The sequence below is a fragment of the Platalea leucorodia genome (genome assembly GCF_965183815.1).
Source record: "Platalea leucorodia genome assembly, chromosome: 14".
In the NCBI taxonomy this organism is placed as follows: Eukaryota; Metazoa; Chordata; class Aves; order Pelecaniformes; family Threskiornithidae; genus Platalea; species Platalea leucorodia.
This window is the reverse complement of record NC_138836.1, coordinates 4,144,209-4,432,566: the sequence shown is the minus strand read 5'-3', so window position 1 is coordinate 4,432,566 and position 288,358 is coordinate 4,144,209. Positions and strand designations below refer to the sequence as shown.

The 288,358-nt window shown below is 43.0% G+C and overlaps 6 protein-coding genes across 6 annotated transcripts; 3 read left to right on the top strand and 3 right to left on the bottom strand.

Moving 5' to 3' along the window:
- Positions 1-22,365: 22,365 nt before the first annotated feature.
- SMIM36 (small integral membrane protein 36) lies at positions 22,366-22,695 on the top strand (the record flags this gene model as incomplete). Its single annotated transcript, XM_082326458.1, has 1 exon — positions 22,366-22,695. The coding sequence occupies one exon, from the start codon at positions 22,366-22,368 to the stop codon at positions 22,693-22,695; it is 330 nt and encodes a 109-aa protein (XP_082182584.1).
- Positions 22,696-48,945: 26,250 nt separating this feature from the next.
- On the top strand, positions 48,946-67,868 carry MMD (monocyte to macrophage differentiation associated). Its single transcript, XM_082326433.1, has 7 exons — positions 48,946-49,142; positions 55,529-55,610; positions 62,098-62,258; positions 62,801-62,875; positions 63,271-63,372; positions 64,206-64,275; positions 65,596-67,868. The coding sequence occupies exons 1-7, from the start codon at positions 49,114-49,116 to the stop codon at positions 65,794-65,796; spliced, it is 720 nt and encodes a 239-aa protein (XP_082182559.1). The 5' UTR covers positions 48,946-49,113; the 3' UTR covers positions 65,797-67,868.
- A 12,558-nt stretch (positions 67,869-80,426) lies between these two features.
- HLF (HLF transcription factor, PAR bZIP family member) lies at positions 80,427-118,385 on the bottom strand (the record flags this gene model as incomplete). Its single annotated transcript, XM_082327039.1, is given in 6 exon segments — positions 80,427-84,729; positions 87,736-87,956; positions 116,236-116,571; positions 118,033-118,197; positions 118,200-118,298; positions 118,301-118,385. Coding segments are annotated over 6 exon segments (1,122 nt in total). The 3' UTR covers positions 80,427-84,513.
- A 24,456-nt stretch (positions 118,386-142,841) lies between these two features.
- Positions 142,842-221,172, bottom strand: STXBP4 (syntaxin binding protein 4; the record flags this gene model as incomplete). Its single annotated transcript, XM_082326515.1, has 22 exons — positions 221,061-221,172; positions 213,624-213,697; positions 213,339-213,434; positions 212,257-212,326; positions 211,337-211,411; positions 209,016-209,101; positions 208,216-208,345; positions 207,509-207,641; positions 205,271-205,377; positions 204,671-204,854; positions 203,536-203,614; positions 200,624-200,706; positions 200,028-200,124; positions 198,578-198,690; positions 197,826-197,912; positions 196,478-196,543; positions 190,605-190,781; positions 188,395-188,511; positions 187,815-187,864; positions 186,518-186,642; positions 158,873-158,930; positions 142,842-142,953 (listed from the first exon to the last, which is right to left on the bottom strand). Exons 1-22 carry the CDS (start codon positions 221,096-221,098, stop codon positions 142,842-142,844), a joined length of 2,157 nt encoding a protein of 718 aa, XP_082182641.1. The 5' UTR covers positions 221,099-221,172.
- Positions 221,173-223,505: 2,333 nt separating this feature from the next.
- On the top strand, positions 223,506-227,191 carry COX11 (cytochrome c oxidase copper chaperone COX11; the record flags this gene model as incomplete). The annotated part of the gene is made up of 4 exons (XM_082326568.1): positions 223,506-223,865; positions 223,981-224,136; positions 224,885-225,010; positions 225,529-227,191. The coding sequence occupies 4 exons, from the start codon at positions 223,506-223,508 to the stop codon at positions 225,709-225,711; spliced, it is 825 nt and encodes a 274-aa protein (XP_082182694.1). The 3' UTR covers positions 225,712-227,191.
- A 2,010-nt stretch (positions 227,192-229,201) lies between these two features.
- TOM1L1 (target of myb1 like 1 membrane trafficking protein) lies at positions 229,202-252,609 on the bottom strand (the record flags this gene model as incomplete). The annotated part of the gene is made up of 15 exons (XM_082327064.1): positions 229,202-229,265; positions 230,230-230,302; positions 230,593-230,680; positions 231,561-231,621; positions 232,143-232,239; positions 233,120-233,237; positions 234,684-234,744; positions 237,205-237,338; positions 240,847-240,963; positions 241,647-241,754; positions 243,135-243,254; positions 243,687-243,836; positions 249,885-249,963; positions 252,263-252,347; positions 252,552-252,609. 15 exons carry the CDS (start codon positions 252,607-252,609, stop codon positions 229,202-229,204), a joined length of 1,413 nt encoding a protein of 470 aa, XP_082183190.1.
- Positions 252,610-288,358: the final 35,749 nt, after the last annotated feature.

Below are 288,358 nucleotides of genomic sequence, written 5' to 3'. Positions count from 1 at the left end.
GCAGAGCGATCTGTCTCAGCTCAGCGTGCAAATGTACGGACACCTGAGCTCTTGAAACCTGCAGCATCTGAAGGGGTGGGCAGAGGTGCAGGACCAGAGCCCCGCTCCGCTCCCTTTAACGTTGGTGGGAGTCGCTCACAAACAGCAGGAAATAAATAATGCTGTAGATCTGATATTGCAGTGCTGACTGCTATGGAGATAGCAGATATCCAGGGTTTGTGGGGAGGAGAGATTGGGCACGTTGTATATCTTTTGAAATGCCTATGGTTTGAAAGGCCGGGCTCTATTGTTTGTGTGTTGTGCAGAGGCTGTTCCCTGGAGGATATCCTGTCTGAGACGACCCTGTGCCAGTCTGCTCCGTGGCTGTGGAGGGGCTGGATGGTCAGTGTGAAAAGAATTAAATAATGCCTTGTAAAAGCAGTGATTTATCTGCAGGGGTGAAGCGGGTGAGGAAAGCCTTTGCCACTCTTGCTGGGTTTTTAGCGGTGTGCCCGCAGTCCCGCTCCTTGGGGCATCCCTGCAGGCTGCTGGGCACTCACGGTGCCCGTGTAGGTGTGCAAGGATGTTTCAATATCAGTATTTATTTGCACCGTCTCCTGTGGGGAACACGGCCACAAAGGGAAGCACCCAACCGCAGCAGCGTGAGTGAGCCCCAGCCGGGGGTCTCCGTCTGTGGCGGTGCCATTTGGCAAATGCTCTGGGAAAAGCCGTTCATTCCAATGCCCTGCTCGAGGACTTGTGTAATATCCCAGCTCTGACTTATTGATTCTGCCCTGCCGAATATGAAAAAGAAAATATATCATTTAAACTAAATAACACACTGAGTTATTTTGTACATGGAGTTGACCAAAGACAGGACAGTTTTGCTCCTCCTGACTTCTTCCAGGAGTGGTGTAAAGGATGTACTCTGCCATGAGCCAGCGTGGTCCTCGGAGGGACAGATCCAGGAAGAGCTGCCTTCAGAGAGAGCGGCTGGTGAGGCTCCGGGCAGTTTGGGCTCCTTGCCCATCCTGTAACTCGTCCCTTCGATGTCGGTGCTGCCAGTTGCACCAGCAGAGCTGTGCACACAGAGATGCGGGGTGTTCCCAGTTTGGAGGCCATGGTCGGGAGGTTGGGATGGGACGGGAACAGGCCTGGGGTGGGTGGCAGCAGCCAGTCTGTTCCCATCGGCTCTCTGTAAACACAGGCAAAAGGTTCTCATGCATCTTTTTCAAGTGAAAAGTACGGATTTGGTGACATCAGGATGTTTTCTGAGCCGATGTTGTGTTTGCTGAAGCTTTTGTTTACATTTTTAGGTTCTTCCTCTAAAAATAACTTCAATGTCCTCTTCTACCATTCTCAGAACTAAGGTGGTGCCCCATTTCAGGACAGGGTGGTGGACATAGCTTCACCATTTCCTCCAATTGAGTAATTAAAAAAAAAAAAAAAAGAAAAAATTTAAACCCCAAAAATTTGAAATAAAAAGCTTGGATTTGTTGAGCTATTTTTTCAGTCAATCCAAAATAAAATTTCAGTCTTGCTGCCTCCTCACAAGTGCAGATGCTGAAGCCAGGACAGAGCTGACCACTGCCGTTGGTCTCCAGCAATGCCTCCAGGAGGGCGGAGGTGAGGGATGAGCCCTTGCATTTAAGCCCCACTTTGCGAGCGAGGCCACTGGGACACGGCAGCATCCATTGCTCCATCCCGGCCAGCGGCCGCGGAGCTGCAGTCCGCAGCGATTTAGCTTGGCCCCAAGGGCGGCAATTTATCCGGCCTTTCCCTCGCTTTCCCAGTCAAGTCAGTCGTCGTTAAACTCGCCTGACCTTAGCTTGCTCTGTTAGCTGGATGCTGGTTCCTGAGCAATGCCAGGGCAATTGGAGAGGATTTGTTGTATTAACAGTTATAAATCACAGCCCCAAGCTGAGCCACCTCACCAGCACTTTCCTCGTGGCTCTTTTGCTCTCCCATCCAGAAAAACAGATGCTTGCCGGCCTCCCCTGCATCTGCAGAAATGCATCACGAATTACACGGGGTGTGTGTTCGCGCGCGTGTGTCTGTGTGTGCGTGTAAAATTCAGGCTTGCTCAGCTTTCAAATTTTACAAGAATCGGCAAGAATTCAGATTACACTTTCTGCGGAAGGGGAAAAAAATCCGTTACTTGCTGCCGTTTGGCAAACGCGAGAGGGGAAGGGGCACATGGGCCAGCGCTGTGATCCTCCCCTTGGGCTGCACCAGTGAGAATATTGCTTCCACAGAAGTTTTAAAAGAAATAACTTGTTTCAGCACTTCATTTGGCTACAAGTTCCTTTGGAATTGGCTCGAGTCTGGCTTTTAATGAGCTGAGAAGACTTGAGGTCTTCTGCACCCAGGCTTGATATTCACGAGAAATTCAGCTCTTTTTTGCTATATACTTCCGTGAGCAAACTAGAGACGTGAGCAAGGCAAGATTTTAAATTCCCCATTGGGGAGTTTGTCCCTGATGGTGCAGAGCTGCAGGTCCCACAGGATACCGTCCTGGGGATGGGGATGGGCCGCTGCTGCGTGCTGTGGTCTGAAGAGCGACGGGACGTCTGGGGCTCATCTCCTTCCACCCGGCATGGACACGATCTCAGAGGTCCTTAATTTTGGCGGGTGGATTATGATGAGGTTGCTGCAAATGCTGACTCATCTGGCAGCTGGACGCAGCCCGTGAGTCACCGCGAATCACATCCGTTTCATCTCGGGGTGCATCACTGCTCTTGAAGTCTTTGATGTGAGCCCTATGTCTGATTCCTTGGAAACAGCTTCCCTTAATTAAATCAAAGGAAAAGCATCACTGGAGTTCAGAGCCTCAATTAGCAGGAAAGGCAATCTCCAAACATAAGCATTTAAACCCGTTTCTGGCAGGACACGCTGAGCTCTGCTTCATGCAGCCAGAAGTTTCCAAATGGCACTGAGTGTTGCAAACGACACAACATAGCTGATCACAAAAAATTGCCTCAATATAGCTTAGAGACGACCAGAGGGAAGCAGCCAAGCACAGCTTTTCCTCATGCAGCAGCTCCGCAGGGCAGGGCTGCCAGAGGCTATGGAGGTGTGATGGGGAGGGTACCTTGGTACCTGTGGTCTGCTTCAGAGGCCATCAAAAGCATTCATCAAAATCCCAGTGCTTTCAATTGACTTTTGCAAAGATTGCAGGCAAGTTAATACACTAATTGACTAATTCAGCAAAGCACTTAAGCACATACTTGAAGCTAGACAGCTTTTTAAGTGCCTTTAGGAGTGGGAGCCAAGACAACCAGGGAACACAGCAGATCCTTCTTCCATGGCCTAAAATCAACAGTGACTTCGGCACATCCAATACAATGGCCATCTTCAAATCCCGTTTCTTCCTTCCCCTCCTGTGTGAGCCAGGGAGCTCAGTTCCGAGCTGCCAACCTCACTGCAGTTGTCACCTCCACACTGGAGCCGGTGGCACCTTCCTGCCAGCCTGGCCCCAAAGTGCCACTGTCACTACTCATCGTCCCGAAATCCATGCTTTAACCCTAATAGCAACCCTATTTTTACCATGCTATTGACCCACTCTTTCTTTTTTTCCCAAGTCTTTCTGATTGATGAGGCTGCAGGTTTTTGGCAGGTGTTTCGGATGAGCCACGGGCAGCATTGCCGCTTGGGCTGGACCAGGGTCTGCACATCTTGCGTGGAAGCCCAGTTAGACTTTGGTGCTGCATGGTGCATCCGATACTGCAACCCAGCAAGAAGGGCCACATTATTCTTTGTGGCTCCCACTCTTCTTTGAGTTTTGATAACCCTGTTCACTGTTTTCTTCCACATTTTTCTTAGTTTATTGCTCTGGTTCAGCCCCAGCTGGAGTGGGAGAGCTGGGTAAAGCCTTTAGCAAAAGCCTGTGCCCCAGACAAGCACCGGGGCCGCCAAGTGTCTCCTCTGAGTGTGCACGTATTCATGAATACAAGAAAGAGGGAGCTACACATCTCAACTCAACAAGAAGATAAACACGTTTTCCTCTTGGATATTTTATTATCAATGATTAATTTTATTAATAAGTGCCTGCACTTTTTCCTCTCAGGCGGAACGTTCTTGACTTGGTGATTTTTGTTGTGGGTGGTGGTTTATTTTGCACAACAGCTGCTAGGAGGCAGCAAAGGCTGTAAACCCAGCCATAAATCCAGGCTGTCAGTCCTCTGTGCCCAGTTGTGAAAACAGAAAAAAAAAAAAATGATTATGCTGTCTGCTTCGTTGGCTCCGCTTTCCTTCACTTGAGGCGGTTTCCTTTTGCAGTTGAGGTAAGCCATCCAGGGAGACGGTTGCTGCAAGAGGAGCTGTGCATTAACTGGAATCAGCGCATCTCTGATCTTGACACTTTTGGTATTACAGGTTATTGCTGTTAGTGCTTTTTTCATTGGGGAAAAAAGTACATAAACTAGGAAAAGCTAACTGGGCTCCAAACAACGCACACCAGGTGATACAGGAATTATCTTCTCCAATCCACTGTGTCAGACCATGCCACAGCTGACATTTTAAAGAAGAGCATCTCAGGGACAGAGTCTTTCCCTCGATGAGTGATTTTCCTCAGAAAGGGAAGCCGGAATTCCCTTTTCGCTTCTTGCCCTTGGGGTACAAATCCGTACACAGCGAGCACCCACGAGATGCATCAGTCCTTTAATCCTCACTGGGGCGAAGGGCTGGTGGAAAAGCCGTGTGTAGGAAGTCAGGAGGTGGGAAAGCCTGGCCAGCCCGGGGTCCGGACCTCTTCCCCCGCGGCCCTGTCCCTCGGGGGTGGGCTGGGATCAGGAGCTGAAAGTGGAATTTTAAGAAGTGACTCTAAAGAAGCTGCGCACCCCGTGTTAGCTTTGGTGCGTGATCTGGCGAACGCAGACAGGGTCTTTCATCACTCCTGTGACAACAAATGAGCAAATAAAAAAACCGACAATATAAAGAAAAGTGTTTGGTGAGCAAGAGAAATGGAACAATTTATTGCCAGTAAGTAAAGGAAAATAAAACCAAATGGGCTTAAGGGATACCAGAAAAACAACCCTCTGCATTCTTCTTAGCAGAGAGGCAGACACATTGTAGGGGACTGTGGCATGTGATTCCTCCCAGAGCTGGTGTGGGTTGTGTGGCTGTCTCCTGGCTGGCTGCAGAAATCACTTCCAATATGTATGTCTGTGGGGATGTGTAAATTATGGCAGGGAAGACAGCCCAGTCGAGTTTGCAGCCCTGATCCAAATGAAGATGTTATTATTTCCTACTCTGCTTGAATCCCTCTCGTTGCCACTGGTAAAATACTCTTAACTGTTGATGCTCAGGTTGTATTTACTGTGAATTTGGGAACTCAGAGGAGCCCCTCTGCCCACCTCGGGGCCAAGAGGGGCCCTACCTGCTGTTTTTATCGGATTGCAATTACATTAACATCTTGATGGTTGGATTTAGGATTTCCTGCTAATAAAAGTGTGGTGGTGTTAATGGGCCAGTGATCAGGAGACGGGATTAAGGGGGCATTGCCACAGCGGCTGTGCAGGTCTGGGGCACTGTGCACACCCCACAGCAAGCCCTGAGCGCCTCGGCTGCAAACCTGCAGGCAGAACATCTGCTTTCTGCAGTGTGGTTTGAGTTATTGTATAATTCCCATTTCTTTTTGAAACTTTTGGGAAGAAAACCCCAGGCTGGTGGTGCCGTGGGGCAGTCGCTGCTGATGTGGGCAGTGCTGCAGTGGCATCGCTGTGGTGGTGCGCAGCCCTTGCCCAACCCCTCACCCACGGCTCCCGGGGTGCTGCTGCATCTCCCCTGGGATGCAGAAACCGGCCCATGGCCAGAGCTCGTGTTTCCGCGTCGATGCACACCGCCTGCACCCAGCCGAGTGGTCCCGTCCCTGCATTTTGCCCTGTGGCACACGGGCAGGGGAGGGCTCATCCTTCGTGAGCATCTCTTCATCCTCTGGCCACAGCAGGCAGGAGGGAGATTTCCTTTGCAATTAGATGGGGCTGAGAGGCAGCTGTGACTTTCAAGACACAATCAACACTTTAGACTTATCTAAACATGGATATTGTTTTGGGTTACAGCAAGGTGTGCGCTTGAGGCAGGGAGCTGTGCTGGTCTGGCTCCAGACGTGGCTGCTTTTACCCCGGGCTCAGGAGAACCTCGGCCCCGCTTTGATTCAATCCACTGAACTCTGTTTGCAGGATCGATGTCGAAATGAAACATGAGCAGGTCTGAGGTTGCCGTGCCAACAGCCACTGTCATCTGCTTGGGGACAAATGCAAACCGTTTGTCCACAGAATACATAGTTTTTATATGTGTGCATGGAATTGCTAAAACCAAAACCATCAATTTTTATTTTTTAACATTTCCAAACGTTTTTACTGTCTAATCTGTTGCAAAGTGCTGGTGCTGCAAGTTCGGTCTTTCCTGGGTTAAAAGGAATGAGTGCCTTGCACGGGCTTTCATACGCTCCTTCTCTCAGTTTGTGGTTGTTGAGTTCAGCATTTTTGGTGTGTGTGTTTTAAGGAGTGATTCACTTATTTTTGCTCAGGGCTAGCTCAGTTTCAGCCAGGAGCAGGCCAAGGAGGATATGGGTTTGGTTTGCAAAACCTCATCAGTGACTTTCAATTTGCTAATCCAAACCCAGAACTAAAGGGCGGCTTGGGTCCAGCTTCCAATTTATCTAAAATGAAGTGATTGAAAACCAAAGCTGAGGTTTGGGAACATGGATCTCCTTTTAACTGTCTCTCGCTCCATCATTTTATCTTCTCTTTGCAGAGAGAACGAGCAGGAGACTTTCTAAATAAGCATCAAATAGCAGAAAACTTTTGATGGCATCTTTTCTGATGACATGCTTTTTTCCTGATTGTGACTTATTTCCAGCTGGTTTCACTTTTTGCAAAGCTCAGCGACACAGCGCTTTGGAGGTGCTGGGGGGGAGTCTCAGCCTGCAGCAGATTTGCATCTGGAGCAACATGGGGGTGGTGGTACTGCGGTGCCGGTGGTACTGCGGTGCCAGTATTAGTTTGCTCACACCCAAGGAAGAGGCTGGACTCTCCCAGGGGACACAAATGAGCCCTCGCAGTCCCAGCCGCGCAGCCTCTCCCCAGGCCAGCCCTGACCCTGATAAACCTGGGACGTAACGGAGCAAAGGGACATTGTCCCATTTTATGGCTGGGAAACAAGGCTGAAAGGCAGGAACAGTTTGCCCAAAGAGACACAGCAGAGCCAAACGCTGAATTTAGGGTTTCTAGCTCTTTTTCTGCTCCCTCTGACACAGGCTCACCTTTCCTTGCTGGTCTCAGGGCCACTGCTTGGTGGGGGTACCGAGGAGAGCTGTGATTTCAGCCCTGTTCAGTGGCAGGGTGATCCTTTATGCTCCCGCATAGGCGGGCAGTGCACAATATATCCCTTTTGGCCCCGGTTTTCCCCATCTCTCCTGGTTACGCTCCTGCGTAAATGGAGCAGAGCCCTCCGTGCAGCCCGTCGCCCGTGGCGGGGAGCAGCTCAAACAAGAGAGTTCATGTCAGAGGATTTTATTTCCACTTCAGCATTTCAGATTTCTGAGAGCCTCCAAAACACAGTGCTGCAGTGTCTGCGAGCGAGCATGAATTGAACATCTGGTAAAGGTTAGGGTCAAACATATAAATGGGGGAAGCACAGCACATTTCATTAAAATACTCAATCTGTGACGTCAATTGAACTGATCAAGCCCTTCTGCGTTGCAGTTAGGGAACCATTAACTTTATCCAGTGGAGAGTGTTTATATGGAAAATATGAGGCCAGGAAGTTTCTCCTGATTGTGATATTAAGGCTATCAAAGGAGCTCGCTCTCCTCTTTTTTTTTTTTAATCTCTACATGTTGCTTTTCCACCCTGTTACCGTAACACCAGCCTCTTCCCTGGCCCCTGCGGGGTGCCACTTGCCATCTCCTTGCCAGCCAAGCCAGTGTTGCTGCCTTCTGGTTCTCATGGACTTGGATGCCACGGGAGCCTGTGAAGCCGCGCTCAGTTGTCCCATTTTGCAGGCAGTTGTGCGAGGCGGCTTCCTACCACACGTGCACGGATTGGCCGTAGTCCAAAGTACACTTGGAAGAATTAAGATTAGGTTTAGGAGTGTAATAAAAAAATAGCTTCCATGGGAACAAAATTTCTGCTCTTGCAGTTGTTTAAAAATCAAGACAGTACGTCTACACGGACATAAAATATCAGGGAATCATTGTATGACACCCTGGTGTGCTCACAGAGCACTTAGAGTTGTTGGTCTTCTGCGTAAAACATTAAAGGCTTTAGGTTTTTCTCCAGTAATTCTGATTCATTCAAAGCCTGTTTCGTTCCTGCCAGGCAAGTAGGGGTCTTGATTTCTGTGCTCCAGGAAAAAAAAAAAAAAGCTGCCATTGAATGACTTGATTGCAGTGTCTGGTTCTTGGAAATCTGACCAGCGGTAAAGCTGGAAGCATTTGCTATGTGCCCAGGGAAACCTCCCCCCTCACCAGCTCCTCCTCGTTGCACTGCAGCCCAGCCGTGCTATGGAGATGGCCGTCCCACCGGGACATGCGGCTGTATTTCACTTGTGGCTGCTCATGGTTGGGCTTCTTAAGTTACTGTGATAGCACCAGGGTAGGTGGTACCTCCTGAAGGGACTTCATGCTGCACCTCCCTAGACCCAGGCATCTGCCTTTGGGGATGGTGTGCTATGGATCTGCCTCTCTTGGACCATAACCTGCAGGTCCTCTCCCAGGACCAGTGGCCTGAGCATGCTCAGGACAACAGGGCTGGGAAATGCTGGGGCAGACGTCTGCCTTCTGGCTGCCTTCAAGCAGGGCAGAAGGGGTTACATCGCTGGCTGGGTGTATTTTGTTGGCTGGCTGCAATTTGCTCACAGCTACAGGTTGTGCACCTTGATCCTGAAGAGTAAAATCAGAGCAATTACTTGTGGTGTTTCCCAAACTATCTCTGAGAGTCTGCAGCTGTCTGGGGTGGGACCACCCTCTTAGGACAGTGCAAGATGGGCCTGTGTCTGTTTTCCCACAGAGCAGGGGCCTGACCCATATTCCAAGAAAAACGAAATTATGAGAGAAACATCTTCGCTTTTGCTCCCCAGGGTATTGGGTGAAAAAAGAGGAGGCTAGGGGAGGGGAACTGGGGCTGGGACTGGGAGCAGGTGGACTTCTCCCTTCTCCCTCCTCCCTCCTCCCTTCTCCCTCTGTTATTCGGGTGACTTAACAGCTCCTGGTACCTTGCAGCCAGGCTTGGATTTCATCCTTGCAGCAACTAAGTGTCGCAATCACACGTGAAGTTTGTGGCTGTGGTGGGAACTGAGCTTCTGGATCCATCCATTTGAGTATTGATCTCCTTTTAGCCAGTCCCTTATGTCCTTAGTTTTCCTGATGTCTGTCTATCAGGAAGGGGGTTTGATCCCTTGTTTTAAATCCTGGGTATATGTTTCTGTTGCTGAAGTCTTTTCCTCTAATTCTCTTATCTTAAAGAGATAGTCAAATCTCACTCCGACACACACCTTGGCAATGTTAGTCATGGGCCAGTTCAGCCTTGGATTTCTTGGAGAAAGGCCTCCAAAGCAACCTCCTCCTCCTTGGAGAAGGGGGCTCCCTGCAGGTGGGCTTTTTTCTTTTTTCTTCTTTTTAAACTTGAAAGAGCTTTTGTTTAACTTCTGAGTAAGCCCTTTGCTTTCAGTGACCTGATCTCAGACACACAAACCAGCTGGGAAAACAAGAGAGCTGTAAAAGCAGCAGTCCAGCAAAGACATGGCTGAAACCATGAGAAAAATGGGTTTCTTGCCATGCAACTGGGTGGTCCACATGGAGCCTGAGTGTTGCACTGAGTCTTGTGAAACTTAACACACGTCTGAGCACAAATATCTCCTCTGCAGGATCAGGCATCTCATTTACCTCCTGTTACATCCCAAGACTTTTCCTAAAACCATGGGCTGCTGCTTTAAAACTCTGCCCTTTGTGAAGCTCAAGGACAGGTAGTGGGGGATGGCTGCTGGTTGCCACCTGAGCCATGAGGATTTGTGGCTTCTTAGGAGGTTTCAGCCTTGGATCTGAAAAACACCCTTTGGTGCTAATCCAGCCAGTCAACCTCCAATGGCAGCAACCGCAGATACTGCCGCAGAAGACCTGGGGATGTAACACACTGAGGTGCCACTGCGCACAGTCCCTTCTGGTGGCCTGAGCTTGTAATGGCCTTCAGCACAGCTGATCTGGCTCTCTGCCCTCGCGGCCCAGGTCAGGTCACCCAGACAAACCCGCCACCCATGGAGCAGTGCACCCCTTCCTTGCTATCCTGCGATCTCCAAGCGCTGCCGGTGCAGATCAGTCCCAGCACGTGGCTGCTCAGCCCTTCTCCTTCCCTGCTTCTCCAACAGCAGGGGCAAGGCAGGCTTGTCAGGGGGAGACTGACCCCTGCCCTTGGAAACAACCATCTCAAACACATACTCAACAGAAAGGAGAGAGGATCTCTAGAAAGTGGTGGGATGTATGGGAAGCCCTAAAGCAAAACTGCTCTATCTATCTGTGAACAGATACATCCTCGACGCTTTTTCCACATGAATCTGACCTTTAAATCCTTACACTTACAGACACACACTCATACAAATGAGCCGTTCTCGTCACTGAAGAACTGTCCACATTTATGGGGTTTCTTGTACATTGCTTTGTGGTTCAGGGCCATGCAGTTGGGGTTGGGATCACGCGCCAGCGCAGGTCATTCTAGACCTCTGCGTGTCTCCCTTGAAACAGTGTCAAGGGGCGGATGGGCAACTCCTCTCCCCTTACCGCAGCTGTGAAGCTTGAGCATCCGTTTGATGAGGCAAAGCACAAACCTTATTTTCAAAAACATGTATGTGAAGCTCTTGAGGTCATGATCCAGGATGGGTCAGCCAATGTGCTGTTTAAAAAGCATTACGGTATTCAAAATGAAATAATTTTTCCCCTTTGAACCACGGCAATCAACTGAAGTGCTTCCAGACCACAGCCAACTGTTTGAAATTGGATATTTAATTTGTTTTGTGTAGTTTAGCACTGAGTCTCCATGTTGTCAAAGCAAAAAAAAAATCTTTCAAAGTCAAAAGGATTTGCCAAGCACGAGAATATTATTTTGCACTCTAATTAGCTGATCTGTCAGAATAAGAATGAAAACAACACTTGGCTGTGCTTAGTTTATTGAGGTACTGCCCAAGCCAGGACAATACTGATGATGGAGTTCAGACTTTTCACTATCAGGAGGTTCAGCCATCGCTGCCCAGATGTGGCCCCCATGTAACTGAAGTGTGATCAGTGAAGTGACACCAGGAAAGAGCTTGGCATGTACCAGTCTCACATCGCACAAAGTTCTCCTTTGGTTTGGTCATGTCTTTGCACTGATTGGGTTTGTGTCAGCTGCGGCTGCCGGGCCGCTGGAATGCCTCATTGACTCACAGTCAAAGATGGCACATAGCTAACAATTTGACTAGAGCTTAAGCTCTCAAAATTTCGTCTTTGGCCAAAATTTCCTCTTTGCTACATGAAGATTAAGTGTGCTGCTCATCAAAAGAAGTTGCTGAGCAATTGACTAAAATTGTTGAAACGGTTCTCAGAATGTCATGTATTTGTGTCAATTTTGCTTCTGATTTGTCTCCACTGAATGACCCAATACACAGTTAAGTGCTACCAGGTAGTTAATTATGTACTTGAAAGCATGAAGAGAAGTGATTTTATTCACATCTGCATCAAGTTGGCCATCTGCTTGAAGATCTGGCAAACCAGGACCTCAGCGCTCACTTGGAGACAGGAAACGCAATAGTTGTTTCCATACAAGATTTTCTACAGCCGTAAAGTAGAAGTAAATGCCAGCGAAAACAGGCATGAGCCTCTGGCTGCAACCAGAGCAGCCGAGGGACCTTAGAGCCAAGGATGTACGCACCTGCATGGCTCTATCCGTACGTCCTCCCCGCTTTGGAACTAGTTTATTGACTTGCGGGCTGATGTAGATATCTGGCGATGTTTTTGCGGGGTCATAATTTATTTTGATCTCTACATTTCAACTGCAGTTCCAGACTGGAGTGGATCTCATTCGTATCCTGCCAATATATGCAAGTGTTAATAGAGCCATTTCTAGGGAAAAGCAACCTGAATTATCAGCGTAGAGCTCAACCAGAACTATGGCTATTGAACTGATTTTTCAACAAACCATGTAAAACTCTAAGCAGTGCCGGATTTCAAAACAGAACCGTATTTTGGCAGGAGTTCACACAAATGGGTCTGTAGAGCACCACAGGGGTTTCGTCCAGCTGGGCTCAGCTCCACAGCTCTGGGGAAAGCTCAGGGCAAGCAAGTCCTCATTTCATGTTGTGCTTGTGAACATTTCCATGGTCACCTTCCCGCCACCTTGACTTCCACTTCAGCTCAGGGCTTTTTGGTCAGTCGAAGGATACATTTGACTTGAGTTCAGCTGAGTTTTCACTCAGAGAGGTTGAAACACATTGACAGGAACCGAGTGAAACCAGAATGTTATGAATTAGCAGTAACAAGATGTCCGATGAATGACATCAAAACTTGACTGAAGCTAAGCCTACAGTGATACACAAAGAGCCAGAAGACAGATAGGAACCGCAGAGGAAGCCAAAAAGAAACAATGCAGCAATGATAAGATAGCTGCCGGGAGAGAACAATGCAAAAAAGATTGGGGCTAAATTTGCAGCAGAAAACAGTGCCTGGTGCCAAGAAAGAAACCCAAGGAACATGGCAGGACTGACTGCGGTATAACTGATGGGTCTGGACAAGAGGGAGAGCCCAAGTGTCAGGAGCAAGGCTGGAAGGAGGAGGTCAGAGGTCCAAACCTCCCGATAGCATGGGGACATGGTTCCCTCCTCATCAGAGATTAAAAACTCCCAGGAAAAGACCCTTGCTAAAGACTGGAGTCCCGCTTTTGTCCGAGGGAATACAAAATAAAGAGGTGGGTGTGGAAGAAGCAGAGAGAGGAAAAAAAAAAGCCTGGTGGTAAACAGAGTGGAAGTGGGTGAGGCAGGGGAACAGGATCCAGTTCAGACTGACACATCAGTTATTTATTACTGTTTGTATCCCGATATCTTACATCTCAAAAGGAAGGCAAAGGCTTTGTCCTCAAGGGCCGGTTATCTGCGCCCGAGGGCGGCTGGCAGCAGCGTGGTTCCCGTGACGAGGGACCACGTCCCTGCGATGGAGGTGGCGCCAGGCTGACCTTGCGCGTCGGCTGCGAGGTGCGGCGATGGGAACGGGAGCTCGGGGCGCTGGGTTGGTGACAGGCTGCTCTCACATTTAACCTTTCCCTGTGGGCAACTGAACTAACTAAAAGAAATGCGGGTTGCTGTGAAGGAGGGAAAAGAGAGGTGACGATGCCGATTAGGTTTGAACAGAGTGGGAATGGCACAGTTCAGGGAATCCACCTCTGTTCAGCAAAACATGGAATCATAGAATGGTTTGGGTCGGAAGGGACCTTTACAGGTCATCTAGTCCAGCCCCCGCATAGGCGTGTGCCTAGCTGCAGGCATCGAACAAGTCCTGAAGCCTTGACTGAGGATTAGGTATAAGCCTTTTCTGTTTTTCTGAATTAAACTGATGCTTTAAAAACTTTGTGAACTTGAAATCAGGGACAGCAAAGCCAGTCTTGCTCTAGTTTTCACATTTGTTCCCAGAGGCTTGTTGGCAAAATTGTACTCTGTGTACTTTTACAAAAGAAATCTAGGACATAATTATTTGAATAGAGAGCTATATGTGATAAAAATCTGTTTATACCACAACATCTCCAGCCAAATGATTGACGTATACATTTCTGTCCTTCCATTGATGTAACTTTTCAATTTCCTGTTGATGTCTAAGCTTGATTTATTTTTCCATTTATTTGGGTTTTACAAAGAGCACTAAAGAGCTTGGCACTTGGGTCTCTTTTTTTTGTCAGTTCAACCCTCTTAGTCTCGATCGCTTCATTGTTTCTGCAAACAATGAAGAAGAGAGATGGAAAGAACAGCTGTGAACAGCTGGTTTGTTCACCAGGTGTCTGACTGGTATTCAAGTATCCTCTTCTGGGGGAGGCCTGTATTCCCTGAAAAACCCTAAAGAAGATAAATTCAGAGTTCACTTTATTTGCTGCCTTCACACATGATGTGACACAGATTTGCAGGGGTCCTAGTGAGGAGCCTGAAAAATCAAAACAAACAAGAAAAGCTGCTTTGGGAAGCGTCAGGGTTTTTTCTCTGTGGTTGCACCCCAGCTGAATCGAGCAGAGAACTCCGCAAGACCTTCTTAGGAAGATTTTGCCAAGTTATTTTTAGAGAACCCTTCCTCTTCTCATCATCCAACTCCTCTCTGTCTTCTTCACCCAACATCATATTCAACAAAGCAGCGGTCAGGAGTCAGAGCTGGAGACCACGGCGTTTGTAGGGCCACTTCAGCAGTGGCTGCTCACGACCACGGTGACTCTTGTTTTTTATTCTACCTGTGAACCTGCACACTTGGGCAAAAAGCCTCTACCTACTCCCAGCTCATGAAAGTCCTCTGATTCCTTGAAAAGTAGCTACGTGTTGCCAGTTGTCCCAAGGCAGCAGAGTCTTGAAAGCAAATCGAGAAAAAGCAGATTGAATTCGTATGCAAAACTGATTTATTGCCTGCAGATTTGTAACATGATCACACCAGCACTCAAACATGCCCCAAGAATAGTGATGTATTCCTTACAGCCCGCCCCACGGAGGTTTATTCAAGGCAAACAGAAAGAGAGGGAAACACACGTATGCCACCCGGAGGAAAGATGTGCAGATTTTGTGCCAAACAGAACTGGGGAACTGTTCAGCAGCTCTGTCTGCAATGGCAAATATTGGTGTGCGGCGCTGCCAAAAGTGGGAGCCTTCAGTGCCTGACCTCCCCTCTCCCAGCCTGGGCACTGGAGTTTCTCCTGTACGCCTGTAGCACCTGACTTTTCTGGGAGGTCACCTAAGGGTGCCAGCACCTATTTTCCTCTTCCAGGCTGCAGCTGTGCTGGTGAGGAGGTTACCATCCCCAGCACACCCCCAGCTCTCGATGCACCAAGTGCCTCTTGCTAACACGCTCCAGGCTGCTCCGGCCACGGCGAGCCAAATCGGCAAAATCCTGATTTACTGGGAATGAGGAAGGAACGACTATAGCCCTTAATCTTCATAAGCAATAAAACAAGAAGCTGTAGCTCTCTAAAACAAGAAGCTATAGCTCTCAGTTTGTGATTTCTCGTATTAAGTGCTTTACTACCTACGATAATAATTGCATTTCTGGCAGCCGCAATGTAGTTAATAGCCCAAGTTCAGCTAAATACACATGCCTGAGCTGAACGCTGTGTGTGCCTAAATGCATCCAATTCAGCAAAGCATACGAGCATGTGCTTCAGTGCCAGGGAAATAAGGGAAGTGTATCCTTAAAGACTTGGCTAAAGTTATTTGTGCAGCACAAACTCAGAACAGTGGAAAGCCTGGGATAGCTTACACGGCATAATTTTGAGGTTGATAGTAAATTCAGATGGGGTAAGGAAAAGGAGATTCACTGAATTGGATGCAACCATGTCTGTGTCATTCCGATTTTATATCTGCATTATCTTGATCAGCTCTTGCAGAAGATATGTTATGGGACAGAAGAGAAACCAAGCGAGCAGCCCAGCTCCAGCGGAATCAAAACCCAATTTGAGTCTGCTTTACCCATGCGTGACCCATTCCAGGAGACTTGCATTCAATATCAAACATTTTAATTTTCTTCCTCCTGTTTTTAAGTCATGTCACCATTAATAATGAGAAGGCATTTACATTTGCGTATGCTTCTCAAGCAGCCGAGGACCAGCGGACTGACTAAATATTTCACAGCACGTCAAACTAGATGTGCCAGTTCGAGGCAGTTGAGCTCTCATAGGAAAGTTACCTAGAGATGAAAAATAAGCGTGTTCCCTTTCTTCAGGTATTAATCCCCTATAGGCTCTCACCCTACAGAGTGGCACTGACTAAAATGTACCTACGCTCTGTGGATATCAGCCTAGTTATGCTGATAAAGTTATAGAGATTTATCTCACATGAAGGGTTGGACCACTTCTAAAATCAAGTCATAGGTTTTACCTTTCACATCAAATCTGTCTTCCTGGTTAACAAAAAAAGTCAATTAAATTTTAAACTATTCTATACGAACGTTCAGCATCATTTGAGTTACATCCTACTGGGCATCACGAAAGGGAGTGCTACCTGACTGCTACATCTCATGAATCCACTGGCGAGGGTGGAGCTCTCCAGCCCCTCAGTCCCCTTGTCATGTATCATCCTGGGCTTGTGCACACTCCTCTACAGGAAAATTAATATTTTGCTTGCAAAATCCATACCCAAAGCAAATGTCACAGCACAAAATCAGATCCTTTTGGGTTTTGCTTCTTGCAGCACCTAACAGAGCCAGCCCTAATGCCAGCAGGGAGCTCGGGTAGGAGTAAACGCCAGCACCCCATTGCTGTTTGATACATCTCAGCTGGGCCATGGGTTTGAGGGATGCATCTCACCTGGAGCCCTGAGACAAAGAAAAAGCAATCCGAAAAATAGCTGATCAGCATCTGCCACCTCATGGCAGCTGGTTTTATTTTACTGAGGACCAAATCCTCTCCAGCTGAGACTTTTCTAGTAAGTTGATTTGCAGATAAAGGAAATTGGATTTAAGTCAGTATGTTGCCCTGCTGGGTATAAAGGGCTGTAGGTGGGGAGTGCTTTCATGTGTGTGGTAGCAATGGTGTCTAAACTTTTGGGGAGAGGAGCTGAAGATGTGCAGGCAGTATTCATGAGCACTGCTTAATACGGTAAGCCTTGTCTTTGTTTTGAGCTTCTGATTTTTTTCAGCATGATTCAGGATATGCTCAGCCTCAAGTGCCAGCTGCCTCTTTCACCTCTGTAGGACTATTCATAGTCTCAAAGTCAGATGTTTCACCGACTAATATATTTGTAGGTTTAGGGTCCCAGGAGGGAACTGCAATGCAAATAATGAAGTAGACTAGCTCTGTATCATAATGGGGACTTTGTATTTTTCCTTTTCATCTTCCTTCTTGAATTTCTATTCCTTTCTCAAAAGCAGCATTTGGATAGCTGTTTTCTAATGCTGTAGAGATCAGACAGATAACCAACGCACCTCTAAAGCAGCAAATGGTTTAACCACCGCACGCAAATGCTTCCTGAGAGCGAGCGGAGCGCAAACCCCGAACGATAACAGTGGAAACTCCGTTCTCGCTTCAGATGCTGACAAAGGAGTGACACCACTGACCAAAAGAGCTGAAACAAGTCGAGGTCTCCTTCCCAGTGCGTGGTGCCGTGCCTTGCACCGAGGAATTCGCTGGAGCCCGGGCGATGCCCGTGGTCGCCCCCCGCCGGGCACGGCCGCCGCGGCGACCGGAGCCCCGGCTCCTCGCTGCTCCCCGGGCTTTGGATGCTTTCATAAGGAAAGCAATAGCACCTACCTGTGGTCAGCCTGAACGAGGCATGTGTAACGCTGCGGGGATAATCTTGCAAAACCTGAGCTGAAAGAGGCCTGTAGGAAAACAGGGGCGTTAAGTCGTTATATTACCCCGCACAGCTTGTCGCGCTTGGCTTTGGTTGCTGTGAGTTTAGGTGTACGGTGCTGCCAGGTCGTTCTCCCATGTGCTGCTGGGCTCCTGTCTATTCCTTCTCCCTTGCTATTTTTATTAGCACTGCTCAATTCCAGTCCCCATTCACCAAAGTTCTCAAATATATTAAATCTTGCCCTACCAAAATAAGCAGGCAGCAGGGGGGACCTGGGCGAGCGGCTCCTTGTAGCACAGGGAGGGGGTCCGAGCCCTCTTACACCCTGGCAGAGCTTGTGCTAGAGGAAGGCAAGACCCCAAAAGCCATAGGCTAAACACGAACTCGTGTGTGTCCCTTGCAAACACCAAACGCTGTTCAAGCAGGTGTTTGCAGCACCCCGGAGGTGTCCCCAAGGAGGAGCTCGGTGGCCGTGTTTCTGCCGTCGGTGTCTGCACGTGATGTGTATAACAAATCTGCTTTCATTGGATTTGCTCCGGGCACTTGAGGTTTAGACTGTAGGTACTGGCGTAGCTGTGGTTTGGTTCCTGATCACACCAGGTCTCTCCCCACTGACCTTAAATCTCTGCAGTTTCCCTCCCAAGTTATGGCTTCTTGTGTGAGGAAGGCGATGGACTGGGCCAGCTGCCGGCAGCCCATAAACATCCCCCTTCGCTGTCCCGGGCTGCAGGGACAAGGTGCTACCCAGGAGGTAGGTCTGTCCTTTCTGATACCCCATCTCAGTCCACTCGTTGTTCTGTTTGAAATATGCTGGGATTGCTGTCATCCGTATTCCCTTCTTCTTTCACGCTGCACCAGGATTGAAGAGATTTATTTCCTAGGGGCTATTTTTAGCAATGACAGGGCAGTTAAGCCAATCAAGCCTGGCAGTGATGGTTATCTCAGTGGGTCGCAGCTCCGAGGCGCAGCCGGCTGAGATCGGGACAGCCGCGCCGGGCACGTCGAGCAGTGCGTGGCTCTGCCGGCGCTCTGGCTGCTCAGGCTTCATCTGGGAAGCACCAAGGCTGGAAACTGCTTTCTGCTTCCATATGGCTGAGTCCAGCAGAGCCTTTTGGATATTCTGCTTGTACATCCATCTCGATGCGCTGTGCCACGTGTCACACTTCTGAGCTGCTGTGTCTTGGATCTGCTAGCCAAAATGCTTATGTGATCAGCCCTAACCTGCTAGAGTCAAAAAGAGCCAGCACAGGATGGACATATTAGTTAACCCCTGCTTTAGATGAGATGAAGCTGTAGTTTCCTGCAGACTGATTTATTTTCTTCAGCTGTTGCCTGCAATCCCTTTGCTACTTATGCTGTCGTTGCTCTCAAATCAGAGTGCTTGTAGCTCTCTCCCACTAGAGCCTCTTCCCAAGACTTTCTCTTTAAAATCTGTTTTTTCTCTGATCATAGAGTTCTTGGCTGTTTTTAATAGCCTCTGAACTTTTGTACTGTAAAATTCACTGTACAATGACTTCAAGCAGAAAATTACGAAAAATATGTAATTTCTTTGTTATGAATATTTTATTCCCTCATCTCTCATCCCATTTGAACTGGGTGCTTGCAGAAGAAGAGGTGCCTTCAGTCCAGAAGTGTCTATAAATCCAGGTGGACAAAATAAGAGGGAGGGGAAAAAAAAAAATTAGGGAAGAACTGAGTATGGAGTTGCATTGGTGGCAGCTGGTGGCCTTGGGTCTCCAGCTGGGAGCTCTGGCCCTCAGGGTAGGCTCTTTGTCAGACATTAAATAATGGAATAGTGGAATAAATAAATAGCAGACTCCAGCTAATCCACTTTTAGAGGATATAGCAGAGGTTTTGTGCAACCCACCATCTCTGTGCTCTGGCACAGCCGGTGGCAGAGCTGGTCTGGCCTTGGAAGCAATTATAGCAGAGAGAAGTTTTGGACATCTGAGGGAAGCGGGTCCCATGGACACTGTCTCACCTGCCGCTGCTAGAGCCAGCCTGCACAAACACAAGGCAGCGCTTCGCCCTGACCATCAGCCAGGTGCCCAGCGCTGCCTGGGGAAGCAGATGCACAACTTGCTTAGGGGTTTTCCCAATCCTCCAAAGCTCCCAAGACTCATTTGCTCAGGGGAAATGTGTACCTGCTCACTGCAGAGCTGGGGGAGCTGTCAGTGCTCCATTGGCGCAGGTGCAAACAGGGATCTGAAAGATTTTTCTTAAGAAAAATCACAAACAGCGTGAGGAGGGTGAGATGGCGAAGGCTGGCAAGGGATGGTCAGCCATGGAGCTGTGGCTGCGGGACAGGCAGGAGGGAGTGGTGTGGGGCAGGGGAGGACTCGGGACACTGACCCCGGGAGTACTGCCAGCTTGCTGGACTGAGGCTCCACTATAAAAAGCCCCAGCATCCATGCAGATGAGGGTCCCGAGGCAGTGTGATGCTCCTGGGACAGGGGTGCTGGCAGGTGGTATTAGACCCTAGCAATCTTTGGGTGCAGAAATATCAAACAGTGAATGTCTACAGTCTGTCCTGGACGTGGGCAGGGAGGAGGGAATAAGTAGCGGTATTGAGGCCAAATCTCCTGGTGGGCTTTAGACTCCAGACACAGGCTGCTGCGAGCAGCTCTGGCTCAAGGATGGGGCTTCTGGGAATACAACAGCGTAAATGTGAGATCTCCTTGCTGCAAACCAGGTGCTGGGTACAGCTTTCGGGAGGTGTTTTGAAAGTATGATATACTTTCACTCTAAGGCAGTGTTTTTAGAAGCTGCAGAGATGTAGAGACATGGAGGCTTTCTCTCTCCAAGAGAGCATGTTGGTGGCAACACGGAAGGTGGTGCAGTAACCTAGTCCCCGATTTTACCTTTGAAAAGTCCCCCTAAAAGCTGGCATGATGCTTATCTAAGTTAAACACTTAATGTCATGTATCTCCCAGCTGCAATATTAGACAGAAATCCGAAACCAAGCTAATAGCATGGAGGACTTCAGAGGAGGCAATTCAGGTTTGGCAAACTTGCTGGTACTAAATAAATGCAAGGGAGAAAAATCCCGTAAACTTTCTTCTCAAGCACAGAGCTGAGTTTTCAGAACCCAGGCTGCCATTTGAGGACTAGTTTAAAAGACTTAAACTAATGTAAAATCCCATATCTCTCTCAACACGTGAACTATATAGTATTTACTACTTTAGTACTAATTTTTTGTAGCAGAAAGTGATTGAAATTTAAGACCGTTAACCCTATTGCCTTTCAAAGGTGCTTGTGCTTCTAAGGCATTTTCAAAAGACTTTTAGCTTCCCAGCAAGCACTGAAACCAAATCCCAGCACCAGTCGTCATTGCTTTGGAGGGGAAGTGTGTAATCAAAAGCCTTTGCCTGTCTCGAAAAATCTCAGCCTGATCGAAACTACACTGAACAGCCAAATGCCGGCTCTGCTTCAGACACAGCACACGATGTGCAACACGCACACAACACGAGGGTCACGCAAATGTGCGTCTTCAGTACTGCGGGGTTCCCTCCTCCCCGCTAAGTGTGCCTCTTGCAATGCCAGGCTTGGGACTGCTTCTTGATATGAACTTCTCAGCTGAAGAGCCATGAGGGCAGACAGCGGGGAACATAGATGATGTTGGCCTTAAAGCAAGCGGCACGCATTGAGGTCTGCGGCAGCAGGATGGCCCCATGACATGTTTCTTACTCACAGCTTAGACGTGCCGGATCGGATTCCTGCTGACATGTAAAGCCCTTTTCCACAGCTCTGGCAGTGCTAAGAGCTGGAGCAGCCTAATCTCTTCCTAAACCCCTCCTGTGCTGTAATGCTGACCAAAACCTTGGAGTTTGTGTGGAAGCAACAAGCATGCTGACGTAGGGTCTGTGGCACTCACTGGCATCACCTCCTGCCCTTGCCGTCTGCCTTCCTGGTATCTTATACAGTGGTACCCACTGGGGGTACCCCACTGGGGTACCACTTTTTTTGGACAAGGGATGGTCTCTCTAGCACGCTTTTCCAGGGAAACAAGCAAGTGCTGCGTGGGCAGTGTGTGGCAACTGTATGTGTGTCTCTACTTGCTCATCAGCTTTGGAGATGTAAATCCGAAAGATGCAAAAAGTACTTGGAGGTTTTGTGGCTGGGCAGCCTGGCACTGCTCCCAGGCAGGGGACAGCTACGTCACAAACTTGACCTTTTTTTAGCAAGCAGAGGGTCCATATAGGAAAAGAAATTAGTGGTGCCCAGGCTACAGAAATGCCCCAGTTGTGTTGCACCTTCTTGCACGCAGGAGGCTCGAAGGGGATGGAGCAGCCTGCGGGAAGCGGGCTCCTACAGCGCAGTTTGTGCAAGGACTGGCTGGGCAGCGTGTGATACAGTGGTGTGACGTGTCCCAGTAATCCTGATAGGGAATTGGGTAATAAAAGTCTTTAATTCACTTTAAAAGCCCTTCTATAGCACTAGGGCAGGGCAAAAAGGTCTTAGTCAAAATCAGAATCGGGCTCACTGGATTTTGAGAAAAGTTGCCTTGCAAATGACTTTCTCCCTAATCCACCTCTGTGTTCATTTACTAATTACACAGCTCGGTTTTCTTCAGCCCACAAGCCCAAACGCACTTGTAGAAGGGAGGTTCTGCAAAATGCCCTCAGAGGAAACCCAGTTTGGTACCTGCCCATCAAGGAAAGAGAGAGTCCCTGCGCAAGGGCGATGTTTTCCTGTCAATATAGCATTCAAATTTAGCTTCTGCCGCTGTAGGCAACGTGGCATTAAAAGAAGGAGCTTAAGTTATTAAACTGAGCTGCTTTAATCATCCAGTTCAGGGAAATCCATTGCTACAGGAGACCTGAGGATTAATGTATTTTTACCGCAAAGCCAATACATCTATTCTGATTAGTTAGCGGTCACTCCCTCGTGCATATGAAACTTCATTCTCCGGGTTTGCACCCAATAGTATGGGACCAAATGGAGTTTTATTTGGAGATTGACCCTGTTACCTTGAATCTCATCATTCTGGTAGCTAGTTATGTTATTTTGCTTCTGGTTTTCCTGATCTCCTGCGTGCTCTATGACTGCAGGGGGAAGGATCCCAGCAAGGAATACGCTCCCGAGGTCCCTGCAGAGACCCAGCCTCCCATCCAGCTGGTGGTGATGCAGCAGGGCTCCCCCGGCACCCGCTGGGCAAAGGGGCTCATTTCTGCCTACGAAAACTCCTCTGATCTGCCAGGGAAAAGGACTACTGTTGTGTAAGGGGACCCTGCCTCGGAGCTCCAGTTTCTGCCGATCAGCTTGCCTCGTCTGCTATGTTTACTCTCCGTTTGCAAAAGGATAACGCATTCACAAGGTAAGTTGAGACGCTGATTTATTTGATACAGTGCCATTGCTAAGGGAGTCATTTTATGTTCAGCTGTGTTCTGCATTGATACAGGCTTGCAGTCCTGCCTGCATCCATAAAGAGACTCATTTCCATTTACGCTGCTGCTGCCTTGCAGCCCACTGGCAGTCGGAAGCAGTGACGCTGTTATCCACTCGGGCACTGAAGAAGGGCCTTGGTTTAATCTTGAGTCGTGCTTGGTACTGTTATTTTTGCAGGAACACGGTGTTGTTCAAAGCATCCTACCCCTGACGGGCTGAGCCGCGCTGCCCTGCAGCCTTGGCATATCTTCCTCAGCCGGCGGAGTGCAAATGACCTTGGTAGGCTGTTTATCTCTCCAGTGAGAAAAGAAACACTAAGGATTTTAAAAGGATAGAGAGAGTGCCTTTCTGATAGAAGCCAGCTGCTGCTCCCATCAGAATTTAATACTTTCCATGTTGTCTGTAAGGTCCCCAGAGGGACCAGGACAGGCTTGGCACTTATTTTCTGTGGGTGGATCATGAGCTCTGCTCTTACAGGGCAGAGTAGCCTTGCCCCGCACAAATCCCCTGACAGGATACAATATGCTTCCTGGAAAAGCTGGGTACAGTGCCTCCTGCCCGAGGGAAAGCGTGAACCGGGGTAAATTTACCAGTAATGTGATACGCGTGAGTCATTGCCGCCGTCTGCCCCGCTGAAACAGGAATTTCTGACCCTCTGCAGCAAGGGCGACCTACGTCCTGGCTTTCAATGTGCGTCTCCACGTGTCTGACCCTGCCTCCCGCCCCGAGCCTTCCTTCAGCTGCATCGTGTTCCAGCTGGGCCACATGAAGGCTGTTGTTATATCTCCAGTAAATCTAACGTTATCTGCATCAGCTCCCATTATTCTTCCATAATTTGGAAGCTATAAGATAAAGGCCTTTTTGGCTAACAAGTTTATTCCACGTCTTGCTGGTTTGAAGGGAAATGGGGTTTTTTGTCCTCCAGGTGAAGCACAAAGGGACAGAGACAAGAGGGATGTTGATCTTGTAGCTACTGAAGTGTAGATGTTCCTGAGCGGAGCCAGCTTGGGTCCTGCTCTGTCCCCATCAGCCTGGGCTGCAAAACCCACCTGAGAAACTGGGAAGACACTGGCCCAGTTGGTCCCTGATGCATCCCATGCTGGCAGAGACACTCTGTCACTGGTGGCCAAACCAGCTTTTTAAAATGAATTTGGCTGCAGGGAATTCATGGCTTAAGTTGGTTTGTTCTACCCAAACATGCTCATGATTGAGCAAAAAGCTGAAATTTGTTTTCTGGAATCCTAAGATGGGATGCTTAACACCAGGTTATTGTGTCCATTAGATAGTGCTTGAGTTACTGTGTATGGTACTCTAACTGGTGGATTTACTGGCTGTTAAGGGAAAAATAGCACTGGACCCACACTGTTACAGGTGTCTGCCCCATATGCTATTTTACACCATCTTAATGTGAAGTACCCATGGAGTCCTGTAGAATGCTTTAGTAAACACGGTGAGATTTATCACCTGTCTACGTCAGGTGTTGTGGATGACTCACTGGATCCAGGTCCTGATGCCTTCAGGACAGGTATTTTAAATACTTCCAGAAATAAACTGCAGTGAATTTGAACCACAATTGAACAAAGCTGTTGGCTGGATTGCGTGGTTTGTACTCCAGCTGGGTAGTAACCGGTCGCCTGTGCCACAGCCCCAGACATGCTGATTTGTGCATCAGCTGGCAGAGCACCCTGGCACTGGCAAAGAAATCTCAAGATATGGAGTACCTTTATATTTATCTGTATTTAAAAAAAAAAAAAGGCAGCCAGAATAGTTAGTGGTTTTTCTTTTGGTTTCTAAATTCTTGAGCACGAACCCAGGTTTTGTTTTCAAGCTGTCCTTTGCACCCCTGCGAATTACAGACACGCCTGGTTTTGGAAGGAAGCCAGAACTGGAAGGAAGGCTCCTGAGAGCTGGGTGCGTGAGTAAACCCCTTGATGTGATGAAACTGGTAATAAATCAGAAGTTGGTGACATGATCCTCTGCCACATATCATACTGAAATAATTATGTTGAATGTCTTGTTTTGGTTATTTAGCATGGGAAAAGTGCAATTAGTTAACTGCAAGTTGTAGCTGCTTTGGCAAAATTTGGCAGTGACGAAGCTGCTGGTACGTTATGGCCGCTGTCTCCCACGCAGGCCAGTGTTATCTTTCCTTGGGCTCTCCTATCTGCCTTATCGTCAGCTTGTAAGCTCTTTAAAGCTTTTTGTGTGTTCATTTATCATCTAACATGCTAGGAGCCTTCTCTGTGATAATGGATCCTTGGTGTTAGGGAACAGAAATAATAATCTTTGCTAAGAAGACCTTGGGGGGGGACTAAAAAGAGCTCAAAAAGATCACAAAGAGTGTGGCGCAGCTGGTTTCTTTGCTGATGGTGAGATGTCATATCAGATGCACCGATGCCAGCAGAAAAGCTCTGCGGTTCTTTGGTGAAGGTCATGCAAATAATGTAATGATACCATGACACGTCTGCTGTACCTTTGCCACCGTGTTTATGTAAGTAAGGCATGCAGAGATAGAGACTTGCAAGGCTGTGTTAATGTGTTTTAGATAGCTGAAATTCTCCAGATACAGTTTTCTGTAACAGCAAACCTTTTGTGTACACCAACCACAGACTCTTGGCTCCTTGAAACTCAATGGCAAAGCTGTTGATTTTGGCGTGGTCAAGTTTTCTTCCTTAAGCGTTAGGAAGCGGGGCTGTAGTGCCGCAGGCGGTGCCGGGGCAGGCTGCAGGCAGGGGAGCAGTTTCTAGGAGCACCGTGTTTGCTTGTAGGGAGATTTATCAGTTGTGATAGAGTTGGTGGACTCTGCCCTGAAACGTGGAGGTAAAAGCAGCAAATGATGCTTTCCTCCTGACAGTATTTCTAAACAGGGGGTAAAATCCCCTTCCACAAAATGAGAGGCTAAAGTTCATCAGGACTTTGCCTTCCCAATGGGAATAAAATGGCTTTCTTAGTTTTGTCTATACTAGAACAATATTGGTATATAAAGCGGTGAGAGAGCCCTGCGGTATGTACAGAGAATTGCAAGTAATCCAGTCACTGGAGTGAAATTACTGCTCTGTGGAGGTCCCTGCTACCATGCTGTACTTAATGACTGTGGCAGGATTAATGCATGCAGATGAGCTTTTATCAGGCCAAGCTTACAGGAAATCACCCTTGAAGCTGCGGTCCCTCGAGGGCTTGCAGTTCTCTGCCATGTCCTTTGCATCATTGCAAGAAAACAGGCACGAATATTCTCATGGCAGTGCAGGTATTCTCCCTAAATTGTATGGTGTAAAATGCACATCCCTTGCTGGAGTTCACAGGGTACAAAAAGCACCCTGAAAACAGGCTTTGCTGGTGGCCATACCAGACCGAGCCGTGCGGGAGAGTTCTGCAGGGCCAGATATTTCCCTTTGAGACGTCTGCAGCATCTTGCAAGCTCTGGTCCACAGCTGGCAGCACGGGGAAGGCGCTGGGATGTTACGCTGTCAACACCTACGGCCGCAGTGAAACAGCACTTGTGTAGCACTTTGCACGTACGCTGTATCTGGCTCTTCCATTGCTGTTCAGTTGATCGCGGCTTTGTGCCTTGCTTAATCTTGACTGCGCCTATGTAGGCGTGTGTTTTGCCCGGAGGGTTAGGTAGTATTTTAAGGCCTGGATATCTAGCATAGAAATACTGGTTTGAAGTAGGTGCCATTTGCAAATGAATAAGATGGTGGTAAAAATTGTGTTAACAGTTATTCAGAAGCAATATGAGTTGGAGAGCACTGGATGGATAGACGAGGATTTAGGAAATACGCTCTGTTCCCAGTTCTGCTCTTGGCTTATGGGGCACCCTTGGGCAGCTCACGCTCTCATTGCGCTTCTCACCATGTGTCTCTGCTCCATGTTAGTTTTCTCTGTTCTTCTGCCCTCTGCACTGAGATTTCCCTCTCTTCTTGGATGTTTGTGCAGTTCATGAGGGGGTTACAACACAACTGGCACGCGGGGGCTGCACTTGAATTTCACTCTATGAACTAACCCCAGTAGAATCAAAGAAAACAAAATAAAATATACTCCAACAAAAAATGGCCAGAGCAGGTGAAGTGGAGAAGTTGATGGACAAGCCACGGTAAATCTGGGGAAACCATGGACCTAGAGCCTTAAGACACTTGCTTTGAGTGAGCTACAGTCATCGTGGCTGGCTGATGATCTGTAGCTCTGTGGTTAGAAAGGAACTGAGTGGTGGTGGGAGGATTTATTGCTGTTCTGCAGGAAGCAGGAATTTGGTCTGCACTGGCTTGCTTTCAGTCGGCTTTAGTGCCCTTTTAAAGTTACATATTACAGCTTCTGTAGAGCCTTTATTAAAGGGTTTCACAGAAACAACAGAAAAAAAAAGATTTCTAGATTTCTCCAACATTAATTCAAGTCAAATGTGTCATTAAATTCACTGAAAATACATCTTTCATGTGAGCCTGTTCCACTGTAAATACACTGTCTAAGCCTTCAGATTTTTTTTTAAATCCCTAATAAGCCACTATGTATGAGTAGAGGATTAGCCCAGACAGACTAACCCATATTCACAAGAGAGAATTCCTTTCCATGCAGTGAATTCTTTTGAATTTGAAAAGGGATAAATCTTTTCTCATTTTTTTATTAGCACATTGTTCTTAGGGTGCAACTGCTCATCCTCTGATAGTGCTAAGTATAGAAGCACAGTAACATGTCCAAGTCAAAACTCTTTGGCTGTAAGAAGAGCTTAAGAATAGTTTTTATTGCTTAGAAGCACATCACCTTGCGTTATCGGCTATTCAGCTCGCAGAATGTTGGTGCTTTGGTGGGAATGCCAAGAGGTAAGAATTGATATTGGGTGTTTAATTGGGAACACCGTTCTTCCAGCCATGAGCCAATACTACTTTGTGCTTAGGGGAGCCTTACAGCCCAGTGTGCTGTCTTTGGTCGGATTAAAAACTGCAAGCCCAAGTCTCATAAGCTACCTTTGTACTTTTTATAAGGCAAAGCATTGACCTGTGTCTCCTGGTCCTGCTCCAGTCTGATGACTTTGTGACTCTCCCAAGTGCTTGACTCCCTGTGCCAAATCTGTCCCATCACGTAGGATCTGGGTGTTGAAAGCAAACGTGTGTGTCCTGCTGATGTCCCTAGGGGACTTCTGCAGCCTGTACCCAAAACAGTTGCATTTCGGTAGTGGATGAAATGACAGCCAGAGCCGTAGCGAGGATACACGTGAGGAAAGTGTGAAGGATGGGGGGACATATACTGGAGTCTGCTGGTGGTTGCTGCTGCCCAGGAGGAGAGCGGGTGGACTCCTGGGGCAGCTGGAAGGACTCTGAGGTGGAGATCTGGTCCTTCATGCTTGAGTGATAGAAAGCTAAATTAATTGTTTATAAATAAATTGCTGTGACATTCACAGCAGAAAGCTCTCTAACTTAAGAAGAGAAAATCATACTAGAAATATAAAAAATGGGAAAATTGGAACAGATATCATCTCTAGCTTGTCTTCCAACTCCTGGTATTGTCTCCTCACTCGCTCCCTCTCATGTGCGCTGGTTTCCTTGGAGACACTGCTGCTTAGTTTCCCTCTTTAATAATGACTCTGTTTGACGTTAACCTTTCAAAGAGGTATTTCCACCCTAACGTGACAATCCCAGTGCTGTTTTTGGAGGCAGATACTTGTCACGAGGCATCTGCATCCAGCACCTGATCACTCAACCCAGGCTGCGGATGGGTTAGTCTTTTCCCAGATCTGCAGCAGATGCTCTGTGTGGGCATGGAAACTGTGCCCTAGTTTCTCCATCTGTTAATGGCAGTAGTAATTGTTACACAACTGGGGTGTTGGGTTGATTTAATTAATATTTATGAAGGAACATGAGCTCCTTTCATGGGCGGTGCTATAGAGATATTGTTAATTATGAATGATTACATATTTGTGTCTCTTCCTGAGCCTATTGGAGACTTGGACATGTTGTTTAAGCACCCACATTTCACACTCCTTCAGTATTGAAGCTTATTGTGTCCACAGGATAGCTCTTTATTACCCTAAAAATACACTGAACTTAACTGCTATCAACTTCACCATGAGCAAAGAATATAGGCTTTAGCATCCACCTCTATTTGTATTAATGATATTGCTTAAATCATCAATGTTTTCATACAATTTTGTAGAATTGTTTAGGTTGGAAAAGACCTTTAGGATTATCAAGTCCAACTGTTAACCCAGCACTGCCAAGTCCACCGCTAAACCATGTCCCTAAGCATCACATCTCCCCATCTTTTAAATACCCCCAGGGATGGGGACTCAACCACTTCCCTGGGCAGCCTGTGCCAGGGCCTGACCACCCTTTTGGTGAAGAAATTTTTCCTAACGTCCAATCTAAACCTCCCCTGGTCCGACATGAGGCCATTTCTTCTTGTCCTATCACTTGTTACTTGGGAGAAGAGACCAACCCCCACCTTGCTACAGCCTCCTTTCACGCAGTTGTAGAGAGCGATGAGGTCTCCCCTGAGCCTGCTGTTCTCCAGGCTACACAACCCCAGCTCCCTCAGCCGCTCCTTATCAGACTTGTGCTCCAGACCCTTCCCCAGCTTCATTGCCCTTCTCTGGACACACTCCAGCACCTCAATGTCCTTCTAGCGAGCCTGGTTTTATCCCTTTCCCCCTTCAAATCTAGTTTAAAGCTCTTTCAGCGAGCCCTGCTAACTCCTGTGCAGAGACTCTTTCCCCCCTTTGAGACAGGCGTACCCCGTCTGTTGCCAGCGGGGATATTTCATTAGGTAATATTGTTGAAGAGAAGACAGCAGCAGCCTTGGCTTGCTAGAGGACACACTTTGCCTCTCCTGAGCCTGAAGGACAGGTCCCTCAGCAGAGAGAAAGGATCCGTCTGAATTTCAGTAGGTTCCGTGCTCGGGGCAGCGCAGGGATGTGGTTTGCTATCTACGTGGCTCGTGGCGATGTCTCCATTGAATCATTTCTCGTCAGCCACCAACAGCTCTGCGATTCCCAGCCCTCCAGGCGACGCACGCGGGTTACAATGGCAGATGAGGTGTGAACCCAGGGACACTGCAGGGAAAGAAAAGCTTTTACTGAGATAGGAATAGTATTTTATCACTTTTCAGGGTATTAGTTTTAGACCAGGTTTACGCTGGAACCAGGGTGGTTTAATAATGAGTGGGTGTTTTTATTACTAGCAAAAATTCCAATGCAGGCATGATTATACCAGGAAAAAGTAATTTGATAATAAGCCTTATTTTGCTTGCTGCAACTACGTGTACTAACTTGGCAAATAACCTCCTTAATTAATTGAAGCTCTATTTACGGTTGATGGAGAGAGACAGCTTGTAGGGACATGCCGTCAAGTCTTTTCTAGTGCAGACAAGGCCCCATAAAGCTGCATTTTTATTTATATACCTCTGCAGAATTGAACATTGGGGCAGCGCTTGTAAAGCCAAGTGTTTTGTCCCTGGGGTATTGAATAGAAGGCAAATCTTTGGCATTGGGAGGCTTTGTGTTTGGTTTGGGAAGGAGAGCTGGCAGGGATCCCAATGCTAACTCTGAACATCTGAGGAAAAGGCTGGCTGGAAAGAATTATGTCGTGACGCAGACAGGGGAAAGCCAGGAAATTTGAAGCCAGGACAGAGACTCCTACCTTAACTCGTTCTGGCACGGAAAAAATAATTGTGAAGTGTTAACACCACATCCTTGGGACACATATTTATGAAACGTGCTGGTGTTTAAGAGTTCCTTGGGAGGATGGAGGTTTTTACCAATTCATTGTGGTAGAGGTTAGAGAACCGCTTGGACAAGCGGGAGCTTTAAGCCATAACTGGAGGAGAAGACATGGCTCATCATTGTCAAGTCTGCGTGTGTTTGCAACTGTCTTGGCAGGGCTTTTTGGCCTGGGAGGACACATGCTGCTCTCCTGTTATTACCTCTATAGAGTTGAAGGGACAAAGGATCCTTTTTCTTTCTCTCCAACTTTGTCTCGCCAGCTTTACAATGTGGCAGATCCCAGGGGTTCCCTTCTCTTGTGATTTTGTGTTCTCAGTATTACAAAAGTCTATCTGCTTCTTGGGGAGACAGTTAAACTGCCATTAGGAGGATGTAAGATACTACCGCAGGCTGGTTAATGGGAAATGGTTTTGCAGATGGACTCGCCGCTCTTCCCATTTTGTAAACAGAAAATGCTTTGCCTACTTCACCTGCTTAAGGTGAATGTGTGGTTTTATTTCGCTGCCTATTTGCTCTGTTAGAGTGCGGTGGAAGAGAGGATCCCCCGGCCCGGGGCACAGCACCCGAGAGGAGCGGGCAGCAGTGTTTGCGGCGAGAAAGCAAAGAAAGGTTCCAGCACCGGAGGGGCTCAGCGGTGCCTGCTAAAGCTTCCTCCCAAAGGTTACTGAAGCCTGTCCCGCGGCGCAGAGCCTCCGAGCACCGTCACGCCGCAGGGCCGCGGTTTCCTGTTTTGTTGAACAGCTGCTTGGGAGGAGGTGGGTTGTGACCCTGGTTTGTCTGTGCCCTCTCTGCTGGGAAGCGCACAGGGTAACCCGGAGTAACAGGCGTTAGAGGAGCCAGATCGTTTCCATATCTTTAGAGCAGAAGTCAAGGCATGCTTACTGGGTGAAAAGGATGAAGGAAAATGGCTTAAGGCCAGGCTGTGCCCTCATCTCACAAGGGTAAAGTACCTCTCTTTGTTTCTACACTTAGCAAAGCCTTGCTCTTACCTGGACTGGACCAGGTCCAGCTTTTTGCTATTACTTGCTTTCCAGGCAGGTGTACAGCAGCACTCTCACCGGTCTGCCATGCAGAGGGCATCCTTTGATCTCCAGGTACTTCCCATCCTGTGCAGACGGGTGGAGCGAAAGCTGGGTCTCAGCAGCCACCTGCATGTGCTCGGAGGCCAAACCCTGCAGGATGAACACCCGGACCTCGCTAGGATTGCAGCAGTGCATGTCCCGAGCAGGGCCAGGTGGGTCGTGTGCTGCCAGCGGCACGGCTCTGAGTCGGAGCAGCGCGCAACGATGCTGCAAGCGTGGGACAGCTTCCTGTCACCGCATCCTGTTCAGCGCAGGGCTTGAAAGCATCTTCCTGAGTCGGAAGCATTTTACCGCTCTCGTTTGATTTCAGTGCTACCCCGCCAGATTAGCTGTGCTCCTACAGGGCACCAGCTTTTCTGTCTGAACGGATAAACCTCTGTCAGCCAGATCGTGTCCATCTCGAACTCGCAGAATAACTCGCTGGAAGGCAACGAGGGCTCAGATGAGCTCTGAGTTCAAAGGGGCCCTTCGGGCTTAAAACTCGCAGTGTGCCTGATCGGGACTTTAACCTGCGGTGGGGACAGCAAGTGCCCACGATGACTGGAGCAGGGCAAGGCTGCCACGCTTCAGAGAGAGAAATAAGTCTGTAGGTACAGCCCTGGCTGCTGGCACGGTGCAGGCTCCTGCAAGGGGCATGTGGCAAAGTCAGAAAATGCTTTAATGTTTTCCCATGGATTTAAAAAATTGAGACAATCATAATGCATATCTCCTAATAAGAGATAATCTAGAAAGAAGAGCAACTAGATCAGCTTCTTTGGTTGTTATACCCATGTTAATGTCTAATGCACGCATACACCTACAGACGCAGAGACATATATCTTTGTGCACATAATTACAGGTTGTTGTATAAAGATTGCAGGCGCTTCTATTTTAACCCTGTATTACAATATCTTGAATTCAATACAGAAGACACCCCAGCTTGATTCTCATTCTTCACCTCACCTTGGATCACCCTCTTTCTCTTCTCTAGAAGCTCATGAGACAGGGCAGATGATTTGACAGCCAACTGCATAAAGCAACTACTGTCCTAAGCGTCATCTTGCCAAAAAACACATTCTGGGATACAAGTACAGCCCACCGCGTGCACTTTGTGCCTCCCCGCAAATCATCAGTCTTTCCATGCTCAGGTTTTTGCATTTGCAGGGGCCAGGTTCTGCTGCCTGGGACTTGGGCATGAACCTGGACCAGCGCTCTGCTCTCCCCTTCCCTGCTGCAGGCGGGAGGTTACTCGAGGTAATTCAACAGGATTTCAGTGGCAATACCCAGGGGTGACATGAGTGCAAGTGCAATGCAGGAGAGAAGGAGAGAAGCCAAATTTGCATGGCTACAACCCCGATTAATATTTGGCTGCCATGCTTCAGAGCCTGTGTCAAGACGCGATTTGGCTGCTGGGCGTGCTGCCTGAGTGTTTCTGCCATCCATCTCTGGTTTCAGGTCCAGTGGCTCTCCAGCTGTCGGTTTTCACACTCCCTTTGTTGCTCTTTGTACAACAACATGACCACTAATTGCTCCAGCTAATTAACTGTTAAAAGACTCTGTCTTGGTCATCAGACCGACACATGGATTTGAGGATAGCTCTCCTGAGAAGCAAAGGCAGTTACAGTTATGAACACCCTAAAACCATGTCATTAGAGCATGCACCTGGGAGACCCAGCACTTCACTTTGTTTCCCTTTCGAGGGCCTTGAGCAATGTTTTTTCTTAGTCATCAGTCAGGATGCTTTCTAGTGGACAGACAGCGTTTTTCAAGTGGAGATGAGATGAATGAAATCAAATATTTGTTTCAATTTGAACTAAAACAATTTGTCTAATCAGACTATCTTCCTCTGCTGTCTGTCCATGAAATACAAACTACAAAGTGGCAAGCAACAGCTCCGGACTTAAAACTGCGTGTCCTGTTCAGCAGAGATTTCACCGGGTTCCCAGGGCTTTCTTGCATTATTTAAGGTTTGGTGCAATAACAAAAATAGCGTCTTTGCATCTTTTGCAGACTTTAGTATCAGGCTAAGCACCTCATTCTCTGAGTAGCTTTGTACCTTCTGAACTGGGGTCCTATGGATACAACCCCCCAGGCTCCCCGTGCCGGGGGGGTGTGTGACGCTGCTGACACAGCAGCTCTGGCTGCTCCTTGCCCAGCCAGGGCCAGCTGCTGGTAACAAGACCCTTGTTTTTGTCGACCTGGGATCTCATTTCTGGCAGACCTGTACAATGACCCGTGCATCACAGAAGGCAGGCTTGTACACAAGCTATAAATCATCAGGTCTTTTCTTTCCCTACCTTTTGCATATAAGGTAATAGCAGTCCTACTTTCTTTTGACAGTGCAGTAATTTATCATTTGACAGTGGCTTAATGAAAATCCTGCTGTTGTTCTCACTGGAATTTGAGAATTGACATTACAAAGTCGTCCTTCATTGACCTTTCTCTCTTGGCCACTCCTGGAAATTAGAGTATCTTCATTTTAATGAGCTCAGGGGATTGGGGAGTTGCAAGAAAAAAAAATCAGCTTCAAAAATACCTAGCCTCCTCTTGCGAATATGCCAGGACATGTTTTTTTAGATACAGAGCTCTCTTACCTGAACAGGCTTGTGCTCTCCTTATTCTGTGACTTCTCCAGCTGAGCTATTTCTTGGCTCCAGCCTATGGTTTATGATGCAAGGCCATGTTTACTTTGCATGAGGTATGTTGCAACATATAGACCAGATCTTCAGCTGGTATAAATCACCCCAGTCTTTGCTCCCCTCTCTATCACTTCTGCAGTCAAATCTGGCAAACCATGGGTCACCTGTCTCTGTGTGTGTATATACACATATACACACACGTTTGCAATATATATATATACACACACACCTTTGCAAGGCTTCCAGGAGCTGTGTCTAAACTGACAATGCAATCATACAAGCAAAATGGAACAAAACACACTAAATGGAAGTGACAGTAAGCACAGACCGAGGTCAGGAGGTGCTGATTTCAGGGCTTTCCTCCTCCCCAAGGGTAGACGGAGGGTTCCCTGGAGCTGCTCGGTTCCTTCCCCGCGGGTCCGTTCCTTGGCCACGCGGGCTCTGAACTGTGCCCCCACGCAGCGACGGACCGTGGGTGACGTGGAGACAGAGCCCAGCACCTGGAAGTGCCGCTGGTCTGCAGCCCCAGGCTCACGCTGTCTGGGACGCGACTTCGCTTCAGGGCCAGGCGACTGCCGCTTTTCTAGGAGGGACGGTTTGTGACTGAGTGCCTGCTGGCTGCAGGAGTTTGTAAAGGAAAACAAAATATTTGTCAGTGGTTGAAAAACTCAGCTGGATGGGTTTTTTTACCAAAAAGTTTCAAAACTGGCCAGGCATCTTGTTGCCTTTCAAGGTATTTAAAATTTTCCTTATTTTTCACCTTTTTTGTTGGGCGAGATGATTTCTTCCAGAACTAGCGTTATGGGGTCAATCATAGATTTCAAGGCCAAGCTCATGGCTATGGAAACCTCCTCTCTTTTACCAGCCTGAGTGCCTGATTAGAAACCCAGCCTGCTTTCACAGTCGGGGGAGAGGGATGGGCACCTCCAGAGGAAATTCAGATCTTGGTTGGATTTTGTCTCTGCCAAGAGAAAGCTGGAGGTGATGAGGCACTTCATTTGGGTGCTCAAGGTTCAGTGGGAAGACCACAGGTTTGATCCCTACTGTACGTTTTGGGTTTCTGGTCCTGGAGGTGGTGTGAGCACAGCTGTACAGAAGGTCCGCTGCAGCTCCGTGTCTTAGAAAATGTTTGCTGTGTGAACTATACATTAGAATTTGTGTAAGTTTGGATGTTGTGTAAATAACAGTCTTTTGTAGTAATACACACACACACACTATCTTGTATACATATTTATTTAGTAGCAAGACGGAAAGCTTGGAAGAGACCCATGTTTGCGAAGGGCTGTAATGGCAAACGTTTCCTTCTCACGTCGACGTTGTGCAGCACATAACGGACGCCAATATATAATTAAGAATCTGTAGGAAAGATAATTTATTCTATCAATGTCAAGTACACATGCAAAACAGTATGGCTCCATATTTATATTTGCAGTTTATTAGCACAAATTGATGGTGACCAAAAAATAAACCGTACTGAAATATGGAAGAAGTGTCAGTAAACCTTTCCTTGCTGCTGCTTTTATCCAAGTGCTGAGCACTCCCAAACCAGAACTGCCCAGTTCAGCTACAAGGAGAGCCAAGGATGAAAAGATAGTGATTCTTATTTATGAAATCCGGGTAAAATCTGGATGGAGCAGCTGTATGTAAACGTGGATGTTGCTATATGAAGGGATGTGTGTGCATATATATAAGGTTCCCTTAGGCCTTAAATCACGACAGGAGTCTGGCAGTCATGTTGCACCAGGATGGGATTTCTCTGCACAGAGCAGGACCTGCCATTAGCCAAGGGGTTCTTTGATTAAGGATGGCTTTAACCTACACTGGTTTTAGCCCATTTTTTATAGCACAAAAAGAAGAGCTACATTACCTCCCCTGCAGGGCAGCACAAGACAGGGCTCGCTCCTTCAATGCTGCCCGAAGTCCCAGCATAAGAAAAGTGATTGCAATTTCCTTGCTCGTGTCAAAAAAAAGTTTGCTGTAGCTGACAGTTTCTGACTGTGGCCTCTCTGGGGAGCTGGGTGTTATTTTTCCAAGTGGGATGGTTAATAGACACCAGCTTTGCCACTATAAAATGGGGAAAACAGCTGCAGATTTTACAGTCAGGTAGCTAAGCATGCTCATCCCTGAGTAGGAATACGCTGTTACGCTCACCTAGCTGTGGCGCAGTAAAAATTATACACGCCTCGTCTCCCCAGGGATTTTACAGCTATGGAGCCGAGGCACATTAATTATCCTGCCGTCAAAACAAACCGTTCTCCTGCGCTGAGGACAAAGCTGCTGCTCGGGGCTGGCCTCAGGAGCTGGAGTAACAGGGGCTACGGGAGGTCAGGGCTGGAGGTGAGCTGGCAGAGCTCCCGGGGCCGGCATGCAGAGTGGCTGCCCGCATTCCCTCGTGCTTAGCTCAAGTTCAGGCTACGTCCCCTGCTATCGTGCCCATTTTTGACAACAAAAAAGAACAGCTTTGCCACCTCCTCTCTGTGAACATTGGAGGAAGGATGGGCATCGTCCCATTCCCCTCTAAGCAGGGAACTCTCTCCAGTGTGCAAAACTTTCCAGTTGGCACAGATACACCACAGCCCAGGCTGCCAGCGGCCCTGTTTCGGCAGCTGGGTGCATGGTGTGCGTGTGGGGTCAGAGTGGGAATCCTTGCTGGGCGCCCATCCTCACAAAGCTTCAAAACCAGTAGCAGGTGACTGGGACGCAGTCTCCCACGGGCTGATCGGTCCTTCACGATGCTAAAACTGAAATGCTGATGAGCAGAGCTGGTGTCTTCATCATGCGGTTCAAACCCTAGTTGCAGTGGGTAAATTGTGACTGAAACAGAGATTCTGAACCAGTTGGTTTGTGTTTTCACATTTCGGTATAAAAAGCAGGATTTGGGATGTAAAGCTGTGCAGCCCATCAGCCAGAGTACGGGTCCAGAGAGCGGCCCTGGCTTACGCCGGCTGCGCGGGGGTCACAGCTCTCGAGACCGGCTGAGGATCTGCCCTTGAAGCGGAGCAGAACGGCTGGTTCATTCCTCTCGTGCCACGTTTGGTGCTGAGCGCAGGGCTGCTTTCGGAGGCAGGCATGTTTATCACCCGCAGCAAAGTTTAATGGAGAGCCAACCTTTTTGGCAGCTTTTTATAGCAGGGAGGGGAGAGAGTTTATGTGAACTGGATTTGCAAAGGCAATTGTACAAATATTTGCTCTGTGCTCCTTAGCAGCAAAGGGATAACTACAAACAACATCTCCATTTAAGGTCCCACTCACTTGTTACAAAAGACTCGATCCAATTTTGGTTTTGTTACGGACTTCCAGCTCATTTTGTAGGCTGTATAACGCGTAGCCCAGCCCCCGCTCCGTAGCACTGAATAGAAGCAAGAGCCTTGACGGAGCGGTGCTGCAACGATGGAAATCCCCCGGCACAGGGAAGAGCTTTGGTCTGGGCACTGGCTGTAAAAAGGGCACTTTGGGATCCTCAGTCACTAGTACAATTCCATCTATATCTGGTTATCACAAGCATCCATCTGCACCCCATGAACACCGCATCTGGCCACCGGCATCCAAGCAACGGCATACGCAGCGCAGGTGGATATTTACCCAGTGAGACTTGGCTGCTCCAGGCAGTTCTCTCTCCTGCAGCCACTGCATCGGAAGATACTGTTCTTGCCGTAGGGAAAAAAAAAAAATTCTAGAGAGAAAAAAATTCACAGGAAAAATTTTAGCATGCGGATTCAGTGCACAAGTTAGATTAGGACTGCTCTGCTAATGACCCGGGATCAGATCGGATTACCAAGACTGCAGTTTATAAGACCTCTCCCTCCCAGTTTGGATTAAACCTTAGGCCGCATACTGAAAAGTAAAGAGAAAATGAAACACTTTATAGCTGCTCCCAAAGTGAATGTAGCGTGCGTACATAGTATCCAGTGTGTGGTTCTTCCTAGAGGAAAAATCCTGTTTGATTATGGCATTAAATACTGTGCCGTATCACATATATATAGAAAGACTAAGCCAGAGTTGACTTTAATTCCAGTGCTCCCTAATGTTACGGCCTTTGATTTTGCAACGTTAGTACTATTCTTTTATGCTGTAGGTGGAGAGATTTTGTGCTTAAAAATGTTTATTTTTAAACCACCCCTTGTGTGGTGGAGCACAGGTCTCTGTACCTGTAGGAAAACTATAATAAAAAATAACAATTTGAACAAACTATCTTGGAAGAGTCCAAAAACATCAGCCTTGATTTCCTTTTGTGATTTCACATCGGACTTATATCATCACTGTAATTTGATATTAATATTTTTGAAGTTTAAGTACAGGAACATATCTGGCAGTTGTTTTTAGTAAGTTCCCCATTAATGCCTACTTAACTGGAGACAGAGAGTCAAGCACACATTTAATTATGGAGATGTCTGCATGACAGCATAGCATCTCAAACAAAAAAAGAAACACTTTTAATATGAATAATCTGGAGATTTAAGAGTATCAGTCATCTCTGAATAGCAATACATCGATGACTAAAGCAGTACTAACGTCTGTTGCACTACACAGCCTGTACCTTAACGGCCATTTATTTTAACCTCCTGCGTCGCAGGCGTGCGAGTGGAGCCGTGGTGCACCCTTCGGTTGGGGTGGGAGTGATGTGACCGGCCACAGGCTGGGCCTCTGCTCCCCGAAACTCTCTCTAGAACAAGAGGAGAGAGACGGGCTCCTCCAGAGTATCAGCTGGCCTCTGCTGAGGGGCATCCTTCCTCGAAGGAGGTTCCCTCCTTTCAGTCTTGAAAAACACTAAACATCTTTTAAATAGTTAACGTTAGTTCGAATGTACCCGAGACAGCTCTACTACCAAAATACGGGAATTTGGATTTCCACTGCAAAACTGAAACATGCCTCAGAAAGCTCTGATATAAACGTGTGTCATTGTCACTGAAACCTCAGCAGAGCATTTTCCCAGCACCGCGGGAGCCAAGAGCTTTGGAGTTCTTCTCTACAGTTGAAAAAAACTAGTATTTAAGTAAAATACGATTACAAGACTCCAGTAAAACTACAAAGAATTGGTAGCAATTCAGAAACCAACATTCCTATTTGTATTAGATGCGAGGCGGTTTGAAATGAGTCACGTACAGTCGATAACAGCAGTGCAGAGCACAGTTGCCAGCAAGGGGCCAGCCGAGGGCACGGGCAGATGCCACCGTGGTGGCTAGCTGTGTGACATGTACGCCGGCCGCACGACAGGCGAGCAGCACCATGCCTTCCCCATCCTCGCTCTCACTCCGGGGCTGTACCTTGCCCTGTAATTTATAAAGTTGATCCTGCTCAAAACAAACAGAAAGGAGGCGAGTGGTGTGACCTCAGCCAGGAGGAATGGTCCAAGCACAGCGCAGGAATTCCCGGGCTTTGATCTGCTGCCAGCACCGCGTCCCGGCCACTGGGGAAGCTACTGAGGAAACAGATTCTGAAAGCGTGGCCTTCCTCCAAGGCTCTGGGTTCCGTTCCCAAAAATGTGGCCTTGCAATTTTGGCAAGGCTGTAACGTCCAGTGCAGCAGAAGAAGGTAAGCCCCGGTGAGGATTCCCGCTCCTCTCTTTGGATACCCAGAAGCAGCTCAGAAGCGACAGCCCCGGGGAAGGAGCAGTTTCTGAAAAGGCATGCTCTGTGCACACAGACATCTCTATTTCAGCTCTTCATCAGGGACATTGTCTGTTTATTTCTTGATTTTGTTAAGCCAATTTATCTCCTTGTAAATATTGCTAGCTGAGCCTGAAGACCCAGGAATCTGGAGGACAGGAATTTGCTGTCTGAGGGTCCAATCTTGAAAAACAGCTTGAGGGACTCCTGTGCCCCTCTGGATTGTTGTTTGTCCACTCACTGTCCAACTGGCTCCTAAAAACCTCCCAGTTATTCGGGTTTTTTTCCCTTCAGGCCTTCCAGCAGTTATGCGATGGGTCAGAGTCTCATCGGTGTAAGTCCAAGCACTCAGTTACGTCACCGGAACGCCGTAGACTTTCATCCACCACAACAGAAAGAGAAGTCAGGTCAGAGACTATCTGCAACTTATCCCTTCCACCAAAGATAACACAATTTATAACTCTATCTCAAGGGCAGGGTGAAAATTAACTGGATGCTGGAGGCAAGGCCTCACAAATGCTGCTAATAGCAGCAACATTCGTTTTGCAATCGCTCTGTTTGCCTGCCGAGTAGACAAATTTGTGCTGGAATTGAACCTCTTGATGCCACCATCTCTTGCAAGTCCTCCAACCTCTCAGCAACTCGGCCTGTCCACCCGTAATTAAATGGTACATGCCAAGAGTTTCCTATCGCCCAGAAGGGACGTTGTGAAACTGAACTCCTTTTACTCTTTATAACATACCACAACCAAGAGAAAGAGTGTTTGGATTTTTGTCCTTGAATGCCACAAGTTATTTCTGCAGAAACACTGGGAAAAAAGTCTCTCAACATATCAGGGGAATTGCAAGTTAGACAATTGCTCGGCTCTTGTCCCTGCCAGCCCCTCCGCCCCCTCTTCCCAAGGCTAACAAGCGTTATTTAGATTGGGGGATACGGCAGGGACAGCGTGTCTGATGTTTGTTGGGCTCTCGTAAAGAAAATATTCATTTTGCTTCTGAGTTTCATTTGCAAGCAACGGAGAAAAGTTAATTCAAATTTTACTGTTTACAAAACCTAGACGATCTGAGGTAATGCTGAGTATAGATGTTTTCTCCCTTTCCAAATGTATATAAGGAGCATAAAAAAACCCAAACTAAGCAGCTGTCAGCAAGACGCTTTGTGAGAAAGCCCCAGGCGTGGCTGGCAGGAAGGGCAAAGCGGGTTCACGGGCTCCGAGCAGCCCCCGCCGGCGAGGCTGAGCCCCCGCGCAAGCCGGCGTTTCATGACCCGCGCAGGGCAGTCAGGCACCTCTTCAATTCAGCTGACTTCCGCTCATCTTGATCTTTATCTCCTGTATTTGTTTGTTTCTAAACTATTGAGAAAACTAGGTAACACTTTAGGCTAAAATACAATCATAAAAAAATAATATAATGCAAGCAAACTCATCTTAAAAATCTTAAAATGAGAAACTATCCAACCAGAGTAAAATTTCAACCATTTAACCACTGACAAGAAATCAATTTGTTTTCTTTTGCTAAATATGTTTTAAATCTCCAAGCGGTCCAAATGGGATGTGGCAATCATTTCCTCTGGGATGACAAACGACGGGCTAAATTCCACCCCCTCTGTTCACTTTAGGCTTGACCTAGAGCTGATAGGAAACAATGACAGTCTTTCCGTTAGCTTAAATGGATTTTATGTCAGACCCATTAAGTAACAGCTTATTTCACTTCATTGATTGCGATGTCAAAAATGAGGTATTAAGAGTGATTATGGATGGCAGACACGTTCACAGAGCAAAAACCCAATGGCGGGAAGAAAAAAGGAGGGTAAAAGTTTTTGCATGTCAATGTCATAAATGTTGATTAAAGATGGTCCCTTTGCCTGTGGAAAGGGATTTAAACATGGAACTGGTTTATTCTGGCTTTGGCGTGTCAACATTTTTCCTTTACTTCTGAAAAGGCAAAAATTTGTGAATATATAAAATATTGGGGCCAAAGATACCCATGCATTGGTCCTGCATGGGTAACACGCTGCTAAAAAAATCTTCAAAAGCCTCCACTTTTGGAGGCTTAGCGTGGATGCCAAAATCCAACATCTGCGAGAGGGCAATTAATGCTCTTTTTTTTTTCCCCGGAGTGGGGTGCAGCTGGTGGTGACGCTTTTCTTTGCAGGGCACAATAATGAGGCCCCATCAGTGCAACTGGAGGATCGGGTGGGAGACTCAGTCTCCTAAGATCTGCTGACACGGAAAGTATATATAGTTATGCTACAGTTAGAGTAATTCTTTATTCTCTGCTGTAGGCTTCCTAAAGGCAGGCTACAACACAGAACCTCAGGACTCTATTATCCCTTTGGTTTAAGAAACTGAACCATGATTTTTCAGGGGCTCTTGCCAGTACGGTCCAAACTGAACCTGAAGACAACAGCAGCTGCTTAGCTCCCGAGTCAGGTTGTCCCGATTTGGCCTTTTGTATAAAATTCTCTTTATGAGTGAATTTTACCTTTATATTGCCTTTTAATAAACTCCTATTCGCCTGTTAGCTTAAATTACTTACTGATTTCTGTTGGAGGAACTGATAGCTATTCCAAGGGCTATGGGTCACTTAACCGCAACCAGCAGGTTAAAATCCCCGATCATCTTTTTTATGGTACAATTACTAAAAGTCAAAACGCCCTGACATTTGTTATTTCTAAACAAGCCTTGAATTCTGGTACCTTTATGACTAAAGCTTCTCAAAGGAAATACTACAGAATCGATGTCTGAAAGCAGGATATTTCTGTATTTTTTGAAGTTCTCTGCAGCCATTAACAGCCTTGATTCATCTGATGACTCAGAATTTGTGCAGCTGGTCCCGGGGCGGTGCGGAGACTGACAAGCGCTGCTTTTCTCCCCTTCTTCTCTGAAGGTGCAACCTGGTCTCAGTTACACAAAGCACCTCCTGCCCTTGTGTCAGCTTCTTCACCTGAGGAGAAGGCTGAATGTCGGACATGCAACAAGGAGGAACTTGGTTTTTCACACCAACAGAAAGTTCTCTTTGTAACAAATAAATCAGCGTGATCCTACTAGAAGATGTTACTGATGGAAATACATTTGAAGTACATCATGAACCCAGGTGAACCCAACTTTGCTAATCAAAACAAGGAAAAATATCCATGTTTTTGAAACAGTCTCAACGCCTGGTATATCAGAAGATGTGTTTTTAGGATCAAGTATGCCATGGGATCTTAGCAACTTTCAAAAAAAGACCTTATCATCTTTTCCTTTGTTTGAAAAGACAGATTAATATAAAATTTGATCTTCTTTGGTTTTCTCGATATGCATTTTGAAATCTATGTAATTTTGTTTACTACTGGAAATGCAATACATGGCAGGACTACTATTTGATACACAGATCAAATGACTGCGAAATAATGTTTCTCCATTATTTTCCTGAAGATGCAATTAAACTTCATTAGTCACATAGATAATCGAATTATAATTTCATGTGTCTCTTGTTTAGGAGCTTAACTCTCATTGATTTGAAGTCCCTAAATCAGTGAACAGCCAACATATATTCTCTCTGCATTTTGGTTTAAGTTTTCTAAACAATCGGAGCTTACATTTTCTATGACATATTTAGGTTTTATTTCTATTATAAAATTCCAGACTCACACCAAATTTTAAAACGTTAATAATTCAGCCATTGCTTTCAAAGGGGTTCAATGGCTCAGTTCACAGATGATTTAAATAGTCAAATAATTTTAAAACATCACTCTCTTCTGAAAGTTTATAGCTACACTACTCGTTTCCCATTAATCGCTCTCATATTAAAGAGTCCTATCGACTTGAAGTACTTTTGTATTATTCCCCAAGGTAACTGTTTATTTTCCCCACAAAATCTTGCGGGTTTGTGGCCACAAAAATACACTTTTCTTGGAAATACTGACAAAAGAGAAACCTTCAGCAGAATTTGGAATTTGATTATCTAACCTAATCTAATCTAATACAAGGCACATCCCTCCAACATCACTTGTTTAACCTGCAGGAAGGCTTCTCTATGATGTTACTAGGTAATGCCGTAATCCCATTTCAGGCTCAACGCTGGCAGCGAGCGCGCTGTGACATCAGGTAAATGTCCGTGTTTCAACACTTCCACTGCAGGTGGCTGTACGTGCCAAGGAGCCAGCCCTTCTGAGAGGCCTCTGTCACCCTGGAAAAGTTGTCCAGGCCAGAACTAATTCCATTAGTGTTTGGAAAGCTATTTATAAGCCTGCCTTCAGCGGGATGACCTTATTAATTAGACTGGGGGAAGGCTGAGGGAGGGAGAGGCGCTCATTTCACGAGACCATTGACATGCATTTCACTAAGAGATGCTTCTCCTTCACACTACGCTCAAAAAAAGACTGTTAGATAAAGCAGAAATCTGGGCCAGTTTGCAGCAAGGAAAAAAAAAAGAGCTACATCCATGCTGCCTGCAGGGCCCTCCTCCTGGTTCAGACCCAGAGCATAACTTTTTACAGCGCAGCTCTGCTGCCGTGTGCCCTCGGACGCGCTAAGAAAGCCCAAGCCCTTCTCTGAAGGGCGCTGGGTGGCTTTGCCCACTCGCTCTGTACTGTAGAGAGGTGCCTGAGGACACGCCGAGAGGGAGCACAACCTCAAGCTTCGCCCCAGCGCCCCGGAGCACCCGCAGCGCGCGCTCCAGCGCGAGCTTGTGCCCAAAGTGCAGCACGCAGCGCTCCACCTCGGGCTCACCTGAGACCTATCGCTGCCCTGGTCTTACAGCCCACATTAGTGCAAAGCTGATTTTTGTATTAGAAACTTGAAGAAGAAATAGAATTTCCTTCAACAACTGCATCAGTAAGTTATGTTTTACCAGCCAAGAGGATCTTTTTTAGAATGGATTTCTATGATAGCCACACGTACGTCAGAAGCAGGCGCGCAGTCACAACCACGCTTACTTCAGACTTTGTTCTCTAAATCTAAGGAAGGGAAAGAGCTTTACCTCTAAAGCTTCTAAATCAAACCTTAGTGAAATCATCACCTTCCTCCATTATCATGTGCACCCCTAAGAGAGGAAGGCTAGATCCTCATGTTGTGTTTGTTACGAAGTCAAGAGAAGACAGAAGGGTATTTTTCTCCACCCTTATTTACCAGAAATGCTTGATTTATTCTCCCATGTAGACTGGGAGTGGAGAGGAGTTTCACTTGTCAAACTCGTTTCCCGTGCCTCATTAAGGGCCCGCGCTGCTCCGCTTCCCTCCCTGCTGCATTAAATTGGCTCAGAGCTTCCCGAGCCGTAGCAGGCTGCCCTGCTGCCTCCGAGGTCCGCCCGTCACCGCTGGCAGCTCCGAGAAGTCAGTACCTGGGAGCGTTAGCAATGCCTTGTTACCAATACATCCGTTCTGGCAACGGCAGAGCTGCTTATGAATGTTTGCCTCTCTGTTATCTGTTTTACAAATCAGGAGGCTAGTTATTGTGCAGGCTTATAAGAAGAACTTGTCTGTGCCAAACGACTAGAAGAAACTCAGCTTTTGTGTAAGATGTTTAGTTTTATTAATATAACCTCCTGAGAGAATTTCATTCACCACTGACATCTCATGTGGCACTTAAATTTTCGTCTTGGGTGGGGAAAAGGAAGCTTTCAGCAAGTCCTGCCTATTCATTTGATAATTTGTGCAACCCAAGACAATTTTGCAATGCAGTGAAAACTACAGACCCCACTTTTGTGTCCCTGTTTTCATAACCCTGTAAAAGCATTTGATGTCTGGTTCAGAAATTACATATGCCTGTGTGTGTCAGTTTAATGCTCATAAATAGTCCAGGAGTACGAACTCCTCCATCCCCAGACAAGCAGATAGCGCCCGGGAAGGACCCGCAGGAGATTCTGCACAGGTAAAATCTGACCTAGAAATAATAAGGGCAAACCGCATAGCTCAGGTACTCGTTGACTTCACTACTAAGACTGTCAAGAATTGCAATTAGTAACAGATCTGCTGTGCGAACACCTTCTGTTAGGTGTCACATGGGTGACTATTAGGTATCAAACTGGGATTGCCTACCAGATTGCCTACTGGGATTTGTTTTGGACAATCACTTTACACATACCTCACAGCCCCGATCAGAACTAAATTCTCTTTGCCCGATGAAAAAATAATAGCTTAAATTTCTTATTAACAAGCCCTTGGTTTTCAATACATTGCGCTCTCCTCCAAATGCACTACATGATAGTCCCCCACAGCAGGGCTGCATTCAGTAAGAAAAGTTCTTCCATCTTCTTGTAACCCTGACTCACCTACTCAAACACATTTCTGCCTGAGCTCACTGTGATGTATTTCTTGTCTTGAGAACATTTTTTAATCAAATGGGCACTGGGTATTTGAAGGGGGATTTTTCTTTCATACTTTGTAAATAAGAGTAATCAAACTAATTTTGCTTCCTTAATTTTGTATACTTCATGCCAATTTTTTTATTTAGATTTAATAGTTGCTTGGCCCATAATAAGGGGGTTCTTTTGTTGTGATTATTTTTAAAGGCATTCTGATTCATTAGATCATAAAAAGCAATTACAGAGATGAGTTCAACAAGAGTCACTGGTACTAAAACCATGTTATTGGTCAGGACCGCTTTAACAATATCTATGCTGAGTAATTTAGTGGTATCCTTGAGAGAGACAGACGTTCAGTTCAAAATCTTCCAGCCTCATCACTGCTGGCATGATGGCTGGTGGTCTTCTTAACCTGGTTCCACTCGGTCAAGTTTCATCATTTGAATGTTCTCATTTTCATTCAAAATAAACAAGTTTGAAGCAATGATTTTTTTTAACTGTATCTTGAATCTGTAAATCTTTGATCCTCCAGCAACAGGAAGCTACACCAACTGTTGTTTTAAAGAGCTCACAATTTGTGAGATCTGTGACCACAGAACAAAGGTAGAAAAACAGGCTTTGAAAATTGTGAGGAGAAAATCTCTCTGTGACACATGTGCTGGTAGAGTCTAGATCAAATGTCTAAGGCAGCAGGGAAGGAAATGAAAATGCAAGTGGCTTGGGAAGAGGCAGAAGAAAGAGTCAAAGAGGAGCAGAGGGAGTGAGAGAAGATGGAGACAAAACGCAACGCCTCTGTGCGCACCTTTGAAGGTCTCGGCAGATTCATTTCACAGGAGTCAGTCCAGCTTTTTACCAGAACCACAAAGAGAGCAGCCTTCCAGTCATGGTGCCCGTAGTGTCACACGTTCCTGAACATTTTTACAGCCTGAAAGAGCTAATTATTGGGGCAGTCGTAGAGGAATGCAGGATGGGCGTGTGGCATTGAGCAGGAAGGGAGCCACGCCACCACAAGTTCCACCTCAGAACAGAGCCCTGCTATCGGGACGCTACTGAAGCTTCGGATGTTCCAATGCAGCCATGCGTGCGTGGCTGGGTGCTTCAGTGGTGTCCTCAAACGTTGCTCCGTTTGGATTAACAGGTAACATAAGCAATATGAAACTTTATTAGCAGTGACACTGTTAAATCAGATGACAGATTGTACCAACTTATTAACAGTGATACCTCACTGAGATTAATGGAAGTATTTCTCAGGGAACTCGCTTGGCTCTGCATTTCAGGAGCTCTCCTTTCCTCCCCTTTGAGCAAAGCTGAGCGGCCGAGTGTCTGCAGCGCTCTTCTGGCCCAGCCCCGGCCAACCTTGCAGCAAGCCCCTGTGGGAGACCAAAATCTGCAATTTGTACCAGAAGAGCTTATTCCGTCCTGAAAGTGGAGAAACTGCGGGGCAAGTCTTGCCGTGGCCGTTTACAAAGCTGTTACCACCTCATCCTTTGCTCACTCCTGGCATGGAGGAAGAGTTAGTCAAAGGCACCGAGGGCGATGAAAAGTCAGATTCAGCCTGCCTGCCAGCCAAGTCACGACGCTCACCCTGCCTTCTGCTGCCTGTGGTGGAGGTGGTTACCTGGCAGAGGCGGCACCTTCGGCCGGGGAGGCGACCTACCCACCGTGGCGGCAGCCGGCAGCAGTTCCCATCTGTCTCTGTCCTACCATAAAAGATGCTGATGCCGGATATAACTTATTTGTCTAAACCGGTGGTTTGCTTTGGTGTGTCTATGCTAATTGCTTTTGTTGAGGGCTGGAACTGTTCAAAATCCCATTGTAGACAAGATCTTAGGTTTGAAGACAGAAGCTTGACTCGAACTTAATCTCCTAATTCATGCCATGATTTGTACTATGCAAGGCAACACCACATTCATCGTATGGAAACATGCTTGACACTGGCTCTTCACTCAGATGAAATAACCCTTGCTTGGAGAAGTTTGGTTTAAGTAGATAAGATTATGGCTTACAGCTGGGGGAACTAGGAAGATAGCTAGCCAGGTTACCATGAGCAGCCTTGCCACTCTAACCGTGACTTACGAGTGGAATAAATTATTCCACGGGCAGCTCTTTGCAACCGCAGAGCCACGGCTTTTCCGGAGGAGCGTTCTGCCGAGCTCTGCCGTGCCACGGGGGCCGAGGGGCGAGGGCAGCCCCGCGCCAGGGCCTGTGCCACAGCTCGGAGCCCAGCCTACGCCACATCCCTTGTGGAAGGGCTCTGTCAGCTTCTAGAGTTTAAAAATTAGGCATGCTGAAATCGCTAAGTCCTCATCTATCTGCTTATTTGGGTGAATGGGTTGAGACAACGGCAATTCAACCACTACCTCCCGTCGCTCGCTGCTGTTAAATCGCAGCCGCCCCTCCCAGGGCTGCGGGGAGCCCTCAGCCCCCGACATCGCTGCTGCTGCTGCTCCTCGTTGTCGTTTTCCAGGCCGACCCTGCCAACCCGGCTCAGCCCCGGCCGCCCTCGGCGCGACCCCGCGGCCAGGCCGCGGCTCCCGCTCCCCGCCGGCCCCGGCCCGGTGCTTCCGACCCCGCGCCCCCGCGGGAGCGGTGGCCGCCGCGGGGCCCGGCCTCCCCTCGCCAGGAGGGGGGCGTCCGCCGCGCCAGGCCGCCTCCCCGCGCCCTCCCGCCATTGCCGGGGCGGGCCGCGGCGGGCCCGGCCGCTGTGGGCGGGCAGGGGCGGAGGGAAGCGCGGGCCGGGCGGGCTGAGAGGAGCCGGGAGGACGGTTAAAGCGGCCGCCCCGAGCCGCCCGCCCGGCTCCCGCGCCTCACCGACGGACGGCGCCGGCCGTCGCTGCGCGCCGCGGCGGCTCGCACGCCAATGAAGGCCCGGACTCCGGCCCTCGCCGCCTCAGGAGCCGCCCGCAGCCTCCCGTCCCGACCCCCCGCCCGCCGCCCGGCCGGCCCGGACCCATGCGGCGGCTCCAGGAGCGGTTCAGGAGGTGAGGTCGCCCCCTGCCCCGGCGGGACCCCCCCCCCCCCCCCTTCCTTCGCGGCGGACCCGCGGCCCCCGGGCGGGGCCGTCCTCCGGCGGGGCCGCCCCGCTCCCCCCGCCCGCGCTGAGGGATGGGACCCCGCGGCCGCCCCGGCGCTCCGCTGGCGGCCGGGCGGGCACGCTGGGGCTGGGGGCCCCGGGCCACCGCGGCGGAGCCCGGGGCCGTGGGAGAGCCGGGGCTGGGGGCTGCGAGATTTTTCTCATCCCCGCGCCCGATTTCGCCTCTCCCCGCGCGGCCCCGCTGCGGAGGCGCCGGTCGCCGCCCCCGGGGCCGAGGGCCCGCGGCACCGGCGGTGCCGGGCGCGGAGCGCAGAGCCGTCCCGCCGGGGTGTGCGGGGGGGCTCTGCCTGTCTTTTACTTATTTATTTTTTTTCTTTCTTCCCCTCTTTTAAATGGGTGAAGGTTCACGCATCCGGCCGTGTGTCACATCCCCGGCCGTGCCTCCTGCGGAGCCCGACCTGTGGCTCCAGCGCCGCGCCGCTCGCTGTCCACCGCGGGGCCGGGCCGGGCCGGGCGCCGCTGCCCCCGCTCCTCCGCGCCCCTCCGCAGGGCCCGGTGCTCTTTGCTCAGGTGTCGCTCGGGGCGGATTGCAGGTGCTGCTGGTTGGGTAACGGTGCGGTCCAGGTTCCTGGGTAAACACGTATATATGTGGGCTTCAGGTGCTTAATTGGTCAAAGTCCAGCTGCAAGGCCAGTAACAGTGGACTGACAGTCTGCCTCCCAGATACAATCAGTTTCTATGCTGGCTTCCCTCGTCAGGTACACAGCTGGAGGGCTGCCCTGCTCTCCTTTCACCAGCTTGCTCAGGAAACCAAAGCCTGAGTATTAACAAGGTAATAAAATTGAAAGAGAACCGAAAGAGAGAAAAATATGAATGTGGTCAGACCTGGTTTCTGTACTAGCCCACACCTAGGCTGTTGTGCTGGCTGGTACCCTGCCCCTGAGCTCGGATGTGCCGCAGCACCTGATGTGACTTCTGTTCGCTCCCCGCTCTTTCACTTGAAATTTTGCCTTTCATACTTGGCAGAAGGTTGGAGTCTTTCGGGAGGTCAGTGGGATGCACAGCCGCTGTTTTCCATGACCTAATCTACGTATGATACCAGAGTTGTTAATGGATTGTCAGAGTATCGCAGATTTCATTTTATCTTTAGTATCATGCTGTAAGTACGTGAACGTTTACACAGCATGGGATTTCACTGATATTTCCGAATAAGTGGTCTGCTTCTGTACTGATCGGAATTATTTCTGTGACTCAGTTGTTCAGTGATAGTAAAGATTATGTGAACAGTTACAAACCACAACTAGATATTTTCTAATCCAGGAAGGAAGGTGCCTAGTTCGGAGGAATATGGCTCTATTTTTAGCTGAATGGACTGAATTCATAAAGAGGAAATATCTGCCAATTTGGTCAAAGAAAGCAAGCTTTTTACAAGCCTATTCATTTCTCCTCAAAATCTTATCTACGTGGTCTTCATGAAACTGTAGTGCTGATCTATTTTGACCTGCTTGTGATTTTTTTGGTTTTGTTTTTCCTTTCAAAAACAAAGAGCCTAGATAACATAAAAATTGCTTCAGTATCTAAATACGTAACCCCATTTAACGTATGCTACTTCTGGTTTTGCAGAGTTATCCCCACCTTGTTGCAGTTTCTCATATGCTGTTATTTGTGGCTTATTAGGTCTAAATGGCCTCTCCTGCTGCTGGAAAGCACAAGAAAAAAAGATACAAAAAGGGGTAATGTGCTTTTAAGCTGGGAAAAGGAAGCATGAGGCCTTTTGAGCTGAATAAAGGAAATGTACTTCCTGAAAAGACTCAAAAATCCAGATCTTTGAGGCTGTTATCAGTGCTTGCTGTTTTTACTGACATTTTACTTCATGCCTCAAAGAATAATTTGTTCAGCAGATGGGAATCGAGAATAAGGCAAGATTTGAAAGGTGCTTTTCTCTTCTGCAGTTTTGGGTGTAGGCTTGCTGCGATACCAGACAAATGCCATACAAATATGTGCAATAGATTTGGGATTTTATCATTTATTTTTCTAAGTTGGGTTTGCATGTGAAGACAGCACTAAGAACCCTCAGGTTTTCCTCCTCCTTTCTCTCCCAAACACTATGATCTCTTAATTCTGGAATCACTCTGGAACATACAGCATCTCCTCCTTGGACATGAACAGGAACTCGAGACCAGGGGTCTCTCACAAAGAATGGATTAGCCCCTGTGTTTAACATTTTAAATATTGGAAGTGTTTCAAGATTAAAGCTCAAGTAGTGTAAAGGGAGGGGTATGAGTTTCTTCTCTCTCGTTTTAAATTGTCATATGTCTTTCTCAAGACCCCTTTTCCACTTATATTGGGAATGTGCTCATCCAAGAAGGTTGTTTGCATGCTGTGAAACTATAAAGCTTGGACTTCCTTGCCGTCAAGTAGTTCTTGAGCTTTAAGAATGCATTTAAATTGTGAAAATGAACTCGTAACTCAGTTCAGTGCAAAAGCATTCTGCGCTCATGGCTGGCTGCAAGTAGTTATTAGTCTGTTAACTTGAGAAATTTCAAATTCTGATATTGAGGGAGTCAATGTTTTATACTGGAGCTCTTGGATTGTCAGTATCTTAAATGGAGAAGTATTTATGCGTTCTTGTGAGATAATGCTGCATATCTGCTGATTAAATTACTCTGGTTTCACTAGAGTTCCTGTTAAAGAATACATTAGAGATTTGTTAGAGAATCAGAAGGCTTCACTTAAAGATGTTTCCTGTAAATTGTAGTCCGGTTCAGTGGGGCCTTATCAGACTGTCCTGCATTTGATAATAACCTTAATGCTTGTGTTATAGAGAGCCTTTATTTAGGAGTAAACAGCATCTGAATGCTATATATCAAGCTTCCACCTTTAGGAAGGTGAGATTATATTCCTCACAATTATCTTTTTCAGAAGAGGCAAACTTGACCTGTAGATAGGAGGAAAAACAACGTCTCTGTGTTGCAGTATTCATGTGGCAGAAAACAAAAAGCATCCGTTGTTGGTGATGGTGTGGGCTTTATTTATTTATTTGTCTTTAAGAAAGAACAGAACAGGTTTTGCCTCTGGACTGTGAATAAGTGTGTAACCCAGTTCTTCTGCCTTTATATTGCAATGGGACACGTATGTATAACTACAGGAGTATATGACTGACTTTTTTAACAGTATGTGTCAAAATAATTTTTCCTGGTTTTGATGAGAACTTCAGTGTAGTATCCCAAAGCAGCTGTTTTCAAACTTCAGGTCTGTTTCTTAGGGTATTAAACCTGAACTGTCAAACTGGAAACAAAACGAACTCCAGAGAAGCATTGGCTGGAATTATTGCCCTCTTCAGCAACTTTTTAAATGATCCTTCCTCTAAAGTTGTTCCTGATAATGTTCGTAAATAGTATTACAAAACGGCATAGGGAAATAACTGAAGCTTTGCTTTACTGAAAATGTCTGCGAGTAGTGAGTGACCTGAGCAAATCCGCTCCAGCGTTTGCTGTCTGGGTCTTGCAGCCTGTTGCAGTCGATTCCCTGCAGAAAGGAGAGGTGCAGGCGTGTCAGATGTACGGCAAAGTTAAATACCGGCATGCTCCGAGATCCTTTTCTTTAAGGTAGAGGTGAAGTCTAACTCGTCTTCTCCTGCCAAAACACACTAGTGTGGTGGTGGTATTGGTATAAACGTGTCGGTGAAGGGGATGGGTCGAGTGCCGCCAACGGTGCTGTTCTGCTGGAGCTCTCGCTGGTGGAAGGAAAGCGAGTTCCTGCTGTTGTGGGAGTCCAGTGAAGCTTTCTGTTCAACAGCCGTGGTACCAACCGTTTTTGTTGTTGTTTTAAATATTGAAGTATTTGTTTAAACAAAAGAAGGTTTGAAATGTTTTGTAAGTGCGAAGTTTTCTGAAACCTGATGCTTGCCTGTTTTACGAGCTTAAAGTTACCACAGATGAACGAGTATTTGCATCATTCCTGTGCTGGCACAAACAAGGGGGAAAAGCCCAACCCTTTCTGTAGATAACAGAGAAAGCATAGCTTTGTTAATGTCTTCATGTTCTGTTTTACTGCTAATAACACCGTCTTTAAATTAGTGAGAATAAGAGGTCCTAATAATAAATAGACTTTTCGGAAGTGTTTGTTCATAATTCTGTCTAAAATCTAACATTACCCCAGGCTCTGTTGTGACTGCTTTAGAAAGATCCAGTATCTTTTCTACTAAATAAACATAAATGAGAAGGAAAAAAATTTAAGTTATCCTCTAATGGATAATAGAAGGTGCCATTAACAGGCTACCTTCAAATATTTATAGATTTTTAGATGATGATAATGTCTTATATAGAAATTTGAGACAACAGAAATTATAAAGCTAATACTGACGATAATTCCTTTGGGTTCTTTAGTTTTGTTGTGGGATTTCCCCCCTCCCCCCTACTTCTTGTGAGACTTCCAAGGTACCACCATGGCTTTTGGAGAAATGTAATAATATTCTAGATGTAATCAGTGAAAGGTTTCCCATGACTTTGAATTTATGGCATTGGACAAGGGCAGGCTAATCCCGGTCACTCAACTGAGCCAACAGATGCTTTTATTTTTAAATGTTTTCCTAACTTGGAAGCAGAACTGAGTAAACTGAGTGTTCCTTCTGGAGAGGATGCTGAGATGGCCTTCAGCAGCTGTTGAAGATCTGTATGCACTGGGCAACAAAATCATTGTCCAAATGTTCCGCGAGCCCGTGTATATGAATGCGGTGTCATTGTCCTTTTGGAGATGAGAGCAAGGTGTCATTTGTCACTGACAAAAGAGTTGCCATTTTTTAACAATATATTAACTCCCGTGGAATTATTCATTTGCTAACAACCATTTATAGCCAGCGAAATTCACATTTTTCTTATCCTTTGCATTCCTAACAGTTGAAACTGTTTTTTGAAATTGCCACAATTTGGAGAGAGATCATGACACTGTGTTGTTTTATCAATGCTGTTAAAGTTTCATATATCAGTTTAAAAAAAAATGGTTTGCAAATCACTTAATAAATCAGTCAAAAAACCCAAGTGTCTTGTATCCCAGAAATCTGGAACTCCTCACTCAAACTATAAGATTCTGGTTGGGTTTTTTGGTTGGTTGGTTGTTTTTCCCTGGTTTGAGATCTGCCAATGTTTTATGGATGTCATAGAAATAGGACTGGCTTTGACTTAAACCAGGAGCGACATGGGGGAGGACCACAGTTTGTCTAACAAGCTCTTTATATAAACCCAGCTAACAAAGCTGCTCTCAGTTCTGAACATACAGACGTGTTCTGTAGTTGTTGTGAAGCTGTTCCTGGCTTGTTGGATACCTGACTAATTGCCAATGCATAGTTTTATAATAGTCTGGAGTAAACTGGAATTTATTAGTGAAAGAGAATCACTTTTGTATGATGGTAGCTGTGCTGGGATAACATAGACGGTACTGTAGCTGGAGTAGTTCATAACTTTGATTGTCTGGTTGCATATAAATGTGTGCTGTCTTTTAGAGGTTTTTATACACAGATTTAAATTGCGTAGTTTCACAGAAACAAGTCAAGTGTTTGGTTTTTTTTAGAATAGTTAAATGCAACATCTGTATGGCAAGTTCTTCCAAAACTTTCTCAAGTTTCATCCTATTTCATTTGGCTTGCTTAGACTGCGTTTGGTGTGATTGTTTGTTTGTCAGGTAATGTTTGAAAATTCTTAGAGAAAAAGGCGGAATGTCTATGGTAAGCCTCTTGAAGATTTTCCTCTTTGGAGGTAACTGTTAGAGTCTCCTTTCATCCCTGTGTAGCTTGGATCTTAGTTACAGACAGAAGATAGGATTAGCCTCAAAGAAAAATCAAGCCATCTAATGCTCCAAACACAAATATTGCTTGCTATAGGAATTGAAAAGTCAATGTTCAAGTTGGTTTATTCTGAGGTGTTATAGAACTGGAATATTGCTGTAGTTTCAAGAACGTCTTAAAAGAAGATTAACCCTTGGCAGCTATGACGAAGTCCATATTTCAAGAGCAATTTGAGTACATATTATGTAATTTAAATAGGAAATAGTTCATTCTTCATCTGACCAAGCTGTCGGAAAAGAGGGGGTCTGACTTCTGTATGCAAAGTCTTGATTAAAAGTAACCATCCACTGTGACAGGCAGTCACCGAAATGTATTTAACGTGTTTCTGTTAAGAGAACTTATCTGGGAGAACTTACAATTTAAATAACAGTTACTTTTAACATGTCTGTACTTATCATTTTTAACAGTACTAGGTTGGAGGTATTCTTTCATGACACTCCAAAGAGATTTTTCATTAGCTTTCCTAAAAATACCTCTTAATTATTCAACAGGTTCATGAACCACCCAGCTCCAGCAAACAGCCGCTACAAACCCACTTGCTATGAACATGCTGCTAACTGTTACACCCATGCAGTAAGTACATTTCCTTTTTTTTTTTTTAAAAAAAAAAAACAACCAGATGCTTCAGTAAATTGTTGTGGGTTTGGATGGCTAACTGCTTACCTTTGCCCGAGTGTATTCATATTTACAGCCTCTCTGGTTTTGTTACATAAGCTTCAGCTATAACAGTCCAGAAAAGGTAATGTTAATTAGATGGCTGGTAATCACTAGTCCCTGTTCTGAATCTCGAGGAGCTCCAGATGCTTCATAAGTTTCCTTTTCACCAAAGTTACGTGTCTTTAGATGATTTTCCTCTGTCCCAGTCAAAGGATGACTATGGTAAAGTGAGTATAGGTCTATACTAGTCAGTCTTGCAAGGCAGATTTCCCAGGACTCTGCTCACAGGGTATCGTGCGAATTGTACACTGGAAGTATAGGAAAAGACTTATTCATGTTAGAAGTGGAAGGGTTCATAAGACTGTGGTTATTAGCTAGAAGAGCTAGAATGGCTTAATTCTGATGCTTAATGTCTATGAATTGATTCTTCGAGAAATCTCCTATTTTGAAAGAGGCACTAAGAAGGCTGACAGCCCTACTAAAAATCCTAGTCTGTCCTTATTTTCACACTGTATGGACCCATACTAGATTTGAATATATGATATACGCAAAATAATGAAAGCATTCTTTTTTTTTTTTTTTTCTTTTAGTAATTGGGAAGTTTAACTTGCTGTCTGACACTTTGACAAGGACTTAAAAATGTATTTGTTTGTTTTTTAAGATAGCATTTGCCCTTTTATAAAAGCAGCTTGTGCTTCTCCTCAATCTCCTCAAAAGTTGTTTAACTCCAAACATCTGAAGTATGTTTGGCTTTGTCCTCAGACTCTTATCTCCAGTGTTTGAGTGAGCTACAGATATGAATGCTCAAGGTAGCGCATGGAACTCTTCAGCTCTAGAAGGAGCTCTGTTCTTCAAGATCCTTCGTGTGTTTTATAAATAACCAGCATGCAGCACTGTGTTGCTGGTAAAAACAGAATCACCTTGGTTTACATATAGAAAAGCTAACTGAAGCTTATGTGTTTTTAAGCCAAGGGTCTCATTTACAGCATTATGCAAATATATGCTTATTTGTCTAGAGAATGAAGCAACATTCTGTTAGTTAGCACAAATATGTAGTTTATCTCATAATCCTTGTACAAATCTTGTTTACTCTGGCTGAAAAGTTAGATTTCAAAATATCTGGCAGAAGTTGCTGTACTCCTTAGCAATTCTAGCCTTCACCTGGTTGAAAAACAGGCATGTCTTATTCCTGCCTGTTAGCAGTACGTTACAGCCAAGATGTGCTATCAGTATTTTCTGGTATGCCAGAGTTTCTGGTGAAGCTGTCTAATTACTTGCTGAACAGTCAAGCTACGGGCTAAACCTATCACGAACTGCTGACAGCTTGGGGATATGTGATGTTAATGTATCCTTTGGAAGAAAATCAAGTGTAGTATAAAAGAGGGAGTGTTACTTCTTAAATAAAATTGTATGCAATAAATAACTTTTAATCAAAATTTAAAGCCTTGAAATAGGAATCTAATCTGGGAAAGCACAGTGGATTATACAGAAGCAGCTGGGGGGGATGCTTGCTTCTCCTCTGTGTTACAGACTGGTTTAGTAAACGTTAGATGGCCAAGTGGTTGAGTCTTTGCTGCTAGATTACAATCCAAGTTTTCAATTAGACGTTGATGTAATTTCCACAAAATAGAGTTTAGCAATGGTTCGCCATATTTTTTTTTTTTCAAAGCTTTCATAATTCAGAAAGTAGTCAACTTATATTTTACGAGCATGGCTGTACTACTCAGTAGGTATCCCATCTGTTTTTTTGACTTAAAAATACACAGTAGGCAGTTTAGGCAGCTGCTTTAAAAAAAACCCAAAACGATTAATAAATGGGGATACAGAATCCCATGCATAGCTTGTTACAATACTTAAAAGCTAACTTTGTGTAGCATAGTGAGGTATCTTCAAATTTCTAACTAGTAAAGCTGTTTAAAATGTCTTGATTTTTTTAGCTTTAAATGAAGCACTGACTTGCCTTTAGACACTAGGAGACAGGAAAGCAGTTGAGTACAGAGGCAGAAAAGACTCTGCTCTGTGTTTAGAAGATCAAGAAGGAAGCAATGTATGAGAGAAGCAGGAGTCGTAAGAATTTGAGTTGTAAGATAAGCTAAATCTAAGGGGGCGATGGCTCTTTCATCATGAAACTTTCTAGTGCACATAAGGTTTATCAGACAAAAGATATGCTCTGTTGTATTAAAACCTCAGAATTTAGGCAGAGATTGCTTTATACTGCCCTGAAAGTTTCTTCCAACTGCCTTAAAAGGAGGAACTATTCTTAAAATAAGTTACGGTCTCTCTATTCCAGTCTTGGGTTGTGCAGTGCATGGAAAAAAGAAGTACAAATATTTCAGAAATGAGGCTTGGAGCGTTTACCAGGCCATTTGGGCATGGAAGAAGGGGTCATCAGAATTTCAGAAGGGCTGTTATGATGATGAAAATGTTTCCATTCTACCTGACCGATATTGGCAGTTTCTCTGCTCTCAGTGTATTGCACAACCCAAGTTGCCGGTCGGCTTCCCGCTCCACGGTGCTTGTCTCCTTACTTGAGAAGAGAAGGCTGATGAGTAGGGAGCCGTTGTACTTGGCTTCAGGGCTGCACTCCTGGAGCAGGCAGCTTGAGATGGATGCAGTCCTTCACGGTTCTCCCTAAGTGTCACGTGTGAATTTGGCTGCTTTGTTGATCTTTCCGTTGCCTGTCTTTCCGAAGAGGAAGCGTAGGGACCGTCTTTATGCTGTTAGTGTTTCCCTCTCAATGAAAGGCGCGTGAGATCACAACAATAACACCACGCTTTGCTACGTGGCTTGGGCATCAAAGGTTATTGTTGCTGACTACGTGACGTGCATAGCCTTGTGTGCAAAGAAAATAATTTGGCATGAATGTTATATAAAAAAGCAAAGTTTTAAACAGATTTTTAAACCTTTCTGTGGGAGAGATTGTCTAGAGAAATACTGAAAGAATGCAGAGAAAATACGGACCAACGTACCAGTATCCTAAGCAACCCCAAATAGATGGAAGATACCAGATACTTTGCTATAAGTTAGTAACCAGCGAGTTTAATTGCCCTGAAGTATGCCTGATCAGGCTTACAGCTTACTGTTCCAGCGTCCGTCTTTGTGCCTTAAGGCTTTTTGCAGTGGCTGCTCTTTGTGACAGTAGGGGTTGTGGTAGTTGGTTTCCCAAGATACATCCGTGGGGGTTGTGCCCAAGTCTCCCGTTAAAGATTCCTGCCTGTAGCGGTAAATAAATATATTTTAATCATTTGTCCTCCTCCTTGTTGCAGAGGGACTTGTAACTTGGTGAAACTGTTGTCTACTCTCTTGTTCTGTAAATCTCTCTACCAGCCCCATTTCTGATTTAGCAAGTATTAATGAAGGTGCTAAAATTAGTAAATTGGAGCATGACGGTTCTGGTTTTGTTCATAGGATGTGAAGTTGGTGGGTCTGACGATATTCATTTGGCAGAGTTGTGCTTCATGATGAAATAAGCAAAGCTGTTCGTGACTCGTAGCCAGTTTTATTGCTAGGAATGTTGGCAACTTAGAAATGCTGTGTCATTGCTGAAAAGTGACACAGCACAATCACACTCATTCTGTTAGTTCTAATTCTTTGGCTACTTTTTTGGTAAGAACCCCTTCTTTTAAAGGACTGATGGATTGCTTCTCAATTCTGAAGATTAAAATGCGGTTCTTGCACTAGAGATTTTTTTTTTTCAAATGCACATGGGAAAATCTGTCTTGTTTTGTTGACTGGAGTGTTGTATTTCTTTTTTAAGATGGATGTTAGCTATAAGGAAGTCCATTGTATCATATGGTATCTGGTATGGCATTAGTATCTCAAGAACTTTTATCCACTTGGCTGGAACAGCAGGGTATCATTTCTGGATTTTGTCTTTAGTCTAGCTATTTTTGGTCAGAAAGAGTAATAAAACATCTCTTGTTTAGTCTGACTGTTCCCATGATACATATCAGGCACAGAGGGAAAGTGTTTCCAAATAGAATACTTAGAAAAAACAATAAATCCTTCTCATGTTAGTATAGTGCTGTTCTCTGCGAGAAGTAGAATCGTTCTTCGGAGCCAGGACAAGGCAGAAAAGAGATTAATTCAGCTCTTCGTCCATGTACTCATTTGTAGCTGTATTCTTCATTCTGGACGTGCAAAGAAAGAGGTGATAAGAGAATTGCTTATTTGTTTTAACCCTGTAACTTTATATACAATAATTACTAGAAAAAGTGATTGGCAGAAAACTGTGTTGGCCCATTTGAGCACTACACATTATAGCTTAACTTGTGAAATATTTATTTTAGTAGACTAGTAAAAAGCTGAGCTATTTGTGTAAGAAAGGCAAGTTGTTCCGTGTAATATCTAAATCTAGTCTCAATCAGAGCTCCCGGCAGAATCTCTGAGCAGCTCACACCCAGGCTTTCAGTAGGGAATTAGTAGGGATTTGCTGTTTTACCTAGTTACTTGTGTTCATGACACTTGCGGGTACGTAATCTCTCTGAAACCTTTTAGTTCTCTGTCAAGCGTAGTCAAAACTGAAATTTGCACCAGAAATTGGGAAGGAAACTGGTGAACGTGGATATAGTGCGGCTGTGCAGCTTAAAGAAACACTGCTAAAAATCTATTTCTGGAGCTTAGCATCTTCCTGTCTCCTGCAAAACTAAACGAAACAACTGCCACATCTAATCTGTTCCTCGCTGTCTCAAGGGCTTCAGCCACACTTTAAACTGGATGCCATATGTGGAAAACAGGAGGGACCAATCTCCTGAGGAGTGAAACACTTCAACCGTTCTTGAATTTGGGGCCTGTCCAGGATATGTGTATGGAAATTTATGGTTTGTGATAAATGAGAAGCCAGACTGGCAGACTATTTTTGGCCTTAAAGTGCATGAGGCCAACTTCCATAGTCTCATTACAAAACTCGGAAAGTGTTTTCACCTCTGGTCCAAATGCTGTGGATATAGGAATGCTGTACTTCTTATTTCCATGGCTCTACTGCTTTTGGTGTAAATGTACTAAATTTTGCAAAAAGGAAGAAAATATAATAGTAGGGAAGCTACAGTTGATATACTTCAAAAGCCACAAAAATAAAAGCCACTTTTTTCTTCTTTAACTCTCTGGATTAACTAACTACTTTTCAGATTCGTTCAGTCTACTCTGCATCTTCTGCACTGTAGCTGTGATCAGAGCCTCCATTTCTTGCAGTCCGTAAGCAGATAAGGACGAAGGCGGCGCAGGCCAGACCAGAACTTTGCGCTCTAAGCTAGCAAACCTGTAATGCAAAGCAGAGTTGCCAGATTTGTTTAAACATTACTTGTTCCTAGCTTTATTGTTTAGCATCTGAGACTTGGGTTAAACTACGAAGAATTTAACCTATGAAGCTTATTTACAATTCAGGTGAACAAATTAACATCTTAAGACACACCGTAGGGGCTGGAAGGGAACTTGTGCAGCGTTCTTAACTTAGAAGGCTGACAGAGATACGCCTTCAGAGTGGAGGGAGATGGGTAGAAATGTCTGAGCCAGCAGGTTCTTTAAATACTTGTTGGACGTGCTTTTTTTTGTTTGTTTGTTTGTTTCCTAGTTTGGTTTTTTTTTTCTGAATAAAACAAAGGTACATGATGTAATTTATTCTGGAAGGGAGTGTAGTTTTAAATGTATATGAAGCCTGCAGCCCGTTTTTTAGATACTTCATGTGAGCATGCTAATTCCATCATGGTGTTCTAACAGTGGTTGTTTTGGAAGATCTGAATTAAAGCTGCTTGAGAGGGAGGCGGTAAGGAAAACACTTGGATACGCTGCATTAAAAGAACATCATCTTTGTGCATTAAGAATCTTTTCATAAAAGAAGTTTGCAGATAATTTATTTACGATATCTAAAACCCAAGTTCTGCAAAGCCTTTGCTTAATTCTTTTGCCTTCTACTTAACTGCATGCTTCTAAATGCTTCTTTTTTTTCATTTGGGATTTAAGTTTATTTTGGTCTGTCCTGTGCTCTGCCTCTGTGCACAAGAGGTGGTTTAGATCCAAGCCTAGCGTAAGATCAAAACTTTTTTAAAACACAAAGCAGAAGGTGAAAATAAAAGCACTACTGAGACTTAGCGAATTCTTTTGTTTGTCTGATTTCGTGTCATGGCTAGAGGAGCCGGTAACCTCGCCTGATACCATGTGAGGAGAAATTTGTCACGAACGGGTGTAACCTAAATGTCTGAGACATTGTCGAAGTCTTGATGCTTGTGTGTCAACAGACACCGAAATGAAAAGCTCGCTCCTGCGAGGAGCATGCCGTCAGATGTCGTACACGCGGTCCTGTATGGCATACTGCAGGATTAGCTGCCCTGCGGTTGCTGTGCTGTGGGTGGTACTACACTGGCTGCAAGTGAGGGCTTAACAAGGGCCTTTTGTTTTGTTTTTTTAGTTCCTCATTGTTCCTGCGATCGTGGGTAGTGCCCTTCTCCACCGGCTTTCTGATGATCGATGGGAAAAGATAACAGCATGGATGTATGGCATGGGGCTCTGCGCGCTCTTCATTGTCTCCACAGTATTTCATATCGTTTCTTGGAAAAAGAGTCACTTAAGGTATCACTGTAAGATCTATGAGATGTTTTATTTTCATGTTCTGTGACGTCCTTCCATTGTGTTTCTCAGTCAAAAACATGATTTTACAGAATTCTGGAGTGGTACCTTGTACCGAATCATGAAAAAACGCCCTTGATTCTGTTGGAAGAAATAATGAGCCAAGCTCATATACAAACAAAGATTAATGTCTGTGGCTCTTTTCGCAAGGAAAATGTGTTTTTCTAGGCCCTAGTGGCTCTTAATCCAGAAGTTGAATGGGAAAAACCTAATCGAAGTGCTTGGTGGATATAATCCCATTGCAGAAATGAGAACGCTGTCTGGGACTGTGGCATGCTAACATACTTTGAGGAACACAGAGCTTGCCAAGGGAATTATAATCCAATAGACAGTTAACTAGCAGAAAGCTAGTCTTCCAGGTGGTTTTAAGAGGTTATGGAGCTGACGGTATTTTCCCGAGAGTAATTCCAAAGTGTTTGAGGACACTGAGATATACAAAAGCCTTTCCAAAATCTGTCTTGGTGACTTGTTCTCTCTCTTACTAGGACAATGGAGCATTGCTTTCACATGTGTGACAGAATGATGATCTATGTCTTTATTGCGGCGTCATATGCACCATGGTAAGAAATCTGAAGCGCAGCTTCAGAATTAAAGCTTTTTCCATTGTCAACAGTTTGTCATTGCAGCTTTCCAAAACCTTCAGGTATCTTCTTAGATGCAATTGACCACATTCTGCATTGTGAAATGCAACATAAGGTAATCTCCTGGGATTTGATATTAGAAAACAGCAGAAAGTAATCTATTTATATTCCACATCCCCAGCTTATGCTTCCCTCGCATCCATGCAAACACACCTTCTGCTTTTCTATGTATAGAATGGCCAAGTGTCTTCTCCCCCATCATGCCTAAGTTATAGCTCTGAATATTTATTTATTTTTATCAAGCCCTACTACGCTTGTGTCAGTATGGTCCATTCATTCCTCACTTTCATCTCTCGAAATCTTTGTACCTCCAGGTTAAATCTACGCGAGCTTGGACCTCTAGCATCTCACATGCGTTGGTTTATCTGGCTGATGGCTGCTGGAGGAACCATTTATGTATTTCTCTACCATGAAAAGTAAGAATTATTCTTTGCATTTAACTTCAAACTGAAATTAAAAGATGGGGCTTTCTTGCTTTCTGTGGGTTCCTACCTGGCCTTTCACACATTGAAATAAGAGCTTTGAAATGTGGAAATATGTGATGAGAATGATGCAAACTTACATCTTGTTGGAAGATAACTGTATTCACCCTGTCATAACAAGTCTAGAGCCTGCATTGTTTTCTTCTCTTAAAGGGGTGGGAGGGAAGTATCCGCTTTTAAAACTTTAACTTTTGCTACAAGAAAGCAGGGGTGAGAGTGGGTAGGGTAAGAAGCCAGTTGAAATGAGGGCTTTCTTACAGCCCTAGTTTATGTAGCACTGTGTATAGATTATCCTGCACCATTATATTGTTTATATATACTGATGCATATTGACTCCTGCTACCTTGGTTTTGTTTTGAGATGCGAGTCCTTGAGTTTCAGATCTGAATTCTTGAGCCCATTTTCATTACTGATCCCCAGGGAGCAAGACCCATCTTTTTTGTTTTGGAAACGAGCTACTCAGGTTCTTGTCAAAAAAGAAAACATAAGTTGTCTCAACGTTTTATTCTCACTAATACTTAATGCAAATGAATGCATCTAGGCAGTATTTAGAGAAGAAGGTATTGCCTGCCACTGTACAATGCAGAGATAAATACTAGCTTTATTTTTGTCATAAAGCAATGGTTATCTATCTGCATAGAAAGCTTTTTGAATAGTTTAATGGACCCATGCTACCATAAAATTTAAAGTATTTTTTTTTTTACTGTTGAAGGAAATGTTCAGCCTCTTGTACACCTCCTTAAATGACTCAAATTGTTCCTTTTTAGGTATAAGATCGTTGAACTCTTTTTCTATTTAGCGATGGGATTTTCTCCTGCTCTGGTGGTGACATCCATGGTAAGGAATGTGACTATTGACATTACAAGCACACAAACTTTCCTTTTATGCCTAGCTTAAGTTCCAGTGCAGCTCTCTTTCTTCTGAAAAGATGTTAATTTTAGTCCACCATAATTGTAAATGTTGTCTGCAGAAGAACCAAATATAGTCAGTTATATTTTGGGTTTATAGTTTACATTCAGTGAAATGCTACCTTGTTTTGTTGATTCTGGGCTGCAGGTCTAGATAAAAAGAGCTTAGGTTCTGAACTTCACTTCTGAAGTCGCTCGCTTCTGAAAGGAGATTGGACATAACGATTCAATTACTTCCATTTTAGTAAAAATGATAAAGACGTGAAGTGCCTTAGCCTGTCAAGGAATGTTTCTAGATTTTACTATTTATGAACTTACTTAATGCCCACTGACCGCTTACAAATTGGGAAGGAAGTTTTTTCTTTAGGAAAGTGGAATGGACTTCTGATAACATGTTGTCCTTTTTCTTGGTATATGTAAGAGCTCTCTGGAAAATCTAATCAATTGATTCTGTGGTTTGGACCAAGATGGGGGAAGTCAATTGATTCTTGCTCCTTTCAAAATTACTTAGGGGCAACAACGCTAGAAGATTTTCTCTTACTGGAGGCTTCTTTTTATCAGTGAAGCAGGGAAAAATCCAAAAGTTGAGAAGTAGTTGAACAGTATCAAGCTGATGCACTGTATCTGGGATACTTCATCTCTTAGCAGTTGGCGGTTTTTGTTTTGTTTTTTTTTTAATAAGAGGTTTCTTGGTGCATCTGTAAAGCATCCTACTCCGTCTTGTCCACCTCAAAACTTTGACATTTATTTATAGTTACATATTTTAAATAACTTTGCATAACCCTCTCTGCTGCTAATGTAAATCTGACACCTCTACAAGGTAATGCCAGTTACAGGACGTAACTGTTCCACGTGAATGCTGCGTTATACCAAAACCTTGCAGGATGCTTCGTCCAACTAGTAGGAGTTGTGTTGAACTCAGGCTTACACACAGTAACGTGGTTTCCTTTTTCTCCCCGTTTGTCTGCTCCGCTAATGAGCGTGAAGCAAAACATCAGACTTGTCTTAATTCTTGAGTTATCCCCCTATTACTTCCATAGTGCTATTGAGACGTATTATATAAATATATTTCACAAAGTGTAATCTAAATATTTATATGCTGGTTTTCTCACTTGTCCATCTCTCGTATCCAAGATGTTCTGAGTTATGACAGCCGGCTTTTTGCGGGAGGGACACTTTGTATTTTGTGCATAAAATACCCTTTCCCTCTTTTACACCCCGCCCCTGACCTTTCCTTGTTAATCGACAGAGCAACACCGATGGACTTCAGGAGGTTGCCTGGGGAGGCTTGATATATTGTCTGGGCGTGGTGTTCTTCAAGAGCGATGGAGTCATTCCCTTTGCCCATGCCATCTGGCACATATTTGTGGCCACAGCAGCTGCTGTTCATTACTATGCCATTTGGAAGTACCTTTACAGAAGTCCTGCAGACATAATTCGTCACTTATGAGAGAGATATATATAGATATATATATATAAAGAAAAAAAATCTGCACTTGACCTCTGTAACAGTATTATTTGACCTAAGGAATTTGGGGAAATTGGAAAATCGCACAGAAAAGCTGCACTGACTTTGGTAGTTCTCTGAACACAATTACTGTGAACCGATGTGTGTGTCCTGCAACTGCCCATCCCATGGCAAGTGCTGTAAATAACCAGGATACTGTACTGCAGTACTGAGAGTCCATTCCATGTTAGTAGAACTGGCTACCTGATGTTTACAATTAAATTTTGTATTCTAGTTTAATTTTACAGTTTTTAACTACGTGAATTTTTCTAAATTAGTGATTCAAATGGTGAAGTCAGTGCAATAGCAAAAACGTAAGTCTCTTGATTTGAAATAGGTTTCTATCACCTTTCCACTAGTCATTTATTAAACATGAATCACAGACAAATAATCTACTTTTACCACCCATTATCTTGGTATAATGTGACTTTTATAGAAACTTTTTGTGTTTTTTTGTAAACTTTAAAAGTACATTTATTGAACTGAAAACACACAACTGTCATCTATGCAGTTACTCATGTTGCAAAATCTTGCAAGAAATGGTTACATTCCACATACTGTACTGACAAGCAAACATTGTACCTCTTCCCAAGGTTGTATTACAGCTGTAATTGTAATAACCACTTTTACGAACTAAAATCTAAATGTGATTCTGCCGAGTTTTAACATAATAGTATTCTGCTCATCTATAATACCACTTAAACAGCACCGTAATTTGGCTTTTTCCGAGATGGAAATGAAGAAGGTTTAAAAGAAACGGTTAACACGAGCTTCTCCTCGAGATTTCCCCGTTCTGCTCCGTGCTGCCGAGCCAGGCAGCGGCGTGGGTGAACGCTGACTTACCGAAGGCTGGCGGTGGGAGGGACGGCGGGCAGCTGATATCCCCCCCCCAGACCGGAGAGTCAGTCATTTCTCCAGAATACGTGTACACGTATCGGTGCTGTAATATCAAGGCTTGGATTTTCAAAGGGATTTAAATGTCGTTGGGGTTGTTCTGTTGGGAAATCCCGGTCAGCGCGGCAGGTACGGAGCCGTTGCTGACCGCTTTGAAGTCGTGGTTATTGGTTCTAAACAAGCACAGCCATTCAGGGAGAAGAACTTGCTAGGGCGTCACTTGTCGTTCTGGGACTTAACGCAGAGTAAAACTGGTCTTTAATTGTATTGCTGTCTTTCTGTACAGGAAAACCAAATGTGGTAGCAAGTCATGATTGTAGAAGACGTGCATTAAATGACCAGATGTGGAAGAGTCGTTGTAATACTGTTTGTCCAATAATTGTATCCTGTCCCGCTATATAATGAATGTCTTATATTAAGATTGACTTTATCCTTTTTCTAATTTACTCAGTTTTTCTTGTCAGTATTTAAAAACAAAACCAAAACGTGTTGCCTTTTTCAGATTTTGTTCTGGATATTGCCTGTCTGCAAACAATAAGTAGCAAGATAGGGAAGTTTTTCAAGTTACCGTTTAATATTGCACCTAGATTTGCCAGTGGGCTGCATATTTTAGAATATATACATTTGTATACGGAATTTACGGGAGGGACAAACTTTAAATTCAAGGCATTGAAGAAGAATTGCTGTACGGTGTTAGCAGGTGATCGGAGAAATGGCACCACTGCGGCAGGCTGGATAACTGCCCCAACGGAGAAGAAGCGGAACAGCTGGGCGGGTGATTCCTACTACGACAGTCTCACACATCTGGATGCCTCAGTTTTTTAACATTGTGTCTCTTTTAATATTTTCCACTTTTTGTGAGTTCATATATTTTGTTTAAATGCAGTACTGTTAAAACCACTAAAATACATGTAATGGTTTTCTGTAGTCAAAAGTGAAACTATCGCTTGAGTATGTTTGTTTTCATTTTAAGTTAATTTTTCATGGCATTGCTTTTTGGAGTGTTTGAAATGGTTTTTAAAAAATTTCAATTCGCCAAAAATATTTTGAATTACTGTATTCTAGTCAATATGATATTGAATGTACTAGACTAACAATAAACATTTTGTGCAATTTGGAAACTGTTGTATTCTTGGTGGTTGGGTTTTTTTTCCCCTCCAGCCCTTACGCAGGAAAGTAGGGGACTAACACTGTTGCCACTCTTGACACGAGAGATCCAGAGCTGAACCTAATGACCCTTGTGCTTGCTCAGTCAACTCATTAAAAATAGTAGGAAAGGTTACAATCCAAATTATGCAATATTTTGGTATGGGAAAAAGTATGTTTATGTGTAAATTTTGGTCAATATTGGGAACTGGCTACTTTCCCTTTTGCTGTTCTGGATCAATTTTCTTATACCATTATATACTGGGTTGGTTTTTTTTTTCTTCAATTATATAACGTTAAAATACATAATTTTCTCCTATCCCTATAGGAGTATCATTGCATTAAATATAGACAAGCTGAACTGAAAATGCATTTCTGTCTGGAAAACAAATATGTCAATTAGCCTCCCCCGCCGCCCCCCGCCTAATTGCAGCTCTCGGGGCTGATCCCTCCCGGGATACCAACAGTGCTTTCTCCAGTAACGTTAGCTGCCGTAGCAGGGATGTGATTTCTTTGTCTTCCTGAAGCAAAGGTTTTTCAAAGCACTTGCTTCTGTATTTTTCTATGCCTCTGGGTTTTAGAAGTTCAACAAATACACCAAGTTTAAATGAAGCAGTGACAACAGGCGCTTTGGTTTTGCAGATGGACCTTTCCAGAGGATGTCTGGATGCAACAGGTACTTTGAATACTGGATGCTTCCAGTCTCATCACTTCTAGGTCATATTTTTCTAACACAATATTGTGTGCATCTGAAAAATAATTTGGTGATCTGAAGGGATTCATTTAAGGATTTGTTCTAGAGTGCACTTGTTCTTTGTATTGTTTTTTAATTCAACAGCAGCAAGGAATGCACAGAGGAAGTACTGATTCTTCTTTCTGTTAACAAAAGCAGTCAGAAAAGCAGGCTGCTTTTCCAATTCTGTCTTCCCCGCATCCCTCTTAATTCCTTGTGATTATGGTAAGATGTTGTATTGCTGTCTTCCAGTTCTAGGTAAGTAATGAAGTCCCTTCAAAGGAGGCTGGAGTGTCCGAACGTGGTTTTTGCAACCTTGGCTGTATCTATTGAAGGTATGGCGTAAGAACGGGATACTTCAAAAACTCTTTGCAATAGCTGTTTACCAACATTTTTAAGTTGCCTAAATTCCAGATCTTCAGAACTGCTCAGTGTTAGCAGACAGACAAGATATTTCTATTTAATGTGTTTTTACGGAGTTTTCTTCTTTTTGCCTGGTCTGAGCGCCAGGCCTGCGTCTGGTGGTTCCTAGCCCAGCGGTTCGGCGGCGCTGGCAGGGCGCTGGATGGGGTGACGCGCTTCTGAGGCTGAGGGCGATGGCTGTGCTAGTCATAAATTGTAGTACGGTTTCTTAGCTGATTTTCACAGCTGGTGACTGAACTCTTACATGCCGATACGTGAATTGCATAAATCTCGCAGGTGGTGTCGCGTTTTTACAGCTGCTTCTTGGTGCAACGTGTGTGTGTCGGGGGCTGGAATGAGCAAGTTAAGGAGAAGATGCTAAAGTTTTCCATAGAGCCTTTTCTGTTAACCTCTTGCTTAAATGTCCCTCGGGCCTAGGACCCTGCCGCTTGTTTGGAAACCTCTTTGAGTCACCTACACAATTCTTTATTTAGATCTGATGTATTTAGCCAGTGATTTCTCTGGAGGCTAAGGCTGTCGTCTTCACATCATGTGCTTGACTTAAGTCTTTTCCCTGTGCTTTGCTATTTTTAAAAGAACGCAGGATGTTAGTCTCTGCTCGCTGATTGCGTTCGCCATCAATAGGTGTCATAAGATTAAAGCTCAAAATAGTGAACAAAAGAATGACCAGGATGGCAAGGCGGACGCTTGCCGGCTCCGTGGTGTGGGTGTTGCCAGCCTTTGTGCCTTCCCTGTTGCGCAGCTCGTGCCACGGACCGTTGTTCGTCAGCAGCGAGAGGCTGCCCACTCTCATTCTCCTACTATTTGAAAGCGTTTCCTTCATCGTTTGTCTGAATAAATTCACTAAGCGCTGTCACGGTCTGGTGCATAAGACACCTGAAATGTTCGCTAGTGGCTATTTGGAAGCATTCAGATGCGTTTGGTTTGATGCTGCAGCGGTGCTGGGAGGACTGGTGCTGCCCAGCTGTGGCACGAGCAGTAGCGCAGTGGTAACGCGGTGCCTGGGGCTGAACGCCCCCAGGCCGCTCGGTGTCGGGGTTCGGACGTGCTGGCAGCCCATCCTGAAAATTCACCACAAAGAAGTTTGAGGTGAAGGACCTTCGGAGTATCTGGGCCACGTACAGTCTGAGCTAAGGCAGTAGTTCAGTCTTACGGGTCCAACCTCTAGGGAAAGCACTGGTTTCTTTAAAAAAAGAGTTTTTGGGTTCCTGTTTGGGTAGTATTTTGTAGTGGCTGCCATTTTGTTACTGAGCTGGGTGTCTGTTTGCTGGCTTGTTCTCACTCCAGGCGTCCTCCGTCTGTTGGTGGTGAGCCTGACTGCGAGCAGCGAGGGTGGCGATGCTTGTTCCCATCGTAGAACCAGGGCGCTTGTTACTAAGGTTAAGCTGGGGAGCCGAAATCCTCTTGCAAAAGGCTGGCAGCGAAGCCAGCACCAGTTTTGTAACCGAAGTTACATCACGGACTAATGAGGCTGGCGTGCTCTCTGAAGGATATATTCAGATGTCTTTGTTGCTGAGCAGTGCGAGCCCTGCTGGCGGTGGATTTGTGCGCCCAAATCCTTCAGGTGCCTTTGAAAGTCTCCCTTAAATTTTCACATAGGTGAAAAGCCGTTAGTAGAGACCTACTGAATTACTGGTTTTAGCTCCAGCAGACATCGTCTTGCTTTCTGGTGTCGTCTTTGCTTCCAGCAGTGACGCAGAGGTTTGGCCTGCAGGCAGTGACCGGCCGCGGCGCGCGGCTTCCTTGACGTGGTCAGCCAGCGACCGAGCTGAGCCTCCGCCAGGACGTTCAGAGCAGGCCACAGGATGCTTGGATGGAGAGCTGTAGTTATTCAGGGTGTTGGAACACTGAAACCCAACCCACAACACCTACCGAACCCGGGGTAGGTTTATCTTCAAACAGCAATGATTTCATAGTGTCATAAATGCTAAAGGATTGAACATCATTGCTCTGGGAACTCAACCGTCTTCTCAAATTAAAAACCATGCACTTGGGAAGCTAAGGATTAGTTTAGGAAGGGAATGTGGATTTTTTTTTTTTTTTTCAAATATGTCTTCATATATGAACATGTTTGACTGAATGAAAATGGCTTTTGTCTTGAAGCTGATGGTGGTGCTGAGCAGCTTAATCGGCCTTCTGCTAAATCACTAAAAATAAAGCTTGAAGGGCCTCTGAGATATTTTTAGCCCATCCTCTGCCTGCAGGCAGGACGCACTCTGCCTGTCGTTCCTGACGGGCCTGTCCAGCCTAAGACGCCTCTAACAACGGGGATTTCACAATCCTCCCAGGCAGTTTATTTCAGTGTTCCACCCTCTGCCCTCTTAGACTTTTTTCTGCTGTCCAAGCAGCATTTTCTTTGCTGCAACTTCAGCCCATTATTCCTTGTCCTGTCTGCAGTCAGCTCAGAGGGGAGCCCTTACAGGCAGCTTTTATAGAGAGACTATTGATTTAGAGACTGCCACTTCTCCCCTTGCTTTTTTCTCCCCAAGATTTAAACAAACTCAATCCCTTCAATCTTTCTTCATGGCCACCTCATTTAACAGAGTCCGGGGGTGTTCCAGAACAACTTCAGAGACAGTTTTCCCAGCTGATAATGTGACACAGGGACATGAGAAATCGGTGACAGTGCAAAATGCAGGAGAGGGGAAGCAGGAGCGGTAATCCCGTGTTTCAGGAGAGAGGGGCGCCGAGCCTGGGGCAGGCAACCCCCAGAAACTAGCGGAGAGCCCAGCGGGGAACTGCTGCGGAGGAGAAATCGGCCCCTCCTGGGGCACAGCAGCATCTTGCAAGGAGGAAGGTCCCTGAGGGACTGGGGAGGAGAGGGAAGGGGGGGGACGCTGCCTGGGGAGGGGGCCGCACGTCGCCCACTTGGCTGTCGTGCAACCAGGGGAGTGCGAAAGCGTCAGCCGTAAGGGCACGGCAGGGAGCTGGCGTGGCTTCGGGCTGCCTGGGGCCTATGGGGAAACAGGAGCTGGAGCCAGCCACCAGGAGCCTTCGGAGCACCCTGCCCGGCCGCAGCCCGGGCCCGTGCACCCCGCAGCCCGGCAAAGGTGCAGCAGCGAGGGCGAGCCTGGCGCTGGGTGCTCAGCACCCACCGGGGAGCCGCTGGTTGCAGCGATGCCGCTGCGATGGGCTGGGTAATTTCTGTAACACGCCTCGGCGAGGGCCTGCGTGCCCGCGGCCGTGTCCCGCTCCAGCCATGGTGCTCCTCTCCCAGCTCCGCTGTCCCACGGCGGCCCGGAGAGCTGCTTTTCCTCCTCCTTCTTAGCGTTTTTGTTCTGGTTATTGGTTTGTTTTATTGTTGTTGTGTGAATGGGGATTTTTGGTTGGTTGGTTTGCTTTTTTTAAAAACTAATTCTGGTTTGCTTTTACTTCTGGGCTTCTTTTTTAGTATTTTAATGCAATCTCTCCTCCCTCCCCAGTGCGGCACTTGCTTCCCACAGCGCTCCCAGCAGCTCTCCAGGACAATCCACTGCATCCCAGCTGGGATGTGCTGGGGGTCCCACCAGGCGCACGCTCGCTGCTGTCCGGCAGCAAAGCACTCGCCACACGGCAAATAACTCTTCCCGCTCACAACAAGGTCGGTCCTGGGTGGCGCGAGCGCGGCTGAGCCTCCCGCCCTGGTGACTCAGAGCGGGGGAGACGCCGGCACTCGCCCTCGGCTGGCACAGGGCGACACCGGCCAGCACGGACGCGTGCCCGGGCGGGCAGCAAGTGCTTTGTCCATCCTTGCTGTGCCTGGGGGAGCGGATCTGACCCCGTGCCACCGAAACACGCAGCGGGGTGCTGGAAACCAGCAGCGCCCTGGCCAGGAGCCTGGGCTGACCCACCGGGTGCTGGGTCCAACTTTTCCTCACCAAACCTTGATACCCAGCAGCATCCTCCGGCTCTGCGCCTGGCAAAGCCGGTGTGTGTTTGCAGCTGAGGTGGCTGCAGCCTCTGGGCCGTCTCGGCAGCGCAGCCTCGGGGGGGTTTGCCTCTGCAATCCCATTTCGCAGTCCTGGAGGCTGACTCTTCCAGGGGCAGGGGGGCAAAGGGCAGGGGAGGGCCCGAGGGGCTGTGAAACTAGGGCAGGGCAACAGGTCCCTTCCCTGCATGGGCATCGCTGCCTCTCCTGCCCACGCCACCGTGGGATGTCCACCTCCCTGCCTCCGGGGCCACTGGGAGCTCACAGCCTCAGTACTGGGCACCCAGCTCATTGCAGCATGGGTGCAGGGTCCAGGGCTGAGCGGGTGAACGTGTCTTTTCCCGGAGGCGATGTTTCTGGCTGAAGGCTGCAAAGGTGGAGAGGTAAAACAGCGGCTGAAATACAGGTGAGGGGACCGAGGTCGCGGGGCCAAAGTCTTAGAAGAAATTACCTCTGGCTGTTGATTAACTTGGCTATTGATTGCTATCTAAAAGTGTGGCTAGTTCTCATATTTTCAACTAAAATTGAGGCTACTGATACACAAAATGATTGAGTGTCATCCTTTTAAGGCCAAGCATGTTTTCCACTCCCAGGTGGCAGCTGAAGCATCTCGGCCAGATGCTGCCCCTGCTCCCTGGCCTGGGCACCGCAAGCACCCCGGGGGGTTACGGCCCCCAGTGTCTCACCCGGGGGTGCTCTGGGAGAGCCCTGCTGCGGTCGGGGGGCGGGTGGCAAAGCCACGGTGCTGATGGGGTGAGGCTGCGTTTGTCCCCTGGTGACGTTTTGGTCTTCGGCCCCGTGGCCCCTCGCCCGAGTCCCCAGCCGAGCGGCTTCGCGGGGTCTCTTACCCTGCTGCAGCATCTCGGAGGGAGGAACGCGCCAGGGAGGACAGAGATAGGGTATTAAGGAGGAAAAACTGATGGTGGTTTCGAGCCGAGGCCAACGCTCGGGATCCACGCACGGCTCTTGCGTGACCCCTTGTGTCGGCGCTGCCGGAGGGAACCAGGCCCGGCTGCGTGGGCGACGCCGGCACGGGCGCAGCCGGGCTCTCTGGAGCTGCCGCAGAAATGCGGCTCTGCGTTCACACCCACGGCGAGCTCCCATTTCTCCCGTGCACATTCACATTTAAGGGATGATTACATGTAAAAATGAAATGCAAATGTGTAGCGGAAACACGCTGGTCATACTCAGGCATGACAGCAAGTCCTCCTGCTTTCAGGTATCACTTTAAGGCTCTTTTTTTATTTTACTGGCCTGACTTGCTGTGGACAACACGGCTGCCAGGCATGCTGTGGGTACAGCTGCCTGTTTATTTCTCTCTGAATAATTTTTTTAAGCAACTGGATAAGCTTAACAGAGTGTCTAAAGCATCTCAAAGCTTCTTAAATATTGACAGGTTTCATGAAAACTGGGGCTTGATTAAATAAAAAAAAGAGAACTGGGAACCCCGGATGCCCCAGCCCTGGAGGAGCAGCGGGATGCGCCCGGGGCAGAGCAGGGCCCCACCAGCGCAGGGCTGCGCCCGGCGGCGGGGAGGCCTCGCGGCCGGGCTGGTTTATGGCGGGCAGAGCTGGGCAGTCACCGCTCCTGTGTGGGTCCTGCCTTCGGGGCTTCTCCTGGCAGCACCTCAGCTGTGCTGGAGCCTGGGTCTCCAAAGCCGGCGCGGCGTCCCTGCCAGCAAGCAGCGCTTGCAGCACTGTAAATAAGTGAGTGAGTGACACCCTGGCGTTGCTGCCGCCAACCCAAAGCATGTTCTCTTTGCACTTGTAAAGATGTGGTTGTTTTACAGCTCCTGGGCTCGGGGAGGAGGATGAGCAGGAGGACCTGGTCTTGGGTGTTTTGTTGGGCAGTGCCCGAGTGGCTCGGTGCTGGAAGAGGAGCTCCACCAAACTGAGCTGAAATGGAGTGGCCGAAAGCAGGCGTCCATCCCAGCTTGGTCTGGAACCGGGGATAAAATCTGGCTGTGACAGGAGCCGGCCTCTCCTCGCTCTGCGTCTCGTTAGGAAGAGCAGGACCTGTTACCCCCTGCCAACATTTACAGCCCTGCAGTGCCTTGCCTCAGCAATTTCAGGTGGGCTGTTTCTGGAGGTAATTATTTTATAAATTTGATACCGTATTTTATGTCTTTATCCTGCCTGGCATGGGCGGGATGGGGGGCTGTCAGTCGCTGAGGCGTGGGGTGGTGGGAGCGGAGGGGCCATGGGCCTGGGCTTCTCTGGCGGCGGCGCCCCGCGGGCGGGCGGCCCGGCCCCGCAGGCCTCCAGAGGGCACCGGCGGATTAAAAACTCAATTAAAAGCTGCCTTGATTGAGCTGGCGCTGGGTTCTGGTCAGCGCGGGGGTTCGCCTCGCCGGGCACCGTGGTCCCCCTGCTCCAGCCTGGCTCCGCGGGGCTGAGCCCCGGGTTGGGCGCTGCGGAGCAGAGGGGCGATGGTGGCCCCTCGGTGGGTGCAGGGAGCCACTGTCACTGGTGGGAGTTACTGTCAACGTTGTTTTAATGGGTTGGGGAGAGGGGTTGTGCCTGTTTAACGTTCTTCTTTCTTTAACATTGGCAGCGAAGTGACCCGACCTGCCCCGAGCTGTCTGCGGAATGGGGGACACGGGACGGGGATGGGGGATGGCTTCAGCCCGAGCGTGCACCTGGCTGGAGCCAGCGTGGGCAGGTGCCTGGACTGGCTGGGGCTCCTTGCACAAAGGTTAAAATCCTGGGGGAACAGGCTGAAGGCGATGCTGCAGTGGACAAGAGCCCGTCCGGCCGCAGCCGGCGGCGCAAGCGGCGCTGCACGCACAGGTGGAGACCCCCCGCCCGCGGGGACGCTCAGCGCCAGGGCCCTGCGCTGGGCACACGGGGCTCCGTCTCGGGAGCGTGGGGGGCTCTGGCCTCGTCACCCGGGGCCGGCGGCGGGCGAGCCCCGCGGGGGCCACGCGCAGCGGTACCCTCTGCCCGCCTGGGGAGGCGGATGGTCCATCAGCCCCCAGCAAGGTGCAAGGGGCGAGAGCCCCTGGGATGGCAGCTGGGCAGCGGCGCGTTGCTGTGACCTGACGTAGGCTGTGGAAGAGCGGAGGTAGGTGGCATACGGGACGGACAGACGGACACACCCCCACCTATGTGTATGTGTGTGTAGATACATAAAACTGTGGTTATATAGCTGTGTGTGAATATGTATCTCTACACGTAGTTTTACATATATCTACACACACATTGAAAAGTTTTGTCTAGCTTCATAATCTACATTACGTACCTAAAATAGGTTATTTTTATATACATACGTATTATATTAAAATGGTACTAAATAAATATTAATTCTTAAGTTTTCTACGTACACATATATGTGTACACATACACACACACACACACACACACAGAGACAGACACACACACACAGACAGACACACACACACACTCACAGAGTGTCGGGGCAAGGCGAGCAAGTGGGGGGTAGTATAGCAAATACATTTTGTGCAGGATATATAATGTATCTCTCTTAAAAACATATAATTGTGTGTGAAAATCTTCTGTCATATAAATTACTGTATATAAAAAAAAACACATCTCCAAAGGCATGTATTACCTATCTAAGTTATAGAAAATATAATATAATAATAAAAATATAATAATATAAAAATATAATAATAAAAAGCTGCTAAATATGCGCCTTGTCTAAGCCCACGTACCACACTGCCCACGTGCGCTGGGTGGTTACGGTGAGCGCAGCGTCCACGGGGCAGAGCTTGGCGCCGGGGCTCGCTCGGCAGCACTGGGAACGTGAACGGCCCCAGGGAACTTTTAAAAATGATTTGCCTGTGGGCATGCCTTTATATGCCACTAAAATCTATTTTATAGAGAGAAATATAAAATGAATTTATTAAAAATATGCTGCTAAATCTGTTTTCTGAAACGTAATTATTACATTTACAGCTACACGTGCGCACGCATGGCGACACTCTGCGTGCATGTGTGTTATAAGAAATATACTTTGTCCGTAACATGTAACGTATATTAAACACAGAACTTTTTATAGCAATAAAATATATAATTATAGATACATAACTATAAACCCAGATTATTAAATTCTGCTAAACATGCTGAGTTAAAATATAACTGAATTTATATCTGTATGTACAACTGTATGTTGATATATATAAATACATGGAGCTATAGCTGCATAGGCTCACAAGCGCACACCGTGAAAGCGAGAACGCGTGTGCGTGTGTGTATAACAAGTCTATTTTGTGCATAATATAGAGCATGGCATAAAAGCAGACTTTATAGCAATAAAGTCTATTTTTATATATATTACAAAGCTATATTAGTGGGTAAATAGTGATAAATATACTATATGGAATATAATTATTACATTTGTATCTATCTACAGCTATACAGAGGGAGCCTGCGCGATACAGGCGTGCGCGCGCGCACACACGGACACACAGACACACACGCGCACACACACACACACACACACAGAGACGGACACACACACAGACAGAGACACACACACACAGACAGACAGACAGACAGAGTGTCGGGGCAAGGCGAGCAAGTGGGGGGTAGTATAGCAAATACATTTTGTGCAGGATATATAATATCTCTCTCTTAAAACCAGACCTTTTTATCAATAAAATATGCATGTGTATAAGAAGATATAAAGCCATATTAAGTACATGTTGTTAAATATGCTACATGACAATATAGCTATTAAATGTGTATCTATAGGTAGCGATGTGGGGCTACAGCTATAGGTACAGGCGCACGCACACGCGGGCAGGGCGAGAGCGTGCGCGTGTATTAGAATGAATATACTCTGTGTTTTGCATAACATATATTATAAACCAAACCTTTACATTAATAAAATGTATATATTTATAAATAAGTATAAAACTAGCTCTTAAAAATAAAATCTGCTAAATATGCTATATAAAAATATAATTTTAAAACTTTTATGAATACACTTGGTTTTATATATATGCACATGTAAAAATATATACATTTTTAACTATATCTTGCTCGTGAGTGCACACACACGCACGCACGGGAGGGGAGCCAGTGTTTCTGTGTTATTGAACCGTGTATTTTGTGCATAATAGATGGTTAAACCCAGACCTTTCTCTGCTGGTGATGACTAGTTCTACAGAAATGGAAACATCGCCGTGGATCGTTACACGCGCTACATGCAAATGTCACTATTAAACGGCTGAGCCTGAGCGAGGGAGGAGCGCGGGCACGCGTAGGCACTTGTGTCATGACAGATCTTGTGCGTAACACACAGCATTTATTGTAAAAGACCTTTTTAACACTAAAATCTATTTTTATATGTATTAAAAAGTTATATTGAGTAGTAAATTCTGATAAATATGCTGTATGAAATGTAATTATTAAATGTATAGCCATAGAGACATAGAACAGCAGCAGGAGAGGCAGCAACCCAGGGTGGGCGCACACACGGGGGGAGGAAGGCAAGCGCACGTGTGTGTGTGTATTAAAGCAAAGATATTTTGTGCCTAATATATAACACATATATATCATAAAAGAAGGACCTTTATAGCAATAAAAAGTGTGTATGCACGTGTGTGAGAAAAGACAGAAAGCCATATTAATCAAGTAAATGCTGCTAAATATGCGCTCTGAAAGTATATTCAATTGAAAGTATATTCAATTTATAGCTGTTTATAGCTCTAGAGGTACACAGATTCTATAGGGAGCTACATAGGCACATGCAGCTGTACATGGGGGAGGGGAAGAGTGCATGCACGCTTGTGTGTGTATATTAATACTAATGTACTTTGTGACTCCTATACATTAAAAACCAGACCTTTATATTAAAAAAAAAACCAACCCTACTTTATATATTTATAGACATTAAAATATAAAACTAGCTTTTAAAAATAAATTCTGTTAATTATGGTCTATAAAATAGAATTTAAAAACTTTTTTTATATATACACTTTTTTATATGTGAATATAGAAAAATATATCCATTGATGTAGTGTTGTCATATATATCTATATTTCTCTCTCTCTCTCTCTCTCTATATATTTCTCACCAGAGTGTGCGCACACGCAGGTCCCCGTGCACAGGGCCCTCGCTGCGGGCCCCCGGGCGTAGCCGTACAGGGCGCTGCAGCCAGCCAGAGCCTGGCGAGAGGCAGGCCTCTGCGCGGGTGTGCTGGTCTAACCAACCAACCTCCTTCCTGCATACTAGAGCACATCCGTTATCCAGAGTGAAGCCCTTCTCGCCCTAGTCTTCCAGCTCCCAACATGTAAATACAGATATACAAACCACTGATGTCTTGATAAACTACTTTTCAAGTTTGTTTTGTTTCTGTTGTGGTGATGCTAAGTTAAATTTTTTTTTAATACTTTTTTTTTAATATATATTGAAAACAGTACTTTATATCAATTAAATCTATTTTAATATATTATATACTAAATATATTTTAAATATATTATTTGTATATAATATATAATAAATCAATAAATCAATAAATCAATAAATTGATACTTTATATCAATTAAATCTATTTTAATATATTATATATTAAATATATTTTATATATTAATTATATATATTTTTATATATTATTTATATATATAAATAATATCTATATAAAACTTTTAAACTAAATTCTGCTAAATATGCTGTATGAAAATATAGATTTCTAGATGCAGAACGTGTATATTTGAGTGTGCGCGCATGTGTGCACACATGCATGCATGTATTACAAGTATACTTTGTGCAGAATATGTGTAATAGATATTAAAACCAGACCTTTATGCCGGTGAAGTCTATAGACCCACACGTACACGTATTTTAATGACTAACTTGCATAAAGTGTTAGCTGTACGTTATTTATACTGCGGTTCTCGCGCTCGCTCACTGTATGCGTTGCCTGTGAACCCTGTATCAAAAAGCACGTAGCGCCTGCCGTCTTCTGTACAAATATGAAGTCTAACGGCCATTAAAAGTAATGAGTTTTTGTAAACTAGAAGAAAAATACTCCTTAATATACAGAATGTTTATGGATGTGTTACTGTCTGTGCACTGTGTGTTAATAAATGATCACATCTCATGATAAAGTGTATATAAAAATATATGTGAATGACGTAATATAGCATACACTATCATTTTAATATTTATATGTTATTATATAGAAGTAAAATACTTTATTAAAATACAAAATAGTTCTAAATATACTACCATTAGAAATATATTGTCTAATCTAGGCACGTATTTGGTACAGGTATGGCCAACAGTTAACGCCGGCGGCGGGGCTGCGACGTCGCTCGGGGCCTGGCGGCAGCGGGGGGGCCCTGCACCCCCGTTACCGGGGTCCCCCCCGCTGGGACACGGCCCGGGCTGGAGGCCACGGGCACTCACAGACCAGCAGGAGGAAAACAAAAATACACCCTCCCAAAAGCCCTCTGCCCGACCCCGAAACACCAAAGCGAGCACACAGGTGAGAGAAGAAAACTTTAAAAGTTTATTAAACATTAAGAATAACAGACAAAAAAAAAAAAAAAAAAGATTTGGGCTGAACAGCATACAGGATGCAATCCATTTCATGTCATACAGTTGATTTGATCTATTTGTTAAACTTGTGTTTCAACAGATGCTGTCTTGTGGTGTTGCCAGAAATACAATGGTTGATCACTTGTAAGTTTTAATACTTTTCTTTCTCTTCACATAAAAAAAAAAAAAATCAACAAAATAAAAATAAACTGCACATCTCTATTGTAAATTACATGCAAAAACAGTTTTAAAGCAATCGCTGGGGTTATTACAAACCCACAGAGGCAAGACATTCAAACGGCACCCCACTTGCACGCGCCCGGCCGCGCGGGCGCAGCCGAGCCAAGCACGAAGCCTCGCTCAGGCACCTGCCTTTCACTTTGAATTTCTTGCTTTTGTGGATTCAAGTCCGCACTTTATTTCCGTGGTGCCAGGTTTAGTGACTTTAGCACCATTCAAAAAAAGAAAAAAAATAATCCCCGCCGCCTCCTCTGCCCCAGGCTTTCCCACGGAGAGCCCCAAGGTGCTCGTATTCACAAACACGTCTCAAATTCACTTTGTTTGTAGAGGGCGTTCTTTTTTAAAAAGAAAGAATTCACTTCTAAGTTTCAGCAAAAACAAAAAGACAAGCATTTTACCAATGCTTATGGTTTAATAGAGGTCAGTGAATTATTTAGACACGCTATTAATTATTCTGCAAATATATATATTTCTATTTTTATAAAATTACAATTTCATATACCTACAAGCTCCTTCATGAGCAACAAAGCCATGAGAGGTGTGATGAGCCCAGCTAAGCTGGGAACTGAAAATGAGCTAAACTTGCATTTACTTATTTGTTATTGGTACGTTGGGGAGACAGCCTGGTTAGAGAACCTGGTTTTTTGCCAAGTTTTAGCCATGTATTTTGCCATTTTTTTTTCCTCTCTCTGTTTTTAAGGGTGAGCTTTTCCAAGGAGCGAGGGTACCTTACTCCCACAGTAAGCGGTGGGTGCCCAAGTCCCACAGGCTCCTCTGAAAGTTCTCACCCCCAAAAAAGAGAAGCCGCCAGCCTGCGCCGAGCCGGGTGCCCTGGCCGACGCCGAGCCGGGTGCCCTGGCCGACGCCGAGCCGCCCTTCCCGCTCCCCGCGCCGCGAGCCGCTGGCCGGCCCTCCCGCGCGGCAGGACGGGGCGAGCAGGCGTCAGCTCTGGGGGTGCTGGCAACCTCCGGGCTCCTCTGTGGCCGGGACATCTGTGATAGCCAGCCTACAAAAAACTACCATCTCCCACCCCCTCCCTGCCCAAAAGAAAGATCTGTCATTTTTTTCCAAGCTGCCTTTTACCTTTTAAAGAAAGTTTTGTGGTCACAACGCAACCCGCCGATGGCCCCGGCTAGGGCCCTACCAGCTGATCTCACACGCCCCATCCCTGCTGTTCGAGCGGCACCCCAAGAATCATCGTGAGGGCAACGGGCTGTTGCAATTTGCTATGTTGCTGCTCAAAGTGTGTCCACAGCAGCGGCTGGCTGCGCCCTGCCACGGTCGTGCTTCTCCCAAAGGAAAAAAATAAAGTTTATTTTGTCGTGGCTCTAGCAGCTACACTGACTTGTGCCAAACACCGTCAGCCTCGTTTCTCTACCCATGCATCCAGTGCTTATACTGACCCTTAAAAATAGCTTACTATGCTTTAAACTTTGCTGCAGCACATGGAAAGTCAATTTGCTGAATAAACGGTCCACAGGCAAGTACTGCACGTTAAGGGACGCTGACACGTGGGCTACGTTTGAGGCAAAATACTGGAAAAATGCCACTGATGTGAGGATATTTTTAATGCTGCGTAAAATGTTGAGTCCTTTGTAACAATCTCCTGAAGCATGAATAATGATTTAATGGAATGAACAACCTTTTTATTTGAAAATAATGTCGAAACACTTAGAAAACTGTGAGCAAGACATGTAGCACCATATTTTCCTCACATGTTAATAACCGTATGCAGTACGTACAACTGTATACATGAACAGAGCTATTTATAAAAAAATTTCAGCTGGAAACAGATTCTAGCAGCAGCAGCAGGTTAGAAATGACTATGAGTTTTTTTGTGTTATATATTATTTTTCTGCCTTTACAAAATATTGTATTGTCCAATCAATAGTTGACTAAAATCCACGTTGTGCTTTGTCCCTATTAAAGAGTTTCTTTATGTGTTTCTGATGGAAAATAATAAAGTCTCTCTTTTTCAGTAATATGGAACAGCCTGGAAAGCCATATTACTTCCATAAAAATTTAATTTGAAGCACAGAACATGCCGGTGTGCCAGTGGTAGGCTTAAAATATTAAAGATTTAAAAAAAAAAACAAAACAAAACAACAACCAACAAACCCCTAAGCATTTCCTTTCTGTACAATAATGGAGAATATATATCTTTGCTATATATTTTAAACATGGAATAGCTTTCTCTTTTTGCTATATATATGTCTTTCAAAATACATCGTCAGTATTTGTACTTGAAAAATACTGTACAAAACGAACATACTATAATTATTCTGTATAAACTTTATACATTTTATAATAGCTATTCTTTTGGTCTATAGTAAACACCTAGATTGATTGGATTAACCACAGTATACGACAACACCAACCCCTTCTGAAATACACCAGTGTCTCTTACATTCATTTTTCAGAAGTCCACTTTATATTAGAACATAGGTGTTCAAAAGCAAATAGAGAGTTTAAAACAATAAAGTTCAGAACCATCAGTTCATGTCACACGCAAAACAACAATCACTAGGAAAAATGGGCTTTGCAAACCAGTGACTTCTTCTAACTGAATAAAAGTGATTTTTAAAACAGCAAGATATAATCCACAAAAAATATATTACAGAACAAGGGAAAAAACAACTGAATTTAGGTATTTATTTCATTTTTAGTCACAAAATGGAACTTGAAGAAATGCGTAACTAACTGAAAACAGAAAAGCCCCTCTGATTTCGACATCGGATCTGATTTGATACTATTAATTTTGTTCTCGTTTCAACTAATTATCCTGCTTCTTACACATGCGCTCCCTAGAGCAGGGACACAATTAGCATGCTCACGTTAACGCGTCTTTTACTTTTTAACTTTTTGTTAAAGACATCACAACTCCTGCTGGGTAGGGGAACCATCCTACGTCCACTAGGAACATCCGGGCAGCATGCGCGCTAGCGTACAATAGGATTATTGCTTCAGGTACAGGCAGTGCAAAATACACACTCGGTGGGCTATCAACGGTACTCCTACCTACCGGGGTCTGTGGAAATAAAAGGAACCTTAATAGCTACAGAGAAGCCATTATGGGATCTATAATGAGTAGAGCTAACTCAGTCTAACAGCACTTTAAATCTGAAGACAATTATCACCAAAACTTAAAATACAACAAAAGCAATCTATAAATTAATAGTTCTGCAGTGTAGTACTAAATTATTATTTGTGCACTTTATTAGCATGTTAACTTTTCTGATTAGACATACTTAAACAATAGCTTGTAACTCTCGAAAAAACTGAGATCTACTTTTTTTCTTTTTTCTTTTTTTTTTTTTTTCTTTTTTTATAATTTATACTGGGATCTTTCCAAGTGAATCGGGAGGATGGAACTGGTTACAATAACATAAAAACCCTACTCTGAAGCAGCACTGAAAAAATATAATAAAAAGCTTACTATGGCGGTTCTCAACAGTCCAGGTAAAAATGTGGCACCCTTTGAAGAGGGCTTCATAAAAATGGGAAGTGCTGAGATGCGTCCGCACGCACACGCACACACACGCACGCACATGCACACCCACGAGCGCGCACACACATACACAGACGTGTGAGCACACGTGCACACATACGCAGGTACACGCATACGCAAACAAAAAAAATAACGTAAGTCAGTTTTGTTTCTGCTTCTGGTAAAGTGCTGAAGACAGAAAGGTTGGTTTGGGTGTGGTGCTATCAAACAGGAAACACATCGTCCATCTAGTCAAATGCCAACCCGCAACAAAAAAAAAAGAAAAAAGAAAAAAGAAAAAAACCCACTCCCCCCCTTGAATTTACAGGGGGCCGTGTCGAGCTTCGTACTTTGCAAGGACGTTCTTGCATTTGCCCAGCTCTTTCCGTAAGTCGGCCACCTCTTGGCGGAGAGCCGAGTTCTCCTTCTCCAGAAACGAGGCGCGGATGGCGATTTGGTTCTCCTTCAGCCGGCGGGCATCCCTCGATCGCTTAGCAGCCATGTTGTTCTTTCTACGCCTTGCCCAGTATTTGTCATCCTGCTCATTAAACACAGAAAGAAACAAGATATTAGATTTCAGTAAACCGATCGGCCACCAGGATGTGCTCCTAGCCACAGCCTCTGGACTGGGGATGCCTTAACTCTGCACACTTTGCTTGCCTGGCCCAGCGAGCCCTGACAGCGCCAGGCGCTGCTGGGACAAAACTTAGATTCACATGGCATAATCCATCCAGGGAGCACAGATGTCTGTGCATCTTTCTGTCAAAATGTTTACGCTAACTCGCTCATCCTCTTGACTGTGAATTCCTCCAAGGAAAAATGCAGCAGTATTCCAGTGGTACAATTCATCTCCCATCTATGCTGACCTAGTTAGCACATCCACCTTCGCGTGTGATGAGTCACTCTCTACCGGTTGCTGGAGCAGTACTAATTACCGCTTCCATGGCCCTGCTCGTCTTTGCCAGCCAACACCTGGTTCGCTCTGTTTGTTGGTATCATCCGTCTCGTCTATGGTTCAGCTCTTCACCTCTGCTCAAAGCTCTTTCTCCACAGTGCCCCAAAGCGTTCCTGTTTGCACCCTAGAACAGCGAGTCACTGGGAGAGGATTCCTCGGCACAACGAGGATGGCCGCTTTGGTGCCATCCGCAAAGAGATTAGTACGATAGGCTTTGGCTGTGGAAAAAAAAAAAGCATTTGCCAGAAATAAGTCCACTAACCTCTGAAGTTCCATAAGCTAACACACTGTCTTATCCCTACAGACTTGCCCCTAGGAGATCATCTTATTGCACTGATGCATCAACGGCTCTGAAGTCAGGACTCAATTTCACCTGATTTTTCCACTCTTCAAATGAAGTGGCCTTCAGTGAAATGGCAGTTTCAATGTTGCTTTGAAACTGAATTACGAGTTCTAGAAATTTGGAACAAGTCAGTAAAAACAAAGTAGGCAGAATCTCTCACGAAAAGTGATATTTGGTCCCCTGCAGAATAAGAGCGATGCAGCCATTCAACTCTCCGATGGCCTGGTCAAGTCATACAGCTCAAACTTCCCTTCCCAGAGTCATCCCTCCATTTTTATACGCTTACATTTGCCTGTGTGGCTTTCTTGTTTCACCAAGCGTGGTAGCACAGTTCCATACCCACTACAAGGACCAGGAGCCATCTGCTCCTACATTGCACTGCATAGACAAATACCCCTCCGCTCCTCTGTCTTTCAGCACGAAGCATGCCAGGCCTAATACCGCTGCTCTGCATCTTCTCCCGCTGCTTGCATAAAGGCAAAGCAAGAGCAAAACGACTCCTAGAAGTACTCTGCAACTGCTTTGTATTAGTTTAGCTTACTGAGGTGTGCAACAATGATGATTTAGAGCCAGCGTCTCTCTAAATTGCTCTTCACCTGTATTTAGATGGGACCCCCAAAAATCCTCTTAAAAACAAGCATGCGGCAAAAATCTATGACCCAAATCTTGTTTATAATTTCCCATCTCATTCCACTCTATAAAAATCAGCTTTAAGCAATTTATTAGTGTGCCACCTAGGCTTCATCCATCTTTATTTTAACAAATTGCTATGGCAAATCCCTTAATCCAGGCCCGAAAGAGGTAAGGCTGGCATTTCAAAATCACATGCAGCCCAGAGACGATTGACTGGTCTAATCTGCTTACCCTCCCCCAGAACTCAACAGCCGTTCCACACGCCAGGGCAGAAGCAGCACTTGGGTCAAGCACTCTGACATGAGTCAAGGGCAACTGATGTGATTATCTCAGGGAAATGAGAGCCCCTGAACTTCCACTTCAGTCTTAGGTTGAAAACTTATGTGCCCCACTGCTGCATGCAAGACGCTGATATTTTCCACCTCTGGCACGTCCAACAGCAGCTTTGGCAAAAGTCTGCTTTGACAAATAAGGATACCTAGGACATCACACAGCAGCACGGGTAGCAAAATTTGCCCAGGTAAGTAACGGCATGTTACAGATAAACCTTTCTAAACGAAAGCTGAGGATGCTGCACGCAAAGTGAAAGCAACGTACCACCTGAACACTACTGGAACTGTGATTTCTGTGCTTTTAACTTGCACGACATTATCCTCAGGGATAAAAATAGCGAATAGCATCAGCTTCTCTCCCTAATGCTATCAATCTGGTGTAAACACGTGGCATGCCAGTCTCTTCGCACGCGCAGCCAGAGATTCCCACCAACTCCACCAGGCTTTCGGTCTGCGTCTTGGGGGGCAACAGCAACAGCAGAATGAAATTCTGCACTGACTACCTCTGATAAAAAAGGTCCTCTTGAAAATCACATACCGGGCATAGAATTTTGCAAATAATGACAATTTTCACAGTTGTTTGATAAGCTGAATCAGTTGATCAATTTATTCTGCTCTCTTCATGCTCTTTGCTCTTCACATCTCGGAAGCAAGGAGAGGCATAGACAAGGGTGCTCTTTCTTTTTAAATATTGTATTATTATATATTTTAAATGTTGTTTAAAATACACTTCTCGGCAGAATAATTTTGTTGTTTTCCTACAACTAGCTGAGATTCTATCACCTAGATTAGTGTGTTTACTATAATGTTCCCATTCATTAGTAAACACAGAGCTAACGCAACTTCCAAACAAGGCACAGTACACTTCATTCTGTCATTATCGGGGAGCTCCACGGTCCTGTAAGGACCCTGTAAGAGATGGAGTCTTCCTTGAAGAATTCACAGTCGATGCTGATGAGACACAGAAGATGGAAGAAAACATGATCACACTGTTTCGTAAGTGGGAAATATGGGACAAAGTAGGCTTGTCCAAGGTCACGCAGGAAATTTCTGGCATACAAAGGAAATTAATATTGATCTCACAAAGTTGCATAACTAATAAGGGACATCCTCCCCTCAGTCTTATTCAGAACCATTAACAGTTTTATTCTACAACTAAGTCATATTTAGTTTGCCAGATTTACCATACATGAGAAAACAGATTCATGCTCCAAACCTGTATCTCAGAGAGTTACTGTCACAGAGTCTGTACGAACAACCTCGTCACCAGTTCCAATTTACCTTCAGGTCATCTGGAATGAAGACTTTACGAGCTTTCTTAATCATTGGCTGCGGTTTCAGCTCTTCTTCAGAGAATTTGCGCTTACGAGGGTCAAACATCTCCTGGCCAGGAATACTGGAAAGAGCAAGATCTGCAGGGTCAGGTTCATAGCCAACAGGAACTTGGATAGTCTCAGGATCAATGGGACTTGGTGTGTTTCGGTTTGCCGGCAAGATCTGACCTACAGAAATAAAGGATAAATTCAGCTATGTTAGAAGAAAATATGTACATAATATCACTGAGCATGGATTTCAGAAGATCTCTACATGTTTTACAAGCAATAATTCTTTAAGCTTTCACTGTAAATTTGGTACCTACTCTTGCTAAATGCTAGATTGTCCATTTTGTAGGGTGCATATTCAGATCCAGACATGCTCACGCCATTATTTTCAGAATTGGTTCCTAATTCTGGTTGCTCATCTTGGATGCTCACGTAAGATCACTGCATCCAACACTGAGCTGCACTAGACGGCAGGCAGAAGACATATTGCTCCAACCCATGCCACCATCGGTAAGATCACATCCTCGGGAACAAATCATAAGCACTGTCATTTAGCTCCAATTTATCCACCACACTAATCCTTCCCAGTTTTCTCATACACAGATTTCTTCATCTATACCTTTGAGGGTTTGTTCAGTTTACAATCCAACAATGTACAGTACTTGCAATAGGACAATATCTCATGAAAATGTACTTTCAAGCTGTGCTGAAGCATCCACTAAGGAGACTGCTATTTTCTATGAAATCCTACCAGTGATATTCTAAAAGACAGCGAAGGAGATTAGCAACCTGAAAGGCTACAATAACTACTTAAAGATGCTCTGCAAAAATGAAATACTCATTTATACCACATTGCTCTTCACGGTATATAAAATCTAATAAAAAGGAGCCTATCCCCAGAAAATAATATCCCCCCCATTTTTCTTTTTTAATCTTAGATATAGCCTTCAAGATCCTACAGCACCCATTCAGGCACCATTCCCAATAAAAATTCCATTTAAAATCTCAGCCAAAGGTTCCAAAAATAGGATCCTAAAGTCAGCTGCCTAAACACGGACTATCCCCGGCAGCAGAATTTTCACATGCCTCAGAAGTACAAGCCTCATAGACTTCAGAGGGAGGACTTCCGATTGAAGCAGATATTCTTTTATAATTTTGGCTATTAGCTAATTAATTTTGACTTTAAGAAATATGACGGCTTTCATAATAACTACACAAACATCCTGTGACTGCATAATATTTCCTTATTTGTGCCCACATCTGTGATATTTAGGGTGTGAAATGGTGAACATTACAGACCAATGCTAATTGCAAACCAAGGCCAGTGTTAACAATGTAGTTTTATTTTAATCTAGATGATTGCGGCAACAATGTTGGAGCTGCATAGAAAATGCACTGGGGAATCGCACTGCGCAAACCAGGGCTTGCTAACACAGAGCTTGTCTTTTGTAACTCATATTTTAAAACAGTACTGATAAAATCAGCTTCCAGGAAAGGCTAGTAAGGGCCTGGGAGAAGAGAAAAGGAGGATCAATGTTATTAACATATATATACGTCGATGGGAGAGTGAGCGAGAGGAAAGGATGCCGCTACCTGCGCTGTACGAACAGCGGAGCGCTTCCACCTCTGCCTCCGGACCCGGCGCACCGCTGCCAATGCCTCGCTGCCGAGAACTTGGCCTTTCCTGCTGGGCCTCGTTAATAAAATCAGAAACCACGGCCTGCCTGCCTGCCGGTGGCAGGCAGGGGCAGGGGCAGCGGTAGGGGCAGGGGCCGGGGCAGGGGCCGGGGCAGGGGCAGGGGCAGGGGCAGGGGCAGGAGCAGGAGCAGGGGCAGGGGCAGGGGCAGGGGCAGGGGCAGGGGCAGGGGCCGGGGCCAGAGCAGGGGCAGGGGCAGGGGCCGGGGCAGGGGCAGGGGCAGGGGCAGGGGCAGGGGCAGGGGCAGGGGCCGGGGCCAGAGCAGGGGCAGGGGCAGGAGCAGGGGCAGGGGCAAGGGCAGGGGCAGGAGTAGCGGCAGGGGCAGGGGCCAGAGCAGGGGCCGGAGCAGGGGCAGGGGCAGCGGCCGGAGCAGGGGCAGGGGCAGCGGCCTCTCCCCGCGCTGCCCGCCCGGGGGCGCCCGGCCGCCGCGCGCCCCGCGGCGTGGGACGGGGCGGGGGTTCCGCGTGCCGCAGCCCACGCCCCGCCCGCCGCAGCCCGCGGAGCCACCGGGAGCGACAGGGAAAGGCGAGGGAAAGGCTGGGGCCTGCGCCGCTCTGTTTGCGTGGCGGGTTTTCAGGGGCAGGCGCTTCAGCTCTCCCTGGAGATGGCCGCGATGAAGGCAGGCGTGCTGAAACCCTGTCGGGGGCTGTACGGGTGGGGGGAACCGGCTCGGGGCCTTCAGAGCCCGCCCAAACGGCTCGGCGCAGCAAGGCCGCCTTGTAGCCCTGCTTTAAATGGATGGCTAATCTCATTTCAGATGTACGGGCTGGCAGAAACAGGCTTATTTAAAGGATTAAATGCAGGAAAGCTTACTTGGATGCGAGTGCGCTTGTACCAGAGCAGCCAGGTATTTTTTTAATGCAGACAAATATATAGACATACGCGTGTACAAATCCTGCAAATTCCGTAATACAGATAAAACCGAAGCAAGACGCTAGCTCTGAACGCTGTTATAATATTTCTGGTGAGCGTGCAGGGTGTTTATAAAAGTCAAGTGGGTTGCGAAATCTGCCCCAGCTTTCTAATTGCCCTAAACAAAAGAGCCTGTATTTAAATATTGCTGAAGTTCTAGATAGACAGTATCAGTTTACTTATTATCAATTATCTATAGTGTGCCATATTACGCAATTACATGAGCTTTGTAATCATTGACCTCAAGAAATTTTCCAATACCTCTCCAAAAAAGGAAGGGGAACGAATGCTCCTTTTAAACACAGGAAATCAAGGTACTGCGTCTGACCAATGCAACAGCAAACTAAAGAGCGATGCATCTCCAAGGTGATCTGGGAGAAGAACCGACAGCAATCAAGATCCTGCCTTGTTCCCTACGTGCACACGTTTCACCTCCCCGGGTCTAAGCAGCTCTCACGACTATAGACCTGGTCCTTCAGTGAACGTAAGATGCCCCAGGTGCCAACGCGAAGCTCGTTTAAGGTGAATGCTATCACTAATGCAAAGCCTGACCGCATCATGCACACAGCTAACCGTGATCACCCAGCAGCCCAAAGCCTATTGCCCTCTAAGATATTCCCACAGGCAGGCTGCACGCACCCCTCGGTCGGTCTGCGCGGGCTGGCTCCCCGTTCCGTCACGCTCCTCTAACCGATCAGGAACTCCACTGACAACAACGGCGTTAATAAGGGTGTCTAAAACCCCCGGCAGAAACAACAGTATTTCCTTGTCCAGCGTTTGACATTAGGGAACTCCTGGCACTTGGTATCTTTCTATGTATTCTATCAGGTTTTGCCAATAATACAAGGAACCTGTCTTCGTTAGTTTAGTGGCTAATGGCCATTGCATCTATGTGGCGCTGGAACTCGGGCTGCGCCGGACTTGGCACTGCTATTACTGCAGGAGTACGGTACGTGGCCTCGCGTTACATTGCTCTCCAAGCTCCTCTCCCCGTGTGTGCACGGCACTTTAGCTGTGCATCCTTCTGCCAAATTTGTTCAGGGTGTTATTTTTATGCACTAAATTCCTCGCAATCAGAGGTAGGTCAAATAAGCACAGCAATCTGAACGTCATGTGCCCAGCAGCCGACTAATCCTCACATCAGCAAGCTTCCCAGCTGTCACAACATCCCGAGAAAGAGCTGGTCGGAGGCTGTGATGCACAAGGAACCGGCCGAGGAGGAGGCTACACCGCCAGCCGCCAAGGCCGGGCGGAGGTAAAGCGCCTCACTGCTCCGCACCGGGAGCCAGATGCCTTTGTTGCCAGTCTCTGTATTATTTAAACACTGCACTCACACCAGCAGCCAAATTTTCACAACAGTGAAGTGGCTGGACTGTTTAATGTGCTTAGCTTTGTTCTCAATGGGGGCTGACGATTGCCAAGTGTTTTGGAAAGAACTTAGCCCCTCTATTTAAGCTGCTGAAATGAGAGCTCTCGAGCATTAAGCTCTTTTGGAAATCCAGCTGCAGAACTCCACGGTGGTGGTGGATGCAAGCTGGGAACAATGGTTAATGGAAACTTCCCCTCATTCCACCCCAGCGATGTGTCTCAACCATGGCCTGGAGAGACCACGACTATGTCAACACTGGCCTTTTGTCTGGAGACGTTCCCACTTCAGAGCTCCACTCAAGCAACACTGAGTACGCTGGGGCAGGCACAGCTCCCGGTGTCTCCTGGCACAGGAATCGGCAGGTTTTGACAACCCCAGCAGTTATGGCTGCCCCAACAACTTGCCTTCGCTAATGCTCTTGATGTTGCTCTGGCAGGTATTAGCAATAGCGGAAAATTTTCCAGAAAGAAGGACTTGAAAGAAAATTGGCTGTTCTAACCCCGTCAGTCCTCCTCCTCCCAGCAGAGACTGCCAGTGAGGAAGTCCAACGTAATAGCAATATTTTCAGTGTGGTTCCGTGTTCAAAGAGGACTGAGGCCATTCACTTGTGTCATCTAGTCACCAAAGGGCTGGTAAAAAAAATAGCAGCTCTTAATTGCTTGCAATAATTAAGATGAACAATTCAAAAGTAGAGTAGCATTTTTATATACCTACAAAACCAAAATGCTGATCTGGTATTGTGGGGCGCTCAGTCACCGTATCCTGGCTCTTAATTTCCCCTTTTTGAAACATTCCACCTACCAGCTGTGCCCAGGAGAGTTATGACAGAAATAACCTCTTCAGCTGCACCACTGCTTGACAGACGACTTATTTGTATTGCAAGAGATCCCTGGTGAATTATGTGGAACTCAATTTTGAATCATTCAACTCCCATAGAAATGTGCCTGATTTTCAGAAAATCTCCCTTCTCACAGCCCTTCCACACTTTTCATCAGCTCAACAGCTGGCTGGAGAACAGCGATGAGAAAAAGAAAAGGAAAGGGAGTGGAAGGGTTCTAATCAAAATATTTTCCCCTATTTTTTACACATATGTTGGAGGGAAAGAAAAGAGGAGTTTCTTATTCAATTTAGTAGCAACCCAGAGATAAAATATGTGTTTGCTAATAATTTTTCTTTATATAAGCTAAAGGCGCTTTGGGTATGTCAGTCAGACTATACAGTACGGCAGTTAAATTGACAGATAATCCTCACCCAGAGCTGCTCCAGAGAACCCCACTGCTCTGCCGATATGTCTTCCAAATTGTCTATCCGCTTGGCGGCTGGCCAGCTATTTGGGATAGTTCTCTTACTCCAAATCACAGCCTGTCCAAGACTAATCTGTCATCTATTTCTGCATTAACTCCTTCAGCCTCTCGGAAAAGTTATCTCAATACTGAACACAAGGCAGTGTGCAGGAATCCAAACAGGCAAAAATCCCCACAGGCAGCAAAGTAAAAGTATTCTGGAGGCCAAGATTTATCTAAGGACAGTATCTTGTCAGGTTATAATTCCTCAGTTACAATACTATAAGCATCACTGAATTTCCCTGCTATTAGGATTTTAGTATCTTCCAGAATCTGAAACATTTACATGGATAGTAAGACTATAACCTACATTAGCACTAAAGGGAATGACAAGTCACACCGTATGATCTTCCAGCCCTCACATGGCAGGACAAAACCAACCGCTCTCTGCCTGGGGGTGAAGAAGACACTTCACCCCGGGTGTATTTATGTAAACAGTTATTAGAGGAGCTTTGTTTTCTTCCGAAGCAACAGGAGATTAGTGTATTTTGACCAGTGCTCCACCCTGGCACAGACATTCCTCTATTTCTTATCTTACACAAACGTGATGCTGCTGAACATGGGGTGACTGCAAACGCTTCCTGCGGAAAGAAGGATCTTAATCCAATGCAACCACAGCATATTTGCTGCTCTTAACACACCAAAGACTGGCACATAAAAGTGTTTTTAAAATGTGTACTTTTTAAAGATATCAACATTGTTTACAAACCTTGTGTGTTTAATTATCAAAGAATTGTTATTTCCCCTCTCAGCATTGTGTGCCTCCTGCTCTGGGCCTCTACAGTATTATTACAGGCAGGACTGGTAGTCTTATTAAGATCGCCTGACACTTCCCACTAGAGGATGCTGCCCTCAGTTCCTTAGACCTTTGCCAGATTTCAACCATTCTACTTGGATTTGTATGTGCCCATTATGTTTCTGCCAAAATGGTTCTACAGTTTCCTGAAAAAGGTTCAGCAAAAATACTTTGTTTTGAACCTGTTAAAAATTTCTGGCAAACTTTTCACCAAACTGTGCTGGCGGCCTGTGCACTGGAAGAGAGGGCAGCTCCCAGGTCAATGTCGTTTCCCTTTCGTTTGTCTTCTTAAGATCTCGCTACTGCAAGCATGCTAAGGCTGGGTGAGAAAGGGGCAATTTGACTACGTGGTTAGGATTGAGAGCTGAGAAGGGGGCACAGAGGTGGGGAAGGTGAGGATGAGGGAGACCAGGAGCTGAAGGGGTGAGCTAAAGTGCCTGGAAGAGGAAGGCTGCTTCAGCAAAGGCTGGGATGAACGCATTCAGTAAAAGAGCATCATTGAAGGGAACAGGGCAGGAGAGTGCCTGTGCTGATGGTACAGACGCAGCTCCAGACTCCTGAGTCCCACAGATCCTCTGCTATCAGCAAATAGCGAAGTGCACTGGCAAAGCTCCCTGTCCCCCTTCAGCTCCTTACAGCGACAGTAAGTTGTCATCCTCTGCTCCGTCCAAGCAGCAGGACGCTGTGGGGTGCTGTCAGGTCCATTCCTACTCATTTCCAGTGTGCCTGTTGTAGGGGTGGCACATGAGAAAATCCAGCTTGTCTTTCCAATTTGTTTTTAGAATTAAATGCAAGAGTTGTCTTAAGAAGCACAGTCATGGTTGCAACAATCTTTAAAGTTTCGATCACATGCTATTTTTTCCAGATTCTTTCCTCGTTCAGCAGTCACTTGTTTCACTCATTTTGATTTATCCAAATGGACCCATACACTATTTGCCACAAATGATTCCAACCTCCTGTAGAGACACAATTAGCAACTTCTCAGGAGTTCCCTCCAGCATTGGCGACTACTGCACCTGCATGCTTCACAGAAACAATTTTTCCCCCACAAGACCCCCATGAAAGAAGGGGCAGCACTTTCTCTTTGCAGGTGAAGGACAGAAGTATAGAAATTTTAAATCAAAAGTACGCAGCCAGCCTCTCAGGTTAGCTAACGTTATAGGCATTGTCTGCATTTCAAATCTACTCTCACTGACTTTCATTGGAGGCTGGTGGCTGTACACCGACACAAGTGAGGGCCACCCAAGGTATCAAACTGGGCTCCCCACAAAAAGGGAAGCAAACATGCAGCGTGACAAGCTCACATAATCAAGTGACTTGCTCACAATTCTGCTGAAACTTTGTGGCAAAATCCAGTCTCTCTAGACAAAATCCTTCTGTCCTTACTGCCAGATTTTCCCTTCTCCTGCCGTTCCCCGCATCCTCTCACATCTGCAGTAAATGAGGTCAAGATCCAAGATCCTACAGACAACCGCTTCCTTCCTGATACAGCCCTGATTCAACCCAGAACTGCTCTGACCTCTGCATTCAAAAAGGGAAAAGGGAAAACAGAGGATATAATGTAATGAAAGCCTGCATCTCCAAGCAGACAAGGGAGGGGGGTGTGCTCTCTGAAGCTGCACACGTGGCCTTCGGTCGAGTGTTTGCAGGCTTTTGAGGGCTTGACTTTGCAACTCCTGCATGTGGTTAGCATAACGTGCATGTAATATGCGATGCCTGCTGTGCCAGTAATGTTCTGCCCTTCAAAAGCAATAAACAAACAAATACGAGGCACCACCAGTTAAAATTTTCCACTATGCCTACTGGACTTAAGACTCTACTCTTCCTTAAGATCCATACTCTGAAAACCTTACCCTGTCTTCAGCCTGCGCGAAGGCAGCACTTAGCTCAGGGAGGCCCCATTTCTGAAAGCTACCAGGAAATCAAGCTTTCCTTCCCTCCCAAACCAGCCCCTCACAACCAAACTGCAAGAGGTCTGAAGGCAGCTGCTCCTGTTCTGAACACCTCCCTTGCAGATGTGCTACATGCAGAAAGAGATGGGTTTAACCTGCTCCTGGGACACTGCACAGGGATTTTCAGATTCTTGAAAAGCATGAAATCCACAGCCCTCTTAAATGCTTTTCTGATTTTCTGTAGGGTGCTGCTTTCCTCACAGAGATAGGCCAAGATGGCATCCAGTGGGGACGGGGCCTGAAGCGAAGCTGCAGGGAAAAACATTCAGACAGGTATTTCATTTTAATTTACCCTTGGCTTAGAAGCACGTTTCGCTTCAGGATGCTGATATTCTCTGGTGCATTGGAGCTTCGTGACATCCTTTGGCATATCTGTGTATATTTTTGTTAATTGGCAATTCACGTATAGTAAGGTTCCTGAAAAAGTACCATTTTTCTTTCTTTTATTAAAGGGAAGGTTCCCGAGAAGCATCAGAATTGTTGACCTGTTCGGAAGGAGGCGAAGAGATCCATTTTTCTTTCCTTGGACAATTACATACCCAGCTTTAATAAACCAATCTCAAACAGCAGATTTTAGATAGAGCCCCTGCTTTAGATAACAGCCTCATAGGGCATCCATAAATAGGCCTTCACGTGGAATACCACTCAAAACAAAGACAACACTTGTCCTCAAAATGCATTCATGCCACTGCCACTGTGCTCTGCAAGACTCCAGACCAAGTCCGTTCCTCTCACATTGTTCTGTTTATTTGGCTAATGAACATCCAGGCCAGCACGCTCTCAGTCAGTAAACAGGTCTTGCAAAAAGCCATCGTGTAATCCTGAAAGCGTATGCCACCCATGACTCACGTATCTATTACCCAGTTCTGGTACCCAAACCCATCTCGCTTGGGTGTGTTATCAAAACACAGACCGAGTGAGATTTCAAATGGCATGGAAAAGCCACGTGAAACAGGTAACATTTCCTCTGCCTCCCAATCAGGAGCTGATGGCAAGCCGGAGAGACAGCCAACAGATGCTATCGGCTGCTCTCTGAACACAAGAAAAAGGGGTCACTGGGCAGAGTTACAGGAACTCGCAAATCTCGCCTTCTCTTCTGATCTGTTCTGTACGCACAAATCTGAACTATCTGTTGAAGTAGCTTTTTATTTTTACTTTTTTACATTTTTTGTTCACTAAAACAAAGTACACCCTTTATGTGACAAAATTAAATTGATGCTTTAGAGAGGATGATTTGTACAAAGTAATCGCATTTTAAGAAGCAGAGATGCCAGAATGGGGACGCACTGTTCCCATAACCTTCTAAGTAAGACTTAGTACATTTTCTTTTCTATCTGACTTAAATTAGGACCCTCTAACATGTTTTGGAAAAAAACCAAAATAAAACAAAACAAAACAGCAGAACCCCAAAACTTGTATTTGGTTTGTTACAGCCCAGTAACTGCAGAGGTCTAATTTGCTTTTACATACTCGTTTTATTCCCAATGAGCACACACAAAGAAAGCACAAGGGTGTGTGGTTGTATCTTTTTCGCTATTGATATATTTATCTTCATTTACAAAGTATACAAACACATCAGTCTCGGGTAGTCTGAAAAATAGGTCAGAGGAGGAAGGGAACACGTAACTGCGGCTTAGGGAAAATTCCAGGAGAACAGACTGTTGCATACGGACGTTACCCGCGTATCCGTAACTACTTCTTCACAGCTGCTGCATAATACAGGTTTTCGTGGCACATCAGACACAGACAAAACCAGGGAACTTCAAAAAGCAAGTCTGATTAAAAGAAATGACGACACTGAACACTGGGCAAGACATCATCTTATAAATTCACTTCTAAACGTGAGAGAGTCATCTAGCACCAGAAAATGGCACAAAACTACTGTGCCGAGGAGTCTCAAAAACCACACTGATGCCTGCAGAGATTTCTGCACCGAAGAACAGCATTCACATTTTTATAGAAAGATGAAGGTAAAGTGAGCAAAAAATCTTAGGGAAAAGTGACCAGAAAAGGCAACACATCCCAAAATCTTTATGTTTTTATCTTTTAAAAATAGTAGCAGTGAAAAAGGTTGACGATGAAATATTTCTTGAAGAAATCCTGAAATTCTAATACTTATTTTCCTTCTTGTGACCTCCTCTGCAAACTGTCCACAGCCCTGAACTGAGGCTCTGAACACACGATGTATGCATGTTCTGAATACAACAGATATGCAGAACCTGTGAAGATTCTGAACTATGTCAAAAATGAAATGAAAATGCCCCAAGACACAGAAGTCAAACCTCCTTCCATCTGTTGAGTAGCGCATTTATTGTGATGCCTTCAGAAGGCATCTCAGCAAAACAGATCAATAAAACTTAACCTGACTGCCATTTGAGATTGCTATTTCTTTCAAACTCTTTTCCCCCAGTTTGCAAGTAACAGAGGTTTTACTTTTGCTGTCACACACAGTGTGGCTGTCCATTGCCAATCAATGATAAAAATACTATCAACAAATTAAGTCAACATATTAAAAATAAAAATATCAATGTATTAAAAATAAAAACATATTTGAGTGTAATCTTGAGGCCAACGTGAACTGGCAAATCACTTATCAATTCACTGCACATGGGAGCTTTTAAACTATGTGTCTGCATTTTAGAAATGTACATAAACATAGAGGACTCTGTTCACTGAAAATTATCGTTAAGAAAAGTGTAAGCCAATGGCAACCGCTATGCAGTAACTATGTTTTTTAATAAAGTATTTTTCTTCCAGTAACCATAGCTGCAAATTTCAAAATTAGTTGCCAATCCAGACATACCAAATAACTTTCAAACAATATCTGGGCACTGAAACATTTCTTGAACGGAGACCTTTCTACCCCTTTGAATACAGTAAATTTCATGAAAGCCTCTGCCCGCCCGGTAACAAAGCCCTCTGCGCGCTGTGCTGTACTCGGCGCTTCCCAGCAGCCAGACATCCAGCTCAGCACCACTCCGATTAAAAACAACGTGTCTTCCTACTTTCATAGGCGCCCTATCACTGGTATGCAGCACCCCTCTTTCAGGTTTACTTGGGAGGGGGGAAGTGCCAATGCACTTACCTTTGACACCTTCAGTTTCCACAAGACTTACAATTTATATTAAATATAACAGCGCTTTACTAACAGCTGATTCCCACAGAAGTGAACTGACTGGTCTGGCTTCCTTTTTACAACAGCGGTCATCCCATTCTCTATACAGGATACCTGTGAGACAGTATATGCCTCATAGTATTTTACTGTCCAAGGCCGTTGAGAGGATTTGGGGGGAGGATGGGACACGAAACAATCCTTCGTGTTATTTTCCTCTTATTCACCAGGTCACCGGTAGGCAAAGACGCTGCAGGCTTCACTGCCCCTGCAGGACTCCCACTATGTGCCCCTGCTGACTACAGGATCGGGTCTGCAAGAGTTGGCCATGCAGAAAAAGGTGTATCTGTGCCCAAATGAAAGGAGAAACACTGGGGAGTTGGAAAGCACTGCAAGCTGAGGGCAGCAACAATTCATAGGCTTGGAAAATTATGTGGGCTCTACCTTTTACACTCCTGTTAACTCTGATTTTCATGAAGTAGGTGGTGTTGCTACAGCAACTGTCATATCACATAATTTCTGCTGTCTCTATCACACAGATCATCTTATTTTATCTTAAACTCAGATATGCAGCTTCTCCTATTCTAAAGCCCTCTATATTTTGGATATAAAAAATTACACAAAATCGAGCTGTGCCTTGTAAATGATATTTTTTAAAAATGTAGCAAAGCTTACAGAACATTTTTATTTGTTCTCCTTTTACAAATGCAGAAGGAATAAAGAAAACGGCACTGACCACATTTATGATAATCCAGAGTTTCAGAAACAAATTAAGAGCTGGTCTCATGATAAAGACGCTTCGTGCCACCTTTAATGTGTTCTTCCTGTAGGAAGCTAACCCCGTGTTCTGGTGCACTTCACCAGAAGTAACTCATCTATTCACAGGTGAAACCACCTTGCTTCCTCATGCCCAGGCCACTTACGTACTTACATTCCACACAATTCACACCCAGCTTGGATGCTGCTGCCCATCCACCGCACACAACACGCTGTTCAACTCGTGCACCTCACAGGCACCTACTGAAGCAGAAGTCTCAGCCCATCTTTACCTGTTTCAGAAGGTTTGTTCTAGCTGCTAGGGATGAGGTTGCCACCCGGCTTTGCAGCTCCCTTGCTCAGGAACCCGAGAACTTGGCTCTACCTCCTTTGCCTGCATTTTGCTGCCTGGATAAGGTCTTTGAGGACTCAAGGCACAAGCAAAACTCAATAAAATCCTGATGACGGAAAGGATCTATTAAATTTTTGTTATTAACATGCATTCCAAATCATGCACTCACAGATCCTCCTTTATAAAATAAAAAAACCAATGTGGAACAGTAGTAAATATTCAGTTACACCCTCGGGCTACTCAGGAAACGAAAGCAAGCCCTATCTATAGTCAAAGGTTATTGCACAAACCACTCAGCCGCTAGCACAGCTCAGACCACCAGATCAAGCTCTGCCACAGCCACAGCCTAAGGTGGTATGTATTTCTATCTGCTTCTTCCTAAGCATTTCCAGTCACGTTCAAAACAACCAATGCAGTCACCAAATTACACTTCACTTCTACAAAGACAGGTCCTGGGCAGATGGAAATGTGTCCGCACGATCTAACCTGTGGGCAAGAAGCGCATCTGGTGTACCTGGTTAAAGGCTATGCACACAATTAAGATACCAAGTGGCCTTTCAGTTCTTTCAATGACTTTGCAAGCTTCACTTCAGTGCCCCAGTACTTGCCAGTTATTCGTTAGCTCAATTTCCTACAGAAGTGAGTTTTGTGCAATCATGCTGTCCACATGACTGTCTAGCCTCCTCCCAGCAACTTCTGGAACTGTTGGCCAATTTCAAACAAATTTGGCAGAGAGGTATGGACATGTATTACTAACAAGCTTTGTGAAAACAATCTAAATGAAAGAAGCTCTTAACTCCCTGGCTGAAGGAAGGCTGCAGGAGCCTCGTTACCCATCAGAGAACCCACAGAGATTTTGCTGCTCTTGGAACCGATTTCTTGGGCAGGTAGTAGGAAGGAAAAAAGGAAAGTATTCACCAAGTTATTATTTATTACAGCAGTCAGGAAAGTCACTTAATCCTCTTGTTCTCCACTGGAATTGAGAATATTTTCTCACCTTATCCCACCCACTCCTTTACTATTTCCAGTAATCACAAGCAAAATTATTTGTTTGACAACTGCGCTGCCACTTGACAACATCTCTGAATTTCACAAAGACACATCTGGTATTGATAGCCATTAAAACAGTCATGCACATGTCCTGTCTTAAAAATCAATGTAGAAGACAGTCAGATGTGGAAAACCCAGCTGTCTGGTATCATCTGAGCATCTATTTATTCTTATAATATGTAGTGAAAACCAGAGCTCTACTAGAAAGAGCTTTTTTCTATTATCCACAGCACTTATTATGCAAGTAATTTAAGTCTTCCAACCAAGACACAGTAGGAGTGTTTGGGAATCAACAAATTTGCTCTGGCAGCAGTGAAACATTCATTACTGGGTTTGGGGTGGGGAGGGGTTTGGTTGGAGGGGGGGATTATTTTTTTTTTTTTAAGATTTTGTTGAAATGCAAGACAAAAAGCTAGGTGAGGAATGCTGGGTAGGACTCATAGCTAAGAATTAGAGTGCTCTAGATTTATGCTGAAAACTGCCTGTCTCTGCACACTTGAGGGATACACACTAACACACAGACCAATATTTGCAAGATCAGAGATCCCTTCTAACCTTCTTCCTTCTTAACTCTCACTGCTGTTATTTCAGGGTTACTAATGTCCGCAATTACCGAAGCCCAGGGAACAACGGGTTAAACTTATCAAAGAAAAAACAAGCAAGGGAAACACCTTTCCTCTTTCTGCTTAACTGGATAATTGGTTAGCAGGAACCTGCTTGATGAGTTTCAGCAGCTCCTAGAGATCAGGTAAGGCTGTTTCTGCGAGCGGCTAAAGCTGCCGACTGTACAAACATCCTTCAGCCGACCAACACGGTACCCCTCGCTAAGGCTGGGTTTTTGACAGCTAAAATTTCCAGAAGGCAATGAAGCAGTTTGTATACCAACGATCCATCCAAACCCAGCGAGAGCAAGGAACTGAACTATTTTAGGTAGAATATTTTATAGATGTTACATATATAAAACTGTCTTATGGTCAGAATAAATAGGTTATTTAAAAAAATGTGTAAGTGAATGAAGAAAGACTAAATAATTCTCACTGCGATAGAGAGAGCACAACAGTAAGGTTCAAAAGAATAAGTAACAGCTTCTGTCCTAGTAATTTAAGGGGCTAAGAAAATTCTCGTTCTGAAGGTTCACGTGACAAATCAAAGGGCTTCACTGGATCTGTACAATCCTCTGGGCTTATTACTTGATACCATCTATCTATAATGCAAAGATTTTACTCAAGTAATTAGTGATTTTCAGTTGAGTTGGCTAAAGGAAAGTATATGAGGGTTGATTTTCACACAGGGATTATCTTGCCCTGTGTCAGATGTGTGTGCAAGCACGTGAGTTTAAAAAAAAAAAAAAAAAAAAAAAGACAAACCCCAGTAAAATCTTGCTATAAATTCAAACCAGTCACAACTCTATGATCACCACAGCAGCACCTATAGCAATAACTGCAAAATATTGGAAAAAGATTTACTTAGCTGTCCATGTTATCGCCTTCATTTCTATTTATTCACCTTGATGTTTCAATCAACTAAACACCGCAAATGATAAATGGACATTTATACACACTGATTTTTAACATGGATAACCAAGCGCTCCCTTCTGAAGCTCTGTCAGTCGACACCAGCCACGAGTCTTACCCCGGGGCTCCTTCTCCCAGGTTCTCTTCTCTCTCAGGATGCGGGAGAGACTAAGAGAAGGCAACTGTAAATTTATATCCTTAAGAACAACATAAAGATTTGGGGAAAAGTATCTCAGCTTTTGCCAGTATTGATCTGCTTAGACACAGCTCAAAGAGTCTGATAAAGTACAAAGTTACTGTAAAAACAGACTTCCAGGCTCACTACTGTCCATATAAAACAAACCAACCAACCCCTCCCCACGTTTCAAGAGATGTCCCTTCACAAAAGAACAGGAACTGCTCCTCAAACACTACTGCTTGCAATCATGTTTTGTACCCCCTTCCCAAGCGCTATGTCTATTTGTACTATTTTTTCATACAAGGGTGCCCTCAGAGATGTTGGGGTTTCAAACCCAGAGCCAATTTTCCAAAACACACTGTATTTTGAAAAGCCCATTTTTGTTTCACAGAGAAATAAATGAGTTTGCATCATAAAGCCTTTATCCCCCCAAACCCAAAGCCTCCCATACAGTTAAAAATCAAATCCAGCTTTATTTTCCTGCATGAGTCAGGCTGCATGCAAACAGCTTCAGAGGAAGGCAAGCTTGGGGTGGAGAATAGAACTGAAATAAGAACAACAAGGATCCCTCTCTGGATTTCTAACACCACACTCCTATTTTCCCAAGACATTTGCTAACATTTTCATTTTAAAACTAGAGGAAAGCCACCCCCTTCCCCCCTAAAAGAAGTTTTAAAGATCATAAAGACACACAAGGACACACTTTATTATTTTAACAATTATTGCTATTTTCAGAGTTCCAGCACAGCTACTTCCTTCCATAATTGGACTTCAATCAAACCCTAGTGAAGCTTTTGATCTTGGAAAGAGTAACAACATAACCCTGTTATCAGCACATAGGGGGCAAAGAGTAGAACATCCAGAATTTTTCAATAGAAGAAAGTTAATTGCTTTGACTTATATTTATCAAAGGTCATGGCTACAAGTTCTGAGTGCACAGACGTAACGGTGCACACCGAGAAATGTTGTATAGACTGGCCAAAGTAAGTACTGGGATTATACTATCTGTGTGCATTTTAAAAAAAAAAAAAAAAAAAAAAAAGAGAGAGAAAAGAAAAAAAGCAGCAAAACAATGCTAGATTACTATCCAAATATACCCCAATGGATGTCCTGCCAAATAGCAAACATGTGGCTGTAAGCTCCAAACTGAAATAAAAGCTTGGCCAGAAGCCCAGAGCTTCACTGTATTTTGCTCAGCTAGCCATAGTCTGGCAGAACAGAGTGAACACATTCTCAGCCACGTGATAGAGAAGCCCATCGGGCCAAGCTGATTTCCTTGCGTTGGTTAAATGTGATCTTCAGACTGTACACACCAGCGGCTTTGGGAAAACGTGAGAAAGTGGGAAACAACAAGCCACGGGCTATAAACTTCAGGGCAGCAAAAAAATTACTTAAGGTGTTTGCTGAAACGCTACTGTGGCCAGCGCTGTATTTTAACAAGGTGTTAACTGGGCTTGTAGGGCTGAGCGCATTCGGCAAGGGCGCTGAGCACCGGGCATTCACCTGGATTTCGACAGGAGTTACACACCATCGTCTCCTTCAAGAACACAGACCCTGAAAGGACCTGATTTCAAAAAGGCACTGCAAATTCTTCATTGTAGAGGACTGAGAGCTTTCCATCAGTGGCTCAAAAATGCAGTACGCTGAACTACTTCAAATTCCATATTCAGGAGAATCAGAGGTACTTAGGCCTCTCAGGATGTGGCCCAGTACAGGAAGGGTATGACTCTGATGGTGGTATACGTCCCCTATAGCTCAGATTTTGCCGACACAAATAGTCACCAAGTAGAACTACTGAACACAGAGAAACGTTCATGAACTGAGAAAGAATTTGGCCAAAGGATTCCATCTGAAAAACACGCAGGGTCTAACGGGATAAAAGCTGCCCCAATGATAAGATATTATATTTTGATAGTAGTGATGATAATGTTTTTCAATAACTGACTTAGGAAGAGACAAGCAGCATCCCTGGCCAGCATCAGAGGTGCACGTGACTTGCGAGAGCATGTTACATGTGGAAGCAGAAAGAAAAGCCTCCAAACGCAAGACCTTTCAGAAGTACATCCCTGCTACAGATAAGAGCAACTCAGGTGAAACAGTCATGAGAGTACATAAGAAAAGTGAGATTTGTTTACTTTCTAACAGAAATAAATTTATAACCTAGACACGTGCAGCAGCTGGTGAAATCAGAGCCACACACGAGTTAACAATTACACCTCCAGGTCTTTTCTTCTATTTGGCTAATGATTTCTTTTCACGTGTTCAGAACAGACAGTCCAGACAGAGACTACCACAATTTTCAACAATGACTTCAACCATGTCGCACTGAGAAAATTGAACAGCTAAGAGAGTTTGGAAAAGTGTTTCTTAAACCTGGTGATGAGTCCAGTCCAACAGAAAGATCAGCCTTTCTGAGAGCGGCCACGTGATTACGGATGCATGATCGTCAGGTCTCAGGGTCTGGACAATCCATGCCCTGATTTTTTAAGTGCCGAGACACCAACAGCTAAGGTGTTTCAAGCAGACACCCAACCACAGCTGTCCAATATTTGTAGCTGAAGGCTTGTGGTTTAACCTCCTCAAGAGGTAGATATGCAGGTTAACTTTAAATATGCTGCACTCTTTCCTAATTCTCCCATTTAAGTATACAGTTGAGTGATGCAGGAGTTCATAAGGTCAACCTCCTGCTCCATTTTACTCAATTTATGTTATTCTCAAAAAATGGCTCTATCACCAGACTACTACCACTCCAGAAAGACCTTCATCTAATGAGCAACCCCATTTTTTTTGCTTATGTGAATTTGAGTAAGGCATTGTAACAACATACGGCTAAGGACCATGACACAATTTTGATCCCTGACTTATTAACCTTACCTGTTATTTACGCTCTTCCAAGAAAAATAATCTTCACTACAGGCAGGGGAATTAATTCCTCATTTTTCAATGCAGATGTATTGATACAGAGGGCAGGCCCTCAGACAGTTGGATACAAAGGCCATACTATGGCCAGTCCCTTGTGACTAACCTGCTTGGGTAGATGTGGTCCCTGGAGAAGTCTGGAAATTGGGAGCGGGAATTAAACAAAAGTGCCCTAAGGTATTCTTAGTTTCACTCTCCAAAGTTTGCAGACTTTTTCCTAATCTTCAGAGCAGTGATCACCCAGCTCAACATTGATTCTGGCCCCCTTTTTTTAGCTACCTGGTTGCAGTCACTCATTACACCACCCTCACTCTGCAGTAAGCAACGAGAATTGGGCTACTCCATGGGGCTAGCCCAGCATATAAAATGGGTAAACCAATTTAAATTATCTCAGGATGTATGTAACACACACACACAAAACTCATTGAGCAAATATATGCTGCTGTGAAAATTTTACTTTGACATCCATATGCCGCTCTGGTATACTTCAAACAGCAGTGAGCTCAGCACATGCCGTTTCAGATCTGTATGATTTTTTACTCTTCCAAAGTTAAGCTGAAGGCAATGTCTTAGACACAGTCTTTAAAAAAAAAAAAAAAAAAAAAAAAAAAAAAAAAAAAGAGAGTGCAACGCAAAAAAGAAATGCAACATTTCCCAGTAAACTTTCTCCAACTTAATCCTGAGAAAGCAGGAGGAAACTCTTGAGTGTCTTTTCATACAGGTTTTGTTTCTTTTTTTTTTTTTTTTTTTAAAAGACACTTCATATAGCATGTGCCACTGCCAGACTGAACAGGCTTCTGGGCCTCAGCTAAGCGTTACCTTACCACAAAGGGTTATCGACATGTCTTGATGCTGTGCTGGAAACAGAACATAGAAAGGTAGCGAGGTTCTAACAAATTTCTAAACGCCTGAACAAGTATGTGCGTTCAGGGGTAGAGGGAATGGGACACTAAGGGAGCAGGGGAGTCCACCCAGCCGCGCTGCATTATACTGCGAGCGTGTTGTGTCATTACAGCTTTATCCCGACACACCCATATTTACAGCACACAATGTACTGTACAATTCACAATGCCAAGTAACTCAACATATCTAATCTGGCAGAAAAACTAAGTCATATCAGGTTAATCCAATTCTTAAATTGCACAACTTTGAAAAGCCAATAGGAAAACAAATCTTGTGCTCCCCCTATTCCTCCTCCCAACACACAAAGCCTGCCACGACCTACTATTCCTCTGCGATCCCTCAGCATTTTTAGCCCACTCTCACTGTCCCCTTGCTCTCAGTCGCTTCTAACCTACCTCCACCCCAGACCCGGGCGGCAGAGTGAAAGGTACGCCGATGAGAGCGAGCCGTAAAAGGCAGCTTTGTCTGCAGCGCCCTGGCCAAACCGTGAAGAATGAATGGCAAGACGCATACACAAGGTCACTTGGACACCTGCCCGCATGTGATACTGCAATAATTGTGATAACAGCCCTCAAATTTGAAGTTGGCTGACTGCAAGGTAGTTTCAAACAGGGCAGTGGAGCTGAGGCGCTTCTGCGGCACAAGAAGAACGGGATATAGCAAGGTTGCGTAAAGTTCAGAAAATCTCTAGGTAAAATAATTGTGCTCGACTTTGGAGATGATTGAGATCATTCCATTGCCTGGGTTCAGTGCCTTCGAGACCTTCCCTACAAACCTTATGGCTGGTTTTCTAACTTGTCTTTTTAAATGAAACCTTGGAATCTCATATAATCACAAGACTCCAGGAGCTGAGGATTTTAAAAGAATAATTATGGTGGAAAATTTTTTGTGACACCCCCCCCAACACACACTAAACCAATTAAACCTGGTTTCTTGCAGATTCGTTTCTCAAAGTGAATTGAGATCTCACAGTGTCTAAAAAGGTGTCAGCTTTCCCAGAAGCACTTCACACAGATCAGGCATTTTAAAGGTCTTATGTAAATTCTCCGATGTAGAAAACGCACATTTACATTACAGCTCTTCCTGCTCAGTAACATATTCCCTTCCTATCCACTCATCTATTTTCATGAAATTTTAGGAATGCAATTATTCTTTCAGAATCACAACTTTCTTGCCACATTTGGTTAAAATCAGCCAATATACTCAAATATCATGAAGCAGGAACACGCAAAGGGCCACACATACCTAGCATGGCTGGATATGGTTTGTTTTCATAGCAAACCTGGCAAAAAAATACCCCAACGCTCATCCATCAGAGCAAGCAGCAGAGCTGCAAGAGTTACATACATAAAATGGCCAAATGCCCCACGCTGCAACGAGGGGCCGCAGCTGCAGGGATTACAGACGTCAGTAACATCTATATTTCCACTATGCAGCACAAAGAAAGAGGAAACAGTGGCATGTCTGATTGCTGCAGGGTCCTTCAAATTAAGTCAGTTTAACCCTCTCTGTTTTGATGAGGATTTGGTTTTGAGTGCTTAGTTCCTACTTACTAAGCATTAGAAGCTAAGCACACAGCTGTTTTTTAAGCAGACTTCTTGCTGGAGGAGGACTCATTTCCAAATGTTGAAATGGCGAGTTTGTAAAATTAAATTGTTTTAAGTCACCTCCTCGGTTTCAATGCAGCCCTCTCGCTTTGAGCCTGTGTTTTATATTCCGCGGCCTTGAGTAATATACTCTTCCACAAGAGGGTTTACTGCTATTATTTCAGTAATCTCACTGTGCTAAAAATATTGATTGCTCTGTCAAACGGCATTCTGCAGGAGTACTTTGTGTTTAGAAGTTTCATATTATTGTCCCTTCAGTTTTTCAAAGTGCAATCTACAGTTTCCTTCCTCTCACCTCCTCAGAATCTCAAGTTATAAGCACTTACTAGTGGGGCCGCATTTAATTTCTGTTTTGAGTGCTTTCATCCGCATCACGATTGCTAAGTTACCAGGTCACCTCAAATATAGCAATGTCCACATACAAGAAGTAAGTGGGGAGCCTTGCGAGTGATTTAAAAAAATTTTAAGATCCAACCATTGCCACACAAAGTAATGGATCTTGCTATGGACGGAGACCCCTGTTCATTCATTTGTTTATTAAATTCAGGAGTACCAACCAGTTCTGTAATGAATTACTTAATCTTTGACCTATTGTCCACAGCCATGTTCCAGAACAAAGAATTTATAGCAAGCTGAGCTCCCTAAGGCTAATTGGAAAAGAACGCTTTTTTTTAAACCATTCTCCATCCTCAACAAATCTTTGCCAAACTGTGTATTTTTGCCTCTCTACTTATACACCTACATATCTAAGGATGACATTTTGTTACAGATGAGTTATTGCTGTAGTTCACTCTAGCTTCTGCTTGTAGTAAATGCACGCTAATGCATCAATCTGTGGGTTCCTGTTGAGTTTTGTTTCAGTAATAATCTAGATTTGTGTTCCAGTTAATAAGGACCTGAGTTTTCTAGCACCCTAATGCAATTTGGATTTTTTTATTTCCTCCTACAAACAGCCATATACCAAAACACAAACAAAGAGCTTCAAGACAAACTTCTCAGCAGGGCCTGTTGCAATAGGACAACGGGTAATGGTTTTAAAGTAAAAGATTTAAACTAGATACAAGAAATTTTTTACGAGGGTGGTGAAACACTGCACAGGTTGCCCACAGAGGTGGTAGAGGTCCCATCCCTGGAAACATTCAAGGTTGGGCTGGACGGGGCTCTGAGCAACCTGATCTGGTTGAAGATGTCCCTGCTCATGGCAGAGAGGGTGGACTAGGTGCCCTTTAAAGGTTCCTTCCAACCCAAATTGTTCTGTGATTCTAAGGTCCTCGATGCCTGTTTTCATTAAATGGCACATAATAGGAACCAGAGAATTCTACCAGTAAGATGAAGAGCTAAAGCTGTTTCTCTCAAAGTTGAGCAGAGAACCCTGAAGCAAGAGCATGCCACATCAGAAGCTAAGCAGTGGTGTTGGATGGTGTACAATGAAAATCTGGGCCAAATTTAGCCCTGGCAAGATTTAGTTCAGAGAATGGGACAGGAAAGCATAATTGTACAATGGCTTCAAGCATGTCAGAAATGTGAGAGGCTGAACAATAACTCGTATTTGTTTAAAACCTGATGGATAGCACCTCAGTTTTGGAAAGCTGAAGTGCTATGAAGAGCCCTACTGGGGGGGGGGGGGGGGGGGGGGGAGAGGAAGGAGGGAGGGGGGAGGAAGAAAAAAAAAAGTTGCAACACATGCTCCCTTACCTACCCTTGTTAGCTCTTCCTGCATTAGCTCTGAAGCTCTCCAGACCAAATTCATCTTTGTGATAAATAGACGGATTCTTTAATGCCATTTCTTCATAAAAAAGGCAACACAAGCTACAAAACCTGTTTGTCATGCATTCATTTTGACAGTTGTGCATTTTACATTCATTTTCTATACTAACTCATTATGCATAACTTACTCCATTAAATGGAGTAGATTTGAGATTTAAGTAAATGTTTTTTTCAGAGCTTTCATTATCTACTTAATGTAGAAGAGATCAAATCACAGTTTTTCTTGAATATAACTTAATTGAAATACTCCTGTCTGATCATCCCAGTCTTCTGTGGAATTCAGACAAAATACTGAAAATGTGTTTTATTTGTTATGAAAGCGAGACTTCACAAAAAGGAAACTTATGATCATGTTTGTGTGATACAAATACTAAATAGCTCCATAGTGTACTGCCAGCCAACCAAGCTTCTGATTTCATAATGCTCTGAAGTCCTCTTTACTGATGACAAGTACGTCCTTTCACCCCAAGAAAACTCCCCTAGTGCACCAAGGGCTGTTACCCCCCTTGAAAAAAAATCCAGAAAGATGAATGACAAGAGAATGAATGGTGACATTTTGCTGCTCCACCTAGGAGCTGACGAAGGACAGCAGTCAACAAGCTGCTCTCCTGCCGAGCAATACTGAAAGCAGTAAGACCACATGAGGAGTAAAGCACTCATTGCTGAGATTAATTGGGCAGAATCTGGCCACTGCTAGCTCCCACAATTGCCAATCTGCTGTCATATACATATGGAGAGACTGAAACAATTTAATGTGCTTCCTAGTACCTTCATCTAATCAGGTAATATCAATGTCTTTTTATACATCTACTGATGAGGTCTTCTCTCAACTATAACATACTGCTTTGTGAAAGACCCCAGGGTGTACTCGCTTCTTAAAAATCAAATCACTGCACTAGACAATCATTCAATCAAACACTCTCCAATACACTTTGAGATGGGAAGCAAGGCTCCAAGAAAGACACCATACTACTTCTAGGTAATTGCAACAAGTTCAACACCGACATCCTTGAAATGTCTTTCTAAGGGGACAAAAAACCCCTGCTTGTTCCCTCTGTGTATCCTCTTCTAACACCAGATAGCCCTTACTTGCCTAAGCAGCTCTATCTGCGTGGAAAGCACTATTCCCAATGAGAACTGAAGAGTCAGGCCAGGTATATTTTGAAAGTTTCACATAAAACCCAACATGTTTCATGCTGTTTACTGTTTGAACTCCGAATTAACTTCAAGTTCTTTCATGCAGTCAAGCAATTATTTAACCAATAATCAACATTTAACAGTGAATATTAAAATTAGATTTCTTGAAGGAGACACAGTGTTCTTGCTTCTAGCATTAACGAGATTGTGCGTTCAGCACTTTTTTCCCTGTTATCATGTGACAGGCTATTTTTAATATTTGCCTGAATATATTTTGCATCTTCCTTTGATCCAGAAAGCAGTGTTGTGAGGCTTGTCTGCATATTGCATTTCCCTTGCCGCAGCAGTCCGGAGCGAAGCTTTTCCATTTCACTGCAATTTCGGCATCGGCTGGTAATGGCAGGAGCACGCAGCCGTGCGTGCGTGCCTGCTGCTCTAGCAAAAGCCATGCTGAGCAGGCTGCACAGGGGACTGCCACGTGCCTAAAGCACATGGTCATGCAGGCAACAGCCATCCAGAGCCTCATGTGAGAGTCAATGTGAAGAGCAGCTCTCGGCACCAGCCCGCCTGACGGTTTAGCTGGTCATTCCCATGCTGTCACGTGGGAGAACAAAGGTCAGGAAATTCCCAGCTCCTCTTGGTGCTGGAGGTAGAGTCCTTCGACTCCAAGAGTGGGGGCTCAGGCTGTGGCTCATGCAACACCTATAACTGCTTGTAAACAATGATTAAAGCTTAGGAGAGGATTCCACATGCAAGCTGGCAGCTGGGAATGCTGCCCTCCACACTACAAAGGCTGTGCTGGAAGAGGAGGTCACGTTAAGAAACACAGGGGAAGGAAGACTGCAATAAAGGGAGTGTTGCACACACACCCTTTTGTGGGCTGCCCCCTTCACCAAGTCATCCCCAGTATGCAGTTGAGAGGCTGGATGGAGCAAGAACAAACCTCTCCCAGGTGGCTGCTGTGCCTATCACAAACAAGAGTTAAAAGAATGATGAGAACCACCCAATCACGCCTAGTGTCAATCATTACAGTGCAGTATCCATGTAAGAAGTAAAAGGTAATGGATACTGCGCTCTAGATGAAGTATCTCGGCTGAATAAATAAAACATAGCACTTAAACTCGTTGTGTTCTTGGCGGGGGGGGACATAAGTACACTTGAAATGAAACAGTTTTCAGCTTTTTGATTAATGTACCCCTTTTTCTTTTTTTTGAACTGAAAGTGAAGACTTGCAGATACTGCACATATGTATATTTCCGCAGCAGATTACAAAGCGTGTTTTTCTTTTTTTCTTTCCTTAAATAATCTTTGGCAGATCCTTTGCAAGTAGTCTAAGGCACCCAGCCATCCAGGCAACACAGAACGAAAACCACTGTCATAGGAACGCAAAGAACAAGGGAATTTTTTCAAAGCCTCCAATAGCCCTGTCCTCCTTAAGGAGCAGGGCAGTAACAAACCATGGGCTATCACTGTGTCAGCAGCGTCCCCGTGACATAGCCCTACATCCAAGGCTTTGGTGGCAAACAGAAAATTCGGATCTAAACCACAAAATCCCCAAAACCTTCTAATTAGGGTCTTCCACCAGACTTAGACGATGCTTCCAAATTCTAATTCACTCCATTAAAACCCTTTACAGTAGCTGCCCCATTCATCCAAATAAGGGCTACCCAGGGAAAAGAGCCAGGTAAAAGCAACCACCAACTAGTTACCTGCAAAATATGAACCTCTCTTTACATACAAAGAGCTACGAATACTCGCAATTTGCTTAAAGGACTCCGCAGTTAAATGGAGATTTACGTTCCACCAAAAAACTGGCAAAAGACAACACAAAGCCTGCAACAGATGAAGAACCACGAAAATATGTTTGCAGTAACAGGTTACTTTAAAAGCTAGCTTTATAAAACCTGTTTTTCTGAAGGAGACTACAGATTTCAACCAACTACCAGCATCCAGTACAGGGAGAGAAAAGTAGTTTTAAATGCATCTCTACACATTACAATGAATGGTGGTCTGCAATGCTAAAATACATAAAAATACTGGTTTTTTTATTAACAAAATTGGTGCTGTAAAAATACATCCGATTCCAGTTTTGCAACAGCCATTACCCTGTGTCCCTCCTCTTCAAAAGAAAACCAGTATTTGCTACGTGTACATTCCGCGGACAGAAATTTATGGGAAAGTAGGCGCTTGCTTTATTCTTTGCTATAGTCCAGGGAACAGATGATAAACTGAGTCAAATTTATAACAAACCTTTTTGTGGTTGTTGTAATTTTTTTTACCTTTAAGGAAAAAAAAAACCATCAGTGAGGATTTTGTAATGTCATGTTTACCGTCAGGGTCATCTCATCTTTGCTGAGCCTGATGACACCTCTAAGTGAATGCCAATGCAGATTTCCAGCTCTCTTCCAGAGATGGTATAAAATACATATTTGGGCAATACCATTAGCTTCTAGAGACAGCTAAGGCTTGTATTTCCACACAGGCACAAAATTAAATCTTCTTATGCCACTCTTCTATAGACCCTCTGTGTCCGAGTTACACCATGCACGTACATGAGTCACGTTCGGTGTTCCACGTGCACGTGTACATCCTCCCCCGTACACAGTACATGCAGGTATAGGAGTTTTGACCAACTGCACGTGATACGCTGATGCTAAATGCTGCGGAGCCATTTAAAGTAGGGACACAAACAGTACAGGATTTGACCCTGCCTTCAGCCAGAGTCCACATGCTTCAACAGGCTTCCACGGTAAGACAAAATTCAGAGGACACGACAAGGAAATATTTTTAGGAGAACTGCTATCACCTAAACAATTCAGTCTTCCTAAAAATAATAAGATCACGTGGAATTAATTTTTATTGAACTGCATACTTTATACTATTTGTTCTGGGGTTTATTACAATAATACAAATCACAACAGCCAGGCATACTGGAACGGTAGCTCACACCTATTAAAAAAACCTTTCTTCATGTGACACTTAAAAAAATGTATTTTAAAAGTCGTAACATATATTAACCAAAAGGCTCCATTATAATGATTTTAACATTTACCTCCAGACTAACTTTCATATTTCAAAGCAGCACATTTGCCTCGGCACTTTTACGACAACCTTAAATGCTCATTTGCACTTTTACTAAAAATTTGGGGGTTTAAATACATTCTGTCTTATTTTAAAACTTGTTCAAATGCTAAACTCTAAGATGATCTCTTCAAAACAGATTGTCAAAGTCAGATTTTTACACGACAGCACATAAAAATTTCAACAACCTGCTGATAAACCAGACTACTGTTAATTAAGTCGTAGTACCTATCTGTAATTGGAGGGGGGAAGAGAAAATATTTTAAGAAATGGAATAAGCTCCCTGTTAAAAAACACATTTACGCAAAAAAAAAATATATTATTCTTAAGGCAAGACGGCATGGAAAAAAAAACCCTGCAAATTTACATGTTTTATCCTACCCCAAGAGACATGACTTCTTTTACAACAGTAAAAAAGCATACAGAGTTTCTAGTGAGAAAAGTTTGTAACCCCGAGCTGCAAACAGCTCAGGAAAAACTCAAAAAAATCAATGAGTTGAAAAGTCATGTGGACAGCTGATTACAAATAAATTCTGACAGGTGATCATTAAAAGTCTGGCTCATAACCAGGCTCCTCTGAAAAAAAGAACGAGGACAGATTATCTGCTTTTCATTTTACGCGTGCATATACAACAGAAAATGGTGTAGCGTATACACACTATTTTTAAAAACTGGCTCAGAAAAAGCAAGGGTTTTTTATATTCTGCTCTTGCCAATTCCAAATATATTTTAACTTTGGAAACCCTTATAAGTTATTAGTTAACTATGAAATGCCTTGAAACTCAAATACAAAACAAAGTCAAATCCACATACAGTAAAAGTAAGTAAGTGAAATCCACGACTAAACACACATTTCTGACTTGGAGCCAAGGCGCCTGCTGACAGGTTTGGGGTGCTTGGGGGGGTGTTTTATTTCTTTTTAATGAGACAGGAATGTTGCAGACTTGTAAGACTTTTCTATTTCATCCTGCTCCACAACTTTTGTCCTTCTATTTATTTATTTTGCCTCCTTATCAGATGATTCTGACAATGACTTCGCACGCTGAGCATGGCAAACGATCAAGCAGAAGGGAGAGGAGTGGTTTCCTGCTCCCAAGAGCACACTTTGCTCTAGCAAACCTTGTGTGAGCAGAAGAGCACAATAAATAAGTCACCCTTGGTCTTTTCTTCCCCCCCCCCCCCTTTTTTTTTTTTTTTTAAGAAAGGAAGGCAAAGCTCCATGTTTTCCAAACTTCAATATTGACACTATTCCACTGACCGTGATCTCAGCCACGCTGGTGTCAAGCCAGAGCAGTTATTCTGGATTCGTACTAGTGTCTCTAAAGGGATGATTTCAAGTGCTAATAAAGTAATAGAAGACTTCCCCTGACTTCAAACGGGTTTGAATTATGCATTACAATCAGAACTTGGACTCCATGATGTTTTCTTTGCCTACAGCTTAGGGTGACTATGGATGTAATTTATCAACTCAGGTCAGAGTTACACTCAGTTTATGCAAGATTATAATGCCGTTCCAAAATTTAGTTCCCACCCCATATACTGTGGCAAATTTTACTTTGCTTAATAAAGAATAAGATTATGGCCAAAGTTTCAAACAGGAAGCATTATCTTTAAGTTTTAACTTCAAAATAATTGCCCACTCCTGTGTTCCCACATCAAATATTGGCCAACGGGATATTCTCTTTCATGGCCCCTCTCCCTGTTCATTTAACACCACGGCATCTACGCATTACTATTCCATTTGTGGTCTTTTTACTTGCTAATAGCCAGGCTATCAACGAAGAAAAGATAGGCAAGTTTCCTTGGAATGCCCACTTTTTTTACACAATTTAAAGAAAAATCCTTATGCAGCAGCTTAGCAATAACTAGAGCTATTATGTTTACTTTTTGGAGTGTGAGTGAATCATATTGGCTCTCTCTAAGCTGCCTGTCAACCATATAGGGAGAAGTAATTATTTACACTGGAGAGGAGGGCTCATGCCAAAATCCATAGGAAGTTCTTAAGTCTGATTTACCTGGTCTGACCGGGCTCTGCATGCAGTTCTGCGACACCATGCCTGGATGGACTGAAGTAGAAGCCCTGCTGCTGAGGTCCATGACAGAGGGTGATGCTGAGGTAGCTTGCTGGAGACCTGACTGGTGTGGGCTATGCTCATGCTGGTTTGGGCTGGGTGGAATGCCATTTTCTGAGAGGAATTCTTCCAGGTCCATGTATTCCAACTGGAAAGTGTCTCCATCGTATGGCAGTGTCTTGTCCCATAATGTCGGACCCAAGAAAGCTGACTGAGGGACCGTAGTACTGGTGCTGTCATCGTCTAACTTCTTCTCTTTGTCTTTTTCTTTACCGAATGCTTAAACAAAACACATAACAAAGATATAAGAGCTCAGTAATTAAAATATCAGCTACTACTACTTCAATTATTTCTGCTACACTCTCAGTTGTAATAAACGAATACTCCCTTCATAAAAAAAACACTCCTTCAATTCTCTCTGTTTGGCAGAGAATTGACAGGTCAAGCCAACTGAGCACCTTTGCTGGATCTAACCATGTTTTTGAGATTTTCCTCTATATTAACAATTCCACTGCACGCATGGCTTTGAATGTCAGCTTCAATACGTACTCAACAGACTTAGAAGTGAGTATTTAACTTACAGCAAACTGGAAGATGTTGCTGTATTCTGTTGAAAATGAACAGTCTTAACCTAAAATGCCTGTAATTCATTATCCCATTGTACTTCTAAATTAAGGTCCCAGTCTTGCTAGTCCTTCCACAAGGGAAGTAATCCTCAAATTCAGTACTTCTTAACATTACTAACTTACAACAAGAGCGAACTGAAAGAATATGTACTTATGATATGACAAAATATGTACTTATATGATATGCAGAGGAGCTAACAAAAAATCCAGAAGTAGAAGCAAAGCAAAAAAAAAAAAAAGTTAAAATGATGCTTCCTACTCATTCCTATGATATCCAGTGATGTCAACACACATTTTTGAAGAGAAACACCTGGTTTCTCTGCAAGATTTGCAAGAATCCAAACGGATAAAGCTTTCTGTCACTACCATGCCTTCTTAACACTTTCTTTTTAACCACATGCAACAACACCGGTGAAATCCGGCAAGTCGCTTCACAACAAAACTCAGAAAACTGAGGACACAAAAAGCCTTGGCTCTGCAAAACCCTTCATAGGGTTTTGGTTTCCACGCATTTCCAATGAATCAAACGCACAAGGTGCAATTACGTCCGCACTGCCGCAGCTTTCCAGAAAAGTTGCAACTTTCTGCTGCTAAAACGCCTTTCGGTTACAGGGCAGCCGGTTTCGCGGAGGGTGGTTTGGAAGGGGCGGGCGGGGGGAGCAGCGGGCCGCCCCAGGGGGGGCTGCGGCGGGACCTCGGCTCGGCCTGGGGGCTCCGCGCCGCCGCCCTGCTCGCCCCGCTCTACCCAACGCTTCGCCCCGGGCCAATCGCGCCCTCAAGTTTGTTCTTCCAGGCGGCCGGAGCCGTCCGCGCCGCGGCTCCGCTGCGGCGATGGAAAAACCGAGCGCCTTCCGTTAGGTCAAGGCCGACTGCGCCCATCGCTCCCCGCCGAACACCCCCACCGACACCAGCCCGTACTTAATCGCCTCAGGGGGGGATCGGAGGGAGAAGAGGGAAAGGGAGGCGGCGGTCCCTGAGGCGACGGCAGGATGGGGGCCGCCATTTCGGGGCGCCTGCCCTCACTGGGCCGGGCGGTGAGGGGGCCCGGAGGGGGCGGGGGGCAGAGCCGGCCCCGGGGGGCCGGGGGAGCGAGGGCCGCCCGGGGAAGCCTCACCGTCTTCGTGAGCGAGCGGCAGCTTGAGCGGGTTTTCCAGCAGGGACTTCAGCACCCCGTAGGTGGGAGGTAGGAAGGTGGGGTTCAGCGGGAGCGGCCGCGACATGGTGGGCTTTGCCTCGGGGCAGCTGCGCGGCAGCGGTTCCTTCCCCTTCCTCTCGCGGCGGCGCCGCTACGAAGCGCGGTGAAACGGGCGCAGAGCCGAGCCGAGCCGAGCCCCGCTGGGCGAGGGGCGCCTGGAGGCCGCCGGAGCAGGGGAGCGGGAGAGGCCCCTCCGCCGCGCAGCTCCGCCACCGCCGCCCGCGCCGCTCCCGCCGCCCGCTCTGCGCCGCGCGCCCCGGCCGCGCGCCCATGTGCAGGCGCTGCCGGCGCTGACGTCAGGCGCGGCGCGGCACCGCCATTGGCGCGGGGGGTGCGGCGGGCGGCCCCGCCCCCCCGCTCCGCCCCGCCCCTCCCGGCACGCGCGGCGGCCGTTACCGGCGGCGGGACGGCGGCAGCCGCGGCGGGGGGAGGGGCGCCGGGGTCGGCCCGTGCGCGGGGTTCGGCGGGGAGCGCGGCCGCTCCCCCCCCCCGTCCGCCCGCCGGGAGCCGCGGCCGGCGAGGCCGCGGCCGGGAGCCGTCGCCCCGGTAACCGGGAGGAATGTTAATGAGCGTGAATGTTTGACCTCGCTCGGTGCATCCGAGCGTGAGGGCAGCGGGAGCGCGGCGGCGCCCCTCGGGGAGCGGGGGGGGCACCCCCGCCGCCGCGGCCTGAGGGAGCCGGGCCGGGCCGGGCCGCTGCGTGAGGGGCGGCGGGCGGCGCCCGGCCCAGCGGGGAGCACCGAGGCGGCGGCGCGGGAGCCGGCGGGCGAACGGCCCCGGCGCCCGAAGGGGGCGAGGCGAGCGCGATCGCTATCCATCCTACGGGAACCGGTGACCGGGCTTGCCAGCATTTAGTTTCGGATCTTTTCTAGGTCTCGTTTCCCTCAGCAGATCGCTTCTCTCGCCAGTTGCCAAGCTGAACCAGGGCGCGGGAGCTGTCGCCGGCAGCGGGGTTCCCGGTGCCTTGTCCCCGCTTTGTGTCGAAGGGGCTCTCCTCCCTCCCTGCGAAGATCCTCGCCGCAAGGACGGCGCACGCTCTACCTGCTCAGGCCTTCAGCCACCCCCTGAGGAACGGGGCCCTGCCCGTGCAGGTTGCTCAAGAAGCGCAGTCTTGCTGTAGGAACTTCCACCCTTCGGGTGCTTGTAGGCATTTGTATCTCTTCTCTTGTTTGGTTTTGGATGGCATTTTGCAAAGCTTTACCATCCATATTTAGTTGTTACTCTTTCTTCAAAAGTCAGTTCTTTTACCATCAAAAAATACAAATAATCAGAAATACTCACTCTAAGCAAATAAAGGTAAATTACGTGCATAAACTTTTAGTTGGAGTGCCCCGTATTCAGAAATAAAAGTTGCCTGCGGAACACAACTCTGCCCCGAACGGTTACGCTCTCCCCTTATGTATCCGTCTATGGTTATGTGCACTGACTAGCATCTGGTCAAACGATCCGACTAAACCAAGCCACTAATCAAAGTCCAAAGTACATTCAAATCAATAAAATTGCTCCGGCACAACCCGAACCCGAAGACTGGCAATTGTCATCGTCGGGCCCTTCAGAACCAGAGACAGCGTAACATCAACGGGCTGATGGCACAGCGGAGAGGGGCTTACGGAAGAACCTTCGAATGCCGCAGAGGCGGCGTGGTTCGTGACTGGAGGGGCTTCCAGCAGCAACGGGAGAGTGGCAGCACAGCAGTTTTTAAGTCACCTAACCAGGAAAAAAGCACTAGATTATTAAATGATTGTATACATACCAACGTTGCCTCAGACGGACAAATTGCTAGTTACTGGAAACCTTTAATTACAGAGGTACGGAGTGAGTGACACAACGATGAGGGCAACGATTGGCAAGTCGCATGCAGATGTGGTACAGAGTGTTTTTTCTATGCAGTGTAAAGTAAAAAAGGACACATTTAGGAGACTTAGCAAGGAAGAAAGAAGAGTAAACAGAACAGAAGATGCAAAAGTAATGGGGATATTGGGAAACACCAGTAACAAGCGAGATTGGTTAGGGATGTAATGAAAGCTCAAGTTGAGCAGAACTACTTACATTTTTATGGTTATTGACCATTACAGACAAAATATACTTGACAGAAAGGAACAGCATTTTGAGGGCAGCAGAATGACAGGAAAACTGCACCGTTTCACCACTTGGCATTGAATCGGATGCATTGTGTGTAGATCTGTGCAAGCGTGGAACAAAATGAAGCAACCAGGCACCGCGGACTGCATACAGTTACAGACCCCGAGTTCCCAACGCACAGGAGCTGGGAATTTCCTGGGTGAGAAAGCCGAAACAACTCTTCCCGATATACGGACCAGCCAGAAACGCTGAGCAAAGAACCCGAGTACGGTGCTGGAGCTGTTGCTTTCAGCCCTACGCTACAACAGGAGCAGTAACACTCCAGCCTTGCCACACAGGCAGGTTTCGTACCAAGCAGCCTGAATTGCCAGGCTGTCAGGACACCACGGTGGTTCTCAACAGGAGCGTCGTGCGTACCTATGAGTTACCGATTTTTACTGGCTCCACTTTTCCAAAGGTGGTCCCCAGTTCCTTCATGCCATTTCGCCCACTGGCTGACCCCACGCGCTACAATACACCAGGTAACTCCGACACAACCAGAACAGAGCTGATCACACACTAACTGGATTTCTACATCCTCCAACCAAAATACCATTTGTTGGCATGTATTCTTAGCTTAGCATTCACCCAGAAAATGTTTATTTTATGGCTTATAAAGGACTATAACAGCTACTTAGGTTTTTTTTTAATAGAAAACACCTTGATTGGTTCCCTGTTAAAAAAAAAAAATCTCAGTCAATGTTTGTGTTTCTGCCACTGGTGTTTTCATCACAGAAATTTGATCAGTTGTATGGCCCAGAGATCCTATTTTTTTCAAACCAAGTGCACATGAGGTAATATACCATTTGCCAAGTTATTTTTTTTAATGTCCTTCTTTTCTTTAGCAATGACAATTGGAAAAGACAATTTTAAACTCAAAAAGCCTTTACATTTTTAAGGGGTCCTTCTACCTACAGGCCCAGCACACCACATCAGACGGCCGCGTTGTAGCACGAGCTCCCGTTGGCCGTAGGGACAGCACGGGGCCACGCAACCGGGCTGGGGAAAGCCCGGTTACCACAACTCCGGGGCCACCCCACCGGGAGCGGGTTTGCCCCGGGAGCTCACAGCAGTGCCCCGAACGCTAATGGACTTGGATAAACGCACAGCCGGTGACACCGATTTTCCTTTTTTTGGAGCAGGGAGACTTACAAACCGGCATCTGCAGGGCCTCGCCCCCGCACGGCACCCGGCCCAGCTGCGCCGGTGCTGTGTGACCGCCAGGGCCTGGCCCGCCCCGGGGACCCCACGGCAGCGGGGGCCGGCACCTGCGGAGGGCTGAGCTCGGCACCGCCGCCGGCAGGGATGAAGGGCCCGAGGGCTCCGCCCTGCTCGCAGCCCCGCGGGGCTGAGGAGGCCCCGCACGGCGGGACGGGACGGGGCGGGGCGGGGCGGCGACGGCGACGGCCCCGGCCCCGGCCCCGGCCCCGGCCCCGGCCCTCGGCCGCTCCCGGGGCCCCGCCCGCCGCCGCCGTCACGCGGAGCTGGGGGAAAGGCGCGCGAGGGCCGTCACGTGAGCGCGCGGGCTGACCTACTTTGGGCCAATGGCCGCGGCCCGGGGGCGCGGGCAGCTCGCGCTCCCCCCCCCCCCGCCCCGCGCCGCCCCCGCGCGCTGCCCGGGGCGGGAGGGGCCCTGCCGGGGCGAGCGGCGGCGGCGGCATCAACATCACCGACCCCCCCGACCCCGCGGCCGCGTTTCCCCCCCGCGAACCCGCCGTGGCGCGGCAGCGCTCTGGCCCCTGAGGCGGCCCGGCCCCGCGGGGCGCCCGCGCCGCAGGCTCCGGCCGGGACGGCGACCGGTGCGAACCCCGGGCTCGGTATCATGGAAGCAGGAGCCGGCAGAGCCGCGGGAGGCCCCGGCTCCGGTTGCCCCCGGGCTGTGGGCCGCCGCGGGCGCTCCCGGGTTGCCCGCAGGGGCACGGCGGGGGCCGCGCTGCTGCGGGGGCCGCGCTGCTGCGGGGGCGCTCGGGGCTCGGCCTCGGCCTCGCAGCCGGAGCGGAGGCGGCCGCGGTGTTCGCGGTTTTTGTAGCCCTTGGCACGGCCGGCAGCCGATCGTTCTCCTGTTTCTAAATCTGCTCGTAGCCATGCTTTTAAAACGGAATAAAGTGGTGTTTTTTCTCCCCACGACAGTTGCTTTAAACGTGTTTTACAAAGGAGGTACTGCTTCCTTTAAGTAAAAAAATCCTTCAGCGTAGTTGACAGGCAATGCGTTTTCTCCACTGTTCTGCTGCAGTTTCCATCCTCTTATTGCATTTGCATGGCTTGCAATGGTAATTGGGAATTCTGTTCTGAAACACCACCTGGAAACAGGATCGCAGGTTTTCTTCCCCACACAAAAAGCTTGAATTAAAGTTTTCTTTAGGAATCCAGCTAACCAGTACCTTCCAGGGGACCTACTTACATTTTCTCCATAAACACGAATAAAAGTGGGCCAGGAGGACGGTGCAATAATCACAACTCACATAAATGTCGATACTGATAGATGGGAAGACACCCAGCCCTGTGCTGGAAGAGAGGTACGTCATCATCAACTCATCATCTAGAGCTGCACGTGTATTTAAATATCGATCAGTCTGAGCAATCCAGTCCTTTCCTCTGAGCGTCTCATTCTGTCTCGGGGTCAAACGGGAGCCAGCACTGTTTGTGCAGTTTGAGAAATCTCTTGAACTGGAGCAAAACTTCCTCTGATGAGGTGCGCACGCAGTCACGGCTGGACTGCCAGGGCCGCAATTCCTCTGTGTGTTAGGCTGTTTTCTTTTAAGTGTGTTCTGCCTGGAGAAAAGAATTGCAAAAGTAGGGGGAAGGCTAACGAGCTAGGAGGTGAAGAGAGAGGATGAATAATGCAGGAGAACCAGCTTTTGGGTCAAGGCACAGGACAGATTGGAAAAGCAAATGGTTTACAGTACATTAAATACCTACCGGTTTATCGACAGAGCTATCCCCGCCTCAGCCCTTTAGGAGCCAAAACACTGGATGAACGGATTGAGTGAGATGCGGAAAAAAACAGAGGCGAGAACTTGAAGAGACTTCAGGTTCAGCCTGTGTTTTAGTTCTAATTCGTCCTAAACCAGGGGAACGTTCCCCGACTGGCCTCGGGCAGCGGCACCTTTCCAGCTATGCCACGCGACGCCTAACGCAGAGGTGCGTTCAGATACCCGCGCCCTAACGGGAGCTGAAAAAGCAGCCACTTTGGAAGGCAAGGTTGAGAAGCGCCAAGGAGCAAAGCCTGTCCCCCGCTGCCTTCACCGTCGCAGAGGTTCTGGAAGCAGCTTGGCTTGGCTTTCCAAGTGAAAGCCGCTACCAACAGTGCTGAATTACTTAAAAATTGATGTTTATTGTCCACATGGCGTGCAGCTGAGCGAGCTGCTGTGGCTCCTCGCAAGAGGAAAAATGCTTGTTGAATGAACCATGATCTGCCCCGCCTTTTTTTTTTTATTATCATTATTATTTTTTAGGTTTAATTGAATGTGGGAGAGACGGGTTTGGAACTGCTTTTGGGTGATGGCAGAGGAACTTCTCTTAAGTAATCTGGGGTGGTTCCAAAAGGCATTCCAGTTCTCAGAAAAATAGGTATTACTAGTCATTGCTTATATGCTATGAGTTGAAAGATTAATAATTTTCTCTGCCAAAGTTTACAGTCAGCCTTTACCATGACAGGAGATCAAATACATGTCCTTGCCAGGGCCACTGACCTGGTTTGAACTCAGCAAGCGTTACTCTCCATGATGACTACATTTTTGGAACAAATACTCTGCTATGCTTTTTAAAGCAACCTTAACCTTGTAAAGCATTCACCAGCCTCTCAAGCCCATTTCAGGCACCTAGTGCCCTTGGTGCCTTGGCGAATTATTTAGACTCAGTCGGTGTAACCAGCCAGATGACAGAAGTGGATTGAGACAAGCGATCCGGGAGTAGCTGGCCTGTTTTGCAGTCAGACCTTCCGCTGAATAAGGACAACTCCCAGCTGGTGCCAATGGGAGAAACAACTTGATCCTTCCATTTATTCCGCTGCTCTCCATTCCTCTTCCTTTCTCACTTTTGGCTTGCATGCTGCAGAAAGACAGTTAGAAATAGCTGTTCTTACATGCTCAGGCTGTTTGATTTTGGAAGTTGGCATTGGTTTTACTGGAGACAGAAGAGCACCCACGAGCACAGGATAAAACAGCCCATCCCCAGGCAGAGCTGGAACAGAAGGGAGGAGTGAAAGGTGCAGGAGCTGAGCATCTCCTCCTTATTCAGAGTTTCTATTGAAGTCAATGACCCAGATTTCTCTGACTTCAAATGGCTGTCTTCAGAGAGCTTGCCAGAGGCACGGTGCTGGTGAAGGTCAGGCAGAATTTAGCCCGAAGTATTCTGCATGCATAGGCTTATCGGATCGGGATCTGTAGAACTTGGTACTGAAAACCCCTGTTCTTCAATGAGGTCTGTGAAAGTCACTGAAGTGACTGGTACCCTGGGCTTCAGGCTTGCAAGGCTGCCCTAAGCTTGGGATTTCTTTCTGTCCTTACTTCTGTGATCAGTTCTGTGACATCCACCTTGCTCCCAGGTTTCCCTCTTAAAAAAAAAAATTTTAAAAAATTGCAGAAAATCCAAACTAGTTTTTAATCCCATGGACTTAGATTATGAAGAACCCAGAAACGTGGTAAACCTCTCATGTTTGGCAAGCAAGCTGACCTTCTGCAGAGAACTGGGAAAATTCCCACAGACAAAATCAGGCTTCTAAACATAAAGGCGTTAAAGTCACGCTGTGTCTCTTTATGAAAGAATCATTGTAACTGCACATATTTTAAAAGAGCAGCAAGTAGTGCAGAAACGCATGTTATTAATCTGTATGCAGTTTATCCTGTAGGTTTCGATTAAGTCTTGCAGGTGAGACTGGTTTGATCCCCCCCCCCCCCCTTTTTTTAATGTACTCAGTTCTGTGCAGCAGCAGCAGAGGTTCCCGATACTCCTGTCGGCCTGCAGCACCCTTCCTTAGCCCAGCCAGGGGGATTCTGCTAAATCATCATCTCTCTTACGGCCCATTTCATTCTGTTTAAATCTCTCATCAGAAATTTCAGTTGGAAACTAGGTGCTATCTCAGCATCAGAATATGCACGTTGAATATGTTAAATATCAGTGTACCAGGCTTCCCAGGTTTTTGGAAACCTACTTATGCAAATATCGTAATGCAACGTAGAGACAGTAACAACGAACGCTGTCTTAAGAGGCAAATGTACCCTGGATCCCGTGCCTGTATCTCCCTACTTTATTTGATACAGAAAGCCTGATTAGATCTCTAAAGATTACAGTTTATAAGAGCTTGGAAAAAATGGAGTATTAGTAACTTGGGTTTTTTTAATGTATATTCAAACATAGAATCAGCTTTACTGATACAGAGCATCCCAAAGCTGGATTTCAGTCGTATGGCTCTGCGTTTATCAAAAGGAGGAGGAGGTGTTTTCCCATCATCAGATGCCGGCTTTGTCTTACCAGTGGCCAGGGCCGCGACGCAGGACGGAGCAGCTGCACGCCGGGGATGGTGCTCGGAGGGAGAACAGATTCGGAGCGTTCAGACCACGAGCCCTCCTACCTCTCCTTCCCGCTGGCGTCAGCAGCTCTGCAGAAGTCCTGCTCCCCGTTTTGTCTTCTGAAAGAGCAGGCTAATTGCTCACATCTCCTACGAGGACAGATGTGTACAGAAAAGATGTACCCTAAAAGAGATGCATAATATTTGCCATTTCAAACAGTGTTCAGCTTTGTGCTGTCAGCTTTGTAAAGTTGTTTTTATGCATTGAAGTGAAATGTTTAAGTTAATTGAGATGAATACAATGATAGCTGGCAGCTGTATCGTAATAACCCTGCGATGTATATGCAGACACAAGGAAGCACAGAAGCCTTGCTATTGTTTGTTGCTTTAAAAAAAACTCAAAGGCAGAATAATGTCATGTTTTCTTTTAAAGTTATCTGCCCTGATCTGCAGTAATGTGGGTGCATAATTGACTGTATTTGGACTAAAGATGTTCTCGTCCATATGTTTTCCCGGCCAGGCATTTTGACTATAAGCTATATTGAAAGCATCAGGCAGAAAGTTATGCTGAAAACATCAGACATAACTAGTTTAATGTTAAACCAGCTTTGTATTATTTTTATTCCCATTAATTTTTAAAGCCTTTTAAAAAAAGTCTTTAATTAATTGCCTTGCAGAGTAAGTTGGTTTTGAAGGCTCACAACTAGGTGGATTTTTTTTTTTTTTTGAAACCACCAAAGGGCATAAACATACTTACAGTTTTCTGTAGCCATCTGACAGCATGTATGCAAGGAAATAAAGCTGTTCTCCTCCTGTGTTTTCCCCTAAATGGCTTTGACCTGGAGAATGCATTATGTTGATTGGCACGAGAAAGAAGGCTGTGATCTTGTTTTTACTGTTTGTTATAGCGGTTTCAAACTTATCAAAGGAAGAAATAGAGGCTTTTTAGATGGCTGCTTGCCAACATCACTAATCAGAATTTTAATGAGATTTTTCTTTTTGAGGCCTAAATTAGGTCTAATTAACAATATATAAAGCAAATGTATAATGCCATAAAAGAGGTGCAGCCTACTGCATATAGAATGTTTCAATCTCTTTACAAATAGAAATATTGAACAAAATAATACACATTCTTATGCTGTTTTAAATGTATGCAGCTTTTTTCTTTCCTGTTATGCCTTAATTAACAAATTGCTTGTAGAAAATGCGGTCCTAGACTTTTATAACAACTTTGACACCTCCGAAGGGGAAATAACGCAGGTGCTTATGGCTGAACCCCCCCGTGCGATTTCCGTTCGCTGCGGCACAGACGCCCGCAGGTCCCCGTCGGACGCACGCCAGGACGGCGTGAGCCGGGCCCTTGTCCTTCCCCCAGCTCTCCGTTTGCCATCCTTACGGCTTGGGATGGACCGTGTGTCCCTGTTTGCGGGCTGGATAACTCGCCTGCAGCTCCCGTTTCCCAACCATCACAAAAGGCACGGTTATATTTAGTCTACACACACTGTTTTTCTCCAAGCACTTAAGACAGAAGATGATTAACAACCACAAAACGTCATCCTCAAAACACAGCGTTGTTTCTTCCCCTGAAGTATATTTTATGCAAAGAGGAATAAACCAAAAGGACTTTTCTCCTCCCCCCGCAAGATTTTGTTGTTATTTACGTTGCCGTAGTCGAGTTCTCTCCTTGGCTGGCTTATCTGTTACATATGAAATATTTCAAAAAAGGAAAGCATCTTTAATCAGAGTTGCTCAGATGCAGCTTAATGCAATTAAACCCCTCCAAGTATGGAATTGCAGCTTCTGCCTCAACAAACCATTTTGTCCACGTACTGCGACCATTAACCAGGGGAAGGCTCTTGCAAAGCTTTTTTCGAAATTTCACATTTAGCAAACAAATCTCACTTTTTTAATTCCAGCTAAATCCACCTCTCTTCTGATTCATTGCACTCATGAAACTAAAGATGAATAGCAGCAGTTACAATGGGGGTAAAAAAAAAAAACCCACCAAAGCACACCAGAACAGAGCAAATATAAACCCCAAACCACATACAAACCCAAGCCCTTGCACAAACTCGAAGGCGTCATTTCTAGTAGGAGGGGGTTGAAGTGCTCAGAGCACTTGAGCAGGACTTCAAGTGTTGCTTCAGAGCAGGTTTATCTGGAAAGCTGTAACTAGAGTTTATGCTAACTGGTAGCACCTGTAGTTAACCAGGTATCTGTCAACTGACCATTAGCTTTGAACTAACATCAGGTGTATCCAAGTAAGCTTAAACAGCCATTTCAAATGTGTATTTCTTGAAGTGTGTAAATAAATATATTCACAGCAATTTTAAGGAAGGAGCCAAACCACAGGGCAGAGGGAGCCAGAATCATTTTGCATCTGTTACAGCACTCAGGATAACGTTTTGGTTGATTTATAGTGGAAATATTTGTTTTTCAGCTGGAATTTTGGTAACTCAGAGCAGATGTTCACAGCAATGTTGGAATACGGTCTACCCATGCTTCTCTGTGAAATCAAATGCCAGTATACATTGAAACTAATCTAGGAAAAATTAATCTACTGTGAAATTACTAATCTTATGAAAGGTACGTAGTAATGGGATTCCAATTTGATTATCTTTCCATTTTATCAGAATCTCAAGCCATACAATAACACATGCAAAGAACTACCAAAGTGGCTAGATGTCATCTGTTTTGTGACCCTGGATGGAGGAGAAGCGCTTGGCTATCACTGTTTTTTCAAAGCCTTGTAGTGTTGAACCAACTCAGCCTTCTGACTTTTTTCCACCTTTGCTGAGCTAGGGAATGTTTAAACGAGGGGAGCAAAGAAGGTTCTTGTAATGAGAAAGTTATTTGTATCTCTTAAAAATCATTCAGAGTTCAGGATATTATTTTTAAAAAGTCCCATTTGTATCACTTAAAGACCCCTGACTACAGGGCAGCTGCAAATACAGCTCCCTCTTCCCCACTGATTTACTCCCATCCCTCCACATTTACCCAGAAAAGGAGAGGGAGCGCGTCTCCCGCTCATTAAATCAGCTGGGGAAGCGGCGTGTTCTGAAATCCGTAGACATCTTCGCGTTCACTTCGGGGGCACCGAGCTCCCGAGCTCAGACATGAACTGCACCTCTGTCAATGTGGAGAGGCTGCCTTTTTTTTTTTTTTTTCCTCCTTTTCTTTTTTTTTTCCCCTCTCCTTTTTTCCTAGGGAGGCAAGCTACAGCCTCCTCTCCAAGTGCAAACATCCAAAGCTATTTGCTGATGCGAATTGCAGATTGCCAGTGGAGCTCTGCCTGATATCTTTACCTCATGAGGTCTGTTGTTTCTTCTAGGAACTTTCAGATGCTCTACTGCAATGTTCTTGCTTCCCAGGAAAGAGCCAAATAAGCTGGCATGCAGCTATTTAATGGTTATCCCATTTGCAGCTACATTTCTTTCCAGGTGGCATCACTATATTCTTAATGGCTGAAAGCACTAACAACGTCAGAGAGGAGCCAGTGACTTGTTTCTGTGTGAAGCAAACATTTTGAATTACAGTTATAGAATCATAGAATCGTCAAGGTTGGAAAAGACCCTTAAGATCATCGAGTCCAACCGTTAACCCAGCACTGCCAAGTCCATCTATACCGTGTCCTCGAGCACCACATCTATCCATTCTTTAAATACCTCCAGGGATGGAGACTCAACCGCTTCCCTGGGCAGCCTGTTCCAATGCTTGACCACCCTTTTGGTGAAGAAGCTTTTCCTAATACCCAACCTAAACCTCCCCTGGCGCAGCTTGAGGCCGTTCCCTCTCGTCCTATCACTCGTGACTAGGGAGAAGAGACCGACCCCCACCTGGCTACAGCCTCCTTTCAGGTAGCTGTAGAGAGCAATAAGGTCTCCCCTCAGCCTCCTCTTCTCCAGGCTAAACAACCCCAGCTCCCTCAGCCGCTCCTCATAAGACTTGTGCTTAAGTCACTGCATTAAGCTCTTGAAGATGTACACAGAGACGTTTCCTCACCGAGTTGATGCGCTCCTAATAACGCGCGATAACGTGCCCAGCCTGGGGAGGCTGCCTGCTGGTCGGTCCTTGGAGCCGTCAGCTGCGCCACGGAGAGGCAGAGCCTGCGGAGCACGGCTTCGCTTTCGGCCTCAGCTGTTCTACACCAGTGCCTCACCCTGAGAGGTGCGCTGCTGACACTGGAAGAAGGGGAGCCGCAGTACAAGCTTGTTGTGCAAACGCGGTACAAATGCAGATTTTACTAGAATACATTCTTTGCAAGGAAGTTAGTATTTATAGCGGTGACATGAGTCACCTTCTTAGATACCATGGATACAGCATTTCATCCGCTAACTCCATTAAGTACAATCAGCTTTCCACAATATTTTGCACTTGCACAACCGAGTGATTGTTTCGCTCCTCGGGACACTCCTTCCTCCCTGTCCTGTCCGGAGCTGGAGCCGACGGGCACAAGTGCCTCTGTGGCCAAGAAGCTTCCATGCAGCGGAAACAAAGCTTCAACTGCTGCAGACTTTCAGACGAGCTTCTTAGAACACTTCTCTGATGCTTTGCTCAGACATCCAGCACTGTTATTTTATCATGAACATTATTGAACTGACTTGTTAACAGTTAGAGGTTTAGGTTGGATACTAGGAAAAATTTCTTCACGGAAAGGGCTGTCAGGCCCTGGCACAGGCTGCCCAGGGGAGCGGTTGAGTCCCCATCCCTGGAGGTATTTGAGATGTGTAGATGTGGCGCTTAGGGACGTGGTTTAGTGGTGGACTTGGCAGTGCTGGGTTAACGGTTGGACTCGATGATCTTAAAGGTCTTTTCCAACCTAAACGATTCTATGATTCTGTGGGTTCCTCCTTGGAAAACCTGTCCCTTCTGCAAGCAGGGCCATATTGTCTCATTACCTGAATGTCCTTGAGCAGCCGGCATTCGACCCAGGCCCCCTGCGACAGTGGAGCGCTGGGCTCTCACAGCGGTCTGCTGCAGGAGCACAGCCTGGTCGTGGGTTTGGGAAATGCATTCGCTGTCGGTCTGGTTACAACCCGTTATATTGGGGGTTTAAGCTGCAGGGCACCTCACGCCTGAGGCCCCAGCTGGGTGGGAAGAGCCGTGCAACAGCACTGAAAGGTGCAGAACTAAATCTGATATTTAGCATACATGTGGTCCAGGAGTTTTCGTCACTGGGAATGATCTTCCATGTGTTATCAGATGGAAAAGTTCAGAACCATTTTTTTTAATACTCTGAAGAATAAGATTTTCTTCTAACTTAAACCTTTACACCTGATCTGCAGTCTTCACCGATCAAGCCCGTTCGGGCCGGGGGTTCACGCGCCGGGCTGGCGCCTAGCGCTCGCCTCCCCGGGCTCTGCCCCCCCGGCGCTCTGTGACCTGGGACAAGTCTGCCTTGCTGTCAGCGTTGTCGCTCTCATTGCTGGTCTGTGTTTCCCGCAGGAGCGGGTAGGAGGGTCTTAGGAGAGTAACATCTGTATCCCAGGTGAATATTTGCAGGAATTAGAGGAATTAGCTGTGTGATTTCATATATAAATAAGGTAACGAGGTTCTGTTATGACACTGACAGATTGCAAGCCTCTTGTACACGACAGCCGGGTACTTGTTTTCAGTAATAAGTCCTGTAGCAGCACATTCTGTTTCTCTGAACCTCGCAGTAATGTCCTCTTGTTGCTCTCGCAAGCCCTGTTAATGAGCCGCTCAGAGGCTGGGAGACGGCGTCTGCTTAGTAACAGAGTCAGGACTGATCTCAGTGATTGCAGATTTCTGCACTTTGCTAGCACAGACAAGCAGGCTAATAATTGCTCATCGTAAGAAATCTGAACGGCCTAGATCCCAGTTAGATTCTGAGGGTTTGATCCTGCCGGGTGCTGAACACTTGTTGAGAGCCGGGCCGTCCTCGGCACGTCGGGGGGTAAAGGCACTCGGCGTGCTGCGGGCCGCGGGACAGGGAACCCGCGCGCGGCACTGTCCTGCAAGGAGACTCCGGGGTTACTCTGCGTTACCGGTGGGCGAGAGTGGCTTGCTTACGAGTTGCACTGAGGTCCTTTGGAAGTCAGTCAAAGGCTTTATTATGCTAAGATTAGTAGCTCATGAGTAATCTCTACTAAAACAATTCCCTCTCACTTGGCTGGTGAAACGTCTCAGGTGCAGTATCTCGCTGCCACACAGACTGGTTTTTAAAATCGAAGACATCTGTGGAAACATCGCATTTCTGGCGTAAGGGTCAGAAACGGGTCCGTCGCGGTCCACGCCGCTGCCTTTTCTGAAGAGGTAACACTGGCTTTATTACACATGTAGGATTTGCTGTCATCTGAAGGTGCTTGTAAATTTTAACAAAAAGTAAAATATGCATGCGTTGATGGGAGAGGGTTTTGTAGCTCTAACACACATTGCAGTTACAGACACAAAACGTTGCGCTTTTGGTTCATTCAGAGCATACGCTCAGCACTCAGAGACACCCTGACGATAAGGCACCAGCACAGACAGCACTAATGAGAGCTTGCAAATCAACTGCGAAAAAAATTAATTTTAAGCTTTCCAGTTGTATAATAGATAACAGGAGATGTGATTTCTTTTCAATATTTATAGCAGTTCCCTTCAAAATTTAAAAAAATCAGCCTGATTTAGCTTTGTTCCAGGCTGTAGGTGCTCCAGGGGAGTCACTTCTCTTCCTGAGCAAGGGGGTGCTGCACACAGAGAACCGAGCACCCCGGCAGCCTGTTCCCGGCCATCCCCGCTCGCTGAGCGAGGCTCTAACAGGACGGCGGCAGCTATTCCGAGCTCCTGCCTCCCCAGGCTCTCTTTGCTTTCATTCAGGCATGGTTTTTCTGCTCCAATAGCGGCCGCTCCCTGTTGCAAGAAAAGATGTCGGCCAGGTTCCCTGCAGCAGAATTTTGCTTTGCTAGAGCCCCGCGTGGAAGCCGTCCATGTTTCCCTGTCCCTTGGTTTTTAAGTACTATTTTATAGCTGTTCATGCGGTCGCCATGAAGACCAGAACAGCCTGGCACCAAGCAAATCCATCGCAATATTACCGCTGGGTTTTTCAAGAGAGGTAAAATTTCACTCTAGCTCTGGATCTTACCAAAGCAGATTAGGTTTAGTGACTTCTCCTTGTGCCCCAGTGCTTGGGCAGTAAGGATAATGTTTGCTTGCCTTGAGAACTACAGAGGAACTCGGCGTTCCCGTGGGTATCATCAGTCTTGTTAGGAGCGCAGGCGAGGCTTCCCTGGAAACGTGGTACCATTTCAAGCGGTGACTCCAGGGAGAAGTCCGCGGGCAGCCTTTTCATCTTCTCTGCACCCCGACTCATGAATAAACATAGGCAGAGAGGGAGCTAGATGAAAAGCAGCTAGGACCCTGGCTGCTGTAGAGCTGCGGGTCTTCCCGGGCATTAGCTACAGTTGGCTCCCCTCTTTCTGGGCTCTCCGGTATTCTAGCAGGTGTCTCCGTGGCTCCCCGAAGGGAGGCAGGGCAGCCCATTGCACCAGCCTGCTCAAGCGGCTCCGACCCATTTTAGGTCACGTTAAGAGCAAATCAGAGGCCACAGGCGGCCTCGGCGGGCGAGCTCTGCTCCCTCTCCTACCTCGGCTCCAGACATCGGCCCGCTCGTGATCTGGCTTCGAGAGGCTTGAATCTATTTGAATCCCACTGTTACCTACAATTTTAACATGTACCCCGCCTCCCCAGATTGTGTGAACGGGCACAGGGCTATCGTGGCTGAGGTTCTTACCCAGAATCTGCGTGTAGATGTGCAATAGTCTTAAAAATCTTGACAGGTTACCTTCCAAGAAAATCTCTTGTTAGGCAGTAGTCACTACTAGCAATTACCATGCCTTTATCTGTAGCTGTCAATGCACTGTAAAAAGTGGCTGTTATTCCTGTTTTATAGAAGAAACAGATGTTCCAGGGATGTCTGAATAGATTTAATACAGAAATTGCATGCCTAAAAGGTGTTCTAGAAAATCCCATCATTATCACATGACTGATTTTATTCAGTGCACCCAGGAATTCAGCAAATCTGCTGCTTGTACTTTCCTTCTCTTATTTGGTTTCAAGCAATAGTTTTGAAGTTTTCATTTTACTCCCCTCTGGGGCAGAGGAGAAGCTGGAATGAGATGATCTATCGTCATTGTCTTTTTAAGGCAAACTTTCAGGTAGGGATTTGTTCGAAACTTCTTGAGGTTTAATTTGGTTTTGTGATCAAGAGGCACAGAAGTCGCATTTGCGAAATCCAATTAGGCTGCGGCCCTGGCAGGGACACGCGACACAAGGCACGTACGTCCAGCTGCCGCCCGGGCCGCCTCTGCTCTCGACACCTCCAGCTCCGGCGGCAGAGCCGTGCTTCTCACCTCAGGTATTTGGGATTGCTGCAAACTCAATTCACCTGCTTGGGAGTTGCAGTCTTTCCCTTGGAGAAACGGTAGAAACCCAGGGAAAAGGGCAGCTGAGAACTGGTTCGCCCCGGGGAGGGCTGGGAGCCGGCTGGGGCGGGAGGAGAGCCGCGGACGGGCGCTGGGCTGGCGTCGGTGCCGGGAAGAACTGCCGAGTGCTGTTAGCGCTAAAAGTGACGGGGGGCTGGGCTGCGGCCTTGCTTTTAACAGGGAATTACGGACGCTTCTGCGGATATCTCTTTCATTTAAGCTTGGAGCTAGAATGGTCAGTACCTTTACAAAGCAAACGTTGGTTTTTTGATTGAGGACTTTCCGCTACAATAAGCTGGAAGTTGCTAGAGCAGGGAGCAGCTTACCTGGTAACAATCCTTCCTCGGGCCCCAGCTCTCGTGCAGCGCGGGTTCGAGGGCGTGATGCTGCACCTGACGGCGTGCCACTGCCTTCCCGGCCAGCGGCAGAGTCCCCCGCCTCGCCCTTCCCATCTGGCTGTAGCGAAAAAGCAGCGGGGTGCCTCTCCCGACGTGGAGAGCAGCGATTGCCCTCGGCCGCACCAGCACCGAGTTGCTGATGGCTGCGGTGCTGCTCCCCTCTCTGGGCGGTGGCCTGCCGGAGGCCTCTGGTAGCCCCCGCTTGTGCCGCAGCAAAACGTCCTTCCCGATGGCTACCACGTTTCCTTGTAAGAGGCAATCTGTATTTTTATGAATGCGGTGAAGTTACCAAGGCCTTTTCCTTCCCTTTCCTGAAGCTGTGTTCACTTGTAAGTAGGTTGTTTTGTGGATAGGTAACAGCCGGGACAAGCAATGGTAACAAAGCTGGGCTGAAACACTGCGGAGCTTTGCACCAACCCAGCTCGGAGCCCAGCAGTAAACCAGGCTTTGCAGTTGCCCTCAGCCAGCCACAGGACTTTCCCGTTAGTGTACATTTACCATTGAGTTGGTTTTTGGCTTTTGTATCATTCACTGCGGGACTCTCAATGGTTATGGGAACACCAGAGCCTATATTACCTCGCTACTTCAGCATCTAAAATCAGAACGGGTTAAGCACAGACATAGAGAGCTTAGGCTGAAGTGACTGGACTACTTTCCCAAAGATGAGCACATGGAGAAATGAGTAAGATGAGATTAATTGCATTTACACATTTTCCTTTAATGATAAAATAATTCCTTTCGGTTGCATCTTTCAAATAGCCAGATAAGAAGACAGCCATACTTCAACACTGTTGGCGTCCTATTTGCTGTTCTTCTTTATTCTTTACAACACTTTTGTATTTAATTTGAAGGAATAATGTGATCTGAGAGTGACAGGCGGCCTTCTTAATGGGCTCGTCTGCTCCTGCTCATGCCATGCCATCGATTGTACGCAGTTGTCTCTGCCTTGGACCGCGTCGCCCCGTGGTGACTCATTACGGCACCTGGCGCCAGGGGCCCCGGCGGCGCGGGCTGGAGATGGTTACTAAATGCAGTTCAGGCCGCTGCCTGGGGACGGGAAGCTTCGCTGTCCCTGGGGAGCTCAGTGCTCTTGGCCTTCTCAGGCCAAGGGGTTGGAAGGGAACGGTGATGCATGACCAGCCTTCGGAGTAAAAATGAAAACACTAGAAGGAACCCCAATGCTTTGCCTTTCCTACGATCCTTTCTCTTTCCCATATCAGTGCTATTATTGTTATATTTTTATTTTAGGCCACAAACATAATTTTATTTCTTTTTCCATATTAATCATATGTTTTAATGAGCTCTTTTCACATACAAGAGCAAAGATTGTTCTGATGATAATAATAATTGGGCCATAGGGAAATACTGACTGCTTAATAGCTAAAGAGCAGGGCACTTAGAAGGAGATTAAGACATTTCTGATTCGTGTGTGGCTTTTGGGGGTCAGGGTGAAATCGTGACTTATCCAAAGCAGTGGCAAAACTACTGATTTTTCATGGTTTGCTTTTAGCCGAGAAGCCTAGCAATCGCACTGGTATTCCCCATAATGGCTGTCCTGAGCAGCTGGATTCTTTCTTGGCAAGACGAGTGACCATTTCAGCAAAAACTCCCTCGTTTGCAGCCCCCCGTGAATAAAAAGGCATCGTGTGGTTGCAGCTCAGTATCTCTGTTCATCGATATCCTTCATAACTTGAAGGAAGAACATAGCTTATGTATGTTTTGGAAAAGACGCTGGACTAAATTCTGTGAGTCCTGAGAGCCAGCGTAACTCCTGAACAGATCGTCGTCCTTTCCGTTGTGCTGAGAACAGCTGAACCTAGACAACAGGCATGCTCTAATGCAAGAAAATATCCTCAGACCGTAGATAACCCTGTACATATTTAAGCTCAGCTAATCCTGGAAGTTGTAAATAAAGACCCTTATCATATACATCAGATCAGACATGGCCTTGTGGCTCCAGGGACAGAATTTGCAGGGGACGCACCAACCTCCCAAGACATAACTGGGAGCAGGAGGGAGAAAGAATTTTTTTTTTTAAATGAGCAGCTTGAACTAGTTTGGATTTGACTCAGATGCTGCACCACGGGGACAAAATCAGTATTGGTTGTTAGATTTCAACTTCCCATCCTAGTATTTGGAAACATGAGGCTCTATCATCTGTAACAGATTTTGGCCCATTCCTTTTTTTTCAAGCATATGACTTCATGATGAATGATACAAAACTCATTGCATCTTTGTGGGAAGAGAATTCAATACTATTATTCTGTAAGAAAATAACTTCTCTTAAAAGAGTGTTACGAAAATATCAACCTATTAAATCCATGGCAACATCAGCCACTGTCTGGGGAAAAAAATCTAGAATGAGCAATGAATAATCAAGCCACCAGAAATACGAACAGCATCTGGATGGCACAACCTGCGAGATGGCTGGTATTTTTAGTATTACACGACAAGAATCCCCAGGGAAAGGCAAAGCTGGTTACAGAGGACAAAGGTTAGGCTTTATTCATTAGTGTTTGATTTTTGGTACGCTATCACTGCAAGCAGTAAAGGGAAAGATTTACTAAGGTATTTAGGTACCTAAACACGCCTAGAGCATTTATAGCAGCGTCTAAGTAGGTTAGGTGCCTAATTCCCATTAACTCCATCAACATCTTTAAGCTGCTGAGCATCTTTGCGAAGCTGGCCCCAGAGCTGCCCGCTGCCTCTGAACTGGCGCGGCTGGGCCGGTTTGCAGCAGCTGGCGCCCAGGCTGACGCTCGGGGGAGCAGGGCCGCGTGGGCGACCCGGGAGGCGCGGCGCCACACGCGGGACCAAAGGCTCCTGAGCTGACCGGAAGGTTTGTCACGGACTTAAGCTAGAGCCATTCGAAAGTCCCTCGCAGCAATATTTGCAAAAAGGTGGTGAATTGTGGTGCTTGGTTTGGAAGAAGCATTAAGGTTTCTGACTCAGGGAGTTTCTGAGCTGAGCGTTAAGAATCCCATCAGTTCCCAAAGAGCCAGGATTTCACAGGCCAAGGGATAACAGCATTGCTGGGCGTCAGGAGGGCCTTTCCCCCTGCTCCCCCTACGTAAGTAAAGTATGTGAGGCTCTGCAGAGGCCTGCACAGAATTGTAGCAAGCCTGATTTGCTTTTTTACCTTCCTTTAAAAGTCGGATTTTGGTAAATTTGAAAAATTTTCTGTTAGAGCTGGAAAACTGGGATTTGTTCTCTCTCTCTCCTTGTCCGACCATTGGGGTTTTGCTTCATTACGTGCCTACAACAGCTCTAGAAAGTAAGCAAGAGCTGATTCAGTACCACGCGTAGCCCAAGTAGACAAAGAGGTGATTCGGGCTGTTGAATGACATGAGGAGTCAGTACTTTCCGTCCCTGAAATCCACACTCTGAAGTACACAGGAGATTTCCACCACCACCAATGTTTTTGAGTACAAAGAGGAAGAGTAGCCTGCACCAGTTATGGTTTTAAAGGGGATGGCATCAAGCAGGGGGCTTTCTAGGCAAAGGCCGAGTAGGATCATCCTTTGAGAGTAACACCACTCGAGGACGTACAGTGAAATTCTCTGTACGGAGCCTGGCTCCGCTGCAAACCCACGTGAGTCCTGAAGGCTCCAAATGAAATTGGTGTCAGAGCAGATTTCGTGCTGTAAGGCTGTGTCCAAGGTCTTCCTTGCTTTGCAGTAAATGTCTGCGTGCAAATAGCAACCGTTGGTTTTTCTCCCCGATTGATCATAAAAATCTATAGAGCCTTTAAGTATTTACTTAGATAATAACGTATCTTCTCTATAGACTTTACTGTAGAAGACTACAGCGCGGCCGTTACGCGGCAGCGCGGCCGTGCGCCGGCCACCACGTGTGCCTGACCACTGGGAATATTTAGTGATGCTTATGGGACGGCCAGCCCAAATACCTACGCGTGCTTATATTTAGCTGGTGGGGTTGACGAAAGGATCATCTAATTTATGGAGACACTGAGTAGTGTTACAAGGAAGTTATTTAGCACCTATGAAGCCGAGTGTCTAATATGCCTGCGTAGGTATTTGCGTTAAGCTATTTGCTTTGATGGGAGAACGTGCCATTTTAAATTTACTGGAATATTTGCAGTATTTGAAGGGCGGTGCGGTGCAAGTATTCAGGTGAAGATTAACACCCGCGTGTAGCAGAACAGTGTTTGTCACAATGTCACCTTTACATGGAAAATAAATAGAGGTACAGGAATCATTTATGGCCCCATGGCCGTTCCCTTATAAAGCTGTAGTTTCATTATTTTAAAGGATATAACGTGCACTTTCATTTCTTTTCCACTTCATTTTCTTTATTCTGGAATAAAAATGAACTGTTGTTGTTTACAGTGTTGCATATTTTGACAACTGCTCTTCACAATTTTTTTTTAAGTTATCCTAGAACCATTTTCTCAATATACACAGTTCAGCTGAATCAAAATAATTTCACCAACTATTTCACAGAAAGGAAGAGATAAGGGGCGATAGAGAGAAATAACCTAGGAAACAAGTATGCCAGCGTACAAAAATAGATGAGAACATTTGGAGATTGTAGGTATGAAAACGTAGTCTCAATAACGGAGAATTTGAACTAGCGGATTATCCGAAGAGGTAGTGCTTACCGGAGAAGCAGCTAGGTCGATGCAGAGATCCGTTTCTAACGTCTTTAATTTCTAGGCAGATTTATAAGAGAGAGGGAGAAATAGCCTCCAAGTTTCTGAAATGTTCTCATCTGTGGGTGGAGGCAGCAAGCAGCGCAGGCAGATCGCCAGCATTGGGTCTCGGTGCCGGCCGGGCACCGCGGGCGGGGGCCGGGGCTCGGTGCCAGCCCCGGGAGGGCAGGCAGGACGCGCACCGCCGTCCGCCGCCAGCTCGGCCACCAGAAGGGCGGCTTCAGATTGCTCCCTGAAGTCTCTGCTCGTGCAGCCTGCCTGATCCACGGGCTCTGTCCCTAAATAGCTTCTCCTATTTGAAACACCCGGCTAGCTGTCACAAAGCCACTAGAAGAATAAATCAAGACTGCGAGGGTCGAGCGGAGAGTCAAACCTCTCTTGGACAGAATTGGAAAACTGGACTCTGTACGCAATCTGGACAGCATGGAGGTATGAACTGAAAGCGCCTGTCATAAAGCATCCAAATGACTACTAAGGCTACAGCAAATATCGCAAGGAATTCAGAACATTATATATCCTCTATGGGTCACGAGTCTGTGCCATTTTCAGAAAAGGGATTTAAATAAAAGTGCTTCTACAGCGTCCAACCCTGGAACTGAAGCACACGCGCTGTGCTCTCTGGGAACACAAAGGAGGCTGCGAAGCACATAGGAGCCACTGGAGCAAAATATGGCTAAAGCATTTATGTGTTATTGCTATGAGAAGTTTTCTGAGAAATATAAGTTACTGTGGCTCTGCTGAGTAAGCTCTTCTTCCTAATCCACACCACCTGTGTAGATTCATGGATAATTTGGTTCTGACCTAGTTAAAAGTACAAAACAAATTTTCCTATTTGCTTATTCAATGTATTCTGACATCTACTTCCAGCAAAGCCTACAAAAAAACACTTTTGTGAGCTGCACTGTGTTCCTCCAGGAGGAGCGTTTGGTGATGTGCTCTGCAGCTCGCAGGCCAAACGCAGTCGATTGCTGCGCTGCCATTCAAAGAAGAGACTTGACTTGGATTTAAAAAAATTGTATATTATTTTTGATTCAAAAGGATCAACAGCTACAGTGTGCCTGACTTGGCACAGATCTGTAATGCTAAGGACAGAGAGTGTGGCATAGGCACCAGAACTGCAAATAAGTCCGGTCTTTACATCGATTCCTCAGGGCACAAGGATTTTTAAATCCCGTGCCACAGCAGACAGACCTCCAAAAATGCAATTGCCCAGCCTCGTTCCTTTGTGTCGGCCACCAGAGGCGAGCTGGAGTGCGGCAGCGTGCCTGAACCTTTCCGGGGATGCCTGCAAGTCCGTAAGTGTGCTGCTCAGAAAAATGCAGATTGCAGCTTACGCCTTCCTCACGCTGCTACAGTCCCGTTCTCCTTCTCACTCTGAAGGGCAGAGAGGGGCTTTTCCCTTGGCATAGACATCAGTGCTTCTGCAAAGTTTCAGGGCCTTCTTTCATTCGTTAGTCAACACCTACCATATGTACGATACACATACACACACATATATAAAGAGCCTCCAGAAAAACGTAGCATAGAATCACATATTTGACAAAGCTGGCATCATATACTGTGCTGTGAAGAATAAGATTTAAAATATTCTGTGCTAAACCCTGTAACCTGGCCCAAAGGGACCAGGGGTGGAGATTGTAATGGCTATGCCTTTAAATGCTGGAACCCGTGATGGGAGCTGCATGTTACGGGAGTCACTATAGCAGGAACCACCTCACCCCCTGGAGGAGAAGCCTTCCGAGAAGCAGCGCAAGTGCAGCAGCGGCCCAGCCCGAGCTGGCTTTGGTGCCCCGTAACTGCACGCAACGCCCCACCTCCCCCGTCCTGAGGGACCGCCGTCACAGATGGAGCCCAAAGTCACGGACTAAATGAACTCGGTGGCCATTTTGTGGCTATTTATGGACATTGTACAGACATCTCACAGGGGTGGCCCATAGACTAAGGGAATGATATCTGTGTATTGTATCCAAGGAGGGGAATGGGGGTGGTGGGTAACGAGAATGTACTGGGTAGTGTGGGCCCTGAGCATGAGGTAAATGGTATGGAATAAGGGGTGGAGAATGTGCTGGTTTTGGCTAGGATAGAGTTAATTTTCTTTACAGTAGCTAGTATGGGGCTACGGTTGGGATTTGTGCGGGAAACAGTGTTGGTAATTCAGGGATGTTTTCGTTACTGCTGAGCAGTGCTTACACAGAGCCAAGGCCTTTTCTGCCCCTCGCCCCAGCCCAGCAGCGAGGAGGCTGGGGGGCACGAGGAGCTGGGAGGGGACACGGCCGGGACAGCTGACCCCAGCTGCCCAAAGGGCTGTCCCACGCCGTATGGCCTCATGCTCAGCACGCAGAGCTGGGGGAAGAAGGAGGAAGGGGGGGACGTTGGGAGTGATGGCGTTTGTCTTCCCAAGTCACCGTTACGTGTGATGGAGCCCTGCTTTCCTGGGGATGGCTGAGCACCTGCCTGCCCATGGGAAGGAGTGCATGAATTCCTTGGTTTGCTTTGCTTGCGACCGCGGCTGTTGCTTTACTTATTAAACTGTCTTTATCTCAACCCACAAGTTTTACCTCTTTTCCCCCCGATTCTCTCCCCCATCCCACTGGGGGGGAGTGAGCCAACGGCTGGGTGGTGTTTAGCTGCCTGCCGGGTTAAACCACGACAGAGGCACAGTGAAACCTCTCCATTAGATTGCACCAGCACCTCCTGTCATTTTCTATATCCTCTTTAAATCATCACCACTGTGTACAAAATAATTTTGTTCTACTTAAAGACCAGCTTTGAGGAGGTGACTGATTTCTGCTGATCCTGGAGGTGGTTTCACAGGTTTCATTGTACTTGAAACTTCACAGCTTCCACTGAAGTATCTGATGCATGTATGTATCAGTTTAGCAGAGTACAAAAGTAGAATAATTTTCATTCTTGCCGCGTATTGTTGACAGACTATGGTGTCCCCTACCAAAACTGTTTCTTTTTAGTTGACAACTTATCAAAGACTCATTTTTCTAAAGCCCAACCACCAATCTTAATAAGTATTTGTTTTAAAAGTCATCAGGGCTCCAATACTTGTAATAAATTGCTAAATTTCTATTAGCGAAACTTATTTGCAAATTTCGTCCATAAAAATCAAAATTTTCAGTAGGTAAAGAAAAGGCATCTACATTACGCTCACTAGCATTGGTCAAAAAAAGGAAAAAGCTCACCTCACATCTTTCAGTCAACCGTTGCCTAGAATTTACCATGTGAAATTACAACCGGTGTCCCAGCCTTAACTCTCACGCTGGCCACAGCTGTGACACTTTCACTTCAGGTCAGTGGAATTATGCCAATAGAGAAGTCACAAAAAGACTGGATCAGGCCTTAAGATAAGACTGATCCCTGCACACCGAACTGGGACAGATTAAGGACTGAAGGGAGGCTTCTGCAGCGCCTGCATCTTTTGTAGCACCCATGAATAAACCCACCTAAAAAATGGCAGAACTTCCTCTGACTTGAAGGGGAGAAACGTCATTGGGTACTATGACATTAGACTAGAAAGTACGTCAATTAAAAAGGGTGCATCTTCTCACTAATGTACTGAAACTAGACAAACTACTTTCTGTCAACAGACGTCCTCAGCTCTTGGACCCGGGAAGCTCTCTTATTCCATCGTCATCATCCTCAGAGCAAAGCAAGCTTAGTGCGCTTGTTACGGGATGGATCCATGACGTTGTCTGTGTCACATGGCTAAAAAGAAACAAGAAAAAAAAAAAAAAAAAAGAGGTTTACCAGTCTCAAAACAAGAAATACCAGATGGAGTCTGGAGTTGTAATGATCGTTACAGCGCTTTCAAATACAGAATTCTCTTTATCTTGCTAACTATGAGCTTTTACAAACAAAATGTGGAGTCTTCTGGGTGCTAGAACCTGGACTGAAGGTCTCAGATCCCAATACGTTAGAGCGAATGCTTTTGTAAGAGACTCCTGATACAGACTGGTGACGTTTCTTGTGAATTAATAGGGCTGTAGACAACTAACCCAGCAACGGAGTACAGCCCAGCCCAGCCAAGTCTTACAAAACGCCAACAAGCTAGCAAGGTATTAACGTTGCCATCATACCAGTTAAAGGCTGAGGCATAGTGGTCAAGAGGAAGTTGATCAAATGTGGAATCACAGAAATACGCTTGGTTTGTTAGAACATGAACTAATATTCTAGCATTGTTAAGCCATTCCTCTTCTTGCAGAAAAAGGTTGATGAATAAATCCAAAAAAGAATGTTCTTTACCTGTCCTCTAGACCAAATTCTGGACATGCTTCCACAGCCTTTACACATGTAATAAAAGGGAGTCAGTACTACTTTTTAAGGCTTAAACCCTACATTTGACACGCAGTCTAAACTGCTTTATAGTTTTTGGTAAGATCCTATATGAATGGAAAGAACCTGATCGAGGCTCGGTAAGGACAGATAAACGGAATGGGCTTACTGTTTGCGGGTGAGAACACTGTACACCTTATGATTGGTGGTATGCATGCTAGCCATACTGTGTGTGGGCAAGACACAGCCTCTTCTCCCTTCTGGAATAATGTGTTCTTGGTAAAGGAAATAGCTTCTTTTCACTTAAAAAAAATCTTGCTAATAAATTCACAGTTTTTATAGTCAAGTCAGTGCAAAGATGAATTTTGTAATGTAAGTTCATTACAAGAACTAGCTGAAAAATATTGTACATGTAATATACACCATAAAAGACAAACAGCTCTTCTCACAACTTCTACCATGCAGTGTACCTAACGCACACGCCTGTACTCACCTTTCAGGTGCACTGGGTTAATTAAATATGAAGTGCCATGATGGAACTACTCTAGATTTACCTTTTCAATTGAGAACTGCTTTTGTCTTTCTGTCTTCAAGAACGCTCTTGAATATCTGATTATGGAAATTGATATGTTGAAGTAGGAATATGAGTCAACGTTCCCCTATGCTGAGTTATGGGCATGGGGATCACTTTTCCAGTCAAACTGTCACGCTATGATCTTACCTTGTATTCACACCTTCCATTTGAGTATACCGAGCTCAGAATAAGTTGGATATGATGAGGACACCAATACTGTTCACCAAGAGGTAAACACGATGCTAATATAAATCACATCTTGAGCTGTGTTAACCTCTCTCTGAACTGGCAATCTATGAATTTAGCCACTACTTCAATTGAAACAACACCCGAGTAAGGACCAAACAAGACAAACACAATGTGGAAGATAAAGGCTGTATCCTCAGTTCTTATCCTTAAAAAAACCCGATAAACCCAAAGACTCCCGTTACATGTAAAAGCAACGCATAAGTGCTTTTTTTGGTCAGAGCAGCACCGGATGGACTCCATTCCTTCACCAGTATATTAGAAAAATGTGCATCACCTTACTGGAGCCATAGAGATCAATTAAAACAGAAGGATAACTGAGCAGAGCAACATGTAGCTACAGAAAATACAACACAGCAGATACTGACTATTCTCAAGTACAGTAATCATTTCATTCTAAGAAATTAAACTATTTTTACTAGGTATAAAAGCAACTTTCCAAAAGTTTGCAATGTTTACCTCTAGGAAGTCAGATGACAGCCAACATGAAGAATATGAGGAGAGTCCTCATACAATGTTTTATGAGAGATTTGTGAATAAAATTCCATTTTAAGAGGAAATCTGTCTAATCAAGGATATCATTCCCATTATTCCACAACATAGGGAAATAGATGTATTCATATTTATAGTCTGAATATATTTATATTTGTAAATATACTATGGAAAATGTCTTTGCTGAATTTTTCTGCAATGTTTTCTATACTGTCAGGAAATGCCATCAATTCTTTTTTTTTTCCAATTAAAAAAATCAGTTATTATGGCTTAATACTGAAGATATCCCTCTAAATTGAAGTCCCAGCATGTGATTTCATTTATCTGCATAACAACACAAAACTCCTTCCAATACCTGTAGAATCATGGGAGCTGAATGAACTGTATTCCATCCATTCCAGCTCTGCCAGTGCAAGATTTATTGCCTACAGTACTATCGGAAGTGTTTATATTGCCTGCTTTTATCAAGCCATTTCTCAGCAATCCATTACTGAATTTAAATAAGAACAAAATTATTTTTAAATTTTATTTTCCCCCATTTGACTTCCTCATGTAGCATGCCTTGACCCGCTGTGTACCTAAATCCTTAGCTCTATTTTCCCATGAGCATGTAGTATCAATCCTGTGAAATGGGAGAAACTGCACAGGAGTAGAAGAGTTATGGGGAAAAGCATTCCCGGGTCTTTGATGTAACCTATTAAAAAATTCTTTGTTAAGTGTTTATTCTTCAGAAGATTTTCCTCCTACATGCTTTAGGACCAGGAGGCAAATGATAGCATGCCTAACTTTCTGCTAACTGCCATAAGAACTTGATTTTGTTCTTATACAAATTAAATGCAAAAATGCTCCAGATCTTTAATAGTGCAGAATTGTGGCATTCCAATCAGGATTACAATTTTCTACATTCAATGACATAACATTGTTTAATCACCGGTAAGAGAGAAGAGCGCTACTTTTCATCCATTTTCAAAATATATGGGGCCAAATTTTGCTCTAATACCAATCTGGAGTAAATGCTTCTGATTTGAACCCGGTTCTTTTAAACTTGCACTAGACTTTACCCCATGAACACTTCTAGTAGGACAGTTTTGTTTAAACCCTCTGCCAAAATCCTTACTAGGAAAAGAACTCTTTATAAATAAACACTAAGTCCAGATACCATGTCTCACCTTGTAGACAGACGCACACAATACGTACAGATTATTTAGGTACAGAATAAATGTATAAACCCCTCTACTATTTATTTTTAGCTCTCCAAAAGTGCTGTGGCTAAAGAGCTTTGACATAATCAGTCCGAAGAGATAATCCCAGATTTACTGGTTTGCAGAACATTCTTGTATTAGAAATACATCTCCCCGATTTGTGTGTTAGGGCCAGCAATAAAAGTGAGAGGGAATTCACATCTACCCCTAGGTTTTGCTTAATTGATGAAACTGCTTTGAATATTACAGGCACATTTTGAAAGCCAGCATTACAAATTCTAAATGTAAAACATTTTCCATTTGCAAATGTTCTTGTTCAAAAGATTCATTTCACATTTGCAGAGCAATTAACAATATTTAAAGATTTTTAGGTTTTCAAACAAGTCCTCGCTATCGGAGGGTAGCCAAATTTATTGTTAGAAAACAGAAACATTTGATCTGGAAATATGTCAGTAGCTTATTCTGTCTTCTTAACATCAGTAAATTGCAGGACAAATTTTAGAGCTTGGAAAAACAAAACATGAGAACACAGGGATTTTGTTGGCAAAGAAACGGTAGCGAATTATTTAAAATACCATTATAATTACTCTCCTTATGGCACTTACTTATTTGCATGGAAAATGATTTATTTTAAAATGAGAACTTAAGACAATCTTTTAAGAAAAGAATAATTCAAAGGAAAAAACGTCTGCCTCTTTGTTAGATTTTGAGCATTATCAAGACATGCTTTTTACCTTAAATTGTATTCTCCAACTAGGGCCAAGCTTGGGGCCTAACAGGGAATCATGAGGAGTCGTGCAGACAGCACGACTGCTGTGGGTCACTGTGCAGGCTGCTGAGCTGCGAAGCACTCATGCGGTGTTCTTTGTGAAATTGTGAAATGTGTTCTTTGAAATTGTGGTTTGTTTCTTTTTTTCTCCCCTTTTGACATGGGACCACATCCGTAACACCTGGCTGAATTTTTCCAGTGCACCAGGGTTACTTAGCTGTAAAAGGAGCAATCTAGTGCAAGACCCATTTGTTTGAGATCTGTTCAGGAGGCAAGATGCAGCCTTAAACAATTAATCAGCCAAACTCTCATAATGAGCATTATTCATTAGGGGCCAAATAGAATTTAGTTGTATCTGAACTTGGAAAGACAAATTCTGGCCTCATATGAACCCTGTGCTGCTCTACCAAATTGAGCAGCACTGAAGAAGATGAAAGTGAAAGGACAACTCTGCTCCTGTGAAACAACACAAAACCCAGGGTAGCTATTTTCCTCCCTGAAAGAACGTACCCAATAACCGGATCCATTTAAGCCATACTATTACTTTTGTTAAACTTTTAACCTTTCTTATCTTACATTTTGATTTCCCAAACTTCACTAGCCCTTTGAAATGCAATAATGCTCAGCTAAAGAGTACTGATGCTTGATGGAGCTTTTACTGATCTGTGCACAACTGAAATTTTTTGCAAAGCCACTGCTGCAGCGCAGTACTGCTGACAACCACAAGGTCGAGACATAGGAAACTGCACGCTCTGAAAGCTTCAACCTTTAGTTGTTATTGAAATAATCATTAAAAAATGCAGCAAATAGCACTGCTAGATGTAGGTGCAATGGGTTGGGAGGGGACATGCTCTGTACTACCCAGAAATATATTTCATATTGGGCTTTTTAGTTTTTAGACTTACATGCATATCGCAGTGGGAAGTTCTGAAGTTACTGTGAAGGGAGTATATGCCATCTGCTAGACAACTAGCTGTACGGGGGACTACGCGGTCCTGTGTTACTCACTAGTATGCAGCCCCCATGCAGTGGTGGTTTGGAGGCTAACGAGGGCCAGAGCAACAGGAACATAAAGAACAAAGCCACTGAATGAAGATCTTGAAACTTAATCCTTCATCTAGAGGTTATATCATCTTCCCTGCTTGCTCTTGCACAGAATCTGTCTGTCTAGCTCTTTGCTGGTCTACGCACAGTTTTGCAAGATTTAATTACTGCTTTTGTCTTTCATTGCTGGGCCTTTCTGTTTCTGTTCCCCTTGTGCTTGGAATAGCCTGTTGCTTTGCAAGGACACCTTTTTCTCTTTAAAAGCCGCTGTCCCAAATCTTGCACCTTTAAGAAGGTACCCAGCTCTTTCATCCCTATTTTACTCACTTCTCTAACTTGCTAATGCAAGTCTCTTGGGCCATGGTCAACGTTGCTTATGCATCTTCTGAAACACTGCACAATAAAAAAATGTACCGTCCAAAATAGACCCTGTACAAACGTGGAGTAGTCCTAGCTTGCACCAGGCACCTTGAAGACCTTCACGTCTTGGAAGGGTGAGACAGAGTCACCCTTCCTCATGCCAGCAAGTGGCAATGGAGTATCTAAGGGAGTACCAGGGAGCTGCCACTCCTGCAGCCAGACCATAGGGTCATGCTAACCACAGACATTTTAGTTATCGCCCAGCCCCCTCCCATGACTGTGGGGTTTAGATAAATACTATACAGTGAGATTTGGTACACAGAATGGTCTAAATGCTGGAAGTGTGCGAATTCTGTTGCCCTCAAATCTCTACCTGATGGTATTTCTAAATCCCTTTACAATCTGCACAAGTAGACTGATGTGTAGTCACTGGTGCCGCACCTGACACGTTTTGTGAATGCGTTCCTAAGTTTATTTAGGATTGTATGATTTTTCGGAGCAGAGCTATTTCTCAGCTTTCAAGAGCCAGTGCTTTTAACACTTTGCTGTTGTTCCTTATGAATTTAAACTTGTTATTAATTTTTTGTTTCTCCAACGCCAATGTTTATCATGAAATAAGCTCTGAGAGGCAGCACACGCCTGCAGACCCAGCCATGATATCGGTCATGTTTGGTATCCCCTTGGAAAATGCCAGTGGTTGGAAAGCAAAGGTTAACTGCTGTAAGGGGATACCAAGGCAAGCAACTGAAAACTCTTGCCATTTTCAAGAGCAAATTCTGGGAGGATCTGCAAGGAATAACTTACACTGAACTGTAACTAAAGGATTTTAATTTAGTAGATGAGCAATTAGAACAAAATAAAACAACTGAGTGACGTTGATGCAAGTATAATCAATCAATTCTGAGAGCATCTGGGGCAGACAGTTTCCAGACGTGGAACCTATAGGCAGTTTGGGAAGGGTTTTTGTATTGTATTTATCAAAATCAGATTATTTGAAATGAAATGTTCTTTTTTCTTTCCCCTTTTTGTTAAAATTGGTTTAAGACTAGACGCTCTTTCAAGACAACGTTTCAAAAGGAACATAGGGCATATCCTAGTACCCCAGGAGATGCTGGGCAGGTCCTGGAAGATGGCAGTGACCTTAACGTTTATTGGCTGTAATAAGATTGAGAGCATGTGTCACCTCATGGAACTGTGTCCTAAGGCGACATAAATGTTTCTTGTCTTTCCCTCAGGGATCGCAGATTTTGCTTGAGTATTAATTAAAGATTGAGGGATATAAAGTGAAACCCCAGAAGACACTCTTGCTATTTATTCCTTGATTAAACCGATTAAACACTTGTCTACTAAGAAAAATCTGTGAGCAATTTCAGAAGGCAGTTATCACTAGGAAGAAGATTTATATAGCCAAATCGTGTGCTATATCCTTAAAAATTGTCAACAATAAACAAATGGTCCAATCTAAAACAAAACCAGTAATAACAGTAGGATCTGAGCCAAGGCTGAGTAAGCCCAAAGGTTTGAGTGACAGGATATGCAAACTTTTCAGTTTTAAAGCACTACCTGAAATCTGTCTCAGCCCAGTATTAGCCAACTGCTATTACAGTGCTGTTTTAATATATGCAGTTACTCATAATCCTGTGTCTCTAAGTGAACATCATAAAAATTCTGGTGCAGTTTCTTTGCAAATGCATCAGAACATAAAGATCAGCAGTGTTAGTTTTGTGAAGAATTGTGCAACCAGTTTGCTCCCTTTATATCAGTCCTGTCTTATCCGCACAGGCCTGCTACCTTGGTAAGACCAATGTTGCAGACTTAGGCCAAGATCACGTAAGTTTTTTTCTACCACAGCCTGGAGCATGCTCAAGGCTTATGTTGAAACTACATGTGTACTAAAGGGAACAGAAGCCTAAGCGATGGCTTAGGCCCATGCTTCAGATGAAACACATACTGAGAAAACCTTGCTCTGCGTTGTTCTGCTTCTGATGGCTCTCCCAAGCCCCAGGGAGCTCTCAGAACCGATGGTGTACATGACTTATTCCACAAGTGCCAAATCCTGCCCTAGCAGGAAAATTTAGTAGGAGTCTGAACTTTCACATTTCCATTCCTACTCATAGAAGTAACTAGATAGGCAAGAATTACACCTTTGATCACATTGGTGTAAGAGTAAAATTACCCAGCAGAGGTAGCAAAAATCAGCACACTGATTTCAGTAGGATTTGTAGGTCTAGAGCAAAAAATAATTTCAGCTTCATGTATTTTCTCACAGAAGAAATGTTAACAGCTGCCTTACATGATAGGCCAGAACCTGGACAGAGCGTGCAGTTATCTGTGGAAGCTGAAAGAATGTTTCTCCATTTTGGTTCTTGCTATTAAAAAACAAACAACCTCTCAGGAAAAAAAATTGCCCAACCAAAAGCAGCTTAACATTCTTGTATTACAAGCTCATGTTATCATAAAATCCAGTGCCAAGTTTCCTAGTTTTACATCTGAGTTTATTTTCCTTATAGTCATGCAAAATTATTTCAGTGAAAAATCAGAGAAACTGAATTCCCTACAACCCAAGTACCTGGCAATAAACCATTTCTAAACCTTAGAAATTATTTTCAATTTTCATCTTATCCTGGCTATCTGTAAGTCTTCAGGAATTTTTAGTTAGCAAAATATCTTACACTAAATCATTGCTGTGTCTTTTTATAAGAAGTCTTTCTTCATTCAACAGTGACGGTGAACAAAGAACAACCAAGGGGCACGATTTTCAAAGAGGACTGTTACTTCTGGATATATTTATTCCTAGTGACCAACTTGAGACACAGCAAAGAGTCGTGTACTTCAGATGGCAGGCACTAACACTTTGTGAAAATAAAAGTTCTCTGAGTTGTCTCAAGTTGGTTATCCAAAAATCAAAGAGAAAAAGGTCAGGATTACCCAAATTCATATGGTGACATCTGAAAGTGTTCGAACTGGTGTTGAGCTGATGGATGCAGAGACCTTTGGATCGTTATACATTAAAAAGTAGCACTTGGTTAGTGCTCAGCCAGTTTTATTTAAATATTTGCAACTTTCTGTAACTATATAACCATTCTTTCCTCTATTTTCAGATAGGAGGACTTGAGGATGACAGGTAAAAGGAAACATTTTCAAAAGCAACCTCTATTTTTGAGTGACATGTAAAATAGGCAAGGTCCAATTTTAAGAGATGCAAAGTAATTGCATCTTTCTTTGAACTCAATGAAAACAGAGGGCACTCCACACCTCAAAACACCCATTCCTACTCACAAAACATCAAAGTTATTAAGATGGGGACACCTACAACGGTGATTTTGATAACTGATAATGTTGGTGCAACCAGCTTGCCTACCGCTATACAGGGAGCTGGGAGCAGAGCTGGCGCTGGATTCAATCCAGGGGAATTTCGATTGCATGTTCAGTACGGCAGATCACGGTTTTTCTTAGTTTGCTGCTCTGAACTCACTGAAACAAACATACAGATGCTTACTTCTAGATCAGCTCTGCTATGATCTGAACTTCATTGAACTTGATTTCTTCTAGGAAGGGCCACTCCAACCACTACTTAGATAACCTGCAGATAACTAGTACGTTGTAACATGCTAGTATGTACGGGAATGGGACAGCAGAGGCGAAGCTGAACACACCTCAGCATGTTGGGTTTTGAGTCCTTCCTTTATAATGCAGTAGAAATGTGTCGAGTGCACCTATCAAAGGAACAGCTTTGTTTTTTCACTTTAGCATGCAGTAAGTAAAATCAGCTGTGATTTATTTTCCTCTTATGATGATACCTTTAGCTCTAGTGCTATAAAACATCAATGTTTATACTACAGGAGTTCTCCATCTATCACACATGCTTTGCTATTCTTAGTTCAGTCATAAAATCATAAACAGTTTCTGCGAATGCCCAGCTTTCAGTAAAATTAACGTTGCCTCCTTCCCAAGCAAAACCAAACAAAATAGAATATTATAAGATATGTAAGTATGATGTCTTGGCTTTTCAAGTGGAAGCCTGATTTGGTAGGTATGATTTCAAAAGCTACCAAACACATCATGTGTGGTTTTTATTAATTGTATTTTACAAGTATTGACTTCAGGCTCCTACTTAACATGAACCAAATTCTGTTCTCGGTTGTACTGGTATGCTCTCAGAGCACTTCCATTGCCTACTCTGTCACACTGGAGCACACAATGCTTCCATGTGAAACACTTGATTTTTTAGATAAACTGCTGAAAGATAACCCTAAATCAAATATTACTGTTTCCCCTGTGGTATAAGATAGAACACATCACAGACCCTAATACATCTAAGGGAAAAGATCCCAAAATATTGAAGTATCTGGGAACTTTTACTTGTCTTTCAGGAAAATTTAATTTAAGATAAATGTTCTTGAGGAAAATAACAGTTAATGTGGAATAGTTGGAACCTAGTCCTATTAAAAAGCTAGAAAAAACAGTGTTTACAGGGGCAAAATTCACAGCTGGTCCTTACAAACTGTATACATATGCAAGGAGTGGGTGGGAGTGGGAGGGAGAATAGCAAGGCCCTACCTAATTTTAGGTGCCAGTCTCATGATACAGAGCTGCCATATGTTAAAGGTGAACATAGTGGGAGGATGGAAGAGATTAACTATAATGGGTTTTCTGGGAAAAAATTAGTGTCCCAGCTATGCTTTTTTATACTGTTCCTGTGTGATTCTAAACCACCGGTGTATAACCATTAGTTAATTAGCATATATGATACTTCACTGGGAGAGCAAAGTTATGCATAGACTCTTCCTCCTATTTAAAAATCAAACCCAGAAGTTACTAATTCACAAAATCCATTCAGCGATAGAACACACTTTCTGTTTGCGCTGCCGCAGTGCTGTGACTTCATGAGGACTTTAATGCCGGAGCAGACAACAAAAGTGAAATTTTGTTCTAACAGCGGTTACACCACTTAGTAAACTCATTCAACGTTACACCTGAACTAAGCCTGGGCAAAACCAGCCACATGACTAGCTTTAAAGTGAACACGAGGAACCTTCTCTTACTTACAAAACTTTTCCCATCCTAATGCCTCCCAGCTGACTGGTAACTGCATACATACACATCTGGATGTAGATGATAGTTTATGAGGGCTTGCTAGCCCCTTTGTGTTTCTGGGTTTTACAGATAAAATGTCTGTTTGGGACAGGAATTTATACTAGAACATCGGTAATTGCATTTCTCTTAATGGAAGAACAGCCGTGTTACTCATCTACTAAGTAAAATTAATTAATATCTAACTTTTTTACCTTGTTATGTGGGGCTTCTTCAATACACTGGTCCTCCAAGTTCAAGACGGACATTGGAAAAATTGGAGAGGATCCAGTGGAGCGTCACCAAGATGATTAGAGGGTTGGAGAACTTGGCACGTGAAGAAATGGTGAAGGAGTTGGGTTGTTCAGGCAAGAGAAGAGAAAGCTCAGGGGGTGGGGTGTGGGTGTCTAATCAAAGTCTTCCAATACCCAAGAGGTAGTTATAAAGAAAATGGAGGCACTCTTCTCACAAAGATGTGTGGTGACAGACAAGAAGCGACGGGTGCAAGTTGCTTCAGGGGAAATTCTGTCTACGTTAAGAAAATATTCTTCGCTGTGAGAACAATTAAACGCTGGAATAGGGTGCCCAGCTGGGTGGTGGAATCTCCCTCACTGGAAACATTCAAGACTTGGTTTGACAGGGCTCTGGATAACTTACTTTTCAACAGAAGGTTAAACGAGATGACCTCCAGACATCCCTTCCAATCTAGACTTTTCTATGATTTTATTCTATGATTTTGGAATTGCAATGGTCTGCTGAAAACCCCATTAGGCTACATTCAACTATCCCTCCGAGCAAAGGAGGTCAGAATCTCAACTCTTCTTAACCAAATTGGCCAATATAAACAGTGACAGAAATACCAAGTGTCAACTGGTGAGGAAACAGGCACCAGTAATGTGTTTCTCTTACACATTAATCGATGGGCATGAATCTGGTGCTATGTATGAATGACTGATTTTATTGCTACATGCAAAATAAAATAGTGCTTGCCCCCTCCATTACTTCAAAGTACACCAGGTTATCCTAAAACATATCTGGGGCCAAATTCAGCCTTTACTCTCCAGCAGGGGGAAAGCACAGCTATACTAGCAATGAAGCTGATCCCTCCCTTTTAGTCTCCTGGTGTAATTTTTGTCCTTCTGATAACTGTTATTTTATATTATATTAGTCAGACACTTGAACTGGCTTTTTTTCCAATGCCTACTGAGATGTAACTCAGAGAGGCTTACATTAGTTTGCTATTTCATGGTAAACCTGTGCACGTGACCTTAATGCCTAGCACAGAATACCATGTCAGTCTAAAAGGTAGTTTTCTCACACTTACCAGTACTTTATGACTGATCTTAGCAACCTGGTTGATTGAAAATAATCTACTGAGAGACTGAAATGATTTCCTGAATAAAAGAGGTGATTTCAAAAATTGTCTTAAGGTGAGTAGTCATGGACAAGATACAGCTTTCCCCGGTAGGTACAGAGAGCCGTTCAGCCTCTTAGGAACAGAGCCTTGTAAATGTTTTATTCATGTCAGTTATTCACATAAGTGGGCTTCACTTTAGTGTGTAACACAAGCCAGCTGGTTTGCTTCTTTTAAACTCTGATTTCTCATGCACTTCGTATTGCTACACCCCCTTCAGAGATATTTATGGAAATTTCACAGCAAGCTGTCTCAAGCTTATGTGCTATTAAGATTCCATTCTGGGGTGTTTACTGCATTAGATTTATAACATATAGATTTATGGACTTAGCTACTTGATGGCCCAATAAAGCACATTGGAACTGAAGGCAACCACTAATTAAAATAATATTTGATTGTCCTTAGCATATTGTAAAACTGTCGTGGATTTAAACAGAGCCATTGCAGCTTCTATATAGCCTCACAGCCTAACTGCATATTAAGAAAACTGACAATTCACATATAAGATCAGTTTAATTGTGGCTACGCTTCAGGAAGTATAACATGTTTTTCTGTCTGTTTGTAGACGTGGAAGTGGGCTAATGCTGAAATACTCTTAAGCCCCTCATGGCCTTGGCTGTTCTAAATGCCAAAGAATGAAAGGATTGAAATTCACAGCCAGAGAGAACAAGAAGGTTACAGTATTAGTACCAGGGCTGTAAAGTATCAACTATTCTGCTAATCCCCATTTAAACAATTAGATTAAATCCTACTGAAAAGGATCAGCTGCTAAGATGCACCTCAAGCTATGTTCCTCCTAGAAAAAGGTATTTTCAGTGTTGGGTAGAATTTTCATCATGAAATCTCTACCATTCAACGTTAGAAACAAGGGACTTATGGAAGCCCTGCTCCTTGCTCTAAATAGTTAACTCTCTAGGACTGACTTCATACCCATTACAAAGTGTAGTAAGAGGTATCAATTTTCAAGCATGCAAAAAGCCTGGCTTATGCTCTGTAAGGCGTTTGGAAAAAATGATGAAAGCAAAATAAGGAAATAGTTAAAAGGAGTATTAAAGTACCGTGATGTCTGATTGCAATGCTCAGTTAATTGCATTCTAATGAACGGCATTAAGAGCTCTTCACACCGCTTCAGTGTGGCGGCTCCGTGCATAAGAATAAAAGTTTTTAGCCAGTGGTCATGAAGGGTGATTTCATACCCTTCTCTGCGATTAAAATGGATAGATTTTCCTTGCCTGCCATGTAAAGACTGACAAGCAGAACTTTATAGGACAGATTACAGACGGTAAAAACAACGGAGAACCTGGGGCACCATCACTTGTAACGCTAGGAGCACACTTAAGAGGAGGGGAGAACGTTCATGAGTCATAAAGAGCCAAAGATCAGATAGGAAACAATTCCTGAAAAAGGTTTTTCATGTGAACTACTCGATTCAAATCTGTAGTTTCAGCAAGTGAGGATAACATGCAAAACATGCGACGCCTTATGCAAATTAGGCTTCCACCACCTAGACTAGCTGAGCTTTTACTGCTGCTAATATGCATCTTCTGTCACATCTGCAATAGTTCAGCATCCAAGTGCAGAACTTGAAAGAAATTTCTTGTGCGTATTCAGCAAATCTAGCTTTCTGCTGAGTCATCAAGATAACTACTTGTATGAGAAGCACAGTAACAAAACCAGAAAAAAAAAAAAAGAGGGGGAAAATGTTTCAAGAATGTGAGATTTCTTCTGTTCTGCTAAATTTTATTTGCTATTATTGCTAGGTAATACTATCTTCAAGCTCAGCTTCCAATTAGGCAGGTATAAACCTAGAGCATTGCAAGTGTTTGACCCAGAACAGAATCCAGCATCCACCTTAACTTTCCAACTGTCCTATAATGGCTCCCTGTATCAACAGATGGAGACCAAGGGAACAGTGCTCTATTTTAATAGTTGCTCTTGTATTTATTTCCATTGCTATGAAATTTGCTTTTAATTCACTTGCATTTCCTAAGTTATTTTTCTACAAATTTTTTTTGGTGTAAATCCCATGTAGTAACCTGCATCTGCCTGAAAAGAAAAGCCGCCCTTTGATTAGAGCTGGAATGCAGTATCATATACGGTGTGTTTGGAAACCGCTGCAGAAAAAAACATGTCTGCTTTAATACATCTAGCTCGAGGCACCACGGGGTGAGTCAAGGACAACAGAGCAGCATGTTTGAAAAAACAACAAAAAAAAGTCCCTGCTTTTCTTGGCTAGCTAATACATAAACTTCAATGTTATTTACGTGACTTTTGTAAGAGTTTGGGATAAAAGTAATTTTATCTCACTGCAAAAATTTCTTTGCTGCCCTTCCTGTCTTTTAGAAGACTGTGGAAGTCCACCTGCAAAACAGCATCTTCCTGGTATCTCTAAGAATTAAACAATATGCAAATTTCAGCAGCTAGAATAACTAGCTATTAATTAAACAATGATTCATGATATACATGGAACGGAGAGGAATTATATTTTTCACCGATTGTTTCAATCTTTTACAGGACTAATAAAAAACATTATATGAATTAATTTTCACTATATTCTGGAAGAAAACCAACAGCATACTGTCCAGTTCACCTCCTGAAGCTTCTGGGACATACAACACAGCCTACGTCTTTTTCATGCATTTTTCCTCTAGAATCAGAGAACACAGTTGAAAAAAAAATCTTTCCTGTAGTATACAACAAACTCCTATAGCTTTTCTCAAGTAGGTCTTTGTAAAGAAGCTTTCAATTCTCTACCTGCAAGCTATTAGCAGGATATAAACCATGCTTTGGATTTGGTTAAAAAAATAATAACCTTTTTTTTATTATTATTTTTTGTAAATAATGAATTTGCACTGCATTTTTTCTTCTAGTCTTTCAGAAAAATGATCACGAAGGGAATATTATAGTTAAGGAAAGCCAAAAAGCAAATAACAAAGGCCAAAGCTTAATGCTTTTGTTTCCACCCCCCCAGATGATTACATCTTTAAATGATTACTGCTTTTAAAGCTTTTGTAAAGGCTTTCTTTATGCTTTAGACACCGTGTTCTTGTAACATCTTACCAATGTCACCTTTCCTCTAGTCTCTGGACAATTTGGAAAAATTAATTTGTTCTCAATATCTTCTAAAAAATCACAGGTAACTCCTGATACGGACATATTTTTCTGTAATTTTTTGTGGAGGTGAACACCTGCCAGTGAAAGTCACTATTAGTTAATATAAGTATTTCTAATAAGCCAGCTATGAAGAGTGTGGCTTTATCTTTGGCAACCCCTTGAAAAAGTAGAAAGCAAACCCTACAGAAACCGTAGCTATAATTTTCATAGGGTAGAAATCAAGAACGAAAAATCGTATACATGCAGAACATATGGAGAATATGAGAGGCGGCTTTTGCACCTGGTGCAGCTTCAGTGGCATTATCAATGGAATAAAAGTTGCTTAACCTGCAGCCAGTGATACCGTGAAATGTCAATATTCTGTGATACTCAAGTTAATAAGCCGCCAGTTAGCATCTTAGGTGTAAAGTCTAGAGTATAATGCCTTTTCTTCTAAATGAATGGTATGGCAGCTGGACATCTCTTGATCATTTTGTAAATATAACGAAATGCTTTCAGTCCTGTTCTTTCACCCTCTTGCAGCAACAGAACAACTTATTCCCACACAAGGGAGCAGCTTATGACGTCAAAAAAACCCCACGAGTAACTTCAGATTCAGGTGAAACCAGAGCACTACCTTCGAAAAATCTAAAAGAAGTCTAAGAATTCTTCCACTTCCCCAAAATATAAGGGCATTTTTTAAAACAGGTGTTTATACTTGTAAACTACTTAGGGGATGAGACTTTTTTTTTCCTTATCTCCTGGGTCCATTATAGGGTTAAACATGTAACTGGGGAAGTTCTCAGCACTGTAGACTAGGGTTTTCAAAGACATCTGAAGGGTTGAGAGACACAGTTCTCACTGAATTTCAGTTGGATTTGTGACTAAGCCCGCTAGGACCCTCGGGACAGTGAAGTCACAAAACCCAGAAAAGAACAAGTGATGCTGGTAATAAAGACGTATATAAACCACATGACAGCTTTTGTTATTTTACTCATTTTTCCATTAATTCTAGGTTTAAAAATGTGTTTAGTTTGATGTGCTTTTATTTCAACTCTGACCCACTTTCCCCCAGAACTACTCACTTGATAAAGTATTTGATTCCATCTGCTGTGTGAGCTTCTTCCCATCCATAAGGCAGACCTAGGACGAAATGAAGAAATAAGATGTCTCTCAAAGCTCAGGTGACCCAAAGAACATAGTTTTGAAATGGCGTAAGTTAGAATGCTCTAATTTCAAACCATGTCATAAAAAGATCATAAATGAATTCTTGCTATTTTTGCAAGATAATAATATAAACAATACAATTTAATAAATATTTGCTGTGCTACAAAGCTATAAACCATTTGATATCTTTATTGCTAGCATTTCTTTGGTAGAAGCTGAGTCTGGTCAAATTAGAGTGTAGCAGTTAACTCTTTTTGAACTTTTTGTTGTCATTTACACCTAGAGGAAGTGACCAAAAAAATCCCTGTGCCTGTGGTCTGCTGAGGTCTGTTTTTTACAGCCATTACATACAGATGCTAATAGCTATATAAGGTAGAAGTCTGGGCAGAATGAAATCCTCTGCTGTTTGGTTTATCACCAGCTTTTGTGTTTATACATAATTCTTTGGAAATTTAGACACAAACGCCAAGACACTTAGAGACAGATTCAGACAAAATATGTACAGCTATTTGTATGTATACTTATCTATGTCTACTATCCTGACAAAGGTTAATTTCCTAAATAAATTGCTTAATTTTCTGATTTACAGCAACGTTTCTGGGAGTTAAAGTATTTCATACTGAAAAGTTTAGCATAAATTAAAATAAATAATTCTGAAAGGGTGCCATTTCTTCATGCACTAAGAAACTGTGCTCTCTTTTCCCCTTTTGTAATTATCAGTCATGCTAATCTTAAAAACTCAATCTTGGATTTTGTTCTTAGTTTGAAAGTCCTGTCCACGAGAATGATGAGTAATACTGTTAGTAGGGTAGTATACTATATCACTTTAAAAATTTCATTTTCACAGGAAACCTTTACCTTTTTTATTACTATTTGTTCAAAACCAAATGTAGAGTTTGAAGAGTGCTGGAGAAAGAAGCATCAGCCAATGTGCAAAAACGCTCCCGATGCATGCTTTTGTGATACTGTACTGTAATGTATATAAAGGAAAGTACAAGGTCTTGAAAAACCTCCCTTTTTTGGAGACTAGAAATATATATAAAATTAAAATATGCATGAAAAATTGTTCTGCAAGTGCTTTAGCTTGAAATTCATCTCGAAACGTTAGTGTCTTAGGAGTTAAACTATTTTTGTTCAAGTCACAGTATATCTCAAAGCCCAGCTCATTAGAACCATCTGTGAGCCTGCTTTAGATTTAAAACTTTTATTTGGAAAATATGCTGGACTGCACACACCATATGATCTTTGAAAGCTGCTTCATACCAAGGCATGCCCTAAGCGCACACATGGATTTTCTTTTTTTTTTTTTTAATTTCTTTCTTAAAAGGCTCATTTTCTTTTCTTCCATCATCACACCTTTGTCTCTAGCGTGGTCCTTACTTCTGAAAAATCTGGAAAGGGATAACTTCAGTTCTCAAAGATAAACGAAGTTCTTTACAGCTACTGAATCATGACTTGGCACAGTGAAGCAAGTACAAACCATCTGAGAAGTAATTATACCTGTAGGCACCAAGTGAAGAGCAACAAGTAAGACTACCCAAACTCCAGAATGCAGGAGCTTAAGAACTGGTAATTATAGAACAGCGCCATTACTGTTTAGTACAGCTTGAAAAGCAAAAACCACATTGGATTAATTTTTTTCCTTTCACTTTTGCCCTATATTAGTCACTTATCTCAGGCTTCTTCCATTTTCAGTTTAGCACAGATCTATACAATCTGTTCCTCAAAACATGCCACCTACTACCTTTGAGAGAGAATAACCCACAGCTACTTCCCTTTAAATGCAAGGTAGTTGCTGCGTAACAGTTTTCAGTCTCTAACTCCTATGAAGGAAGGAAGAAAAGGATGTTTTAAGTTATAAATATGCTAGACATGATCACTAGTTCTTCCTTCCTCTCCCAAAAAAGATGGGACCTTTACTCCACATGGGTATTTTCTAATGATATAAAGGGCAATAGGATTCATCCTTCAGTTGCTTCCATCTGCCCTGGCCTTTCCTCATTCCTGCATGCAACACGCATATCCAAACAAAAGACAGCGGATTTGCTCACTTATGAATAAAACCTCAGCATCTGCTCTGTGCTCACATGGATCCCCCTACATCACCTGTTTCATTCATTAGTGATAATTACACCTTTTTCACTAGTAATTTGATTAAAATTATGTCTTTTTTTTCATCTAGATGAAGAACGGTACGTAGGTAGCAATAACAACTGATACTCTGTGTTCTTTTCTTAACCACGAAGATATGCTTTTCAAAAAGACTGAATATATTTGTCACCCATAAATGAAACTCTGGAGATCTCTCCACAGCTTTATTTGCCTTTTTGACTTCATATGCATTAGACTGTATATCCTATCCGCTCTTTATATGCTTCAAAAGTTCCACCTACATCTGTAGGTGTTTTTACTGCCTTTATTTTCCACATTTTTACTCTTTCTCCACTAGTTTTTCACTGCTGTTCCCTTTACTCCATTCCTTCACTGTTAGATTTGTACTTATGTTTCTTGGTATTTCCCATGGTAGCCAGGAGGCTCTCATGTTTTGCATCGTATTTCCCTAGACATCCTCTTCCCTTCCTTCAAGCTCACTTTGCCCATGAATCATTCATAAGTTGATCTACTTCCCAGTGCTCTATTTTTTCACACCCTCCAGGGTCAGATTTGTTGCCTGTCCTAGGACTTGCTTTGAAACACTTCTAAGCTCTCACCTGGAGTAAATGGGAGGTAAAGGAGTTCAAACAGTCAGAAATATAGTCTGAAAGATACAGGATTTAGCCTCTATAAACTCCGTCAGTCTTGGGTTTCCTACATACTTATCATTTCTTCTGTGAATTGCTAGTGTCTTTGATGAAACTTCATAAATAATACATCTTGGTTGCAGTTGTCTGCATATATCATCTTAAAAAATTACAGATTTACAATATTTAAAAATAATTTCTTTTCAGCAGAAAATACAGAGCTTCTTGCTATTCAAATATTTGTGATGATTTATCTTTTGCAAGGTAAAGAAAAGGTAAAACTGCAAAAGTAATTACGCAGGCGAAAGAAATGGATACGGTCCAAAGCACCTTTTGCCCAAATAGAATAAATAGTCTCCTGAGAGAGTGCACGTTAGCCAAAACACATTATAACCTACCATTATTTTGTTCTGAGTGTATGCCTTTAATTAGGGTTAATGCAAAGGAGATTTCTAGAATTCTATGTGAAAAACAACAAACCACTTGCTGTTGCAAGTATACCAGTAGTGTTGCAGCTGGTCACAGAGCAGCAAGGCAGAATCCCTGGTGACTGCTTGCCTCCTCAGCTGCAAGATGCCTGCTGTGATAACCGCGGCTGGAAAGTTAACATTATATAAAGCAGAAAGGGAGTGAAACCCTAGAGCAAACAAAATTTTCCTGGTACTTCATAAAGCGTGGATTTCATCGATCTTTATCACTTCCTTGGGTTAACAGGACAAAGAAAAGGCACCAGCGTTGATACTTGGTTAGTTGCAGTAGGTAGAAAGATAAACATCTGCCCAAATTATAAACTTGCATGAAGCGACAGATGTCGAAGATTTTGCCCATTGTTTCCAAGACAGAATGTGTGTACTGTCCCTCGTAGAATCATTAAGGTTGGAGAAGACCTCCGAGATCATCGAGTCCAACCGTTAACCTAGCTGCCAGGTCCACCTCTAAACCACGTCCCATGTCATGCTTCAGTACAGCCTTCCTGCAATAAAAGCTGCACGTAGCATGATCAATCAAGCTATGTCCCCGAAGGAAGAGGGAAAATACAGAAATTAGGAAAAAGCATCATTTTACTGGGCAGTGTCGTGGTTTAACCCCAGCCAGCAACTATGCACCACACAGCCGCTCGCTCACCCCCCGCCCCCCGTGGGGTAGGGGAGAAAATTGGTAGGGTGAAAGTCAGAAAAACTCGTGGGTTGAGATAATAACAGTTTAATAATTGAAGTAAAATGAAATAGAATGGTAGTAATAATAATAATATAATACAATAATAATAATGTAAAGCAAGTGATATACGACACAATTTCTCACCACCCACCGACGATGTCCAGCCCGTTCCTGAACAGCAATCGCCCCTTTTTTTCCGGCCAGCTCTCCTCAGTTTATATACTGAGCATGATGTCATATGGTATGGAATAGCCCTTTGGCCAGTCTGGGTCAGCTGTCCTAGCTATGCTCCCTCCCAGCTTCTTATGCACCTGGCAGAGCACAAGAAGCTAAAAAGTCCTTGACTGGTGTAAACTCTACTCAGCAAGAACCAAAACATCAGTATCTTATCAACATTATTCTCATCCTAAATCCAAAACAGAGCACTCTACCAGCTACTAAGAAGAAAATTAACTCTATCCCAGCTGAAACCAGGACAGTATCCACCCCTTATTCCATACCATTTACGTCATGCTCAGGTCCCACATTATCCAATACATCCTCATTAACCACCACCCCACTTATTCTATGGACCACTCCTGTAAAATGTCTGTAAAATGTCCATAAACATCCACAAATGTCCACATAATGTCCATTGAGTTCATTTAGTCCGTGACTTTGGGCTTCATCTGTCATAACAGTCTTTCAGGGCAGGAGAGATGGTGTGTGGTGTTAGATTGTTGCATGCTGAAGCCAGTTCTGGTTCCATCACCGCTGTACTTTGCTTGGTTTCCTCAAAGTTCATTCTTAATTAATTTGAGTGATTCTTACTGTATACTGTTGATATAGCATATAGCAACCATAGTAGTGATGACATCCAGTATTATATAGCAACTAACATTATACAATTCAGTTCATTGGCTATTTTCACCCAAAATCAAATGCCCTTGAGGTACACATCGGACTTCCCCATCGTCCTGCATCACCCACCAAGTACATCCAGGTCCTTGAGCAAAAGCAATTCCACGAATGGGCTTACCTCTGCCTGAAGCAGGAGTAACCCAGACCGTCTTCCCTGTCATATTTTTTAGGTGGATTACAGGGACTTTATCCCCCTCTACAGTACGTAAAAGTCTTGACTGGGCAGGGCCAGCTCGATTGGCAGATCCCCTAGTGTTGACTAACCAAGTGGCCTCTGCTAAATGTGTATCCCAGTGTTTGAATGTCCCACCACCCATTGCTTTTAGTGTAGTCTTTAACAGTCCATTGTATCGTTCGATTTTCCCGGAGGCTGGTGCGTGATAGGGGATGTGATATACCCACTCAATGCCATGCTCTTTGGCCCAGGTGTCTATGAGGCTGTTTCGGAAATGAGTTCCGTTATCTGACTCAATTCTTTCTGGGGTGCCATGTCGCCATAGGACTTGCTTTTCAAGGCCCAGGATAGTGTTCCGGGCGGTGGCATGGGGCACGGGATATGTTTCCAGCCATCCAGTGGTTGCTTCCACCATTGTAAGCACATGGCGCTTGCCTTGGCGGGTTTGTGGGAGTGTGATATAATCAATCTGCCAGGCCTCCCCATATTTATATTTCAGCCATCGTCCTCCATACCAGAGAGGCTTGAACCGCTTGGCTTGCTTGATTGCAGCGCATGTTTCGCATTCATGGATAACCTGTGCAATAGTGTCCATGGTCAGGTCCACCCCTCGATCACGAGCCCATCTATATGTTGCATCTCTTCCTTGGTGGCCTGAGGTGTCATGGGCCCACCGAGCTAGAAATAATTCACCCTTATGTTGCCAGTCCAGGTCCACTTGAGCCACTTCAATCTTAGCAGCCTGATCCACCTGCTGATTGTTTTGATGTTCTTCAGTGGCCCGACTCTTGGGTACGTGAGCATCTACATGACGTACTTTTACAACCAGGTTCTCTATCCGGGCAGCAATATCTTGCCACAATGCAGCAGCCCAGATGGGTTTGCCTCTGCGCTGCCAGTTGCTCTGCTTCCATTGCTGTAACCATCCCCACAGGGCATTTGCCACCATCCATGAGTCAGTATAGAGATAGAGCATTGGCCACTTTTCTCGTTCGGCAATATCTAAAGCCAGCTGGATGGCTTTCACCTCTGCAAACTGACTTGATTCACCTTCTCCTTCAGCAGTTTCTGCAACTTGTCGTACAGGACTCCATACAGCAGCTTTCCACCTCCGATGTTTCCCCACAAGACGACAGGACCCATCAGTGAACAGGGCATATTGCTTCTCATTTTCTGATAGTTTATTATATGGCGGGGCCTCCTCAGCACGCGTCACCTCCTCCTCTGGTGATATTCGGAAATCTTTGCTTTCTGGCCAGTCCATGATCACTTCCAAGATTCCCGGGCGACTGGGGTTTCCTATTCGAGCCCGTTGTGTAATCAGTGCGACCCACTTACTCCATGTAGCATCAGTTGCATGATGTGTACAGGGGACTCTCCCTTTGAACATCCAGCCCAACACTGGCAGTCGGGGTGCCAAGAGGAGCTGTGCTTCAGTACCAACCACTTCTGAAGCGGCTCGAACCCCTTCATAGGCTGCTAATATCTCTTTTTCAGTTGGAGTATAGCCATCCTCGGATCCTCTGTATCCCCGACTCCAAAACCCTAGGGGTCGACCTCGAATCTCCCCTGGTGCTTTCTGCCAGAGGCTCCAGGTAGGACCATTCTCCCCGGCTGCAGTGTAGAGCACATTTTTAATATCTTGTCCTGCCCGGACTGGCCCAAGGGCTACTGCATGGACTATCTCCTGTTTAATTTGTTCAAAGGCTTGTCGTTGCTCAGGGCCCCATTTGAAATCGTTCTTCTTCCGGGTCACTTGATAGAGAGGACTTACGATGAGACTGTAATTTGGAATATGCATTCTCCAAAAACCCACAACGCCCAAGAAAGCCTGTGTTTCCTTTTTGCTGGTTGGTGGGGACATGGCTGTGATTTTGTTGATCACATCCATTGGGATCTGACGACGCCCATCTTGCCATTTTATTCCTAAAAACTGGATCTCCTGTGCAGGTCCCTTGACCTTACTTTGTTTTATGGCAAAGCCAGCCTCCAGAAGGATTTGGACTATTTGCTTCCCTTTCTCAAAAACCTCTTCTGCTGTATTACCCCACACGATGATGTCATCAATGTATTGCAGATGTTCCGGAGCCCCACCCTGTTCCAGTGCAGTCTGGATCAGTCCATGGCAAATGGTGGGGCTGTGTTTCCACCCCTGGGGCAGTCGATTCCAGGTGTACTGGACCCCCCTCCAAGTGAAAGCAAACTGTGGCCTGCACTCGGCCGCCAAAGGGATTGAGAAAAACGCATTAGCGATGTCAATTGTGGCATACCACTTGGCTGCCTTTGATTCCAGTTCATATTGAAGTTCTAGCATGTCCGGCACGGCAGCACTCAGTGGCGGCGTGACTTCATTCAGGCCCCGATAGTCTACTGTTAGTCTCCACTCTCCATTAGACTTTCGCACTGGCCATATGGGACTGTTAAAGGGTGAGCGAGTCTTGCTGATCACTCCTTGGCTCTCCAGTTGGCAAATCAGCTTATGGATGGGAATCAGGGAGTCTCTACTGGTGCGATATTGCCGCCGGTGCACTGTTGTGGTAGCGATTGGCACTTGTTGTTCTTTGACTCTCAGCAACCCCACAACAGAAGGGTCTTTCGAGAGACCAGGCAGGGTAGACAGCTGTTTAATTTCCTCTGTCTCCAAGGCAGCTATACCAAAAGCCCACCGGTACCCTTTTGGGTCTTTGAAATACCCTCTCCTGAGGTAGTCTATGCCAAGGATGCACGGTGCCTCTGGGCCAGTCACAATGGGGTGCTTCTGCCACTCCTTCCCGGTTAAGCTCACTTCAGCCTCCAATACAGTCAGCTGTTGGGATCCCCCTGTCACTCCAGAAATACAGATGGTTTCTGCCCCTTCATAGCTTGATGGCATTAGGGTACATTGTGCACCGGTGTCTACTAAAGCCTTATACTCCTGTGGGTCTGATGTGCCAGGCCATCGAATCCACACAGTCCAGTACACCCGGTTATCCCTTTCCTCCACCTGGCTGGAGGCAGGGCCCCTCTAGTCCTGGTCATAGCGTTCGTTACTCACTTCTTGTAAATGCGAATCAAAAACCCCTGTATTAAGATCGGAAGCAAAATCAGCCCTTCTACCCTGTCTGGGGAACTGCTCACTGGAAACTGGAGCAGCAATTTTCCTGGAAGAACCACCTTTTGTAATTGTTTTTCCTTGCAACTCACGTACTCGTGCCTCTAAGGTCGAGGTAGATTTTCCATCCCACTTCCTCATGTCCTCTCCATGGTCACGCAGAATAAACCACAGGGTGGCCCGTGGTGTGTATTCACTGTATCTTCTCTCTTGAAGAGAGGGATGCTTACTCCTGATGGCTGAGATACTGGTCCGTACAGGTGAGGAGTAGGACATGTCCTCTTTGAATCGCTGGAGCTCCCGGGATAATTTCTCAGCTATCACATCAGGCAGTTTCTCCACAGCCGAGATGCAGGACCGTAGGGAGGAAGAGAGACTTTCTTCGTATTGTCGGAGTTGGCCAGCCACTTCTTCCACTGTTGGTGCCTCTTCATCTTTCCAGGTCATTACTGCCAGAGAGTTTGCATACGATGATGGTGCGCCCCGTACAAGCTTCCGCCACATGGATCGTGTGCACTGGGCTTCATCTGGATCTTTGGATAACTGCTCATTGTTTAAGTCATTATGCATCACCTCTAGCACGGCTAATTCTCTCAGGTATTGGATACCTCTCTCTATGGTGGTCCACTTGCCTGGCTGACATAGAAAATCTTCCTTGAAGGGATACCTTTCCTTCACAGCTGCCAGAAGTCGCCTCCAGAGGCTGAGGACTTTTGCCCCTTTTCCAATCGCTTTGTCAATGCCCCCTTCCCTAGAAATGGATCCCAGCTGCTTGGCTTCCCTACCCTCTAATTCCAGGCTACTGGCCCCATTATCCCAGCATCGGAGCAGCCAAGTGATGATGTGCTCGCCTGGATGACGACTAAAATCCTTTCGCATATCTCGCAGCTCACTCAGGGACAGAGATCGGGTTGTTACCATCTCATTTGTGGGTTCTGCCTCTTCCTCCTCCTGTTCTTGTGATGGCCCTGGTTCATCATCAGCCCTTACTAAACGAGTTGATTTTCTCGTGTATTTTTTCTTCTGTATAGGGGCGACTGATACTGGTACAGATTGGTTCTCTGGTGTAGCCACAGCGTCTGTTACCGGGACCGGTATAACTGCAGTGCCTGTCGCTGGGGCTGGCATAACCGCAGCGCCCGTCACAGGGGCTGGCGTATCGGCAGTGCTTGTCGCTGGGGCTGGCATAACCACAGCGCCCGTCGTTTTGTTGTCAGATCCAGAGACCTTCTCTTCCCCTTGAGGGTTCTGAATAGTGTTGAATAGGGCTCGGTAGGCATGGGCTAGGCCCCAGCACATTGTAGTAATTTGTGTCTCCCTAGAACTGTCAAGATGACAACATACTTTCTCTAAATGTTCTACTAATTTTTCAGGATTCTGCACTTGTTCAGGGGTGAAATTCCAAAACATTGGAGGGGCCCACCGTCCTAGGCATTTGCCCATGCTCTCCCACACCCCCTGCCACTCATAACTTTCCAGCCTTGGGGCAGATCTCTGTATGATATTCTTAAAATGCTCATTAACCTTAGACAAAGCCGAAACAATATTCCCAAGAACTATCAATAGATATATCTTAACTACCCAAGGATGTTCAAGATAGAAAAAAGTTGTTGTAATGAAGGAGGAAACATCATCGAAGAAGGCAGCGAAGGTGCCATTCTGTATTTCCTCCGTAAAAAACTTCTCAGAGGAAGAGGTATAATTGCTAATTGTCTCCATGAGGTGGTACCCGCAGTACAGTAATGGCTTCAGTACAGAACCCAAATACCAGATAGCGCTCAAGGTCAGTGTTTTAATAACAAATCTCCCAGGCAAAACACCACTAATCACGGCAGAGCACAGCAAACTGCAACACCCAGCACCAAACTTTAACACGTACTGCAGAAACAAGAGCATGGTGCAGATGAATCAATATTATGATCAACTGTTAACAGATACAAATTCCTTAATACACTCTGATTGATCTGTTATTATCTCAAACCTTTCATGCCCCACGTTGGGCGCCAAAAAGGACTGTCGTGGTTTAACCCCAGCCAGCAACTATGCACCACACAGCCGCTCGCTCACCCCCCGCCCCCCGTGGGGTAGGGGAGAAAATTGGTAGGGTGAAAGTCAGAAAAACTCGTGGGTTGAGATAATAACAGTTTAATAATTGAAGTAAAATGAAATAGAATGGTAGTAATAATAATAATATAATACAATAATAATAATGTAAAGCAAGTGATATACGACACAATTTCTCACCACCCACCGACGATGTCCAGCCCGTTCCTGAACAGCAATCGCCCCTTTTTTTCCGGCCAGCTCTCCTCAGTTTATATACTGAGCATGATGTCATATGGTATGGAATAGCCCTTTGGCCAGTCTGGGTCAGCTGTCCTAGCTATGCTCCCTCCCAGCTTCTTATGCACCTGGCAGAGCACAAGAAGCTAAAAAGTCCTTGACTGGTGTAAACTCTACTCAGCAAGAACCAAAACATCAGTATCTTATCAACATTATTCTCATCCTAAATCCAAAACAGAGCACTCTACCAGCTACTAAGAAGAAAATTAACTCTATCCCAGCTGAAACCAGGACAGCAGTTATCAAACCTAGAAGCTGCGCAGTAATGTAGTTGTTTTTTTTTTTTTCCCCAATAGGTTAGTTAAAAAATACTAAAGAAAAACAAATGGGGAGATCAGCAGACGAAACTAATAAAAGCAGATACCATAGCATCAATATTCAGTTGACTCAAAACTGACAGTTATTTCCCTAACATCTAAACACTGCAGTCCAAAACGTTTTATTTTCCCTATTTTCTGACAAAATTACTCAGAGGAAATGAGAGATTGAGAGACTATAACAAGAATTGTTCAAAAATTTACTGTTCACTAGGATTTCATCTAGATTCGGCCAAAGTGGGACTATTTAGATGCTTAAAGATAAGTATGTCCTCAAGTGCTTTATTTTGGCCTTAAGGCCAGACTTCAGAACCTGCTTCCATTATACGCAGTCACACAAACATGACTGATGATGAATTTGAAAAGACTGCTTACGGATAGCTGCCTACCGGAGGTGGTAAGCTCACCCTCAAAACTCTTCTGTGAAGCACAAACTTCTTTCCAGCAGCGTTCACAGCTTTGTCATCCACCATGAAAAGGATGTCTGGCTACAGCTCCTTTCCTGGCAGGGCTAAACAATCTCGTGGCTCTATCGTTAAACCACCTCGTCTGGAATTAATATGAAGTATCAAGCTTAAGGGATGTAATATCGATCTGGAATTCAAAAGCCACATAGTATAAGTATTCAGTTTCACAATGAACACATCTTTGACCAACAACAGAAATAATGATGTCTTTTTACCTATTTTTTTACCTAGCTTGACTTTTCCAGTTATACATTTTTTTTTTTTAAGTAAGACAGCATGATCTAGCTCAGAACTACCCCTTATTTACCTCCTAATGATTTATTTACATTTAATATTACGATTCTCCAAAATTAGAAAGTTTTTCCAGAAATAGGAATTACCTGTTAAAAGTATTTGTGATAGAAAAGATTTGCTAAAGGACCTTATAAACGGTTTCCTCCATTGCTTGATAAAAGAGTTTTTGAATTCTGAGCTCTCTTCAATATCCACCAGTTCAGCTCTCACCAACACTTAAACCTTCCTCAGGTGGCCTCAATAACAATGCAAAATTTGTTGGTTAAGATCCCAAATGCCTTTGGCTCTTCTCTTTGAGCTACCTAGGCAACGCAAAAAGGATGGAGAGCTGAAGATCTGACTTGCTATTTCTAAGTTATCTGATCCTGGACTCCCGAGTGCTACTGGAATACGGGAATATCCCAGATATAAGCCTAGAGGTATCATATGATGTGAGACCAGCAGAGGAACTCCTCTGGGAGTTACGCAATTTGACACAGCTAAACCAAAAATCTGTGGAGAAATATCCAGCCTCGTTTGTCGAGTTTGTTCAACAGGGTGCAGGCATAAAATGGCCCTTTATTTTTTGAGGCTGTCAATATAATAATATATAATATATACTGTGTTTTACTGCTTATTTGTGAATGAAGTATGAAAACTCAGGTTCAGAAAAACAGCTTTCAGAAGTGAGTATGCACTTCTGGCATTTGCTTGTGTGCCACTTTAGACCATTTCAAGTGCTCTTCCCGCAAACAAATGTGTTTCGTTTTACGAATAATACTCTGCTAAGGGGACATTCCATTCCTTTCTTTCACGTATCAAATTCCATTTTAAAGAAATTGTTCTTTTTCTTTTGTTGTTGGCAATTTAATAAAACAAAGATGGAATAAGTAGTTTTCAAGTGGAGACATCTGGGAAATACTAGCAACTGAAATTTATACTAATTTAGAGTATGGTTGGCAGATTGGCTTGTCTCCCTTCAGTCTTGTTCCTAGAAACCATGTTTCAGAAAAAGTATTTTTCTTACTTCGGATATTCAGGGCATGGTGAAAGATGACCTTGTGTTTTCCCAGTTCCTATTAATCATAAGATATTGACCCATCTGTGTTGGCAAGCTTATTAATCTCTTATTAAAACAATTACATCGTATCAAGTTACAATTTAGAATGAGAGTTATGAAATGGTTTCCTTCTCATCCTGAAGGATTATTGAATCAACTTTAAGATCTTTATGGTAATTTTGAAATGACAAACTGTTGTAAATGTTTTTCTTCTATTCTAATACTTGCCTGTGAATAACTCGGTACAGTTAATTAGAAACAGTATGGATACAACAGAAATTGTAATATATGAACAATGACTAATCAACTGACTAATTTAAGGAAATAAGAAGGACCTCAATCAGGGCATGTGATCAGACATGGCTGTAGACATATTGCTCTCCTACCTTACAAATAAGGAAAGCCAAATTTAGAACAAACTCTGCCCGGCATCTGCACTTCAGTTCTTCAGAAATGAGCGAGAGCTACAGGCACCCGAGCAATGAGGTTGCTGCTATGTGTGTTCAAGATGGATAAAGAATTATCTTCCTGAAAGATTACTTCAAAAATGTACCTTTTCAGAAACTGAATGTTGGAAATATGACAAAAACCCCAAACTACCTATTTTTCAAATAAAGACTAATATTCTCCTTTCAAATAAAAGTTTTAGGTAGTGTAGGATCCAAGCAATTCAGACCGTTATTAGGAGGAGAAGCGAGCAGTCTAGCCAATGCTCATTTTTATCCATGCAGGAGGTTAGTAGTGAAAGTACAACGTAACCACAACACATTTAACAAGGGCAATAAAATACTTTCTTCTGCTTAGTTGATGGCAATCGAATGTGTACAACCAATTATACAGAAATGGCAGAAGTCACCGGAGCTTGCAGTACACACTTCACAGTAACATTACTATAAAGCATTCTGACTTACAAAGGGAACGGGAAGAGTACAGCAAATTAAGTACTGAGCTGTCTGCTTCACCAAATAGAAGCTGTTCTGCTAAGGCACACTGGAGAAGACACAGACTTTTGTGAGAACAGGGAAAGTAAATAAGCCACCAGCAACCGACAAAAAAACCCATCGACTTTTGGATAAATCCTCCTTTTAGCCCAGAGGTAAAACAGAAGCTTCATGCCATTACCTACAGTCACAGGCTAGAATCTGAGCATCTACACCAAGTACTGGTGTAGATGTAGAAACTGGGAACGTCTTTAAGCATACAAAAAGCCGAAGAAAACCTGCGTTCCTTGAAATGCTGACATGAAAGGAATTCAAGGTACTACTAATCATTATAATCTTTGTAATGTAATCACCTTCCAGATAAAAGGACTTATTTAACAATTTACATTGAAAAGCAAGCTTGTTAATTCAATATGTTTATAATACAATCAGTGTGTATCACATTTGGCTTACAATGCCTTTTCACATACCGCACAGTTGATTGATAGTCAGAAGTTCAACAGTGGATTCTGAGGAGGCCAGGATACCTTACGCAGTATGTCCCTCAGCATCAAAGCTGGTTTGGTCATGAATGTAGTACGTTAGTCTAGTCATTAGGTCAGGAAAGCGTAAGCCCTCAAAGGTAGGGGATAACGAAAGCAGAGAGGAGTTTAAGACTAGCGCATTCTCACCAAACATTGAAGTTTGCATAATCTACTGGCTCATATTATTTGCTTTTTAAAATGCATTAAACATACCGATTATCTGACAATTATTTTTGTATTTTTCACCTACACTGCTTCTTACTAAGATGCTACTGGCTGTCCAGTGAAAATACGTAAGAATGCAGTGACCAGCCCGCCCCAATTCTTTTGTTTATTGTGGTTGGAGAATCTGTGGATAAGGTGGAGGCAATACAGCAAATCTGCAGAATGCAGAAATCTCTCTCTTTCACAGAGAAGGCTGCAAAGAAAAAAAAAAAAATCATACCAGTGCTCCTTATCCTCTAGTGGCTCCCATCTGCTTTAGTTTGCCGACTCAAAGATGTTTTACTTTAATGTTAAAGGCTCCAATAACAGAGTCTCAATTAGTGACACAGCAGGAGAAATACAGCACCCTAGGATCACATAGGTGGTCGTGCTCCCTGATAAGGTCTTAAAAATGGTAAGCATGTTCCCCGTTACATTTTTTTCAGTCTTATCCAGCTTTTAGAAAAAAATATTCCTTTCTAGGAATTAATTGCAGACTTTTTTCTACAGTCTTCCAGTATTGACTGTTAACATGCTGTCTATTTGTGGTTGGTCAAGAACACATTGTTGTTTCCATTGCTGACTCAATACACTACAATTTACAAAGCAATTTTTCAGGAATATTTGCATAAGCTAATTTGAAATTCATTTTGTTTATATCTACGAATCTTGAACTGCTGAAGAGATGACAGGAAACACATTATTTATTATAAAATGGTCCACAACTGAGGAATTCTACACAAATGCCATGTAAGCTAAAAAAAGGTTAAATTCATAGAAGTAAGTACTCTCTTGAGAACATTCTGGTTCTGAATTGGTACAATCCACTTCCAGCTGATCAAAAAGAATCTGGAGTAACACATTCTTATTCCAGAACTACCAGCCTCTGCACCACCAGGACTAGGTGATTAGGAATGGCCTGCAATACTTCCCTGTATGGCCCAGCTCTAAACCATTTATTTTTTCTTCAGTTTCCCTCCTCCCTTGCTCCCCTGATTACTCTCTGTTCCGGAATTCATCCGTCTCCTCCCTTCCTTACTGGATCAACTTCTCCTGTCACCATCTATTGTGCTATCCACCCACTTCCATCACTGTCATCTCACATTGCTCACTGACGCATGTGATTGTTAAATATAAGTTTAATTAGAAAGCGTTCATCGGTAACAAATTAAAATGACTGTCTAAAATTAGAATTGATCAGAAATTGTCTGAGATCTAAAAAGCAATAATATTACATGATATGCCTTTCTTGCTAAGTAATATCTTACTTCTTTGCACTGATGATGAAATTAAATTGCGCAGGGGGCTGGCACGAGCCACCTACAATTGAGAGACACAGAACTACTCTCTGCTGAGTTCGTTTCACAGTAAGTACGGTCCAAAGTAATACTTTTCCTTTTGGAGCAATAATTGTAAAAATACATTAACACAAGATGTCCTTTTAGCCTGTTTCAAAAACCACTGTAGCTACACCTAAATAAAAGAAGGCTTTTATTTACAGGAAGACATGACTTTAAAGCCAGCATATTTAAAAAATAATGTCAAAAGTTCTTAGAAACTAGGATAGATACCTTCCCTTTTTGTTATAAATGTGAAGGAAAAAAAATCCACCATGTGCCTAAATTAGCATACATTATTTTACCTTAACTGTAAAGGATTCAAACAGAATACCTGTAGCAATCCCTAATGCAAGGCAAAATCTCCATCCTTAACTCCCAGTTAATGATACATACGCTTTATGGCATGAGGTAGTAGATCTAGTATGAGACTTACGTACATTTTGTACCTCATTTAGGTCTCCTTCATAAGCACCAAGCAATTATGTTTTCCTCTTGCAAATTCTCCTTAAAGTACACTTTTAAAAAGCTTCCTATATCATTCTTGGCAATCAACTTTCTCTGTACTTCTTTCCATTTAAATTATCACACTTGTGCACCATATATGTCTAAGTAACTCTGCTAGCCCTCAGCTTCTCACTCCTACCTACTGAAAAAAAGTGAAAAAATGTGACAACTGAAGGAACTGACAGAAAAGCATACCAACCCTCTTAGACAAGATGAGCACTGAGAGCTGTAGCATACATTGACATTCGAAACAAAGGTCTGATCATTCCCCCCGCCAGCTTTAATCCAGCTCTCTCAGGATGCTTGTAGTTGTGTAGCCACAGAAAATTAACTCAGCATTAACTGCACACAAGTAGGCACAACGCCTTTGGTTGAGCTCTGTACTGTAGTAGTTACTTTATTTTTTGGTCCCAGAAATAATGCGACAGTCGCTCCCTGACTGGTGTCCACATACATACCGACAGCGAGACATCGGGCACCCACCCCCCCAGTAGCCAGCTGCCTACGTCTGAGCTGTGCTTGCAAATCAAAAGAAGAGGGAGGGCAGCCTTGAGTTTGAGACACTGATCCGGGACGGAGACCTCAAGGTTCGGTTCCTGCCTCACCTGTGTATCTCCTCTGACTCTCAGCAATTTGCATCTCCAGGCTATGAAATTTGGAAGGTTCCCCCCCGCCCCTTATGTCAAAACATCATACTAGAATTAAGGATTAATATACTAAAATTCTAAACATTATGTCAACAGAAATTAATAGAGAGACAATTTAGGAAGTATTTACCATCCAGTAAAACTGCTGATTCTGGCGAGTTTTGACTTCAGTCTCCATAGTTACCAAGAGCAAGTACAAGTTGTATGGGAAGAGGCACAAAGTCAATTGATTTTTCATAGCGGGGTGACAGTATGAACTAAATGAGTCCATAGGCTTTTAAAGGCCCGCTCTTTAATGAAGTCTTCCTTCAGAGATGCTGGAAATTAACCTAACGAGACTGCACTAATCTTGTTAGCTCATCTGCATTTTAAGGTGTAATAATATCACTTACTTGTTTTTCATTATTAAAATGTTTTGATTTGAAAGTCAGTACAGACAGTGCCTATTCAAAAGCTGACTCATCTTTTCTCATTAAAAGTAAGTGAATGGAGAGAGAATAAATTGCTTTTCTAGCAGCAACAACAGAGCTCTGAAATCTAGGTCACATTAAAGAACTGTCTTAAACACAGGCTTTAGACATTGAATTGTCTTTTTCCCTTGCTGTGAAACACTGGGAATAACATACATGCTCAATCACCAATAAATTAGCTAGCAACTTGTTAATAATTGATACTTTGAATATATTTTTAATTTGATCAGGCTAGAAAATTATTCCATCCTCATTAGTGTCACCTTTTATCTAGCTTCTCTGCTTGTACGTAATTACAAGTTGTAATGTTCTGATTCTCGGACAGCGGACTAAACAAGTGGGGTCTAATTTCTAGGTCCTGTAACAATACCCACAAGTAAGACCGGTCAGGTGAAAACAACGTCATTGCTCCCTCACGTTCAACAAAATGTGGGGTTAGTCCAAGAAAGGAGAGTTCAGGGATAATTTAGGATTTAAAACCCATTTGTAAACGGACATTTCTTTGAAATGGCACTGAAAAACAGGATTAGGATTTTGTAAGAGCTTGACTGACTGGATCAGATGTTTGAAATAAATTGGGTGTAACTTAATAAAGACAAAAGCAAAGCACTACCCTAGGTGTGAATAATCAGCCGCACAAAAGCGAGCAGGGTATGTCTAGCGAGCCTTTGGTTCAGCAGAAAAGGCTCTGGAAGTACAGGAAAGCCCAAACTTCATATGGATCAGTAACATGAAGCTATCAGGGAAAGGGAACACCATTTGGGGACATAAAAGCTGGTGTGCATATATATTAAACCAAACAAACTTATTGTTCCATTTTTGTCTCCCACAGGAAGGTCTCAACTACAGAACTCAACACAGTTTTGATGAATTGGAGAGAATTCAGAGAAATGCAAGGGTGATGAAATGGCTAGAAGACAAGCTTTGTAAGGAAAACATGAGCAAACTGCTATCACTTAGTTTATTTTGGGGAACAGAAAACAGAGTGGAGACACAGTATGGTCTTCAAATATGTGCAAAGCTGCCACAAAATGGGAAGGAGTAGGGTATTTTCAATAACTATAGGGATGAAGATAAGGAGTAATGGGCTTAAACTGCAATGAGGAGGATTTAGGCCAAAGGAAAAGCTTTCTAATGGCAGAGATAATTAAGGATGGGAATAGTTAGCCTCCAGAAGCTGTGGAATATGCTAGACAAACACCTGTGGGGATTCATGTAGATATAATTTGTGTTACTGGAGGCAGGTGGATGCACTAGCTAATTGCTGGAGGTCCTTTCTAGGCAAATCTTTTCTGATTCCTTCATGGCAAAGTACTATCTGAGTGCTAGTTTTCTAAACTTTTGTATAATTTACATTACACACAGACATTTCTTCTGCTTCCCATTTACAAGACATTTTTATGTCTTGTGTTCACAGGATAACGTATTTTAATTATATTATGTATCAAACAACTCTTCGCTTGTCTCCTTCCAAGTATTTATTGTAAAACCAAACCAATCCTGGCCAAAGAAACAGGCTTTATAGTATGTTGTGTTTAGGCTCGTGGGATAGCACCTGAACTCACACCCCAGTAATAATACTAAAACCAAACCAAAACAACAAGAAAAACACAGCCAAAGGTGAAGCTGTGAAAGTTTTTTTGCTGTCTGCTGCCTTTCTAATAAACTACTCAACCTTGATTTGGCTTCGCTGGCCTTATTTATATAACATTATGGGCACTGCTTTTAAGTACAGGTAGGCACTGAAATACTGCTGTTTCAGCAGTGATGATGCTATAGCTCAGTGGTGTCGGATTGTTTTGAGTCAGGCATCGCTACCCACCCTCCAAAATTCTCGTAGATTATCATAACAAATCTTGGAATTGAAAAGAATGTAAAAGTGCTAAGTTTCCGTGGACAAGCTGTAAATCAGTTCTAAGAGTTTTGTGGTTCAGTGGCTGTTGACAAACTACAGCTTGGAAACCACAGCTGTAATTCTAAATTACTTTTAAATATGTGGATAACCATGCATTAAGAATATAATTCAGATCAAGTACACAGCACCGAAATATAGCATCAAACATATAGTACCAAAATATAGCAATTACAATAAAAAAAGGCAAGAAACCAAAACCAGTAAAACTTTTTCAGAAACCTTTACCAGAGCCTATGCTGGTTCGCTCTCTTCTCAAGTCTATGCTTCCTCATTAGTCGTTCTGCTTTTCTAATGAAGCCTTTAAGAGGGTAAGACAGTGTAAAGGTGCTACCTGACACTGTTCCACAGTCGAGGCGCCAACTGACATTCTTGTTCAATGAAAATGCACTGCATAAATACAACATACAGTAATGCTAAAACAGAAAGAAAGAATTTTTATAAATCACTAACAAATCTGACAGTTATCTAAGAACGCAGAAGAATATTATCTATACTGTAATAGATTCTAGCAACAGTAGGTTACTCTCCAGGAAGAAATATTGATATGACACCTAGTCAGGGGGGAAAAAAAAAAAAAAAAAAAAAATCATTTATTTAACTCAGGAGACTTCTGTTAAATCTTTGCCTTCCCTCCGGCCCCGAATGAGTGAGTCAGCTGCTTCATGGCTCAAATTCCTCCTTAAAATGGGGATAATAATTTTAATCAAGGTGTACAAGTGATGGAAATAAAGCAGATCATATTAGATTTACAGACTGAAGAATGGACTTGTCTCACAGGTCTACTGCTCCATTTTTTATTTAATATCCATGCACGCTCATTTTAATTTAATTTAAATTGGAAATATTTCAAAAATTGTACACTATTACATTTCTCAAGTGGAATGCTTCCTTTCTGTTGCAATGAAACATTTTAAAATTCTTGGATAGATTTTCCTTTTGGAATTACAGTACTTGTACACTGTCAAAATTACAACTCTTCATTCTTATTTACCATGCAGGCAAAATTGGAAATGCAAATGATTTGCAGAAGATTCAAAGTCTTGCTGCAGTAAACCGTTATGTAGAATAAGCTTTTAAATTCTGGACTGTGTCCTTGTAAAATTGTATTAAATAAGTTCAGATTTTTTTCTGAGGATTACAGAAACCATTTTCCCTGTCATGCAACTTTGAATTTTAATTTTTCTGAAAGTACATGAATTGTTCACCTTCAGGTTTCTTATTGTCATCTGATTTGCAGTGTATCTAAAGAGTTGCTGATAAGCTATCAAGTTTTTAATGAAACATTCTCATTTTCAGCATGAGGCAAATATTCAACAATGTCTATATTACAGGGCAAAAGGGATCCACTTCTTATCTCGTGTGTTTGATGTTATGTATTGGAACAATTAAAATTAAGTCAAGGTTTATCCTCAGTTTACGTCACTGAAGATGTAACAGGAAAATTACTAAGTTTTATTTCAATTCCCAAGCTATATTCCTTTGTTGTGCTAGCAAAGTTTTCAGATCAGTAAAGAAATGTGGGTACTCTGCAATTTAAACAAAAATAGTATGAAAATTTCTTGCTACCTTGCATTTAATTTTTGGACAAACTATCAGTTTGTGCAGTAGCCACTGTTTCTGCTTAGCGTCACTCACTCACAACGTGTGGTTGATAGCAGGGACCTACGATCCAGAGCACATGTTGAACTGGAAGACAACTGCTCCTGGTTCCTACCAAGCCTTCCGTTGAGTAGAGCTGGAAACCAGAAAACCACTGCCCCACAGAGACTAAATCAAGTGATGCATTCAGCAGCAGCACGAAGCTCCTGTCTTGCTCTATCTTGTCTCGCCCTGTGTTGTCCCTACAAGATGAGACCGAGCAAACAAGAAAGTAACTAAATTATGAATTCAAGACAAACTGGGAGATACTTCGGCTACATAAGGAAGAGGTTTTGTCTCTTGTTGCCTTCAGAATTCAGTGGAGGCCAGGAAGACATGCTACAGGCACACCTACTCCTGCTCCTGTGTAAGGAAAACTGGATTTTGGAGCATTGTTTTTGAGAAGTTGACACCATGTGGTATAATGCCATGATGCTACGTGAGGCTACAGTGACAATATTCTCGGGCAAAAGACAGCAGTCCCTACGAGCTCAAAATTCAGCATGATTCTGCAAGTAGAAGGAGCCACTGATGACCAGGTCATATTCCAAAATCACCAATGTCATTCTGGGCTTTATCGTTTTGTTTTAAAATGCCTACTCAGAAAAGATTCAACAGTAAAAAGTTCTTTTAATAACTTAATATTACTACTTTCTACAAGAATGAAATTACCTTCCCATTAAATATTTTTGCTTTGAGGAAAATTCCTTCAACCTTCAGGGACTAGTAAAACTCAAATTTTCCACTGGATAAAACAGTTGATAAATTCTCTTTTGGGAAAACTCACCTCTTTTGTGTTGTTAAAACATATTATTCCTTTGAAACTTTCAATTTCACCAAATTAATATTTTCTAATGGAAGTACTGTCTCAGAAAACGTTTAACTGACAAACGTAACCTCTTTAACGGATACAGCACTGATTTTAAGATTTATTTCTTTTGCTAGTCAAAAACTATTAAAAAGGGGAGCTGTACAGATGTGTTCAGGATATACATTGTATAATTTAATAGGTCTCTTCTATTACGGATTTCAGTAATTCACTGAAATATTTATGGCCTTGCCAGAACAATGAACACACAGAGTTATCTCTTTAGTTATCCTTATGTTGCTTCTTGACAAGCAGCTCTTCCAGTAAGGAAGAAAAGGTACAGTTCTAGTTTATTAGCTGAAAGAATATTAAGGGTATGCTATCCTCCCAGTGCAGAATTGTTCCCACAAAGATGATCTTGCAGGAAATAATTTTCTGATACTAAAAATATAAAAAGACATAGCAGCCTGAGCTTCAGCAGACAGTAGCAATCACACAATATCCTTGGGGTCAACAGAAGACTCGTATTTTGATATTCAGCCTCTGCAAATGCATCTTTAATCTCACCAGCCCAGTTAACAAAAGTCAAGTGAGCTGGGGTATGCCTACCTGTGTTACAGTTACATCTGGATTTTGATGTACAGACATAAACCAAAAAGTGAGGGAGGGAACAGCCCACGCTTACATGTCAACTTTTTCAGAACTCTGCTGATGAACTACAGCCAATTATCTGTACAAAATTATAGCACTGTTGTATCTAATTTCAAGGACAAACTAGTAATTATGTATATGGCATTAATTCTGTTGTAATAAACAAACACACCAGGGCTGCAACACATAAATAAAATAAATACGAATACTTAACAATATTAGCTCTTCTCAAAACAGCAAAATTGTTATTTGCGAAGACTTGCTACTCTACCTTATAACTTTGTTCCACCCACACTGTCAAAAGAATGGGAAGGGACGACTAACACTTTGCTGAATATGGAATGGTTTTGGCAATTGACCATAATATAGTTTAAAAAAACCCTAAACTGAAGAAATGGATAGATTCCATATTTCAGCTTTTAATGCCTGAGATGTAAGACTGTCTCTGGTCCAAAAATCAAAAGCAACGTAACTATCAAGAGAACAAGCACTAATGGATGCCGACTGCCAGCAGTTTCCATTGCCTTCTTTTTATAGTAGTCAGCATACAAGGAAAATGAATACGAAAACTGGGCAAGTAGACTTCTGCCTGTAGGATCTCCATAATCAAATGTATAGTGACTACTGTGACTAGCAAGATCAATATCACTAAGGTAAGTAGGATTTTTGGAAGCTATGTTAATTTGGAGATCATTTTAGTGAACTTCAGCATGATTGCCATGTGTCAGATCCCAGGGCTGACAACAGATTAAAAGCACATGATGGGAAAAAATAGTTCAAGCTGCACTGCTTGAGTTCCTGCTGAGCAGAGCAGCAGGCTTCATAGCACTTAATGGACACTGATGGCTGGGATTATATCAGCAAGAGCAAGGTTGTATTTTTGGATAGAAATTTCAGAGGCCGAGTGAGGAAATTAGCAGTCAAAATACTTGAAAGCTGCATTATGCTCGCACACATCTCAAAATGCCGATTGCCTGCTATTTTATGAAGAGATAAGTATGTTCCAGGGTTAATCAGATTTTGGCCATTACCAGTACCAAGAGTATTTCTTTTCTAATTTTGTAATAGAAAAGAAGAAAATGGTTTCTCAATTCTTTTTAGCATGATTTGCACCATATGGTCTACTAAGTGCAGCCAGCAACTACTTTTAAATGCTACAGTTCTTTCACTGAGGCATTATCATCCTTTGTATGATGAAAGTAATTTTCTTTATGTCTTCAGGAGATGCTTGTATTCTACAAAGCAGAAAGGCCTCTAAAGACTCAGTTTCTAAAAACAGCTTACAGTCTTTCAAGAAGATGAAGGATGAATCTTTCAAGGGATGAGCTTGGTTATTCTGTTTATTACTTTCTTATTTGCATTTCTGGATCTTGAGGATCCTGTAGTAGTAAGCACTGGAAAATGATTTTTTTTTTGTTGGGTTTTTTTTCCTTTCTTTTTTTTTTTTTTTTTTTTTTTTAAAAACAGAGTGCTCACTTGAAGACTTGCCAAACTGACTTCACATATCTGTCATTCAGCCTACAAAGCTGAAAACTGATCTGCAGCATTATCACAAGGCAATATGTACTTGCGGATTTTCAGGAATACACTGAACTTCTTGAAACCTCTTCCCTCAGGCAAAATGTCATGCTGTTACACAGGAAGAGGACCGTTTGTGTGGCTAATTCATAAATATGTCATTTTGACCTGGATGTCAAGGATGATCTTTAACGAGGGAAGCTGTTTTCTTTTGGAAGAACACCCCACAACCTTGTCTTTGCACCTAGGCTTTGTTTCAGAGGTATTGTAAATGAATCAAGAAGGTATTTTTATTAGGGCTCCTTTACTTCATGTTGTACAAAATGAAGCAAATACTGAAAAAGAAGGTCTATTCAGAAGGTAAAATATATCACGATGGTTGCCCAGCTATACATTTTTATCCACTTAGCAATCTCAAAAATATTCACTCCAATTCTCTAAAAATTCATTAACAAATTATTAAGTTGTGGACATCCTTCTGGAAAAAAGGAACACCTTCAGTCTGCAAAGTAACGTCTATTATACTGTTTTCTTTGATGTACGGTATTTATGAAATGCTACATACACGAGAGCCCCCTTTGCATGACAGCCCATCTGCAAGAAAACTGAAGATCACATGGGAAACGTTTTGTGAGAATCTGGCATAGAGGGGACTGCAGACAGCATGCTATTAAATAGTTATTCTGCCTTTACCACCCTTTTTTTTTTTTGACAGAGAGAAAGAGAGCAAGCTTTAAAGCTTTAATCTCCTACACGAGCTCGTCAGAGCCCAAATCTATCTGTAATACTCTCCAAATCAGAATGAACTCAGAAGGATGACGTTCAATCTTTAAATCCTTCTCTGCAGAGCTATTTTTAACTCTTAGGTTCATAGAATGGATCCCTGCTATGGCTCCAGAGCTTTCTAACATGTATCCTACTTATTACGGTTGACACAACCACATGTTAGAATTCAGCTGCATTTAGAACAAAAAGTTCTCCTTGCACGATTTCCTGCGTAGTGTGATAGAAACCACGCCGTGTGGCAGAACTCTACCATTGCCACTGGTGGAAAAACAATTCTCTCCTCTCCTGGCCACTGCTATTCTTTTCGCCCCCTCCACTCACTCTAATTCTAATATTCTGGACACCTCTGAACAATTTTTTTAGCTTCTGATTTTGCTTTCTTCTCCATAGAGTGATGTAATAGAGAAGTGTTGCATAAATAATGTCAAATAAGACATTTTTCATATCTTGAAACATTTCCTCAACAAATGTATTTATTTAGCCCCTTCCTAATTAATTCCCAAACAATGTAAAAAGGATATTAAAATCTCTGATACGATGATTATTGTCAATCATAATTCACCAGCTTTCCAAAAACTCCTGCAATGTGTCAGGCCATTTCTGTTTTATTTTTGCAAATCGTTCCAGCTAAGCTGGATTAGAACTGACACGTCTGCGCAACTATAGGTAAATATGATCAAAATATACAATCATTTTGATGATCTGAACCGGGAATCGTATAAGAAGCCACGACTGTTTCTTAGATCTCTAACTGCATGCAGTTTATTACAGTAACTGCTCATGAACTAGCAGAATTTTTACCAATGGGAACAGATTTCTGTTAATGACCTGAGGAAATACACGGATCTCCAAAGGAAACTGCAGGCTACATTCTCTCCCTACAGCAATAAAATCTTCATTAAGACATTATTTGATACATGTTCATGTAAATTCAGCAGAATAACATTTTGTAAACATTCCAGTATGAAAATAGAGCATTACAGTCAGGAAATTCTGCTAGTTTTACATGATTCTGGAAATCTTCATATTCCTCATTTTGGCATTAATTTTCTGCTTTAAGTTTTCCAGGAAAAAACGTACTCTGGAATAACTTTATATTCTAATTATAGTTTGATGAAGGTGCATACTGAACTGACACTGAACCTGCACTGTCCTCCGGTGCTATGAATGATTTATTCTGCCGGCTCACATCCAATTTTAAATAAAAATATCTATCTTCTTTGCTGATGAACTGATACCAGGTTTAAAAGCTCTGGAGGATTTGTTTCCTCAAGGGCATTTCCTGACTTCAAAATTCAGTTTTAAAAATCCTTAACAATAATGCTCTGGTTCTCTAAAGATTTGGAGAAATCTTCTCACTCTGATGCACCCTTTGCATCTTGGAAGAAAGATCTATATCTGAGTTATTAAAGCTTATCTTCCAAAATCCTGCTGACTCAGACTGCATTCACCACTTTTGTTTAAAGCCCATCAAGGTCAATGGAAATATTCCCACCAATGAGTTTCAGGTGATGTCTTTTGAGACAAGGAAACCCAAGTCTCTAGAATCCCATGTGATGCTTACTTCTGACTTCTTCCTCCTGAGGTTTAGAGCAAGAATTTAGAACTACAGAAAGCACTTGGTATATTGGTTTTGGAAGAGTGATGAATGCTATTAACGGAACCAAAATAACTTTTTAATATTACACTTCCATTTTTCCTTTCATGAGGTCCTTGTTAGATAAAAGCCTGTTGATAAACCCAAAAGTAAAGAGACTGTGCAAAAGGCAAGGGAAACAGAAAAACAAAAGTGAAGAGAAAAATTGAATCCACTGAGAGATCTCTAAATGATCTGCTCTGTGGCAGCCACTCACTGAAGTCTCCAGTACCATCCCTTGGCTTTACTGCGCTCTAACTGGCGACTAATTTCAGCTTGCAAAGAATATATCACTTGCCCAATCAACCCGTCTAGAATGGGATGAAAGGTATTGCATATCTCTGACTTATCAAGTCTTTTCAGAAACGTCTACCTACTCCCAGGTTAAACCTCAGAAGAATAAATATTTTCTTGATTTATTAAACCACTGTATTCTTATTAAAAGCTAGTAAAAGAATAGTAAGAAAGGAACAAAACTCCTCTTTGGCTTAATAAAAACAGAAGAAATTTTCAACTGACAATTAACAAAACAACATACATGCTATCAGAAATAACATAAGGAAATACCCGACACGTTTTCCTGGAAGAATATTTATGATCCAAAAATATTCTGTGACTTATTAGAATCCAAAACACTGTTTGTTACGAAGACTTATTTAATTTACTTATTTGTTCTTTGTTTACTCTATGCATTTTCTGTAAAAGTCTCACTATTATTTATTCCACAACCTTCAGTGAATTAGAAAATATACCCAATTTACTTAAATATGGTCATTATTATTACACCCATTTGACACTGGTAAAATGCACGCAAACTATCCTGGGATATCTGCTTAAAGGTAAGGAGGAAATGTACTTACTATTTTAAGGGCATTAACAGGGGAAACCGCTTCTAACTCTAGACAGATACTAGTTTTTCCTCATTCTGCATTCTGTATCAGTCCTAGGAAGTACTGACTAAATCTTAAGCAGCCAGAATTAAGGCAGCTCTGTAATCTTGGAATGGAATGAAATGAAAAAATAAGACAGTGAACAAATTCTACTGGGTGAAGCACACAACAGAAAAGTGGCCAAATCACCATATGAAAACAGTCCAATTGTAGGAGAAGCTTCTGACTGTGGGCAGGGTAGGTCTAGGTTATGGTAAGGGTTAGGGTTAGAAAAACAAAGGGAATGGCCCTTAGCAGCAGCAGCCCTCTTCCTGGGTTTATAGGTCTTCCACCAGTCTGAAAGACACTGGACTCTGAACCCCCTACCTACATCACAGTCCTAACCCAATCCAAGCAGAACCTCTACTCAGGATCCTTTTTCCACATTTGGAAAAAAACCCCACATGGTGACTACTGAAACACGCTACTCTCAATTAGCAAGCAAGATGCTAAAGCCACAACGTTTGATGGAAGAAAGGAAGTATTTATGCACGCGTATACACGCAGACATGCACACACTCACTCACAGTCCACTTCCAAAATGGCACGGACAGACTTGGCAAGGTCTCTGGCTTCTGCTGCAAGAGCTGTTGTGACAGTAGGTCCAATCCTTCCCAACCGTGCTTTAGTAGACAATGTTGTTCTTCTGTCACTAAGAGAACAGAAAATAGTAAGTGTTTATTTGTAAGATTATGAAAGAAATTGCTACTTTCAATACAGTAAACTTGTGTTTCTAGATTGGTTTTGGTCTCACTGTATGAGCAAAAAAAGATTCATACTACCAAATTGATGAATTTGCCTCAGAAGCAGTTCTGCCTGTACAATAAAGGTATTAGGAAAGTTCAATTCAAGCAACATTCATGTCTCCAAATCAAGTGTCAAGAACTCAGTGGGCGTCAGGAAAGCAACTTACTAAAAGTAATTTTCATATTAGCATTTAAGAAGGGACACTGCTTTAGGGGATTCAATTCTTCTTCGCTGCTAGTGAGTCAGTTTGCCACCTTAGCTTTGTGTTTTATTCTTCAAACCATTTACTAAAATAAAGTCTATGAACTTCATAGAACGTGCAACTCTTGGGCAGTGCCAATGGGAACTGCATTTAATTGATTAGGATTAGCAGATGAGAACAGAGACATCTACAATATAATAGCTGATCTGATCCTGCAGATTTTTTTGAAATAAAGTTCCAGCTAACTTCACTTAAATAAATTTGATTTGAGCTTTACTAAAAAACACGGCAGGACAGAGACCAAACAACTTTACTGGCACATAAATATTAATGGAACACTATCTGGCATATACAGGTGCAACCTTGCTGGTATTCTGAAGGACCAAAGGCTGCTCTAAATCTTGTTGAATATTCCTAGGTACATTTTTAAACAAGAAAAGTAATAAAACTTAAATGGATATACATGTTATCAATTTATTTACATGCTACTGGATTAATGATGATGCAAAATTGCTTGGGCAAATCTAAAAAATAATAATAATAAAAAATTGTAAGTCACTGTTAAGGTTCCTTGCAATTTTAACTAATCCTTAGCACATTATAATTACTTTATGGAAAAATCCAGACAACCATAGCTATGTAATTACTAACTGTTTTAATTTAATTCTGAGCTTTTTAATGAAGCTGTATCCTGAAAGCCTAATTTATAATTCATGCTATTCCCATTCCTCCAATAAAATGACACTCAGAAGCATACAGCAAAAAAATGTAGGAAAAACAGCTACAAGACAGTTTTTGGAGACTTTGAAACAATAGTAGAGTTTTTCAATATTAATATTGCCGTTTCAATATTAATAACTACGCCATTTCATTACCTTAAAACTGTCGAGGAAGTGGAGCTGTCTGCAAGTATTTCATGCACAACCTGTTGGCCACAGTCAAGAAGTTAACAGTTTATAAATCAACACAGTTAAAAAGTTAATACCTTATAATTTGGTGTTCTATTTGGGTGTGGGGGATTTGATTTGCTAAAGTGTAAAAGTAAAAACCAAAATGTTATAACCCCTTTAAATGAAATAAATACAACAACATCACTTTTTTTGTTTCATAACTTTTCAAAATATTATCAAATATTACTTTTTCTGCCTTTCTCCTCTGGGGAATTTCACAGAAATTGATATGAGTTTGTGAAAAGTTAGGTGAAGAAATTTTTTTAATTTTTTAATTAATTTTTTAATTTTTTTAAATTATCTGATCAGTTTCATTTCTTTACTGTACAGCAAAACATAAAGATTAAGTAAATTCCTACAGGGATCTGTACACTTATACACCCTCTTTATTTCTAGCAATGAAAGGATCTCTGCAAACGAGTTTATAGTCAGTTTACTATGTTTCTTCCTCAGAAACATCAAAACTTCCAAATAAAACATTGCTAGAAATGAAAGGCAAAGTTACCTCTACAAATTGTAGCAATTTTTCAGTAGCCACCTCAAAGGTCTTCCTAGCTGATTCTGATTTCCGCAGCTGGCAGTCAAGCACTGTAACTCTCTTTCTCAAGTCTTGGATGTTATCCTGGGAAAGATATTTTAAGGCTTTTATTCTAATAATTTTCTCCCATGGCTCACATAGAAACATGGTGTGAATTGAAAAATGTTTCACACACACTTTTCTACATTTCTGAAAAACATAGCTGCTCCTGAGGCAGGTATGCCTGATCTGCTAGCAAATCAGCTCCCAAACTGCAACAGATTTTGGCAAATGATATAAAGGTATATTGAAATTGGCAGCTAACAACAGTCTATGGCTGAAACTTAAGACAGTTTGAACAGATTCATGAATGGATCAAAAATACCAACCTGATGGTGACAGTATCGGCCAGCAGGGTGGCATAAATAGCCGGTATGTGAACAAACTCAGGCCACTAGTTTGCATCTGTACATATTTTGACCAACAGAATAATTATGACATATCTTGGAGAAAATGACCCCCTAGGATTTCTCTACATGCACTTGCGTAACCTATTGATCAGTGTTTGCACCCCTCTGTACTTCAGCTCCAGAGAACGTGAGCCCCATAAGATCAAGTTCTGGAGGCTCAAGGTTTCAGCTTGAGTCCCTGACACTGATTGTGCGAGAGGACCACAGGTAAAGTCTTCACGTGTGTATGGGCAGGTTTGGTTAGCTAAGCTGTCTGCTGAACAGAGCTCTCCAAAATTAAGAAAATATCACTTTCATTAAAAAGAAACTTTTACATCACCGTAGGTGATCTTCTCTGAAAGCCCACTACCTACTATAAAACTCTTACAAAACCCACCAAAACCCATTTATTATCTTTACTTGAAGCAAAAGAGTACACACATTTGTTTGTATACACTGTACGAGGCAGCAGAATCATGATCACTCTGAACGTTAAAGAATCTGTTGATTAAAACACCTTTCTTTGGTAATCTCCCTGTCCACTATTGGAGAAGGAGCTGGTAAGGCCTCGGAGGGCCCTCACTCTTTTACACTAAAAAGAGTACACCATAGAGTTGGTACCTACTTGATAATGCTTCTTTTTGAATAAAAAATGCAGAGAATCAAATCTCAAATCAGATATTCAAGCGTTCACTCAGAATTTCAGGAATTCAAGCTAGCATCTCTGAAACAAATCTCTAAGAAAGCAACCCACACGCTCCGAATTTCTTAATATTTTGATATTTATTCAAGTCCTAGAAAACAAACAGCGCTTCAAAAATACCTGACAACGGTGGGGCATCTCTCCAAGAGGTTCGGGAAGAAAAACCTGTAAGGTGTGATTCATCTCATCACACACACTCACAATTAGATGAGCGGAATTCCTCCCTGGGAGCTACACGTACTGTCTGTGTTGCTTCTTTGCAAGCTTGTATACCACAGAACTCAGTTTTACCTTTTAAATACCTTGTAATATTGAATTAATTCTCATGATGAAATAAGGCAATATTTCAGTAGGTTTTCTTCATCAATTCATATGCACATCCATTTTTCATGAGAAAAACAAGGTAAACACACAAATGCCAACCTGCTTGCACTTGTTCAAACTGCATGTAGGAAACAGATCCACAATTATGGGGAAAAATTTAAAAGTGCCTCAAATATTTTATTCCTTAGCATGTTTTGAAATGCCTCACTGGAGATGAAGTGGTTTTAAAATATGAAGCTCAATTAAAAAAAAAAAATTTTGGCAGGATACTGTTAGTAGCATTTAAATTATTATCTTGATTAAATCTAAATTTACTTAAGAACAGTACTGGACTTGATATTGTTATTATTTGCCTAACAGAAACATAAATATGAAGGCCATTTTTACATAAATACAGAAGCACACAAATATATGGATAGTCTTTAAAGACAATATATCTGCAGTCCAGAAGCTATTCCGTGCTTTAATGCTTGAGATATGCCATTTGGACCTATGACCCACATATGCGTCTAGCTCCTATTTTTCCAGCCCAGAGATATCTGGATAAAGGACGACTCATACACTTCACATTACCCCCTTCACTACGCATCATTCCAGTTATTGAATAATACAAGACAAACAGTGACCTACTTTAGAAAAGCAGATGAAAAGAAAATGAAAACAAGATACATGACAACAGCAAGGAAACCATGGTAACTACAACAGGCGACTGCTTTTCTTACTTTATTTTGGCCAGAATGATCAGTGAGCTGAGCCTTCAGCTCTACAATTTCAGCTTCTAACAGGCGAATTACTTCTTCATAGTCCATCTCCATTCCACGAGCCTGCCTTTGTGCAGCTTCTGCAAGATGAATCCTACTTCGCAGGGCTCTCGTCTCTTCTACAGCTGCCTTGGCTTCCTATAGATGACAGAATTTAATGGAAAAGTTACAACTCCAGCTAACAAAGTAGTACAGATTCAGCTCAAAAGTACTGCAGTTGGCGTTAGGGCTACCTTTTAGTATTTATGGTTAGATGGTTCAATTGCTAATTTTTAAGTGTATGATGTGCAAACAAAGAACAGGTATTTACAGAGTGAGATAATGTTCCTAACAAATTAAATCACAAATTCTATGATTACTGTAAATCTAATTGAATGAAAGGTTTTATAGAAATGCACCTGGTGCTGTTAATCTGCCCCATCACTTCCGTACTAAAAAAGTACTTTAATGAGACGTTATTTCTTCATTTTATTATTATTGCCTGAATTCGCACTCAATTCAGAGTTCGGACATCATGTAGATGGACTTGTAATGCCAGTATTCAGTCCACACTCTTCTCAGAATAAGTGCTGGTTTTTATTTTTCTGCCTAGTTCCTGCTCTTAAATCATTATCCTGTATTATCACGGAAGAGTGTTACATAAAATTTATATCTAAGTAATGCATGGAAAGCAGGAAATTCGAAACGGTTAGCTTTTAATTCAACTAATGTGATCCCTAAATGTTGTAAAGTCTGATTTCAAGAATGATATTGCTCAGTTCATTTTACTAATGGGTACTAATTCAAGTTAACTTTGATTTGTAAATTTACAAAGTCAGACTAAAGATCTGGACAACAGATGAGTTTACACTAGGAAAAACCAAACAAACTGCTCATCAAAAATGTAGACACAGAGGCTCACGGGCACCAAACCCAATAAACCATCCTTCCCTGTAGCCTTTTTATTAATCTGTGGAAAAAGTCACTTTACATGAATTTTTCTGAATCATTAAAGTTATAAGCTTTAAATATACAGCTTCACAGAGCTAGAAATTCCTCAGCTAAGGATACTTACTTATTATAACTATATCCTGGTTGGGAATGGAACTAGATGGGAAACACGTAGGGGTAGAGGAGAAACACCCTAGGAATCTGTAATAAGTAGGAAATAACCTTCTAGAAACTAGGCTTGAAATCGTTTCTGAAAAACCTAAATGACCAAATCTTCCTCTTTTTGTGGAAAAAATGTCATAGAATACTTAAGAGGTGTCACAATATAAATGTCTAGAGAGGTCAGTTAAGCTCACAAAAGCAGATTTATTTCTATTTCTTAACTTAGAAGCATTTGTTCTGTGCAACCAATATCCTTCAAGTTAGGTTTTCCTATACTTTGTCATAATGTTTTTTCTGTAAAATGATCTATCAATCTCAGTTTCAGATGACTTAACCTGTACAGTGTTAGTCTTAATAAACAACATATATTTATTTCAGGCCATAAGTAAACTAATCTCAATGACACATATATAGGACATCCTCATATTTACAATGGTTTTGCAATATAATACCAATTTGAATGATTGCCAGGGACATTCTGGTCTCTTAGAAAATAAAGCATTAGACGAAGTAATCACACATGTAGCAAACAGCAACATCATTAGTGAGTACAGATGACATTGGTGTTATACAGTTTAGAGGTTTCTGTTATAGGTACACAAGTGATAAGAGAGACATTTAAATACCCTTTAATTTGACAGCAAGTATAATGATTTTTATTTTTTTTTTTCCCTTTTGGAAGCACAAAGCATTAGATGAGCCTATTCTACATGATGATCACCTCCACCTGGGAACAGAGACTATCCAAAAGCTTATTGCTGCATGTCTTTCTGTTATTTGGCTGGCTCGTTTTACAGCTGCCTGTTTGCACAGCACTGAAAGCTGTGCAAGGGACCGCTACTGAAAGCGCTCATTGAAAGACCACCAGAACAATCCACCCCTCCTGCAAGCTGCTCATAGCAGCTCTTTTTCCTAGAAACAATTCAGAGAACACAGGGCCTTCTAAGAAGTTACGAATCCACAGAAGTAGAGGTCAAAATTACTGCCACTGTAGAGGGCATTTTCTTGCCACTCTAAGAAAGAGTGTGACTCAACAGCAAGAAAAGCTGGGCCCTACTGATATGGAGGATGATTTGGTAGCCTTCAGTAGCAAAGGTGTCCTTCAGTCATAGGCTGGAGGTGGGAAAAAGACTCTTGGAGACAAAAGTGAAAAGATGCTCTGATGTTAAGTTTGAGTAATATAAATGAACACAGAGGCCTCGACAAAGGGTGGCATCTTAAAAATGCATAGGTAGGAATTATTTAAAGAAACTGACATCAGAAAAGTCATGGGAAAATTGCTGTAATGAAAAGCGAGGTCTTCATTTTGAAATAAGACCTCCTTGAGATAAAGGTTTAATCTCTTATAATGCAGAATCGCCTGTACTCCTCCACTGTTTTTTTCAGAAACCCAATTGTTGAATATTAATTTCTCCATAATAGCAGACTAAGTATGACCAGATTTCAACAGTGAAAGACCTAAAGAAATAATTAGTGAACAATGGATTCTTACATTACAATGAAACAATTATCCACGCTACAACCGAATTAGCAGAATTTTCTGACAAACCAGAGCTGTTTGCTAGAGCAGCGAGGCACAAAGGGAACCGATACCATCAGGTTTCCCCGTTCTACAGTTACTGAAGCTGGCACTGCGGCGACACGGTGGGTTCTCGTACTTACACAGGTAAGGGGCCCCCACCAGTGAAGAACAGATGGATTACAGCATGCTTCAGCAACATCTTCTCTTGTCCCATTCAAATGCTTGTATGAAAGAAGACGCAACAGAAATGGAATCTGCAGCTGCTAATATTTCATCTATATAAATGCCTGATGGGACCATTTGTCCTTATCTGGTATGAAGCCACTACAACAAATAAGAAATTGCAGGCTGGAGGAGAGAAACTGAATCCTTACAGAATCAATTTCAAGGTACAGGTTTCTTTCAAAGCCAGGTTCTATTTCTTCCTGGGATAAATTCAAGTGTCAGGAGAAGGTTTTATCCAAGTAATATTCCAACCACCACAAACACTGGAACAAAGGTATTCTTTTAAACTACATGAAAAATTGTAGTTACAATTCAATGATGTTTATTCATTAATTTTACAAAAATTGTATCCTGAAAACATCCTTTAAAAGAACTTTGAGTATCTTTACTACATATTAAAATAAAAAAGCCAATGAAATAAAAATAAACCAAGTATTTCTTTCAGGCAGGGTGAAATAAATGATATACCACTTCCAAAATAGAAGCCGCTCCAGTCCTAGTCTTCAAAGCACCTCTTTTTCCCTTAGAAAACATAAGCCTAGAATAGCAAATCTTACCCCTACGAAATACAAGTCCAGCAGTATGGGATCCCACAAACAGCATCCTGTCTTTACGACCTTTCACGTTTACTATGTTTAGCTGAGGTGCTTCAGCTGACAATAACTGCATAAAAAAAAGCTCTAGTAAAGAAGAGATCATTCAGGTTGGTATGACCCAGGACTTTCAGGCAGCACAGAACACAGTCAAACTGGTCCGGGAAGACAGAAGACATCACTATAGATTTCACATTCACGGTGTTGACAAGACTTCAGGTACTCAAAAGCACCTTTCTATGTTTTGTGCCAATTTCAGCTTCCATATGGTTTCAAGGAAGACCCAAAGATAGTGCTATATCACAATCTCAAAGTAAAAATATATCAATTAATATATTTTAATTGTCATAGACCAATATTAGGAAATGATTACTACTTCATTTCAAATTTAGCAATGTTTCTAACCTTAAGAGTTTGTTTATCCTGTTAGCTACTGATTCAAGCAGGGTTTAATGAATTGGTACTAACAAAATACGTTCATTAACCAGAATATTTGTACGCCTGTCCTAATTAAGCTGTAACCTCTGCCATTCATAATTAGTAGACAATGGAAATACCACGAAAGATACTCCAATATCTGACTGGTAGCCTATATCCTCATTTAAAACCTTGTTTTTTTCAGGAAAGCAGTGATTTAAAAAAAAATGTTTAAATTGTATTGAATTCAGAAGACCTTAAGCACCTACTTAAGTTGGTTTGTTTGGGTACTTTACATTAGGGCTCAAGAATATCCTCATTAACTCATTTCACTAACTTCAGCTCAAGCAGGAACGCATCGTCATAACTTAAATGGCAATTTGTACTGTAAGTAGCCTGTTTTTTTTAAACTTCGTATCACCATGAATCTCAGCATCAACATTGGTTCTGAACTACAGAAATATATATAAAACACTTGAAAATGCACCAAGTATAAACAGAAACTAAAATTTCCATTAAAAGCCTGCTTGTGTCTCCTAAAATAGGTCACACAGCGCTGTAATTTCATATAATTTATTTTTTCTCTTTCATTTCAGTATATGGAACGTTTTCAACAGCAGTTAACTTGCAACGCTTGCTAGGAAACCATCCCCTGGAGGTTTGTGCTGCAAAGCTGACCTTCACCATCACATGACAGCACTTGAGAGAAAAATAAAGGTATGAGGACCTCGTGTGATAGAAAGTGGGCACTGCCGCCACTTAAAACCGGCTTAAACCATCCTAAGTCCAAGTCCACCTTCCCCATAAGAGCAGGTATGTGAATCGCAGCACTCGATGCTGAGGACCTGATGTCTATACTGCTTGCATTTTGGGGTTTGTGCTTCGTACTAGCTTTAGTCCAGACTGATGGACTGAACATCTGCTCTAGTCTACAGCAACAGACGGAACACCCCGTAGTGAATGGAAACCTAAAGTGCACTACTGGAACATACTTCCAGTTAAATTTTACCCAAAACCAGAATTCAATTTATTTCCCTGCTGTCCCACAGTGTACAGACGGCAACATCACAATGTTAATGGAAAAAAATCTTTCAAACAGTTCTTTTATAGTCAAGCAATAAAAGCTGATAATGACGGCACTGAACAAATCTATATATACGAGCAAAAACGTAAAAATAATCTTAATGTAACAGTACATGGAAATATTTTTAAACTATATCTTGCATTTTTACATGACATCTGGTGGAACAGATAGCCATGAGAAACCTACCAGGAATACATGTAGCAGCACGGGAGAGACGAAAGGTGGCCAGCTCATAAGCAAAGAGCTGACAGGATGATGTTCAGTAGAAGCAGGAAACAGGAAAGTTACCTGCTTTTGAATCCAGGCTATACATGACGTAAGACTTACATATAATTGGATATTTCCTTTAAGAGACACAAGAAGGCTAAATTTCATAAGGAACTCTGATTTCTTCTTTTATAGATAGATATGGAGACAGAAACAAGACATTCCTCACAAAACACTTGCTACCATTTTTTTTTCCTGGTAAATACCAGGTAGAATTGTCAAGTGTGTCTATTTTTTCATACTTAAAACTCTGGTTGACATATAAAGTAGCTAACGTTAGGACTGTAGATTAGGCACACTGTTGCCTAAGAACAGCAAAATGACTTCAAGAACACTTAAGACCAGAAGGTACTAGTACATTATTATCCAACTTATCTAATCCAGCTTGTCCTACCGTTCCTACCGCAATTCAACAGCAGAGAAGTATTATTGCTCTAGAAACTTAAGGACCAATATTCTCCAATTCTAATCAAAACCTCTGTAGTAACAAAAGAACCACTTTGTGTTGAAATCAGTGTGAGAGTATAGTCTATATGAGCGTCAAGAGAGAAGGAAGTGCTCCCTTCTCCCTTCCACAAAAACCAGTAAAAATAAAAAAAGAGAATAATTATATTTTTAAGAAACTTCAACATACTTGCTTGACTATTTGTAGCTCCTCTGTTAACTGTTTCTGTAAATTCACAGATTCAGACAAGTCTTCCTGTTTAAAAAAAAAAAAAAAGAGAGTTCATTGATACTGTCTAAGTTTCATGAGTATCTGAGGATTATTTACTGAACATTTCTGTGATATATGTAAAATATACATTTTAACTCTCGTTACCTAGCCACCTAACAAAGGAGCAGAATAAAGACATTTTTGTGGCTTTAACAGATTGCTGTACAACCTAATATTCACGTCAAGTTATTTTCAACATTACATGTTTGACCATTCTTTCACTCACCTACTTATACCAGAAGCCTGTAGGTGCACCACTTTCAGAAGGTTAAAAGTTCTAAGGAAGTTTAAAAAAAAAAAAAAAAAGTGCTATAAAAGCATAAAGATTCTCATACTGAGTCAGATCAAGGGTATTTCTCACTCAGTATCAAGTATTTGACTGTAGATTGTTAAGGGAAGAGTATAAGCAATGAGGCAATTATAGATTGATCGTTGCCAGTTTTCAACATCAGCAATTTAGGGACCTGTGGTAAGTGTTCACCACGACAATGTTCAATGTGAATCAGGTTCTTTCATTTCAGTACCAAGTTTTCAGAAGAAGAATCTTTGTGCACAGAACAAAGAACAGATCTTTGGGCATGTCAACCCATTGTTTTTGTAATCTATAGCAAGAAACAATTTTTTTGGACCAGGAGGCAATTTGTAGAATTGCCTGTATGCTGGGATCCATTTTCCAGTCCTGTCCAAGAACAAGAGTTAGGTACGCTGAATACAGGACCAGATGTTTTTATCTTTTGGGTTGTCAAAAAAGAAATTCAGGAGCGTAGGACCGTGGTTATAAGCCAGGGTATTAAGAAACAATAAAGATACTTGTTGCTTTAGGTCTTATGTATTTTGTAATGTCTGTGAAAACATGTACTAATTTTGAAAACAGATTAATTTATCCTCCAGTTCTGACTTCTTTCAACAGTATTAGCATATGCTCAGACACTGCAGTTACTAGGATCACACATTTCTAAATAAAATTGCTATGCAAATCAGTCACTTCTCCAAATTCACTTTGTGAAATGTGTGCTTAGTCTCATTTCTCCGTGAATCAGATTAAAAAATGCATTAGTATTCAGTATAACAAATAAAATTCACTGTCTCCAGAAATATATTGTAAGCATACAATCGTCAAACATAATTAGGACCGTTTGCTCTGCCTTTTTATTTATTCATCAAGAATCGCACATAAAATTCAAGAGAAAAACAGTAAATTACTATATACACTCAAAAAGAAATTAGTCTTTTGAATAATTTAAAGCAAATAAAAATTAAATATTACCTTTAATTTACTTATTTCTTTTAAAGCTTCATTTCTTTCTTTCTTAAGTCTTTCCATGTCATCCTCCAAAGAATCACGGGTTACAGACTGTGCGTATTTAAATATGTAAGATTAGAATGTATTGCTAACTGTATCTTCTACAATCTTCAACATCTTATCTTAAAAGGTCTTGTTAATAAAATGAGAGGATAATCTTAATTTTAGAATAATTTAAAACCCTGAAAATACTAAAAATGTTTAAGAAAATTGACCAACTTATCTTCCAAAGGAACAATTATTTTTCCTGTTAAAAGGATTAATGAAATATTTTTAGAAGTACCAAGAATACAACACTAATAGCCGCTGTTGTCTTCAATATTTTAAATCATACATAATTTTATTTTAGTATTCCTATGCTGCAAATGCTCTAGTCACTGCTAGAATAAAGCGATTTTCACCGTAGCAGTAGTTCAAATCACTGGGCCCAACAATTGTTTATCACTCACACAGGTAGTAGCAATATGTATTCCATTAAGAGACCTCAGTAAATCACTGTTGTCCATACTTAGAACAAATCACAACATAAGTACGTGAATTGCTTTCTGCAAAGTAGGTTGCTTCAAAAAGCTTCACAGAAACTACGTTATTTTAAATAACACCATGATATGGAGCTGTTCTAAACATTTGCCCAAGATTTGGAGTAATCTTGCATATAATAAGCTCTCCAATAATCTCCTCCCAACAGTTAAATACTGTATAGGCACATATTTTACCTGTGAATCCAGTAAGCTGGCAAGTTCATTGACCCCAAACGCTACAGATTTTTGGCCAGAATCTGTTGCATTCAATTGCATAGAGAACAGATTCTTTGAAACTTCAACAAAATCTAAAAAACAGTCCACAAGTTCAGTTTAGTAACAGTATGACTAGATGCGACACTACTACTAATATCACAGTGTATGGCTACTCTTTTATAAAATGCAGCGTCTGCCCACCATTAGCTTTCTAAAGGAAAATATGAAAATCAGACACACCTGTCTGAACAGAAACATTTGGTAAAGCTGGTAAGAGTAAGAATAAAAGCGTTCAAAACAGGTCTTGGGATGAAATATCCCTGAATCAAGTTGTGAAGGAGAAAAGAAAACAAAAGGTGGTGTGAAGATCACCTTCAAAATACCTCGTTAGAGATGCTCTACATTTGGCAGACCCCTGTGAAAAATTAAAAGAAATCTGCACATGTGTTATATACCTGGCTTTCCCAATGAATTGACCTTACTAGAGGAGACACACTGTCTCTGCAGGAAAAAAAAAATTGTGCTAGCTCACAGTTTCCTTTGCAGGTCCTTTAAACCCCTGATAGAGACCTGGTAAAATTGATGGTGACCAAGTTTTAAATACAACCACCACAGCATTCTCAATCAACATGGCTTGGATTACCCATTCATTGTGAATGTATAAAAAAATATTCTGCTACAATATGACAGAAAAGTGGAAATATGAAGGTCAGTTTGTTTACATGACATAAAAATCTGATGGAAGATCCAGTATCTTTCTTGAGAAGGTACTTGAAAATCCAGTGTCTTTTTTGACGGTTAAGTACAAGAAATTATTTTTCACATACTAATGTATGACGCTGTTTTTCATAAACTTTAGGAAAAGTGATATTTCCATCAGTTTTAGCATCAGAACTATCATATGTCTCACAATTTATGAGAAATATTCTTAAATTGTTAGTGTCACCTACCAAAATTGCCATAACCAACAGAAGCAACTCATTCCCATCAGAATTAGGTTTAGCAAGAAGAAGAATCATAATGGTCTCCTTGCAAATCTCTTTCTATGTGCAATAGTTTAAATGTTCTTACTTCTCACAAACTAAACAAGTTAAATAATCCGTCAGTTTAGTGGGATCAAGAAGACTCTTTAACCATCAGTACTCTCCCAAGTAATTTTTGGAACAATTACAGTACCCTATTGTCAAGGGAAAAATTTAGCCATTTGTGAGCACAAAACCAGAACTTTCTCAAGGCAAATTAGATAAATTTGTGATTTGCTTTCCAATTACTTAGTTTCAGAATTCCAAGCTTATTTTTATACAGTAGAATAAGGTTCTTGCCTCAAAGTACCATTTTACTTGCAGTAGCAACCCAATACTGGCAGAAAATATATTAATGGTTATTATCTATCATTTCATTATTTTCCATGGTAATTAAAAATTATTACCTCCAAAAGACACTGTTCCTTTAGAATCTTTCTGAAGTTGCTGCCTTAGGGCTTGCTGCTGTTCATCTGTGGGCTGAATCCCAAGATAATTCAATGCCTGGAAGGAGAAAACTTATTTTGGAGGAAAAAAAAAAAAAAGAAAGGACGAGGGATAATGACTGCAGGGACATGGGGGAGTAATTAAAAAGCTATACTTCAAAGAGCCTTTGTATCACAGTACACTCTCACTGACAACACTTTTATTCCAGAGACACACCGTGACTTTTCCTTCTAATTGAGAGATGTTCAGATATTATTTAACCTTGAATACAGATGAGTGTAATAAGCAAACCCCTTTGTCCTTAATAACTGCCTTAAAAATCCTGAGGGATGTTCAGATTCCCAGAAGAGTTAATCAGTAATTAGATTAACAAAACCAGTAATTTGCCCAATATATGAAATGAAATATTGGCCTGCAACCTGAAAGAACTATCCACATAGAAAACCTGGTGTATAATTTATACCTTGAAGTTTGTCAACCTAGAAATATGCTCCAGATGTTTTACATGCATCATGAAAGGGGAGAAAGGAAAACTGAAAAGATTATAAATATTTACCCTCTCCAGCTTTTCTGCTTTGAGACGAATAGTAGAGTTCTTTCCTTGCAGCTCACAATCAGCATTTTGGCTGGGGGCAATAACTAAGAAGAAAAAAAATAAAATTAAAGAACGATACAGTTGTAACTATTGCTTTGAAAAATTTGTTCTGCAGCTCTGCTCATCAAATGGATGCCAGCTAAATACCAATTTGCCACAAATAAATGTTAATATTTAGATTGACTTTTTTTTTTTTAAAGGACATAACTGTAATAAACAAAAATTATGGGCATCAATCACTTAAAGTATTTTTTCACATCAAAAAGTGACAAGTAGCAAATTAGCAGAAAGAAACCAGGAATAACTTTGAGCGATTCATCAAGCATATGGCTTATACTTGTGGTATTTTCTCTTCCCTCAGAGATACACAGTTACTTTGGAAACAGAAGGGGAAACACACTTGTGAATTCCAAGAAAGACCTTCAAGACGGACCCTCAGCATAATCAACAGTTCCCAAAAGCGTATCTAGTGATCTAGAAAACACTGTGGAAAGAGAGGGAACGACCCGTTGCCAACTAAAGGGCTGTGTGGAGGTAGCTTACGCTGAATTCCAGCAGGCTCCTCAGAATTTTTTCCTGGGGAGGAACTCTTTTCCAGGAACTACCATCCATTAAGCCATCATCCATCATCCCCTCCTCTCCAGTCCTTATAGTCAGAAATACAAGTTTGCATAATTTTATCTAGTTGCATTAATAACTTATGGTGCATCTATTTTATTTCCAACATATGCAAATGATTAAGCTGAGGAAAGGAAGAGAAGCTAGCAGTACTAAGCAGTCCATATGCAAGATTTCAGAATAATTGCCTATTTTTTTGGTGTGCGTGCTTAGTTTTAATGGAACTTGAGAAATGCAGTCACAGCTTTGTCAAGTCTCAGACACACCTGTGGATACAACACAAGCAGCAGCAACCTTTGGAAGCCTTTGATCACAGACAGGAGGCAAAAGGAGCAGTTAACTATCAATTTCTTTGAATTTTAGATGTACGTAAATAGAAAAAATTCATCGACTTGTTTTTTGCAGAATGAAATGGAATACTTGCTTGTATTCATTATTTATTAATATAATTTAGATCTTAATTCATTATTTCATTAACAGACTAGAGAGGTACTGAAACCAAAACCAGCATTTGAAAACTAAAGGATCTTGCAGTTTGAGATTCTGTCTAAAGGAAGAGAAGGAATTGCATAGAATTTTCTTTTTTTTTTTTCAGTTTCACAGCATATCTGTTTCCAAGCTCAAAGTAATTTACATTCTCTTTATATGCCAAAAGCATAAACCAAAACATCTTGAAAATCTCTGACACTAACACCTCTCACAAGCTATATTAAATTCTGAAGACAGTGGGCTAGAGCCTCAGCTGAATTGGCACACTTCCTTTCAGCGCAGAATGAAAAAGCCTTGTGTGTGAGTTTGTGCAAGAATTTCTCAAAATTACGCTGATTTTTCTTACAGCATTTAAAAAAATAATCTAAGAGCTACTTTAATTTTTCAAGGTTATCTTTGAAAGGTTATCCTTGAAAAAGGGCAGCATAAGAGAAGGGGTAGCTTTGACTAAAGATGTGCTATTAAGTAAGACTAAAATGAACAATTACAAGAAACAGTACAAACTGGAGCTGCAAATATTTCTGCTTTCCACTCTACTAGCTGCATTATTCAGATATGTTAAGAAACTGTGGCCTTCTTGATCTCCTTAAGCAACAATGAAGCTCCTGTGTATTGCATTATATTAACCAAGAGTCTTATTCTGAACATATTAAAAAATAGCCTTTTGTCTTGTTCCTCTGATTTAGCTCTGCTGTTTTTCATGATCAATATGAAAAAAAGTGTGTGCTCATAAAACTCCAGGTGTATTCAACACTACAACCCTTCCAGTTTCCAAAGTTCACATTCAGTCAGCTCACCCTTCAAGGAAGGAAGCCAACCGGTGAGATTTGCAATATGGAGACTGTAGGATATCTAATATCGGTCATAATAAATGCAGGTACAATTTAAATGACACCAGTGGAGCAACACCTAGAATCAATCAGACCCTCTATGTTTGTCCTTCCTCTTCTCAGTATATTAGACATCAAGCTGAGAAGCACAGGTTATGCTTACTTACTACTGCCTGAAGAAAAAGAATATAGTTCAGGTCTTCATAGGGAAATACAGCACAGAGTCAGTTATATTACTGTGCCAAGTGAGACTCTCACGATTATGTCAGACTACTGCATTTTCACTGTTTGTAAACACAATGCATATTTGCTTCCCAAAGGAATTACAATTGTTCAGTTCAGATTTGGTTCTCACCAAATTCTACAACCTCTATTTTTCCTTAGTGTTGTTCTCAAAATATATATTTAGAGATATGATCAAAGTGACTATAGTCTTTGTCTGAATGTCATGACTCTCAAATAGAAATATACACATATATATATTCTATTTGTTATTGACTGAAAAACTGCTACAGAGCTCTGCCTGTTATTTCTGTCCTTCCAATATGCTGCCCTGATTAAAAAAAAAAAAAGTGCAAGCTGTATACATCTACAGAATTTCATCAAATCAAGACAGCACAGTTTCTATGGCAACCTAATCTTGATCTATATGTGAGTCTTCATTATCTGGTTTCTACTGAGTCTATTATCATTACTGCTGTACAGCAAATGTTGTGATCACTCATTTTTGTTTGGTTTCAGCTGTTGTTAGAGACAATGTAGGTAATATTTGACAGAAGCTACTAAACAATCCATTGATCTTGGTCCTTTTTTTAGTACTACAAAAATAGTGCAATATTCCTTTTGTTAAAGACTATCAAGTCTCTCTATGTACTATTTTCTATACGACAGCTAGTGAAGAAAAAAAAGGTGGCAGGAAATTAAATCAGCATTTACCAGTGGCAGACACATCAGTAAGACTGCTGTCTAGAGAAGTCATTGGAGATTGCTCTCCCATCCTGACTCCAGTTTCCACCTATGAAAGAAAATCAAAAGTCATGAAATACCATTTCTAAAGCAGATCACAAGCCAAACTAAAAATACACATTAACATAAAAGAGAGGAAGAGGAAGGAAGACCAGGGGGAGAAATCAGGCTGGATAGATCAACACAACCCTAGGAGAAAATGGAAGGCATGGGTGGTGGTGGTGAGAAGGCATGCCATTCAAAAACCTTAGAGCAGGGCCTTATCAAAGCCTTAGTTAGGTTTTGAATATCTTCACAGGTTAAGATAGCACAGCCTCTCTAGACAGCCTGTTTCAATGTTTGTATCTCTAATAGGAAAGATAAATGGGCAAGAATTTTAAGTACAAGCATAAGAACAATTGAGAATCACCTGTTTCAACTTTGTGTTTGACATGGAACATTTTATTCTTCCTTGTTCAAAGACAATGCTTTATTTAGTTTTAAAAATGCGATACACAGAAAATGTTTTTTAAAAATTGAAATAATAGAGTAGTTTTAAAATCTTTCTTATAGTCAACATTATTTTTACACTAACGGTGAGCTGTATGAATTAAAACAACAATTATTGCTTAGCTGAAGGAAAGGGGGAAAAACCCACATTCTTCTAGGACTCTGATTTTTAAGCAAAAATCTCATCATCGTTGAGGAAGTGTAACTTGTGAGATTGTACTGTACTCACACGCGTAGTAATCAGACAGTAATGTATCTCTGAAATATATAACTATATATACCTGATTCTGAAACTTCACTCCCTAGAGAAACAATAATGAGAACTTTGTATCTAAGAACAAGGTTAATGCTTATTTTATTTGATTTGTTTTCTTACTACAAGTCAATTAATACTCTTATTCCTCTCATCAGTGTTGTTTACTCTACTGTTACACAACATGTCTTCTGGAAAGGTCTTGATATTCCAAAGAATTAATATTGTGCAGGAAAAAGAGCCAGTCATTCTCTTACTAGAATGGAAACTGAATTAAAATAACCCTCTACTGAAATTCCAATAAAATTAGGAAAAACAACCATTTGCTCACTTTATACTAAGAGGAGTAATAAGTATACTCACAGCATTTGGAGTGAACACTGAAACAAGCTTCCCATCAGGAGATGCAAGAGGACTAAGTACTGCAGCCTGTTGCTCTCCGTATGCTACAGAAGACGTTAGGAGACTGGAAGGACGTTGCAGATTCTCTGAATAACTGGGAGTATTCTTTTGCCTAATAAAAGCTATCTCCCAGAAACTTTCAAACCTAAAATTAAAATTTAAAAAGTTTCAACATATTGTATACTATACTGTTCAGAAGATTATACGCTGCTCTTGCAAAAATTACATTTTTCCCAACACTGTGTGATTTTTTTTTTTTTTTTTTTCCCTAAAAGGATGTTCTATTCCCCATCATTAAAAAAGGCAAATAGTGTGGGTTTGGGGCTTGGGTTTTTTTCTTTTGAAGGGAATGAAAGTATCATAGTTGTACAAGTCTAAAAGGTGCATTTGAGTCTTTTTCTACAAAATAATATTGCAATTGAATATTTTAAAAAAACTTAATATCCGTTGCATTTTCTCTGAATGATATGACACGACATTTCACAATCTGATCACAATCTGATCATAAATAGCGTATAATAAACAATTTTGGAGGGTTAGCTGTTTGACAGTAACAGATACCTCGTCTTTGTTCTGTTGATTATACTTTTTGCCTCTTCATAGGAGACACCAATCATTGACTCTTTGTTTATGGACACAAGTTGATCTCCAGGCTTCAATCGTCCATCCTAACATAACAAATAAAAAACCAAACACGCAAATTTTATATTAATTGCTAACACTATAGAAAGAACTGTATAATCACAGCACTTTAACACATTCCTCTGGATCTGTTAAGACAAGAAATATCAAGAATGGCTATACATTTTGCCTGACAACCTTCCAGAAATGAACAGCAGATCAAACGATCATTTAATCACCATGACAGCCATCATTATAAAAGCTTCAGCAGACAGAACAGATCTCAGATATTGTGTAAAGAAGAAATTTGGACCCAGATGCATGTTTGTGTTAAAAACAAACCAACCAACCAACCATAGATAGTAATTTTTCCAGCAAGGAGTACCAACTTATCTGATTACAGGAAGCTTCCTTACTAATTAATTCAGCTGTGAGCTGGATTAATTTATATTTCAAAACCAAATGTTCTTGGCTATACATGGGACTCTTCAGGCGCTTACTAGCCATATTAATCTTAATGAGAAAACCAGATTAGCTTATTTGGAATTTACCAGTCAAAACCATGACAGAAATAATACTGTCAACTTCATGCTTCTGTTGAATTCACTGCAAACTTTCTACCAACACAGGCACATATCACATTTCTGTCTCGGAGACTGTGAGACGAGACTTTAAACATGCTAGGCTAGATTTCAAACAAAGATAAAGCTTTCTTTACTCACATTTTAAACGACACCTCAACAATTTAACTGAAAATTCATGTAATTTATCTACGGTTACAAAGCTAGTTGTGACATTTGTCTAATGCAATACACATTAAATTACACATAACATGGCTGTGTTCTTCAGCTCTTAAGACATTAATCACAGAATCAATCTGACCATGTGAAACAAGCTGTGTACAGAAGATACAGAGGCAATAAGTAAAATACCTTTTCAAGACCAGCATAATTACTCATATTTAATACGCACATACCATAATTTTAGCTGGGTTATTTCAAACCTATGATAGCACTTTACTGCATGTTTTGTCACTTAGTGTTTTGGTTTTGATTAAAGAAAAAAGTTGTAGATCTATTATTCCGCTTGCATCCAGCCTATTAAAAGAAGATATCCATTTCAATATTGCCCTCATGTGGCAGAGATTTATAATATGCTTGCTACTTAGGTCTCTCAAACAGGACAACCAAGATTGGGAAATTACCTCTAATATTGCTGATATTAGAACCTACTGCAAATCAATGTCTCAGTCTCAGTCTATCAATTATGTATGACAGGCTTTAAATTATATGTTTACAAGGAGAAAAATGTTTTAGAAGCCACAACAAAATAGGAGAAAACAAAACAAGAATGATTACCATTTATCTACTAAAAGAAGTCCTGGAGACCCATTGCATTTTTTCCTTCCATCTTGGCATTTTGGGATTAACCTTAATCTACAAAAATTCAGTCACAAATATTTATAGACTGTTTTGGGGCAAAACTCATTGCTCGTGAAATTAACTCGTACCCTCGTGCTTGGCAAGAGGCAAAAACTGGTTATCTACACATCAAAATAACCGTAATAATTCAGGATGCAAAAGGAGACACTTGGATAAACAGTTCAGTGTACTTGAACCAGACAGTTCTGTTATTTATTTATAAAAACTGACAAACCCTCTTGATTTACCTATTGCATTTGTCATAAATGAAAACAGTCATCAGTACTGATTCATACATTTTATTAGTCTGCACTATCAGAATATTTTTTATTCTAATTTGCCTACACAATGCTTTTGAACTGCAACGATGCATCTAAATTACATCCAAGGAAAAAATGATTTTTTGAATGTGCAAGGAAAAAAAAAAAAGATGCGATCTGTAGCTCTGTCCCATCTGTGCTGATGGACCTTGCATCATGCAGCCTCTTAAAGAAGAAGTTGATTTCTTACTTTCTCATATGTAAATTGGGGAATAAGATCCTTATTTATCTCAAATGAACTCATGAATAATTTTCATTATCATGTAACAATGCTATGGTGCAGTGAGATAATTCTGTTTAAAGAGAAAGCATGCAGAAACACAAACAAAATTTGTATTTAAAATATAACTGCATATATAAAATACTGAAGTAGGTACTAAATGAGGGCAAAAATACAGGCGGCCTGAAGAGGGAGGGAGGGGAAAAAAGGTCTTTACCTTATGACAGTCACCACCAGGGATAATTTCTTGAATATATACCAAAGGCCCTTCATTTCTGTTAATTCCTCCTACAATATTCAAACCTAGGCTTGTTCTTTTGCAAACAGAGATAATCTGAAATGCACTATCCCTACAAAGAGAAAGGAAAAAAGAAAAGTATAATTACTTCGCAGAACTAGATACTCAATAAAGGCTGAAGTGATATAGTATTGTTACATTACTGATTTCACAAATAGGCATTACAGCAACAAACAGAAATAGTGGACATTTAATCTCAATGTTCAAACATTACATCGCCTACTTACTATAAAATCAGCAACTTCAGTTGTTACTTCTAGCAATTACAGAAAGAACCGATACATTATTTTACAAGAATAAAAGCTCCTCTCTATTATATATATCCAAGGCTTATGGGAGCACCTAGGTACACGTAAACCAGAAGCATTAATTCATTAGGAGACACTAAGATCAAAAGTCAATCATCTGATTAATCTACTTCTACCATGTAAACAACAAACAAATGAGAAAAATACCTTATTAAAACTGAAAGTTTGCCGTATCAATGGCATTATAACTTAGGATTTAAAAAAAAAAAAAAAAAAAAAGTTGAACAGTTAGTGTTCAACCCAAAATTTTCCTGAGCAGCCACATACACCATTTTCTACAGCTCACGCAAGAGAGTTACAGTCAGTTTCAGAAATTACTTTGCAAGCTTTGGGGATGGTGCTGGGACAGAATTATTTCTGCTGGTGGTCGTGATATTATCCTTTGGATGCAACTGAGGACTCTGTGACCTTGAGGACGAGCCAGAAGAAGAGCTGTCTATAGATTTTGCTTAAAGAAAAGAAACAATGAAAAAAAGAAATAACACACGTTTGGGAAAAAGCACAAAGCTTCAACTCATGTAAGTAAGTTCAGTGGGACTATTTTCACATTAGAAAACAGACAAACTATAAGCAATCAAATAACCAAAAGAAAGCTTAAGTCTACACAACGAAGAATTGTGAGCCACTCAGAGTTCCAGCAGTAATTCTTTAAAACATAGCAAGTGATGATTTTTTTCAAACCGGGTGCAAAAATGATCTCAAGTGAGTAATTGCTCACGCTATATAAAGGCATCCTAATTAGGCAACGATTCCATGAGGATTAGAATTTATGGTATTCTAGCTCAAATTTTTATCAGTACTTTGAAATCTTATGGTACATTTAATCTACAAACACCGAATACTTTTCACATTATTCATTAATTAACATCGCTGAAAGCAGGTGGCAGTATATTTATTTTAAGAGTTGGGGAAACCGACACACAAATGCCTCAAGTTACATGTTAGACTACAAACTAAACATTAAAGTCTAAGTAAACGTGTGCTTTGCCTGACTTTCAGTCACTTCCTCCAATATACTCTCCCCCCAAATGAGAAGAGTTTTAAGTGCTAGCTTCTACTCCACCGAAGTACGACTCTTGTCCTACAGGATCACGTCAGGCTAGACAGCAATCTCTCACCAGGTAACAGCTGTGTCGGAGAACTTCTTGCAGAACTGGTGTCACTGTGAGAGCCGTACTTATCCATCAGGTCAAGAAATTCTTTCCTGTGGCAACAGAAAGATCCTCTCCATCAGGATGGGGCAGTAGTTTAAACGCACCTTTTGAAACCTGCTGCTGTTTCTACTGAATGATTACCCTTCCTCAGAGAAGGAAGCTCAACCTCAACTGAACCAGGGAAGCCCTGTCGAACGTTCGGAAGAGGCAAGAGAAAGATAATGTAATAGGGAAGGATAAGGATGGAATAGCAGCAGACCGTGAATGAAATGGACTATTGGTAGAAAAGCTTAAGTATTACCTCTCTTTACCCTGGATTTCAAACTTTAAAAACTTGTAATTCAGGTCAACTACAGGTAATAAGACAGCGGTATTACTTAGGTCCATAACACGTTATTTATATTAGAAGGAATCAGATAATATACCTATAGCATACTCATATTTTTAAAGAATGCTTTTAGTTCAGCTATACTGAACAAGAACCCAGAAGAGACTGGCAAACAAAGCTGTGGCACCTCCTTTTTGAGGATAGAAGAAATATTTATTAATTATTCAAGAATGACTAAACCAGATGCAAATTCTTAACTTCTATTTAGCTTTCTCAGAAATTTGCAGTCTATCTCATCTGAGGTAAATATCGTTATATATTAAATACTGTATGTACTTGAGCTTTGTTTATCTTTTTCATTATATCTTTTTTAAAAAGCCCCAACAGATGAAATAAAGAGCAATTCTTGGTCGGGTGCACTGTTGAAAAAAATAATAATAAAAAATAAAAGCAGAAGTTCTTTGCAGAAATCAATCATATTATAACAAACTGGCAAAAAAGCAGCAAAGATGTACATCCTGTATTACATGCATTAAAGAGAAAACAAAAACTCTTGATTAATCTAATACTGAATGCAGCCTAATTTTTAAAAATGTTTATAATCTGAGCTATGATTACCTCAGTGATAACAAATTAAAAAAATAGAAATGATCTAGAATGATGTAAGCCAGAAACATCAGCAAATTAATATTACAGAATTGGAGAGAACATAAATTAACCGATTGCAGGGAAGGTAATGCCCAAGTAATTCCAGTGACTGCAGAAGGTTGTTGGAATCTGCTGCATGCATAATTTTTTTAAAAAAATGACAAAGTCTATTGAACTAATGCCAGACCCAGGGAACACACACAAACACAGCTAAGTATAAATCAAATAATCTTTTAGCACAGGAATGTACAGTCACAAGAAATTCATTCACAGATGTCTGAGTGAGGGACTGTATGCGGTGGCAAATTCTGCACAGGCCATTAGGCATACCACCAGAACGGTAAAAGGACCGATGGATTTTAATTATTCAAGGAGTTTAGAGGAACTAGGTCAGTATGCTTTAGATAAAAGCAGATTAAGAGTGGACCTCACATATATCTAGGCAGTCTGAAAAAAGGAGGCATCAGAGGCCACAGAGTGATTTAAATGTCTGTCAAATACACAAAATTAGAGCAGAAAAAGAAAGCTTAAATCGGACAAAAGGTCAAAGGAATTTAGAGAAGATTCCTTTATGGAGAGATTACTCTGTAAGTGGCATATCCCAGGAAAGGCAAATAACAGCAGATACTCTTGCAATGATTATCAAATATAGTTACACAACAGCCGTTTCCTCCAGGGATTTAAGTTAAAAGGGGATACAGACCTGGATCATCGCATTTCCGATGATTCTCTGCCAATGTTGGTTTATACGCTTAACTTTAGACAGCAAGGTTAAAGCAATGTTTAACATAAATGTCCTTATAATGGCTGTATTTTGGACTACCTGCTGCAGTGAACAGTTTAACGTACTTATCCAAACTAATTCAAAGCTCATTAAAGATTGAAAAGCAAACTTCAGAGGGAAAACAATAACTAAATCTGCCTTTTTTCAGAAGGTAAGACCAGCTTAAATCATACAGTTCTGTGGTACTGTTGATCTAATGTATTCCTCATTTTTTATTATTTTAAAATATGAGAAGTGTTAAAAAAAAATTATCACAGCAAATAGTTTTTAATGGTATTAGCTGGTAACATTTCAATCCTCTTCATTAAGCTGAAATTGGCCTCAGCTTGCTATTTTAATTGATGCAAATAGTCTCAGAATGAATTGGTATCAAATACTACACAGAAAAATGTGACATCTGGTGCAATTTTGCGATTAAAACTAACCTGAAAGAAAAATACACGCAAGCCCGCCCACCCAACCTTAGATATAGTGTTGGCTTTTTATTAGTTTTGAGGTTAAAGCAATGTTTTATTTTTCTCTTACTTTGCTTCTTCATCTCTGGCAACTAGCAGAGACATGTGATTAGATGCTGATGCCGTTCGCAAGATGTCGACAGCCCTAGAAGGGGGAAAAACCAGCCAAATAAATATACCAGGGTGCTGTGAAGATGTACATGGTGAGTAATGCTAAAAGAGCAGGAAAATGAACAAATTCTTCATGTAGTTAATGATTTTGACTGCCAGATACAGTGAAAAAAAAGCTTGCCAGCAGCACAACCCAAATTAAGCACTGGAGAAGTGAGCGAAAGACAGACTGTGCCTGTGACAGGAATAAACTGGGATTGCCCTCTCTTTCCCTTCCCTTTTGTCCCCATCTCTCCTTGGTCCATCCTGCTGCCTTCCTGGATGTCCTTCAGGATTAACAGCCTACACCAGGGAAAAACTACCACTCAGGTATCCTTCATTGCTCAGGATTTCCCTCAGCAATATATACTGTAATTTTTCTTTGAATTTTAAATCTACGTCTCCAACAGTAAGCTGCATCGATCTCTGGTGATCCAGCTACAGAAACCAACATATTCTACAGGTTTTTCTAAATAATTTCTCCATCATTGTCCCATTACAATAATACTTGTTAGCTGCATCATTCACATTCACTGGTATTGAACCAACAGATAGTTAGAAAAATATTTTAACAGCTTAATATGTTTTAATGCTATTTCCACATACATTCTATAACCTACATCATTAAGAAACTAGCTAATTCTGTCATTATAAAAGCATATAAAGTCCTGTCATTTTTCCACGGTAGTTTTGCTGATTTATAGGATAAAGTAATTGCCAGTTGAATTCCAAGGACCTCAGTGGAGCTGTGTTTTTCAGTCAGTGGTCGATAATGTCCAAAAAAACCCCCACATAATATTCCAAGCTCTAATAAACATTTAGTAATCAGTACAAACATACCTTTCATTGGTTACTCCAATTAAGTTTTCTCCATTGACATCCAAAATTAGGTCGCCAGTGAGCAAACGGCCTGGTAATGAGATCAACAGTAATGCACGAATCAACAGGAAAATGGTGAACATATTCTATCACAGTAATAAACCAGGGCTTTTTCTTTCAGTTTTATGTCATCTAATGCAATAAACAACCTTATCACTTTTAGCAGATTAGGTTCTTATCCTAATTAAGCTAGGCTATTGTCCTAAGACTAATTAACTATCAATCAGTCTTATTAACCACAGAATAGCTGCTGAAAATAAGTGTTATTTAGCTACTTGTATTATTTAGACATCGCACAAATATTTGTGGGAGTGGAATTTACATTTCACAGTTGTGGAATTAACTTTCAGCTGAATTTTGCTTTTAACATACATGTAAGTTACCACGTATAAATATATCAATGTTTTACACATTAATAAAGACACCTAAAAGATTTTTTAGAACCAATTCTATTTTTAACCTTCTGCAAATACCAAATTTAGGAACTATCACTTTTGAAGTATATTTAGATTATTTTAAATTATCATTCTGCACAAGACCAGATGGAATCTCAAAAAACCCCATATACAGACCTAGGACAGAAGTAGATTCTGTAACTTAATTATTGCAAACTCTGCCTAGTATAATTTGTTCTTTCCACACTAAACATCTAAACCACCACTTAAAAAAATTTTAAAAAAATAAATAAATTGGAACTCATTAAAAATACTGGTTCTGCAAAGGAAACGCTACTCTTATCCCTTACGAATTAAAACAGGTTCAGCATCTCAACACTTATTTAGCAGGGCTGAAAGACTGCCAATTGCTTTCACGTGAGCGCTATCTAGATTTGAACACATTTTCAAGACCTGAGAGTATTAAAATATTTTCCCATGAAGGGTCCAAGCTTCATTTCTCTATCTTAAAGCAAGCCACAACATCATGAATCGTGACCAACTCATGCTATTTTAAATATCCTTATCCACAAAGTAAAATAAAGATGACTTCTTTTGACAGCTTTTTATATGCAGCATGTTTGTAAGAAAAAAATTTAAATTACTTACTATCTACAGCAGCAACCCCTCCGGGTAGAATTCTCTTTATGAAAATCCCATAGTCTTCTGCTGTTTGTGCCCGATAACCTCCAATAATTTTAACTCCTGTAGAATAAACAAAAGAAACAAGGAAGAAATTGGTTATTCCACCTACTGTGCTAAATGGATTTATAGTCAAATCCATAAAAGCCAGATAAATTAAACTTCTACTGATGACAGTGTGAACTGGAAAAGCTCACCAGGTGCTTTTAGATTTGGTTTACTCTGAATCAACAGAATGTGCAATCTAATTACCTAATCCATTTTGACAATCAGAAAAAGAGATGCGGTGAACAGCTCGATTGATTCCATGAGGGCCCATAATAGTCCTAAGGAATAAAATAAAAGTCATTAAATCCCTAATTACAGAAATGTATGTAGAGCTATGTTTATATAGAAGAAATTACAGTGGCCATGTTTTTAACTCTAATACAAACCAAAACCAGTTTTCTGTAACTGACAACTTTACATTGTTTGATACCTCTGTGCCACCCCTTCCCCCTGATGAAAACTCAATCTCCTCATAACAAATATAAGATGGTAAGGTAAAATAAAGCATACGGAGAATTAAACAGAAACAAAATCCCACAACCTGGTCCAGCTTAGCGTTTAGGCAAAAAGCCCACATCATAATGTCTTAGAGTAGGTAATGAATATTAAAATAAAATCACAGCTAAGCCAGTCCATACAAAAATACTTTCTAGGATACGTAACTCTGTGGTTATTTATGAACATCATCTTTTCCCTACAGTCTCTCACTTCTTCACTCAACATTGTTTTCTTTTGCTGTTTTAAAAAAGGTTTCTTTCCAAACTCCTTGCCTGCTCCCCTGTGTACCCTCCCACCCCAAGACAAAACACCAGTTGAAGTTGTCTAAAGGCAGATGAGTATTTTGGAGGCAGCTGATAATAGTAAAGAATTAAGTAAGAATACAAAGTAAAATTAGAGTTTTGAAACCTAAATTTACAGTTCCATCGGAAACATGACAGGCATACTGCTCTGAGAATGCAAAGTGTTAAGAATTCCTATAAATCCAGTTATCCTTTACCATTTTTTATTTTCATTTAGGTGAATTATTATAAAAAATCCAAATTGTATCATAGCTCCTTTGTCCTCCCACTGTACCATTTTTGGAGAAGACTCACCAGATCCCTTCTGGAAAAAAGCAGAAGCACCACTTTGGTTTTTCTGCTTTGACCTACATATTGTTCTGTATTAGATAGCGAGTTGCATTTTCTAGAGCGTGATGTTAAAGTGAAATGGAACAACTGGAATTCATTAGCAGGGGGGAAAAGAAGATCAAAGTGGAGGACACAGTGACCCAAATCCTCCCACGCAACCAAATCCAGCACACAGACTGAACTCCACGCCTGAAACTGGGTATTTCTGCAAAAGCCGAAGTGCATGTCATTAAAAGGTGCTGTGCCAGAGGGAAGAGAGAAATCCAGAAGGTCCAAATGTTCCTAAATTCTAGCACCAGGCAAAAGATCCAGCTTCTGATGAACATCCCTAGTTCTTTTGGTTTTGTATAAGAAAACTGGATGAGTTTTTTCATCACGGGATAAGCACTTGCTCTGAAAAGCAACAGTTTGTTCCACAACCTCAAATTCCCAAGTATTTGCAAAATTAGCCTTTGCTTTAGAAAGGCTGGCCATAAGAACAGACCTAATAATTGATCTTTAGCAACAAACAGGAAGCCTATGCTTCAAACATTGTATAATTTCCACTTCAGTATTTGTCGCAGTATTTGTTTCATAGGCCAAAAAGAAATGATGAAACCCAGTTAGTATATTTGGCCGCTGACAAGACTGCAGTACGTGACAGCATAAGGCACGCTTCGTAAGGCTAAAAGTGAACGGAACTGCTTTTGCTTAATCACAGTCTGAAAGGAAGAATAAATCCGTAAGTCTGCTATTTCTCTAACAAAACTTTTTTGATAAACTACTTCTATACAACAACAGCAGAGTATTTTGCATTACCACCTAGTACTGTCACTTCAATTATCCCATGAATTTACATTGTGTCGAAGCTGCACGACAACACACTAGTCACGTTCTTTACAGGTCTGTCCTGATTTGTATCCATCTTTGAAAACTTAGACAAGGTACACTGATCTTTAAAATAAGCAGACGATTATTCTTTTCTTTTTTCGTCTTGCCTTTTGCTACTACTGTTCTGTTTCTTGCTCTGCCATGATCTCAGCAGTTTTCATACAGCAGTTTTTTATTAAAATAAAAAAGCAAGAACAAATGCTGCATAGAAGTGTACTTTCACAAAGTACAAAAGATCAAATCTCAGATATTAAGTCTCAAGTTTTCCAAAGGAAAACAGAGTTCCCTAGAAATGGTAGAAACTATTTATATACTACTATATAAAATGATCATGAAATATGATCAAATCAGAACACTTAATAGGAAAGGAGCTACATTTCCAGAAGTAACAGGCAACACTTCCAAAAGAGATCCTAACTAACATAAAACGGATTCTGACAAAGCGGATACAGACAATATACAAGCTATAACTCACAACTGAGAGGAATAAGGTACCTCTAAACCAGTGAAGTTATCACGATGTTCCCATCTACAATTAGAAAGGACTGGCACTTTGAACGCACCCCCTTACAAGGCATTCAATTGTGTTTATGCTCTAAAGACCAAATCCCTCCAATGCACGAAGTTTAAAATTACTTTATCGCATACAAAGTAAAGACAAGGGTCTTCAAATTCCCCAAGTTTGTTTATCATATCGCATCTCGCTGGCTTTCGGTGTTAGTTTTTCTCCCATATAACTTAGAGATGGATCTTCAAGTCAAGCTACTTGTCATAGTTCTACTGAAATACACAGGGCTTTCGCAGTTTCACTATATCAAAGCTTGGATTTAGTGCCCATCCAAAATTTATTTCATGTTATTGTTATTTAATATTCATGAAATGTTAGAATACTTCCCAAAACCCATTAGAAATATGCTCAACAGTATAAATAAGCAAATAGGTTTCTAAACCAATTGGCAGAAGTAATAAAAATAATTTCAATGTTCTTCGTAGAAAAAGTTGCAAATTAAATAATCAGATGTCACCGCACATTCCTCAAGAAGTCATGCAAAAATACTCACAAGCAAGCTTTTAGCACACAGAGAAGATGTGAGAGAACAGATGACAGAAAGAAGCAAGGCCACGAAATGTACACTAGAACTTTGTTACACCGAAATTATTGAAAAAATATTAAACTCAACATCCAACTGAAGTCCTGGAGTGCTAACAGACTAAGTGCGTATAATTTTGTGTAGATGTTCTAGTAAAGGCAATTAAAATGAAATCTACCTTCTTCTATTACTTTTTACCAACATACCCAAGGAAGTTCAACAGCTTTATATCTGCTAGAGACTTATCAGGACATACAGCTCCGGATATTCTTCTGAACTGCATTCCTGGGGAATTATTAGTCATTTATGTCCACAAGCAAATATTTATCTAGATTTATCAATGGAAGAATAATGCCCTTCCCTCACAAAATAGATACTACTTGACAATTAAACAAAAATCTAAATGATAAACTCTGGCTGCTATGAAAAGAAAAAAGAAGCTGAAAATAGCTACAGCTTTTAAATTATCTTTACTGTACTTTTCCCAATTACAGACTAGAAAGATGCCGTCAGAACCTAATGGTTAAGCATACCAGTATAAGAGAGAAAGACCATCAAAACGCTCTGGTTCATCTTCATCTCCTGGTGAGAGTAAGGACATTCTTCAGTACGGCAGCAAAGACAATGACAAAGCAACCAAAATACACTGCAGGTTTCCAGTTCAGCCGAATAAAGGTTACGTGCAGGACAATTCCTGCTACTAACTAAAAAAAAAAACCAAACAGACAGCGCTTGAGACGAGTGTCTCTGCCTGCTTAATCTTCTCTGAAACCCTCTGCGTCACATGGACTAATTCACCTATCGAGGTAACGTTTACTTTTTCCCGGTTTGAAATGGCAATTTATAGCAACTTTAAAGACTGAAAACGCAAAGGAGAGAACATTTATTTGCAGTTGCTACAACTGTGATTATGCAGTCTATACGTAGCAGCAGAAGCCAAATGAAATAATTAAAATAAAATGAACTTATTTCCTCACGTTCTTCCAATAATTTATTTACATGTTCCCTCCAAACAAGGTCAAAAGCAATAACTCGTGACCTTTCTAAAGCAATCTTCCTAGCAGACTGGATTATGTACATCCACACACAAAAGGGAAAGCCAACAAAGCAGACAGACGGACAGCATTAATGAAACAAATGCCATTATGGTATTACTTTGCATTCTCAATGACGGTATTGACTTGTGTCATGCTTTAACTTGGTTTTTAGTCTTTCAACATGTAACGGTCAAAAGTTAACACAGAACTTGGGTTATACATTTTCTCTAGAAATGGAAGCTGACACATCTGGGGTTTTTTTGCAAAAGCAAATGGTAAAAAGAAAATGTAAATACAAAGAAATGGTAAATTTATATCATTACACCGAGAATAATCTAGGTGAAAAAGTAAAAAATACACCACTGTTTCCAGAGGCAGACTCTCTCCTGATACAAGGCTTGGTCTTGCAGAGATACCTGTATTCTCAGAAGTTCTGAGCACCTGACATCAGTTTGGCTAACTGCTATTTTCTTCCAGGCTTGCATCAGAAGAGGCACTCCTGTTACTCCCCCTCTTTCTAAAAGATCTTAAAAAGATGACAATTTAAAATGAAAATTAAATAGTCTGTGTTCACTGAGGGCTTTGTTTAAGTAGAAAGGTGAATCCTCTAAAGCAGGGAATAACCCTCTGATGAGACTGCATCTGTCAGCGTCTAGAGCTGCACAGCAGGACAGCCTGGCGACGCGAGGAATGCCTACGCTTACCTCATGCACCTTTTTTTTGTTTTTAAAGTTGTAGTGACAGTGGTTTCAGTAGCACATAATTGTTCCGGGGAAAGGATCTTTTTGCTTACAGGCAACACGCTACGTCGTGTCCGCATTTACCGAGGTCAGTCCCCAGAGCCTGCGAGCTACACACACACGAGGGGCAGAATAAAGTGACCACCACAGACTAAGGAGCCGATCAGCGATGGAAGTGGGAACATAAAGCAGCCTTCCCCATTCCCCAGATGTGAAGAGCGACACTGGCATCATTTGGATTGCTCACAGCCATTCCGCGATGAAAATTTGGCCCTCTGTAGTCTTTTCTCAATCAGTTTAACTCTGCTGGTGTTACCGGCGTTACAGTCCGATGAAAGAAAAGCCATTGATATTTTAAGCATCATATCAATTAGTGGGCTCCAGGCAAGGTTACAGAAGATAAAACACCAATAGCCTTTCTCCAACAAAATTGTCACTGTTCTTAACGCCAGTGGAATCCAATTTGTGGCATCGGTGTCAGGAACATTTGTCAAAACAAATCACTCAGACCCGTACGGCTTGTATCCAGTGTCGTGTCTTCTGCAATAGAAACACACGCTCCCCCCCCACGCCCCCAATTAAAAGTATGACTCAAGGCCATGCATTTCCATTATTAAAAAGCAAAAAATTATTTTTATTAAACCAGGCATGACAAACTTCCCAACAATTAAAGCAGATATAAAGTCGTATTAAGCTTCTTATTGCTCCCACCTCTTTTTATTAGAGTTATTATCAGTAATACATCACTTGTTCAAACAATTGCTCCTCCATCCCTTCTTCAAAGTAAACTACGCCTTGTTCGGCTTCCTGAACTCATCCCCAAGGCTTCTGTCCCTCTTTACCTTAAAATTCTGCTGCTGTGCTGCTTTTAATGTTTCTAAAGGACTCGCACAGACAAACGGTATTATTGCTTCTTTTGCAAGTTCTCTGCCTTTCAAGAACATACTCAGGGGAACACAAGTTACTTCTTACATCCAGAAAGCTCTAGGAATACTGTAACAACTTAAAACCCCGTAAAACCTAATCTCAGTATGTAAGACTAAATTTTCAAGAGACATCATTTGTTATTTTATGCAGCAAACAACGATTCTTTTTCAAACAGCTAGTAAGCTATTCTATGCTGGCAACATAATTAATTGTGACACACCTTTCCCAAAGGAAGTTCTGTAATGCTTTAGCAACTGAGATGAATTACAAGGTAATTTAGCAGATGACAAAAAGATTTGCAGAATCTTCGGAAGCAAGATTCACAACATCTTTTTGTTATAAATAAAACAAAGGTCTTTTACAAAAATCCTGTACAAGTCAATTATGCAACTGTACCATTTCAGGTTCGCTAACCCAAAAAGGTACAAATTCATCATGACACTAAGGACCACAGCCAAGAGAACGCTGTATCGTATAGCATGAACAAACACTTACTTCTGATCTGTCCAAACCCACTAGTTATTCAAAAAACATTTTGCTGATTAGGTCATAAAGATTAAAAGAAAACGTATGTCATTATATGGCAACTGTTAAACATGAAAAAAAAGCTTGAGCAACATTGTAATTGTGGAGAAGCATGAATGGTTTGAGGCTAACCCCTTGTGTAGAAAAGAAAGGTATCATTTAAAGTTTAGGTAAACTTCAATTAACATATCACCAAGTACATGCCTGAAGCATTGTGCATCGATACTGTCTCCCAGAAAAAAATAAGTATAGAAAATTACAGTCTTCCATCATCATGTAGCTGAAGCGCAGTTATATGCACCTTTCATGTTCATCTGCTATGTGAAAAATTGCCTTTGGAATACAGTGATCTAGTAATCATTCATATAATATACCTTCCGCGTGAATCTAGCAAGCCTTGGCTGTTTTAAAGATGTATCTTTGTATTACATACTCTGTATTTCCATTGGGCAAGCAGAGTACTTCTTCAGATCCCAGGAAAAAGCAAGTTAATTTTTTTAATGTTTTGCGGATTTGTTTTTCAAAAACATCAAGTTATTTACGAAGTGCCATAATTCAAAACCTATGCTAAATTGTTTGGCGATACTTTTGAACAGTATTTGCTCGATTCTATTGCACAAGCGCAGCAAACATGATAGTCCAGAGAGAGCTGTCTGTGCCTGTTTTTAATTACGGTGTTGATGACAGCGTTGGTATGGTTACTTAGCAGTCTGGGAAGGGGCTGGAGTTACGACTTTCAATCACGACTAAATCCAAGTTTGCCATTTAGAATCTGATCCAACTTTTAAGTGGATAACATTACAGTTTATAGAATGACTATAATTATCATTCTATGTCCCATGGCATTGGTAAAAAATAAGATGGTTTCAAAGCACTACATATAAAACATGAAAGGCATGCAGACATAGCATTCTGAAAAAGTAACGCATTAGAATACATGAACTCCATACGGTCTTGTGTTACTGCAGTTACCCTGTGTGTCCAAGGAAGTAATTTGCTATATACCTTACAAGTATGTTTTCATAGCTGCAGAAGCATTAAGGAATTTCTATGGGGGGGTTGTATCTCTATAGAACCAGTCCAAACCAAGTGCTGATTAACTTAATGAAAACCTTAAGAGCTATTTCTTCCCTTTATGTGTAAATTCACTGGTGTGGAATAAGCTTTTCTAAAACGTTGCCTCAGACTGTTTCAATATCAAAGTTATTTGTCTTTAAGACTTCATCAAAACAAGATCCTACTAATGAAACGGCAAGAATTTTCATATTACAATCCAGCAATTGTTGTATTCCTGTCTGTGGGGAAAAAAAAAAGTACTTACTTTTTATCTGTATTTGTTAGGAGATCTGTACTGGACATCTTCTTAGGTGCACTATTCTAATAAAAGTTCAAAATGAAGAATTCTGACACATGAAGCACTGGCTCGCAATCAAGATAATAATTGCTGTAAAAAAGGAGAAACCACTTTTTGAAACGTACATGGCTATGTTTATTTTCAGACACTGACAACGATTCTTATTTATTACTGACTAGCTGAAGTCAAGCGGGAAAAGAGAACTTTCATGATAAAACAGATACACTTCATTGCTGAAAACAGTAAGCAGTTATCAACTCAGACTTTACTGTATATTGTACCAAAACATCTGACATCCTAATTTCCTCTTAATTTATAAGGGGGGGGAATTCGGGTAAACCTGAATCCCCTGTAATTAAAATCTTCCAAAAAATGAAGTAACTGACATTACAATTCCAGGATAAAGTAATGTAACTGCTAATGACAAAAACAATCTCCTTTTTTTCCAGTGAAGGTTACTGGGGGAGGGAATGTTGTTTTGAACACGATAAGGTGTATTGTGTGTCTTGTTTTCTCACTTTTTTTAACTTACTGTCTAGTATTCAGTGCCTATGGAATTCTCATGTGAAGTATGCAAGACGCAGGCCAAAAGGCATGCAAAATGGGGTTACGTACCACTAATGTAGCAAGAAACCCAGTAATTCACATTATATTTTTATTAGCTCGTACGACGGGTTGACCAGAAATACAACCCTAAATGTACTGAGCTACAATCATTTGAAAAATTACTGCAAAAGCCCTAATGCAAAAATATCTGTTTGTATCAGTAGCAAATCTTCCTGACCTCATGAGCTGTACGGCTAGAGCCTCACACGGCCACGAACCAGAAAAGGTATTACTGCAAAGACAGGGGACAAGGGGGACAGGGAACTCCCTGAACAAGGCACAGGCAGAAGATGGCAACAGGGGCTGCTGGCACCGGTGACACGCTACAAACCTGGGCTAAACCAAAGCAGGCTCCCTAGCGTCAGCCGCCACAAAAACACACTGACCAATTCATCAGGTTATGTGTTTCTGCATGAAAAAAGTATTAAACTCCCTTTGGAATACCACAAAATTTCCTGCAGTAAGTGTTTTCAGCTCTCTTGCTAAAGGATCAAACAGAAGGCCATCTAAATACAGAGGAAAGGCCACAATATTGCTTTACTCCGGCCTTTATCATTCTCTTATTCAATACAACTGAATGCAAAAACGAGGCAGTATCAGGAGCTGCCAAAGTCACTGGGTGATTGACGGTACCCGAGCCAGCGCAAGAGAGGAGCACCGCTCTAAAGCAATAAATTCACGCACTTGTTTCCACAGCAAGAGAAGTTTGTCACAGTGCGCGGGAAGTTTGTCTGACCTCGCCGTCCTGACCTTACTGCTGTTTACAAACAGCGCTCAATCGCTTCGCGACATGTCAATATTTGGGCCTAAACAAAAACGAATCTGTACACAAAGAGAGGAAACCGAGCGTGAATCAAAGCACCGCTGGGAAAAAATAACCATCGGTGTCAGTGCCCGCAGAACGGGGAGAGCCGCAGGAAGACGAGGGGATGAAGCCCCCTCGGTTAAAGGGGTCACCCCGCCGCGCCCGCCCGCGGCCTGCAGAAGAGGGGGAGCGCGGGCACAACGGCGGCTTCAGGAGCGCCGGGCCGGGCGCTCGCAGCCCCGAGGCAGGCAGCAGGCAGGCAGGCAGCAGGCAGGCAGGCAGGCAGCAGGCAGGCAGGCAGCAGGCAGGCAGCAGGCAGGCAGCTCCTCGCGTCCCGCCGCCCGCCAGCGCGCTCCGCATTAACCCCGCTCCGGTACTTAGCGATAATCGCCCCCGCCCGCCGCCGCTCGCCAGGTTAACCCGCTTCGGGCAGACTCTCCGGTGGCCCCGCTGCCGAGCGGCACCCGCCCGCCCCGGCACCGCTCGCACAAAGGCGGCTGGAGGCACGGCGCTGCGGGGGCCCGCCGCGGCCGCCAGCCCAGCAGCGTCCCCCGGAGACCCCGGGGGTGCGAAACCCCGCCGCCCTTCGGGGCTGGGACGGTTACCTGGGAACGCACGCTGCCGCCCGAGCGCTCCCGCCGGGGAAGCGGGGACGACCGGCGGGGTCTGGCGGGAACCCGCCCGCGCCTCAGCGGGGGGAGCCGCGGGCGACCCCTCGGCGGCGGCGCTCCCTCCCCTCAGCGGCGCGATGGCTGCCCGCCCCGCTCCCCCGCCCGCGCGGCGCAAGCCCCACCGCCCCCTCGGGAAGGCGGCGCGCGGCGGCCGCCCCTCACGGCGCCGGGAGCCCCCGGCGGGGCCGCGCCCCCCGCGCCCCCCCAGCGCCGAGCGCCGCGGGCGCCGCCTCCCGCCCGCCGCCGAGCGCGGACTCACCCGCCCCGCCGCCGCCTCTCGCGAGAAGAGCGGGGCTCCGCGCCCCGCCCGGCGCCGGCAGCCGCGGCGGGATGGGGCTGTGCGGGCGGGGCTGGGCGCGCTGCGGGGGCCTGCGGCTCCCCGGGGGGCCGGGCCCCCTCTGGGCCCTGGCGCTGGGCCGGGCCCTTCCCCGGCCGGGCCGTACCGGCGGGTGGGCGCCCCCGCGGCCGGAGGGGAGGGCTCGGTGCGGCCTCTGGGCGGTGGCGGCGGGCGGGCGGGCGTGGGCCCCGCGGGGGACCCGCGGGCTGCGGAGCTCCAACCCCTTCACCCGCAGGCAGGAGGAGGAATGGCGGCGCCGGAACCGGTCGGCGCTGGCCTACATCGCCGCCGCCGCCGTGGGCATGGTGGGCATGTCCTACGCGGCCGTGCCGCTCTACCGCCTCTACTGCCAGGTACCGGGGAGCCCCGCGGCCCGGCGCCGCTGCCAGCGCCTTCCCGCCCGCCGAGGACGACGGCGGCGCTGGCGGGGGCCGGCGCGGGTCGCTCACCGCCTTTCCTTTCCGTCAGGCCACGGGCCTGGGCGGGACGACGAGCGCGGGGCACGGCTCGGAGCAGGTCGAGAGCATGGAGCCGGTGAGGGAGCGGGTCATCAGGGTGACTTTCAACGCGGACGTGCATTCCAGCCTCCAGTGGAGCTTCAGACCCCAGCAGAAGGAGATCTACGTGAGTGGCTTCGCCTCCACGCTCCCGCAGCCCCCGGCCCCGCGGGTGCGAGCGCGGCTCTTGCCCCGGACCCCTCGTCACCTTCGGTCCCGACCCTGCGGCGCCGGGGCTTTGCTTACCTGGGCCCTCGTCTGGAGGAACACAGCCGCGGGCCCGCAGCCCAGGGCGCTTCCGCGTTACCAGTTCTATACACCCCATAAAGCGGGTGTATATATACTTCAAAAATATATATAGTGTAGCTGTAGATCTAAACCTGTAGGGTTTTGCCAGACTTCCCTAGTACTTTCTTGCCCCTATCCTTGTAGGACTGTTTTTATATTTTTAAAAATGAACATTTTAATTTAACTTTACTGTTCAAAATCAGTTCTTAAGAAAAACTCACAAGGAGCCATGCTTCTTAATTGGTTTCTGAGTCCAGCACTGAAAAAATGATAACCTCAAACACTAAGTGTACACCATATATAAATCTGCATATTAAAAGAACTCTATATGCTCCTAAACTGCTGAGCATAACGTAAGTCTCAGTGGCAAACTGGTTAAGATTAAAAATGCACGCATATAACATTATTGATGCTTTTAATTTTGAATGCGGGTGAATCGTCTATAAGCAAAATATTTGTGAAGTATTGAAGTAACCAACTTGAAACAGCAGAAGAGAAAATGAACTAGTTCTAGCTAAAGTCCAAAGAACGCTGAGGGGTGGAGGACTGCAGTGGATTAAAAATCACTGTGCAATTACTTTACACAGGTGGTACCAGGAGAGACCGCACTGGCATTTTATAAAGCGAAAAATCCTACTGACAAACCAATAATTGGAATCTCTACCTACAACGTCATACCCTTTGAAGCAGGACAGTATTTCAATAAAATACAAGTAAGTGTGAACAAAGCAAAGATTACATTTTCCTTTACATGAATGAGAATCGTTATCCATAAATTACCTTTTTCTCATTTGAATCCTGGATACCATTCTTTGTATGCCAACATTTTAAGAAAATACCTTGATTTTTTTCAAATGGCAGTGCATCAGTTCGTTCTTAGCCTTACTCTCTTCATAACGAGCGGCAGCACATGTCCAGTTAGAGTGGCTCCCGAATACATGATATTTAGTACCACTGACTCTGAGGGCAGGTGGTAGCCATGTGAGCTAGCCGGGCCAATTTGCACATTTGGACACTTCATTAAATGCTAATTTTTTTTTCCTGTAACGCGAGAGGAACAGAATTGCTGTCTTGTCGCTCATATGGTCAATCCTTCCCAGGATTTTAGGGATGTACAGGGAATGAGAGATGGTTTTAAAAGATGAAGCTTTCTCGCATGTTGGCAGATATGAAGTTTACCATAGTTAGTGTTGTCTAATTGTTTGGGTTTCTTTTTTTCTCCCCCGTGCAGTGTTTTTGTTTCGAAGAACAGCGGCTAAATCCTCAAGAGGAGGTGGACATGCCCGTCTTTTTCTACATTGATCCAGAATTTGCAGAGGACCCTAAAATGGCTAAAGTTGATTTGATCACCCTCTCTTACACCTTTTTTGAAGCCAAGGAAGGACAGAAGTTACCACTTCCTGGATATCAGTGATGGGCAATCTCGACACCGTTTGACTTCTACTACCTGACTACCAGTTTTGAAACCATTTTTCCATGGAAGGAAAAACTGCAGGAGTACTGTGCAATATGAAATTATATTATTAAACCACCACGGGCACATGCTGCTGTTAGGAAGTGATATATTTCTATTAAAAAAACCCCAACAAAACAAAACCAAAACCCATCAAAACTTCTGTAGTTGGAATATTATTTGTTAGGGATACTATTTCTTCATCTGACAATAGAAGGGAACACACTGTTCCTGGAAGAGAGAGGGTTTTCTCAAGCCATCTTTTTATACGATGATACATGGTTATCTGAATACTGTGAGGCAAATTTTTAAACCCAAGTGTAAATTGAGATCTTCGATGAAATAGAGAGGAACAAATCAGTTTATTAAGCATCTAAAATTGCGTTGCTGGGTCTGAAGAATAGCTTCCATGCAAGTTACTTTATAAAAAGCTAAAACCAGGTAATCGGTTCATGAAATGTCAAAACTGAGCCAAGTCAGACTGCACTGCTATGTAACCCTCCCATGGCGCAGGGGGATATGATGATTCAGAAGATGATGCACCCTCTCGAATTATTACTGAATCAGTAGTTCATCTGGTAAGAGCAGACTGCTCTCAAACTGCTATCATTTGAATGAGGAACGGTAATTTAAATGTAAGCACGGGAAATCTGTGGTATGGTTTTCATTTAGAAATACCATCTTCAAATTTCGATGTTGTGTTCAGCTCATTTTAAATACCTGTACTGCTAATGACTGCTCTTTCACTCCGCGGAGGGCTGTACACCGTGCCCCTCTACACCGAGACGAGCTCGGCTCGTGTATGAAGGGCTTTGAAGGGAAAGGCAGTACATAAACAACTGCTCTCAACTGCAGGCTAGATTAACAGCATAGGAGTCTCCTCAAAAGCCAAAAGGAAACCCGCCCCGTTCAGAGGTTAAGTCCACCAAAGCCTGCCCAGAAGCGTCCCAGTTGTTCAGAGGTACTCCTAGGTCCTCTGTTTACCATCAGAACACGTAAGCCTATGTTTATCTAACTTCTGGTCATGAGCTGGGGGGTAGGGATAACACCACTTTATCATAGCTTTGCAGATGAGTGAGTTGCAGAGCAAGTTTGAAGTGACCTACTCATTTTCAGACAGGAATTAATCTCAGCCCAGTATCTCATCTGCTAGGCCAGTTCTTTCTACCCCTTTCAGCAGATGAGATCTATCAAAGTAAGACTAATGTTGGTTGGTTTGTTTGGACTCTAAAAAGGCAATGGGTATATCAGAAATAACTTCCAGTTACTTCAGTCTCAATTATATTTCCATACCATAATTTAGAAAGTGCTTTTTTAAAAATAAATGAATGCTACCTTTAAAATGCGTTACTGTACCAGTTCTATGTGTTCTTTAAATAGATTCTGGATGACATTCATGTCAGGTCTTCACTGTGTATTTATTAAAGTTTTAAAACTTTTCCTTCTTTCATCTCTCTCAATGCATTCTGTCCAGCAGAACGTGTGGAGTTCACGCAAGTGAAATACATCCGTATGAAGGTAACAGCAAGCTCTATCATTTGTAATTCCAGTTACGCTTCAGAATATGAAGACAAGTCTTTGAATCCAGGCCAGGGAAAAAAAAAAAAAAAAAAAAAACTTTCTTACCTGGGTTGTCTTTAGTCCATTGCCTGCCTGAAAGCTGAACTGATGATGGGAGTTTTCCGCCCGTTGCTTTCTTCTGGCCAGTGCCAGTTTCATAAAAACGGGGGTTTTCCCCCCGCATTTGAAAGCCCAAGCTTGCGCAGATGCTGAGCACATTCCAACCATAAACCCAGCTCTCTAACCTCAGTAATTAGCCAGTTCCCTTCAGAGCTTTCATCTGTCTGTGACCATTTTGCTTCTCTAAATACGGAAAAGTTCAGTTAGCAATCATCCTTTAGGGATTACCATATTGAAATAGCCTATTTCAATTTGTTACACCTCCGTGTGCTAGGGTTTTAACAATATAACTAAGCTGTAGGGAAACATCAATCCACCTCAAATCCTGTTTTCAGCAGTTTTCTCAGGCTGCTGTTCAGACCATTGCAAATAATACAAGAAAAATACTGATCAAGCAGCTTACCTTTTCACCTCTGCTTACGAGAAGCCCCAAACTTCAAGGTTATCTTTTTGATAGAAGAAACGTGTTCCAATGGCCCTAGCTGCAAAATTGCTAACCATGCAATGGAACACCACAGATCCACTCGCAAATACTTCCAATCCTATCTGCATTCGGTATTTCATGGAATACGCATGTCATCTGGTAAAAACTCAGAAGTGATGCGGGTTAACCTCTCAGTAAGGGTTTGCTTTTATTTGGAATTTTATGCTACAAAAACTGCATAACAGACTGAGAACTTTTTATCACTTAAACCGTTAACATAATGAACATGTAAAATGCAGTATTTCACAAAACATTAGCTTATCAGCTATGAACATGAACTAAGTTCTCAAAGTTTATATCAATTATAAATTCAGAGAACTATAGCTGTTAAAGTGCACATTTTACATTCAGCATTAAAATAGATAAGGCACTTTAATTATTAAAAGATAAAACTGTTATTAACAGGGTTAAACAACTTGATTAAAATAAATGGATAACTATTGCTCATCTGCATTGTAGATAATTATTTTTTTCCTTCACCAGAACAGCAATCTCTGCAGGGCAGGAACATTGCGAGAAATGACTGAACCCCCTCCAATATTTACTGAGTAAATAAAAGCAACAACAACAACAACAGAGGAACAAGCAGGGTTTCTTCTGTCCTGTTAAGCACAGGTGACAGCACCTCATGGCCCAGCTCAGGTTCCTACCAAGACAAAAACCCAACTATATTGCGGGCTTTTAGGAAGAAAACAAAATCTGTATTTAGGATATGAATGTAGGAAAGTAACACCGTATGTCTTCAGACATCTATCAAGAGGGCCAATTTTAGAAGAGTCCTACATACCAAAACCCCTTATAAATTTCTAGGGAGATTAACACAGCAACAAGGCCAAAATAGAGATTGGATTCTGCAATTTCTGTAAACAGAACATTGTTTTGTTTGCTGCATAATGGGGTAAAGCAATACAAAAGAACAGTTAACTTGGAAGAAAAGCTTTCTTCTACAGTTGCAAGAGTCCTTTTTGTTTACTTGTGTCAGGTGTCAAGTGTTAACTTCATGCGCAGGTGAATTTGGAAATCATATTTTAAAGGCCCCCAAAATATTTTAAAAATAATCATGCAAGTCACCTTGAAGAACGCACCGTTGAACATTTAGGACAAACTATCAAGGTGTAGATCCAAGTAACTCTTCAACTTCCACACAGCTTACTATTCCAATACTTATTGTTTGTTGTGTCAAAACATAAAACCTGTTCTGTTATTCACTTGTGTATTCCAGGAAGCACCGCACAGGGCCAACATCAGAGAATACCGTGTGTTCAGTAAAAGATTTCACCTCCACCTTCAGCATTCTGTATCCTTTTTAACTTCTGTCTTCAGCACGACATCAATTTCTTCATAAACAGCTCTGAAAGAAGAGGAACAGGGCAACATCTACATCACAGTTGTTTCATTTTGACAAAACGTGCCAATGAAATCCTTCCCAAGCACGAACTGCCAGCGTTTGCCTAACAGAGTAGCATCAGTTGCAGGATGCCCAGGTTTCCACGGAAACAAAGAGCCGATCCCGTGGTGCGTCTATGATTATACCTTTAATGATACCTCTGGACATTGTCACTTTTGATTAAATAAGTTTGGGAACAGGACTGCAAAAAGCAAACGGCAAGCATACCACGTGGCATGCGATTACTGCGCTAGTTAAAAAAAAAATAAAAATAAAGCTTTGTTGAGATTGTTCCATCTCAGAATTCGATGGTTCCTCAAAAATAAATTTTGTGTAGATGGCTCAAATTTTTTGCAACTTACTGGTAGAAAGGTGAATTCTGCCATCTGTTTAGTTTTGTCTTAGTTTTCTGACTATTTGGCCCTCTGGAGAGCCCCAGCATCCATTCCCTTTTGTAGCTTATATTTAAATTGAGGATTTTCTTGATCTGCAGTAGAACAACATTCTTAAAAATCATGATTGCTGTGAACAGGAATGGCTTTGGTCACCTTGCTCCAGAACTACCCGTGCTGAAGTGCCCATCAGCTTCCTCCACCACGACCCTTACCGTGTTTTATCCACCTTTTCCTATCACTGAATAGGATTTTAGCAGATTGTTTTTGACACAGCATTCCTCCACCATTTTTACAGACGCTGTTCAATGAACACACTATAGGAGTTTATTCCTTAATTGGTTATGCCAGAAATATTGGAAGAAAGCGTACAGAACGCAGCCACTCTCATTTACGTTAGCAATCGAGTTGGTCAGCTAACTCAGTCTCAATAGTGTGGTCTGTTTTCTCACTCAGAAGAAAAAGCCATCTCGGAAGCCTTCTTGCCTTTGGCACGTAACAAAACCGTGTTATTATCTGTTTTAAAAGTTACTTACTCAGTGGGAGCCAAGGGATCAAATTCCATTATCTCGTAGTAGTGAGGTGACTGCAACTTGTTCTTTGATGCAGCTGAGGAGTAAAGGCAGGCAGATAAATCCAGATTTAAATGGAAACGAAAAGCATGCTTACTGCACCTTACTTTTCTGTATCTTCCTGAAAGTAGCAGATTATCTCCTATGTGTCTAGATGCTTTAAACGCTGAAACGCCAGACATGTCTACGAGAAGCCGTGAGCAATGTGAGATTCTGTCAATGTTTGTTGCTGCTCCTGGCCTTTAGCAACCATTTATGTAAAGCCCTTAAGTTCTAACAAGGAAAATATATCTCCACGGAAGTTAGGGGCTCTGCAGTATTTATTACCTGCTGGTGATGGTCCATTTAATGACGTAGTATGTCCAGTCTGCAGGTTTACTGGATTCAGAGGCACTGGGCTTAAAAGAGTCGCCAACTAAGGACATCAAGCAAAACAATGCATAAACAATTGTTCTATGAGAACTGGCTTGACTTACCTAACTGCTGACTTATCTTTAGACTCTCAGAGTACAACAGGTAAATTCTAAGGTCAAGAGTTATCCATCTAATTAATCTCCATTCTCCACAAAAAGTTCAAAATGTCTTTTAGTGTTATCTATAGCACATTTGTGTAATTTACTTCTGTCTAATTTGTTACATTACACAGACTCAAAGCCCGCAGTATTCACAATACAGATATCTGCTTTTACTTGTGGTTTAAAATAGGGAATATGCGTGTGTGTTGGGGGGCTGCTTCTCATCTTTTTTATTTCATACTGCCTACCAGAGAAAAGCATTCAAATTCATAACATTACCTCAAAGGCCCTTCATATTCTTTCCATTCCTTCTGTCATGGGTGTTTTGTCTGCAGCATATGCCATTTGTCCTACACTGTACTTGATTTTTAAGTGTTTGCTTTTTTTGGTGGGTTGTTTGGGTTTTTTTGTTTGTTTGGTTTTTTTTTTAGTATCTTACTTGAGATAGGAAATACACCAGAGTAACATAATGGCAGCAGGAGATCTCAGCTTGCTTCACACAGCAACAGATCAAACACAAATAATACAGCAACTGCTTTCTGCAAACTCCCCTGAGATTGTGCTGGACTCAAGAAAATATGCTTTCGTATTAGTATCTGTGGTACCAAAAGAAGAAAGTTGGCCTGGTCACCAAATACAGAGTGTTCCCTGATGTATGGAGAAGGGCCACAGAATAGACCTTTGTATCGCATTTGGACAGTAGTCGGGGTAAATCCAAACAGTTCTCATTTTGACAGCTGCCAGCAAAGAAGGATTATTCTGAACATGAGCGTTACTCACATTGCTATATGAATGTCCAGCTGGGTTGCTTACGCTACTGTTTTGTGCTTCGGTTGCAAATCTAGGAGAGAGTAGTACATTGAAAGTAACTGAGAAACTATCAAAACTGTTTATTCTGATTGTTACATTATTTTTTTGCTGGTCCGTCTTTACCTTATGTCACAACTGAGAGCAGGATAGGCGGGTGGGCCAGTGTCCCGTTCACATAAGAGGTAGGGAGCTACAAGGACACCTCTTCTATCTTAAACTCTTCTTACTGACCTGTACAATTCATCTGTTTCTCCCTTTCACTGCAGCATTGGCAACACTCGAGCAGAAAGTCATATAGATCTCAAGTATGTTTTGACTGTTGAGATAAATTTATGTCTAGGACTAAACAATGCTGCAGGAGTAGTATATTTTTAAGCGTGTTAAGCAATGTCTAGCACACAGGTAGTTTTCACTTGTTTTACTGGACTAATGTGTAAAAGTAGTCAATCTGTGTTCTCAGAGCTTTCTATAAACTCATTAGATGAATTACAGAGTACTAATACCTCTGAAGATATGTTACCTGTTACCATTTCTTGGTAAGAGATTACTCACGGGAATTGCTGAGCTTTTGTAGTAGTTGCTAAATTTAGCTGTGGATAAATTGATGGATGATGCTTGTTTTTATCTTCAGGGTGTGCAGATACGCAATCTGAAACAAAGCGATAATTAACGATCATTTAAACATTATTAAGCAAATGTTAGTTACTTGTACTATCAACATTGCAAGGGTAAAGTTTTGTTTGTAAGGCATATAAAGAATCTGAAACAAATTGCTCTTTATCACATGAAAGGCGAAATTTTAATAACTCTGAGAAGGTTTTAGATGCAATACATTTATCTCCTTAAAATGTCAGAACAACATCAGTAGTGCTATACATGGTAGATACCACTTAAAACTCCTTTCACTATTTCTAGAAGATTAAAATGGAATTATAGGCATTTATTCCTGGGGGGACATTCACACCTTTAACTTCAGTACACAGACTCCCCTAGGTGGATAAAGGAGGGGCTTCTGCAGACAGTAATTCAGGGTACCAAAGTTGGGAGCTTTACCCTCTCCTCTGACTATGAAAGAAGTATAAAGTTAGAGGAGAGGAGTACCTTTCCCAAAGTGAACTGCTTCTAACACCAAGTGCCTCCTGAAAAAAATGAGGAAATCAAGAGGGGATGAGGAAAGCCTATCTGTGTTTCTTTCTTCCAAGCCTACGGACCAGGCAACTACCACAATGTTTTACAGGCTTCACTGTAACAGAAAACAGAGCATGTTCTACTGTTCAAGTTTAAGTAATGGGGGAAAAAGATTATTGCTTCCACTGTAAACAAATTACAGGGAACCTTATACTATCTTACATTTTTTTCCTATGTACACACATCAGTGCTCCTTCTAAGGAGATTTAAGGAACATCCTTAAAATTAAGGAGCATCTTTGTTTTCTTTCTTACAAGGAACTTCTTGATTCCTCCACTAAGCTCTTGTTGGTTGGCTTTAGGAAAGCAGATTGCAAGGGAAATAGTGCATTCATCACTTACTGAGGCCTGAAGGAGACGCTGCAGAGTCAGTCTGCACCACTGTTGACACAGGAGATGGAGAATCTATGGAGAGGTCAAGTAGATCACTTGAGGGAGCAGATGGCTGTTTCCTGTACAGCTTAAGATTTGAAAAGGAATCAAGTTGGTTGGGGTTTTTTGGTGGTGTTTGGGGTTTTTTTTGTTATTTAAAAAGGAACTTGTATAGTTTTAAACAAATTGCTATTTTCACAGAATATAAACATTTAAAATCATAATATTAAAAATTGGCAAGTGTAAGAGAAGACCAGGATTTTTTTGTGTGTGTGTGAAAGATAGCTAATGAAACAAAAAATGCATTCCAGAAAAGATCCGTTTCAGCAAGGTTGCTATTTCAAAACATTAAGGAAAACCATTCCGAAGTAGGAAACAGAATAGACTTAATTCTAAAAAGCAATTGTGAGCTTGTTTAGATACAGCTTTGATATAGATCTTCTGATTGATCTTGTACAATGATTTATATGCTACTTATTTGTGTTATTGACATTTGATACATACTTAAGAGATTGATTTTTTTTCAGTCCTGTTTCGGATAGGAAAAGTTCAAAATCACAACAATGCTTCCTAGGACAAAGGGCTCCCTTTGTTTCTCCTGTGAATGTGTTAGAATTAAAAATGTAGCCAACCAAAGATTTTAATAAAACCACATGCTTGAATCATAGGGGTTTGGTTACACCAGATTAAAAAAAAAAAAAAACAAACAACAAAAAAACCCAAAAAACAAGATGCATTTTAAACTTGGAGACTCCTGGATAACATAAAAATGCACAGACTGCACCATTTGGACTATTAACTAACCCAACAGTGCATCCATCAAGCAAAAACATCCACCTACATAACCAGAATGTAGTAATAGTGGCTTTTCAAGGAAAACAAGATTGTCTTCTACCTTTTTTTAATAATTGTCAGCTGTATTTCAGCATTCACAATGCAGTCATTTTCACATTGAGTCCTAGATGACTACACAATTATGGCTTAGCAGAAGCTGAAACATGTGCAAAACTACTTTGGGCAATAAAATTAACCACCATAATTATCAATCAATAAAGGATAGTCATTAAAGATTCGCTACAAGCCATTATTCACAATTCAGAAAAAGCTTTGACTCAGAGAAAAACATCAGTAATAGTGAATTCTGATAGTGTAATAGTATTTCAGTCTATAAATGCTTAACAGGGAACAAATGAAAAGAAACATTATGGTTCCTCATTTTGTACATGGCAGATAATAGTGCTTAGCTGTAGAGGTAATAAACCACCATTTGAATAGCACGCGCTCTCTCTCTCTCATTTTTCCTGACCAAGCTTCCGTCTGAGATTTGACATTATTCACTACCGTAGTTACATGACTTGGCATGAAATTCTGCACGTGAGACTTCAGAAAATCGATAAGAGTAGCATCAGCCTGCTGTCTCCTGTACCTCTCAACTAAAGAATAAAATTCTGCGTATATCAAAAGTGTATTTTTCACAATGAACAGAAAAAGGAATGTTTACAGTCTTGCAGTTCACGAGTTCATCTATAATTACCTCTGTGCGTTCACGCTGTATTCTCTGATTCTCCAGAAAACGAACTCTGTTTCGAGAGAACCTGTTGAAGTTGCAGAGTTAAATGTTCATTCTGACATTTCTGTGATGTCATTCATAAGAATATGAAACCAGTTATAATCAAAGTTTGACTATTAAAAGACTCCAGAGGCGCCAAACAAGCACTACAGGTGCATTTCTCTGGGGCACTTGTCTCTGCACTAGCAATTTGACTCACTTCTCCAGGGCTGTGGTCCTCTGATCACCTACACTAACACCAGTTAGTTTGTTCTTGGGCTCACTTTCGGAGACAGCCATCTGTTTCTTCCAAACCAAAACTAAAATACAGCTGACGATAAAGTTTTCCTCTGTTCACACCAGATAGGTAACTATGAACATGCACTGTGCCAAATCTGGCTCCTTCTGACCAGAAGACTCTTCCAGCTGAGTCCCAGGAAGCCTTCTGTCCTCAGAAGCCCCCACGTTCCCTCATGCCATCTCAGGACAAACCACATGCCTCTTCTGGGACACAGCCCTCTCATTAGTTCAGGCATTTGAAATAATTTTTTGAAAAAAAGGAAACCAGAAAATCCACCTGCATAAATATTTATGCACTGGGAGTCATAACAGTGCTACACTGGGTCCGGAGGAGACCCAGTCAAGTGATATTCAGCATCCGTAAGGTCAATCCATGTCAGAAGGAAGAGCCCGAAGTGGTACAGACATGAGACTGTCTACACATCTGCATTTGCTATTCAGGGTTACCGTACCGGGGAGGCCCACAAAGACAGTACGTACGCAGGGAGGGAGAGAATTAAAAAAAAAAACCAAACAAACCTTTCCAACTGCAGAACATAAATATTTATCTGAAATACAGGAAGAACTGAAAAGTTGCTGGAGCCACTAGAGGGAGTCATCGTTACACACATGAGGCCAGTTTATTGCACAATGCTGATTGCTCCCGATTTAATTTGGGCTCTACATTAATAATCAGAAGCAGAGAATGCAGCATGACTTGTCTTCAAACAATACACATAGCATGAAACAGATGCAGCTAGTTAAAATCAGTTTGTCCTTAACACATCTCGTTGTTCAGAGGAAGTTCCAAAGAACAAATCCTCAACAAACATCAACCAAATACATTTTAATACTTATCAACTCTGAAGTGCAATGCACCTGCACCCAGGAAGACTCATTACATATAAACCGTAACATTATAGTACTAAAACGCGGTAGTTTTCTGTCCAGTTTCACAATGGCCAATTAATTGCTCCTTCAATCACCAGGTGAGTCTTTCATGAAGAATTTATTGAATTATACCCACAAGCTACTATTCATAGTCCAAGGGGTTCTTGGCCTTGCCAGTATTCATCAGTCGTAACAAAAATGTAAGCCCACATCTGACTTCAGTGGATTTACAGAAGCTGAACAGAATTCTATTTTTGCTTAACTAAAATAAAAGACTTCCTAAAGCAAGAAGTGAGCACACAATTCTTTCAAGACAGTTACTGCATAATATGCTAACACTGCTGTAGACATAGGATTTAAGGACAAACGAAAGCTGAATGTTGTCAAGATTAGGCCCAAAGTTTGTGCCATGACACTTGGAAGAATTAGTGATATTTTCAGCGCAGCATTCAGGAGAGGTTTAAAAAGAAAAGATGACTAAACTCTCTAAATCTGCTAAATTTAATCACGAACCATTGCACTTGATGCATAATGATTTCTAGAACATTTCTTAGCCAGGGAGGAGATAAACTACTTAACATGGAAGGGTAGTTCCTGTTGAACCATAATATTCTCCATGAGTATACTCACTGTGATATTTTGGGGGACAATACCGGAACTTTGAGTTTAAAATTAATTTCAGTTTTGCTAGCATCTAGTCATGCTACCAATGACACAACAGACAAACACACAGGATGCCAACGCAAGCGCCGCGGTGCTTCCATGTGTGAAAGAAAGAAACATTTTCTGCTGTAAGACAAGTAGAACAGCGTGTTTCAATCCAGTTGAGAAAAGCAAGCGACTCTCTTAAGCGTGCAATGAGGCAGAATGCTATTCCATGGCCAATTTCTGCAGTAAAGCTGTCAAAGTTGTTTAGAAGGGAGAACAAGCATTCTTTCCTGGAAGCATATACACTCAACAGAGATAAGGACCATCACCAGTACCAAAGGGTTTGTAGCAGACTGATGACAAATTCACTGTGCAGTACCAAACAGGAATGTCAAATTCCAAAGCGATTTTGGTTTACGTGCCTCTATCTGATTTCCTGTCCATGCTGTTAACTTGTTTTATTCCATTCTAACCGTTTTCTAGCTACCTTTATGAACCCTTTCTGAAGTGTTTAGGGGAAGGCAAATACATAATTTTCTCTTTTTGCAATCATGTTTCTTTTCTGGACTTAAGGATAAAATCTGTCTCCTTGTGGAGGATCAACATTAGAGGTAGGGACCACCTGTGTTCATTAAGTGCGCTTATTCAGTTAGGACACCAAATGTGAGGAGAGAGGCCCTGTACTTACCTTTCATGTCCCAGGAGGACATTATTCAGATCTTCATTTACTTGTATTAACTCAACTATCACATCTTCATTCTCCACTGTTACCAACAATTCCATGATCCTCTCCTGCATCATCCGACAGGTCTTATACAGTTTCTGCCCGAGGCAGGGGAAGAAAAAAAAAAAAAATCATAACTGTGTCTCCCAATTTGTCAGTTCTGGAGAAGACTGATAAGACGCTCGAGCGCTGCAGACTCACTGGTAACATTCCTTAATTTATACAAACCGCACGCATACCAAACATTGCAAATGGCATAATTCTCATGTCTTTGATCTCTGCAAGGCAGGCTGACAATTCCTATCATCACAGCCAGCACTTCTACCCCTACCCAATCTCTACCTCTTGACCCACCTTTATTTCTAAAGATATATCTGTCTCTAAAGTCTAAATTTCAAATCGCAAAATAACGAAGACCCCTCTGGATGACGTAGAGCAAATTAGATTTGATCCTGTTTGAAGCTGATTAAAGTCAGCAAGGCACTTCTCATGGATATAATGGATGTGATCCTGTTCAACATCTGCTCGAAGCCAATAGTAGTCTAAAGCACAGAAGTGCTCTGTGTCGCAAGTCTCTAGCTCTAACTATTCCTCTAAGTGGGGAAGTTTGGATGCGCTTAATCTATGCACTTTTTGAGAAAGCAACACAAACCTAGCAGAATCAGCTGATAGGAGAATTGTGAGAGTTTACTGAGCAGAATTTTGCATTACTGCCAGTTGAAATGGAAGATAGTTCATTTATATTCCTCTCCACTGCAGATTTTGCATGTTCAAAGAAACAAATTCTTTAGCAACAGGAACTTCAACTCAGCCAACATTTTGTCCCCCCACAGTGCATTTGCAAATGCTAGCTGGCTCTGCTTAAGGAAAAAAAAAAAAAAGGAGGGCGAAAATTACTCTATTTGCACACTGCTATTCATAAATTGCTCTGGTATTACTTTCAAAGTGATCTGATTTTTCCTCAAAAAATGTATACTTCATGTAAATAAATGATTTTATTTACGTAAAAAGAAATTTTGCACCCCTTTGCCAAAGCTGCATAAGGATTACAAAGTACTGTACCCTTCAGTACTCTATCTTCATAGGCCAGGATAAAACACACAAAAATGTATTCAGTTCAATGTCTGTAATTAAATTTAAAACCTCTCCACTCCACGCTTTACTACCTGATCCACGTTTAAAAAAATGTGTATTTCTTATGACTCCATTATACAGGCAGACTAGCTGCTTTGTAAATACCAATATTCATCAGAAAAGGAAATTGAGACACTCATTTCAAGCATGGATTTGCTAGGCTTTGCTCCTACCCACAACGATGGGTTTTGAAAACTGAAGTTTTACAATGATGGACCACCAGCTGGTATAACAATCACCAGTGATTCCACTGAATTTGTGCTAATTCTTACCAGCTGATGACCTGGACCCAAATTCCTGGATGTCCATCACAAATGTCTATTCACTATCCAGTACAAGAGTTCGTTACTCTTCTTGCCTGATACTGAGCTTTAGCTATGCTTTAACCACTGTGCTGGTCAGCACGGTATTTCAAGTGAGATCTGCTGTCTTAAGCCTTGTCCAAAACAGGGTGCAGAAAGGGAGGAGCCTAGCCACTAATGAAGCTACAGAACTGAAAATATGTTGCACTGATGAAGTTTACCCTGTTACAGTTTCTATTGAGAGACTCCAGATAATCAGAAGGACTGAAATTACTGTTTCCAACTCACTCAAAGCCTAAACAAGCAGCTCTTTTAATAAAGGACTTTGTTCTCTGACAACAAAAGCCTAATCCAAGCAATCCAGGTAGAGCTACAAACAAAAGGGAACATAAAACATTGTTAAAGGAACAGGCTAGCCATGCTTGATGCTTTATACCATTCAGTGCACAGGGAAAAAGAACAGAAAGAACAGTGAAATTAACATAGAAGGAATGAGTTTTTAGTCATTCTCCCACAAATGGGAACTCCACACCCTGTCCTCAAACTTTTGCCAACAATTTTATTACTGGGAGTGTCAACAAGAATCCACTGGTTTACTGTGGGCAGCCTAATCTGCGTGCCCACGCGCAGAAGGGCCGTAGCAGGAGACAGGAAATGAAAGACGGACTTTTCCTGTTTCGCAACCAAAGACACTGACCTCCTCACGGACTGGGCAGAGGTGGCCAAGTATATTAAACCAGTTTATTCTCCTGGGGGTATCTTTCACTGGTTGGTTAAATCATCAAAAGGCCAGTTTGCACCCTGGCAACCTCCCTGGTGGCAGTACCACTACAGAAGTAAAGTATTGTGCATAGAACAGCCGTAGCTTAGCTGGTGGCGTCCGCTGCTGGAACAACCTATACTCCATCCTTTAGTGCAGGCAAAGCAAGCCCTCTGCAATCTACTGCGACAGCTGTTTGCCTTGCCAGTGTTTGAAGTCTACTCTGCTCAGATCCTTGCTTCACAGGCCCTTCCTCCTTGGACTTACAGCTCCACAGATGTCTGCAAAAGAGACAGTGTTGGAGGTGCGAGGAATTTCCAGGGGAGCAAAAACCACTGAGAGCTTGCATCTGTCTCCTATCCGGTTCCCCAAGACCAGCAGAGCTGCCTGTCATTAAAGACGAGAGACAGTGGCAAACTGCTGCTATGTCTCCAGATCTCACCTCCGGTTGTGAACCAATCCATAAATGCACACAGCTGAACGGTACGACCTTGAAGGCAAACCAACAGCACCCAATAAGGGCTCCTTGCAACGGAAAAAATTCCCCGCTGGGCAGGAAAAGCACACCGAACGCTTGCAAAAATCACATCAGTTCTCCAACACATTTGAGACTGACAAATGACCAGAAATGCTTCCTCATCACAAAAGTTCAGAGGTAAGTTTAGAAACAGAATGATGCGATAAAAGCTTTTTAAATTCTTGCAGACAATAGGAAACAGAAAAATGTCCATTGACACAGGGCACTATTGAAACGCTAAAGTAATACTACGCTTTTAATTTCTAAAATAGAAAATACAGCATGAGCAAGTAGAAGAAATGACATCACAGCAGGAATAATGTCTGCATGTTCACTCTCAAATCTAAACTGGACTATTGCAATACACTTCCTTCAGGCTACACTTTAAGAGCCGTGGATTCATGTACAGCACAGCAAGCTCCCAGTCTTTGAGGTCACGCACATAAAACCGATGCTTCATATTCTTCACTGGCCTTCAGTCTGCCTTTAAGGTACTGGTAATAATAAAGAGAGCACTGAGAACTCCAGGACGGATATGAGAGAGAGACTGTGTCATCATCTATCTTCCCACAAGGCAACTGCGCTCAACTGGAATGTTCTTGGGGTTGTTTGACAGAACATGCTTAGCAGAGAACACTCCATTATGAAATTCCTTTGTCCTTGGAATTCCCTAGGCCTTAAATTTGCATTGCAAGCTGTATTGTCCTTTCCTGGCTATCCAGATGTCAGGGGAAGGTGACAGGAGAAAGCTGAGCAAAACCAGAGACAGAGACCTGTTGTTGGACTCCATTTGGCAATCTGAATCCACATGTTACAAGAAAGGATACACCGTGTTTTAAAATCAACTTTGACTAAACCAAAGCAATAGCCACTACCAATGAATTATCGCATACCTGTAAAAGATTCATATCATCCGGATTTTCAGAGCCAGGAACATTTTCTTTTAATATTGATGACATGACTCTCACATTCATTTTTGCCATATCCAGTTCGCTGTACAGTTTCCCAATCTGTTGAGTTCAACAGGACAGAATACTGTGTAGGTGAACAGTGAGCAGAGTAATTCTTACCTCTAATATGTACTTTCTTCCCCATTAGGTATAATGTGGGCCTAATTAGCATTCTTTTACTCCAGTGACATGCCATGAAAATGAATGGAATTAGCTCAGCTTTTATATGTGCAATCAAATCAAGATCCAAGTCTGACAGTACTACTCGTTTTCCTTAAAATTAATCCCTCTCACTAACGTCACTGTTACTCTCTTTAGTTACCTCCAGGCCAAGCAGGAATGGAAGTGAACTGTCCTTTCCTTTCTGCTTTTTAGAATAATCTCTTCACACAAGCCTTACGCAAAAGTACGTTTGGCTTTCTCACTTATCTTTGAAGGAACTTTTAGCAACTTGCATAACAACATCGTAAGAGATTATTAGATATTCTCATGCTTGAGTAAATGATTCCACTTTCTGGCTGGGGTACAGCCTAGCATTTATTGAACCCACTTCTGCCTACTTTGCTTTGGCACACCGCCATAGAAAACATCTTCAGGAGAACGAACCTAAACCCACGAATATAGAACTATGCCACTTGAACTGATGGTCCCTTCCAGTGGTCTGTGCACCCAGGTTGTCAAAATCACACGTTACCAGTACATTTCAAAAGGACCTGCCCTGCTCTAAAGCTGTAGTACTGCACCTGCTCAGGAGTCAACAATAATGTTGGGCCTGTGGGAAGAGGCAGTAAAGAACGTTTCGCAGGATTAGCGGAAGGTGGTGATGACTTTGTAGAAGGCTGAGATGAAGTCTGTGGAAAGACAAAAGGGCAGAGCTTGGGTTTAACGAAAGAATTGAAGCAGACATCCAGATGAGAGCGCTACAAAACATCTTTGTCACACTCGACAACTGGGCATTAGCTTTCTCATAATCAATGCTCCCAGGGAATTTGTTGAGCAAGGTCTGTTTGCAAGACTAAATCTAATGGCTATTTTGTAATGGAACGAGGCTTGGAATTCAGATATCTTTTATATGGGTTTGCAAGTAAATTCCATCCCAGGATAAAGTGGGAATGGCTAAGAAGAGGCTAGCTCCTTGAGCTCTTAAGCCATCTAACAGCCAAGAGTCCTTCCCAAAGTGCCACTGCAATTTTACAGCGAAGGATAGTTTAGAATGTGATCACACGTGGAAGCAGTGGAAAGGTTGAGGGGTTAAGTCTGGGTCTCTGCAGATGATGAACTATAAAGGCCTACTGGATCGAAAAGCTGGAACACTTCATCTGCAGAAAGCTTTACTCGCATTGCACTTGAACTGACTGCTATCGGAAAATCCTAATCTAAAGCCCAACCTGCACAAGACTACACACTTTGAGTCCTTCACTTCCTAGAGACTGAGCTAAAAATTGCTTTCAGGTCTGCTGTTGCCGAGATCAACAGAAGGTTTGCCACTGATTTTAACTGGCAGATACACGTGGCAGACAGAATCATCTCTACTGTACCTAGTGAGAATAAAAGATATTGTCTATTGAGAGCATTGTCTACACAGCTTGCTCAAACTACCTTTAAATACATAAGTTTTTGTACACTCTACTATTCAGTCATCAAATCAAACTCAGGATAAACCTGAATCATTCCTGTCTGCACTGATTATAGACATCTAATTCTGTAATTGCAAGGTTCCACCCCATGGTGGATGGCTTTCACACTTCCCAAAACTCTTGTGGAAACTCTTCTAATAGAAGAAAAATTCTGGAAAGAATGGCTTTAAAACATGTACTGTATTTTCAGCTGATGTCCAATGCTCAAGCCGTACTTATACTTAATGTCCTAGATGCTACACCGTGATACCTATGACATATGCTTAAATAACATTTATTGTGTACAGGCTGTGCAGACAGCTGCAGAGATACACAGACAACAATCTTTTCTTATAGATTTCTACCTCTGTTGGTTTAATCTGTTGTTTGAAATAAAATACACTATTATATAGGCCAGGTTTCTTTGTTAGCTTAGCTGTTATAATTGAAACTGATTCCTGCTCACGTGGTTAAGTAGGTTGGTCACATTCTGCCCTGGAGCATTTAAATAAAAACCAAAACCAAACACACCTCCTTTGTCTACAGAGCTCATACGATTAACACATCCTGTTTCCAATTTACAATGGTTAATGAAGCATCCTTGTGTATCCCCACCTTAGGTCCCCCTCTGCTGGTGTCAGAAGATGGAAACTCCACTCCTTTCTTCAGCAATTCTATATAAACTTCTTTTACTTCGCTCACATCCACCATTCCTTGGAAACCTCGGGCCCACGTCTAGTTTTGAAATAACAGGAACAATAACAGTCAGAGAAATGGACAGTCAGTGGGTCAGACAAGCGCTTCTAAAACACGTGGTCCTAAGGGCAGGTCATTCCCTCCATCCACTCCAGCTACCTCCATTCAAAGCAGCAGGAACCACGAAAGCTCCACCAAAGTTACCTCTCATCCCGCTTGCTAAGTGCAACCACAGAGGGAGCACATACACAGACTGGGAGGGGAATATAAAAGGTGGAGGTTGACAGTTTTCCAGTTCTCTCCCTTTGTCTTCCAGTCTGTGCTACTCCTGCATGAAGCAGGAGCAGCAAGAGTAAAGTCTGCTTTAGGAAGAGGTTCCCATGAGTATGTTACAGTACAGAAATGGGCTGCATCATTACATGTTTACCATATAGCGGACACACAAACACTTACTGTTTATTCTAGACTTACCATGATAAAGGTCAAGATTTTCTCCTGCATGTCAATCGGCAGATTGTATCTTGGATTCAGTAGTTTCACCAGCTTGTCTTTACAGAAATCTTTCTTCACAACTAAAGACTGGAATCTTGGGCCACAGTTTTCTATACACATGTCAAGCAGCTGCACACACAAAAAGCTTCTGTTACACACATACTAGGAAAAAAACCCAACCAACCTGACTGCTTTTGTTTCTTTTTGTTTAATTTGTTCCAAGGTGTTATGGGGAAGAGTACAAATGGATAGAAAGAGATTATTGCCAGCTATCTCACTAGAACGATGAGGTTACTACAGCGGAACAGTAGCCCACTGCGTGCACTGCTATACCTACGCAATTTAAAATGAGATGTGCTAGCCAGAGTTATCCTATTTTTAACAGGGAAGTATTGTCACACTTGTTTCCATGTCATAGCAATTACCGAACACGCGGTACCTTAACAGCATGAAATCTGTCCATAGCTTAAAAAATGACTTGTACAGATTCAGTAATAGAATTAATTCACTGCCTAGCACATTGGTACCCTGGTCTGACAGATTCTGAAGAGCTCTACAAGAGAAGAAAATAAGATTACTAAATGCCTCTCTTTTAATCTGCCCTGTAAGTGAGAGACTAATGAAAACACAGAAAAGAACAAATTCAACAACTCTGAGTACAATTTCTCCGCGTGTTTTAAAGGTCACATTGATTTGAAACGGAACAGCTGAATTGTTCCAATTGTCAGATTCATCTTCACGAAAGAAGTCTACTTCCAAAACTCTGCTTGGAACGCTCAGAGTAGGATCCCTGCAAGCAACATGCCTGCCCTATCAAATATAGCAGTACGTGATAATGACATAATACCTCTCCCTTGTACACCTAGAGGTGGCTGATTACAATTCCCATTTTACAGAGGAAATATCAAAAGCTGTCACTACCTCCCAGTCACCTGAAATCAGGCCAATACAAGTCTTGATAGGAAACCGGGGTCAGTCAGATCAGGTGCAGAATCAGGAACAGAACTCATCGTGCCTGGCTCAGATCTGGAGATCAACCACAGGACTACAATGCCCCATCTAGAGAAAAATGGTCACTCTTGTGCTTTTTGCTCTTCAGGTGTATCTTTACTTTCCCTCCCAGTTTAAGAGGGAAGACGGAAAGGTGAAAGCAAAGGGTAGAAATTAACGAAAGTTTGCAAAATTTCATGGTTCGAGACAAAACTTCCCCTGAATCACGCAACAGACAGGATACATTCTCAAAAGGATACACAGATTTCAAGGGATGCTACTGTAATCTTGATAAAAGTAGGTTAAATATACTTTCCTATTCAGAGCAGACTATATTTGACTAAGTTGAAATCATTTTAGTAATTCAGTTTCTAGCCTCAGGACTTGGGGATTTTTCTCCCAGTGTGATCAGGAACTTAGGGGAGAAGAGGTTTAAAACCAGAAGAAAATACATTGCTGAAATGAAAACAGGATAGAACAAAGAGACACTGGCAGACTGCTGTGTGAAAAACTAACTGAGAGATAATTACAAAAAAATCTTGGCTCGAATCATTATTTTTCATTTGAAAGAGTACATGAAACACATGCTAATAAGCCAAGTCATTTGCCTGTGCAGTACTTCAAAGATGGTCTGTGTAAAACATTTTCAACCCAGTGCATGGGAAATTTGGTATGCTACTCCCTATTATTAATTCTCTACTTAAGGGACTGAGTATTTACCCTCTGAATGAAAATACTGAACTAATGGGCTAGATCCTCCTCTCAATTATGCCAGTACAGCCCCCTCACTTAGAGTGAACCTAAGCTGATGTAAGAAAAAGAAGAAATGGACTCTGTTACTTTTAGCCGGACCGTTCCTGAACAAGCCACTTCCGCGCTAATTCACCTTTCATTAGAGCTTCAATGCGGATATTTATCGTTGCAAATAGGACCTCACCTTCCCAAGCAGTTCTATCGGAATGAATAGATCCAAGGTGGCCAAGTCAACCACTGCTCCACATAGCACAATGGAATCCCAATAGAAACATGTTTTTATAACAGAATAGGCAAATTAACTTCAACCAAACCATTAAACTTCCTCTAAACGACAGGCAGCACCTGAGAACTGTTGGAATTGACAGAGCCGCTACGTTCCAGGCTAGCTGATACCAGACATCCAGCTGAGAAGAGATCTACACTGAGCAAAAAGGAGGGCGAATTGCACAATCAAAGCCCTCTGGTTCACACGACAGCAACACAAAACTAAATGATAAAAGGCATCTGAACAGAGGTGAAGACAAACTGTAAGGCAGAAACAAAAAGGGGAGAAGATGGCGGGGATAACAGAAAGTCAACTGTATTCCTTATCAATAGAGACCTCACTCAGAATTCAGTAGGACTATCTGCTCAGCTAAGGCAGCCAGGTATGGTCCATAAAGCTGTAATGAACGGACGTAGTTTGCGGTGGATGCTTCTCAGACCTAAGGTGAATGCAAGAAAACACAGATGAACAGCTTGCTGCTTCGTATTTCTGACTCAAAGGCAAAGGGAACAAGTCATTAACCATCTCCAGGATTACACTCTACTAAATATATACTGATGTCTAGCCAGTAGAGTTTTTGAACAGCAAGACACTATTTCCAAGTGCCAGCATTTAAAAGAAACCTGTATGAGCAGCTTTTTCAGCTGTCATTCATCAATGACAGTGTAGAGGCTATGTAGACTTTACCAAGATTCTGCATTTCAAAAATATTAATTTCACAGAAGTCTTGAATTTTTCAAATCATGTATATATATATACATATATACGGATTTTTTTTTTTTGAAATATGGATTTCTTTTGCTCCCACTCAATACCCTTTTCTTTTCCTCTTTGCCCATGTATTCCATAAAGTGTAATAAAATTGACTAGGACTTTTTTGATTGAGGAGCTAGAGGGCTCCCTCATGTTTTTGTTTTTTAGATCCTCTGCTTTGTGAAATGTTAATTTAACAAAGGAAAATCCGAAGGCCACATTTGCCATGCTAAATTTTTTTCACATCTGAAAACTTACAGCATATTTAAAGGAAAAACAGAAAAAAGCCTAAGGCAAAAAAACAAACTCCAAAATTTAAATCTAACCAATGACTTCCTTTAAAATACTTTCCAACAATGTAATGCAGAAATGAAACAATAATTCCATCTTAAATTTCTGTCCACTGCTTTGTATGTAAGAGCGTGTGTGTGGACACAAGTACAGAGAGGGACACATTCGATAAACTACTTCCCCATGTGCTGTTCAGTTCCTAAGACCTTACAGGCATCAGAAGTGGGGCACCACAGTAAAGGCTTTACAAAAGCAATGGAGATCTACGGAGAGAATTGAACAGGTGCCTCAGCCTTCACTACGTAAACAGAGTTTAGGTATGCAAAGTCTATTAGTAATAAGCAGTCAAATAACACATACACACTTTGTTGGATTCCTGCCTAAAAGTTCTAATCCTCTTCACTCCGATTGCAAAATCACCACTGCCAAGCCTGATCTCTTGGCTTTATCAAAGCCTGCGCATGAAGCAACTCCATGGCCTGACACACATACACACCTCGATCCACATGACTTCACAAGCACCAGGTAACTTCAGTAGATTGGAAGACACAAAGCCAAGCCATAGCCAACACATTATACAGCTGGCACTCACCCTTCTTCCTCCAAGTAAATAAATAAGCATCTATGAGCCGAAGGAAGAAGACGCTGTTGAGATTTAACACATCTCGATGACGGAATCAGGGCTAACGTGTGCAGTTGTGCTCCTTCAGACGAAGACTTTCACATTTCACTGTGTGCGTACTCGCTGGGAATAAGCTCCTTAAGCAGTTTCATTAGTAAGATTAAATTCTGGAATTTCAAGGTTGAGTAAGTAAAAGTGGATCAAAGTACATTTCAAAAGAAAAGCGATTTGTAGATCTGTTGCCTTCTTAGCTGCATCTAATGTAGGTAGGAGAGACAATTTGATGTAGAGTCTCAAAAGCTGGAGGACCACATTTACTGTAGGAAACACAGGCAATAACTTACAGTTCATCAAAAAAGAGCCCTTATTTTTGTAGAAATTTGGGAGAAAAACAGTTTTTAAGAGATAAGAGTTGCACAGGGAGGGGGTGCTTGCGTTTTAGGAACAGAAAATTATTTCTGTTTTTCCATTTGCAATGATTTGCTGTTCCAATCTAAGCATTTCAAAATGAAAAATAGGAATGATTTCATTAAGGCAATCAAGAACCCAAACCAGAAGATACAGCACATGGAAAGACCGATTTGGGAACAAAGGAGTTAAAAGCCATACATGGTCAGCAATAAGGTCATCAAAGGAAAGGTCGTGACACACGCTAAACTGATGGCAGTACTGGTAGAAAACCAGAAAAAGGAAAGGAGCCAGGGGCAGGGGAAGAGTCAAGGGATGAAAGATCTTACGTAAGAACAAAAACAGGAGGAGAGAGTTGGAGGAAAGGCTGGCACTTCTTATTAACAAAAAAAAAAAAAAAGAAAAAAAGATTAAGGAACTCAGGGAGAAGAAACCTGCAGTCAGAAAACAGAAACTGGGCCAAAAGGATGAGATTGCCTGGCAGGCACAGTTACACGTGTACATGTGAGTGGGTGAGAACAGGCATGGAGAAGGGGCCTTGAACGGCAAACAGACTGTGAGAACGCGTTGAACTACAACCACAACTGAAACCTGGTACATGCTCCATCTACGAGCAAATACGAGCTTTCAGGTCAACATGATAAAGCTCTTCCTTGGATACGCCTGAAACAAGATCCTTCTCCCACTTTTATATTCTTAAGAGCTATACTATAATATCACCTTGGGTATATCTGCAGAGTAAATATCCAAAGAAAGGCTCCTAAATCTAAGCGCTGGGTTATTGTAATTCCAGTTGACTGTGTCAGATATTCAGAAAAGGGCCTAGGTGCACACAGACTGTAGGAGAAAAAACAGGTCTGGTACAGGGACTGCAATTACAGCGGAAACCGAGTGTTTCTGTTATGCAAACACACAGAACACACAAAAAGGTGATTCATGAGACAGTGGAGGAGGAAGCCAGGAAAGAAGTGTGGAAATGGAATGAGCTGAAGGTATACATTGGTATGTTTAACACATTTATCTGCATCTCTAACTTGTCAGGAGACACTTGGGCAATTGCTAAGTGACATACAATTGAACACTATCAATCACCTATCTTCCTTAATCGCTTCCCAGGACATATTGATATAGATAATGATTTTGCACAACAAATACCAAACCCGTGAGTAATAGTGCCAGAGTGTAACGCAGACAAGCCTCTACAACCTCAGAAAAGGAAATGGTGAAGAAAATACTTCTAGACGAATAATGAAAGACACAAATCCCCAACAACTTAAAACACAAACAGCTTGATTCGTCTCGCAGTTGCACTATTGTTATCAAGAGTAACTCAAGTGTGGAACTCCAGACTTATGACAGTGTTAGGAACTTCCTGCTACTGCCTACATTATCAGTGTAGTGGAAAAGAGAGAACTATGTTAACATACTCCAGTAAATCTTAAACTGACTGAAATCACTATGCTTCCTCACGCTCTGGGATAGTTCAGAAACACTGTCAGATTCTGGAGGCCAGGTTATCTCAAATGAGGATGCTCCTAGCCACTCCAACTTTTAGTCATAACATCTGAATCTTATGTGGCTTACCCTGTGCCTTGCTCCCTTGCTTAACTCACCATCGTTATCCTTTCATTCTTGTTTATACGCAATAACACTTACCTTTACAAAACAGGTATCGCACATTCCACCACACTGCATACCATGCTTGGTTTAACTAAGATCAGTACCACAAGGTAAACAGAATGGTCAAATGTAGCTTTTACATAATATCGCAACCTCCGTATCTTTCACAGTTGGGGCACTCACAGGGGGACAGCCGCTGGAGTAAATAAGAACCATACTACTTTTAATGTAGTACAGGTTTGGGGGGAAAAAAAAAAAAAAAAGCAACAATAAATTTAAAAGTTTGTGTCATCCAGAACTCTATGGAACGCCAGTAGATCATCTGATCTGCACTGTGGTAGTGCTGTACACACAAACAACAAAGACAGAAAACATCCCGGAGAGTTGTGTCAGTGATAATTTGCATGCCACCTTATCATTTAAAATGTTTTCCTTCTTAGTGTCTAATTAATATAAATATAGCTGTACTTACAGACAGGGTAAGCCTGATTTCCTTATGGTTACAGTTTTTTGAAAGCTTTTTCTTTAGCGCTTTAACTGCATCTTTAGGCCTGTAACAAGAAATTAAGCAGAAAAAGTTACCAGTGAAGTCAGGCTGTTTTTCTAGTTCGTAACTTCAACTGAGAGCCAAAAATACGGGCCTGAGATACAGGACCAAAATCATCCCTGTATTTACACCCACATAAAACTAGAGCAATTGCCCCATTGATTTCAGCACAATCACTTCAGCATTGAGCTAGAGTAACAAAGCAGTGAAATCAGGTTTGTTACCGCAGACTGTGCATTACACCAGAGACTTGTGCAGAGAAATAAAGTTATTCTCCTCTGCAGAGACTCCTCCAAAATTACGTTATTTCAGTGTTGTACAATAGATTTACTTATCTAGCTTTTATTGCTACAAAAGGGACTAACAATTGCCAGCTGTACCAAGAGTTGACTGGTACCTATTTTTCATATATGATCCAATTAAAAAATATTCTCCTGGGAGTGCTGTCAGGAGTAGGGGTGCCTTGGCTAACTTCCAATCTTATAATTGCAGGATGCTTTTAACTCATCTGAGTAATTACCATGTACGGATGGACAACTCATTCCACCCCAGAGATAGTGGCATTTCTAGCCTAGTCATTTTGATTTCTATATATACACCCCATATCTTTTAACTATCTATGTAGGAGGAAAAGGGTGGAAGATGGTATCTAGCTTATCACGTGTGGGAAACAGTTTTGCCTGGTTACTAGGGGCTATCTATACTGTACAATTATTAGGGCCAGCTCAATGCTCATGATCAACAAAAACAAGATGTCCTAAAGCCTCTTTAGGGTCTCTCTAGAATCCAAGATGGAGTAACAGAATGTTTCAATAAGAAAAAAAGAAATCTTTGTTGAAAATATTTCAAAGTCAATGAAATTAAACGGGTATTTACCATTATCGCATTCTTCAGTTTGCAATGTCGTTGTACTTCATCAGAAAAAAAGATTTCTCTATTTCTTTTATCCTATGGCAACAGTTACCACACCCAGCCATACCAGCGAAGCATTAAGTCAAAACAGAAGTGATGGATGGCAGCACAAGATGGGAAAGGAAAACTTCTCCTTGCAGAAAGCTATACTATATATACTATGCTACTCCTGCTTCTTGCTCTCTCTGAAGCATCTGGAAATGCTCTGGTCAGGAGCTGGATATTGCACTGAAGTACCCATTTGCCTAATCAGATACAGCAGTTCTGCTGTTCCTAATATACTGTTACAGACTGTGACTGGCAGTAGTTGCCTAGGAGGAAGTTATAAGGAGTTCCTCTGTAAGCATAAGCTGTGCACAAGAGGAAATAGTTTATTAAAAAAAGCTCTGTTGCAAAGTAGCTCCACAGAATAATGAACGCTGAGGGTCAAAGCGTGCTGTTGCTTATAGCAATGACAAGAAGGGAGTTATTACCGACCTTCCAAGCTCCAAGAGCCATGGCTGAGAGTGGGGGATCCGAAAAAATGAAAGGAAGGAAAAGCTGATATAAAAGAAGATACTTGTGCAGAAACTAAGGCATACCTCATTCTCCTGGAGAAAGTTCTCCAGTCGGCGTTAAAATATACCACTGCTACCAGTGAGTTATTGCAATGCAATGCTGAAGCAGATCTTAGATGGGAACAAATTTCCTTCTTCCCCTTTTACAGATAGGAACAAGGAAGCACAAAGCAGCAAGTGGCTGAGCAAACCCGAATGTGGCCGTTGGGTGCAAGAGGCCGCCTCTGTCCCGGGAGCCCCAGGTACACAGGTCGATACGATGGATCCCGCTGAACAGAAACCCAGCCAGTGCTTCGCTCTTCTGCTGCGATGTACGTTAGCTGAGAAATTGCATAGTGGGGAACTCCGATTAAGTTTAAAGCACAGCGTTTTAAGTCGTGTTGTAGGCAACCAAATCCTCAAGGTCTTTTTCCAGGCTGGGTTTTAGCAAGCACGAAGGTACCCGTTTAGCCTGACAAGCAGTACAGGTTATACGAAATACGTCAGACTCAGGTGAGAAACCTATGTTATCACCTTTCTCTAATGCTTATCTATGGGGAAGAGCCTACAAGTCTAATCCCCACAAATCCTGATGGCTGAACAAGAGGCACTGAGACAGGCAAAACCCTTTTCTAGGAACCAGAGGTACCTGCTCCCTGCTGCTATTTCCTTTTGGGTAACTTTACGTATAAATCGTACGCCGACTGCTCGATTCTGCCCTGCCCTGGAGCAACGCTGGTGGTACCTGGGGTGGAAACCCGGCTGTTCCCGTTTCCCACAGGAGAAGGGGGCAGGGCACGGCCCCCCTGACACCGGGATCCCCCCGCCGGGCCCGCAGCCCCCTGCGCCGCTCACCCCTCCTCCGTCGCGTTGATCACGTCGCAGATGTGCATGAACTGTCCCCACTCCTCCGTCTGCAGCGCTCCAAACGTCGCCCGGTCTGAAAGGCCAAGGGGAGCCGCCGTACAGCCGGCCGCGGGCCCCGGGCGCCGCCAAGCCCCGCCGGGCCGGGCGGGAGGAGCGGGGAGGCAGCGTCCCGCCGCGCCCCTCACGGCCCGGGCGGCGGGGCGGGCAGCGGCGCCCCGCGGCTCCCCTCAGGCGGGCGGCGGAGCAGGGCGGGACGCGGCGCCCCCTCGTTACTCACCGACCAGGCTGCCCACGGCGGTGCCGAGCGGGTCCTTCGGAGCCTTCCCGAAAGCCATGGCCGCTGCCGGCGGGGTCGCGCAGCCTCTGAGGGGCAGCCCCGTCCCGTCCCGCCGGATCCGGTCGCTCCCTTCCTGGGACTGGGGCGGAGCCGCTGCCAGGTGCCGTCGCGGCTCCCCGTTGCCGATCACGTGCGGGCCGGGCCGGGCCGCGCCTCCCCCGCGGCTCCTGCGGGGCCGCACCGCGCCCGTCCCCGCCGAGCGGGCGGGTGAGTGCTGAGGCGGCGACGGGAGCAGCCCCGCTCGGCCGCGGGCCGGGGTCGGGCCTGGGGCGCGGCCCTGCCGGCGGGCTGCCCGCCCGGGGGCTGCGGCAGGCCGGCCCTGGCGGCTGTGCCTCACGGGCGGGTGGGCCCCGCACGCCCTCAGCACCTCTGTCCCGGGCCCAAAGCACCCCACCGCCTTCCACGCGGATTCCTGTGGCCAGGTCCTCCTTTTCCTGCTCCTCGGGCAGTGTTCAACGTGTGACGGGACCCCTCTGCTCATGGCAAACTCGGAGTTCCCTCAGCCGTCTCCTGAATGGGAGCTAATAGCTGAAACCACGAGAAACTTGGCATTTCGTAGGGCAAAGCTCAGAAGCACCTGGGTCAAACCTACCCAGGGGCTCCAGCCTGCCTGTTGGCACCTGTGACTTGGAAACCTGTGCTAACTGTAGCCAAAAGGGGAAAAAAATACCTGCCTTGCAGCACTCGCCCCCACGAATTACCCTGATGGTAATTTTGTCCTGTCAGGTATTTTGAAGAACTCTCTGTAGCAGAACTGAATTTGGAGAGTCAGCTTTACGATGTAAGTGTTAAGACCTTCGCTTCAGGTGCGAGACCACAGAAAATCAGGCTTTTCAACCGTGTCAAAATAGAATGTACACTTTTAAACTGACACCTGATGCAATTTGCTTGTTAAATTGATTACAAACAATTAATTTATTTCAAAATGCGACTGCAAATGCAGTGAGAGTGACAACTGCTACACCATACTGCACACTATGGGCACACACATTTCAAACTAGCATCCACCGCTATGAAATCACCGGGGCTGACCACTGCTCCTGCAACGTTCATGCATGTTTTCTGAAAACCATATGTTCTTTTGTTCCAGAGATTTAACAGGAATAGATGCACAGATCTTAAAGAAGCAGGGGAAAAAAATCAGTGCATGTAAGTTACATTCATGAAGTCATCCTTCATGTTATGTAGGAACAACTAACACGTTCTTCTCGCCACATACATGTCTCCACATGTGGGACTTTCTTGCTACAAGTATTATCACAATGACTTCCATTGTGTCACTTCATCACAAGTCTGACTGTGTATCAGACCTATATAATACTTGGGAATGAATGTGGCATGAATGAAAATTAAAACCTCAGCTGTAGTTTTTGTTGACTGAGAGTTGTAATTATTTCAGCGTCAAACAGATACGGAATCATATTAACTAGCATTTGAGTACAGCTTAATCAGGCATACGGTCAGAACATGATCTAACCAAATAAATTATTTGCCTGGCATTAGAATTTCATGAATTAACAAAGCTGTATTTCCACTGATTATGAGAGTTCTTCCTAGGAGAAACTCATTTTACTTGCTTTTGCATTTTGTATAACTCTATGGCCCCATCTACTGGATGGCTTTCACATAAAGGCTGGAGAAGAACATACTTTTTTGTGTACCTGCAAGTATCTCTACAAAAAGCAAGTTATCAGAAGAACTTTTGGGCAAGTTGATCACGTACAATGAATGTAGGAGCTGAGTCTTTTTCTTCCTCTTTCTGGGTGGAGTTCATCCTACAGCTTGGTGGGGTTCCATTTGGGACTGTTTCTAATGAATGCATCTCAATTTTCCACACTTCTGTTAGTCTTGTCATTTCATTATAAGCCAGGCATCATCTGTCAAAACAGGAGTTTGTTTGTTTATTTATTCTTGGTTGGGGAATTTTGAAAGACATCCTCTAAACTTAGCTGTTTATTTCATTTACTCTTTAACACCGAAACTGAAATAAGGGCCTATTTAAATTAGCCCTTGTTAAACCTGCAGTGTGAGTCAGATCTTGTTTCAGAGAGCATATTTTATTGAGCTACTCAGGGGGAAAAATCTGATGAAGCCTTTTTACATTGGAATTTACTGATTAAAGTTACTCATTGAAATCAGCTACTGGTCTAGATCTATCAACTTCTAGTGGGCTTCGGGTTCTGCTTGAAACAAGCCTGCCTGACTCTTCAGCCTTCTCTGGACTGGAGTCCTTGCTATTTCTGAGTCAGTGATCAAAGAGTGCCAGGAGAGTCCTACTGCACTCCTTGCAATTCTACCATTATTGCAGATATAGTATTATACCTAATTGTTACTATTAAGGGACATTTTCTGTATTTTGCAAGCACACATAGTATGTTATAAAAAGAAAGAAGGAAGAGGCTAAATAATTTCTCTTTGCAAAATGTTTTGAAGCAAGAGTGTTTAGTGGTATAGTTTATGTCTGCCTCTTGAGCTAACGTGTATTATACCAACATAAGCAGGCTTGTCAGTGTAATTTTATTTGTACTAGAGATTTTGTCGATGCTGCTATGTCAATTACAAATATAAAATCACATCCCTAATTGCTATAGCTGTGCAGATATTTTCTTAATCTAGTTTTGCTGGTTTTAAAGTTCAGAGTTATATATCATTAATTTAGTTTTTTAAAAATCACACCTTTACCTTATTTAGTCTTTGGTCCTGTTTTCAAGGAATCACATACACACACAACACGTTGAGTGAAATACTTAAACAGCTGTCAGATTCATAAACTGATTTACGATATTGACTTGTACCTGCTGTTATTTGTTACACAAAAATTATAAACCATGGTGATGAGTTTTGGTTTAGCTTCAAAATAAGAGAGATTCTTAAAAGATCATTATTCAGCAGAGATTAGGTGAGGAGTTGCGAAGTATTCCCTCCTCTGTCTCCTAAGAGCTGTATTTACTCTCACAGTCTTCACCAGAAGTCTCTTTCGGTGTGATTCTTCCTTGTTATCCAGTACAACAAAGATGCAATCAGCGGGATTCTCACTGTAGCTCATTAGACCAGATGCTGGTTATGGCCTGTGCTGGTAGCTCAACTTGAACAAACAGCTAGAGGGCTAAATCAAATCCCTTCTGCATCATCTCCATTAGCTCATTGCCTTCAGATAACAGCAAACCTAATCAGGAGCTATTTGGGCAAATTAAATTAATGTTTGGGACCCAGTCTCACTAAGAATAAAGAGCTGTCCCCAAATATCTATTTAAGTAATTACTATTTTATTTAAAAAAAAAAAAAAAAAATCCAGCCCCCATCATGTTAGCAGCACATTTAACTTGCCGATGTAGAGGAGGGGAAGGCACCCCGCGGTGGAGGAGGGAGGTGTCTGTGGCCTGCAGAGGGCAAGCGTGTCCAACGAATCGCCTCGTTGTTCACGCCGTGGCTACCGAAGGGAAGGGCGGTTAATCGAAAAGGCAATACCCAACCAGCCATATTGGGGTTTCTCACATACACGGTGTGGTTCAGACGCAGCTCTGTAGCATTATAATGCTTTCTTGTCATTTGAAATAAAAAAACCAATCTCCGTATATGCGATGCAAAGCTCTCAGAAGGTAGAAGAGGGTACGGGGTGTGCTGTTTTTCGGGACTGACAAGCGGATGACAGTCAGGTTTTCCCATGGGTTCTGTGCTGCGTTTCCTGGACCACACGGCCTCAGCACACTGCCACTGCCCTGGCACTTCCATGTGAAGTCGGACAAATCTGTAGTTCTTCCCCTTCTAAAACACTCAGAATTTCAAGTGAAAAACTTTTTTTTTTTTTTTTTTTAATAACACGCTATGGAAGTCACAGCAAATTTGAAACAAAACCCATGTGTACCTTGTTTTCCCTAAAGATGAGTGAGTGTAAATTCTCTCAGAAATAAGTTTTTTACATCTACTCACACTTTTTTTTTTTTTTTTTTTTTAAATATATTCCATATTACCTCCCTCTGGGAGTCTACCCTCATGATGTGGTGTCAATCCAAAAGCTTTCCTGCCTCTCCTCTCTTTCCTCTCAGGAAACAGTCCTCTTTTTTCCCTGGATCAAGGCTGGACATAAATATTCTGTTACCTATTTAGGAAGCTTACCAAAGCCTTTTCTCAAGTTCACCTTCTCAGAGACAAAGATGCATCATCCAGTTCCCCCAGCTTCTCTCCAGAGGCATCTTTTCCTGCAATGGATTCTAGATTTATAAAGAAACGATGAAATCATGATTATACTACAGAATATTGTGAGTCTTGACTCAACTTTCCTGTATGAGATTAATTATTAAATATACCTTATCCACTGGAAGGTAGAATCCTTTGCTTGAATCTCACAGGAAAGCTTACAAAGAAATAAAAAACTCCCTGAATCTTAAACTACAGGAACTGTAGGTAGTTTTCCCATGAATGGGATGCAACTGCTATATATATATATATATATACTGCTGCATAAAAAGCAAGCTCAAAATGGAAAATAAGGTATGAACTCGGTAATTCAGATTTACAGCAAACTAGCATATGAGAAGTTGGCAACGTTTCTGTCTTGTCTGCAAAGGAAAATGGCAAATAACTGGTTTGCATTTAAGCTGACAATGAACAATACATGAATTGGCCGAACATCTCTTTACATTAGAGGCTATTTAAAGAAGTTTACTTCGTAGGCGATCCTTTGTGAATTTGGACAGTAGTAAAACACAATTGTGCAATTAAATCCGGAATGCCTTCTGAGGTATCATCACACTTTGTTCTCTGTGGTACACAGCAGGACATTCAGATTACATGTGGTATACATTACTGTGTGCTACAAGCTTAGTTTAATTTTGTTTTCAAATTACTGAAGTTCATGAAAAAATCATTCATATCTCACTCTTAGCTGCAATACGCATTTCCTTGCCTTCGATGAACAAGCTTGAAAAGTTCTGTGATATTAATTGGTGCACTTTTTAAAATTAAAACAATACTTGACAAGCGATGAGGTCTTCAGACAAGTGTTTCCATCTATAGGTGTGCTGAAATGTGATACAACAACAAGTATTTCTGTCTGCTGTTTTAAAACAAAACAAAAAGCAAAAAACCAATCCCCAAATCGTTATTTATCAAGTATGTGGTATTAGAATCCTTTCAAAAGCTGCAGGAACCAACCTGCATCAACCTGAATCGAGCTGATATTTTCTGTACCAGGAACAATCCTGATTATTTGGACAGCATTGTAATTATCAGCGTAGAAAGCAATCCGGGAAGAAACTAAAATCCTCAGCCTTTGCACATTAGCAGCAGGTATGGCCTTTACCAAGAAGGTCATTTTCTCTTCGTGACACTCCCACTGCCACTTGAAGTGCAAAACAGCTCTAGGCGAGAGCTTAGTTCAGCACTGTTTCTTCTCGTTTTCTTCGTATTTGGAGAACGGCAATAACTAAACCCAGATCCTTTGGAAATACACATTTAAAGACAATAGTTTTCAGGCACTGCGTCCTGATTAAATAATTTCAGCAATGCTTGACTGCCCACAAATAGATGTACTGGCTACTGGAGCAAATATCCCAAAGCTTCATAGTTAAATCATGGACTGGTAGCTTTGTGTCACCCACAGAGCCCTGGTTCAAATCCAAGCCTTCTCCAACTAATGTAACGCCATGCCGCTCACATGGCTATCTGCTGTCCTAATTAACCAGGAGTCTCAGCTGAGGTCTCTGCTGGATTTTAATTACAGAGTTATTAATTCATGGGGAAAAAATTGACAGATGTTTCAGGTTGGTCGTAGCAAATTAAAAGGCAGGTGCTTGGCATAAAAACTCAGAAATGATTAAACAAATGACTCATGGATGCTTAGCTGTTTTACAGTGAGCCGTGTATGTAGGACCACTTAGGATATTGTAGCGCAGGGTGACTTCTCAGGATAAAAATAACAATAGCAACAGATTTTGCCCTGTCTAGTTTTTAAAGGTAAAGAAGCTTATAAATCTGTGTTCTTAATTTGGTTTATAGCTTTTGCTGGGTTCCTTTTTCTCCTCTTTCCTCTAAAAAGAAAATCCACTATTTTCTTAGGTTGTTAGTTTAAAAAAAGCCGTGTGATGCCAAGGTAAAGGAAGAAACTAGTTGGTTACTCTACAATTATTGCTACTCAAGCTGAGCATGTATATAACATGAAGTCAAAGACTAATTTTCATCTCTTATAAGGGACAACAAATGTTGTCATAATTTTACTAATAACTTCAATCACTTGACAAAGCAGCTTAGAAAAATGTTAACTCACATCAAATAAATGCATTACAGGAAACACAGGCATGGCCTGAAAAGCTACCAAGGTCAGCGTTTTAAGGAAAACAAGAAGCAGCCAGTGCCACGATTTTCAGCTCTCCATCAATTATGCTGTTCCACAGGAGGCTTTATCTAAGGTCTCAGCGAGTCCCATCTATCATGACGGTATACGCGGTCTCTTAGTTGAACTGAACAAACAGTCTTTCAGTGGACAGCTGGTTATTAAAGAGGGTCATGCGGATACAGGTTCTCTGTCTCTGTTTTGGTGTTTTTCTGCTAAGGAAGGAAATGTTACAGGGTTTGTGTGTTTTGGTTTTTTTAAACTGAACACAGATATGCAACTTATGGTACAATCCTCTTCTGGAGGAGCCATTTTGTGTCATAGAAAAAATGGCAGTGTGTTGCTCATGTTAGGATTTCCCTAGTGTTTTTGTTTTTTTCTTTAACAAAAGGACAGTTCAAGGTACCGTTCTTGTCCAAGTCAATCCAAAAATTATTCAAAGCCAAAACCCATTAGCTTTCATTTTGAGAATGCAGAACCAGATGCGTGGACAATTTCAGAACCAGAGCGGAATGAAAACAGAATCCCAGGAACAGTTTTGATTTTGACAAATCAGCATTCGCTTGTCAGAGGTGGGTTTTTTGGAAAAATTCCCCACCAACTGTAGATTTCACCACACATCAATTGCCTCAGAGCTCGCAGGGAGTTAGAAAGCCCCAAAACAAAACCTCTTTCCCATAATGAAAACAGAGCTATGGGGACCTACCAAAAGACCCACTTCAAAGGCAATGATTTTTCCTACTGTCAGAGTGGAGGATGTAGAGAAAATTTTGCCAACTTGTTAAATGGAAAGGCTCAGCTCTATATCTGCCAGTTAACAGAAGAAACAAATAAATGCAGATTTTAATGCTGTAACTCAATGAAAGCTGAAGAATATCTTTCCCTGTTGCTAAGGGAGGCAAACGTTCATCTGGTTTCTTAATCTGAACAGAGAAACAAAGCCTGCCCATGTCTGGAGTGAGCCCTCTTCTAGGGAAGAGAGTACTCCGATTTCTTTTACTTCCACCACGCTTCTGCGCGGTTAGGGACTGCTGTCAGCGCGCGCGGCTCTGGCCTGTGCGGCTTCTGCACCGGCGGCGCTAATAGTTTAATACGGGTGGCCTGAATGGAGATTTACGGCACTGTCACCTCGGCGTCGTGCTAAGCCTCGAGTGCTGCGGAGCAGGGGAATCACACACATCCCTCGTGGAGTTCAGACTCTTACTTTGCATTGCAGTTCACTGAGTTTGGCAGCATGTATATGAACCAAACAGGTTTACAGCGACCTGTCATTGAGCCTGAGCTCACTGTAATTAAATTCAGTACGGAGAGACATTGCAGAAGGTACGTCCCCTGTATCGGGATGGAGCAGGGCGAAATTACTACTGGTTGCTTCTCTGAAACTTCAGGTAAAAATCTCTGAATCTCTGCTCAGAACAGCTGTAAACCTCAAGACATACTGACTGCTTTGGCTGCACCTCTGCACTGATGTTTTTGCAAACATTTCTCTGCGGTACATTTTAGCCAGGGAGCCAGAGCGCTGGCATTTGCAAGACCATGCAGCCACCAGTAATTTAATGCTGTGTGAAACAATTCTCATTATGTCTAAAAGGTACAGTTCACACACTGCAGGAATCCCGCCGGTATTTCCAAAAGCAGAGAACAGTTTTGGATGCACTGTGCATGCTCACTCCAACAGACAGCACATGGCCTGTAGGCAAACTGGAAATTTCAGCTTGTCTGTAGTCGAGTTTTCACCACAGCTTTCACTGGGTAATGATGCACCAATGTCAGCAATGTAGGAATTTTTTACTGAAACATTTAATGCAGTAGAAGAGTATAAAAAATATTTGAACTGTTTGTTGTGAAGACAGCTGTGAGGAAGAGCCTCCAAGAATTGCTTTTTCCGCCATGATCAATATGTCAGAGGTCTCCCCATACTAGACCATTACACAGTCTGTTGCTGCTTACTAATGTGGTTAGTTCTGAACACGAGCAAGAGTTCTTCCATATTTTCTGCTAATTCAGGACACTCATTTTTCCTTGCAATGACATTCATTTGTGTGCAGTCCCTACTTCTGATCTTGTGAGCAGAAAGACTGCTAAATTGTACACATAGCTCTGCTCGAAAGGACGCATGAAATTCAGAGCTCAACTATACTTTTGACCTCTCAGCTTAGAAGAATCGTAATCCTTGGCTTTGCACTGATGCTTTCTGAAAACCGTTGCTGAATTCCAGCACGAAAGCAGTCTTTGTGAAACCAGGCTAGGATCCAGCAAACCTGAACTCGGTTCCTGCTCTGTCACGGTCCGTGTTTGTTCTGGCTAACCACCGAACAACAGTCCTGGCGGGGAGGAGGAGGGACACGGGTATTTGCATTGCCTATAGAAGTAGGTATCAGAGGTCATAGGCAGAGTTTCTCCTTTTCTTCTGGCCTCTAAAATTGTTACCAGGCCCACTTCGCCACCCTTTCTTATGACAGAATTGTTCCCTAAAATGTTTTCCATCCACTTATTCCTGGAACTGTCTCCACAATAAAGATTTCTTCCGTCATGAACTGAAACCCAAAGCTACAAAAAGGGCGCTGACACCACTGCTCGCTTGGCCATTTGCTTACAGGGCATCTACATCCTGCGTTTGCTTCGCTGCGGGGAAGGTGCCCATTCCGCAGTCCTGTCTGCAGGGCAGACCTTTACAGCCTGGCACATCTCCCTACCATGGCCCCCAGGCAGCTCTGCCTGTACGGATCAGAGATCAGACTATCAACTCTGAAGAGCTCAAAGCTGCCCACCACACTCACTTGTCTCAAACTCTCAGCAATTATAAATGACAGCATCTATTAATTTCAGCTACTTGCATGGTCCCCATTGCTACAGTAACTGAATGCTTTATACTCCTTAATCCATTTACCTTCCAATTCCATATTGAGGCCGTGAAGCAACTTTAGAAAGCTTAAATGTTAAGAGTCATTAATTTCTCCAAAGTCCCTCTTTTGATGCCTCGTTCCAGCGATTTGATGCTTGAGACACGCTCTCAGCTGTGGCTTGACCAGAGACTGGGAAATTTTGCTTCCATGCCTGCCCACAAAGCCTTTTGTCATGACCGAACTGAAGAGCTTGGCCCCCAATTCCCACCTGTCTTCAGGAGCAGTAAGAAACTAGGTGCTCTGCTGTTGATGGAGGCAGTACCAGAGGATTCTCATTGGAAATATGTAGGACTATGCCTTCTTTCATGGAATTGGCTTCCTAAAGCCATATAGAAATTATGTGAGGAGGATGCTGAGGGTGCCTCCTTAGCGCCCGGCCACGGTGGTTTTTACTTTGCATTCCATTGAATGAGCTTTGCTCTCCTTACATCATGTAGGAAGTCTGAGCATTGTCAGGATTCAAACTTTGTTCGATGCCTGTAAACCCTTTTTTTCATCTAGATATAAGGAATTTGCCCAAGGTTACACAAGAGATCTGTGGTAAATTAGGGAATTGAGCCTAAGCCTCTTATATCTTAGAGTAGCAGCCTGACTGTTGCTTTCAGAAGAGCTTCACTACATTACACCAGCTAAGTGTCTGGCTCAATCACTATTCTGTGGATTACCAGAGGGCAGATTAACTGGAGTCTATTGAATTTTTAAAACATAAAATAAATACCTGCTATAAGCTCTTAACAGGTTTCTCCTAGCAAGGTTTTGAGGAATTTCCAACATTGTCTTAATTCTATATCTATATATATATGCAGAGAAATTGACGGTACCTGTACCTACACAGTAGTAGAGCAAAGCCTCATAACGTTATTTAAGGTTAATGAAAAGCAATGTCATTCCTGACATCCCAGATAAATTATGTTTTCCATTGCTATACACAAATGCACTGAAATATAGTTAGTGTTTCATCTGCTAGGCAAGAATAACCTCAGCCCCTTTCAATTTGGAATTCTCTAACCACCCATGGATGATAACATGTTGTGCATTTACCATCAATTTTCTGATTTTGTGGGGAATGAGGGCTGAAAGCAAGGCAGATGGAGCCTCTCATGCAGTGGCTGGTTACTTACAATTTCTTAACTGTGAGTTCGTGCCTACCCCTCAGCTGAGCCAAATCCGTATTCAGCTGCATCTGATACTACAACACTCACAGCTCAAGGTCACTAGCTCTAAATTGGTGCTCGCTTTTTAACTGGTCTCACTTGAATGGTAATAAGTTTCAAGTAGTGCTTAGTCTTAGCTTTGATTCAGTTAACAGTGCACCGTCATCTTGTGAACAGGGTACTTGAGCTGCAGATAGACTCTTGCTGTTCCTGTTGCTCAAATCAATTGCAGAAAATATGCAATATTGTGCAATATTGTCAGCAAACTTCTGAATATAGATGCATGTTTACCTACACACCAGGAAAGTGATCACGAGCGTCTCGGTGTTTCACATCAGTTCTAGTTTTTCAGTAAATCCTGTGCCAATGGAATACAGATATAATAAAGGAAATGAATTCTGCTGCCACAACCTGAAACAGCAACACAACGGTAATGGGTGCAGCGGCACAGATGCAGTGCGCAGCACCGCGCCAGGCTGCGACCCTGAGACTGCTCCCACGGAAGACAAAAAATTTTTCCTTTGCTCTTCTTTCATTTCTTCTATTTCTGAGGCCTAAAGGCAAGCCCAGTAAAATATGGCTAATTAAACCTCTGCTCTTTAACCATTGCGTGGCTGGTGTAGCCTTCACACACAGTATCCCACAGCGAAGCTGCTACGAGTAACATCCTAACAACCTGGTAGTGTTCATTAACGACTGTTAGAGGGAAATGGTTTCAAAGCCTCTCTGTTTAACACAGACCAAGACCTTTAAGTCTGTGTACTGAAACTATTTTTAAAAACCCATCTCAATTGCAAAGTGAAAGAGCTAAACCCTGTGAGGAAACAGTAATGACCTTTGCTGGTATATAGTTTACTTTGCCCGAGGATGTTTAACTTCTTGATTCAGTCAGTCATTTTGGACAATTCACAGTTTGGCAAGCCCTTTGTAATTCCCTCCTTCTTGTGAACACTGTTAATATTTAATATTTAGCTATCAGTTGAGTCAATCTTTATTCCCCTGTAATTTTTTCAGTTCTTTCTATATTTCTATATTTTACTGATTGTAAATATACATTCCACAGAATGACTGATTTTATATTTTTAGCCAGAAAATCTTAGTGCTTAGCCCTTTGCTTTTTAAAAGGAAACCTACTAAGGGTTATTGTTGATTAGGACCATGATGTTGCCAATCAAACCTCTACTAATGAACAGTCATTCAGTACTCTCTCTACATTCCCAAATAAAAATGTTCTACTTAATGTGTACTTTAGCTAACGCAAAAATGTATTATTTCTAGTCAATACACATTTCTGTAGCTGTGGGAAGCACTGCTGTACTGTGCTACAGTTCAGATGCTGACAAGTCGCTGCTCGGTGGATGGAGGTGTGTTTGGACTATCTTTATCATGAGAAATCACAGCTTTCCCTCAGGATGAGGCGTCACATGAAATCATGGGATATCCATGAGCTCGGTGATACGGAAAGCTCTTCAACCTTTTGGTTTACCAACGATTTTCCAAGTATTTCTCTACACTGCTGGCATCAAGGTACGAACAAAGACACTGACTACTAAAGGATATTTTAGGCTGATTGGCAAAACATTAGCAACTGTAATCCTATTGAGCAGCACCTCCTCCTTCCCTTTTAGTGCATAAGGACTAGCACCAAGTAGAGACACATCTGACTCACAATCAGAAATGGTATTTAATGCACAAAAATTACTTACCAGGACTTTGTTAAGTCAGAGATAGTGCAGTGCAGGTTATAAAACCAGGATGAAGGAGCCAGGACTCTTGGGATCTCGCTTCTGGCCTGAAAGGTGGCTTGCTGTGGTCTCAGGGTAAAAAAGAAAAAAAAAATCACTCGCCTCTCTATGCTGTAATTTACTCATCTGAAAAAATAAGATAACTTCACTGATCTACCTCACAGGCACTGTGCGAGACTTCAGTAGTATTTGTAAAACTACACAGTGATCTCCTGGCAAGAAGTGTTCTAACGGAGCACGAACGTCAGATTGCTTTCAAATCAGGCAGGTTTGGGAGCGAGCGAAAAGTATGTACCAGGCTGACATGGATGGTGCTGTAGTTATTTCCACTATGATGCCTCTCTCATTGTTTCATCTCTTTTAAGGCCCATTTCATGGCCTATTTTGATGAGTTAGCATCGCCTAATACTTTTTTTTCTCCTCCAGAATTTCATGTGTCCTCCGCAGCCCTGCTCAAATTTTTTCCCTCACAAACTGCTCATGAATTGCCTTGGCAGTAAGACAGTAAGGTGATAAGTACTCTTAGAATATGGCTTATGGTTCACTGGACAGCAGCAAATGCTTTTAAAGCTGATAACCTTCAGCTGGGAAGGTAACAGTAGGTTCACTCACACAATCATTAACCTACTGTACTGCACGTGTTATAGTTTGATAGAGTGGAGCCAGGCTAACGGCACGCTCAACTTGGCAAAGACAGGCTAGGCCACCGTCGTGAAATTTTATTCATGAAGGTGACCATTGGCCATGAAATTCGAGTACCCAAATGGTGGTAAACCACCCAAACTGTGGTTTCATACGTTGAGGAAAACAATCACCTTTTGAAGCAGCTCAGTGTGGAACCGGAGGAGTTACGGTTATCCAGGTGCACCCGCTGGGCCTGCAGGAGCGGGTGGGTCAGGCATTAGGCTAGGACAGGGGACTGAAGGATCACTACTATTATAAAATATAAAACCATGGACAACCATAACTGCTGTCTGTCTCTCTCTCTCTCTCCAGCATGCAAGACAACTAACTAGATTGATCTCAGACGTTTAATACCATACTTGTGCACTGAACTGAAGCCTCTTAAATACAGAAAAAAGGTACTGTTATATCATTAGGTGCTTTCCTTAAATAGCCATTTTTTTCAAAAGGCATTAAGTACCTACTTACCTTCAGCATGTGGCTAAATCTTATTAAAACCCACTGAGTTTAGGCATATGCTTAAATGATTTAGTAACTTATATTCTTAAATGAAAAAAAAACCAAAACAACTTATTTGTTCTGCTCCTTTATCTGTATCTCTATACAAGCTGTACGTGGTAAAAGAACAACCGCCCCATAAATAGAAACAGCAAAAGGAACTAAAATTCTTCTAGGATGAACAGATTGATCTAATACTATATTTGTTTAGAACTTTCTGATGATACCAGATGCTGCTGCTGACTAGCAGGTCTATTCCAGGAAGGCACAAATCTGCTGTGCAAAAATAAGCGCACAGTTACAGCGACACGTCCTTTCGCAGGCTCCTGCTGGAAGTCAAATCTAGTGGAAGATTTACGTACTGTGCACAGCAGGCCAGTACACAGTGACAGAAATTCCTGATATTTCTTGCATGTTTAAAATATATTGCAGATTGAACCATTTTGATTAATAAACATTTGGGAAAGAAATAATTTCCACATGATTTAGCTCTGCGAACCATGACAGTAGATGTGAAGACACCTTCCCTCTTTCTCAGAATCACGGCACGACCTTTTGGCTGCCCTTTCCCTCTCCGCTGTCCCGCAGGGTCATACCCGCTCTGGAGGCGCCCTGCAGCCCCCCTTCCAGCACGGCACAGCAGCAACGTAGCACTCTAAAGGGCTCAGGCACACGTCTACTGCCACTCGCTACAGCTGTGAGTTTTGTCCCTTTTATTCTGATTTTTGGTTGCACCTACTTGTCTTTTTTTAATAGAAAGTGGACTGTGGTGCAGTACTTTCCACCTGCTTTCAGCCCTTGTTAATGTCTTTAGGTGCTATGGAAATAATGATGATTTTAGCCCCTAGATATTAGGGAACAAGAACCAATCAAAAGTTACCAAACGCCTCCCTGCCCTCTAAATGTTGTTTGAAAACAGAGAACTCCTTTTTATTTAAAAACAAATTTCTATTTAGAAAACTTTGTATTTACGAACAGAAAAATGCTAGCATTAAAAGTAACACTTCAAATCAACCCTTTTCCACGAGAGACACGAAAATGCTCTAATTCAGAATGAAAAACAACTGCTGGAAAACAAGGAGTCTGAAAACCAGGCAACGTGGAGATCTGCACGCACCCAGGGCCAGCTTGGCTTTGGAAGCGGGGAGAGCCTGGCTGCGTTGACAGCCGGCGCTGAGGGGTAAGCCTGGAGCGTGCGCCAAACGAGGCACAGATGCAGCTCCTCTTGCTTTTGGGGCCCGAGCTGGCGGCGGCGTGCAGAGCTGTGCAGGTCGGTGTGCGTGGAACAGAGCGGGTCAGAGATCTCTGCTGCACCATGTAAACATACCCAAGACATCTGCATCTTTATCTTGACTCGAGAGAGCTAATTTGGTGAAGAAACAACTAAAATAGCCAAACAGCAGAAAAACATCTGTGGGACTGGACGCGGTTTTCAGTCTTGTTACAGTAGTTAGTGTTGCTCAAAGCAAGATTTGCAGTATATTAACCCTTACTTGCTAAGGGCAACTGGATTTGCTCACCTGGTGGGAGTCTTACGTCAAGATCAAATTATTTCAGACTTCAATATCTGTGTGTTTCCTTTCGAATGTTTGCACTATATTGGTTACCTATTTTTCTTAATATTCCCGACACGGTTACAGAGCTGTTGGACCAGGAGGATGGAGGAGGGGAAAATCCCACAAACTTGAAAGGAGCTAGAGATTGTATTCATGTTACTGCATTTTCCCTGTGGCACAGCGAGTGATCTTCTATTTCTGCCTCCCATCTCCTGCTATTTACTGAAGAAACAAACCATGCCTGTGAGATATTAGTCATGTAATTTGGTGCAGTACTGAAAATTTCTAAGGTGAGGAGAATGGTATGAGGCTCTCTAAAAAAGAGAACAGAACAGGAGCTGAAGTTGCAGGAGGCTGCAGGGACCGACTTTGAGACCAGACTGGCAAAAATCCACTTACAGCAACAAGTTTGAACGGCACTAAACAAAGTGGGAGTTCTTCTAGTTCTAGCCTAGAGACAGACCACAGGGGCAGATGCTTGTTTTCCCCTTGGCATAAGAAGATTAACACTGCTTCTGCTTTACCCTGCAGGAGTACTGAAAGTGCAAGTTCAGCTTTGCTAGAGCAACAGTAGAATTCAGCGATAGAGTTAATACAGAAAGGTAACAAAAGATCAAACTGTTTCAAGTTTTAAATTTATTTGAAGCATATTTGAAACACGTATGGAATTTTTATCTAACCTACAATATCCCACAAACACAACCAAATCCTTCCTGAAAAATTTCTACATGATCGCACAGAAAAAAAATCTATCCAAGCAGCTGACCAGCACGAGAAGAATAAGGTCAGACACATCTGGAGAATTCAAGGTGGAAAGGAACCATCTCCTGATTTTGTAACAAAGACCAGAAACATCACATTTAATTTCAGACCTCCTTGTTTCAATCAACTCTGCTTTTCAGCTGCGCACATCCCTTCCTCCGAGGGCTTTCCTGCGAAGAGCCTGCATCAGCAGCTTGGGTTTAAGTTTGCATCAAGCTGGTTTTTATAGTAGTAAGCACACTTGGAAGCTACAAAGACACAGTGTGTTTCTTGCTGCCCTGCTTATCAGTCACGACAAATGATTTATAGCTGCACTTTTAGGAAAAAATTTAAATCAGTACACGCTCTAAATCGTGCAGGACTTAAAAAGGAATGAAGTGATCCTGTTCCAAAGTTTTGGCACAAAACCTAGTTGTGAGTCAGGTAAGCTGAAAAATTACTACATCTCAATTTTTTGAAAATGTTTTAAATGACATATTGAGACTTCAGGCTTCAGTCTCAGCAAATTTGAAAGCTGCTGTGTTAAATTATCCACTTAAAACAGGATGTGCTGAATTAATTTCATATTAGAACACAAGCTCCGTTATTGATGGGGCTACAAACCCTCAGGCTGACCCTTTTACTTCCTCCAAAATCTAATTCAGATTGCCCTGAAATTTAATTTGCCACACAGAGGCAATGGATAAAGTAAGTATTCCAAATTTGGGCTAATGTATTTTAAAGATGCTGGTATTTCCTCTCCACGATCCCAAGAAAAACACACAGCAAAGTATAACACTGAACAAAGCCCACTGCTAACGCTGACACCAAAGTTTCTGAATGTTTTTGCATATATTTAAGTAATCTACCCGGGGTTTTCATTAGACCTTAAAACTGTTTCACATGGATCCCCAGACCCTGAAGAGGTCTTCTGCAAGGTCTCACCTTCAACTAGTCAAAAGCAATAAAATCTGGAACATCAGAATCTTTCACTAATTTCTTTCCTATAAGCAGTGTGGTTTGTGTTGCTGCAGAGAAGATCTAGTCAGCCAGATCTTTGACAGTGCTTGCCCATTACTTAGAGCTTGCTGCTGTAGCAGAATGGCTGTTAAAAATGTTTTTTCCCGGAAACTGGCACACATTAGACTCCCTTCATATGTTTTGTTGCCTTCTCTATTAGGATTAACCTTCTCAGATAGCCACCTCTCTCACATCCATCAGATGGCTTGCTTTCCACAGCCCAATTTTCTTTTTTTCCCTACCGTTGATCCGGATTTCAGCTCAGCTCTTGCCAAGCATAGCTGCCATTCTCACATAATACTAATGCCGCTTCTGGAGGGAGCTCAAAACCCTACTATTTTGCCTGTGCGCCTTGCTTGCTTGCTTTACTTTCTTCCTTCCATTCACCCACTGATCTCTCCACATACACACGCACTTTTAGCTTTACAGGGAAAACCCAGGCTTAGCGTGGGCAGGAATAATGCCTATATAATCACCAAAAGGGGACTAGGAACCAGAAGTTTTAGAAGGCAGGCCTGAGATTGGAGCCTGCGGAGTATTAATGGCGTTGAACATGGTACTCGCGCTCTGATCTGTTCAATAGAGACAGATGGGCAGCTCTAGCAGGAGATTCAGAGCGCCTGTGAGATAGTACTTAAACAGCTTCTTAATCATGAAGACTTAAGCCAGCATTCACCTTTTCACAAACCTTTCTTTGCAGAAATCACAAGTGCGGTCGGTAAAATTTGTCCTAGGTATTTCTTCTGTAGATAAACCAGAGTGGAAGGCAGGGTTAATTATACGGCCTTAAGCCACAGAAATTCTCTTATTCTTTTCAATAATATTTCAGTTGTCTTGGGCTATTAAATACTACTCACAGCTGCTCTCACGCAGATTCTTTGGGAAGTGATGTTGGAGATGCTTAGCTTGTGCCGTGGCAGTCACGTCGGTGCTTCCAGACAGGGCAGGAGTTTGCCCTTCTAACCTATGCTGCAGCTTGATGACGGTGGTAGAACGTGGATCACTATTAGCCAGACAATTTGCATATATCCCGCATTATCTCTTTTTCTAATTGTGATAAATCCTCCTTAAATTAGCTTTAAAATGTCAGTGCCTTAAACATTCCCTGTTCCTGTTTTGTCTCATGGGATAATGATGTTTTTCCAGCACCAGGAATTACTATTTAATAACTTGGCTATTTAACCAAGATTAAAGTGAAGGCTTGTAGGGATCATGTGTACATTAATAGTATTATAAACAGATCCCTTTCCAGAAATGTCATGAAATTTGCAGAGGACCACTGTGTCAACAGCAGCAGCGGAATCGTAGAGGGTGATCTTTTATGGTGCTGCATGTAGGGAAGATGCCTTGGCGTGAATACTCTTTGTAATTTAAAAAAAGGATTATAAGTCCAAGCAGCAGCAGTACCAAGCAATTAATGAAATTACTCTTTGGGGAGGGCTCAGTGTACGCTCTTAAATATGTTGAAAATTAACCACAACTCCTTAAGGAATCTACTTGGAACAAAAGCCAAATTTAAATCCTGAAGTTAAGATAGTAATGTGGAATAAATCTTGAGACCACTGGTCCACGGGTTCCCTCAACTTGTTTGTTATGTTTTGTTTTGGTTTGTTTTGTTTTTAATATTTAAAGTTAGCATTTTACCTCATGGACATGTTTGTTCACCTCTTTATTACATGTAGTTTAATATTTTATTCCTCCTAATATTGTTTCAAATGCAATACTTTTAAATGTCATAACCTCCCAGGGTGAAGGAAGATGAAACAAAAGTGGGCTGCATGCAGCACAAAATCTAATTCAAAGCAGCCAGGCAGAGTCTTGTATTGCCGCAAGCAACAGCAGCCCGTGGCCCCAGCTGATAGGTTTGCAGAGAAAGGCGGGAGGTTTTTTGGGATATCCCTGGGAAGAGCTGTTCTGCAACATCACTCTAAACTGCTTAAGTAGCATTTACAGTGGGACGACAGAGAAAAACCTTTTTTGAACCAAATTCATGAACTGTCATTTGGAATTTGTGGTGCTTACTGACCTTTTGAAACTGTTCCCCAAGTAGCTACAGGAGGCTTTAACACGCAGATCTGGCTGGAGCTGTGCTGGTGCCCAGGAACCGTACCGTCATCGGAGCGCTTCTGCCTCTCAGGAGGTAAGGGTTTCTGTCCGTGTGTCCATGAGGATGCCCCCTGTGACAGCCATACAACACTCTCCCAAACATCCTTAAAGAAGGATACTTTTTAGAAAAGAGATAAAATTCGTTGTGTCCTTTCCTTTTTCTGTCTGGCTTATAATGTCCTAACTACAATAGGCTGGCTACTTTCCAGTGCTTGATTAAAATGAGTCTCTGTGTTTCATTAACATCTGTCAGACATGGTTTATTCCTTTTTCTTTCATCCTGCCTCTGGAGAGCACTGTGTGAGACATGGAGTGCTCTGTTTTATTTTCATGGGGTGCATGTGGTTTTGGTTTTGGGTTGGTTTTTTGTTTTGTTTTGTTTTGTTTTTTTCCCCACTGCTCTGCATTCAGTGAAGACAAGAGTAATTCAGAGATGCCTGGTAGGTTTTGATAGGGAAGATGGAAAGGTCTGTGGTAATCATTTACTCTTGCAACTTTGCTTTGCAGCCTCAGACCAGTAGCCAAAAAAGCTCTGCCTCCTGCACCGAAGAGGTGAAATTGCCTTGCATCAGAGGAGGTTTGTGTCAGGAGGACAGATTCACTCAGGTGAAATTCTTAAGCCCAGGAGCTCAGGATATTTTGCAAGTCATAGCATTGTCTTGCAGCAGTAAACCTAAATATTTTTATGGCTACTGGAAAAAGCTGGGTGTATTGACGCAACATCATAAAGGTAAATAACACAGCAGTGCAAAGCCCATTTCAGGTGGAGAATTGGACCCTGTCTAGACTGATATTCTTCACTTAAACAGCACAATTTTGTTTGCTTCAAATGCTACTGACAATGAACTTTGTTTGGCTTATCTGTAAAAGAAATAGGAATTAGAGGAAAGACAGAGAATTTTTTGCCTAATAGAGGATGCTCATCCACCCTTCCAAAACAGATCAAGCAGCCATTGTATTTATTAAAAGCTTAATTTACGAGTTACTAAAGTTTATTTTTCACTTGTATAATGTTGAGTAGTGCTTTTACGCGCCTAAGGATGTCAAATCTCCATTTGACAAAGCTGATGAATGTTTGACTGGTTGAAACCAAAGATTGCTGCCACAGGCCAAGGGAGTACGTGAATTACATATCTTTCTTTGGCTACGCTGGAAGTTGCAGCCCTGTGTTTAAGAAATACTGAGGAGTGTAAAGAGAAGGGCCTTAGAACCGAGAAGTAAGGCTGGAAGGAAACATGTATAATTAACTGAGTATTGAGCAAGACGCAATAAACTACTTGTGAAAGCAAGGCCTGGAAAGAGGTACTGCCCACACGCGGGCTGTGGCAAGCTCCCCTGTGGGCCAAGGAAGGCAGCTCGACTTGGACTTTAAGGAAGCGTGCGCTTTCTCTAAGGAAAGTCATTGCAAGCTATGGTGGCTTTTGCCACAAAGCGAAAAATAAATTAAAAAAAAAAGCCAAACCATTATTGTTTTCTATCTTTCCTTGACTAATTTAGGTCTGTGAGATCCAAGTAGTCTTTCTTTTTTCCCATTACTATCTCAAATCCCAAGAAGGCTAGAGAACTGAGCAGCTGGTGTAGGTGGTGGGTTTTGCACCAGAAACTGCTTCCCCATATAAGCCAGGGTGAAATTATCTTGCAGTATTTCAGACTATGACCTTTCAAGTAGACAGACCCAATGATTTTCAGTCAATGCTCCCTCTGCTTGATTTAGAAGCCCATTCAGGAGGTAAAAAGGCCAGTTCATTGTGGCAACTCATTATTCCACTGTGCTGCTACATCCTGATGGATAACAAATCTGACCTTTGCTACAGAAATAGGTTGTTGTGGGCAGTAAAAGTTCACTTTGAGTGACACCACGAATGCTAACTGTCCTGTAGACAAAGACGGCATGGGGGCAGACTGCGCAATCAATGCTCCATCTTGAGGCGCTCACTGAAAACCTGCATGAGAAAACTTGCATCACCTTCCCATTTCAACAGACAGGACTGAGCCCCTGAGCCTCAGGCCTTCGTTTAGTGGCCTGGGAATACCAGTAAGCCCAGAAAACAAACCACAAGTTACTTCATTTTTGTTTAAAGACGTGGGGATCGGTTGAAATTAAACAAATACAGTGAGCTCCTTCTTAGATCTAGAAATGCATTGGCCACATTCTTGGTGCCAATATTAAAACTGTGCTCTTGAAATTCTGGCTGCAGCTGGTGATGGTGAGCACTTAAAAATGGAGCTGTAACTGTGTGGTAAATTCAGCCCTAAAATGATGTTTATGAGGAACGCACTAATTATGGCAACATTCAGTGGATCACTATTCAGAAAATTAATTCCAAGAATAAAAATTGATTCTTGATATTATTCAGCACGTCAATTTTATTCTAATGTCATCTGACTTGGTATAATAAGATATTATTTGTTCCCATGATTTTTTTTTCATAAGTCAGGCAATTGAACAAAATCCATTGGATAATCCATTTTGCAAAGTTTCAATAATATTTTCCAATACCTGTCAGAGTCCAGAACACATAAGCTCACAAAAAATGCTTCTCTATTGCTCGTGCAGTGCTCCCTACTAAATCAAGGCATACTTCTATTCCTTGCCTTCCAAGTGAAAACAAAAACCCTGCTGGAGCCATCTGCTGAAGCACGGCCATATATCCACTCGCAGCCTGGGAGAACTGCTGTGCCAGAGCTACGGCTCTGCAGCCGAAGCACGCGCTGGCCACCATTGTCCAGAGATGCCGGTACTGATGCTGATGAGATCGGCACACCTCTCACTACTTCACTGAAAGTTTCTTTCTTAGCGAATGTTGACATCACCTCAGCAATTATCTAAAATCTCTATATAGAGAAAGTCATCAGCAAATTAAAGATTCTCCTAAGAGAAAGGTCTTTGGCATTTTGGAAATAATTATTGCTTTTCACTCTTTAAAGCTCTTGTGATTACTTGAAAGTTTTTTGGCTGCAATTCCACTTCAGCTTCAGATGATATTTTCAATGACACACGTCAACGGCCTCTGTCTTTTTATACCAGCTGAAGATCTGGTCAAACCACATTCTTCTTGCTCCACCATTTAGGTGATTTTTTTATTTTTAACTGAAAAATCTGTAGTTTTGAGAACAGCTGAAACACTCAAGTTTCATTTCTAGGAATCTGTGCGTTGAAGTTTGGCTCTTGTTTGGAACCTGCAATGGCGAGTGAGGGTGGCGCTTGTACGGCAGGGTTGGCTTAGCGGGAAGCAAGTGGCATCAAAAAGCCAAGAGACTGAAACACAAAAATTATTTTAAAAATTACATCCTTAACGGCCACAAGACTCAGGACAGTTATGCTCCCTGCTATGGGGCTGGGTTGCTCATTAAGCACTGATAATTAGAGTACCTCTGCTGCCGCCTTATAGTACTGATAAAAAGACTATGAACTTGGCTTCCTCCCAGAACAGCTTATTTCAAGGAAGGTCCTCCTGCTAGACTTTCTGTTGTGAACGATCCCTTTTCATCTGCTGACTTGGAGACGGCTTTAAGGCCAGGCTCTTTGAAAAAGAAAAAAAAAAAAAATGAGAAGGCAGCTGTTTTGTGGAACTTTTAGCACTTACAGTTCACTTGCTCACAGCTGTCACTTGCTCTGTGATTAGACCCACAGACTACGAGGCACAATTTTCAGAAGTGTAAGAGCGATTTAGAACCAAATCCCATCAATGCTCGATGGGCCTCTGCCCCTGAGAGGCACCTGAAAACCCAGCCTCACCAACCGCCCTGGTCAACTTGCCAGAACTCCTCTATGAAGCAAGACGTGCATTAATTTTGTAGGTTAATGCCTTAGGGCCCCTGAGGATCCACTAGAAATGACTTTTAAAAACTAATGCCGTCAGCAAGGGAGTCCAGTAAGAAACTGGCATAGTTGCAACATTTCTTTCCACATAATAAATTCCTTGCGATGAGACATTTTACTGCCTGGACTGACCTTACCTGTTTTTCTGAAGCTGCCCAACAGCTAAGACACGAGGGCTGACCGGGGCACTCGCAGATGTCACCCCGGGGAGCTGCGGTGCTGCAGAACGACAGCAGCCGCGAGCTTACGGCCTGATGACAGGAGGAAGGGTTTTTCCAAAAAGTGCTTTCATAAGTTAACACCAAGTTAACTAAGAGGGTGCATAATCCTTTGCTGCTTTCACTCAGTCGACAGCAGAGGAATGGATACAGGAGAACGAATGATCTGAGGGGTAAAATATCAGATTCGAAATACCTCATCTCTCTAGCTAGAACCGCGCACCAAATCTTGCTTGGGTTCTATCTCGCCATTCAAAGTTATGCATGTTTCAAACCTCCTTTATTTATTTTGTAGAGCTTGTCAAATCTTAGAACTTCTATTTTGTAAAATATTTCTAAGCACATATTAATCTATGTTGAAACAAAACCCCAAGCAAAACCCCAAAGTGTCCTGGAAATAAAAGAAATTGAGTATGGAAAGCTGCTATTTAGTGTATCATTTTATACTTTTGTCCTCTTGCATATTTTTATATTGTTTTATGCCCAGGTGGTAGCAGTGATTCATTATATGAAATTGGAACATTATAGATTCAATTTGGAAGCATTTGTCTTAGTGACAGGAAAAGATCCTTTAGGTCGCTGAGCCACTTCCCTGCAACTGCGGGAAATCGCACAGAAGACACCTAAGCTGGAAATCTCCCCAGAAGCTTCACTCCGTTCAGCAGTACACCCCGGGATTTACAAACCCCTGCCTATCCCACAATAAAATGAAAGCCGTCAGAAGTAAAGAAAAGCCTCCGGAGCTAATCTATGCTGTAAATCTATGCTGTAAATCTATGCTATAAAACAGAGCCCAGAAGCACCGACAGTGCACTAGGTCCTGGCACTGGCACAGACTTTGTGAGGTTCCATAAAGCAAATATTCAAATCACAAACGGCTGGTGAGCAGAAAGGCCCGAACTTACGGACAAGACACTAATGTCCATGTGTGTTGCCTTCTCTGCGGGGTCATTTACAAAATGAAAATCCCTCACAGCCTTTTCCATCCAAGTTCCAGTGACCTCAGTGCCCTCCCTGCTGTTGTGTAACACACTATGAACTGGAAAATGTCGCTGCAGGTCTCCGTGGGTGGCGCTCGGGGCTGCGTGCCTCTCATTTGACGCACATGGGAGCGAATGGAGCTCCCTGAAAGTAACAGATGGCAACATCAGTTCCTATTCGCACAGCAGGCCAAGCCATAAGAAGAACTTATTGCATTGCAAAGGACTGTAATATAAATAGCGCTATTGTACCATTATTTTTATTCCTTTGATATTCTGTAATGAATTGGCCATAGACATTTTACTGTGTTTGATTAGCGTCTTATTAACCCACATGAAAGAACCATAAAGTCTTTCAGAGAGAATATCGAAGAGTAGGTATGGAATATCTAAAGGCAGGAGCTAGACAGTACAAAATCCACCCGCTTTGAGGCTAGGCAAATAGCCGAAGAAAGGTGGGTTTGCATTCACTACAGATATTCTTGCAGTGGCATAACTGAATTGGAAAATACCCCGAGGTATCCTAAGAAACGAGATGCTATAAAACTATTTGGGACCACCAAAGAATCTGGACCATAAAATCTTTTAGAAAGTACCAAAAATTTGGTGACTTTGAGAGTTTACCTCTTTATCCAAAATAACTAATTTGAATATGGAGATAAGAAAAAAGGACGGAAAGCAAATTGCAAAACACTGGCTAAGCAGGAGGAGCGACATCAAACCTTTATGTTCTTTGGTTGGCAATTCTGTTCAAGTTTCCATGTAATCTCCAACAAAGGAAAAACCACACCTCTCCAGTGTCCAGAATTAAGTTACAGGATTGATTTCTAGATGGTGGCGATCAGGAAGAGTCATACCATATTTTAAACTAAATATCATCTCAACAGCAAGAATTGCTTAGTGTCCTTCAAGGAACAGCAGATCGCCGGGCGGAGATACGTTGCTTACTTGAAAATGCCCTCCCTGAGCTCCCAGAGCATCAGCCGCACTTCACCGGTACGGAAGATGTCCTTGCACAAAAACTCATATCCAACTCTCTTTGTACAAGTCCTTTTCGTCAGCAGTGTTCTTCTAACGCTTTGACAAGTGAAAAAAAACCAAAACAGAAGTTGTGAAATGAACAGAGGGAAGCACTGACCTTAGTCTATCGTCCCACCAGCAATTTAACCGAATTAGGTATCCAGCTCCAAAGACTCTACGCAGATGTCTAAATGTAAAGAAAAGAATTATGTCATATAGCCAGCTTTCAGAGCAATCTATGTAAGGGCTACTGCAATTAAAATAAAGTATTATCCATCTGAACCATTTGGAGTGCTCTGAAGCTTTGTACAGCTTTTTGCAGAGGCAAAGAGAAAGCTTTGGCTCTGGGTGACATCGGCCGATACAGGTGAGCGTTGGTAATGCTGCCTCTTGAAACAGGGCAGGGCAAAAGTCCCACTCTCAACTCAGCGAACTCATGCCCGACCTTACTCATAACGGCATTCAGTAATATGTCAGCGATGCGCTATTTGTTTGTTCACTGTAGTCTTTAAATATTTTCTAAAATTGAAAAGAATTGTAAAAAGTACGCTGTGATTTTAGAAACTGCTATTTAACTACTCAGACTCTGGTGGGTAGCTAGAATTTCTAGCTGGCCAGTAAAAACAGCCAAGGCGTTACCTGGTTTGTCTGCGGGCCCGCTCATTGTGGGGAAAGATGAGAAGAGAATTAGGAAATCTTGCTTTCCAGGCAGGTGCTCCGAACCACCAGATACTGATTTTTCACCTCTGAGGCTGCCAGTCAAATGCACGCTTAGAAGTACTTATAAATATATCTGTATTGCGGTCTCTTGGGTCTCAGGTTGTATCTCTCTCTCTAAAAGTCTAAGAGGAAAAATGCATTTGGAAGTCTTAGGTGATTACGAAAGATGCGTGTCTGATTAAAAGTGTAACTGCATTGCATTTTGGTATCTGTCAGCAGCAAATGGTGGCCCTACAGGCCAGCTCATAACATAGGCACTCTCAACCCTAAAGCCCACGCATTTCTCACCTGGTATTACTGAAGGTAGTAACGGAAATCCATGTTTTAATTTATAATATTTTCAGTGCCTGTTCTTGCAGCCAGTATATACTTTGGGAATGAATGGCTGAATCCATCATCCTGTCTCCAGTCGAATCTCTCGAGGCATTTTACCTGAACCTCGCTGCTTTTTTCTCCCTCCTACACAGACTTGCTATATTTTCATTTTTTATAACTAGGCTGTATATTAACAATAAGGACATTAACTCATAAAAACATTAACTCATTGGGGGAGAAAATATACCAAGAGAGTGCACACAACTCCCTTGTGTATTTTGACATTCCATTTAGCAAATTGTGTTATCATTTTAAGGGTGAGTAATCCCAGCTCTGAACATCTCCAAGGGAAGTAGGAGGCACGTAAAGAAGAAAAATGTGAAGACAGATACACGTATCAAGTCGGTTTTAAATGATGTCAGAACCGAGCGTCAAAGCCCGGAGCTTTATCTCCCACAGAAAAGACCTGGATGCTGAAACGTTAAGCGGCAACTCCATCGCTGTGCCCGGTTGGATAACTGCTGCTCGTGTTTCTCTCAATCACTAAAATACACTTAAAGCTTTCACACGTTGGCACTACTCTGCAGCTACTACTGTTCATCCTTTCTTACCCCTGCTCAGATCAGACCGGGGCATCCCACCCCTACCCCAACTTTGCCGTGAAGTTTGTTCTCAGCCCTACCTTCACCTGGTCACCGCAGGCGTGAGGCTGTACAGGGCCAGCGGGCACAAAACCTGCCTCGCATTGCACTGAAATCAAAGGATCGCATGGCAGAAGAATCACCACTTCAGGTACTTCAAGGTACGTATGTTTTTCTAATGCTGCCAGAGGCAAGAAAAACATGGTTCTTTTCTTGCAGAGCGATTTGGTGGAGGACGTGCCTGCAGGGAAGGGTGTCACAAGCCTGCACGGCGTAAGGGTTTCTCTAGTCTCCCATCAGAAACCCTGGCCCACGCTGAACTTGTGCGAGGTGGTACGAGCAACAAACAGCAAGGAGCTTTTGAATTCCCCCAAAAAGCACGTAATCGTAACCATGCCTTTAGGGATGGCTTCACCTCTAGGGAAAGGCAAAAGAGGCAGGGCAGAGTGCGAGCAGACAGAGAAACTCAAGGCCACGCGGCACTGTGGAGCAGGGGAAAGCAAATGGCGTGAGGCTGCTTTGACTGCAAAACTTGTCACACTTAAAGAAGCTGTCATCTAAAAAAAAAAAAAACCCCACCACTGTTTATTAGAAAATCTGTTCAGGAACCAAGACTAGGAAGGACTGGGAGTAGGGGTACGGGCAGAGCACGCCAGCTCCTGCGCACCCTGGGCCGAAGAGCAGCCACGTAGCTGCATCAGCTCAGCGTGCCCACACGAAAGGCTGGGGTACGTTAGCTCTGGAACAGCGCTGCCTTCGTGCATCTCTCTACGTTCCCAGAAGGGATCTGCCTTGCACGGGAGCCAGCGCTTTTGCAACCATCACTTTAGAAATGCCTCAAGAAATGTAAAACTGAAACCAAGGAGCTACTAACTGGAAGAATTTTCTTAATGAAGAAATGAAACAGCAGAAACTGATGGAAGTTTTGATGTTTCCTCTCAAATCCCATGTTAGCATTAGCACTAAACAGATGTCCCATATTCCAAAGAAATGGCAGGTTTGGCACCCCTTCACGGTTAGCAAATTTAATTATGGCTTCAAATGCAATAATGGAGCAACCTTGCTTGGCTATAATTGGATCTGCAATTGGCACCAGCTTTCCTTCCCTCACTGTGCCATATGGGGAACTGCAGAACAAGGTGCTGCATATGTTCCTGCTGAATTATACGGGGTCAAATCAGGGTCAGATTAAAATATTACGGAAAGGAGGGGAGGGACAATCAAAAATGAAAAGCGGGGATAAACTCAGCGTTTTCCTGCAATTCCAATTTCTCTGACCAAATTATCTGGGATCCAACTGGATGCGAGCTCCAATAAAACAGCTACTTTAATTAGGAGAACTCCCAGTCTGTCTGAAATAACACCATGTTCTGGGCAGAAGATCAGGAGATGCGGAAGAGCTGGCATTGTCTGAATACAAGACAGTCCTGAGATAGGCACGATGAAAGGAAAATAACCCTTTCAATATACCACAAATACTGGGGGAAGGGCTTTCACCTTTTCCCCCTTCCCAGAGTCAATAACATTTCAGAAGATTTGGAACAGGGTGGAAAAAACCCCTTCCTGTCATCTCGCATTACACGTCTGCAACAGCACGGCAATTAATGGGAGTTAAAAGAAAAATAATGCCTATCCTGTTATTTGGTTACATAAAATATCCACCTTAGGCAGGCCACGTAGCAATATCTATGAGTACGACTGCCTGACGCTTTCCATTACAAGACCCTGTTTTCTGCTGTTAGTAGCTTTGCCAGACCTAAACCGTTTGGGCTGAAATTCCCCTTGCTGACTTTCTGTCTCAGGCTGAGTTTGTCTGCAATGCTTCCATGTATGCGCATTTATACCTAATTGGGATGGCTGACTGATCCAGAGTAAGAAAAAGCAACCTATGAAATAATTGCTTCAACAACTTCCTAGCCCCAGAAAGGAAAAATAACATTAAAATAATCATTGTGACATCTTTCCCGACAGAAGAAGAGGAAAACGGGCTATGTGCAAGGCGGATGGTACTGAAAAAATTGTCTGATGCTAATGCAAAACTGCTTACCTCCAGCCAATGCCAGCAACGTACATAGGTGATGTTCTAACCCCACTTAATGGGAATTTAGTAATATTCTGACACACAACCATTTTCTTTCTTCTGTTGAAACGAATAGGACTTTTCCATTACATTTATGGAGTCCCAAAGCCTCCTGTTTGTACGTCTCTTTAGAATTGTGTCCCCCTGGGACATCTCTTAAGGCACCATGAATTACAATGTGCTTATGCTATTTACTATTTGAAAGCCTAGTTTTTAGCCATGACATTGATGAAGTTAATTGTTCTTGTTTTCCTTTTTCAGTACTTTTTGCTTAATAATTTGAAATTATAATTATTACAGATTGAGAATAAAACACGAAATTACCCTTGATAGCACTGAGACCAGAATCGAGACAGGAGTCAAGCCATACTACACCCCCCAGTCGCTATCTTCAGCAGTGGGCCAGTTGACTCTGCAATTAAATAATGTTGCCATGGCATCGGGCAGGGCTAGGGAATAGCATGATAACACTAATTACAGAAGGCACGATTGGAAGACAGTTGCAGGTGACTGCTGCACTGGAATTTGGTGTCTCTATCAGAAAACAACAAAGCAGTTTATAAATATTAATAACCATTTGCAGCACCTAAAAGTAAGGAAGGCAGCTGCACGTTACAGGGAAGAATAACGAAATGAGAGCGCTGTTACTTTTCATGGCAATGTCTGTCCAGGGTTACACAGCAAGTTGTGACAGAGCCAAGGCACTGCGATCCTTAATTCCTTCCTGTATTAAAAGCCATCAGCATTGCCCCTCTAGATTTCTTCGTCATTCCAAAGGAAAGTGGGAGCCTTCCTGTCCCCTGGGACCGGTCCGTGCTTCAGCCCGGGCTGCTTTTACTCAGGCTCGCTCATTCAAGCCAAGCAGAGAAAGAGAGAAGGCCCCCGCAATGTCATTAGCTGCTGTGGCCACCCCCCCCATTTGTTTCCACCCCAGGACCAGAAGAGCTCCGGAGGCTGGAGGTGACACCCTGCGCTTGCAGACCGTGGCACACGTCGCTGGCCCTGCGGAGAGGCTCAGCCCACTGCGATGCTCTGTTAAGCGATCTGAGGGAAGCACGTTACGTCAGATTTGCCTCCAAGTGCTTACTGAAGAAGACAGGACCTGACACGTACAAGTAATTAAAAATATAACTGACCCTCAGTAACTTCACAGAACAATACCCGGTTCCTTCAGGAGAAGATCCCAAAGGGCTTTACAAGAGAAGTAAGCGCCACTCACCCTTGAATGAGGCATGAGGGATGAAATGGCTTCTCAGGGATGCAGAGAGGTTGAAGCAGAGCAAGGAAGAGGAGTCAGACGCCAGAAGTCCCCGTCCTGATGACTTTGACCTCTGTCAGGGAGACCCCACCAGCCCCTTTCCTGTTTCTGTAATGCCAAGGATTCTCCATGATCGCTTTTGCTGGTGCCATTTGTGTGTAGGGCATTGATGCCAAGGTCACCGGGCCACCACTGAGCAAGTACAGCCAGAGAGCAGACAGCAAAATAACGCTTCTCCCTCGCTTCCCCCGTTCCCCCGAGTGGCTGGGGCGGCGTCCCACCAGCAGCCCCCACGCTCTGAGGAGCATAACCGGCACAGCGGGCAGCTCTCGTCACCTATTTTAAAGACAATTCTTTGAGCATTTTAGACAGCAGCTGCCTGGAAGGAGGGAGGAATGAGTTTTTATATCACAAGGGACCAGTCTTGGATTCATGCCCCCTTCTTTCCCCAGTTCATATCTTCAACAAAAAAAGTGGGAGAAATTCAGATGTGAAATATTCTCAGTTCACCTCAGGGGGGAAAAACCAACCAAACCAAACAAATAATGAGACCTGAAAACCGCACAGTTTTGAGCTGAAGCTCCTTCTAACTGTGCACTTCTGAAACCGCTTGCAGATGGCTCTGTAGTGAAGTAAGCGTTAATATTGCCCTTGAAGCAGCACGAACCGAATGCTTAAAACTCAGCAACCAGGAATAAGGGCAAAAGTCTGGAAGATATATTTCTTCATTACCTTTTCTAGATATATTATGCTATAAAATAATTCAGTACTTTCAGACAGAGAAGAAAGTCTGCAGCGATGTCCTGGATGCCAGTCTGAATCCACGCTGGTACTTTCTGTGTTCTGAAGAGCAGAGACCCTCACCTGGAGAGGCAGCGCGTGGCTTCACGCCTGCTTGTCTCGGCTGCAGCACGGTGCCAGTTCTCCTCCTGGCTTGCGGCAGACGCTGCTGATCAACCGTCCCCAAAACGCACAGGGTACTAAAGAGGGAGACGGACCGAAACATCGTGCCCACAGCTCTGCTGTCTGGAAGTACGAGATGGAGGCCAAGAGACCAAAACTTCAAAGGTCTCTACAAACCAGTTTATAGGACTGAAGCTGACATATGGGTACATTAAAAATATTTTAAAGCACATTTTTTCCTTTGAAGAAACATCCCCTACCTGAGAGCTATCACTGATGCCAAGGTTGCTACGGTAAGTAGTTTTCATTTCTTTGATTGAACGTAAAATGTCTTGGGTATGGCTGTTCCTTGGGTAGAGTGGCTTTTGGGCAGCTATAAATTCGTGCTCTGGCCTTTTTACGTAACATGCCTGGAACAAAAGACTTTGTGTGAGACAACATAAAGCTGACAACAGCAGCTTTATACTTGCGTGCTTCTCAGCACACTTGCAGCAAATTAGCTATTGGCCCCGAGAGGAGGGAGTTTACCCGTCTCTGTGCAGCCCAGCTGGGCGGCCTCGCCTGCTCGCTGGAGCCGTCACCACTGAGTACACAGGAGAGTCTGTTTTACTGCACCATCGGGGGAATTCCTTTGTCTCCCTAATACCTTTGCTGTATAAGCAAATAAAAGACAGGGAGCGGAATGTTCCTAGTTCGATTATTTTAAAATAATGGTGATAAGAGTCGGTGCCCATGTCATTTGTCTCTTGACTCCACATTAGTTCAGCACGTCAGTGTAACCTTCCGTCTCCTGCAGCTAAGACGATTATGGAAAGATTATCCTATGTCAAATTTTACGCTACAGCTCAGCAATAGCAATGCAGCAAAGGAGCTTCATGCCAGGTTCCCGGGCCCTGCAGTCTCTCAGTGGGACGTTCCAAGGGACATAAACGTAGCCTATGATTCTTTGGAGGACAAGGGGGAGTTCCATATACTGCATCCTACTGACAGAATGGGTCTTGCCCTGTCTATCAGACGCAGCTGGAGGACACTGCAAAGCTGCCTTTGCTACTCTAGAATAAGAAGCAAGCTGGTATTTGAAAAAACAAGCATTGGGACATACATTATTTTGGCCTTCCACTTAACATACAGAAGATGTTCAGATACAGCTTTCTCATATATTGCAGTCTCAGTCTACTCATCACCACCAGCAGTGTCCATACGACACGGCAAGCTATAAAACATAACACAGGCATAAATCACAATGAATTCACAGTCCCTCTTAGATGCAACACTGCTGATAAGTAGCACTTTTATGTCGATATTTTGTACTTGTACCACATATTGACATGAGGTCAGATAGCTTGTACCATTTTCCTGAAGGGCATGCCATGGCACAGAGGAGCGGACTGACCAGCACCTGGCAGGTGGGAAGGACAACCCATGCCTTTCATTTTTCCTTTCTTTCATGGTTAATGATTTCACTAAACCTTGAGTTCAGTCAAGTCCCACATACAATTCCGAATGCAATACATAGTGTAAGGGATTTATTGTGTCATAATAGATGCAGTGTTAGCACAATTAGATTTTATGTTGGTTGTACGTAAGTGGAATATAAAAGAACCTGCTTTAAAATTGAATCAATTTCTAGGACATGTATTTACTGCAAAATAAAAATGAAGACGTTGTTACAAAGACCACAGCCTCGTTCTCAGCTCCTGGATTAACGTTGTGCTCTTTCTGCGAAAGCACAGTCTATAGCGTGCTTACGCATTCAGCAACAGGTGGATATGCTCCAGCAGTGGAGGCGACACCAACAGGCCAGAAAAAACTCATAAGAAGAAGCAGCTCTCCTTCTTGAAAAAGATAATTTGCCAGATTTTCCTTGCACAACTCTACCTGAACCTTCAGTGATCCACCAGATATTAACCTATTTTAATGGAGCTCCTTGTCAACCAGATGATGATCTCAGCTAAATCTAAGACCTATCTCCACTGGAAAAAATGCTGTTTGAATCTGTTCTCATTTTATGGTGTGGCTATTACAGTTCATTGTATTCATTGTTCATTGTATTCACAGTTCATTGTATTGAATCTCTCAACAGCTTGTTGTGTTGCTGAATACCGCTGGCAGTCTGGGCTGGAATCCTGTACTCAGGATCTCTCAAAGTCCGCAGGCGGGCAGGAACCAAGGGCAAGAGTTGACTTTAGTTCAGTCCCTTTAGCAATCCCAGAGACAGGAGATAGATGGAGCCTCTTGAGTCACTGAATCCATTTCCCTGCTGTTGTAGGAACATTGCTGCAAAATTCCTTTAATGAACCCTTGAGTGCCCCTGCCCCTACTCAAACCCCAGGGATGGAGGTTCCCAGGGGAGCCTCCCCAGGCTCCTGGGAAGGAGCCGGCTTCAGCCCAGCGGCCTTCGCCTTCCCAGCGGTCCAACCCTGTACCCTGTTTTACTGCTCAACAGCGGAGAGCACAGGCACTTGCACTAACGACTTCAATCTCTGCTAAAAGTGAAGCTATGTTTCACAACCCCGGCCGTTACGCTGCGTATTCCATTAACAGCCATTAGAGTCCTGCAGCTGCAAAAAGGGAACGATTGTGTTCTCTATCTGGCACGCGGAGCTCGCGAGCTCGGCCCGAGAAAGCAGCTGGAGGATGGGCCTCAACCTGCGACTTCCAGAAGCAATTTGGACTCGGTGACTAAAGCAGTAACATGAAGCAATTTTTCTTTGTATCGTAGCAGTATCCCATTTGTATGAACAGGTCTTACAGAATGAAAAATGATGATTTATTCTCATTTTAGTAGGAAAATTCCCTCTTCTCATCAGTCTTTTATAACACTGTAACAGACCTGGAGTTAAAGCTGGGCTAACAGCACCTGGTGGAAGTCCTTCAGAGGAAGGAAATAAGTTCCAGTAGCTTTTTGATTAAATTCCTATAGACAGAAATGAAAAATAATACAGTTCCCTGATGCCTCGATATCGTAGTGATGGCTGTACTGGTTATTAGAAGTATATTCATGTCAGAAACATTTCTGCAGGTCTGCTCCATGCAGCTCCTTTTACCTCTCCACCACTCTTCCCAAATGTGAGAGAACCAGCCTAGAGTATTCAAGGATCTTTGTTCTAAAAAATGGGAGCTTACAGAGTTTCAATTAGTGAGCTAGCTCATAAATTCAGTATTTTAGGTGGCAGCCCTTGGCAGAGAACAACCACCCCATTAAATCACTCTGGGCAAGAAACTGTCATTTTGGTGAATCATGAGAATTACTAATTCTATTATAATGTGTGTGTATATGAGAAAGGTAATTCAGTGGGAGTTTTAGTTTCATCTTTATGGCGTCCTTCAGAAGATTACGATCCTTGCCGCTGTTCCCTGTTGTCCACCCAGTTTCCAGAGTGGCTGTTAAAAGTTTCAACAGCAGCAGTTAATGAAGACAAAGTATAAACCTTTGCAAAACTCATTCCTGTTTTGCTGCTCCCCTGATTTCTGGCATTAGCACCTAACCATCAGGTAAAACTGATATTTTCTAAGCTCAGGGAACATGCAAGCTCCTCCACTTTCCTCACCAAGCGTGCATTCACCGACGTGAGGCACTGCACAGGTCCCGCGGCTGCCCCAATGCTTGCATGTGCTTTAATACCTGTGGGCCTCGTTCTTCATGGTCTTGTACAAAACCGGACACCCACAGTTGGAGATAGTTCAGGAAAATCAGATGATGACCCAGAAAGGGAATGGACTCACATGCACCCATGCTTGTGCTTGAGTTAGCGTACATCCAGGAGGTAAGCTCTTGCTTACGTGTGAGCTCTCTGTATTATTTACAGATGAAGTTAGTCAGGACTGCACTTTATATATTATTAAGGCCTTTGAATTTTAAATTAGAAGCTATTTTTAGCCTCATACATATGATCACAATAATTACGATTAATTAGAGAACAAGTATTCTTATTAACTATGAACTGAAATTCTCACAGTCCAGGGGGCAAAAAAAATTCAAACAACAGCCCACCCTTAAAACAAGCTCAAGAGCAGAGCAAACAGTCCTATCTGAACACCGCGCACGGAGCTAACTTTTGTAGTACGTTCTGGTAGCAAATATTTAATTTTGCACTCAGTTGTTATTTGGTGAGAGATGTGGCAGTAACTTCTATTTGACCTTAATTGTATCTCTCAGAACGAACGTACGTGAAAGGTCCAAGAAATTTTGCCATCTCGCCATTACACATAAAATATATAAATCTTCTCCCAGATCAAACACATTTACGCTGTTAAGGAGATACTAAATGAATGCAGACAGATTCGATGTATTAATCCACCAGAAATAATACACGTTACATAACTCGGTATTAGCACATTTAATGGGAAACTGCATGAGTCCAAAGTGTTGGTAATTTCAGGTCCGTAATTTAAAAGTACCTGATTTAATTCCATGTAAAGGAAGAGATAAAAAGCAAATTTGTTCTCTCCTCCACTAATGAAATAGTACTTCAAGGTGCAATAAAGAAAAAATTTGGCTACACTCTTACTGCAGTCCGTGTTTGGAAATGGCATACACTGTTCTCGATTCATAAAATCTTGTATGTGTTTAGGTACTAAAGAAGTTGATGCCAGGTTTTGTCACCAGTATTTGTGAGACAAGTTTATCCATTTTTGCATTAGCAGATGTAAATTGCTGGAGGCAACTATTAAGCACAAGTAAACATGTGTTGCCTTTTAAACACTGTCGCTGCTATAACAGACCAATGGTAGGATTATAAACACGGCCAAGGGGCTTTCTGTGAATTATTTTAATTCATTTTCAAAGTACTGCTCATGTATGTCCTGTCTTGCTTCCAGTATGGTCCCCGAGCCTTCTGTCTTCAGAGAGCCCAGTTTAAAGAGCGGGGCAGGGAGTTCTTCGCTGGGACATCTTACTGCGTCTGGCTGTTAACCCCCTCACCCTCGTTTGCGAGACGCTCCACTACCCTTTTCCTTCCCCCTCATAACAAACCAGAAGATGAGCAGAATAACCTGGGATTGAGCTACAAAGAGATTAAGGGCATGTCTGCACTGTGCAGTGGAGC

Bases quoted from the DNA above. Each gene is read 5' to 3' on its own strand.
- MMD (XM_082326433.1), top strand. From the start codon at position 49,114: ATGCGGCGGCTCCAGGAGCGGTTCAGGAG. The intron at 62,876-63,270 runs GTAAGAAATCTG...TTGTACCTCCAG, and splicing joins GCGGCGTCATATGCACCATG to GTTAAATCTACGCGAGCTTG. The intron at 64,276-65,595 runs GTAAGGAATGTG...GTTAATCGACAG, and splicing joins CTCTGGTGGTGACATCCATG to AGCAACACCGATGGACTTCA.